General features: G+C 44.1%; 1 protein-coding gene across 1 annotated transcript; it reads left to right on the plus strand.

Moving 5' to 3' along the window:
• Positions 1-90,004: 90,004 nt before the first annotated feature.
• Positions 90,005-239,968, plus strand: BCL2L15 (BCL2 like 15). The gene is made up of 4 exons (XM_078644423.1): positions 90,005-90,706; positions 211,848-211,963; positions 237,581-237,802; positions 239,795-239,968. The coding sequence occupies exons 1-4, from the start codon at positions 90,583-90,585 to the stop codon at positions 239,810-239,812; spliced, it is 480 nt and encodes a 159-aa protein (XP_078500549.1). The 5' UTR covers positions 90,005-90,582; the 3' UTR covers positions 239,813-239,968.
• Positions 239,969-243,793: the final 3,825 nt, after the last annotated feature.

The raw sequence follows: 243,793 nt of genomic DNA on the forward strand, positions 1-243,793 counted from the left end.
CTTTAGAATGCTCACTCTCTCCCATTACGATTGATCACAGTGAAGCCGGCTCTTTTACCATCATCACAGGGCCGAAACACTCTCTTTCAGGCATCCTTTTGTACCGTCCCCCGGGTAGGCTCTATGACTTTACTCCCAGCCTTATGGAGGCTATAGCCCATCTAGCACTTAGGAAAACCAGAGTGTTAGTATTGGGGGATTTAAATGTCCACTTTGACGATCCCCTTGATAAAGAGGCGGCAGACATTAAATCTGAACTACTCTCTCTACAACTAGAGCTAAAGAACTACGACCCGTCACACCAACTGGGACATTTATTGGACCCTATATTTGGGAATTGGACGGGAGTTCAGACCTCATCTCCCCAACCAGTACCCTGGTCCGATCACTTTGTTATCCCCATGCAAATTCAATTAGATGAAACTGAACACCACAAAGATAGTGCACAACGATATCAACGTAGGAAATGGAAAAATTTCTCTCTAGACACCTTTATAAAAATCCTTGAAAATGCGGGACCTCCTAGAGGATCTGACAGTGAGACAGCATATAAACATCTACAGAATTGCACCACTAATGCTCTAGATATCACTGCCCCTATTCGCACTTTAACCAACTCTAAAAGGACTAAAAAAACTGCCCCGTGGTTTACACAGGAGCTTCAGCTAGCTAAAACTGCTTTTAAAAAGCTCGAAAGGGAATGGCGCAATAACTTCTGCCCTAAAATCAAAACCCTATATAAAACGGCGCAAAAAGAATATACCAAAAAGATTCGAGTGTCTAAAGCATCCCATTATAGTAACCGTATCCTGGAAGCTGAAAACTCCTCGAAAGAGCTCTTTCAGATATTCAAGGAGATTTCTATAATAACCACGAATCCTACATCCCACAATGATTCAGTAGACACTTGCAATAAAATTGCGAAGTATTTTTCCGGCAAGATCACAGACATCTATGCCAATTTCTCCAGTAATATAAAATCTGGCATTGACTTTGTTGAGAGGGAAGATACCACCCTTACAAAATCTTGCCTTTGTGCTTTTACTGTTCCTTCCGCCGAAACTCTCATGAAGACTTGTAAAAGTATTAAATCTGGCTCTCCCCGAGATCCCGCTCCCCCTAAAGTTTTAGCAGCCAGCCTCTCGGTCTTAGAGCCCTACTTTAGACATATGCTCCAAGTCTCTTTTAACACTGCCTGTCTGCCTGTAGAATGGAAGAAAGCAATCGTACTCCCCATCAAGAAAAAACCGAATGTGAGCCAGGACATCCTGGAGAACTTTCGCCCCATCTCCTTGCTACCCTATCTAGCAAAACTTGCCGAGAAAGTAGCCAACATCCAACTCATGCCCACCTTGAATCTCAAAATGCCTTTCATAGCTCGCAGTCGGGCTTTAGATCGAGCTACTCCACAGAGACAGCGCTCCTGAGAGCGACCGAAACTCTGCGGGAAGGAGCCGATGAGGGTAAGATCATGGCACTCATCATACTGGACCTCAGTGCCGCATTTGACACTGTAGCACACTCCATCTTGCTACAGTGTCTAAACAAAGCGGGGGTCACCAAAGAGGCTCTGGGGTGGCTGAAAGCCTTTCTCACCAACAGGAGCTTTCAGGTCCAGAGAGGAAACTTTCTCTCGGACAGCATGGTATTAGAACAGGGGGTACCTCAGGGCTCTGCCCTGAGTCCCACCCTGTTCAACCTTTATATGGCGCCGTTGGCAGAGGTGGTTCAATCGTACGGCGTAGAGCTTGTCTCTTACGCCAACGATACTCAACTGTTGATCTCCTTGTCCCAAGCCCCCACCTCTGATGCTAACAACTTCAAATCCTGCATGAGCAATCTCGCAGATTGGATGACTAATCACTGCCTCAAACTAAATGGCACAAAAACTGAGGTACTCATAATAGGAGGTAAGGACACCAACTGGACCAAAGACTGGTGGCCTCCCTGTCTAGGGCCTCTACCCACTCCCAGTCGAGAAGCGAAGAACTTAGGCGTCTGGATTGACAACAAACTTTCGTACGACAGCCATGTCAAAAAAACTGTAGGAAAGTGCTTTGGAGTCATGAGAACTCTCAATCGTACCCTGGATCTTCTCCCTCTAGATTCCAGGCGTACCATGACTCAGGCACTTATAACCTCCCGTATAGACTACGGCAATGTGCTTCTGCTGGGTACCTCCGAAAAGAACATCAGAAGATTGCAGGTCTTACAAAATTCAGCTGCACGTTTAGTGCTAAGACTTCCCAGAAGAGCACCTTCTAAATCCACCTTGGCTACCCTCCATTGGTTGCCAATCAGGAAGAGAATCCTATTCAAGGCACTTCTCTGGTGCTACAGGATTATCTCTCAGAAAGCTCCATCCTATCTGTCCGATCTAGCCATGTCCTACGAGCCCAACAGATCCCTTCGTTCCAAGGGAATGGGTTTGCTCAAGACTCCGCGCACAAAAAAAGCTAGAATGGGAGGTCGCTCTTTCCGTTCTTTAGCAGCCAACAGATGGAACACCCTTCCCGTCAACATTAGACTAGCTACTAATGAGTCCTCTTTCAGAAAACTGCTGAAAACACATCTGTTCGCCCTTTAGTTTCCCCCTCCCCTTTCTCCTCCCTTGACTCGATCTCCACAGCGCGGGGACACGCCGGGAGGCGTCACCAGGCGCTTTACAAACCCCTTTAATAATAATAATTAATAATAATAAAATCAAAACCTCCATTTAAAAAGAAGAAAGTAGCAGGTCTCAAAGTTAGACCTGCCCAGAATTCTGAGGACTCAACTTCTTAACGTGGAATCAGCTCTGTTGATGCTAGACAGCGCAGCAGAAGGAACAATAGCTCGCCAGAACTTGTTGGTATTTCTGATGACAGCGGAGTTGAATGAGCCTGATACGCGGGTAGGTGTCCCACATAGGTTACATGAGCTAACACTCCAAATGGAGGGAGAAAAACCCAGAAAAATAAAAGGTCTCTTTTCGGAGAACTTGACTTTTGGCTATGACATCCTCTTAGCTGAAAAAAGATTGCCCACCTGCAATTGTTATAGATTGTCCAAAGGGACAAACGATTATTTCACCAGCTTTTTCCGACCTCGTTCCAATATACTTAAAACACACTTACGCGCAGGAGTGGGCGGTAGCCCTTGCTCCAGCTCTATAAGGAAACCATGTTGGGTGGGATGCTGAGTGACCACACCATATAATCCCAGTAAAAATGACTCCAACTCCACAGAGACAGTATCCAATAAAACAAGAAGCAAAAAAACTGGTCAGGTAGATCTTAGATCAACTTGAATACCAGGGTGTAATAAAACCTTGCACCTCTGCTATGAATAACTCTTTGTCAGTCATTATACTTTTATTCGACACATGTATCATAAAAAGTACAAACATACAATACACACATAAATATAAAAACCATTTCATCATTCAAAAGGATACATATAAAGATCATGTGGGAATGTTGACTGAAGAAACATAATTTAACAACTTTAACCTAATGTTCCAGGCACATGATAAAAACTTTGCAACCCCACAAATAGTAACCATACAAGAGGTATTGGAGATGAGAATACGTAATGCTGATTTGTGATCCCTAACTCCAAGATTCTTTAATACGGGTTGTAGCCATTTGTTCCTAGGTAGGGTATATGCTTTACAGGCAAAAAAGAAGTGGCCTAATGATTCTTCAGGATTTGTACAGCCTGGACACTTTGTATCCTCTTCCCTCCTTCTACTCCATCTAGACGTAAAATTTTTAAGGGGCAATGTTCCATGTCTAAATTTCAGATAAAGTGTCCTATCCCGAGGAATCTGGATAAAATCCAAAAACAGTTCTAGCTTTGTATTACACTTATGGGTCAAAAAGTTCTCAGTTAATTGTCCCCAATTTGGGTTCTGTAAAGCCTTGGCCTCAATCCAATCCCAGTATAGTTTTTTTACCATTTGTTTTGGTGGAGGGGATTGGGAGGCCCATGCATCGCTTAAACCCACGCTAGCTACAAGTTGTTTTAAGACATTTAGCCACTTGATTTTACCTGAAGTGTTTAGTTTTAACATTTCATCCAACACTAAAGCATAGTTAGCTAATTCGGGAGTCCTCCTCAAACGTACCCAATATAGGAGGGGACGAAGCTGAACAATGTCCCGAATGGACCTCCTGCCCAGATCTGCAAATAATGGTTTTAATGGAGTAGAAGTTGGAAGTGAAACCAAGTCCCTCATGAACTTATTCTCAGTTAGGACATGAGTATTGGTGTTCTCAATGCCCCATATTTCTGAGCCATAAACCGCTGAGGCTATTGCTTTTCCCTCATAAACTGACAAGGCAGGGGCAATTGGCCTGCTCACTGAGAGACGCTGGTTTTTTAAAATGGTGCCGGAAACTCTTTTAAGGTTTAAAATCATTTTACTTATATGGGGTTCCCATTTCATATTATTATTAATTCTAACACCGAGGTAGTCAAACTCATTGACCACCTCAAGGAGAGATCCATTCAAAGTCAGGTGTATATTCCTGTGGTTTCTCTTGGCGGTCATAACCATAAGTTTAGTTTTTGTAGTGTTTATTGTAAGTCCCCGTTCCTGACAAAAAACACTAAACTGGTCAAGGAGAGTTTGAAGACCTATGGGAGTTTTTGATAACAGAAGGGTATCGTCGGCAAAGAGGAGCGATGGTGTTTTCTCCCCGGCTATAATGGGGGCATCTGCCGGTATCTCTTGCAGATGTTTCACCACCCCATTTATAAAGAGGGAGAATAAAGTAGGGGCCATCACGCACCCCTGCCGTACCCCTCTGCTAACAGGGAAACTCTTTGTGAGTTGTCCCTGCGTCCCCATCGAATCCTAGCATAGGTACCCTCGTGAAGTTTGATAATAAATTGTAGCAAATAGGGTGGGAAACCCATGTCCAATAATACGTCCCATAATTTGGCACGGGGTATTACATCAAATGCAGTTTTTAAGTCTATAAAGGCCAGGTAAAGACTCCCTCTGGCTATTGACACTGTTTTCCCAAAAACTGCACAGAATCTAAAAACTTGGTCGATTGCTCCTACATTACTTCTGAATCCTGCCTGGAAGTGGGACAAGATGTTATCTTCCATAAGCCAGCACTCAATCCGGTTTATAATGACCCTACCAACTACTTTTTGAATGGCATCAATTAGACTAATTGGTCTGTAGTTGGCAGGGTCCTCTCTCTCACCCTTTTTAAAAATAGTGACAACTTCGGCGCCTTTCCACGAGTCAGGTACTTGGTGGCCAGACTGGATAAGATTCATAATGTTTACAATCAAATCGGCCTAACTCTTTGTTTCCTGTAATGAAACCCGATAATTCATAGCGTCTAGTTTTAGACTACCGACATCTGAACACATGCACTAGAACCATTGCAGTACAGGATGCACATATTGCTGCATTAATAAATTACATTGTGTGGAAAAATACAAAACAACAGTAGATATCGCAGATGGATTCTTCTGCCAAAATATGGCGCCTGAAAGCCGGTATTTAACCGCATTTTCCGCGTTAGGTACTCCGTGTCAATTTTGTAGACTCCCCCAAGGATATAAGAATAGCCCTAGGTTGTTTTCCGCTAGGGTAACAGAATTACTTCAGAATTTGTATCAAGAGGCATTGTCCTATGTAGATTATATTTATCTGATGGATACTGATGTAAAGGATCACTTGTCTAGGGTGAGTACCATAATTTTGGGGTTGGCCTCTGAGGGCTACAAATTCAAATTTAAAAAATAAAAAATAGCCCACCTCAATGTCCTATTTTTGTAATACAAGCTTTCAAGTGAAGGTAAAAGCCTGGCAGCTAACTTTTTAAAAAAGTTGGACTGCTCCAACCTCCTAAATCTTTGAAAAACTTACAATCCATATTAGGATTTTTAAACTTTGGCAGAACATACATTTTAGATTAAAAAGAAAGAGTAAACTACGACTTAATCAGACCTGATTTTTCAGTTAGGCATTGGACACAGGAACACACACAGGTATCCTTTGCTCCCTACAAGCTGACATGATAGTTTCAAAACACTTGCAGACACACGTAAACGTACACAATCTAGTGATCCGTGTTATAGCAGGTCTATCTGGGTACACTTACCTAACCTTCAATGAAGAAGAAGTGGTACCCATGGCATACAAATCACATTTGTACACAAACGCTGAATAGCGCTTTGCTTCTACAGAGAAAATCCTGACAGCAGTACAGACTGCTGTAGTGAGAGAAAGAGCACTGGCTCAGGGGAAAGGAATAATTGTCGTAACTCCAGTAACAGCCTTAGAGGCTGCTACAAAGGCAAGCGTTCATAATGCTAAAGCCTTACATCCAAAAAGGATACAATGGGATAATTGTCTTACTGCAACAGATGTAGAATACAGATATGAACCAAGGTTAAAAAAACAAGCTTTCCTGCAATATGAAAAAGAATATCCTCTACCAAATGAAATAATGCCTCTAGATCAGTATGAATATATCATTTACACTGACGGATCTGCTCAGCCGGCCATAGGAAGTAAACAGCAATACAGCACTGCTTGTGCGATTGTAAAAGGTCATATGCTGGATGGCAAGTTCCATCCCAGCGATACGAAGACACAGTCTCTAGGAGACTGCATGGCTCACCTGGCAGAACTAAAAGATCTATTACTGGCACTAATAAATATGGATTGGGAATTCCCCACACACATTGTGTGCGATTCTTTTTATTGTGTCCAGTCATACAACAAATATCTTCACTACAGGGTCAAAAGGGGTGTAAAGACTCAAAAAGTGGCACAATTAAGCATAACATGCTATGGTAACAGGTAGCTGAGTTGCAAACCAAACTACCAGTAGCTCGCGTCATACACCAACCGAGTCATCAACGTGATATGTTCACATTGAAGGGAACTCATTGGCTGATGAAGCCTCAAAGGGGGCAGTCTGAACTGCTGCCATAGTTGCAATCACTCATTCAAAAACAAGAATAGATGGACAGATAATGGTAGCTGTCATTGCTTCATGCAAAAACAGCCCAGCCTTACTGAAAGGTTTTTCACTCAAGTACTCCTACAAGTTAGATGCAAATAACATTCCGTATACTCAAATTCCAGGAGTGGGGAATAGAGTAATACCAAACATGGATCGCAGATTAGGCTTAATACAAGCTGCACACAAGGGTCTAGGTTGCGCACACTCAGGGATTACTGCAACAGTTTCTTTACTGAAACAACGCTATTGGTGGCCTGGTTTAAATTGCAACATCTGCCACAGATGAAGGGTTCCACCGTAGCACGTCCGGCGCAGGCACCATTACTAATATCAGACAGACCACTCGCATGTGTCTATTTGAACCACTGTGGCCCCCTACAATCGGATGGGGCTTATAAGTGGCAGTGGATTCATGCTCCAGATTCCAATGGGCATGGCCTCATCGCTCAGCTGACACTCGAACTGGTATTAAAGATTTGTGAGTCTTTATAGGAACATATGCAGTTGGCACATTACATTCTGACCGTGGCCCTGCGTTTAGCTCTAGGGCTTACAAGGAAGCTATGCAAGGTTTGGGTATAGCATTGAGGTACTCCTCTCCGTACCATCCCAAGGGAAATTCGATTGTGGAGAGGAAAAACTGGGACTTAAAGCAATCTTTAACAGCAAGAGTGTTAGGCTCAGTGGTAGTTGGGCCAATCACTTATATGGGGTACAGCGAGCCCCTAAAAACTAGCCAAGAAGCCCTCCAGGGGGAGTCACTCCTTATGAGGGCCTATTTGGGACAAGAATTTGGGTACCTGATCTCGATTATGAAAGCACAGTGGCGGATGAAAAACCATTAGACATCAATAAACGTTTGTCTGTTTTACAGGATCCAAATGAATCCAGAGCACTACTAAGCAACATGCAAGTGAAACGCACCGCCACTGGGGAAGTCAAAACAGTCACGGCAAGTCCCGTTTGGAACCCAAAAGTCAGGGATCTGGTCAGAGAAAAGATCAAGGGCAAAAAAGAATTTGGGCCATCCTACAGAAAGCCTATACCTGTCCTGGCTGTTTTTTTTTTAATCATTTTTTATTGAAGTCCTGGTGTCATTGCAAATTAATAATGCAAACAACAAAATTCATCATATCACATATCAGCCATCAAAAGCAGATATCAATTGAGGTTTAGCTTTCATCCACAATGTTCTTTATACAAATTAATCAAAATAAAAGCCCCAAATGTTATCAAATTTTCTTACCCCCGACCCTTAAAGCATGACTTTGCTCGCTTTTCCTGACTCTCCGCATTTTCTGTAACCATTCCTGCATGGATGGGATTTGTTCTGTAGTTTTGTAGTAACAGAGATCTAGCCACTGCCATTGCAATATACACCAATTTGGCCAACGAGTCCGAGAACTTGAGATCTGGATCAAAACCGTAAAGCATCAATTTTGTATTTAGGGAAATCATAATCTGATAGTAAGTTCTTAAAAAAGCAAAAATTTCATCCCAGAATACCTTAATTTTAGTGCAGTAGACCATTACATGGGACCAGTTGGCCGGAGCATGATTTGAGCATCTAAAACAGTCAGATGAATGACTACTATACATTTTAGAAATCGTCAAGGGTGTATAGCCATTTGCCAAAAAATAACATTCTACGCCAGTTGGCACCCCTTAATGTACTAAAATTAAATTTATTAATAGTACTCCAAGTGTTCAGGAATAATACAGGGATAATACATGATGTTCTTGTTCCTGCCATTTTTTAACTGCTTTAAGGCCTAAATCCACCTCCCTACTCTGTGCTAAGCAGCGTTTCCAATCCCCAGGTTTCCTTAGCACTTTGTTGACAAAGAGATCATTAGTTAATGGGGATGACTGAATAAACTGTATAGGATCCAATTGCTCCAGAATTTTATAAATCATATTATAAGACCCAGCCAGCAGAAAGTTCCCATGGACTAGACGTGCCATCTCTGACGGGGATATCCACACTCCATTTCTTAGAAAATCAACCACTTTAATGAATCCTGCCCAGACCCAGTTTTCAACTATCTCTGACCCTACCCCAATCCCTATAATCGAAAATAAATTAGACAACAAGGTTGTTGAATTAAATGGGGGCAGAGAATATCTTTTAAGCATGGCAGAACGTTTCTTAAAGAACCATACTAATGTCTTGTAGTGGACTAGTTTGGGAGATGTAACAACCTGCAGGGGGGAGGGGGTATCTGAAATTCAAGGCAAATTAAATCAAAAAAGAAATTAATAAATAAGTTTTGATGTAGAGTTTAGTTTTTAAATCTTGACAAATACTGAGCAAAATAAGCATTGTAGTTATCCCTAAGATTTGTTAAAGAGAGACCTCCCTGATCCAAATCCTCATAAAAAGTGCTTATTGCAATTCGGGGTGTTTTTTTCGCCCAAACAAAACCTGAAAACATAGATTCAACTTTAGAAAAAAATGCTCCTGGCAAAAAACAAGGAATGGTGGAAAACAGAAAATTAAATAAAGGGAGGACGGACATTTTTATCAAAGCAACCCTGCCAAGGATTGACAATGGCAATGAATTCCACCGAGAAAACATTGTATGAATCTTTTGAAGAAGGGGATCGAAGTTAAGACTATACAAATCTTTAATTGATTGATTTTGATAGGCGCCTTGATACCTTCGGGTTTAGTCTGCGCGTTATAAATTGCAAAATAAATAAATAAATAAATAATTGAGGCTGTAAAAAAAACCCGAGGTATCTTTTTGGTTTTTCATTAATACAGCGGCTTATGTCAGGATGCAATTCTGGATCTCTGCCTCCGTAGACCAGGATTTCCGTTTTCTTTTTATTGATCCGATACCCCCCCAAAGCCTCAAATTCTTCAAAAAGCTGAAATACCCGTACTTGAGATTGTAAATCGGGTTTAATTAGCAGCATAATATCATCAGCGTAAAGCTTGATCTTGGCCATTAATGGAACGGGAGGGAGAATATCGGCGCAATTCCGAATTGCAACTGCTAGGGGCTCAATAAAGAATGCAAAGAGAACGGGTGATAATGGGCAACCTTGCCTCGTGCCCCGCTTAACAAAAACTGACCCTACCATTGCCGTATTTATAATAACATTGGCTTTAGCACCAGTATAAAGGTTACGAATTAGATTGATAATTTTATCCGGAATACCAAAATATTGCAAAATAATAAAAAGTGTCTCCCAAACCACCAAATCAAAAGCTTTTTAAGCATCTAATAACAAAATTAATGCTGGAATCCCCGTGTCTCAAAATAATCTAGAGCTTCAGTCAGATAATGCATATTCGTTATCAATTGTCTACCTGCAATGAATCCATTTTGATCAGGATGTATCAAATCTGTTGAAATTTGGTTAAACCGGATTGAAAGTAATTTTGTAGCAATTTCATAATCAGAATTTAATAAAGTGATTGGGCGGTATGAATTAGGATCTTTGGCTTCTTTCCCCTTCTTCAAAAAACTAACCACTGTGCCCTCCCGGAAAGATTCTGGAATTGGTCCTCCTTCCAACACAGAATTGAGTAATTGGAAAAAAATGTTGGAAAAGGTGCAAAAAAAAAACCTTTATAAAACTCGGCAGGTAGCCCATCTGGGTCACAGGCCTTACCGTTAGGGAGGTCTTTCACTACCAGCTCTATTTCTTCCACAGAAAATGGACTCGCCATTACCGTTTGTTCAATTTGGGGAAGAGAAGGCAATGCATATTTTTCTAAGAAATCAGTTAACTTTTGCTTATCTATTTTATGTTGCTGACTATAGATGTTAATATAGTGAGTAACATTATCTTCCCTATCCCCGCCGTGTCTACTGAAAGCAAATGTGTCGCTGGGCACTTTAAACCTTGAATCAAATTTGTGGCAGCTTGTTCTCTAACCTGCCAGACTAAACATTTCCCCGTAAAGTTACTCTCTTCGTATATTTTCTAAGATTGACTACGAAAAATCTCCTCACTCTGAGCGTATAAATGTGCACTAAATTCTCGTTTGTCTTCGTTTAATTGTTCTAGAACACTACTGGAGGTGTTCTGCTGCCTCAAGATACTTAAAAGCTGTATGCGTTGTTCCAATGAATTTTTAATGGACCTAGCAGTGATCAGAGAGGCTGCGTCTTTCCCTGTGACTATACCACGGATAAAAGCCTTTAAAGCGTCCCAAATGATGTTAATTGGGGCTGTTTCAATATTGCAGAAATGAAGTTCTCTAATCTCTAATTTTAATGCTGCGACCCATATTTTATCATTCAAATATGTTTAATTAAACACCCAACGTTTGGGAGTTCTTAAATTTTTCAGTAAAACAAATTCAATGACTAGCATTGTGTGATCAGAAAACCTGTTATACACAGTCCTCTGGTGACACAGACTCAGTTTTCTAGAGGCGAGAAAAAAGTCAATCCGAGAAGAAGACTTAAATCTCCCTGACCAGCAAGTATATTCTTTTTTGGATGGATTATGTATACACCAGGGGTCACAAAGATCGAGTGTTATTTTATAGTTAAGAATAGTTTTCAATGCTTTGGGTTTAAGCTGCTTTCTCGATTGAGTAGTTGAATCTAGATTGGGATTCATAAGGACATTAAAGTCGCCGCCAATAACAATATCTCCTGCCACCATCAATAAAGATTGAAACAGATCTTCATTCACTCTGAAGTTATCATCTAACGCTGCGTAAAAACGAACGAAAGTAATAGGTCTCTGTCTGTTTTTAATTTTACATGTGGCCCAGCACCAACGTCCTGAACCACCCTCTTCTGTTTGAATAATTTCAGCGTGTATGTTCTTATTTAAGAATATTGCAACCCCTCGCTGGGATTCAGTAAACGAAGAAAACCCTCGATATGAAGCCCTTGATTTAAACATTAAAAACTCTTCGAGCTTAGAGGAGGAGATATGTGTCTCCTGTAAGAGTATTACAGAGAGGTTTTCTGCCTTGATCCACATTTTCTTAATATTATTTAAGCCATTAACGTTGAAAGAAATTATTTTCAAACCCTCCGTACTAAACATTCAAAATTAAACCACATTTGGACACTTCTGTCCATCCAACCCTCTCTTTTTAGGGCTCGGACTCCTTCCCAGTGTAAACTGGGAGGAGTTTGAGAACTAATGTTAAAGGAGAAAAAAAAAGAAGAAGAGGGCCTTGGAGAGAGAAATTCCAGACATTCCTTAGCGTTTTCTGTCATCTGGTCAGTGATTCGTCTTCCTTGTGTTTTCTTTGTAATAGGCTTGAAGTGATAGGGTAAATGTAGTTTTGTTCCGCCATTTTGAGGCATATTTCGTGCGTGCTCGCGCAAAGAAGTACATTATTTATAATTAGGAGCTGTCAGGGTGGCCGTGTAATGCATTGCAGATGGTGCGCGCGCGTTCACCATCTAGCAGTGTGTTTGTCGGGCGCGCGTCCTCCTCACGTGCACACAGGCATATACGCCGTGTGCGGCTCCTTCCTGCCGGCCCGGGGAGCTGCTCTGCCGCTCTCTGCAGAGTACGGGCGACCGAGCGGCGAGCAGCAGTGCCAAAAGAGGGAGCCCCAGAACCGAGGCCCACATCCGCAGGCCCATGAACGCCTTCATGGTGTGGGCCAAGGACGAGCGCAAGCGGCTGGCTCTACGGTTCCCGGATGTGCAGAACGCCGAGCTCAGCAAACTGCTAGGTAAGGCCCAGCGCCCAGAAGCTAAAATAGGCAACACTTAATAATAATGATTAATAAGACGAATTGCACTTTTTTTTCTCCAATTTTTGATTTATTCTGATTTCGATATTGCATTTGAAGCTAATTATGTTACTAACGCTGGCGGTGAGTTTCGAGGCTTCTGTTAAGTATGATGCATTTCGACCTCGTCTCCTCCTCAGACGGCAGCATCACCCCCGTTCGTCCCCACTCACAGTTACGCTACTACGCATGTGTTCTACTGAGGGGTGTTCTATATCACATTAATATCAAGCCCTGGCCCTATGAGGTGACGTCCCCACTCTTGTGTGATTGAGGGCGGGTCGCGCATTCTTCTTGGGCCTCTCTGGACGTGTACGGAGGCCGGGCGGTGTGCAACAAGTCACTTCTGGTTACAACCGACCCGAGCCAGTCTTGGACTGTAGATGACCCCCACTCCCCTTGTTTAACCATAGCGCTCCGACGCACTGAGAGGCTAATCAAGGAATTATTGCTTTTATGGACTCTTTCCCTGTTTTTTTCTTAGTTTAAATCGGACTGTGCGTGTGTGCTGAATATTTGCAGATTGCTTTTTAGAAACTAAGTAGACACTCGCACAGAGCGACTTTTATGGGAAGCCCCGTCGCTATGTAGGCTTAAAAACTCCTAAATGGCGCGCAGATAATAGTTGATAAAAAGACACTCGCGTGTTCTGATTGTACGGTACATTTTTCCGTAGAAAATTCAATGTAAATGAAAAGTATGTACTGCCAGCTTTCTAGCTCGCTGCTTGTCTTTTGCCACCTCTGGAATTATAGTGGTTTCAGTGGGGTAACATTAGCACCTGCTTTACCGTGCACAGGCTCAAGTTTCGATACCTCACAGGGTGGTTGATCACGTATTTAACACACGATACAGTTTGAATGGATGAGTGAATCAACTAGTGAGCACCTGAAAATAAATAAATGCTTGAAGGAGTGAACAAAGCAGTGTGTAAACGAATGCATACTTTGTGCTTAACGCACCTAGTTAGGGCTTCGAGCGCTTTGGTGATCATGGTTAGAACAACGGAGGGACCGATTTAGAATTTAGACACTTGAGTTAAAGATGCTTTTTCAGGAACCCTTTGAATTGCATGAAAGGCACTTTTCAGAATGAGTATTCAGTTGGAGCAAAGTACACACTTTTAAAATGTTCAACTCTGCTGTGTACGAAAGTTTATGGATTTGCGTTTGCGTGCAGCTTCATGTGCACGCGCGCAAAATTAAAATAGTCTTGGAAATACAGGAAGGACATCACAGGCAGTAACGGTGCAATATTCTCACACTCACAAGGAGATCACTGGCAGTACACACCACATGAACACATTCCATAACACATAGCAACAATACATTGGCATTTACAATGCCATTAGCTCAAACTCAAATAAATCCGAGCCCGATTGCATTTCTAATGCTTGTTGAATATTATAAACGTCCAGAAATTTGTCCATAAACAAGCTAATCAAAATAACACCAAGAACTTCATTTTTGCATTCCTTTTTTTCCACCCCCCACCCATGAACTCAGCCCCACCCACCCAAACATCCGGTGGCCCATCTCCCTTTCCCCACGCTGGCCACAGGAACCTACCCCTAACATTGGGGTGTCCTGTTCTTACACCCCTTGACCTTCAGGACCCCTTGCCCCGCACCACCCCGCTTTCTCCCCCGACTTTCAAGAACACTTAAACATAATAGCAATAATCAAATCAAAATAATGAATCAACTCAGCGATGTCTAACTCTATTGACCATGTGAAATCTCCTTAAGCAGATCCTGTGCTTCGCCTATGTCTGACAGCATATAAAATCTGCCCTTAACCAGCACTTTCAGCTTAGACTGCTGAGAACCTGTCCTGGCTGTTGAAGGAACAAGAACAGTACTTCTTCCGCCTTTTGCCGGTACAAAAAAAAGAGATTTGTCTCCACTGATCGGATCAAACCACACTATGTGGCCGATACTGAATAGTAGACCTCATGGGCTCCTGGGTAGCCAATGCTCTCCTCCTGCTACCATACAGGAAGTTCAGACAGAAAGACTCATAACATTCAAAGTCACCAATTTGAAGTGGTGGAATTACCAACAATGAAATGGAACTTGTTCCTCTGGAAACAGAACGTCAAACTACAAATGAAAGACAAAGTTCAATTCGGCCTAACACCGATGTCTACATTAATATGCCTCAACAAGAGACACCTACCAGTTCAACACAAGATGCTAAGTTACCAAAGATAGATCGAACTGCATCTGGCTACTTCATCGATTTTGATACCTTCTCTCTTGATCCCAGTGAATCTGAGACGCAGCTCCGGTTTCCCGTAAGCAACAGATTTGTGAATTCTACACCTTTCTGAAAAAGACTTCTTTAGTATCACCTTGGCTCCAGCATAACTGGAATATTGTTTTTTCTGTTCTGGATTGGCCTAGTAACTGTCTTTTACTTACTGTTGAATGGAAAATATCTCCCAGAATGCTCTGCAGTATCCAGTGTGAACTTGGTCTCATACATAATCTCATCATGAACAAAGAGAGTTGTTTTCCGTGAACATTACAGATGTTCCAATTCCTGGTAGTATTGTTTGGGACAAGGTTGATTATGATGTAGTTGGCCCTACTGTACTTTTGAAAATACCACATTTATTTAAAATATCTCTAAACGATCTCATTACCTCCAGTACATTTTCTGATGATTGGGATTTTGAAACTGTAAATAAGATGTTGTCTGATTTAGAAAAATCCACTGCATTTTCAAACAATGAAATATTAGAGGACTCATCTGACTTTGATACCATGTACAAATTCTAACATTATGGTTATTACTTTTTACACAAAACCAGTATCACAAGAAATGTTTTAATATACCACCAATAGGAACATTGCCCAACACCGCCAAAAGTTAGTTCTAAAACTTTTGCACAGAAATTATTATATTTTTTCAGGGTTTAACACTTCTGACCCGGCCTCGTATTACTATAAGGTTGCACCTACACCGGCACAGAAAAATATGCTGACTAACACCAAACAGATTTATTCTGCATCCTTTATTGCCCAACTATCTGAACAAGGTTTCGACTTATGGAAGGACACAATAGATACAAAATCAGTCTGGGGTTCTAAGGAACGGCAAGTTCAGGGAACAGGAGCACTATTTAGAGCATGCCTCATGTCGCAACAAATAATATTTCTGAATAAAACTGTGCAACAGACTTCCTGTATTGGACTAGCCAAAAGCACGGATTTGAACATGCCACAGTTTCCGACACCTTCACACAACAATTTTACATCACGTGGCGGGGATACACTAGATGACATCATGCAGTACAATACATCAAACCCCAATTGGAATGGATGGATAGTTTTGTCTACAGACACAAACAGTTGTCAATCAAGATTCAGGAGTACAACTGAAGGGTTTAGTATCCATAGGCCAGACCTACGATATTTACAGAGAGAACATCCGGGGGTAGTGACATCATACAGTGTTGGGAAGTTATGCTTCGATTGGCTAAAAACCTTTACACTGTCCGAGGTGAAACAGCACTTATCCTTACTGTCAGATAAGGTGGATCTAAGGTATTTTTTTTTATTAGGTCCCTGAAAGCCACGTCAGAAGCGTTCCTATTATGCTGTCTATAATGAAATCTGGAAAATCTCTCAACCAGAAGCTGCGGAGTGACTTCGTGAAATCAATAAAATTAACCTAGAAAAGTCATTAGCTGTAGTTGACAATGGTATGACTACATTAACATCCAGGATTTATTCACTGGGCAACATTGTATCTTCTGCTATTGATATAGTAGAACAGCACTTGTCTATTCTACAACATAGACAATCTCAACTATGTTCTATTATGTTATTGAGCTGGACGTTCCAATCATTGCGTGCTGGTTATGTGCCTTGACGATTTATCAACAGTACGTCCCTATTTTCAGCATACAATCTACCTGAAAACCAGATCACAATGTCACAAAGGGGAGTAAAATAAACAATACTGAGTATTCGAAAAATTGGACAAGTTACCTTTTACTGTAGCACAGTCACCATCCACAGAATGGTTAATCCATGGCCCTATAACACTACTGGTCACTACTTTCCAGTTTCAGTATTGCCTAGAACAACAACAGACAGGCAGATAGGTGGGGAATTCATCAAGGAATCTTGGGAATTGCCATACAGATTTTGATACAGGAATGGCGACATAGGAGTGTTTCTTAGTGGTACCAACTGTGAAATCGCTTTAAGCGGATCTCTCATATGCCAGGCCTGTAATGATTCAACGTATTCTGTCACTTGAATGGGACCCCAGCTGCCGTGATTAATCCGGTATTCAAGTTACTTTCAAATGGGAGTTACTCGATGCTGAATTATCAAGGTTGTTGTGGGATGCTCCCGGGCATCGCATATCTTGTCACTGTGAACTCCAGGGTTACTTGCTGTATGCAAGTATTGTTTTCACCGACACACACAATCAGGGAGGCGCCGTTATGGCCTTCATTGAATGTTTCTTTTAAACGGTTTGATACTCTGAGCCGAAAGAAAGCCATGTTTTTACAGCAAACCGTGCCATTAACCTCCGTCCGAGAATCTTTGATCGCCAGGTTGCAAGGTCCTCGGTTGAGATACAGGCACTAGTACGAACAAACTGTCCTTTCCATTTCACAGAAATGGTACAACTTATCTTTAACATGTCTGATACGACAGGTATTGTCCACCTATTTAAGACCATAGTTTCTAAACTGTTAAGCACCTTTCAGACAATCCTCAGAGTTTTTCCCAACTTTATACACTCCGAATTCTGAAGCATTTTTAGAGGGTTTCTGCTGATCCAGTTTTTAATAGCAGGTATCCTGATTGTCCTTTTACTGCTATGTAATGGACGTCCCAGTCACCAAGGAGATGGAAAGAACGCTCTTGGAGCGCCAATACTGTTATTGCATGGTAATCCATCTGGGCGCACCTCATCTGCAAGAACTGAGTAAGTCTTGGTTCTTGCCATTTAGACCAGTCTGGATCGACTGTATTCTGCCTGTCCTTGATGCCTGTTCTGCAGACAAGAATGCGTGTTCGATCTCTGTCTAACACTTCCAACAATTGCGCCACCGGACGTTGATGCTTTACTGGCCCCGATAACGGCCCATGTTCTGCAGTGTCCTCAGCATATCCCAATGTTGATGTCTGCATTCTTAGAGCCACCACGGGATGCTTCAGCTCCTGTCTGAAAGGATACTGGCTCCTCAACAAATAGTCAGGCCTTGGATGACACTAGTACCTCTCCAGCAACAGCTGTGGGGAATGTGGAGGAACATGTGTGCTTGATTGACCTGGTCTGCGAGGTGTTGCAGGGACCGTCGTCTGAGATTGCAGGCAACAGTGATGTTGCGTCTCCCAACAAGGACACATAAACTTTTGACACATTTTTCTAAACTGCATGGCTTTCAGTCTCCCATTGTTCGGACTATAGATACGAACTTATTTAGTACAGACTTCTATCACATGCACTAATTTTTTTTTTTTTTTTTTAATTGTACATTTTTGAGTACTAATTTAATGAACTTAATAATAGTTGCATACCACGTTTTGCTGTACGTAGAATTTTTAGTATGTCGTCCAGTCAGATGAGGAGTGGGTGTTATGTTTCATATAGGTACCCCAATATAGGCTCAGGTAGTCACCTATATTCTCCGTACCATTACACTACATAACAGTTCTTAGTACTGACCTTTTGCCTAGTTACGGTAATGTCCAGAGATGACATGTGTTTTTTTCCAAAAAGAAGACAGTCTCAATAGCTATCCCTCAACCTAGTCATGTAATGGACACTACTTTGCATAATGTTGAGAAATTAGATCTGTTAAAGAGATCCTTTCTGGAAAATGTATGTTATGTAATATCTAATTTGGATTTCATAGTGGGCCATTTAAAGGATCTTAAAACAAGAGGTCCTGCTTTCATCGTTATACTGCCTTTCATGCACAAGCAAGAGGGGGAGGGGACTGTTACACATTGTCTGTCAGGTCCCCCTGACATTGGCTCAGAGCCCTGTAATCTCTACTCTCAGGGTAATCACTAGCTCGCTTTGCCATCTGTTCAGCAGCATTCCCAACCACACTTAAGTACATTTGACGGAGTACCCAGGATGCGGGGTGCGGGGCGAGGGGATCCACCACCTCCAGGGATTGCCAAGATATGGGTAGGCCCCTTAATTATAGGCAGGCTGTGAAATATCCATTTTCAGAAGGGGCTATTGATATTAATGACCCAACAGATAGGCCACTGAAAGAAATCACATCTAGGGAGAATTTATCATGGGCTGAGGGGTCTACAGGGCCATATAGTAATGGGGAGAGGTACCCCAACTGGGATATGATCGACTTACCCCCGCATGTTGCCCTTATGTAGTAGTCATAGCAAATGTCCTTCCTCTAACAGAGGGCTCAGAAGAGGTGTCCATTCGGCTAAAGAACAAAGTCCTGCACTGGCTTCAGTCTAGGTCAATATTCCCAATTTCAGCTGCAAACAAAATCCTGCTGACTCAGAGAGTGGGCTGGATTGGGACGCCTAATAGTTTCCTGTAGACTGTGTCATCATAAATTTTAGGCATCCTGGGTATGCGGAAAAGATCCTGCATGACACTTCTTATAGTTCCTTGTTAGTTCAAAGAGTCATATCATAGTCTTTGTGGTTTCCTTAAGATTCTTTATTATGAGTGAATTGGGTTATTCTGGTGATCCAGAAAATCAACTCAAATGCAGGCGCAACCAACACACTTTTCACCCCCTAGTGACATGCAGGCCTTGGGCTTTTTGAAGGTGTAGATGGAGTAGTCTGGTAGGGTGCATGCATGCGTGTTTGTGAATAGTATCATACCATGAGAGAGCTCTCTCATGTTTACTCATACTAAAGAATCTTAAGGAAACCACAAAGACTATGATTTGACTCTTTGACCTACCTTATTTGCTACCCATTTATTAGAAGGATCCACAATTTAACTAAGCTACCAGCTCTGTCTTCTCCTCAACCAAAGTGTTCTATATTAATGGGTTAGGGAGTTCCCATTCTGGACATCATGGACCCGTTGAATTAGGATGGATAACGGGGTGAATAACCCCTGATATCACTTCACTATTTCTTTCGTAGTTCAAGTCTGCTTGTCCAATAGTATGGGCCGGCAATTTTAATATTCAAACATGTTGTCACTCTGACGGGTGGGTGTGTGGTCTCATTAACTCCGCTGATGACAATTCTGACGTAGTGAATATGGAGATTGTGTGAATACTATGCTCTACAAGTATGATCTATTGCTGTTTGAAGAATGTAATAGCTTTAGCACTCTTCAGGTAAACACGTACATGGGTGGGGGTAATCATTCTACGATTGACCACATTTTGATTAGCTCAACTCTTGAACAGCTGGTCACTAGTATCAGAGTCAGATAAACAGTAACTAGCGATCACAACCCAATAGTTTTATCTACTACTACAAAGATCTCACAAATTGTTCTCATGAGACCAAATGGAGAACATATTAGGTGGTAGGGAATTGACCCTGTGTGTATACTGGGGAACCTTATGACCCAAGCCTCCAACGAGTTTGACACATGCTTAGCTCCTGAGGTGGCTAATGACATCTTAGTCTTATCCTTTGAGCAGATTACTGTGGTCCTCAATTCCCTTTTGGTACGTTTGGCAAAAACAGGTTCCCACAATAGGCAAGGATGGTTTAATCAAGACGGTATGCAGGCACTAAAAAAATTGAGAACTGCCTTGCACCACATCCCAAGAGATAATACATTTGTCAAATTATAAAGGAAGCAGTATAAGGAGACCTTACTAGTTAGGAAGGGGGAGCTGAGGAAAAAAAGGCATGGCTAAATCAAGTGCAGGCTGCTGAAATCAATGATTCATCACTGTTTTGGAAGACTGTTAGTACCCCTTTTTTGAAGGATGATTCCAGCACTTCCCTCACATTATATGTCCCTTCACAGTCTTGGGTTGATCACGTTGAGAGGATTTTTCACTTAGCAGCCATCAATGAACCCAGTCTTTAATTATTTGCCTCAAATAATTTGGTCTGGAGTTCTAATACCACTAGTATCCTACCCATGGTATTTACATTAGAGAAATGATTGGATAATTGGTAAGTGCATTTAAGGGAAAGCTCCAGGACCTGATGGGGTTCCGGTCAATGCTTTCATAAGTTCAGCTGAGTTTTGGGCCCCAATAATAACCTGTGTTTAAAATGCAGCAGCGAATGATGTTTTACCTCTTCCTGGGCTTTCTATCATAGTGCCTATATATAGGAAAGGTGATAGGGCAGATCCGAAATGGTACTGTCCCATCTCCCTTATGGATTCTCCTGCAAAGCTCCTGGGCAGGGTTGCCCTTAGGAGACTTGAGGACTGGGCAACTGATAATTCCATTCTGTCTGAGGCCCAGTACGAGTTTAGGAATGGACTTGGGATGGTGTGGCATGCTTAAATCTAGAACCCCTGATTGGAAAGTATAGAAATGCAAAGTCAGGATTGCTCTATCTGTACGTTGCCGATCTCACTAGTGCATTTGATCTAGCGGATGATTCTATATTGTGGCATACTCTGTTATCTTATGGAGCCCCAATGGAAATTGATAGCCTACTTGCACAGCTTTCTGAGAACCTCTCAACTCAAGTCTGATTTGCCCCAAATGGCAAATTGACACCTTCTTTTAGAGTTAAGCGAGGTGTATGACAGGGGTGTGTATTGGCCCCTTCTTATTTTATTTATTTATAAATGGGGTCGATGACATGCTATGGTACCGGCGGGCTGAAGCCCTGATTGTTGCTGGCCATCCAGTACCTGTGCTCCTTTATGCTGATGACTAAGTCCTTAAGTTAAAGACCACAGTCAGGTTGCAGAGATTGATGGGTTCCTTCTCAGATTGTATGGACTATAGGAAAGTTAAAATAAATAAGGGCAAGGCATTTATAATGACCTGTGGGAAAACCCCCAAAAATCTAAGATCATTCTACATTGAAGGTAAAATCATAGCTCAGCGTAAGTCCTTTTGCTCTGAGCACAACATAACACCAGGTTGAAGATGAAAAAGGTTAGCGACTGGATGTTTAGATTTTCTAGCAGTCTTGGTAGTCGCCCAATTAAAGCGAGGGTAACTACGTACAAAGCAAAGGTTCTATCTGCTTAAACCTATTGTTGGGGTGTGTGGGGCTATTTGCCCAGCAGTCCCTTACAGTTAGAAGAAAATGCCTTTTTTAAAGGCATTTGTTATGTATCCCTCAATTGGCCTCGTCCACTACTCTGCACTGCGATGTAGGGTTGAGCAATTTTGAACATATTTTATTATACAAACCTATTTCCTTGTGGTGCTCTATATGGGCCAAACCAGAGACGAAGCTTACAGAGGTTATTATACAGGACTGTTTAAGTGAAGACCACATTTTCAAAATTCTGTAGCAGTCATTCATTAACAACACTCTCAGGGTGGTGTTGGGCTTTCCTGGGCTGCAAGATCCAGCTAAGATCATGATGCTGGAAAAGTCAGCAATGAAGACTACCTTGCTGGAAGCTGGGGTAAGGAAGAAAGCCTCTTTCGATGAGACGAAACAAACTGTATTTACATACATCTCTACCACTCTACCTGAAGGTTTTCAACTTTATTTAATATGGGTGATAAATGCACAACACCGCTTTGTCCTGACCAGATTATGCAGAGTGTGCAAAGACTGCTTGGTCGGCCCCCTCGGGCCACCCAAACCAGTCACGCACACTCTGTCCTTCTCCATGCAGACCGCAATTCAGCCTACATGGAGAAAATGGCCTCCGCATAAGCCCCTGGCTGGACGGCATCCCAAACAATCACAACGCTGCTTGCAGCATTGTGATTTCCTATGGAGAGGGGGCCTGGCTGCCTGCCTCGGTTTCCTGTTCCTGCTGGAGGCAGGAGAGCAGGAGCAGAGAAGACGCGGTACTCGGCTGGCGGAAAGGTAAGATTAATTATATATTTTTATTATTATTAAATTAACCTCCTGTTTCCTTCACTTTTAATGACTCTGTACCATTGATTGTCTGTCTTGTGTTAAAAATCAATTAATACAAATTTTTAAAAATTAAAACACCCCGCAAGGCCCTCAGACCCTGCACGACCCCAGCGAGTCATGCCGGCCGCGACTGCGGGACACTGGGTCCAGATGAGTTGAATTTGTAGAGCGATGCACTGGGTTTCTGCACACAGTCAAGGGATGCGTCGATCTCTTTGAGCTGCTGCAGTTATGCACGGTTCTGATGTGTTGGGCTCTCAAGGCGCTGCATTGGTTCTGGGAGCGAAGCACTGACTTTACTCCTGCATCTGGATCAATGCATCAGTTCTGCTACATGCAGACAGGAAATGCATCAATGTTCTTGTTGCAAGTATCTGGGTCCACTTCCAGTGAACCAAGCACAGGAGCAGGGGTAGAGACTTTGCTATCCCTGAGTCTCAAGCAACAGGTTGCAAGCTCCCCTTCAGCAGAGTCAGAGAGCAGCAGACAGCAGGGCAACACAAGAGAAAAGCAGGTTTATGCAGCACAGCAGTCTCCTCCTAAAAAGAAGTGGGAGAACAATAAACAAACTTCTAAAGAGAAGTGTTCTCAATCCCGAGGTAGGTCTCCTCAAAAGGAGCCCTCTGAAAGGAGGTATAACCTCAGGAAGAGGGATAATTTGAGAAAACCGGATAGACCTTTCTCCTGAGGCGGAAGCCGGGAGCATTCACTCGCATTTACGCTATTTTAAAAATTGATTGTCACCAATAACTTGTATTATTTTAAAAAAACTTACCAGCTTGTGAGATCACTTTAAGAGCACTCGCTCGAATTGGACAGGCAAGCACAGCGGATTTTAGCGCTGCCGCGTAGCCTCCCACAACACTCCCCCTGACGCCAGCACCGGCCACGAGAGAGGCCACGCCCCTTTTCAGGCCACACCCATCTAACCTCCTTCTTCCGGCATAAATTATGTGGCTCCACCGGAAGCGCAGCGGACGAGCGCAGCGGGAGCGCCTAAGGCAAGCCCGTCTGCGCCCGTCCGCGCCAGGACGGGCCCTAGGGCACACCACGCTGACCATCTCATTATGTATTCACCTCAATCACTCAGAGATCTACAATACACTGCCACCATGTTATCTCCAACGGCTATTTGCCGCATATCCTCCGTCGGCCTTATGCGCCCTGACCAACTCCATCTGCGCGGACGCTCACCCCCAGTTACGCCGATCAGGAACTCCACGTCTATTAGGGTATCATATCTGAACACCCGCTCGTTAGTGAAACACTCCGAGGACATCTTCATCCTGCTATCTAACTCTAATCCTGACATGCTCCTGCTCACGGAAACGTGGCTAACATCAGAGTCCCTCCCAGACATCCTGGCTTCCCTCCCGCCTGATTACTATATTCTCCACGCCGATCGCCCTGGTGACCGGCCCGGGGGTGGGGTGGCAGCCATTATATCTAAACGCCTGAAGTCTATCTCCTCTTACTCTCTTCCCCTCCCGGAGGTGGAGAACTTACTCATCAGTGTGCAAACTGACACCGGCCCCCTCACTTTCCTCCTTTTATATCGGCCTCCCCATTCTATGCCTTCTTTTTCCTCCACTATGAGTGAACAATTGTCCACCTTGCTAACGCTGCACTCCTGCTTCGCTATCTTCGGCGACCTAAACTATTGGTTTAATGACATCAATGCAGGCCCCCATGCCACTGAGCTCTTCGAGACTCTTAAAAACTTGAATCTCACTCAACATATCTCCCAATCCACCCATATTAAGGGACATATCCTGGACCAGATTTGGACCTATAATCTGGCCCTGTCCCCACCAGACATACTCCCTTGTGTCTGGTCTGACCATCACCTGGTGGAAACCTCCATCACAGTCGCCGGTCAGACCTCTGCCCCCCTGATGGCCGGTGGTCTTTCACGAAAATGGAGCACACAGGACTCTCAGGGCTTCCTTACTGCCCTGGCCGACTCCCGCCCAGCTTCTCACTCCTCCAATGACATCGATGAGCTAGAACAAGGTATCGGTTCCTGGTTAGAGTCGGCCAGTGACCTGTTCGCTCCCCTAGTCAAATTCCCCCGCACCAGGCATCGGAACTCCCACAGGTGGTTTTCTGACGACCTCAAGGCTCAGAAATTAAAAACGCGCCAGTCAGAACGTACCTGGAGACGTGACTATTCTGACTCAGCTAGACAGTCCTATCTGGCCGCGCGCAAAGACTATAAAGAAGCCATCAGTTTAGCTAAAATGGAACACTTTGCTAACAGGATCTCCTCGGCAGCCGATAAATCTAAGGAGGTGTTCAAAGTTTTGAACGAGCTAACTACAGATGACAGAACCCTCCCAGTCCAGACCCCCACTCAGGAGGCCTGTGACACCCTGAACTCTTTTTTTTTGGAAAAGATTACAAAAATCAAAAAGTCTATTCCCCCCTTCCCCAGGCACTCTCACCGGATATCTCCGTTATTAACTCCTTAACTTTCACTGCCTTCCCCGCTCTAGATCCTACCTCCCTATCGGATCTCGCCACCCACGTGAAATCTGGCTCCCCGAACGACTGTTGTCCACCATCTGTCCTGCGGAGTATATGTCTCAACCTGCCAGATTGTATTCTACACTTACTCAACAGATCTCTTAGTAGTGGCATCTTTCCCACTTCTTTTAAGGAGGCTATCCTAGTACCCCTCCTCAAAAAACCCGGCGCCGACCCTGCGGATCCGTCGAACTATCGCCCCATTTCCCTCCTCCCATACTTCTCAAAATTAATGAAAGCCCATGTCACCCGGTGCCTGTCAAGCTTTATTGAATCCTCCTGCCATCTCAAGCCTAATCAGGCCGGCTTCAGACCTGCTCACTCTACAGAGGCCTTCATTCTGGCAGTCCTTGACACACTCAGGAGCAATGCGGACGCGGGGCTCCCCCAAGCCCTCATCCTCCTGGACTTGTCGGCCGCGTTCGACACGGTGGATCACAACATCCTTCTCCACCGTGTCGAGCAGGCGGGCATCCAGGGCACTGCTCTTGAGTGGGTCAGGTCCTTCATCACTGGAAGAACACAGGCGGTCCGCCTGGGTCCTTACACTGCCAAAAAATCTCCCACGTCCTGCGGAGTCCCTCAGGGCTCCTCCCACTCCCCGCTCCTATTCAATTTATACCTCCGGTCACTGATTCAATCTCTTCTGAAATGGGACATCATCGTCTTTAATTACGCCGACAACTTGCAAATCATCTTTTCACTCAACTCACCACTTGCCATCAATACGTTCCACGCAGCCATGATTCCTATCCAACACAGGATGAACCAGAACCAGTTGAAGTTGAACCCCGGTAAAACTGAGCTCCTCCTCCCTGGACTCAGTCACGTACACTGGGGCCCGCAGTTCTGGCCTCCGGAGCTTGGTTCTCCCCCTATCCCAGCAAAAACAGTAAAGAGTTTGGGTATAATCATCGACGCCGAACTCTACCTCAAAGCCCAAATTGGAGCGGTAGTCTCATCTTGCATGTACCAGCACTGGAGGATCCGCAAAGTCCGTCACCTTCTCCCCCCCGCGGCACTTACTCAAACTGTCATCTCACTGGTGCTCTCCCGCTTGGACTTTTCTAACTCCATTTGTCACGGTCTCCCACAATCTCTGCTACATCGCCTCCAAATTGTCCAGAATCAAGCGGCCCGCTTGATCCATGGAACCCCCAGATGGCAATCAGCCAAGCCTTTGCTGCACAGCCTCCACTGGCTCCCAATAGACCAAAGGGCTGCCTTCAAGGTGGCATGTCTCACCTTTAAAGCCCTTCATTGCCCTGGCCCTGCGTTCCTCAAATCTCTTATCCGTCCTCACTGCCCTACACGCAACCTCCGATCAGCTCACCGTGATTTGCTAGTCACCCCAAAAAACAAAACTAAGAAATTCGGAGGTCGCCGCTTCTCCTACCTAGCTCCTGCGCTCTGGAATCTCCTCCCTCTTTCAATCAAATCCTCCTCCTCCCTCCTCAACTTCAGAAAACTATTAAAAACCCACCTTTCCCCCCCTCAGCTAGGTTCCCTCCTCCTGCGCTTCCTCCTCTCCCACTCTGTCTATCAGCGCCAGGAAGCTTTGGCGTCAGCGCGCTTTATAAATGGCACCTAAGATAAGATAAGATATCAAGAATAGATACTGATACATGTACTCTAATACCTTTCAGACTTCATCACAAAAATCCAAAAGAAGAGGACGATCAGAACAAAAGGAAGAACGCGTGAAGTCTAAACACGATCAACACGTTCCAAAAAATAGGAAAACTCAATTGACCAAAAAGAAGGTAGCTGGTCTAAAAATCAGACATTCTGAGGATCTTGAGGACACAACTCAAGAACGGGGTGTAGCGCCTACCTGGGGTGTGGGGGTCAGGAAGAGACGGAGAGCGGTAATTAGAAGACGTAGTACCCGCCTATGGCCACTGGAGGGAGCCAGGCGATTGCGGGACTACATTCCCCAGAGACCCTGCAGCCACGGAAACGGAAGCGCTGGATTGACAAAAGCCTTCCGAGGTAACGGCTCGGGGCTTGTCAATCAAGACCTTGATTGTGTTCAGGACGGAGCCTTGTCAGTGTAACCGGAGCTAGTATCCAGGTACTTCTTTGCCCCTTCGAGCAGAACGGATTCTGCTTTCCCCGCATTCCTTGACCATTTGTTTGGTGCTTAAACCATTTAGCGAGTCCCCGCATTGATAAGACGGGCGCCTCGCTTTTGCTGGTGGCGTTTGTGAGACCCGCGCAGGAGCGCGTTGTCGTCTCCGCCGCTGTACTTTTCTGGGGGTTCCAGTTGTGCATTCCAGGCGTGCCGGTACCGGTGCGCATAAATTGAAGACACCCTTGCTGATTTTGTTGTTTGTTTTTTCCTTGCTGATTTTGCCGTCCTTTTGGAAACCGTAGACGCCTGTTGTCCGACTACTCCTGAGTAGGCGTGGTCCCTCTTCACGACGTACTGTTTGCTGTTTGTTTCTCCGAGGGCATCACAAGCGCTGCTATACACCTTTACAGTTAGTACCTGTCAGTTCATGAACTTCTGTGATCGTGCTTCCTGCGCATTACTGGGTGTCTAATGTTGGTTCTTTTTCTTTCTTTAACCGCAGAAAACACCGGGGGTTCATAGACACTGGCGAGCGAGTGGGTGGACGGCGTCCATACAATTCCCAGAAGCCTTTTGGAACATCCTTTATTGTTTACCCCTTTCCCCTTCCTCCCTGGGAGACATTCATGCATAGTTGTGTTACCCCTGCACTGTGTATTTTGTTTTCCGGAGAAGGGGGGGGACTAGACATCTATCCATCGTTCCTGCTGACATCTTTCAGAGGTTAGTGGTATATTCCATTGACGTCGTGACAGATTGACAAGCCCACGAAATTCGTCGGCCCGAGCGATGGATACTAATTCTGTGTTAACTTCCTTACTGGAGAGTATTACTACTCTCCAGCAGGAGGTTCATGCCACAAGACAAGAGAATGTGGATCTCCGAACGGAAGTGAGTTCATTAAGACGGGAGGTGGCAGGCATATCTCGAAAAGGAAGGAGTTACATCAGAGAGGGAACACTACCCCCTCCAAATCAAAATCCGGATGGGGCTTCTACGGGAGGTGGGTTCTTTGCCTCTCAACCCTCTACTCCCTCTCCTTTAGGTCCCGGCCCTACAGTCCATGTCATTCAAAATCCAGGTATACCTTTAGCACCTCCTGAGCGATTCTATGGTGACACCAAGAAATTTGAGACATTTTTAAATCAATGTAGACTCCATTTTCTCTGCAAACCAACTGTTTTTGTGGATGATGCATCCAAAACGTCATTCATGATGTCCTACATGGGTGGAAACGCTGCCAGTTGGACTATTCCACTGATGGAAAGAAATGACCCAGTGCTACACAATTTCCAGGATTTCTGCAGTGAAATGAGAAAACTGTTCGATCGGAAAACACATATGCTGTCTCTGGATCGTGAACTGATGACTCTTCGTCAAGGATCACAAGATTTGTTGACCTACATTACCACCTTTAATCGGCTGATTGTGGAAACAGAATGGCCCCCCGAGAAACGCACCTCTTTGTTTTACCAATGATTGCGGGGGGAGTTGAAGGACGTGCTCTCCCAGGTTGTACAACTACCCAAGACATGTGATGAAATGATTGACCTTGCGGTACAGCTTGATCACAGAGTGCAAGATAGAAAAGGGGACAAGAACAGAGGAGAAGTACGTTCGTATTTTCCGAAGCCTCGTCCTCCTCCAGAGGATTACAATAAGACCGGGACAGGAGTAGAGCCCATGCAAATCGGAGGGGTGAGGGGTCCGTTGACTCCTGAGGAAAGAGAGAAAAGACGCCTGCAAAAGCTGTGTCACTATTGTGGGAAAAGCGGCCATTTCATCAGAGAGTGCCGAGCGAGAGGAAAAACGTCTAATCCTAGTCCAGGTCCCCGGAAACAAGTCGCAGTAACCCAGGAGTCGGAAAACTAAAGAGCCCAAGTACGGACGGGGTCTCCGTCTTGGGTTTGGAAGAGGAAGAAAGGATCCCGTTATATCTTGCCAATACCATGCAGTCTGCTGTGGCTCACATGAATATCACAGTTTCTTTGATTCTTGCTGAGGACATATCGCTTACTGTGTCTGCCCTCCTGGATTCGGGGGCTACAGGGAATTTTATCGACCAACAGTATGCTCGAAGAATGGGCATTCCCTATGAGAAGAAAAGGATCCCTGAAATGGTGAAAGCCGTGGATGGAAAGGCCCTGACCTCTGGCCCTGTTCGTTATCACACAATACCCCTTACCATGCATATAGGTGAGAACCATCAGGAGATCATACATTTTGACATCATAGACGCTCCCCAGTTTCGCCTCATTCTTGGAATGCCTTGGTTAACATTACATGATCCAGTAGTGAAATGGGCTGCACGCTCGGTGTCTTTGACCTCCCAGTACTGTCGTGAACATTGTTGCCCTCCGGAAACATCCGCAGAAACGCAGTCTGCTCTTTTGGCCCAAGGATGCGTGGCTGAAAAGTATTGCTGTGCTACCCTGCTTCCCAGTGAATATTCGTCTTACCAGGATGTCTTCGACAAGAGGAAAGCAACAAAGTTGCCACCACACAGACCTTACGATTGTCGTATCGACCTCGTTCCTGGAGCGGATATTCCCTGCAGTCGAGTCTATGCCCTCACCGAGCCCGAGACACGATATTTGAAGACCTACCTGGAGGAACACCTTGCTTCGGGGTTTATTCGCCATTCAACCTCCCCTGCTTCCTCTCCTCTTTTTTTTATATCGAAAAAAGACTGCGATGAACTCCGAACGTGCATAGACTACAGAGCTATCAACAAAGTGACTGTAAAAAATAGATACCCGTTGCCCCTCATACCCGTCCTTTTGGACCAGCTGCGAGGAGCCCAGGTATTCACCAAATTGGACCTGCGTGGTGCCTATCACCTGGTCCGCGTGAAGCCCGGTGATGAATGGAAAACCGCCTTCCGCACGAAGTTCGGTTTGTTCGAATATCAAGTGATGCCTTTCGGACTATGCAACGCCCCTGCGGCCTTTCAGTACTTCATGGATGAGGTATTGAGAGGGCTGTTGGAAACCATCTGCATCGTGTATATTGACGATATACTGGTCTATTCCCGGAACATCTCAGAACATATCGGCCACGTGAAGACAGTCCTCGATCGTCTTCGGGTCCATTCCCTGTTTGCCAAACTGGACAAATGTCTTTTTCATGTAGGCGAGGTGGCCTTTTTGGGGTATGTCATTAACGCCCAGGGGTTCCAAATGGACATGAGCAAAGTAGAAGCAATCACCCAGTGGGTAGCTCCTTCCCATGTTAAGGCCGTTCAAAGCTTCCTTGGGTTTGCTAACTACTATAGGCGGTTTATCAGGGATTTCTCTCGCATCATCACTCCTATATCCAGACTCCTGAGAAAGAACATACCCTTTGAATGGACTTCCGAAGCGAATCAAGCCTTCGAAACATTGAAACAACGTTTCACTCAAGCTCCTATTTTGCGGCATCCGGATCCCAATTTGCCGTTTGTGGTGGAGACTGACGCCTCTCAGTATGCGGTGGGTGGGGTGTTGTCCCAACGACATCCTGATACGGGTCAAATGCATCCCGTGGCCTTTTATTCCAGCAAACTCACACCCTGTGAGGTGAACTACTCCATCACGGACAAAGAACTGCTGGCCATCAAACGGGCATGCGAAGAATGGAGGCATTATCTGTTAGGGGCTCTTCATACGGTTGAAATGTATACAGATCACAGGAATCTGCTGTTCCTGAAAACGGCAAGAGCGCTGACTCCTAGGCAGCTATGATGGTCGCTCTTTTTCTCGGACTATGATTTTATCATAAAGTACAGACCGGGACCCCAAAATGGCAAGGCCGACGCTCTATCCCGTAGGGAGGACCTTATAGGACCCCATCAGAAGACCGACACGGAGCCACCTGCCATCCTGTCTCCCTCGGCTTTTCCGGAATCAACACTGGCCTTTGTGGTATCGCAGGATTTCTTGGAAGACGTCAAAGTAGCGGTGTCAGGAATAGATGGCGAAGCATGGATACAGGAAGAACCGGACCATAGAAGCTCTAAGGGCGATCTCCTGTACCATTATCATGCTTTGTTTATACCCTTGAGCACACTCCAGGAACAGGTTATGCTTTGGTGTCATGATTCTACGTTGGGAGGCCATCTGGGAGAATACAAGACCATCGCTAACATCGAACGTTCCTTTTGGTGGCCTTCACTGCGAAAAGACTCCAAAGACTATGTACAGAAATGTGCCGTTTGCGCTCAGAGTAAATCCAGTCATTCCAAGCCCGTGGGATTACTACGTCCCATTCCTATTCCTCCTTCACCTTGGCATACAGTATCTATGGATTTTATTGTTGAACTGCCCCCTTGTGAATCCTATACCACGATTCTTGTCTTGATTGATCATTTGACGAAAATGGGTCATTTCATTCCCTTGAAAAAACTGCCTACCTCTTCTGAGTTGGCCTTGGTGTTTCTCCAGCATGTTGTGAGAGCTCATGGTATACCTAGAGTACTAATCACCGACAGGGGATCACAATTTACCTCTCGTTTTTGGAAGGCTCTTTGTCAAGCATTACATATGGAAGCTCGGCTATCGACCAGTTTCCATCCCCAGACAGATGGTAAAACCGAGAGGCTTAACCAGTCCCTGGAACAATACTTACGGTGCTTCACCCTGCAGAACGCAGGTGACTGGTTTCCTCTGGTATGGATGTCGGAATTCGCCTACAATAACGCTGAACACTCCACATTAGGGTGCTCGCCCTTCTTTTGTTCCTATGGGTACCATCCTGATATGCTCCCTTTCGAGTGGCCTGTCACCTCCATGCACCCTTCCATTCAGGAGCATCATGCTCATCTCAGAGCAGTATTGATAGACGCTAGGAACCAGTTGGCCCTGTCCCAGGCCGCTCAAAAACGATGTGCTGATCGGAAGCGGGTCCCTGAACCCGATTACAAGGTGGGGGATAAGGTCTGGTTATCCACCAAGAACCTGCGTCTGAAAGGGAAGGGTAAGCTGGCTCCCAAGTTCATAGGGCCCTATGGGATTGAGGGGATCATCAACCCTGTGGCTGTCCGTTTGTCCCTCCCTTCTTCTTGGCGGCTCCATCCCGTGTTCCATGTGTCCCTGCTTCGTCCCTGTCGGGTGGGTATGCGCCTCCCCTCTCGCCCTGGCCCCGTTGATCTTGATGGGGAGGAGGAGTACGAGGTGGAGGAGATTCTGGATTCCCGTTTGTCCCGTGGGAGGTTGCAGTACTTGGTGGCTTGGAAGGGCTATGGGGTTGAGGACAGGACTTGGGAACCTGTGGCCAATTTGCATTGCCCTCTGTTGGTGGACCGGTTTCACGCTGCTCACCCTGGCAAGCCTGGTAGACCGCCGGGACGTCGGTCCTTGGGAGGGGGCTCTGTAGCGCCTACCTGGGGTGTGGGGGTCAGGAAGAGACGGAGAGCGGTAATTAGAAGACGTAGTACCCGCCTATGGCCACTGGAGGGAGCCAGGCGATTGCGGGACTACATTCCCCAGAGACCCTGCAGCCACGGAAACGGAAGCGCTGGATTGACAAAAGCCTTCCGAGGTAACGGCTCGGGGCTTGTCAATCAAGACCTTGATTGTGTTCAGGACGGAGCCTTGTCAGTGTAACCGGAGCTAGTATCCAGGTACTTCTTTGCCCCTTCGAGCAGAACGGATTCTGCTTTCCCCGCATTCCTTGACCATTTGTTTGGTGCTTAAACCATTTAGCGAGTCCCCGCATTGATAAGACGGGCGCCTCGCTTTTGCTGGTGGCGTTTGTGAGACCCGCGCAGGAGCGCGTTGTCGTCTCCGCCGCTGTACTTTTCTGGGGGTTCCAGTTGTGCATTCCAGGCGTGCCGGTACCGGTGCGCATAAATTGAAGACACCCTTGCTGATTTTGTTGTTTGTTTTTTCCTTGCTGATTTTGCCGTCCTTTTGGAAACCGTAGACGCCTGTTGTCCGACTACTCCTGAGTAGGCGTGGTCCCTCTTCACGACGTACTGTTTGCTGTTTGTTTCTCCGAGGGCATCACAAGCGCTGCTATACACCTTTACAGTTAGTACCTGTCAGTTCATGAACTTCTGTGATCGTGCTTCCTGCGCATTACTGGGTGTCTAATGTTGGTTCTTTTTCTTTCTTTAACCGCAGAAAACACCGGGGGTTCATAGACACTGGCGAGCGAGTGGGTGGACGGCGTCCATACAAGTCCCAAAAGCCTTTTGGAACATCCTTTATTGTTTACCCCTTTCCCCTTCCTCCCTGGGAGACATTCATGCATAGTTGTGTTACCCCTGCACTGTGTATTTTGTTTTCCGGAGAAGGGGGGGGACTAGACATCTATCCATCGTTCCTGCTGACATCTTTCAGAGGTTAGTGGTATATTCCATTGACGTCGTGACACGGGGAATGGGCTCAAACGATGTTGGACAGCGCAGCAGAAGTCACCATAGCTCGCAAGAACTTGAAGGATCACCTTGAGACAGTGGACTTGAATGAGTACATCCAAGTTGAAACTGCAGATACCAGGGTTAGTGTCCCACATAAGTTATATGAAGTAACACTCCGGATGGAGGGGGATATAACTAGAAAAATAAGAGCACTCTTTTGGGAGCGGCTCTCAGGGTTATGCCATTCTTCTAGCTGAACAAGACTGGCCACCTGAATTTATCAGGGAGTGTCTGCATGGCGAAGACATCATTATGCCAGCTTTCTCCAACCACATTCCAATTCATTTAAAATATACTTATGCCAGGAATTGGGCAGTAGCCCAGGCTCCGGCATTATATAAAAATCATGTAGGATGGGATGAGGATTCTCCTCACCATAAAATCCAGTTAAAAAATCAACCTACTACACAAAGGCAGTACCCAGTTAAGCAAGAAGCTAAAAAACAGGTCAGAGAGATATTAGATCAACTTGAATACCAAGGGGTGATTGAAACATGCACCTCCTCAATGAACAATCCTTTGTTTCCTGTTTCCAAACCAGACAATACATATTGTCTAGTTTTGGATGACAGACATCTAAACTCTCGCTGCAAAACATTTGCAGTACAAAATGCACACAGTGCAGCACTAATAAATAATATTGTGCGGAAAAAATATAAAACCACATTAGATATTTCTAACGGTTTCTTCTGTCAAAACATTGCACCAGAAAGTAGATATTTGACCGCTTTCTCAATTATGGGGACACAGCGTCAATTCTGTTGTCTCCCTCCGGGATTAAAGAATAGCCCAGGTTTATTTTCAGCTAGAGTAACAGAGTTACTACAAACCTATGATGATGAGGCATTATTATATGTGGATGACATCTATCTAACAGACGATGACTTGCATAGGCACTTGAACAGGGTGAACACCATTATATTGGGATTAGCATCAGAAGGGTACAAATTCAAATTTAAGAAATCACGAATTGCCCACCTTAACATCCTTTTTCTTGGATACGAGTTATCGAGTGAAGGTAAAAGCCTGGCAGCAAACTTTCTAGAGAAATGTGCGCTGCTCCAACCTCCAAAACCCTGAAAAACTTACAGTCGATTCTAGGTTTCCTGAATTTCTGAAGAACTTACATTCTAAATTATGCAGAAAGGGTTAAACCTCTCTGCGAATTAATCAAACCTGATTTCAAAACAGTTAATTAGACTAGAAATTTTGCGTTCATTGCAAACAGACATGTTAGCAACAAAACATTTACAAACACGCGCAAACGTACGCAACTTAGTGATCCGAATCATTCCAGGACAATGCGGATTCACATACTTAACCTTTAATGGAGGAGAAAAAGTACCAATAGCTTACAAATCACATTTGTACACACAAGCAGAAATCAAATTCACTTCAACAGAAAAAATTCTGACAGTGGTTCAAACTGCAGTAGCAAAAGAGAGAGCCCTTGCACAGGGTATACGCATAATGGTCCTTACTCCTGTACCTGCCTTAGAGGCAGTGACAAAGGCGAGCATTCCGAATGCAAAAACTTTACATCCGAGATGGATACAATGGGTTAATTCTTTTGCTGCAACAGTTGTTCCATACGTTTTTGACCCTTATTTAAAAACACAAGCATTTCTACAATTTGAAAAAGAATGTCCTCTGCCTACTGAGATCATGCCTCTAGAGCAGTATGAATGTATAATTTATGCTGACGGATCAGCCCAGCCCGCTATGGGGGGTAAACAAGCTTATAGAGCTGCATGCGCGATCGTTAAAGGTCGCTGGCGCGATGGTAAATTCCGACCAATGGTCACTAAAACACAATCTCTAGGAGATTGTACAGCTCAGCGAGCTGAACTACAAGCATTCAAGATGACGCTTGAAAATACTGATAGCGAATTCCCAACACTCATAGTGTGTGATTCGTATTATTGTGTTCAATCTTACCATGAAAACTTGCAAAACTGGATTCAAAACGGTTACAAAGATGCAAAAGGTGGCAAAATCAAGCATAAGTTGCTTTGGGAACAAGTAGTTCAGTTACGACTAGAACTACAAAAGGGTCACGTGATACATACACTGAGTCATAAACGTGATGGCGTTCACGTTGCAGGGAATTCATTGGCTGATAAAGCCGCGAAGGCAGCTGTGCAAATGGCTTCCATAGCTGCAATCACTCGTTAAAAATGAAAATAAACAGCGAAATTATGCAAGCTGTCAATGCTTCAAGCAAGGTCAGTGGTAAAACATTACCGAAAGGCTTTCCACTCAAATACTCATACATAACTGATGCAAATAGCGTTCCGTTTGCTCGAATCCCTGGAGTGGGGTATAGAGTAATTCCAAACATGGAACATAGATTAGGACTAATCTTAGCAGCACATGAAGGGCTTGCGTCTGCACACACAGGTTTTTCCGCCACAGTGTCATTATTAAAACAGCAATATTGGTGGCTACGTATGAGGAAACAAACCAGAACCTATATTTTGGAATGTGAAATCTGCCAAAAGATGAAAGTGTCTACAGTGAAACGTCCTGCGCAGACGCCCCTGTTTATTTCAGTTAAACTATTAGCTTGCGTTTACCTGGATCACTGCGGTCCCTTACGAAGGGATGGTAACTATAAATAAATCATGGTCGCAGTGGATTCATGCTCAAGATTCATTCGGATGCGGCCTCAGCGCTCGGCTGATGCTTGAACTGTTATAACAGATTTGCGAGTCTTTATCGGCACATATGCAGTCGGCACGCTCCATTCTGACCAGGGTCCTGCGTTTAGCTCTCGAGCTTACAAGGAGGCCATGGCCAAATTGGGCGTTGCATTGCGGTACTCTAGTCCATTCCATCCTGAGGGAAGTTCGGTAGTGGAGAGAAAAAAACGGGACATAATGCAATGTATAACAGCTAGGGTATTAGGCTCGGGTGACGGGTGGGTCAAACATCTAATAAGTGTCCAACATAGTCTTAACAATCTGCCAAGAAGTTCTCTAGGGGGTATCACTCCATATGAAATCCTTTTTGGAACCAGAATGATAATTTCGGACCTCGATTGTCAGACTTCAGTGGTAGGACACAAAAAGCCTTTGATATCAAAGATTGTTTGGCTGTTTAACAGGACTTAAATGAAATAAGAAAAAGCCAAAGTAACGTATTGCTGAGGCCAACAACCACTGAAGAGAAACCGACCGCTCCAGCAAGACCTGTCTGGATTCCAAAGATTGGGGATCTAGTCAGAGAAAAGATCGCGGACAAGAAGGAATCCGGGCCTTCTTACAGACAACCAGTACCTGTCCTAGCCATCCACGGATCAAGAACAGTATTACTGCCGCCCCTTGCTGGAAAGAAGAAGAACAGGTCTGTGCAGGTCTGTGTCCATCGACCTGGTAAAACCACATCATGTGGCCGATCATAAGCAGTAGGCCAAGTGGACACCAAAGATGTAGCAGATGCTTGAATTTGGCTACAATCCAAGAGGTTCAAACTGAGAGACTCATCGCCTTTGAAGAATCTGCAGTGCGAAAAGAAGGACTATGCAACAAAGCCATGGAACTTGTACCTCTTGAGACCCAAATAACAGTTTGTCAAGAAACACCTGTCTACAATGAAATAGCATCTGACTATACAAATGTAACAAGTGATCAAGTGGTTTCAGCGATTTCAACGAATCCTGATGCAATCCCTACCATTGACAGAACTGCCTCTGGCTATTTCATTAACTGTGAAAAGTTTTCCGAGAATCTCAGCAAACCTGAAATGACGCCAGTAAAAAGAACTTTTAAAGAACAAGAAACAGGCCTTTTTCATCACCTGGAAAAGACTTATCTGGTTTCACCATGGATTGAACTTTGGATTGTGTTGGGTGTACTTTTTCTTCTACTTTGTTTGACTCTGGTAATAACTTTGGGAATGTTGATAAATGGAAGATATGTTAAAAAGGACACAGCAAGTAAGAACATCAACTTACTCCTCAAGCTGCACAAATCATCTCATCGTGAACAAAGAGACTTGTCATCAGTGAACATAACAGCCGTTCCTATACCAGGGGTATAGCTTGGGACAGAACTGAATATGACATTCTTGGTCCGGCAGAGCTGTTGAAGATTCTACACCAGTTCAAGATTTCCTTGAATGAGTTTGTTTCATCTAGTACCTTTTCTGATGATTGGGACTTCGAGACTGTTAATAATATGATGTCAGACTTAGAAATGTCTGCTGTATTTACAAATCATGAATACTTAGAAGGTTCATCAGATTATGAACAAATGTATTGTTATAATCACTCTGGTCATCATTTCTTGCACAGATCTGCAAATCCTTCAAATGTACTGAACTATAACCAATAGGAACATTGTCCTATACCAACAAAGGGTAGCTCAAAAACATTATGGCAAATGTACACACTTTTCATGTTTTAATGTTTCAAATCCAGAATCATTTTACTTTAAAAATGTTAATAGGACAGGAATGAAAAGTATGTTGACAAATACTAAGCAAATTTATTCTGCAGCCTTTTATGCTCAGCTGTCTTCGTTAGGTTTCGACTTTTGGAAAGACAACATTGAGACAAAAACTGTCTGGGCACAAAAGACTGGCAAGTGCAAGGATTAGAAGCATTATTTAGAGCCTGCATCATCCCAGAGCAAATAATATTTCTGAATGACACTGTCCAACAGACATCTTGTCTTGGGTTAGCAAAGATAAAAGATTTAAACAATCCGTCCATACCTACACCTACACCTGATAGCAGTTACACTTCAGAGGGGGTGGTCAAAGTACATACTATTTTGCTTCACAACAGAACAGATCCAAATTGGAAAAAATGGTTAATCTGGCCCACAGACACAAATACCTGTCATGATAGATTCCTGATGAAGACAAAAGAGTTCACATTCACTAGGCCGGATCCAACATACAGTGTAGGGAAACTGTGCCTTGAGTGGCTACAAAAGCTTCACTAAAGGAAGTAAAACAACACTTATCTTTACTTAAAGATTGCGCTGACCTGAGGGACTTCTTACAAGGACCTACTAAATCGCGTCATACATGTTTTATATACGCCCGCATCTATGCTGCTTATAATGAAGCATGGAAGATTAGGCAAGCACAGACTGCAGAATGAATACGAGAAATTGATTGTGTTCATTTAGAGAAATCTCTCTCTGTAGTTGACAATGGGTTAACGACTCTGTCATCCAGAATATATTCTTTGGACAGCATAGTATCCTCTGCCATAGACATAATGGAACAGGACTTGGTCATGCTGCAACATGGTCAGTTGCAATTACGTTCTATAATGCTATTAGGCTGGACGTTGCAAAACCTTGGTTCAGGCTATGTGCCTTGGCGTTTAATCAATACCACGTCACTGTTTTCAGAATTCAATCTCACTGATAAACAGTTCAAACTAGCACAGAGGGGAGCAGACTATACAGTGCTGAACATTGAAAAACTGGAAAGATTGCCATTTACTGTCGCTGAAAAGCCAGCCATTGAATGGATAATACACTGAACAATCACTCTGCCTGTTACAATTGTCCATTTTCAGTGTTGCTTAAAACATATACCAGCTAGCATATATGAAAGGTTGGGTAAAGAATACATCAACCTTCCTACCTCGAGTGAAATCACACCCGACCACTGTGCACTGTTGCTGGAAAAACTTTCCAATTTTATTTTTAAACAAAAAATCTTTTTTCTTTTTAACCTTTTTTCAAATAATTATTACAAACAGATCCTTGCATGTAATTTATACATTCACTTCTCAGAAAAACATTTACAATTGTTGACTTTATCACAAATAGCCATCAATTGGCATTTGAATTTAACAGAGCAGTAGATTTTGCGATAATGAACACTTTACCCAGATTCCAATGTATGCCCAATGCATTTCGGGCCGAGGAGGGCCCTTCTTCAGGGGCCTGAAATCTAAACAAATAGAGACCATTTTTTTTAAAAATGAACTGTTTTTTTGTCAAAACACACTAATAACCATTTGGCCATTACATGTTTTACAAAACTAGCACCTTGTATTGCACCTCATATTTGCACCTTAAAAAATAAATAAACCTGTGAGAACAAAAACTCAATGCGCCCTCCACCATGTGAAAGTTCCCATGCAGAACACTTAAAAACTCACCCTGCTTCCTATCCTTATTCCACGTTCAAATCGTAGACCAATCTGCAAAATGTCAAACTTCCCTGATTAGCCCTCCAGTTCAACTCTGGTACAATGCCCTCTGTGTACACTTACACAAACAGTCCGAGAAGCTTACCTCAATCTTAAAATGCTTCCGTGTTGAGTACGATAAAGATAATCCTCTGCTCTTCTAAATTCTACAACCAAAAAGTAAAAGAATGTCACTCGTGAGATCTTTTCTACTATCAGACAAACACTCACGCTAAAACCGTGTTCAATGTGCCGACTCCACGTACCTTCCAATCCTTCTATGAATCTCTTAACAATCTCAACGTCCTTGCTAAGCGCAACTATGCTCACGCCGAAAGCTGCTTCCTGTTTGATCGTGGAACAAAACGCTTTCCTGCCGTCATTACACAAATGCCGTGTGAACTCCACCTTTCACGGAACCTCTATAGACACAAACGAGAGACTACCTATATTTTGACACAGACCTGTGCCAATCGCTACCTCATCATTGGTAACACGTTCACCAGGATATGTGAAAGAAAAGTGATGAAATTGAAATGAAATAAATAAAACATATGAAAAAAATAAAAAAGACATACAAAATGCTAAACTCGGTGCTCTACTTTAGGTGCTTCAACATGTTCATGCATATACATTTTTCAATGCATTTTACAGAAACCTATCACATTCCGGTTTAGGTACAGAAACACATTACTTCTTCAATCTGTAGAAAGCATGAAAAATCTATTTTTTCATTTAAACCCTTTGGGTCCTGAGTCTCCAACCTCTTTATCCAATAAGTTTCTCTCTGAAGCAAGGATCTGGTCAGATCCATTCCCTCATGCTGCTTAATTTTTTCTAGAACTGCAAACTGTAGTTGGGCTATGCTATGTTTGGCCTCCATCCAATGTACTGCTAAGCTTCTCTTAATGTTTTGGTTTCTAATAGTGCTTTTACGTTCTGAGATCCTTAACTTTAGTTTACGCTCGGTTTTCCCTACATATAGTTTCCCGCATGGACACTTTATGTAGTAAATTAGAACACTAGAGTTGCAATCTGTATCGTGAAACAATGGGATAGGTTTCCCTGTTTGTGGATGATGTAAGGTTGACCCAACTATCACATTGTTGCAATGAACACAATTGGCACCTTTTTTCATGCCTTTGTACACTTTTTCTTGTCTCTGTTTAGGTGGAGTCTTTAGAATTTCTTTCAGGTTCTTCGACCGTGTGTAAGCGAATATTGGTTTGGAATCAAATATTCCATGAAAGTCTCCTTCATTTTGAAGTAGTTCCCAATGTCGATTGACTATGTTTTTAATTTTCTGTGAACTTGTAGAAAATTTGGAGACAAATGCATGTCTTTCAATTGCTTTTTTCGTTTTTTTCTTTAATTAGTTCTCACGGTCACATGCCAATATGAGGTTCCGTGCTTTGGTCACTAATGGCCCAATGGTTGTTAGTGTGTTTTGACAAAAAAACTGTTAATTTTTAAACAAATGGTCTCTATTTGTTTAGATTTCAGGCCCCTGAAGAAGGGCCCTCCTCGGCCCGAAATGCATTGGGCATACATTGGAAATCTGGATAAAGTGTTCATTATTGCGAAATCTACTGCTTTGTTAAATTCAAATGCCGATTGATGGCTATTTGTGATAAAATCTACTATTGTAAATGTTTTTCGGAGAAGTGAATGTATGAATTACATGCAAGGATCTGTTTGTAATAATTATTTGAAAAAAGGTTCAAAAGAAAAAAGATTTTTTGTTTAAAATAAAATTGGAAAGTTTTTCCAGCAACAGTGCACAGTGGTCGGGTGTGATTTCACTCGAGGTAGGAAGGTTCAGAAGAAGGCACGGAGAAGGACAAACGTGCTAGCACTGCAGCACGCATTGAGTATAAAGTTTTGAAAGTTTCAGTTTATATTGGAAATAGCTCTCAATCCTCGAGCTCGGTGGTGTAGATGAACGGGCCGCGGCGGAGCCAGCAGGTCCCGTGATGGATGAAGGAAGACGACGGTCCGCGGCAGAGCCAGCAGGTCCCGATGAAGGTGGTGGTTACAAACGGTCCGCGGCCACGCCAGCAGGTCCCGACGACGATGAAGGATAGGGTGGTTCCCAAAGCCGCGGCAGCGCCAGCAGGCAAGACGAGGGTGCACAAGACAGAGCTACGGCAGCGCCAGTAGTCCGTCAAGGATGAGTTCTTCTTTGCGTCTCTCGACTCCAAGATACAACTCCCGTCCGGCTCTGGAGCTGCCCCAGTTATAGGGCTGGTGTGCTTTGATGTCCGGACCCTCGCACTTGGAGGTCGGGAGGTCCGGGATGAGGGGGTTCAGACACCCAGCAGGGGGGTGGAGCCAGCGCCCGGGGAGGCGATGGGCGAGCGGTACTTGGCGGGGGAGAGCCATCGACACCTCTTGCTCCCATTGACTGACCAAGTAGCCCGCTCACCTCCTGGGTGGATGTTGGTGCCGGAATGTCTGAGGCCTGGCCAGGCCCAGGGTTGAGGTCGATCGGGGGCCAGGCGGCCTCGTGGTGGAGTGTCCAAGATGGCGCCCAGGATGGGCGCGCAGGCCGGTAGTGGGTCGGCCTACGCGGTCAACAGGTTCGAGTGTAGGGGTCCCTGCGGGGACGGTGGACGTGTAATGGTGGTGTGTGGTACTTGCGTGGCTGGTTCGGGCCTGGTTGGGCCGGGGGAGAGCGGCCCTTCATGTGGCCTGTCCAACAGGTCGTATCTTAAACATGTCTGATACGAGTGGTATTGTACATGTACTTAAGATGATTTTTTCGGGACTGTTAGCAACTTTTGAAGCAGTCCTAGGAATATTTCCAAACTTCGTGCACTCTGTGTTTGGCGGACTGTCTCTCATTTTGGGACTCGCTGCAGGGATACTATTTTTGCTCCTACTCCTTCGATATGGCAAGCCAATCCACAGCAGACACCCAGATCACCGTGGAAAATACTCTACTGGTGATAAAGTGCCATGGGCGCATAGTCCAAATTTTGGGATTAACTCGTTTAAGAGAGTTGAATACCACATGGTTTATGTCATTCAGACCGATCTGGCAAGATTGCATCTTACCTGTTCTACAATGCCTGCTATGTGGAGAAGAATACGTGTTAGACATCTGTCTCACACTCCCATCAGTCATGCCAACGGATGATGATACTTTGCTTGGACCAGTGACAGCTCATGCACTGTGTTGTCCCCAGCGGCTACCAATTCTGATGACGGCATTCATTGAGATCTCACAGATGCTAAATGCTGATGGTGAGATATGAGAGGAAAGGCGCACACAGGTACCATCCAATTCGAACATTGCAAATGCGACCAACGCTGATGGCGATGCTTCACATCTATGTGCGATTAATCTTCTTCATGAGGTAATCCAACTTTTACCTACAATGGTAGACAAATTCTTTACAGACTTAGAAGATTTGATGCTTTCTCCAAACAATAACACTGACTTTTGATTTGGCACACAGTGTTCTGAGAGACTCTGAATTCGACCTTCATTTTTCAAAACACAGCTTCTAAATTTGGAACTCTATTTTTTCTATGACCAAACTTTTGTTTTTCCAAATTTGTATTTTTTCATTTTTTGGCACGAAGTAATCTGCTTAAAGTAGAACTATTCATAGAGAACTATAATTCTTTAAAAAACTTCCAAGAGACAATATTTGACCTTGTCCACATTCAAACAGTTTATATAATCTGCCATGAAATGGTCTCGACTTTTTCTTCTGTATTTAAAAGCCATTTCATAAATGTATTTTCATGATTCATTCGGATTGCATTTTCAAATGTCATCTATATGCTTTAAATGAAACATTGCTTTAAATGCGTACAGCACAAATGCTTTTCGTGTACAACCAGTACCAATGCATTTTTATGTATTTTGGGTGGGTTTTAACACATCATGTTTAGATATGTTTTATGTGTTTAGAACTTAGTAATGTCGTACATAAGAAAGTGGAGTGTGTGTTGTATGGCGTTTTAAGCTCTGAGTGAATTTTCCTGATTCATGTCCTTATATAGGTATAATTCACATTGCCCTTATATAGGCATAGAAATCAAGCCCTTATTTAGGCATAACCCATGCTACCCAAAGACAGGCATGGCTACTTCCACCCATACCAAACGTCACAACGATTTCTTGGAAAACCAGCTTAAGCAGTTAGGGAACTTCCCCTTGTTGAATATTGATTTGTCCAAGAACTCAGTTAATTTACAAAGAACAACTATTCCCTAGGGGTTTTTTCCTGACGTTCATATGCCCGACTTTACGTCAAACCATGGCATTCCTAAACACCTTCAAGGTATAAATATACCTTCACTTGCTCTAGCCATATACGGTGGTTCGGAGCAGTTTGAAGACCTACCTACCCGACGCAGCTCGCTACAGCAAGTGCAGAAGGAAGCCAACTTTCCAGCTGACGCATTGATCAGGAAGCTGCCCTTCTCCTGCCGAGAATCCAACTCCAGTGTTTCCAGCTCCCCTTGCGGGGTGTTGGGAAATCGAGTCCCGAGACAGATACCAGACCTCCTTCATTCTAACAAGGTATGGACCTGATAAGAACCTAGAGAAACCTTTGGTAGATTCTTGGCAAGAACTAAACCTATGCTACACAATACTGACTTCTTCCCTCGTACTAGACTTAGGTTAGGTACATTGGGATAGGCGTATTTTAGAAACACCAGTTGAGTATTTTAGTCTATGTTATTTATGTATGTATTTTTATATGGCTTAGAAACCATACAATGCTCTTACAGTATTATTTCATATTACTGTTTACGGTGCATGCATTATACTTTGCAGTTAGCATAACGATTGTAGCAGTTCACCTCTCTTGCATGAGAAAGAAGACTGTTCAATAAACCTTTTATTTAAAATGCCCATCTCACTATTTCTCTGCAACTCTGTAGAAACGAAGCATGCACGATTGACTGAGTGAAATACTTATCTACTCTTTCCATGACTCTGAGAGATATATACTTATTCTTGGGAAACAAAGTTGTCATGTTTATGCGGTTGTCAGAAACTAATCCCTTCTTGTGTATGGAGAATGTTTCTGGTGACCTCTGAGTTAGCTGGCACACACACAATTAAGTTTAGTATGTTCGATAGAGACCTAGTTGACCTCAGTCCTACGTCAAATCTATAGGATATATTATTCCAATGTGCAGAGCCTATTGGGAATATAGGAACTACACTACAATTGTTGCAGCCAAGAAGGGTGATGGTGCAGTGCGTTTATGCATTGATCTAAGAGTACTAAATAGGGAAGTCATAGTGGACAAGTACCCTCTACCCAACATTACACAAATGATGAGCCGGTTAGTAGGGGCAAAGGTATTCACTACACTAGTTCTAACCTCTGCCTACTATCAAGTCAGGCTCCACCCTGAATCACAAGAACTCACAGCGTTCATCACACCTATGGGGGCCTACAAGTTCAAGTGCATGCCTTTTGGACTTGTGACCACTACAGCAGTCTTTCAAAGGATCATGAGCAACCTCCTAAAGGGCATACCTGGTGTACTTTGCTACCAGGATGATGTTCTGATCTTCGGAGAGGATGGTACACAACACGAAGTTAGGCTCAGACAGGTGCTTAAGATGTTCCAAGAACAAGGTCTTACGGTAAAAGAGAGAAAAGTGGGGTGTGCTGAGATAGAGTTCTTAGGTCACAAAGTAACAACGGAAGGCATTCGCCCTAACGCAGATCTGCAAAACACCATTCTTATCCTTACACCACCCAAAAGCAAACATGAGATAAAATCCTCCATGGGAATGGTAGAATTCTACAGCAAGTTTGTTCAGAACTTTGCCAGACGCACCTACACTATCCGCAATTTACTGACGAAAGGGGTAACCTTCGACTGGAGTGATGCATGCCAGAAGGAGTTCGAAGACACTAAAAAGTCTTTGGCTAAAGCACCCAACCTCAAATCCTTCGTACCAGGCAGGAAGACCGTGATAACCACCAATGCCAGCTCCAAAGGATTAGGAGGGGTTGTGATGCAAATGGGAGCAGGAGGGGAGGAAACTAAAGCGTTCGCATCTCGCTAACTACGCCAGGCAGAGTTCAACTATTCAGTGATTGAGAAAGAGGCCTTGGCGGCACATTGGGGCGTTAACAAATTCAGAGACTGTGTGTGGGTAATGAAGTTCGACCTGAGGACCGATCATAAGCCTCTTGTCGAAGTCTTCACAAAGAAGGGGCTAGACTCCATCTCAAGCAGAATCAGGCAGTGGGTAGTGAGCCTACAAGAGTATACGTTTGAGGTTGAATATGTACCTGGGGTGAGGAACTTTGCAGCCGACTGCCTCCCTGGCCTGGTGAGAGAAATATGTGATGATGCTGTTGATAGTGATGAGCAAAACAAGAAAGACAATGAGATGCAGACCGAGAACGTATGTGTCATTAACCAAGTAGCAGTAGAGGAAGAACGTTGGAAGGAAGCCTTGGGAGCTGATGTGCTCCTGCAGAGGGTGTGTGAAAAGACCATGGGTGGGCAAAGACAAGCGGGAAGAGACACTTCGACCGTTCTGGATGGTCAAAGACAAACTATCCATTGGTCATGATTGTCTTTTCTGGGGTACAAGGTTGGTCTCTCCTGAGACTTTGAGAGAGAGTTTGGTCAACTTGGCCCATGAGGGGCACCTGGGAGTTACCAAGACCAAGCAGAGGTTGTGTCTAGGCTATTGGTGGCCCAGCATGGATCTAGAAATCGAGAGGAAAATAAGAGAATGTGTACCATGCTCCACCAGCGACAAGGTTCTCAAACAACACACACCTCCCATGCACTGTAGGTCACTTCCAGTTGCCCCGTGGGCAGATGTGGCTCTTGACATAGTTGGTCCCTTGACAGGGGAATATCGCACACGATACATACTGGTAAAGTGAACGGGTCAGAGTTTACAGAGCCTACTAAAATTGTAAAGTTGTTCAGTAATGCTGTAAAAACGCAATAAGGGAAAATGTGGAACCTGGGTAGGGTGGTGAAGTACACTGCTCCCACTGTGGACACGAACAGCCCTGAGGAAAATGAGCATAGAGTCCAAGGTACTGCCAGGTCAACCAAGCCTTTGTGTGCCAGGCAGACCAACTCCCTTCCTAGGACGAGTGGCAGGAAGGTTTTCCGACCAAGATATTTGGAACACGATGTAGACAAATATTCTGTGTCACCAGTCACCTCTCTTCTTTTGCACTGGTATTCTTATCAATTTAAAGGAGGGGGATGTGTGTATCCTCTACTTTAGGGGAACTCTTGTTTGATAATGGTTTGTACCCCTGTGACATGCTTTAGAATGTCACAGCGCTAAAGGTTCTAAGCTAAGCTCCCTGCGTGGAGTGTGTGACAGAGTGTTCAGGACGACAGCTGTGGCTGAGGGACTCCTACTGTACTTCTTGAATAAACACCTCTTGTTTGTACATCTCCGTTTCCTGTGTTTCCACTGACGGCTGAATATCTTGTTTTCACAACTACCCTAAGCTGGCAGGTCTAACACGTGTGTCTCCCAGCTGAAAATGGGAAGATCTACTCAACTCCTCTAGGGATTTCCCATCAAAAAGGCAGAAAAGCCTACCCTGAAGCCCATACCCTGAAGGGAAGTGGACCACCTTGACAGTTTTGGATCCTTACACCTTATTTGCCTGAGGTACCAGAGGGGCCTTTGGTGAGACTGAATCAGGAAGTGAGTGCCAAACAGGTATGGCCTCAACTTCGTCAGTGCTCAGACCACAGCAAATGCTTCCCTCTCTATAGTACTCCACCTTTGTTCCCTGGAGAGTAACCTCCTGGAGATGAAGGCTACAGGTTGATTTAAGCCCTCTCCATTAAGTTGAGATAGAACTGCCCCTATACCATGTTCTGAGGCATTTGTCTGAACAATAAACTCCTTAGAGAAGTCAGGAGCATAGTGCACAGGGGCTGTGCACATGGCCTGCTTTAGGGAGTCAAATGCTTTTTGGCATGCCTCTGTCCAAATCACATTCCTGGGCTGCTTCTTTGAAGTCAGCTCAGTCAAGGGGGCAACAATGGTGCCATATCCCTTAACAAACTTCCTGTAGTACACAGTGAGGCCTAAGAATGCTCTGACCCCAGTATGGGTTATGGGGGACTCCCAGGCCAAGGTTGTTTTAATCTTGACCTGAGAGGGCTGCACCTCATCCCACTAGGGGTCCCAAGTACACCACAATCTGGCACTTACTGACCTTGATAATGAGGCCTACCTGTTGCAGAGCTTGAAATAATTTCTGGAGGTACAAAAGACGGTCCTTCCAGTCGCTACTGAAAATACCTATGTCATCCAGATAGGTAGCACCGAAGGCCTCCATGCCAGCTAGGACCTGGTTCACCAATCTCTGGAAGATGGCAGAGGAAGCTGACAAAACTGTTTGTACTATTTTATTGTTTTTGTCAATTCAGTTTTTAAAAAATCAGAACTATTTTTATCTTTTTGGGGGGAACGTGATTCGAATTGACTGGTATTCTTTAGTTACGGAGGGGGGGGAGTTGGGCAGCACTGAGCACTCAGCACTTTAGTCATAGAGTATACAACCATAGAGTTGCGTAAGAGGTTGGCCGCTAGTGGTTGGATTCTCCAGTATTTCATGGCGGCAGAGCAGGAGAGCAGTGGACGTGCCAAAGGCAAGCCCGTCTGCACCCGAACGGGACAAGGGGCCAGAAACCCTGCCGTCCAACCCCCAGATAGCAGTCTATGCCAGGCAACATTTACATGACCTAAATGGGGCTTATTACAACAAATTTCTCCACTCTTAACCAAAGGCAGTATGGCTGGTAAGTAGTGCTCTTATAGCCTGTTATATGTCCTTCCCACAGATAACTCCCCTCCTCCTAAGGCTCTCTGGAAAATGTTTCTTCTAAATTGTCAATCTCGCCTTCAACATAGGGTGGAAATGTTCTGCTTGCTGGAGGACTTAAAGCCAGAACTTGTCTTTCTCACAGAAACCTTGCTCCAGGATGAATCAGGACCAGACCTTGTTCAAGCTCTCTCTTTGACTATTACCTAGTTCGTAGAAACAGGGGGGATAGAAAGGGTGGAGGGCATACTGAAGTCCTCCCTTATTTGCACTATGGATACCCTTTCACTGTCCCCTTTTGTAATTCTTCCATTCTCTATTTCTCTGTCCCATACTTTATTCAGGAGCCTTAATTTACCTCCACCCCTGGCCCTGCAGGCCAATTCATTGAGCCAGTACCGCAGGTCCTCACCAGTTTGGCAATAAAAAAGCCTAATTTTGTAGTTCTGGGAGATCTAAATACATATTTTGGGGGCGGAGATTGCCGGAATCCGAGATGGCCGCTTGATCCCACTGCTCCGCCGTGCCCACATGAAGATTCGTCACTATCCTGCACTTGAGCGTGCATTTTCACCCCCTTCCCCTTCCCCGGAGTCCGCTCAACGTCGGGAAGCCGGTGGTGCCTTTTATAGCCGAGGCACGGTTCGGGAAACGGAGATCGGAGACTGAGCAGAACAACGAGAGTGAAGGCCTGAATCCCCGACCCACAGCAGTCCCGCAGCCCGGACAGTGTCACCCGACGTGCGGCAGGAGGTGCCCGGAAGTCCCGGCTGGAGAAGTGCGGGGCCAGAGAGCTATTAGCAAAGGGTCAGATTTGGCGAAAAGTGGCGGTCACCTGCAGATACGACACTGGAGCTCGGTGGGGGTGCGCTCCGACCCCAGTGCTCACTTGTGGTGCTCTGTGAGCCAACAAAAGAGAACTTCGTGGCGTCCCCCCGGAGGCGGGTGGGACATGCGAGTCACCCGGTCCGGCGACCCTAGATCACTCGGACTGGCATTTGGCGGCTGGGGGAAGGCAGCGACGGACTCCCCACGCACCGACAGGTGCCCTTTGAAGTTCGACACAGGAACCGAGGTGGTCAGAGACCAGCGAGGGGGCAAGGTGAGCCGCCACAATTGCTGCAATCCTGCAACGTTTTTCCGCACCGGCACAGAGAAGGACGCCAGGACATAACGCAAACCCTACCCTGTAGCTTAACAGAGGTGACAAACTACCGATGGCAGTGCATCTTGCGGCCCTATAGAAGGGGTGCTGCATGTGAGGCCGGGTGATTCTTGCGTCACAGCGAGACTGGTGCGAGGTTCCCCCCTCACTACAACGAGCGCACGAGGTCCGCACTGGGAGTATACAGCAGTGAGCGGACGGGCCCAACCAGGGTTGGACACTGGGAGCGGCTGCTGTGTGCTGATACTGCTGCGCTGGGAAGCGACTACCCGCGCTAGTTTAGGATTCAGCCCTGGTACTCCACACTACGCTGTTCGACGGCGAAACCTGCAGATCTGAGGCTGTTGGTGTACCCCACTAGCTGGCTGGGAAGCGAGACTCTCTGACTCTTCACTTGTCCTGCTGGAGATTGGACCCGAGAAAATGGTTAAAGGGGACAAAACCCAGAGCAAGCTTCCTTTCTCGCAGAGGCGCTCACAACAGCAGGGAGCCACGGCTGTGGACCAGGCGATTGCGCCACTGGAAGACGAGACGGCGGCTGGATCTGACATTAAGTCTCTCCTGATGTCCATGGAGAAGGGGATACAGACGAGTTTCTCGGCGCTGGGCTCTAAGATTGACGCATTAACCTATAGGATGGATCGCATGGCAGAACGCATAGATAAGCATGCGGAAAGACTAGACATGTCGGAGCATAGGCTCACGGAGGTGGAGGAGGCCCAGATGGAACTTGATACGGGACACAAAAAACTGGACAAGCTCATGCAACTGCTCCAAGATAAGACAGAGGATTTGGAGGCCCATTCCCGGCACTGTAACCTCAGAATCACGGGTCTGCCGGAGACCACCTCAACGGGTCCTATGGAAGCATTCGTGGAGAAACTCCTCACGACTCTCCTGGGTGAGGGTGCTTTTTCGGCAATGTTCGTGGTGGAAAGGGCGCACCGATCATTGGGTCCGAGACCGCACCCAGGGCCCCCTCCCGACCTATCATAGCGAAGTTGCTTAATTATTGGGACAGGGACACTGCTCTACGGTTGGCCAGATCCAAACCTACCCTGCAATATGAGGGTTCGTCTATTTCCTTGTACCTGGACTTCACTGCCAGGGTGCAGGAGGCACGCAAGCCATTTATCCCGTACAAGAAGCAGCTGAAAGACCTAGGCCTGGACTACGCGATGCTGTACCCGGCGAAACTCAGGGTCAATCGTCAGGGTCATTCACACATATTCACAGACACCACCACACTCCAGCGCGCAAGGAAAAGCTGGGCCAGGGAACGACCTAACAATATAGATCGACCGAATGAGGAGGGAGAGGACAGCAGCCGGCTGGATGAGCAGGAGTAGCTGAATTTCAGACAGGGCGGTAGGAATTGATTGCGATGCCCCTGTGTCACAAGTTGGTATTGCATTGGATATTTGTTTTTTTGAGCTGTGTGGGGGGGAATACACATTGCTGAGAACTGTGAGACACTTGGGGCTTTTGCGCTTGGTAGATATGCTGTGCATATTGCTCATTCAAGATTGGGACTCTGGGCTGGGGGGAGGTGGGGGGATTGATACATGCAGTGGTTATTATATTGTTTTATTACTACGCTCATTTGGTGCTGGTTTACAGGGCATGGCCGTAGCGGGGGTACGGCTCTGGGAGCACATTGTGCATGACTAACGTACTGTGGGTTCTAGGCGACCTTGGCCCCAGCGCGCAACACACCATAGGGTTGTTCTTTCTATGGTTGGGTCTGGGAGGGGAGGGGGTGAGGGGCGTGAAGGGGGTCGGCCAGGCCAGGTTGGGGGAGGTCTGCTGTGGGAGGGGGAGGGGTTACTTCTTGAACTTTGGTTGCATTCGGTTTGGGGGGAGGAACTTTAGATGCCTTTCACACACATTGTCATTGTCTAGAGCGCGCCTTGTCTTGCCTCGAACAAATTGTTTCTTATATAATGATGTCTGCAAATAGCATACCGAGTGGTCGTGATCCAGCACCCTCTCTGCGAGTCCTCACATGGAACGTTAGAGGCTTAAACGACCATCGTAAACTTAGGAGAGTGTTGAGCTACCTTCAGCGTCATAGGGTGGATCTGGCTCTTCTGCAGGAGACCCACTTGCCGGCAGATAGCAGAATGCTCCTTTCGAGGGGATTGGCGGGTAACTATGCAGCAGCTGGATTTAAGACACACTATAGGGGCGTACTGGCCTGGGTTAACCCGAGAACCACGCTGACTCAGACTCTTTTGAAAGCTGATTCGGAGGGGAGATATGTCATTTGCAGATGCAGCGCAGGGGGGTGGGACTTTGTGGTAGTCAATGTATATGGCCCAACTTTGACTCTCCGGTTTTTTATAACACATTGGCATCCGCAGCCCGCTCTCATGCTTCATCACGAATGCTATGGGGGGGAGACTGTAACCTGGTACTTGACCCGGCACTGGATAGGTCTGTGGGCCACCCGCGTAAGCCATCGGCAGCTGCACAGGCGCTAAGCAGGGAGCTCCTCACATTAGATCTAGAGGATGTGTGGCGCTATAGACACGCTGAGAAGGGAGGGTTCACACACTACTCCACATTTCATGATATACACACTAGGATTGACTACTGGATGGCGACGCCAGCATTACTGGGTAGTATCAAGTCTTGTATAGTGTTGCCGCGCACAGTCTCGGACCACTCCCCAGTGCTTTTGGAGCTACACCCGCCTGCCAAAATCACATCACCGTACACGTGCCGTTTCCCTCCCTATTCACTGCTTGACGAGAAGTATCGAGGGGAGCTCGCGGAGGACATCGACGTCTTCTTCGACACGAATGTGGGCTCGGTGGATAGCTACCAGACGCTATGGGAGGCTTTTAAAGTATATATTAGAGGCATGGCGATGTCCAAACACTCCAGTGTCCTCAAATCAATTAGGGGGCGGTTGTCGCTCCTAGAGCAGCAGTTATCCGCCCTTGAGCAGAGGCAGCATGTTAGCCCAAACACAGAGGTCCTCGAGGAAATTAAGAGCTTGCTTACTGAATACCACAAGGAGGCGGACAGGGAGGTCCAGCACATGGGGAAATACGCAGTGGCCAGGGCGTATGGAGAGGGGGAACGTCCGAGTTCTCTGCTAGCCAGAATTCTGAAAGGTCCTAGAGGGAAGACACAGATTACAGAGTTGAGGACGGCTGATGGTGGGGTGGTTACCGAAACTGGTGAGATAGCTGACCGGTTCAGAGACTTTTACTCGAACCTGTATTCGGCTAAAGGCGGGAACATGGATGATGACATCTCTGATTACTTAGAACACATTGCATTACCCATGCACTCAAATGCACAGCGGGAATTCTTAATGCAGCCTATTGGCAAGGATGAGATAGTGGAAGCTTTGGCGAACATGCGTTCTGGCGGCGCTCCGGGCACTGATGGGCTTACGGTGTGCTTCTATAAAGCATTCCAAGACAAACTGATCCCGCATCTTTCCGCACTATTTGATGATATTTGTGTGGACGGCAGCATGCCACCATTGATGAGAGAGGCATTGCTGGTGACTATCCTTAAACCCAATAAGCCTCACGACGAATGCAGCTCGTACAGACCGCTTTCGCTCATGAACGTTGATACGAAATTGTATGCCAAGGTATTGGCTACGCGACTGGCTCTTCTAGCACCCGAGTTAGTTGCCCCGGAACAAGCCGGTTTTATCCCCAATAGGAACCTCACGTATAACGTTAGGACGGTCCTTGGGGTGGTTCAACATGTAAAACAAGGTGCGAAAGCTATAGCCATCTTTCTAGACATGGAAAAGGCTTTTGACTCTGGTAAGTGGCCCTTTATGATCAAAGTGCTGCGGCGCATGGGACTGTGTGAGCCCTTTATCCAAATGATCGGAGCCCTATACCACGGCCCGTCTGCGAGGCAGCGAGTGGGGGACCTGGTAACGGACCCCTTTCCTATCGGCAGGGGGACATGACAGGTATGCCCTCTTTCGCCGCTGCTCTATGCGCTGGTGGCGGAGCCACTGGCTTGCGCACTGCGTGAATACCATTGGCATGAGGGTGTTAGTTTTACGGCTCACAAGATCATAGTGTCTACATATGCAGATGACACCCTGCTCTATATCCGAGACCCGGAGACAAACATGTCTTCTGTATTGCGGGAAGTGGTACGCTTCGGCGCTCTCTCCGGCCTGAAGGTCAATTGGTCCAAATCGGTGGCCTTTACGCTTACTCCAGCTACCCAACGCTTCGACGCGGAGTATCCACTGCAGTGGTCCCAGGAACCGGTACGTTATCTGGGGCTTCAACTGCATACGGATCCGGAAATTCTGTTACGAGAAAACTACGGTGTGGCCTACAGCAGACTGGAGGACGACGTGGAAAAGTGATGTGGTTTGCCGCTCTCTCTCTCATGGGCCGTATCGCCATCATGAAAATGGTGGTGCTACCTAGGTTTTTATTTCGGTTCAGTGCACTTCCGGTGGTTCTGTCTAAGAATTTTTTAAGGCAGTTACGCAACTAATGATTAAACTAGCGTGGGGAGGTAAGCAGCCCAGGGTGAAATGGAGTACTTTAACGCTTCCGTATGAGATGGGTGGTTTGAATGCGCCGGACTTAGAATTATACTGTAAGGTGGAGCAGGCTTCGCACCTACATACCTGGATACACGGTGAGGCCACTATCCCGCACGTCCGGCTGGAACGTCTGTTTGCGGCTCTCCTCCCCCTTCCGGCCACGGTGTGCCTTCCGGTCGATCGTAGGACGGGAGTTCTGGACTCCTTAGCGGCCACGAACCATGCCTGGCACTCCCTGACTCGGGCTCGAAACTGTGAAATTCTGTATTCCCCAGATATCCTACCGGAGTGGGGGCTATGGCTTCCTCCACTGAAAGATAAGGGAGTGACGCAAGCACTACGCATGCTAGGCATAGCTAAGATAGGCGACTTGTTCCTGGAGGGGCGGGCGAAGACATGGGAGCAGGTGTCGGCAGGAGTCGGAGCTATCTCCTTGCTGACTCGCTTCCACTTTCACAGAGTGCGTGGAGCCCTGCTGGGCCTACTGGGCCCAGATCGTGCGGAGCCGTCAGAGGTTCCGGAGCTCACACATACTATAAAGGTGGCAGACCCCCCTTAAGCTGGTCACAATACTGTACAGGAAGGCAATTATGTATAGGGAACAGAACCTCATGAAAGCCATGGTTGAGTGGCAGCGTGATCTGCAAATCACTATAGATGATTCCATGTGGAGGTATTGTTGCGGGAACACTAAGAAGATCTCTCTGAATGGGAGGCACAGACTTATTCACTTTAAGTTTCTGCAGAGGGTATATTATACTCTGGAACGGCTGCACAAGTATGGCCTGGGACATACGGCGGAGTGTGAGAGATGCCACGCACCGATAGCCGATTTTCTGCACCTGGCGTGGCAATGCCCAGCTATCCAGAAATACTGGGACGGTATATTTAAGGAGATGAGTGAGATTCTGGAGATAGATATTACCCCAGATCCGGCGCTGGGGCTACTGGGGTATTCAAAACGCCTACCGGTGGCGCTGCGACGTCTGGCGGATATGGGTATGTTGATGGCCAGGTGAGTAGTAGCGTTCCGCTGGATGAGGGGACCACCCCCGACCACCATGAGATGGGCACACGACATGATTTATTGCTGCACACAAACAGAAAATTATAGCGAACTGCTTCCTCCGACTTCCCGACCTAAGAACTTCTGGGGGCTGTATCGGACACACCTGAACACGATGAGCGCAGAGGGAGATGGGGGATGGCACACTGGTAGCTGCAGAGACTACATCACGACAGGGAGCGGACTAGACGCATTTCCTGAGACCGAGGCTGTGACGGAGTCTCCCGGTGCTTGGGGGTTGCTGTCTACTTCCTTTTACTGAGTTGACGGGCGACTGTGAACGGACTGTGGCAGCGCAGAACTATGACCGTGGCAGCTGAGGCGTCAGGGGCGTGTAATGGACACACAACTTGCAGGAATGCTAAGGACAGTTGTTGCTGGGTTGAGGGTGGGAGGGGTGGGGGTTGAGTTCTTTAATAGTCTCTGAGCCAGTGTTTATGTATGTTTAAGGGCGATGATCAACTTGACTATCACTTATTTCAGTTCCGAGGTGGGACTAACGGGGGAGGGAGACCTCTCTTCCACATCAGAGAGGATTGTCGCCCACTTAGGGGTCCTGTTTTGAGTCAGCCTTTATGAGAATGTTTCATTGCCACCGGACCTCAGGGTTGTCGGTCACATGGCTGTGTTTCAGTTGTCTGTCATTATTATCTGACCCCGATTTTAACCGCGGCCGGCCTCCGGGTTGTAGGCCTGAAGCTGTGTACCACTGCCTTGGCGCCAATAAAGTTTGTTGAAAATTTTTTAAAAAAAATACATATTTTGATCAGCCTATCAACACTTCAGCAACCGGCTTAATGTCAGACCAACTTGGTCAGAAAGGACGTAAAGGGGCACCTGTTAGACAATTGGACAGGTATCCTTAGTAAGAACATTCTGCATCTGGTTCCAATCCACAAGCAGCCATAAACGAAGATCACAGGTTGGTCAAATAACTCTTTTGACCTAACTATCCCCAAGAAGAGGCTCATTCAGAAAAAGAAAAGGAAGTTGGTCCCCTGGTAAACCCTCCATCTTAGAGTCTTAAAAACACTTTGCAAGATTGTAGCATTAGAATGGTGGAAGTATTATGGGGAACCCAAACAAAATATTGGGATGCAGTTAGGATCTATCACACAGCAATTAGAGTGGCACAAGCCTCTCATTAGGAAACTAGAATTCACAAAGCTGCAAACTAGGGAGGTGTTTAAACTCACCAAGACACTGTTGGCATCTAGCTTCTATGACCACCCTCTGAACTTTTCAATGACAAATGTAACATTCTGGCCATATATTTTAATACTAAAATAACTGATATGTCCCTTTCCTTTCAAAGGAGGGAGGGAAGTCCTAAACCCACTCTCTCTGGTATCATCAAGGAGTCTAACCCATCCTACCTGTTGTAATCCCCCCAAATACTTTTGCTGCTCTCTTTAGCAAAATTAAATCCGGGTCCCCTCTCGACCCCGCATCTTCAAGAATACTTGCTCTTGGAGCAGAGTATATTTCCCCACCCTGCTCGAGATGGTCAACATTTCCCAGGAGAAGGATCTGGTGCCTCAACCATGGAAGCATTCCATGGTTAAAGCAATGCTAAAAAAGCCTAACTTTGACCCAGCATGTTTAGGGAATAATTGTCCTATCTCTTTCTTCGAGGTCAGCTCATTCCTGCATCATACATAAGCCAGTTCTTGGCCTAAGCACAGCACCAAAACTGCTCTTTTAGCAGTGGTGGGGGACGTGAAAAAAATACTGGATCAAGGGGCCACAGTTACTATCATACTTTTTGACCTTAGTGCGACCTTTAACACTGTGGATTTCCTTACACTCCTAAATAGGATTTATAAGGCAGGTGTCACAGGGAAAGCTCTCAACTGGATTGGCTACTTCCTGATGAATATATCCTTTCAGATTTTTGATAAGGCTTCCTATTCTGCTAATCTTCCAGTTTCCTGAGGAGTAACGCTAGGGTCTTCTCTTAGTCCTACATTGTTTAATGTGTCTATGCAACCCTTGGCTGATATCATATCACCCTTTGGAATTTCCATAGTCTTTTACGTAGATGATACCCAACTGTGTTTTTTACTTGCCCCTGGTGTGGATCCCTCAGTGTCCACATTGGCACTCTGTATGGAGCAGGTTGCCAGCAGGATGAATAAATCCTGCCTTAAGTTGAATGGAGCTAAGACAGAACTCATGATCCTCGGAGCAAGGGAAGGAGGTGTGGTGCCGGTGTGGTAGCTTTTGCTACCGGAGCCACAGGACTGGACCAGGGCCTACTGGAGGGTTCTATCACCCCCAACTTCAGCGTTTTGGAAACTTCTTCCTTAATGCTGGACCTCACCATATCTGACAACCTATAAGACTTATTTGTAACAGGGAGGTTGCCCCCTGTGTCGGTAAGTGATCCCAGAGATATGGGAGAACAGAGAAGAGTACTGCCCCAATACTTGGTGGCAGTCTCTCTGCTGCTCAGTAGTCAGACTGGAGGAAAAGATTTCTCCCTCCACAGACCCAGCTTTCTCCTTTGGGACTAAGAGGTCAGGGAGAGGTTCACTCTCCTTCTCCTCCTCTCTTTTTCCAGCAGCATGGTGAGCTCAGACATCTCAAAGTAGGCTCCGAGGATATTTATATGCAGCACTCTTTGGGGATGCCTATGGGTCTTGAGGTCTGCCAGATAGGTTGCCTCACCCTTTCATTCAGTCATTGGGCTCATGGCAGCAATACTGGAGAGCCTTGGGCTCCAATGGCTCCATCACCCACACTTTCTGACCATGTTGAAAATCCGCATTGGTAGAATTCTTGTCATCCATTTCATGGTATCCCGTCTGGCTTCCAAGTTACTGGAGGCTTGTTTCCATAACTTAGCCATTTGGCTCCTGAAGGCCAGCATGTGGCTCACTGCATCCTGGCGAATCTTCCTAGGAACTTGCTACCACCTTTCCTTGACCAAACTCAGAGATCCTCTAACAGGGTACCCATATAGAGGTCCGAAGGGGCTGAAGCCCCCTCTCTTCTGTGGAACCTCCCTGAAGGCAAACAACAGCCATGGTTATAAGATATTTCAATTTATCCTCAGGGCCTCCGGCAGGACTCTGATCTTGCTTTTCAGGATCTTGTTGAACCTTTTAACAATCCCATTTGCCTGGCGTGGTAAGGGGTTGAGAACTTGTAGGTTACCCCACACTCCTCCACAATGACTGCATGAATGTAGACATTAAGTTTGTGCCCCGGTCAGACACAACTTCCTTGGGGGAAACCCATTCGGATAAAAATCCCCATCAGGGCCATTGGCACTACAGGTGCAGTTGGGGCCCTCAGAGGGATTACCTCTGGGTTCCTAGTGGTATGATCAACCAGAACCAGGATGAGCCCATTGCCTGAAGCAGTGTGGGGATCCATAGGCTCTTCAGTGCCAATGCCCACCCTCTCAAGGGGTTTTCCAATGACAGGCAGCGGATTAAGGGGGGTCTTTAAGCCTTTACTCACTGGCCTGGCAAGACACAAAAGTCCTAGAGAATATATCAGAGGAAGTATTGATCCTAGGCCAATAGAAGTGTGGGACAAGCCCCGCAAAGGTCTTGTCTTGGCCCAGGTGTCCTGCCACAGGTATCTCTTGAGCCAGCTCCAATATGAAGGCCCTGTAGCATCGGGGGGCTACCAGGGCCCTTGTTCTCTCATGCACAGGAGCCTTAGGCTCACTGTAAAGAAGGTTGCCCTCCCAATAAATGTGGTGACTACCAGAGCTTGGGCTTAGGCTTGCTGCCTCATGCACTGTCGCATCACCCTTTTGAACACTGCCATGTTACCTTGACAAAGAGAATTCCAGGGGGACGTTCAGCCCCACAGGAGAAGCAAAGACTATACGTCCCATGATTCTCAGCAGGATCACGTCGATGTAAAATAGAGGAAGGGAGTGTAGAATAAAATTGTGAGACACAGAAGCGCTGCCGAAGTGTTAATCCTGGTCCGGTAAGGGTGCGGTCACACCGTTTGTTATTTCCCTTCTCCGATTTCATTTCTGATTTCCGGAAAGAAGAAATCGGATTAATTGTTACTGAATTCAGACTTGTACAATTCTTGGAGATGAGAAATGGTTGGTGAAATCCTGTAACCTTCCTCAGCATTCTTTCCATTGGCGAAACACATGTTTGTGTTCTGATGAGGAAAGATATTCTAGAGCAACTTTTCTCCCGATGGAGAGTATACCGATGTGTATTCATGTGGGGGAGAGGTGAACTTGGGCTCTATGGAACAAAATGTGTTTTTTTGTACTAATTTAGTTCTACCTCTCTGAGAAAACCAGCAGATGTTTTTATACAACAACTTAACTTTTCTTGACAATCATTCTTACTTTGTTTATTTGGTGCTTTGAGTTATTGCTGGTTTTGGACTACTTAAAGATATACCTATTGGAGATATATTCTGGTGACAATTGTTTGTGGATAAAAGGCTCCATAAGTATATGATGTGTTATGATTCAAACAGCACACAAGACAACTTCTTATACTCGTCTAAACTATTGCGTTTCTTTGCTGATTTCTGACAGGGGGCCTGTGGTAGAGCATTTGGATCTTTCTCTTGCATCCCCTTTGAAGCTAAGCATAGGCTTTTGTGGGTAGGTGTTTTTTCCTGTTAATCACCTTTCCATACATTATTGATACAGACCAAAGAAAGTAATATTTTATTTATAACATACACATATATCCTTCTTTCCACTTAAAGTCAACCACTATAACGTTGTGGGTATCTATTGGCAAATTATTCTCTGGAAAACAACGATACAGATGTGAAGGCAATGTGCTTTTGTGCATGTCTTTTCATTATTTGCAGGTAGCTATTAAACAAATACCCATAACTCTGATAGGGGTTCCAGGGGGTTAGATGAGATTGGTTTCCTCATTGTTGTTGTCTCTTTTGTCTTTAGGTCTCCTTCCCCACTGTCCCCATCCTTTCCTCCCCTCACTTGATTGCTTCAAAATCTGTGCTATTACAGCAATCAGACTTGAAGCTATGAAGAGGCTGACTATTTTGAGCATCATTCCGACCCCGAGGAGTTGGTGAATCTGACATGCCCTCAAGTGTTAGGCATTCCCTCTGCACCCTACAGAACTCCTCCTCTGTGGGGTCCTTCTTTTACATGCCATCCAGCAAGTGTAGTCAGATCACCAAGGAAAACAATGCCCTCCCCAGTGGACTCCACAGCAGCCACTGCAGGTGTCCCATTCATCTCACTGGAGGTACATTCAGGGGCTGGATTCCCATGTACTCTGCCTTTCCCCTTTTTAGCAGCTGGCTGGGGCATCCTTCCAGTTTCCAGCCCTTGTTTACTCACAACCTGGTCAACCATGGACCTTGTTGTAGCACAAATCTAATTAGGTAACCCTAACATGAGCCTTAGAGCTCCACTTCCTAGCAGGTAGTGTGCTCATGGTCATTGCCCAACAAACAGTCCACGGGCATTGCAAGGTTAATTGCAATTTGCATAAGAACTGAAACCCGCCTCCCCACCCACACCCCCGCTCAAATGGAAGAAGGCCACGGGATAGTGTCTCTTTCTGTTGCCAGTCAACACATCCTGGTGGTAGACTTTGGGAATTACCTGCTCTGGAGAAACCAGGTGACTCCTTACCATAGGCATGCTGGCACCAGTATCCCTCAGAGCCTCCATCCATACTTTACCCATTGATAGTGACCCATTGCCTATACTTTGATGTATTAGAGGGCATATGGATCTTCGGAACCATTCCACTGACATCCAGGGACACTAGGGTAATCCCACACTCAACACCCCCCCCATTAACTGGGTCAAACTTCTGGAGGGGGGGCGTGGCCGGCTGCTGATGTAGGAGGAAGCCTAGATCCTGCTCCCGCTGGCTATCCCCCATCTAGTGCCATCCTGACGACCACAGTGGGCCCCAAAAGGAATAAAATATCTCCACTGACTCCCCAAACACAGGGGAAGAGAAAGATCTGCAGCCTGCTGTGAAAAGCAAAGCAGGAGCTAGCTGCGGACCTGCTGGCGGCAGGACCATGAGGTAGAACAAAATGGGGCCTGCGACGTGGAGCTGAGTCCGGCTACAGCCCCTGGGGCAGAAGCGGACCATACACCAACTGGTAAACCCCCCACAGCAGTGAAGAGGACGGGCTTACCCACGACCGCCTGGTGACAGGCAGCAACGAAGATAGAGAGCCACTGAAGCAGGGAGCCTGCAAAACAATAGGCGTGGCCTGCAGCATACCCAGGGAGCTGACAGCAGGATTCACCGGTGGGACTCCAGCCTCCGGTTCGGCGTGAGCTGCAGAGCAGCGGGCTGATCCCTGAGGGTGCACCTGATTGGAAGCGGCCAGGTCTGACAGGTGAGCCCCCCACTGGCACAGGGTTCAAAGAGAACTGCACCGGAGTTATCCGATGGGCGTAAGCAGTTAAGGGCGGGAGAAGCCCTGCCTGACAGAAGAGGTAGAGGTGGCAGGGAAGCGGTGGCATAAGGGGGCTGATAACTATACCCCGGTGGAGCCACTGGAGGGACATTGTAGGCGAGGCTGGCCAGGAGAAAAATAACCTCCAACCCACCAGTCAAGTGCAGCACCCGGCAACCAGCTTAAGGTGGTGGGCATGCCACGGAATGCCCTGGGTGAAGAGGGCTGTTTCACCCCCCCTCCCTCCGGGAACAGGATTGCAGTGAGGACTGACCGGGGTCTGTGAGAACTGCGGCCAAGAAAGTGCAGGCCCCCACGGGGACAGTAAAACACCAGCGCAAAGTGGGCCTGCATGGCCAGGGCTGGAGCGGGAAAGAGGGCTAAAGAGAGCCCGCGGGCCTGGGGCCATTCAGAAACCAGCCCCGAGCGGAACTCGGACCAACGGGCCAATACCAAGCGGACACTGACTTCCACAGCCGTTGTACAAAGCGACCGGAGAGTGAAAGGAGCTAGACGGGCAGCAGAACAGCCAGATCAAGAGATCCTTCCTGCATTAACACACACAGGTTCACATAGGTCACGTGGGGCGCCAGAGACCGGGCCACAGACCGACGGCCACAACCACGTGCCCCATAAAAGAACCCTGCCAAGCAGATTCCGCCACAAGGAGGTAGGCACCATGGGGAAAATCACCAAAAGGCGGGAACAGGACCCACAAGAACTGCTGGGGGACAAATTGGGGGGCACGTACACGAGAACAACAAGCCGGAATGAGGAGAAGGTGGCCCAGGAAGACCCCTCTCTCTTGGACATTCTCCGGCCATAGAAACGTCAAGGACGGCAATGGAGACCAAAATAGATACCCTCAGAGAAGACTTGGGTCAACTGAGAATGGACCATCAAAAACTAGCTATTTTTGTTTAACAGAGGTCCTAGGTTTTATGAATAATACTTGGAAAGATAATTTACACAGACTCGTGATGAAGGCTGCGTTTGTCTTCTTCAATGTCCAGCCGGACCGAGAAGCATTTATTATGAAAACAATTTTAGTATAAGCAGAATAAGGCGAAACAGGTCGCACATTGATAACTGGGCACAAGCCTGTACCTAGTCAGAAGAAGACAATACAGGGGGAAAGAAGGAGGAGTTTACAGGCAAACAAGGAGAACAGGGTGGCTTATAATATAGTACAAACAATTTTTGGATAAGCACAAACCCACAGTAACTGCCGTAAAAAATATATAATTCATAAAACAAGCAGTACTGTTTAGCCCAGTTATCAATGTGCGACCTGTTTCGCCTTATTCTGCTTATACTAAAATTGTTTTCATAATAAATGCTTCTCGGTCCGGCTGGACATTGAAGAAGACAAACGCAGCCTTCATCACGAGTCTGTGTAAATTATCTTTCCAAGTATTATTCATAAAACCTAGGACCTCTGTTAAACAAAAATAACCAGTTCCACCCGTGGTCCTTGGCCAATTTGACGGGTTCCCTTGTATACCGATACCATCAAAAACTAGCAGCCCGAGTCTCAACAACGGAGGACAAAGTTTGAGACCTAAAACCCCAGGTGACCACAGCTAACCAAAGGCTCTCCGACATGGAGAAAGAGTGCAAGCACTGGAACTTAGGGTGGAAGACACTGAAAAGAGAGCATAGTGTAACAACCTACGCATCGTGGGCCTTCCGAAAAAGGTGGAAGGAAACAACATGGTGGCCTACATAGAGCACTGGATCTGCACCGAAGTGGCAGAGGAGGGGCTATCCCAATACTTTGCGCTGGAGCGATCGCACAGAGTCCCTGCAAGAGCACCCCTGCCAGGACGACCGCCGAGGCCGGTGGTGGCACGGTTATTCTTCTATCAAGACAGGGACCATGTGCTGAGTCAGGTCCGGCAGAAAGGGCAGCTCATGTTGGCAAACAGCATTGTCAGGATCTTCCCTGACTTCTCCCGGGAGGTCCCGAAGCATAGAGCGTCATATGTATCTGCCAAACGAAAGCTGTGACAGCTGAACATACAATACTCAATGGTCTGCCCATCCAAGTTACGACTGTCAATTGCAGGTGGGACCAAGTTCTTCACCACGCCACAGGAGGTGTGGGACTGGATCAACCAGCAAGCCCCGCAGGACAGTGGGGACCAGAGGCACGAGGGGCAAGACAGAGGCAGGGTCCAACACAGAGGCAATGGAGGGAAACCAGCGAGCCTGCCTACAGCGGAGGAGACGCAACGGGAAAAGGACAGTGCAGTGGACACAATTGCCTCCCTTAGTGCACGTGGAAGAAGGGAAACACCCTATGCATCCGGCGAGGACCCTACAGACTCAGACTCTGAACACAGCACTAGCACTGTGGGGGAATCCAGTCAGGAGCTTCCAGACGTGACCCCCAGATCGGCAGACGATATCATATGAGCCACCCCGAGATATGCAAGTATGCCCAGGGGATGTTAAACATGGGGAGACCCAGTGAACTGAACGTACGCTCTGACGAGCTAGGAGAACCTATGAACACGATCTGATGCCTAAATCCTACAAGCACTGGGCTGGGGGAGACCCGGGGTGGGAGGACAAGGCTGTTTCACAAGTAAGCGTCTGACCCGTAACTACCTGAACATTGGACAATTTTCACAGTTGCACGGCAGTGCATAGTTTGGATGGGGAGAGAACCTCACTTGTCCTGGGAGGGGGTGTTGTTGTTTTTTAGTGTTTTAAGTTGGGGACATTGCAGGCAACTACAAATCGAACTACGGACAGCTAGTAATGATTGTAACTGTCAAACCTGTTTACCGGGGGATCCCAGCCTGGGGGCCAGGGAGAGAACAAGGAGAATACATAAAGATGAAGGATAGAGTAACGTATAAGCTGATATCCTGGAATATAAGAGGAATGCACTCCATGCACAGGCGACATCAAATATTCTCATACCTTAACAGGCGAGGAGTACACATCGCCATGTTGCAAGATACACATACCCTGGCTCCAGTTGGGCTGCACTACACCGGAGAAGGAGGGGTCAGGCTTATTACACCTCCTTCTCAGCATTGGCGAGGGGGGTATTAATCAGGATAGGGGCGGGTCCCTTTTCAACACACAGGACACAAAGTTGACCCAGAGGGCAGTTACCTCATAGTCACAGGGAGGCTGGACAGTCAAGATGTGATGCTGATTAACCTATACGGGCCGAATACAGACCAAGTGGCCTTCCTGGAGAAGATGACTGGGATATTGGCACCCTATATGACTGGCTCAATCATCATGGGAGGGGACTTCAACTGTGTGGCAGACCCGGACCTTGACCGCTCTCACCCTCCGCTTCGTGACTCTCCCGTACATAGAGGGGCCAGGGGCTTTCGGGACTGGCAGACCCGCTGGGGACTAGTGGATACCTGGAGACACACGCACCCACTGGACAAAGAATACTCCCACACGCCCATGAACTTCACGTACGGCTGTACACGGTCCTCTGTTTTCCAGACATGCACGCCACGATGCGAGTAGCAGAGTACCTGACTCGCGCAATATCAGATTATAATCCCCTCCTCTTAAGGAAGCAGTGGGGAACGCAACTCCAGCCCATCCCAACAGGGCGCCTCAGGACAGAGGGGCTCGAGGACCAGGAATTTCAGCACAAGATCACCTCTTACTTTACTGCCAACGCCCACTCCACGGACTCTAGACTGATGGGATTGGAGGCCTTCAAGGCAGTAATAGGGGGAAGGTGTATGGCAACATCAATTGGGGTGGGGCGGACACAGAAAAAGCAGACCGTGCACTGAGGAGGAACGCCTGAGATGCTTTGACTACAAAAACTACATGGATCGGACTCACGCAGAGAGGGACAGAGCGGGAAAGCTGCTGGCATGGCTTGCCCACCCATCCTGCAGAGGGAATAACATTATAGAGATAGCTGACCCAGATGGACACCCCTACAAAGGCAGACGGAAATAAATAACAGGTTCCTAGAGTACTATAAACAGTTATATAAGCACTCTGGGCCCCAAGGAGGCGAGGCGATAAGAGATTACTTAGAGAGGATCCCCTTTCCATGATATCTGGGGAAGACTCAGACCAACTGGGAGCTAACATCTCAGAACATGAGATTAGGGTAGCCATTAAGGGCCTGGCGAAAGGCAAAACCCCAGGAACAGACAGATTCCCTATGGAATTCTACGGCACCTACATAGAGGAGCTGGCTCCCAAACTAGTGGAACGTTATGCAGCGGCAGGAGAGGAGGTAACCATGCCACAGACTACCCGAGGAGCAGTGGCGATCCCACTACTAAAACCAAACAAGTCCCCCCTTGACTGCGCGGCTTACAGACCTTTATCAATGCTCAACCTCGATTTCAAAATCCTAAGTAAATTACAGGCATCCAGACTTCTCCCACACATGACCTCTCTGGTCCATATGGACCAAGTGGGTTTCATAACAGGCAGAAACACGACCCTGAACATAAGGCAACTCCTCTCTATCCTAGAAACGGGCAGCAGTGCAGAGCGGGAGGGGGTGATATTCACCATAAACATAAAAAAGGCCTTTGGTAGTCTGGAGTGGGAATTTCTCTATGCTGCGTTAGCAAAGATGGGGATGGGCCAGGGATTTATACGTTGGGTGAGACTGCTGTACGCAGGCCCGAGGCCTAGGGTGCACACGGGCCGCATGATCTCGAAGCAATATCGGGTGGAGAGGGACACTCGTCAGGGGTGCCCCCTCTCTTCCCTGCTGTTCGCCCTGGCGGTTGAACCCTTGGCCTGTGTGGGACGGATGGGTGACAAATACAGGGGACTACAACTGAGGGGACAAGTACATCATATATCGCTAGACGCTGACAACCTCCTGCTGTTCCTGAAAGACTCAGGGGAGGGCTTGCATGGGCCAGGAATATGAAGGAGGAGTCTGGGGCTCTCTCGGGCCTAAGAGTAAACTGGCAAAAATCCCAGCTGTTCCCTATGGTTACGAACCGACAACCGCCCAAGGGGTTTGTGGACTTGAGATGGGAGCCTCGCAGTTTCTAATACTTGGGAGTGAAGATCTGAGGGCCTTAAAAGACAGCATGGGATTTTGGGGAGAAACTCCCCATCTCAGTAGCGGGAAGGATCGCCTTGCTAAAAATGGTGGCCCTTCCTCGACTGTTGTATTTTATGTCACGCTGCCTGTGTGGATCCCCAGGGCGTGGTTCCGGGAGGTGGACATGTGCCTCTCAGCCTTCATATGGCGAACTGGGAGATGATGAGTGGCCCTAGCCACATTAAAGCAGCCTTTGATGGAGGGAGAGCAACCCCGGACTTTGCAGCATACTATTTGGCAGGGCAGCTGCAGAGACTCACTCAATGGATAGCGGGGAGGGTCACACCAGATAAGGGGTGCCCCGGTTCACCCCGGGGATGGATGAACTACTCCGAACACTAATGAGGACTGCAAAGCCACAACACATACTTACCAATGAGCATAGAGCGATACAGAGGTGCTGTAACAGATACCTCCAGAAGACCCAGTGGAAACACCTATACTCACCAGAACTTCAGATGATGGTAATTAGGGTGCTGCCACACGGGGGTCAATGGAGAGACTTAGATGACTGGGTACAGGCAGGGGCGACAAAGATAGGGGATCTGCACAGAGATGGAGAACTGCTCCCATTCCGGGAATTCAGTACTGACTGGAACATTCCACAGGGCTAATTTTTCCTGCACATAGCAATCACGGGGCGATGCAACGGTACTAGCAGATGGGCACAATAGAACCGCCACCACACGCCACATGCGAATACATTGGGATAGCCGGGGTGGGGGTTATAAAGGCACCTATACAGGGCTATAGGGAGAGACTCTGCTAAGCCGTTAGATGGGATAAGGAACCATTAGACAGAAGATATAGGACGCCCACTAGAGGATAAAGACTGGGAAAACGTATTGCAAAAGGCAACAAAGGTGTCCAGAAACACACGATTCAGGCTGATAAGCTTTTACACATTGCACCAAGCATAAATTACCCAGGAACAAATTAACCGATACTTTCACAGGGATGACGCGGAATGGCCTAGATGCAGGGAAGTAGGAGCAAATTTTATCCATATGATTTGGAGCTGCCGGGCACTGGTGCATTAATAGTAGGAGGTGACAATAGAAACCTCCCGAATCACTGATAGAACAGTACCATGTACACCAGCACACTGCTTGCTCAGCATGTTCCCACACACAGCCAAGACCAAAGTCACTGGCAAGTTTCAGGATCTGGCTTTTATCCTAGCCAAGCTGGGAATCACCAGCAGGTGGAAAGTGCCAAATGGCCCTAGCATCACTAGGTGGAAATGAGAGCTAGAGAAGTGGGTGGGCTGCGAGAGTAGAGTTCTGATGAGGAACTCGAGACAAGGCTTTGGCAGAATAGACAGAGCCCAGGCATGGGAGGCACTGGTGGAAGAGATGAAACGCAATGACCAGAAATCCGGCAATAGCACCCGATGGCAAACTCTAGACAGGGGAGACCCCAGAGACAGGACCCAGGAACTGACCGTGTGATAGAACCCGGGGAGACTAGCCCATAGGCTTAGCAAGGTGAACTGAGCAAGAAACGATAAGGGGATGTAAACACGAAGACTATACAGTCAACCAACGAATGCCAAGGGAAAGCGATACATAACGGAAGTTAAGCTTCCTAGTGGCCTGCAGTGCGGGAGAGGGAGGGAGGGTTGGGGGGAGTTGAGGGTGGAGTTTGAATTAGCATAACAAAGTATGAGGATATCAGGAATACAGAAGGGCAATTTGGAGTGACAAATGTATTAGTAAAGATAGCTATGCAATGGAATGTCCTGTAATCTAATGAGATGAAAGTATAAGACAATGCACTATACAAAAAGTCAATAAAATATGTTTATTTAAAAAGAAATAACTGGGTCAAACTTCCCCCATCACTACGCTAGCCACACATAGACTCTTTCCTCCAGTGGGAGGTGGTGCTCTTTTTGGATATTTGGGATCCCACTTGTAGTGTCCATACTTGTGGATTTATAGCACTTAATGGATATGGGCTACTGACTTTTGTCACGGTGGTTTTTCTTCTGGTGGCCAGATTAGGAATGAGAAACAGACACTTTCTCCTGGGAGTTGTTTTGGAGACCTTTAGAGAACCTCTCTTTCTTCTTGTGGGAACCCTGACCACCCTTTTGGCCATCACCCCGGATACCTTCTTGGACACTCCGGTGCTGACTCAGATGTCCACCTACTCGGCAGGTTTCCTGCGGTCATAAAGCTTACTATTCACTAGATGTTGGTGTAGCTCTGGTAAAATAAAGATCAAGCATGTGCTCCTTCAAAATCAAGTTGTACAGCCCTGAATAATCTTCTACTTTGCTGCCCCTCACCCAGCCCTTCAGTGCCTTGCTAGCATAGTCTAGACAGTCCGCTCAGCTCTGTGAGGCACTCTTGTGACTTGCCCCAAGACCTTTGTCAATATTTCTCAGGTGTCAATCCAAACCAATAAACTAATAAGGATGTCATTGCAGTGCAGCATTCCTGGTCCCCCGCCCATAATGTAAGGAGTGTGTCCCACCCTACTGTGGGCATGTACCTCCTTGGACTACCACCCCAGGACTCCTCTGGGACCTTGCACACTCTTAGAGCCAATTAATAGGCTAAAAACCACTTGTCTATGTCATCCCTTATCACATAACTGGGCATGAAATCCTTGGGAATCTATTACTGCTGCTGGACCCCCGGGGCTCTTATATCTAACTCTCTGGGGCTTAACTCAAGGGATTGCTTCTTCTCCTCAAGAGCTAACTTCCTCTCAGCCAGAGCCTGTCTTTCTTAAGCTTAGCAAGCTCCAACTTCAGCTTTCTCCCCTCCCTTCTGTCTGCCTTCTCTTCTGGGGACAGCTTCACTCTTCGCTCAGAGGAGCACTGACGCGATGAGTTAGACCAAATCCAACGTAGAACAAAGGAACCCCTTCTTAGATTATGCTCATGGAATATAAACGGCTTAGCATAAAAAATTGAGGATCCAGACTTCCGGCAATACATCACAAAATTTGATATAACTTTCCTACAGGAAACTTGGCTTTTGGTTCCCCAGCACATCGAGGGCTACATTTGCTTTGCGAATCCAGCACAAAGGATGGGCAGATTTGGCCACTGCTCAGGCGGGCTGGCAATTTATGTCTCCTCAACAAGTATGCCCTCATCTACTCTCATTGAGTCAATGTCAAATGTTATATTGGCAGTTACAATATCAATCCTTACAGAGGTCGAAAAATTGGAAGTGTGTCTGATCAACTCATACATCCACCCCAAACGGAAAGTTAAAGACTCTATTGAACTCGCAAATCAAGTAGCAAAGCCCGCTGCAGTGATGGAAAATCCGCACTTCATTCTGACAGGGGACCTAAACCAGTACCTTATAGGTTCTTCTCAAGGTGAGGAAGTAGCTATACAAAATGGAATCCATAACATCACCGCACAAAGTTATCCACCGAAGAGAAAGAAGAAGCACCGCAACAGTTGCCTACTTGCAGAACTAGAACATCTAAATTTACGAGCTTTAAATGGCAGATTCGTGGATGATATACCACCAGTGGACTCCTACTACTCTCTCACAACAAGCTCCCTACTGGACTATACCTTTGTAAGCCTTGCTCTCTTCCCATATATACTTGGGTACAGAATGGGGGACAAGGGAGATAACGACCACCGCCCACAAGAATTTCAAATAACAGCGACCGCAGCAAGTCCCATCAGCACAGATGTATTTCTGGGGCACATCTCCATGCCCAACCTAAGAAGGATAAAATGTACATCAAACAACACAAACTCTCAGGCCGAAGCAGCAATTCAACTGTTTAATTCGCCAATATTCAGCCAAGAAGACAAAATCGTCCATTGAGAACAGTTCACGGCCAAGCTTTTAGAGCATCACGCAGAAACAATAAACAACTCCCGGAAAGTATGGGAGAAGAACAAAATCTCGAATGCCCAGAGACAACTGAAACACACCAAAAAATCAATAAACGCAACACTCCGCAGGCTGAGAAGATCTCCAGAGAACGCCACTGTACGAGCATCCTTGAAAAAGCAAAGGGCAACATTAAAAAGTGTGAAATGGAACATAAACAGCAACTTTGAGAACATCTTTTGGGCTATACTGTTACACGACACAAATAGCAACAACAGTGCTCACTTCTGGAAGACGGTGAATAGGATCACTCACCCACACCATACGGGTATTGGATCACATATTTCGGAAGCAAACTGGGTAAACTTCCTCACCATTCACTTCAATAATCAGACCGTTAGAGCTGGAACTTTAACGGCGGAGAGCAGGACAGCAGGAGACCGACATTGATCCACATTTGTTTTTTGCAAGATGGAGCAAGTACAGCAGGGATGAGGGACCAGGTGCAGTTGCTCAAAGTAAATAGCCCTCTCATCTTGGACAATAGCTCTCAGCCCATCGCAATCAAGAAGCTGATAGCCAAAGGGAGGAAGAAAGGGGCCCCGGGTCCGAACGGAATTCCTCCAGCCCTGTTTAAAGCTAAGAGCGAGGATTGGGCGGATATCCTGTATCCTTTATTCTCGGAAGTCAGGAGGTTAAATAGAATACCGGAATCATGGAAAGGTTCAACCATAGTCCCAATCCACAAAAAAGATGATAAAGCTGAGGCCAATAACTATCGCCTAATAGCTCTAATAGACAACAAAGCCAAATACTTCTCTGGTATTGTATTAGAGGAGCTGACAAACTGGGCGGACACAAATTCAATAATACCGATGAACCAGACCGGCTTCCGCAAAATGGCAAGCACATCCACAAATATCCTCACAATCTCGCTAATAATCGATGCAGCCAAAACTTCAAAAATACCTCTCCATTTATGTTATATTGACTTTAGCGCTGCCTTTGATAACGTTGATAGGGGCAGATTGTGGGGGAAATTGGCACAATGGGGCATACCTCAGCACATTTTAAACATGCTGAAACTTCTGCACACGGATACCTGGGTGCCAGTGAAATTAGGTGGTGACACACACATTTCAGCAAAGGTGCCCACAACGAAGGGTCTAAAACAGGGCTGCGTGATTGCCCCACCCTGTTTAACCTGTTTATGACTGACCTTCCAAAAGCGCTCAATGCCTGCAATTCCCACTCTCCAAGGATTGGAGGGCAAACACTGTCAAATCTCATGTATGCTGACGACGTAGTTTTGCTCAGTCATACGTAGGTTGGTCTTCAGCGTCTACTGATGGCGATGCACAACTATGCCTTAGTAAACAAACTAAAAATAAACTTGAGCAAGACACAGACAATGTCAATAAACCATAAAAAGAACCTCCAAAAAAGCTGGTTCCTCGGTGGCACAAAACTTACTTCAGTTCACGATTATGAGTATCTCGGAGTGACATTCAACAAAGATGGGACATTCAGGCATCAGAAAGAGGAAGCTAGAAGGAAAGGTCTGCTGATTGCCTTAACAATGAAAAATCTGTCAAGCAAACTGAAGGGGCCTACCCTGACTCCACTTTTGAAAGTTGTCCGGGCCAAATTACTCCCCTCAATTACCTACGGTAGCGAGGCAATGCGGGGAAGAGATGCAAAAGAATTGGAAATCACACAGGTCAAGGCCTACAGAGTCTTGTTCAGCCTTCCATCCAACACATCACCTGCCCAAATAAGACTGGGGTTTGGTCTCTTACGGCAAGAACTAGCCAGGCATGGTGCATACATTATCTGCATGCACAGGATTAGAAGTGCCACTACGAAAACGCTGACAGGACATACAACACAGAGAGCTTTCCCAAGCCAGAAGCTACTTACATCTAGCCCTAGAATCCACCCAACTTACAGAACTTTGGAACACACAAATCGGCTATTCTAATTTCAAGAAACTGGTCTGAAATCCCTAAAACAAATTTCATTGGTGGAAGACAAAGCAACCTTCTCAAACAGATCGCATGCCTGGATGACCTTAACTCCTATAAAACTCTGGCTCCACAACTGTATTTTAACCAGGGTTATTCGAAGTCAATAAAAATGAACTTTTTGAGGCATATGATGGGAATCCTTCCATGCGGTCAGCACTTTCCACCATGGCAAAGGCCGCTAGCACATGAGTCGTGCAGGTTGTGCAACACCGAACGAGGGTACATACTACACCTAATCTGCCTATGCAAGGACCTGCGCCAAACACGTAATCAGCTTCTCAAAGAACCCTTCAGACAGGAAGGCATCAGGACAAGAAGACAAGCGGTGTTAGCATGTTTTAATCCAGGCAATACACAACTAAATTGCAGACTGGTCAAATTCCTTATGCTGGCCGAACAAAGAACGCCAAAGCTAGCGGAAACTGAATAACGCTCGGGCCGACAATGCTAAAAAGGACACACCGCTAATCAGACAAAAATATGAACACACTACTTGAAGCTAAGGGCCAACCCTCACAACAAGCGAAGATAATTGGCCCAAAACAATTACGAGGATCTGCAAAGAATTCCATGCAGGACTAAAACATGCATCTGTACTTATAGCAGAAGACACTTAAAGCTCCACATAACGCCTACAATTAATTTGGACCTTATATTGGTAAAGAAGTTCCCAACAGTGGTTTTTTTTAATTTTTATTTTTACAAGACACAAACATTGATGGATTTGTTAAACTTATTATAGGATTTTATGTAATGTATTGCAATGGTTTTAAGTAACTATGCAGGAAATGAAGAATCTGAATCTGAATCTGGTCTGTGAATCACCATGGCTTCCAGCACATTGTTGGCCCCCTCCACAGGCAGTCCCAAATCTACACTGGAATCCAGGATCAGGTCATCCTTCTCCTCAGGAATGTCCTGCTCCTCCTCCCCTGGATTATCATTCCCTGCTACCAAGGTCTCCGTCCAGGTGCTCAAAGCCTTCTGTAGCGCCACTTTTCAGGTGAAGTTCCCAGTAGGCACTTGAAAATCCTTACAGATATCCTTAAGCTGGGGCACAGAGTAAGACTCTAACCTAGCAAACTCAAAATCAATTACTGCAGGTGCAGTTCCTGTTACTTCAGAGTGAGACATGGTTTAAGCAGGAAAATCAAAAAGCCAATTAGAGAGAACTGAAAAAGGTTTGAATTGGTCTTAGTATAGATTTGTAGTGAACAATGAGTTACTGTATGACATTGCACAAAAACAAGTCCTCGCCTCACCGCTGAACATCAAGGTTAGAATTGGAAATCCTGGTTGGCTGAGGTATGCACTATACACCCAGGTCAGGTAGGAACCACCACTGTAGTCAGGATTAGCTAAATACACACTAAAAGATAACCTGTGCTCACCCTCTGGTAGCTTGGCACAGAGCAGTCAGCCTATCTAAAGAAGCAATGTGTAAAGTATTTATGCAACACACACAGTAACACAATGAAAACACCTCAAAAAGACTCCATGCAGGGTTAGAAAAATAAATTATGATTTTATAAACAGTTTAAGACCAAAACAACAAACATCTAATATGTAGAAGTTGAGTTATGAATTTCTAAAAAATAAGAAGAGTTCTAGCTCTTAGAAGCAAATAACACTTTAAAGGTTACTTGAGGTCTCACTGGACCTGGTAAAGTCAAAATTCGGGCCAACCGCAATGGAGGGCAAGCCGGCTACAGGACCCACCCAAGCCCCGGTGAACAAAGTACATTTACTGGTCGCAACAGTGTGATGAGTTGGGAGATGTGTCAATGTTGATACTGTAGGTCGAGGATGCGTTGATTCTTCTCCACACAGTGATGGCGATTCGTTGGTTCTGCAAAAGAGATGCTAGGACGCGATGCGTTGGTTCAGTAGAGCGATGCACTGGGTTTCTCCAAGCACTCAAGGGATATGTCGATCTCTCTGAGTGGCTGTGGTGGTGATAGACGGTTCCGATACATCGGGCTCTTGGGGCCCAGCGTTGGTTCTGAGATGAAAGCGCCAATTTTACTCCCACAACCAGGTTGATGTGTCGATTCCGCTACACGCAAACAGGAGTTGCATCGATGTCTGTGTTGCAAGTATCTGGGTCCACGTCCAGTGAACCTGGCACAGGAGCAAGGGTAGAGACTTTGATATCCCTGAGTCTCAAGCAACAGGAGACAAGTCAATAAGCCCTCAGGGCACATTTGGAGAACAAGGCAGAGTCCAGCTCCCCTTCAGCAGAGTCAGAGAGCAGCAGGCAGCAGGGCAACACAAGAGGAAAAGTGCCTTCCCAATCAGCAGTCCAAAACAGGAGGTAAGCAGGTAAAATGTTTGTGGGAAGGTCACCCTAAGGCTGACAGGTCTAACAGACTGGGATGGTACACTTAAATCTGATGTATTTAGTACAAGAATCTGTTTGATTTCTGTGTACGCCTTTCCTTTGGGATTAATTCCACCATTACATTATTTTACTTCAGTGTGATTTATCTTCCATTGTTATTGTTAGGGCAGATAAGTGGCGTACACTATTTATAGTATTTTCTCATAAATGATTCCCTTGTTGGTCTCTAACCTTCATTTCTACTTTAAACCACAGCACTCTACGCCATTGCACTCTACACCCCTTTACTCAAAACCAATGCACTCTACGTCACTGCACTCTACGTCAACTACTCTGCACCACTACTCTTTATGCCACTATCCTCTACTCTACACCACTTCATTCTGCGCCACTGCATGCTCGGCCACTCTACACCATTGTGCTCTACATTACTTACTGCACTCTACACCACTCTATTCTACTCTGCTCCACTGTACTCTATGCCACAGCTCTTTACACCAGTCTAATGTGTATCACTCTACTCTGCCCAAATGCACTCTAAACCAATACACTCTATACCAATGCACTCTGTGCCAATGCACCCTACACCACTGTTCTCTTATCTCTACTCTGCAAGACTGCCTTCTCTGCCACTGAACTTTATGGCAATCTACTCTGCACCACTGCACTCTACAATGCACCACTCAACTCTATGCCACTCTACTGCATTTTACGCCAATGCACTCTACACCACTACACTCTACTCTGCATCTCTCCACTCCCCGGTACTGCACTCTAAGCCACTGCACTATACACTATTCTAATCTGCTCTCCACCACTGCACTCCATGCAAGTGCACTCTATGCCACTCTACTCTACAACTCTGTGCTCTACCCTGCACCACTTCACTGTACACCGCTTCACACTTTGCTGAAACAATGTACTCTACGCCACTGCACTCTATCCCACTCTACTCCACTCTGCTGCACTCCAACATGTGCTACTCCACTTAAATGCCCCTACAATCTACACTGCACCACTTTATCATGCTAGCACCAGGATGCTCCTGTTGAGTGATCGAGCACTTTATAAATACTATATTCATTCACTCTACGTCACACTACTATACACCACTCTACTCCATGCCATGCACTCTGTTTTACTCTACATCACTATACTCTATGCCAATGCGCTCTGCACCACTTTACTCAACACCAATGCATTCTAATCAAGTCTACTCTGTACCACTGTACTTTATGCCACTACACACTAGGCCACTCCACTCCACTCCACTATGCAACACTCCACTCCTCAAAACAACTTTCCTTGATACTCCACTCTATGACGCTACACTCCATTGAACTCTACTCCATTCTATGACACTCTACTCCAATCTATGCCCCTCCACTTTACAACACTCTACTCCAAGCCACTCTATGACACTACTCCAGTCTACGATGCTCTACGCAGCTCCCTCTACGCTACTCAATGGTACTGCCCTCCAATCTATTTTTATAACACACTTCTCCACTCTAAGCCCTCCACTCTACACCACTCGATTCCACTCCACTCTACTCCAGTTAACGCCACTCTACAGCACTCTACTCTACTCCACTCTATGCTATTTCACTCTACTACAGTACTCCACTCTATGATAATCTACTCCACTATACACCTGTCTAATCTACAACGCTTTATACCATTCTACGCAACAACCTCTATGCCTCCCCACCCTGCTATACACCACTCCACTCTATGACACTCTACTCCACTATACACCATAAACGCTATGACACTCTACTCCCTTCATGACTCTCCACAACACTCTAAGGCACTCTACTCTATGCCATCCATGATACTCCATTTCACTACCACGCCACTCAACTATAATCTATGCCACTCCACTCCACTTCACGCCACTCCATGACCCTATACGCCACTCCATAACACTCTACTCCACTCCACTTTATGAAACTCCACTCCACGCCATTCTTCTTTATGCCATTAATTTTTAGTCATGCTGAACAGCAGCCATGCTGGTGTACAACATGGCTAAAACACATTGGCAAAGCCAAATGTTCTTGCATAGGAGAGACCTATTGGCTTTGCCAGAGCTAGTTAGGGATTTCTACTGCTTCCTAAATTTGCAAACAATTCCTACTGCTGTTTAAAGCCTGATGCTGGTTTATGATTAGATCAGATAACGGTGTTGTCTGGGAGCTCATATGCTCGGAACTTCCTTCAGTTGCAAGTAAAGACAGACTTTTAATTAAAGGCTTTTCTTTTATGCCACATTACATTTAGGATTTTATTATGTGCTTCTCAACGATTCCATTCCAATTGTTTGAACAAGGCAAAAAAATGTTTCAGCTTTCAACCAACTCTTTGAAGGTTTTTAGTCTGGACATTTTAAGAATGCAAAGGCATTTCACGAGCATCTCTCTGGCTTAGCTATAAACTGGGGTAAATCCGAACTCGTCCCTCTCACGGATGCCACCATTCCATGGGACCTGGAGTACCCACTTCACTGCTGTGCAGAATCTCCCAAATATTTGGGTATTGTCCTACATAGGCAGAGGGAGGAAGTGATACACCAGAACTATGGCCCTGCTGATGATAAGATCACCACCCAAATAGACAGATGGATAAAACTGCAAATATCAATTGCAGGGCACATTGCTATCAGCAAGATGATAGTGCTTCCACACTTCTTATATCTGTTTCTAAATATTTCGATTGTGCTGACCAATGCTTTCTTTGCAACCTTGCGCAACCTCCTGACTCGGCTCATATGGGATGGACGCGGTCCTAGAATCAAATTGGAGACCCTGACCCTTACGTACGATAGGGGCGGTTTCTGTGACCCGAATCTCCACCTGTACTACCTTGCAGTTTAGTACCACCTGTCCTATTGTTGGTATCACTGTGATGCTAGACTCTCCACGACCCTCTGGGCTTGGTCCAAACTCAGGAGACACTTGGGCGGTGGACTGTTGTATTCTCCAGACATACCCCTCATCAACAAGCCATGGCTACCACTGACTCAAGAGGAGCTTGTTCAACTTACTTTGGCTGCCCACCAGTTGTGCACAATGGGGGATCTCTTCACGAAGGGCTAGATAGACATGAACACGGCATTCGCAGCCAAGGGGCCTGCTACACGCATGGACAGTTTTGCCCTGAAAAATTGCCCACATACCCTGAAGAACCGGCTGACTACCTCCCCTCACCTTAGTGATGTCGACCACCAAGAGTACCAGACTAGTCTCTTGCCTTTACAAATCATGCCTTGCATTGAAACCAGCGCAAACACTCAAATCGCGAATGGCGTAGGAGAGCGACTTGGGCCATCCCATACCTGATAAAACCTGCCAATATTGCTGCACACAAAGTAAAATGGTTTCCACTAATAGTAGCCACAAACTACTGCATTATGAATACCTGCACCAAGCATACACTTCTCGTATGGCTCTGGCACAGTTAGATCTATCATGTTCACACCCATGCCCCAAGTGTGCAGCCAACAATGCTGAGTTTCTGTACTTGACGTGGATTGTCCTGAGATTCATGCTTTTTGGGAGTCTGTCCTCCCCTTGATTCTGATTGTGATAGAACACTCAGGGGATCCGGATCCAATCATGGCTATTCTGAGGGATGTCAAGCCATGGAGCCCAGGGTCTAGGCATTTCACTGACATGGCGCCCTTGCTATCTAAGCAACATATAACCCTACTGTGGTGGCAGCAGCAAGGCCCCTAACACGGATGACTGGCTGAAAGACATGACATATTGTGACACCATCAGTGAACTCTGTGCTTCATTGCAACCACCAACATCTAGACCTGAAGACATACACGGCCACATGCATCATTGTAGGATTTTGCAATTCCTAAATTGCGAAAATTAAGGAATTGCAATTTAGGAATTGCAAAATCCTATGCATCAAGAAATCTTTAAACTTTTTAGGATTTCTTAATTTTCTGTATTTGCGATTCCTTAATTGCGAATCGCAATTAAGGAATGGCATTACATTGATTCCTATGGACCTAGAGGCCCATAGGAATCATTGCCTTTTTGCATTTTTTTAATTTGCGAATCGCAATTTGTTGATGCATTTCAAGGGTGCTGAGGGGGGTCCAAAGGACCCCCCCCCTGCACCCTTGAAATGTTTTTGTAAGTGCAAGTTTCACACACACATGTCCAAAGGACATGTGTGTGTGTAACATGACACTTTCAAAAATGCTTTTTTGAGCATTTTTGAAAGATTTTGCAAATTAACACGAGGGTCAACCTCGTGTTAATTTGCACCTCCTATTTCCGAATTCGCATTTTAAAAAAAATTCATGCATTGCATTTAAGGAATCGCACAAATGCTAGCTAGCTATTCACACCTTTTTTCTAAATGTTGTCCCTCTAGTGAATGTCTGTACTGTGTTGGACGGTTTTCTGTTTATCAGAGATGGGCTCATTTTTTAACGTTGGCAATAGACTGAAACAGTGTTATAATCTCTATGAATAGAGATATAATTAGAGTGCTCTTTGGACGATCTAGAACTGTTTACAGCCTTACGTAATTCTGTGTTGCCTGAGGACTGGGTCATTTTTTGATTATTGTCTTTGAGACACCCCTGCACCCTTGAAATAATTCTCAATTTGCGATTAGCAAATTGCGAATTCGCAATTTGAGAATTCCTAAAAAATCATTCCTATGGGCCTCCTGGCCCATAGGAATGCATTGGAACTTATTCCTTAATTGCGAATTCGCAAAATGCGAATTCGCAAATAAGGAATAAAAAGGAATCGCTAAAAAAAAGCGATTTTTTACATACATTCCATTTTGCGAATTCTAAATAGCGATTCGCTAAAAATCGCTATTTAAGATTCGCAAAATGGAATCTTGATACATCTAGGCCATAATGTTGTATGTATCCTATAGATATATGGTGTGGATAAGTATCTATTCTCATGATTATTGAAGCACTGTTTGTTTATATAATGGAAAATTAATAAAAACATGTTTTTTAAAGAATACAAAAGCGTTTCACTCACAGTCTTGGTCGCTGCTGGTGTTATTAACTGAACCTGAAGGCTGTCCCCAGTAAGCACTCTACTATGGCATTAGTGATGCCATCTGAATCAGATGCCACATGATCATTCCATCTGATCTCGAGCCCATGCCATGTGATTTTTGTTTGTGATGTCGGCACAGTGGTCTTGTGATGTAGGTTCAAGTGATGTTGTCAGTATGCACAGCAGCGGATTTGACAACTGAAAATCCTAAACCTTTTTGGTAGCAAAATATTGGCAATGACGCAATAACTCCTTTTATTTACAGTGCACATAAACATAAAACTTTGTGGCATGAATTACTAAAACATTTATAATTAGTAATGATATTTTCTATCAGCTCAGTTCTTCAAACTCTTCCATCTTTCAGTAAGAATACAGAATAACTCCATGTCACTGAGGAAAGTGTTTGTATTTTCTTCACAAACCACTGTGAACGGGTACTCTAATCCAATGAAAGATTTACCTGTGACAAGTGACTGCCCTCGTCCAGAATGCCTTCGGTTGTTGAATGAAAGGATTGCAGCATCGTTTTGGCAGAGGCCCAGAGTCTCCTGATGATCGAGCCTATAGCTTCTGTGTGAGTTACACCTAGAAAGATTTGACTCGTGGCATGAAAGAGTTAATATAGATATTCAAATGTTCTAAATTTAATTAAATAGATAACTTTCGCTCCCTCTAGAGTGCATACATATTTTATTGTTCAGGGGCTACGTCTAGCATTAAATACGTTTCGGACTAAAGACACTAAAGAAGGGCGCTCCCGCAAGGTGTTTTGATGAAGCTCCGTCACACCTTTGCACCTGCAAACGTGCTGCGGTACAGTAATATGATGGCCTCGAGCCCGCGGGTTCTTTCGCTTCTCGCGCCTGTAAGTCCTGTTACTGGCTCGAAACAGCCTGGGGACGCTGCAGCTGCACCCTCCCGCATATTTGCTTAGATATGGACAGATTGGCACTTAGCCAGTTTCTGTGACTAAGCGTTCCAAAGGTTCATAAGGCTTTCAATAATGTGACGTAACTATAGAGTGAGGCAGAGAAGGAAATACGAACAACGCAAGACATGCAGCAATATTGATTGTTATTTCGGTTCTTGTTCGTGGTTCAGGTTAAAGCAATCTGAGTCGGCTCCGGGGCAAGCGAACCTCGCTTGACTGTACGCGCCGAGGACGGTGTAAGGAAAGTAACTTCTGGCCGCAGACAAGAGAATGAACCATTCCGTAACTTTCGAGAAGCAGACGAAGCAGGTTGTGCAGGCCCTCTTCAGTGACCCGGAAGAGGGGGAGAACATCTGCTTCCGTAACCTGGACACTGACTACGCTGGGGAGGAAGGTAAGAGAGCAGTGCTTAATTTGTAAAATATGAAGTGAAGGTGCTCAAATCTTTGTCGGAGGCCACACCCACTTTTTTCTGGCTCCACCCACTTCCTTCATTGGCTCCACCCACTTCCTCAACTGGCACTGCAAAAAGACAGATGAATTTCAGCAAGGGAGCCTTATTCATAGTAAGGTTTGATAGGAGGTTCCCCTACTACTTCTACTTCTAGGTACATCCAGGTTAGTGTCTGACACTCAATATTTTATCAGCCTCAAATCACACATGCAGTCTGTCTCAAAAAAACATTACTGTCTAGCTGCAGGCAGGTTAGACAAGCACAATGTTCTGATAATACAGCGCTCTAAATGGGATTTTGCAGCCACAAGAAACTCACTAAAAGAGATATCATAGAAGTATTCCTCCTCAGTCCTGAAGCAGCACCCAGGCGGTGTAAAATGCACTGAGTGCATTTGGCTCAAGTAATTAACTCTACATCATGAGAAACTGCAGTTAAACATACCTAATGAAGAATTTGCACAAGTCATCCACAGCCCCAGCCTGTGCCTGTCCCTCCCTGAGCTGAAGATTCTTAAGATAAGAACCTCTCTCCCAGTACTGCTCTCTCCACAAGCCCAGGCTGTCCCTGAATATTCCTGGCATAGGAGCATCTTTCCATAGCCCCAGCCTGTCCCCTCCCCCAGCATTGCTGTTATCAGCACACCTGTCCACACCCCCGGGCATAGCTCCCTCTGGAAGCAGTCCCTGTTCTAGGAACCTCTCTCCACAGTCCCATGCTGCCTCTTTTGTTGAAGCATTGTCTGCTAAGATCCTCATTTCTACTTTAGACCCTCTGGAGCCTTCTGCACCCCTCCGAGGACCCTCCTGCTCGCTGCCAGAAGTTTGAGGCAAAGCTCTATGGCCAGGGCCGGTGCCAGCACTTCTTCCTTTAGCCTGCTACCTGAGTTACCACCGGCTGGGCCACGGGGCTCAGCCTGGTAAGGGCTGGCCTCAGCCGCCATGAATCTTTCAACAGGAGCCTGGGAAGTGGGAACAGACACCGCTGCAGGGAGCGCGTTCTCTCCAACTACACCACCGCTCTCTGACCCCGTAGTCTCTTACTGACTATGACCTAAGACCCCTCTGTGGCACCTTAGCTGCCCTCACACACACTGTGGCTTGGGCCGGCCGGCCGGCTGGCAGGAACACACACTGGCTGGACTGGCTGGCTGTACTGTCTTTGCTCAGTGAACTGGTTTTATAACCAGTTCATTGCAATGGTTTTAAGTAACTATGCAGGAAATGAAGAATCTGAATCTGAATCTGGTCTGTGAATCACCATGGCTTCCAGCACATTGTTGGCCCCCTCCACAGGCAGTCCCAAATCTACACTGGAATCCAGGATCAGGTCATCCTTCTCCTCAGGAATGTCCTGCTCCTCCTCCCCTGGATTATCATTCCCTGCTACCAAGGTCTCCGTCCAGGTGCTCAAAGCCTTCTGTAGCGCCACTTTTCAGGTGAAGTTCCCAGTAGGCACTTGAAAATCCTTACAGATATCCTTAAGCTGGGGCACAGAGTAAGACTCTAACCTAGCAAACTCAAAATCAATTACTGCAGGTGCAGTTCCTGTTACTTCAGAGTGAGACATGGTTTAAGCAGGAAAATCAAAAAGCCAATTAGAGAGAACTGAAAAAGGTTTGAATTGGTCTTAGTATAGATTTGTAGTGAACAATGAGTTACTGTATGACATTGCACAAAAACAAGTCCTCGCCTCACCGCTGAACATCAAGGTTAGAATTGGAAATCCTGGTTGGCTGAGGTATGCACTATACACCCAGGTCAGGTAGGAACCACCACTGTAGTCAGGATTAGCTAAATACACACTAAAAGATAACCTGTGCTCACCCTCTGGTAGCTTGGCACAGAGCAGTCAGCCTATCTAAAGAAGCAATGTGTAAAGTATTTATGCAACACACACAGTAACACAATGAAAACACCTCAAAAAGACTCCATGCAGGGTTAGAAAAATAAATTATGATTTTATAAACAGTTTAAGACCAAAACAACAAACATCTAATATGTAGAAGTTGAGTTATGAATTTCTAAAAAATAAGAAGAGTTCTAGCTCTTAGAAGCAAATAACACTTTAAAGGTTACTTGAGGTCTCACTGGACCTGGTAAAGTCAAAGTTCGGGCCAACCGCAATGGAGGGCAAGCCGGCTACAGGACCCACCCAAGCCCCGGTGAACAAAGTACATTTACTGGTCGCAACAGTGTGATGAGTTGGGAGATGTGTCAATGTTGATACTGTAGGTCGAGGATGCGTTGATTCTTCTCCACACAGTGATGGCGATTCGTTGGTTCTGCAAAAGAGATGCTAGGACGCGATGCGTTGGTTCAGTAGAGCGATGCACTGGGTTTCTCCAAGCACTCAAGGGATATGTCGATCTCTCTGAGTGGCTGTGGTGGTGATAGACGGTTCCGATACATCGGGCTCTTGGGGCCCAGCGTTGGTTCTGAGATGAAAGCGCCAATTTTACTCCCACAACCAGGTTGATGTGTCGATTCCGCTACACGCAAACAGGAGTTGCATCGATGTCTGTGTTGCAAGTATCTGGGTCCACGTCCAGTGAACCTGGCACAGGAGCAAGGGTAGAGACTTTGATATCCCTGAGTCTCAAGCAACAGGAGACAAGTCAATAAGCCCTCAGGGCACATTTGGAGAACAAGGCAGAGTCCAGCTCCCCTTCAGCAGAGTCAGAGAGCAGCAGGCAGCAGGGCAACACAAGAGGAAAAGTGCCTTCCCAATCAGCAGTCCAAAACAGGAGGTAAGCAGGTAAAATGTTTGTGGGAAGGTCACCCTAAGGCTGACAGGTCTAACAGACTGGGATGGTACACTTAAATCTGATGTATTTAGTACAAGAATCTGTTTGATTTCTGTGTACGCCTTTCCTTTGGGATTAATTCCACCATTACATTATTTTACTTCAGTGTGATTTATCTTCCATTGTTATTGTTAGGGCAGATAAGTGGCGTACACTATTTATAGTATTTTCTCATAAATGATTCCCTTGTTGGTCTCTAACCTTCATTTCTACTTTAAACCACAGCACTCTACGCCATTGCACTCTACACCCCTTTACTCAAAACCAATGCACTCTACGTCACTGCACTCTACGTCAACTACTCTGCACCACTACTCTTTATGCCACTATCCTCTACTCTACACCACTTCATTCTGCGCCACTGCATGCTCGGCCACTCTACACCATTGTGCTCTACATTACTTACTGCACTCTACACCACTCTATTCTACTCTGCTCCACTGTACTCTATGCCACAGCTCTTTACACCAGTCTAATGTGTATCACTCTACTCTGCCCAAATGCACTCTAAACCAATACACTCTATACCAATGCACTCTGTGCCAATGCACCCTACACCACTGTTCTCTTATCTCTACTCTGCAAGACTGCCTTCTCTGCCACTGAACTTTATGGCAATCTACTCTGCACCACCGCACTCTACAATGCACCACTCAACTCTATGCCACTCTACTGCATTTTACGCCAATGCACTCTACACCACTACACTCTACTCTGCATCTCTCCACTCCCCGGTACTGCACTCTAAGCCACTGCACTATACACTATTCTAATCTGCTCTCCACCACTGCACTCCATGCAAGTGCACTCTATGCCACTCTACTCTACAACTCTGTGCTCTACCCTGCACCACTTCACTGTACACCGCTTCACACTTTGCTGAAACAATGTACTCTACGCCACTGCACTCTATCCCACTCTACTCCACTCTGCTGCACTCCAACATGTGCTACTCCACTTAAATGCCCCTACAATCTACACTGCACCACTTTATCATGCTAGCACCAGGATGCTCCTGTTGAGTGATCGAGCACTTTATAAATACTATATTCATTCACTCTACGTCACACTACTATACACCACTCTACTCCATGCCATGCACTCTGTTTTACTCTACATCACTATACTCTATGCCAATGCGCTCTGCACCACTTTACTCAACACCAATGCATTCTAATCAAGTCTACTCTGTACCACTGTACTTTATGCCACTACACACTAGGCCACTCCACTCCACTCCACTATGCAACACTCCACTCCTCAAAACAACTTTCCTTGATACTCCACTCTATGACGCTACACTCCATTGAACTCTACTCCATTCTATGACACTCTACTCCAATCTATGCCCCTCCACTTTACAACACTCTACTCCAAGCCACTCTATGACACTACTCCAGTCTACGATGCTCTACGCAGCTCCCTCTACGCTACTCAATGGTACTGCCCTCCAATCTATTTTTATAACACACTTCTCCACTCTAAGCCCTCCACTCTACACCACTCGATTCCACTCCACTCTACTCCAGTTAACGCCACTCTACAGCACTCTACTCTACTCCACTCTATGCTATTTCACTCTACTACAGTACTCCACTCTATGATAATCTACTCCACTATACACCTGTCTAATCTACAACGCTTTATACCATTCTACGCAACAACCTCTATGCCTCCCCACCCTGCTATACACCACTCCACTCTATGACACTCTACTCCACTATACACCATAAACGCTATGACACTCTACTCCCTTCATGACTCTCCACAACACTCTAAGGCACTCTACTCTATGCCATCCATGATACTCCATTTCACTACCACGCCACTCAACTATAATCTATGCCACTCCACTCCACTTCACGCCACTCCATGACCCTATACGCCACTCCATAACACTCTACTCCACTCCACTTTATGAAACTCCACTCCACGCCATTCTTCTTTATGCCATTAATTTTTAGTCATGCTGAACAGCAGCCATGCTGGTGTACAACATGGCTAAAACACATTGGCAAAGCCAAATGTTCTTGCATAGGAGAGACCTATTGGCTTTGCCAGTGCTAGTTAGGGATTTCTACTGCTTCCTAAATTTGCAAACAATTCCTACTGCTGTTTAAAGCCTGATGCTGGTTTATGATTAGATCAGATAACGGTGTTGTCTGGGAGCTCATATGCTCGGAACTTCCTTCAGTTGCAAGTAAAGACAGACTTTTAATTAAAGGCTTTTCTTTTATGCCACATTACATTTAGGATTTTATTATGTGCTTCTCAACGATTCCATTCCAATTGTTTGAACAAGGCAAAAAAATGTTTCAGCTTTCAACCAACTCTTTGAAGGTTTTTAGTCTGGACATTTTAAGAATGCAAAGGCATTTCACGAGCATCTCTCTGGCTTAGCTATAAACTGGGGTAAATCCGAACTCGTCCCTCTCACGGATGCCACCATTCCATGGGACCTGGAGTACCCACTTCACTGCTGTGCAGAATCTCCCAAATATTTGGGTATTGTCCTACATAGGCAGAGGGAGGAAGTGATACACCAGAACTATGGCCCTGCTGATGATAAGATCACCACCCAAATAGACAGATGGATAAAACTGCAAATATCAATTGCAGGGCACATTGCTATCAGCAAGATGATAGTGCTTCCACACTTCTTATATCTGTTTCTAAATATTTCGATTGTGCTGACCAATGCTTTCTTTGCAACCTTGCGCAACCTCCTGACTCGGCTCATATGGGATGGACGCGGTCCTAGAATCAAATTGGAGACCCTGACCCTTACGTACGATAGGGGCGGTTTCTGTGACCCGAATCTCCACCTGTACTACCTTGCAGTTTAGTACCACCTGTCCTATTGTTGGTATCACTGTGATGCTAGACTCTCCACGACCCTCTGGGCTTGGTCCAAACTCAGGAGACACTTGGGCGGTGGACTGTTGTATTCTCCAGACATACCCCTCATCAACAAGCCATGGCTACCACTGACTCAAGAGGAGCTTGTTCAACTTACTTTGGCTGCCCACCAGTTGTGCACAATGGGGGATCTCTTCACGAAGGGCTAGATAGACATGAACACGGCATTCGCAGCCAAGGGGCCTGCTACACGCATGGACAGTTTTGCCCTGAAAAATTGCCCACATACCCTGAAGAACCGGCTGACTACCTCCCCTCACCTTAGTGATGTCGACCACCAAGAGTACCAGACTAGTCTCTTGCCTTTACAAATCATGCCTTGCATTGAAACCAGCGCAAACACTCAAATCGCGAATGGCGTAGGAGAGCGACTTGGGCCATCCCATACCTGATAAAACCTGCCAATATTGCTGCACACAAAGTAAAATGGTTTCCACTAATAGTAGCCACAAACTACTGCATTATGAATACCTGCACCAAGCATACACTTCTCGTATGGCTCTGGCACAGTTAGATCTATCATGTTCACACCCATGCCCCAAGTGTGCAGCCAACAATGCTGAGTTTCTGTACTTGACGTGGATTGTCCTGAGATTCATGCTTTTTGGGAGTCTGTCCTCCCCTTGATTCTGATTGTGATAGAACACTCAGGGGATCCGGATCCAATCATGGCTATTCTGAGGGATGTCAAGCCATGGAGCCCAGGGTCTAGGCATTTCACTGACATGGCGCCCTTGCTATCTAAGCAACATATAACCCTACTGTGGTGGCAGCAGCAAGGCCCCTAACACGGATGACTGGCTGAAAGACATGACATATTGTGACACCATCAGTGAACTCTGTGCTTCATTGCAACCACCAACATCTAGACCTGAAGACATACACGGCCACATGCATCATTGTAGGATTTTGCAATTCCTAAATTGCGAAAATTAAGGAATTGCAATTTAGGAATTGCAAAATCCTATGCATCAAGAAATCTTTAAACTTTTTAGGATTTCTTAATTTTCTGTATTTGCGATTCCTTAATTGCGAATCGCAATTAAGGAATGGCATTACATTGATTCCTATGGACCTAGAGGCCCATAGGAATCAATGCCTTTTTGCATTTTTTTAATTTGCGAATCGCAATTTGTTGATGCATTTCAAGGGTGCTGAGGGGGGTCCAAAGGACCCCCCCCCCCCTGCACCCTTGAAATGTTTTTGTAAGTGCAAGTTTCACACACACATGTCCAAAGGACATGTGTGTGTGTAACATGACACTTTCAAAAATGCTTTTTTGAGCATTTTTGAAAGATTTTGCAAATTAACACGAGGGTCAACCTCGTGTTAATTTGCACCTCCTATTTCCGAATTCGCATTTTAAAAAAAATTCATGCATTGCATTTAAGGAATCGCACAAATGCTAGCTAGCTATTCACACCTTTTTTCTAAATGTTGTCCCTCTAGTGAATGTCTGTACTGTGTTGGACGGTTTTCTGTTTATCAGAGATGGGCTCATTTTTTAACGTTGGCAATAGACTGAAACAGTGTTATAATCTCTATGAATAGAGATATAATTAGAGTGCTCTTTGGACGATCTAGAACTGTTTACAGCCTTACGTAATTCTGTGTTGCCTGAGGACTGGGTCATTTTTTGATTATTGTCTTTGAGACACCCCTGCACCCTTGAAATAATTCTCAATTTGCGATTAGCAAATTGCGAATTCGCAATTTGAGAATTCCTAAACAATCATTCCTATGGGCCTCCTGGCCCATAGGAATGCATTGGAACTTATTCCTTAATTGCGAATTCGCAAAATGCGAATTCGCAAATAAGGAATAAAAAGGAATCGCTAAAAAAAAGCGATTTTTTACATACATTCCATTTTGCGAATTCTAAATAGCGATTCGCTAAAAATCGCTATTTAAGATTCGCAAAATGGAATCTTGATACATCTAGGCCATAATGTTGTATGTATCCTATAGATATATGGTGTGGATAAGTATCTATTCTCATGATTATTGAAGCACTGTTTGTTTATATAATGGAAAATTAATAAAAACATGTTTTTTAAAGAATACAAAAGCGTTTCACTCACAGTCTTGGTCGCTGCTGGTGTTATTAACTGAACCTGAAGGCTGTCCCCAGTAAGCACTCTACTATGGCATTAGTGATGCCATCTGAATCAGATGCCACATGATCATTCCATCTGATCTCGAGCCCATACCATGTGATTTTTGTTTGTGATGTCGGCACAGTGGTCTTGTGATGTAGGTTCAAGTGATGTTGTCAGTATGCACAGCAGCGGATTTGACAACTGAAAATCCTAAACCTTTTTGGTAGCAAAATATTGGCAATGACGCAATAACTCCTTTTATTTACAGTGCACATAAACATAAAACTTTGTGGCATGAATTACTAAAACATTTATAATTAGTAATGATATTTTCTATCAGCTCAGTTCTTCAAACTCTTCCATCTTTCAGTAAGAATACAGAATAACTCCATGTCACTGAGGAAAGTGTTTGTATTTTCTTCACAAACCACTGTGAACGGGTACTCTAATCCAATGAAAGATTTACCTGTGACAAGTGACTGCCCTCGTCCAGAATGCCTTCGGTTGTTGAATGAAAGGATTGCAGCATCGTTTTGGCAGAGGCCCAGAGTCTCCTGATGATCGAGCCTATAGCTTCTGTGTGAGTTACACCTAGAAAGATTTGACTCGTGGCATGAAAGAGTTAATATAGATATTCAAATGTTCTAAATTTAATTAAATAGATAACTTTCGCTCCCTCTAGAGTGCATACATATTTTATTGTTCAGGGGCTACGTCTAGCATTAAATACGTTTCGGACTAAAGACACTAAAGAAGGGCGCTCCCGCAAGGTGTTTTGATGAAGCTCCGTCACACCTTTGCACCTGCAAACGTGCTGCGGTACAGTAATATGATGGCCTCGAGCCCGCGGGTTCTTTCGCTTCTCGCGCCTGTAAGTCCTGTTACTGGCTCGAAACAGCCTGGGGACGCTGCAGCTGCACCCTCCCGCATATTTGCTTAGATATGGACAGATTGGCACTTAGCCAGTTTCTGTGACTAAGCGTTCCAAAGGTTCATAAGGCTTTCAATAATGTGACGTAACTATAGAGTGAGGCAGAGAAGGAAATACGAACAACGCAAGACATGCAGCAATATTGATTGTTATTTCGGTTCTTGTTCGTGGTTCAGGTTAAAGCAATCTGAGTCGGCTCCGGGGCAAGCGAACCTCGCTTGACTGTACGCGCCGAGGACGGTGTAAGGAAAGTAACTTCTGGCCGCAGACAAGAGAATGAACCATTCCGTAACTTTCGAGAAGCAGACGAAGCAGGTTGTGCAGGCCCTCTTCAGTGACCCGGAAGAGGGGGAGAACATCTGCTTCCGTAACCTGGACACTGACTACGCTGGGGAGGAAGGTAAGAGAGCAGTGCTTAATTTGTAAAATATGAAGTGAAGGTGCTCAAATCTTTGTCGGAGGCCACACCCACTTTTTTCTGGCTCCACCCACTTCCTTCATTGGCTCCACCCACTTCCTCAACTGGCACTGCAAAAAGACAGATGAATTTCAGCAAGGGAGCCTTATTCATAGTAAGGTTTGATAGGAGGTTCCCCTACTACTTCTACTTCTAGGTACATCCAGGTTAGTGTCTGACACTCAATATTTTATCAGCCTCAAATCACACATGCAGTCTGTCTCAAAAAAACATTACTGTCTAGCTGCAGGCAGGTTAGACAAGCACAATGTTCTGATAATACAGCGCTCTAAATGGGATTTTGCAGCCACAAGAAACTCACTAAAAGAGATATCATAGAAGTATTCCTCCTCAGTCCTGAAGCAGCACCCAGGCGGTGTAAAATGCACTGAGTGCATTTGGCTCAAGTAATTAACTCTACATCATGAGAAACTGCAGTTAAACATACCTAATGAAGAATTTGCACAAGTCATCCACAGCCCCAGCCTGTGCCTGTCCCTCCCTGAGCTGAAGATTCTTAAGATAAGAACCTCTCTCCCAGTACTGCTCTCTCCACAAGCCCAGGCTGTCCCTGAATATTCCTGGCATAGGAGCATCTTTCCATAGCCCCAGCCTGTCGCCTATCAGCACACCTGTCCACACCCCCGGGCATAGCTCCCTCTGGAAGCAGTCCCTGTTCTAGGAACCTCTCTCCACAGTCCCATGCTGCCTCTTTTGTTGAAGCATTGTCTGCTAAGATCCTCATTTCTACTTTAGACCCTCTGGAGCCTTCTGCACCCCTCCGAGGACCCTCCTGCTCGCTGCCAGAAGTTTGAGGCAAAGCTCTATGGCCAGGGCCGGTGCCAGCACTTCTTCCTTTAGCCTGCTACCTGAGTTACCACCGGCTGGGCCACGGGGCTCAGCCTGGTAAGGGCTGGCCTCAGCCGCCATGAATCTTTCAACAGGAGCCTGGGAAGTGGGAACAGACACCGCTGCAGGGAGCGCGTTCTCTCCAACTACACCACCGCTCTCTGACCCCGGAGTCTCTTACTGACTATGACCTAAGACCCCTCTGTGGCACCTTAGCTGCCCTCACACACACTGTGGCTTGGGCCGGCCGGCCGGCTGGCAGGAACACACACTGGCTGGACTGGCTGGCTGTACTGTCTTTGCTCAGTGAACTGGTTTTATAAGATTAGGTAGCCTGGTGCACTGCTGCTGTTTGCTACCACACTCATTGCTGCCAATGTTTCAGATTGATATGTGTGACATTTTCGTAATTTCAGTGCAATTATGAGTGACATTTCAAGGACTATGAGTGACACTTTCTCATGAGCAAAATCAAGCAATGAAGACGAGGGAATCATATAGATAGCAGAAATTACACCCATTTGAGTATAGCTGGTAATGTTTCAGATTGCTTATGTGTGACATTTTCATACATTCAGTGGATTTATGAGTCATTCAATGACTAAATGTGTGGCACTTTCTTGCGACCAAAATCATGCAATGAAGTCAATGGAAATAAACAAATATTAGAAATCACACTCATTTAAGTAACAAGAAATTCGAACTCTGCAGCAGGTGCTTTTAAAGCGATTATTTAATTTCTAAAAATCAGCACCCTCCACCACAAACTCTGCTTCAGTTGCGGCTGAACCACATGTAACAAAGGGGTCTCTGTGACAAAAGCTGCAACCCACTGAGCTATCCACATATAATACAGTTCAATACAATATGCTGGTAGACTTTCTTTGCAGTAGGCATATTAACCATCTGGGCTACCTAATGGTTAAAGTAAAAACTGAAACTGCCACTAGATAAAACTCTGACCTCTCTCCAGCAGGAACAACATTAATCACCAGTCTGCCTCATCTCTGACATAGCAAGTCTCTCTGCACTGGGAAAATAAAGGTTGTTGCTTCATTGTGCCACTGTCAAGCAAAGATATTAAACACTTTTCACTAATAAATCATAAAAGCTGCTAGTTTAGAGAGAACTTTCACCTTCGATTGCACTGCATTTAAAGCACAGAGAGAAAACGTTAGTGTGCCCAATTCCAAGGCGCTATGCCGTGCTGGAGCCCCTCCCCATTCTAGTAACAAATGCACCATATGTCATCAGTAGCAAATTAATAAATTAATATCTGACTTACCTGAATCTCATTATAGCTGTCGGAATGATCCACGGAGAGGATCTGCTGGCGTAGCACCGCGGAAATATCTTGTCTGTCTCTTCTTTAGAGTTAGAGAGCATGCCACGCTATTTTGCCTCAATCTGTAGTGCCATCTGCTCACACTATGACCCAGGTCCCAGACTCAGCACAAATTGGGCCCCGCCTGGACAGGGCACAGCAAAAGAATATGTCGAGGTCAGGAAGCAGTAAAGATCGGCTTCCTCCTTTACTCTGGGCCATGCAGCAGGAGATTTCCTGGGTGCCTTGGGGCCCGGCTGGCAGGCAGGAAATTCAACATCCTGTCACAGAATGCGCGCGGACCGGACATGGCTCCTTTGCAACAGTGTGTCAATGCGGGACCTGACACTACCCGGGGAACAGTAGCAGAAAGCAGGTTTGACTGCACAAGTTTAAAGAGCGTGGTATTTGATGCATTTCATTAGGCACATACTTGTCTCTGCAGTGCAAAGAGCAATTATAGACGAGCTTGCACTTGCAGCGTTCTCAATAGTATTGTCCGGACACCGATCGTGCAAGGAGAAAGTACTAACTGAAAGTATGAATCCTCTACCCTTGCTTGCCCCTGATAACATTTCGATAATGAAAGCAACACATACCATACGCTGCGCACTATAGCAGGCACAATTAATCTCACCAGAGGAGCAGTAATAAGGATCACTATTTTTTAATAGTAGCCGGCTGCTCACTAGTCACGCCGTGATGATGTTACTTATTTATGTTGCAGAGCGTGAATTTCTGTAACACAGCTTATAGCTGCAGACTCGCTCCAATCGTGCCTGAAGCAAGTCAGTCAGTGAAAAATAATTATTCACACTCTGGCCTGGGCCTCGGCTCCCCACAGGTCTGGCAACGTGAATGAGGCCCTGCTCACCACAGACAGTCAGCAGTGCACCCGAGGACTAGTCGACTCAGACTGAGTCCCACGCCGCTTCTGCTTCACCTTCTCTTCTCCGAACGTGACAGCAGCACTAATGATCCGGATTATCCCAGGCCCCCATGGTGTGCCACAAACAGTACTGCTGATGATTGATGCCTATGCCTGCCTGCAGTGCACACAGCGCCAGCTTCAGGGCAGGGCAGGGCAGCTAATTAAGAGAAGTCCTGTACATGCCGAGGTTGCGTGGACCAAGTACACTGACGTCCGGTAAAAAACATCAATGTAGCAGCAGATGCGAAGACCCGGCCCTGTCAATTAAGTGCCGGTGCTAAGCACCGGAAAGCACCGGCACAAATTAAGCACTGTAAGAGAGCGATTTCACCAGGAAACATCTTTTTGGATGAGAGGAATCGGGTTGAGGTGCCATTGTGGAAGTGTTCAGCTGTGTTTGATCTGGGGGTCTCTAGTTGGCAATGGTATTCACCTTTGTCCAAATAGGGACCCTAAATTCTAAGTCAGGATACGGGGATTACACTCCTTAATAACCCCTGCTCACCCCCTTGGTAGCTTGGCATGCGCAGACAGGCTTATCTCAGAGGCAGTGTGTTAAACATTTGTTAATATACACAGTAATGCAGTGAAAACACTACAGATGGACACAACATATGTTTTATAAAAATAAGTATTCTTTATATAGACTTAACACAAGACCACAAACGACAAAAATCCACAATACTATACTTAAGATTGACTTAAAGATGGTAAAAGTTACTTAGTTCAATCAAGTTGATGATAAATGCAACAAAGTTCTCAACAAAGTACCTGGATGCGTAAAGCAAAGTAAACAAAAGGCTCGCAAAAGGGGAGATGCGTCGGTTCCATGATCCGGGGGAAATGATGCGTCGTGCCTCAATGCTTGCGCAGAGTAGGGGATGCGCCTTAATCCTTACCGGTGCGGAGGTGATGCGTAGATTCTCGGCCTGCTGGCCGATTGCGATGAGCAAGATGGCGCCTTGATGCGACGATGCGATGCCGCTGCGTTGATGATGCGTAGACGCCCTGGCAACTCTGTACTTTGGAGCCACGACAGGCCCTGCAACACGCTTCTCCGGTGATGCAATGGTGACTCTCTCGATGGCGTCACGCTTCTCCGGTGATGAGACAGCAGGCAGCTTCGATGAACACACGTTTCCAGGGGATGCGGCGAAGGCTCGCTTCTCCGGCGATGCGATGATTTCAGCTGCAGCAGCGACACGCTTCTTCTCGATGCGTCGCGCTTCCAGCTCCCAGCGACATGCAAATGTCTGTAGATAGAATTCCCAGCAATGACATTCAGAGGGGAGCTGGAGATCAAGGGCCAGATGTAGGTAAATATCATTTACAGATTCTAAAATACCGAATTTTACCGATTCGGTAGTTTAGAATCGGTAAATGATATGTAGCTAATGATTCGGTAAATTTTACCGAATCGGTAAAATTCGGTAAATACCGATTCGGTATTTACCGAATCGGTATTCCCCATTCATTCCTATGGGCCTAGAGGCCCATAGGAATGAATGAGAATTACCGATTCTGTAAATATCGAATCGGTAATAGGGGGTAGACCTACAAGGGTGGCAGGGTGTCACATTTACACCCTGTTGCACCCCTGTATAGTGCATGGGTGCACATGTGGCAGACATACATGTATGTCTGCCACATGGCACTGAATAAAAAGCACAAAATTGCTTTTTAAAAGGTATTCGGAATTTACCACCAACTAATAGTTGGTGGTAAATAACTAATCCTTAAATGTAAAAAGCATTCACTTGAGTACTCTCTACATTAAGGATTCGGTAATTTACAGAATCGGTATGCTAAGAATTCGGTAATTTACAGATTCCTTAAGTTACCGATTCGTTAAATTACAGAAGCCTACAATTTGGCCACCTACATCTGAAAAGCCTAATTCCGGTCGGTAACGGCTGAAATTCGGTAATTTCGGGCATTACCGACCGGAATTAGGCTTCCTACATCTGGCCCCAAGTCTTTTGTCCCTGAGACTTCAGCAGGAGGCAAGCACAGTTCAAGCCCTTGGAGAATATTCCGTAGATGATGAAAGTCCTTGAAAAGTTCCTTCTCCTTTCCTTGGCAATGAAGCAACCACTGCAGACCAACCCAGCAAACAGCACCCTGGCAGGGGGGCAGTCAAACTCCTGCAGCTTCCTTGGTTCTTCTCCTTGGCAAAAGGTTTCTTGTTCCAGAAGTGATCTAAAGTTCTTGGGACTGGGTCCCAATATTTATACCCCAAGATCCTTTGTTCTCTGAAGGCAGAGAGGCCTCTGCCTAGTCCAAACCATTTCCTGAGCACTTTGTTTACAAGACTCTCTCCTTCCTTTCACTGTGCAGGGCAGAGACATCAGCCGCCCCACAGGAGGTGGAGCCAGCACAGGGGAGGAAAGGCACAGCTCTGGAGCACTTTGTTGACAAGCCACAGGAGACATCAGACAAGCCACAGGAGGTGGAGCCAGCATTGTAGAGGGAAGGCCCAGCACTATTCAGGTCCCAGATGCAACTCCTCCCTCCCATCTAGATGCAGATCTCTCTATTCACCACTGGGCTGCCCCAGCCTGTCTCCTGGAATCCCCCAGCCCTGTCACTCACAAACCCAGACAAGGAATACACAACCTAGCGGAGGCAGGCCTGGACAGTTAGGCAAGAAAATACCTACTTTCTAAAAGTGTTTTTTTCAAACACAGAATATTAAAACCAACTTTACTAAAAGATGTATCTTATTATTCTGAGTTCAGGCATACTAAATTCGAATTTCTACCATGTTCCCTGAGTCAGTTAGGATTATAAGAATGTAATAATCTAACTGCCCATTCTAGCCTATGGAGAACAGGTAGCCTTACAATAGTGGAAAACGAAAATGGCTGTAGTTCACTATTAGGACATGCTACACACACCAGAGCATGTCCTACCTTATACTTACAATGCACCCTGCCCTTGGGGCTACCATTGGGGTGTATGATATGAAGCAAAGGGAAGGTTTAGGGACTGGCAAGTGGGTGCACTTGCCAAGTCGACATGGCAGTCACAGACTGCACACAGGCCTTGCAATGGCAAGCCTGAGACACACTTTACAAACTGCTTCTGTGGGTGGCACAACCAGTGCTGCAAGCCCACCAGCAGCATTTGATTTACAAGCCCTGGGCACACATGGTGCACTGTACTAGGGGCTGACAGGTAAATCAAATAACCCAATCATGGACTCACCAATTAGTACATTTAACATAGGTAGCACTTGCACTGTAGCACTGAATAGCAGTGGCACAGTGCCCAAAGCATATAACCAGCAAAAACATATCAAAACAGAGGAGGCAATCCCTCAAAAATGGAAGGGAGACTTACGCCAATGATGCCAGCTCTAACAAGCTGCATAAAGGAGGAGGGTGAGAAATGAGGGCGCCCCATCAAGAAAGAAGATTTAAAGGAGGTGATATTCTGCTGAAGATAAGAGAGGCGCTGTGATGCTTAATAGTAAGATAAGCGATGCAGGGTCGCCACTGAAGAGAAAGCTAAGAAAGGAGGAGGCAGCATGAGAGGGGCGTCCCTGAAAAGGCAGGTAAGAGAAGTGGGGGTTCCACCCAGCACTGAAATATTGTTGTGTCCTGCTGGACACAGTCTTGTGTTTCTGCCAGCCACTCCCTCGAGGGCTGGCCCACACTCACACACGCTCACCCATCCAACACAGGCGTCACCGGTCAGGTGACCCCCAGGGCCGTTTCTACCATAAGGCAAAACTAGGCGGCCGCCTAGGGCGGCAAAAGGGGGAGGGCGGCAAAAAATATGTGTTCAACTTCCGATTTCACTCTAGTGTTTACTAGCGTGTACTAGTGATTGGACACGAAGTGCTTTAGTGCGCTGCAGTTTTACAAATCGGGACAAGATGTGGCGCCGTGCTCATGCACGTTCCGCCAATAATATTGTTGGAAAGAAACCTGTAAATCGAGCCGTGTCCTGGAAGGCACTAAGCCCTGCAAACCTGGACGCTGCATTAGTTAATACAGCTCTGCAAATTACCTGTGCGGCAGCAGAACGGTTCGACATACCCTGACAAACAGGAGAGGAAACCTCTGCGAAAAGAGCCCCTATGGTCGTGCCCCCCCTTGCCGGTCACACAATCTGCAACGCTTTTAATTCTGGTGTTCTGCTTGCCCCACGCCATTAGGCAATACATTAGGGGGCATGTCCCACACATTGTGTTTTATATCAGTGGTAGCCCCCCAAACAACCCAGCCCGAGTTAAGCCGTGTCACTATAAACCGTGACAGTTGTGAGAAGGCCCCTACAACGTCTTGCTAAAGAGAGCAGACACCCAGCAGCATCGGGGTTGTCCGTCTTGTCAAATCCTTGCATTTTGACCTTGCACATTAAGGGTTTGCATATCGGTGAAAACCCAGTACCATTTTGGGGTGCTTTATGGATGTTCGCAAAAACTCCTGCCTGCCAGGGTTAGACCCTGTGACATCGTGGGGCTTTAGGTGAATGTCACTGCAGAGGACTGAAGCAATCCTCTCTGGGGGCCGGCACTGGAGACACTGAAAAGGGTACATAAGGGTAATGTGCGCGCTAAAAGCTATCACGGGCCAGGCGCCCAGACCCTGACAAGCCCGCCTCTGAAAGTCCAACTGGTCTGGAATCTTGCCCAGGGTCCAGTCCCTGCGAGCTCTAGAAAATGCTGACAGATGTTCCTGCACACGCAGTGTCCGCGCTGTTTGGGGCCTTATATGTGCGCCATGTAACCCGTTAAAATGTGCCAAAAATGTCATACGTTAGTGACCCCCACATGAAGGTGCAGACTGAACAGAAACTGTCTCTGCAAAAGGTGAGGGGAAGCATTCTTTAGACGCTGCTGCACAACAGAGAAACGTCCTCCCCCAAAGCAGCATTCTGCATAAAAATGTTGCATGTGATCATACACGTTATTAAAAATATCGCAATAGATTTGAAAAGTCGTCAATATATGATATTTATGGTGTGAGCTCCCGGAAAACCATTGAAGTAACCGAGAAAGTCCCCATCAAAATCTCACAACTATTTGGAAAGTCTCTCGACAGAGGTGCCCGGCATTTAAAGTTGCAACGTTTTAGAGAATATTTCTGGCCTAGGTGTTTAATATAACATGGGAAAACTCGAAATGGGTCAGTTATATTATAGGGTAAAGCTAACACACATATATATATATGGATAATGTCTTATATTGAAAATGCCTGATTTTAAGGGCGACGTATACAGTCAGTACACGCAAGCAGAATGTTGTCTCCTTACAAAAGTCTAAAATGAGGAACAGTCACTTCAAGGCAGGTCCTGTCAGGGGAGGATTTAACTTGTGGTAGATGTAGAGCCAGGTCTGCGAGGTTTGGGGGAAATGATGGCTTATCCCCCCCCAGTGCCTGTCCATCAGAGAAGACTGGGCCTGTCTGTAGTCTGTGAGGTATGGTACTTCCATGGCTTGTACCATTAACTATCATGTTTGTTCTGCTAGCTTTGGTTTTACCTAAAAATGTCCCCTAACTTTTTACATGCTAGGCAAGCAGGATACTGTGTTCACTATTAAACATTTTAGCTGAAAATTGCATTTGAGGGACCTTGACAAAATGTAGTTTTACTAAGTAGGGTTTGCCATAAACATTCTGAAGAGTACTAATAGATATGCAAGTGTAGCAACTCAGATAGTCACTAGGTGGAGTGCTGAGGTTCTGTACCAAGAATTTATTCAAGATTCAAGATTCAAAAATACTTTATTCGGTTAAAAAAGCAAGATAACCATGAAAGTAGCATGACAAATACAGTTTACAAGAGGTAGAGTAAGCTTATTTTAAAAACACAAAAGGAAAAGAAAGCATCAAAGTATAATTCATATATACAATAAAAAACGATCAGTCCGTTTGAATTAATTTACGGCACTTAAAAACCAATTTTAAAAATTCTGCAATTGAGGCAACCATAAAAACAGTTTCCATTTTCTGGCACTCTGTAAACGCTAGGCGGCATCTATATAAATTTAAATCCTTGAGGATAGGGATGATAAGATTCTTTCGAGGAAGAGTGTAACATTTACAAAAAAATAATATGTGTATATCTGATTGATGGGATACTTCATCACATGGACAAAGGCATAGATCCTTCGACCAACAATTCATCAAGGGGAACGATAATGTCCTAAAAACAATATTCAGTCTAAAACGGGTCAAGAGGTAACGTTCATGGTTGGACATGTACAATGAGAGATATGGCTGCAATTTCTCTCCACATAGAATGTCCTGGTGGGCAGAAACAGTCTTTTTTCTCGCCTCTTCTATATATCTCATTTCCTTGAGGTACACCATACATAGATTTTTCAAATCCCTTCTAGATATATATTCCATGGATTGTGGGTCCTCAAAGTATTGGGGGCAATTTATTTTCCCAAGAAATTTTTTGACGAAGCCTATCCATTTAAAGTTACTGATATTGTCCAATGCCATGATGTCCTTTAAAATGACCCGATTGACAGCACATTCCTCGTTTGTCCAAACCCTATGCCAAAGAAGAACTGGCTGAATTTTAATAGTATCTGTAATGTAGGGTATACCCAATTCAGCATGGCATATCATCGTTGCAGTACTTTGGGGTACGGACAAAATGTGACATAAGAACTTGTTTTCCATGGTTTGAATCACGTTAACATTTGAATACCCCCATAATCCGGCACCATAAGTGGCTACAGATATACAGGTTGCATTATAAACAGTTAAAATCTCCTTTATGGGTTTTTTACCTAATTTTTTCATAAAGCATTTTAGGGCCATAATAGTCTTAGAAAATAACAGAGATCTCGCATGAATTGCTGTAGTCCATGAGCCACCTTCATGGAACAATATCCCCAGATACGGGAAGGTAGGGGTCCTTTCTAAGGGATTGGTATTTATAAAGATTGGCTTCAAATGCTTGCTTGTTCTGGACCCACAGAACATAGATAAAGTTTTAGAACAATTAATTTTCAAATCTAAACCAAGCATAAAGGTGTTAAAGGCTGTAACCAAAGTTTGTAAAGCCATTGGTGTGCGTGCCATCAGAACGGCATCATCAGCGTACATCAGTGCAGGGACAAGCCTACCTCTCACCATAGGCATGTCTCTGCCCTCCTGCACGAGATGCTTCTCCATTCCATTTATATATAACAGGAATAAAAAGGGGGCTAGAACGCACCCTTGGCGCACACCCCGACCAATCCCAAATTGTCTACTGCATTCACCATTATTCCCGTATCTGACACTAGCAGTGGCCCCAGAATAAAGCTCTCTCAGAAAACATATAATGGCATTGTCTACCCCCAATTCGGCCATAATTGACCATAATTTGGTGTGTGACACACAGTCGAAAGCTGATGTTAAATCAACAAAAGTGAGGTATAGACGTTGTTTTTTAACCTTTATATATTTCTGTTGCAAGGTGAAAAGATTCAGACCTTGCTCTATGGTCCCCAAACCCTTTTGGAACCCAAATTGGAAATCACTTAACACCCCATTATCCTCAGCCCAGCTCTGTAGTTTTGCTAAAATCACTCTCCCCAAAATTTTTATAGAGGAGTCCAATAATGAAATTGGCCTATAGCAAGTACAGCTTAGCCTGTCCCCTTTCTTAAAAATTGGGACTATTACCGATGTAAACCAGGTAGGAATTGGGCTATTTACCAAGGCGGCATTAAAAAGCTGAACCAGCAATGGCCCCCATAATTCGATGTTAGCTTTATAGAGGTCAGCTGGTATGCCGTCTGGCCCTGCTGCCTTGCCCCCCTTAGTCGCCTTCAAACTTGCTATAACTTCTGGAAGGGTTACAGTCAAAGTTCTGGTAGTGTCTAACTTTAACATCCCCGCATCCTGGCCTGTGTCAAGGGTTGGTTCCACAGCCTTATAAAGGGAAGAAAAATGAGCCACCCACTCATCTTCTGTGATAGCAATTTCTAAGCGTGCTTTTTGTTCATATAAAAGGGGGGTATTAATAACCCTCCAAAAAGCAGCCGGATCCTTTGATTTTGAGGCAGCGCATAGATTGTCCCAAGCCTCCCTTTTTATCGAGGCCTTCCTGTCCTTCAGTGCTAAGTTGTAGTCCTTCCTAGCAATTCTAATTGGGATTACATCCCGTGGTCTTTTATGAATTGCAAGTCTAAGCTTTGTTAAGGCTCTAGTGCAGTTCCTATCGAACCATTTCCTATTGGACTTTAAAAAGTTTTTCCTTTCAACCCACAAAGCTTCCTTAATTGTACTAGAGATGGTATTAAAATGGGTTATTATATCACAGTGCTCTGCGTATTCATCTAAACAAACCGAGAAACTACTCATGCATTTACTCAATATTTTATACAGAAAATCATCCGGGACCAATCTGCTCCATTTAAGGTTGTAACCATTTTGAGCACCCAACCTCACGTCCTGGACCATTTGGTCCGGACCTTCTCTAGTATCAGCTGCAACAAATAGGTTCTCCATTTTTAATACCTGTGGCAGGTGATCACTCAATGGTAAATCCATGACATTTGCTTTGATCAATCTGCTCGCAGAGCTAAGTGTACATAAATTAAAATCAATAGTAGATGAGGCACCCCGCCCAACAAATGTTGGGACAAATGGCGTTGTATAATGTGCTAACTCATTTGAAAACCCAAAATTGAAGTTAAAAATCATCTCATTTAGTGAGTCGCCTAGTAGGGTATGTTCAAAATGCGTCAGGTTTACATCTTGTTCCAGCATTAAGCCACAAATACCCTTTTGGCCCTTTTTGCAGAGAGTACAATTAAAATCACCCCCCCATAATAACATAACTTCAGCCCTCTTGCTCTTATCGAGTTCGTTTTGCATTTCTGTAGTTAATGTGTCAAGTACATCCTTAATCATGCTATCTGGACAATTATTATAAAAATTAAGAAGGACCATCTTTGGACCCTTCCTTGTGTAGATTACTATTTTTTGATAGTAGCTGGATCCAGGGGAGAAAGAAATTTTATCGTATACTAGGAGATTAGATATGTATACAATCAACCCCCCCTTAGGTCTCCCATGTATACCACCCACCGCCGGGGTGAAGTATGTTTTATAGCCATTAAGATGTATCGGGGTGGTAGCCCAAGTTTCTTGGAGGGCTAATATTCCCACGTCGGTAATGGCCTCATCCCAGGTTGGATTAGTAATCTTTTGTTTTAACCCAGCCACATTCCAAAAAAGCACCTTACAGTAATCTTTTTCTGCAGGTGAAATATCTACACTGTCCCCTAGTCTACTGACCAGGTTCCCATGTATAGACTGATCCCCCACCTGTATTTCTAAGGTTTCCTCAGACCCTAGACAGCTTGTAGAACCCAAGCCCAAAGCGTTGTTAGGCAACAAGTCATCCTCCTTCGTCTCGGGGAGTCAATCCACTCCTTCTAAGCAATCATACCGGTTGTAACACGGGAAAAACGAAGGGAATTGCGGGATGCCTGTGCACCCTAGATCATAACCTTGAGGATGAGAGTAATGGGGCCTCCCTTTATATTTCACCGTGTTCCAACCATCTTCATGCCTCCCATTCCACTGTGTGTTGTGGTAGTTATTGTCAAAAGCCTGACCGGTATTACCACCATGGTATCGTTTGTCCCTGGTCCAGCTCCACCTATTATCCGGTTGTTCACCCTCAGGGTAAAAGTAAGATAATGACCTAGCCACAATAGACAAACCATAATTTCTTGGGGGCCTCGATGTAATAAATTCAGCGGTGCGGGGATTCTCAAATGTTATCACCACGCAATCACCGTGTGTCCTTTTTTTATTATTATTATTGTAGCCCACCCAAGGAGCCCTTTCAACCATAAGGATATTGCTTTTAAAGGCTGGTGGCAAAGGGTAATTATCGTTTAGCCAGTGTATTGTTTTATTTATAAGTCCCCCATTATTTTCATATGATTGATTATCAGGTTGTGGGACTCCAGTAAGGACCACCACGTATGGAGATGCTTCTGGTGGTAGATGTATGTTTCTACGTATCTCCCTTTTTTCAACATTAGTTTTATCCTTGGGAGTTTGCGTGGGTGGCGCTACTTTATCAGTTGTGGTTGAATTTTTAGGTATAGGTGTAGGTTTTGGAAGTGGATTATTGGTGGGTTTTGGAGGTGGATTGGTGGTAGGTTTTGATGGTAGATTGATAGTAACGTCATTTTTTGCAACTGTGGGTGGTCTATTCATAGTTGGTTTTTTTTGTGGAACTTTATTGTTCGCATTAAAGCTAGGGGCACTAATATCTTTATGGATGTTAGTCAATATTGTTTCCAGACATCGTAGCCTAACCTCAATAGGTTCTAAAAGAATTTTTAGCATTGCAAAGATGTTGTTATTAGCCATGCTTAGGCTACTACTGTCCTCTCCCCCTCCCGCTTGGTTCTCAACTACCCCACTTAGTTCCAAGATTCCCTCCAAACTACTATCCAAGATGGTTTCATCTGGCAGGCTTAATGTTATGCCCACGCTTACCCGAGGTCCCCCTACGGTGTCATTAATATTGGAGACAGCATCTAAGTTGGTGTTCACATTCGACAATATTGGATCCAGCTGAATTGGGTCGTGGATTTTGATAGTCTGAGGTTTTTTCCCTTTTCGAGTGGTCGTCTTAGTGGACTTTTGTTTAATGCTCTTTTGTTTAGGGATTGCCCCCTCCTTCCTCCCCCTTTCAGTTAGGGTACTAGCTGAAATTTCATTTTCAATTGCCGCTGGGCCATTTTCCAGCAACAAGGAGAGATTTGGGGTTGCCTCCAGGCCTTCCTGCGAGGCTGATAAATCAAAACCCTGATCCTTATGTACCATTACTAGTGTTTTTGAAGCGGATACATTATTAGGTGTGCAAGCTTGAGCAATATGGCCCAGAGAGGAACGTTTTGCCATGGCTAAGTCTTGGGACACCCTTCTGTCCATCAGTATGATCCCTTCATCAATGAGGGCGTGTGTGCGTACTATAAAGTCATCTAGGGTACCTGTTAATTTCTTAGCCCCAGCGGCTGCCATGCTTCTGGTCTCTGGGTGATTCATGGCGAGCCCAACAAATGTCCCACTATACAGCAGGAATGAATTATGGCCAAAGACCAGTACCTATTTCAGTACAACAGGTTCTCAGGTACTCACACTAATATATGGCAGCAAGTTTTAGCCAACTTACAGTTTAGCAGTCTCGATGTCCTTTGGCTATTTACAAACGGGCAGGGTATCTGGCCCAGGCCAGGCTCCTCGGGCCTCTGAGGGCCTAAGAGGGCCCGCCCTTTGCCCGGGCTTAGCCCGGCGCCTGCCCGCGCGCGTCCCGCGACGCGGGAAGGGATGCCCCTTTTTGTGCGCCTCCTGGCGCGCTCAGCCTCGACGCGACTTCCGTCCAGGTCGCGGAGGCTTCTGGGGCTTGTGGTCTTCAACTCCCCCGCTCGGCGGCAGCACTGGTGGTCAGAGGCTGCAGCGGGGGGAGGAGACCAGCGATGTTAGGGGAGCGCGCTAGGCGCCACAAGCAGGTCCCGCGGTGGTGAGGAAGAGCCCAACGGACAACAGCAACGGAGAGCCAGGGAACTCCGGACAGCAGCAACAGCAGGTACCCGGAAAGAAACACGCCCACTCCCCAGCAAGGGATGCCCCTTTTTGTGCGCCTCCTGGCGCGCTCAGCCTCGACGCGACTTCCGTCCAGGTCGCGGAGGCTTCTGGGGCTTGTGGTCTTCAACTCCCCCGCTCGGCGGCAGCACTGGTGGTCAGAGGCTGCAGCGGGGGGAGGAGACCAGCGATGTTAGGGGAGCGCGCTAGGCGCCACAAGCAGGTCCCGCGGTGGTGAGGAAGAGCCCAACGGACAACAGCAACGGAGAGCCAGGGAACTCCGGACAGCAGCAACAGCAGGTACCCGGAAAGAAACACGCCCACTCCCCAGCAAGGGATGCCCCTTTTTGTGCGCCTCCTGGCGCGCTCAGCCTCGACGCGACTTCCGTCCAGGTCGCGGAGGCTTCTGGGGCTTGTGGTCTTCAACTCCCCCGCTCGGCGGCAGCACTGGTGGTCAGAGGCTGCAGCGGGGGGAGGAGACCAGCGATGTTAGGGGAGCGCGCTAGGCGCCACAAGCAGGTCCCGCGGTGGTGAGGAAGAGCCCAACGGACAACAGCAACGGAGAGCCAGGGAACTCCGGACAGCAGCAACAGCAGGTACCCGGAAAGAAACACGCCCACTCCCCAGCAAGGGATGCCCCTTTTTGTGCGCCTCCTGGCGCGCTCAGCCTCGACGCGACTTCCGTCCAGGTCGCGGAGGCTTCTGGGGCTTGTGGTCTTCAACTCCCCCGCTCGGCGGCAGCACTGGTGGTCAGAGGCTGCAGCGGGGGGAGGAGACCAGCGATGTTAGGGGAGCGCGCTAGGCGCCACAAGCAGGTCCCGCGGTGGTGAGGAAGAGCCCAACGGACAACAGCAACGGAGAGCCAGGGAACTCCGGACAGCAGCAACAGCAGGTACCCGGAAAGAAACACGCCCAAAAATGCGTTTAACAATAAAAATGAATATATTAAAAAAGTGGCCTTATGCTGACATTTTATTTAATGTTGTATTAATTATTTAAAAAAAGGCAGAAAACTAGGCTAGCGCTTCAGCTGTAAACAATGGCACCCATAATGCACTACAATTACTGCTTTTCATGTCGAGATTGTCAAATACGTGACAACAGCAGCACCTTTAGACACTATTTTTGCAGAAAATGTTTACAATGTGAATGGGAGCATAAGCCAGGAGTAAATGTTTCCTAAAAAGCTAACTTAACTGTTTAAAACCTGTATAAATAAGTATTGCAAGTAAGTATTTAAAGTGAGTTTGCTGTAAAGCAGAGAGCACATTTTTTTCTGAAAAGAAATTTGATAAAGTTATATTGAACAAACACAAATAAAAATAGCAAGAGTACCTTTTTCATCACATAAGTAATTAAACATGTTTGTATCAAATATTAATAATTTTGAAAGGAGTTTAAGGAAAGAACATCCGAGCCTTTATGAATACATACATAAGAGTAAAACAAGGTTCATACAAATTGTGCCAACAATCCTAAACTATGAACATTTATCCCTCGAGGCGAAAACCTAAATGCTGAGGTGGTGCAACCTTAAACAGCTCTTGAATACAAGGTGCCTCATTTATGAGGCTGTGCGTCACTTTTACGCCGCCGACGCACCAGTGGCGTAAAAAATGTGACTTGTTGCACCATATTTAAAAAGTGACGCATCTAGGTAGATGCGTCACTTTGTAAACCCCTGCGCTACATTATACCTGTTCCAGGTATAATGTATGCAGGGGGGGCGTTCTGACGCAGAAAAGGATAATAGAAGCGACGCAGTGAAATCTATAAGATTTCACGGTGCCACTTATTGGACGTAAATGCGTCAATTTCTTACGCCTGCCTCACAGCAGGGGCTTTTCCCATGTGAAAGGACACATTGCTGGAGTTGCGTCACTTTTGTGACACACTCCACAATGCGTCACTTTTGCGCCATACAAATACGCCATGATGCGTCATACTGTAAATATGACCCATCATTGGTATCACAAAGAGGGCACAATGAAAAGTGACGCATCGCCGTTTTCATGCAGCGATGCGTCACTTTTCATAAATGAGGCCCAAGTTCTTTTTATATCTAATGCATTAATTTTTCTAGCCTGGATGATAGGGGGAGAGAGTGATGGTAGTTAAAGGGAGGGGGGGGCATTTTTCAATCCTCGCCTAGGGCAGCAAAACACCTAGAAACGGCCCTGGTGACCCCGCAAATAAAGGAGCTCGAGTGGCTAGCTTCCAGTACCCTAATCCTGTGTCTGTGTGGTCTTTCGGCCGCTTAGTGGGCCTAGGGCCCAGAACTTAACAAATATATCAGATTAGGGGGCTGCTCTGCAGAGGAGCGGAGGAGAGGTCGGGGACATATTGGAATGGGTAGGTTAAGAAAGTATAGGGGTTGGATGACTAGGGTATTGTAGAGGCGATAGAACGAGAGTAGAAGAGCTATCAAAGATGGAGGGTCTGGAGGGAGGCTACTTTTCTGAGGATAAACTTTAGAGAGGACCGGTCCACATTAAAAACAGTGAAAATTTGAAGAGGATCTGTTGAACAAGAGAGAAGTATGAGCTGCTGTGGATAAACCTTCGCCTTGAGGAGTCTTCTCTCATTAGAAAAGTAAATATGAAGTGACTTCCCTGGGGATGAAGGGAAGAGAGAAGTGGACACTCTCCAGAAACCTCCATTCGCCAGCATAAAAGGGCACGCTGACAACTGCATTTTTAAGCAGACATTAATTAGATTAACACTCTCCATCAGTATAAAATGGAATTGTCATCACATCGTAATGCATAACACAATAGCAAGTAGATGACATCAACATTGTGAACTGTAGACTTTTTAAATTACATACTTGCAACAATACCCGTTACGTGCAGATTTCCAGTTCTGTGCCGCCATCTCCATGGTTGCACCTGTTACTCCTGAGTTCTCTGAGTTGTAGAGAGAATGTCACCACATAAACAACTATTGTGTATGGACCAAGGTAGCCAAGTACTGAGCCGTTGCAGGATGTCACATCACCAAGCTCGTTCCCTGGACCAAGCTCAACAAAGTCCTTCTAAGAAGGCATCATACTTAGGAGGAACACATCCTGAACTGAGTAACACTCTCTCACAGCCTTTCTCAAGTGTCGTCCACCTTTTCCAATTCTTGTCTCCTTAGCCTTGCCTGGCAGGATATGCTTGTTACCAGTGCATGGATAATTGTTGGGATCTGGTTAGAACACTCGTGATGGATGTTCCCTGTGTGGAACTGTGTATGTTCTATCTGCGGCAGTAACTGCCCCTCCCATGACTGGACCTAATAAAGCACTCTCCTTACCTGACGACGTGTGGACTCCTTTTCAATAATGTTGCTTATCAAGAAACAGAGAGAAATAGAATCAAAAATTTACGTTTTATTGTATAGTACCATATTGCATGTCATAATCTTTTCAAGGAACTCCGCCACTTTCTTCCAGACCAAACTACTTGAATTCTTCCACGACATGTTAAGAAGGTGACCTGTTCTGATCGGCATCAGGCTCAGTGGAGCAGCACTCACTTAGTACAATATTTATCATGTGCACACGATTTGGAATGTGGTAGGTTTGCTTAAAAACAGGTGATGGTCGAAGCTATCTTAGTGTGAAGGCATGCATCCCTCACCCACCCTCCTCTACGGATGTATGATAGTACAACGCGATCATTTTGATTGCGGTACTTTACATCGTGGATTTTACAACGCAAGTCGTTACAACAACTTGCGTTGGAGGGCACGGATTGAGGATTATTATAATTTTCTATTCCAACACCAGCCCACGTAACAGTAGGGAAGGTGTTGGAATATAAAATTACAATATTTCTTAACCAACAGCGCCATCCAGCGCAAGTCGTAGTAACGCATTGTGTTGTAATGGCAGCGTGGTAAAGGTCGTGCGCTGTAAACACCGCATTGTAAACAACGTTTACCCTCCTCTACTGGGTCACATAGGCCATTCTCCCACTGCTCTTTCATTCTCTAAATAGCATTCGCAGATGAAGTTGCGAGATTTATGCTGTTTAATAAGGTACGAAGTTCTCGAACAACAATTCTCACACAGAACTTTTATTCTCTTTTCTGACATCTCTATACATGATGAACATCACTAATTCAGTTAGTATATTACTACATATCCTTCAGGCTCTTTGGGCTTCCTCTTTGGAAGTATTACAGCATACTCTGATTAGTTCTCTTTGGTATGATACCAAAGCAACATTTATTCCTTGTAATCTTTCCTTCAGTCAGTGGAAGGTTGTGTCACCTTTCTTTTTTCCCAGAAATTCACACGTCCTGAGAGGATGAGGATGTCCTGTGAAGCAGAAAGACAGGGTATCAGGTGTCCTTCCTCTGCCATGTGCACCCCCCTCCTCTTATAATTTCCCCACAAACCCCTAATTCCATTTATCTGTGAAACAGAAATGCTGTTTATTAAGTATTCTTCCTGCCATAATGCAACATCTCCCTCTTCTGGCCTGCGGGCAGGCTTTATATAGGTTCAGGGAAATATTACCCACTCTTTTGGAGGCTGCTATGAAATTCCCTGGGGAACCAAAAGCTCCCTTAATTCTATCATTGATGGTGGGAAACTCCACCCGTTTAAACTTACTATCATATCTTTCTCCTTGGTTTTGCTGTGATGGCTGTGAACACTGATCTACTTCCCCGAGGGTATGAGGCCAGTCCTTACTTTTGCTAGTGGATGGAGACACACACTGGATATGTTCCAGTCCCATATGGTAACTACAGTTCAAGGCAGTCCATTATGCATATCTTTTCTTGTGCACATTTGAGCGTTGAAGCACCAGTTCTATTTGCCCTTGACACCTGAGTTTCTTTCTTCTGATATTTTAGATCGGCAAATAGTCTTTTGGGGGGGGGGGCATGGCCTTCTGCTTAGTGTCTGTGGATGAGTGCCAAACAGCCAGTGTTAGCTCTTGCCACTATTGTTTCGTTCTCTGAACTTATCAGAAGAGCAAAACATCTGTTATTGTGGACAACATGACTTGTTTAGTGTTTATGTATGAGTGCCAAACCGCTCCTGGGTCTAGGCTCCTGGCTCTGGAAATCAATCATCAGCCCCCCAAGGGGAGGAGCTTGTATATACATTGCCAGAGAGCGGAGTTGCACCCTTGTCAGAGGTCTGTTCAAGTGTTCCCTATTGCACCATCCACATTGGCTACATAACAATCTTTTTTCTCTCATGCCAGCCAGTCTGCAACCACACCCACTTTGATGAACTGCTGTGAGGTGCCTTCTAAAGGTTACTGGGAACACAAATTAGTGTGTGGATGACACAGAGGAGCTTAAATGCAGTGTGCAAGAGCGCCACTCGTACCATTTAATATGGTGGTAGAATTTTGGAAAGAATCCAGTTTCCTTAATGGGGCGGATGGCCCTGTCGAAGATGATCAGGGTCCTAGTGTAGTGTATGTTCTACTCTATTACTACTCTATAGGATCCCTAAATGCACTGAAGTCTGGAAGCGAGTGGGGTAGGATGAACTTCAGAATGGGGTTGGCCACAATGCAGTTACCATTAGAAATGGGAGCATCAGTGCATCGGATTGTTGGCATTAGTTTAGTACCAGGGTTGGGTTTACATGCTAGAGTATGAGAAAAAGTCTCTGTGAATTGTGCATGTTATTTCTGTAGGTAATACACCCAACCTTATCCATATCACTCAGCCCCTCTGCCCTCACCCCCTCTTGCTGTCATTAGCCAGCCTATTAAGCTACATTTTACCTGGTGTTTTGTTGACTAGTCTGGTCAACAGCAAAGGGTTGCAAAATCCAGATTGTAATAGATATAAACCTTACTTGGCATCAAAACAATGCCCTCTGTCTTAAAATCTCGTAGATTTCTGATAGTCAGAAAAGCCTATAATGCGTTCCTTACCGAAGTTACCATCCTGGGCCTCTTACTGCTATTGACCAGCCATGCCAGAGTGCGCACAGCTTTATCAACTTTATCATTCTTTTCGTTGTCAATTGCATTAAAATCATACTTTTCCAATATGAGAAGTGCATACCAAAGCGTAGTGCTTCTTCTACATAGTTCCTTTTCTGAAGTTTGATCAATGGCCATTCTCCTATCGTGTTTGTGAACCTGATCTTCCAGTTTCCTTAGTTTACTTGTCACAAGCTTTCCAATCCTAGCGACAGCAACCATTTTGAATCTAAACGAACCCACATGTTTGACTGCTTTCATTTTAGAATAGTCTCTGCTTGCTTTCTGAATAGTCAACAAGTAGCCTTGTCTGCAAGCAGCCTCTTTGCAGACACCACGTGGGTGTAGCCTCTAACCTGCATGTGCTATGCAACAAGGTGTACCAGAGAGCTGACCAGGTACACAGCTCCATTGAAGATGTAGGTGTGCATGATTTATATAATATCCAAACCGGTTGTATGACAGTACAACACGAGCTATTACCACGCGTGCCATTACAACGCTGTTTTTACAACGCAAGTCGTAAACAACGACTTGCGCTGTAAGCGCTGGATAGTGGAATAGTTTAATTTTCTATTCCAACTCCAGCCCATGTTACAGTAGGGAAGGTGTTGGAATAGAAAATTAAACTATTCCTTGTCCAACAGCCCCTTCCAGCGCAAGTTGTTGAAAAGACTTGCGTTGTAAAAGCTGCGTAGTATGGCAGCGTGTGGTAATGCCCGCGTTGTATGTAAAGGCTGTTCCCCATCCAAACCAGTGCAGAATTATGTGAAGGTGAGTGGTATAACTACCTCCTCAGAAATTATAAAATGGTGCTGTAGCACTTACAATGTGATCAGTATTCTAGACATGCTGCCTAATGGCACCCCCTGACCTGGATCTATGTAACTCCTTCTGCAAAATGCAGGAATAAGTGATCCATATAGTCTGTCATTTCTTAGAACAGCCCGGAGGCACGTAATCTACCCCATTAGCCATCCCGTTAACCTCTATAAATGTATATTCTATAATCCTTACATTGTATGGCACTTCAATGTCTGTTTCTCGTTTTTGCACAATGTTATTGAATGAGGACCTGCTGCGTGTTCGTCAATCTGGAAAAAAAAACATTGACTAAAGGCAAAAGTCTTTTTTGGTCCAAAAAAAGCACATATTTCTAGAGTACTCCCTGGCACTGAAGAAAACTACTTTATGTGTGGAAGTGGTCATTGTGAAAGGGAGCATGCCCTAGCTCAAAATGAAGTCAGCCAATTGCTTAAGTGGCCTGAGGCGTTGCCCCTTGGTGCTTGCTTCAGTGGGTTGGAGAATAATGCAAATGACGCAGCTACAGGAAAATGAAGCATTGTTGAAAACCTCTATAAGTAACTATGACATACACATACTTTTAGTAAAATCAAAAGGCCTTGTGTTAGAAATGGGATTCCTGGTTGGCTAAGGCTTGCGCCAAAGCCAGGCAGAAACCACCACTCTAGTCAGGGCAAGGGAGTTACACACTGATGATAACCCCTGCTCACCCCCTTGGCAGCTTGGCAAACATGTGATTATCTAAATGCAGAGTTTGTAAAGTCCTATCCTCACTGCTGACAACCATTGTTAGAAATGGGATTTCTGGTTGGCTAAGGCTTACGCCAAAGCCAGGCAGACACCACCACCCTAGTCAGGTCAAGGGAGTTACACACTGAGGATAACCCCGGCTCACCCCCTTAGTAGCTTGGCACAAGCAGTTAGGTTTATCTCAGAGGCAATGTATAAAGCGTTTGCCCAACACACACACACAGCAGCAACAAACTAGGCACACCACAAAAGAAACTCCACACAAGGTTAAAAAATAGCCTTTGTATTATCATAAACACATTACAAACCTAATCACACATTTACACTGTGCCAACTGGCACGGGCAATATTTACAAGGGATTATATACACCTGACAGGGCCACTGGGACCACTGTCAGAACCATCACAAAGTGAACTTAGCAAATGTAAACCACAACCAGTAATCATTGGTACAATAATGACCTAAGCATTATATCACATTAGACCTAAACCCACAGTAGGTCCAAACCTTATCAGCATAAACACATTGCCCAAAGGGCCTCACTAGCATAAACACATTACGCAATATCCCATTAGGCATAAACACATTATCCTAACCCTCAGGAGCCTAAAAATTGAAATGACCCTCAGGCCTACTGGCCAACTCAATGGGGCTCAAATGCCCTAGGTCGAGAACATCAGGGCAGCCAACGCAGTAGGAACCAAACACGTGCAATTGCATTGGGGCAGTGAAGTGTCTCTAACTCCTACCTCCTTCAACAATGCCCCCAAAGGAATGCTGACCTAAACGTGGCAGCTGCCCACTACTTCCTGGGCAGCTGTGAAATCAAAGGTGGGCATGGGCACTGACTAGGCCCTGAGAGCCCGATTGGGACTCTATCACCAAAAATGCCCCAAAGGTTGCAGTTTCCTGTGACGGTGGTGCAACTGAGGTTCACATATCAGCCCTGGCACTACGGTGCCTCTTCTGTCCCACTGGGACTAGTGGAACCAATAGGCCACCGAACACGGGCACCGCTGTGCCCCTGACCCCCACTGGGGCCCTGAAGACCAATGTGGCCACGTTGCAGCCGCCTGCTTCAGCGGTGAAGCTGTACCGGAACAATGTGTCCCTCTGGATCCCCGCTCTGGGCTCACTTTACAAATTTGCCCCCAAAGTTGGGGCGGCCCGCTCTCCTGTGGGACCGCTCAAGCACCAGCCCAGTGCAACCTCAGGTCCCCATTCACGGGGCTGACTCAGGACTCCCTCACTGCTCTACGGGCAGGTCTTCCGTCCCTTTGGGAACACGCAGGGCTCCCACCACACACGGGAGCCCTGCTCAGGCAGGTGCCGCCTTCCTCTCTCCTTTGGGGCACCGGAGCTGCAAACGCGGGGCTCTTCCTTCACCACGGGAGCCCCGCTGCTCAGCTGCCGTCCCTCTTCTCTCCTCCGGAGGCTTTTGGGGCGTTTGCCAGAGTGGGGTAGGCTCCCTCCTGGCATCTTTGTGTGCGCGCAGTCGGACCACATGCAGGGCTCCCTCCTGTACACCGGGGGCTCGCCTTCCTCTTCCCAGGCTTCCTCCTCGGCCGCGCGGCTACTGGACGGCCGCTGAGACCTTTTTTTGGCCCAGCCCACAGTCAGGCGGTGCTGGCATGACTTCCTTTTTTGGCGGCATTCTCCTTCTCTGTGGCTCGGTGCCGCGGCGATGATTTCTCCGGCAGCAATGTGGGGTGGGCACCCGCGAGGATAAAATAATCAAATAGGTGGGGTGGGCACCCGCGAGGATACAATAATTAAATATGCGGGGTGGGCACCAGCTAGGATAAAATAATCAAATAAACGGGGTGGGCACCCGTCAGCAGCACACCAACGCGGGGTAGGCTCCCGCTTTCTTTCAGCAGCGGCAGTGCGGTGTGAGCTCCTGCTCTGCTGCAGGAGCACTCACAATGCTGGGGAATCCCACATCGCAGCCCAGTGCTGCAGATCAACAGTAGAAGCGCGCTCCACTTGGAAAATGAAAATACAGCTCTCATCCTGTCTCCCACCTGGCACAAATAGGGAGCAGGCAGCCCGTCCTTTCCAGAGGTGCGCAGGCAGGCAGAAATTACAAGTCCTTGGGGCTGGGGACACACCAGCAGGGTGCAGCCATGCAAGCCAGACCGCAGGGCCCCCCAAGAAGCAGCAGCTGGTCCCCATGGCAGTTCCTCATGGCAGAGTGTCTCCCCTCAGCCCAGGTAAGCCCAAGAAAAACCTCCTTATGGGGTCACAGCCCTACATTCATAGGACATTTTCATTTGTCTGTAGATTACAGGGCTTGGGGAAACCAGTTCCAACTGGTTCTGGGGCACTCTGTTTACCAGGCTCTTCTTCCCTATTGTTAGGTGGGGGCTCGTCATCAGACACACCACAGGGGGGCGGAGCCAGAATTCACTAGGGCAGGCACCTTCCTATCCAGGGACCAGGGACTTCACCACTACTCAATATGTAGATGTCCCATTCAGCCTAGCGCTGGCTCACCCTGCCCCTCCTGGAGCCACACACACCTCACCAGCCCCTGTCACTCAAAAGCCAGACATGCAATTCACATCAGGCAGGCAGACACATAGCATACAGAAATGCCAATTTCTGAAAGTGGCATTTCTAAAATAGTTATAATAAATCTGCGCACACTATTCCAAATATACCAAACTTGACCATGATGCGCCTCTCATATCGGGGATTACCATTGAAACACTTATCAGGGAATCCCCAATGCATTCCTATGGGAGGGCAGCCCCACAGTAGTGAGAAACCAACAATGGATGTTTGTCACTACCAGGACATGTCACACACTTAAGATACATGTCCTATCTTTTACCTATAATGCACACTGCCCATAGAGCTAGCTAGAGCCTACCTTAGGGGTGACTGACATGTAGTAAAAGGGGGGTCATGGACATGGCACACACTTTAGGTGCAATGGCAGAGGTCTTAGATAGGTTTGAAAGGCTACTTTGGTGGGTGACGCAATCAGTGCTTTGAGCCCACCAATAGCATTTAATTTACTAGCCCCGAGTATAGGGGATACCACTTTACAAGGGACTGACAGGTAAATAAAATAGGCCAAAACAGGTGTAGACCAATCCTTATCATATTTAACATAGAGAGCACGCACACTTTTTACTGGACAGCAGCGCTAAAGTGCCCAGAGTCCTAGAACCACCAACACCATGTCAAAAAAAAGGCTAGGAGAAAGGCAAAGAAGTTTAGGGATGACCCTGCAAAAAAGGGCCAAGTCCAAAACCTTGGCTAACAGACACCTAAAAAGTCAATTGTTCTGCTATGGCAGCCAGTCCTTTCCTTTGAGAAAGAGGAAGAGAAAGAAAGAAAGACAAGAAAGAATGATCGAAAGAAAGAGAGGATTGTGAGACGGAGAGAAGTAAAGAAGGACAGATAGAAGGAAGGACTGAAGGATGGAAAGTAAAAAAACAAAAGGAAGATGGTAAGTAGTAAGGAAAGATAGAAGGAAGGAATGTGAGAAGGAAGGGAAGAAGGAAAGATGGAAAGAAATATGGAAAGAAAGGAAAGAAATAAAAGAAAGAATGAAAAGGAAAGGAAAGGAAAAAGAAGGAAGGAAAGATGGAAAGAAAGAAGGAAAGAAGGAAAAAGAAAGGAAAGCAAGAATAATATATGTGAAGAAAGAGGGAAATATGTAAAGAAAGAATGAAAAGATAAAATGAAAGAAAAGAAAGGAAAGAAAAAAGATGAAGGGAAATAAAGAGAGCAAGAAAGAAGGAAAAGCATGAGAGAATAAAGGAAAGAAGGCGGGGAAAAAAGGAAAGGCAGTAAGAAAGAAGGCAAGAACAATCAAGCAAAGAAAGAAGGAAAAAAGAAAGAGAAAGAAGGAAAGTTAAAAGAAGGAATGAGAGAAGGCAAGAAAGAAACAAAGAAAGACGGAAGAAGGAAAGAAAGAAGCAAAGAAACTACGCTAATGCTCTTTATGCAGGATCACCACGATCCACAATAATGAGATTCCAGGTAATGCAGAATTGTGCAGCTAGACTGATCCTGAACATCCACCGCAGAGAACCAGCTCGAGCAGCCATAGCCTCACTTCACTGGCTGCCCGTTGCAGAGAGGATTCAGTTTAAAGCCCGCTGTATCACCGACAAGATCATGACTGCAAAAAGTCCGCCAATACTTCAGTCAATCATTATCCCTTATCATCCGAATAGAGCTCTTCTCTCTGGAAACAAACGCCTGGCGACTATCCCGAGAATTCGCAAAACCAGAAGCGGAGGCCAGCGATTCTCATATATTGCTTCCAGGAGATGGAACACTCTTACGGACCATATCCGGTTGGAAGATGACCATCTGGCTTTTCGCAAGCAGCTGAAAACATTTTTATTTCCATCTAGCTAAAGTGAGTACTCACAGTTCAGATTCTCAGCGCTGAGAGGCCTCATGGTAGCCATGCGCTTTACAAGTACCTTTCCATTCTATTCCATTTCACAAACAAAGATAAAGGAAATAAACAAAAAAGAAATTGTTACAAGTACTGCAAAACACAATAAAGGCTGATTTTCCTTCTGGGCAAAGTTTCTTAACCATTGGTGAAATTGAATCCAGAATAAACGAGTTCTGAAGAATTGTCCACTTAAAAATGTACATGTACAGTATTGAAGCTTTTGGTTTGTGTGCTGTAGGCCTGCACAATATCACAAGGCAGTTGTGAAATATCACGACATTTTCCTGAAGCGTTTCAAACATATCGGTCACTATACCACAAGCATTTTAGGGAACCTCTGGGTGTCCCTATATAATAAGTTGTAACAGAATAAAAAAAATGATGCCCAGATGAGACCTACATTAAGTTTATGGGACACACTAGGCTTATATTTCGCAACATGAAAGCACACAATTTAACTAAATACGTGTTATGGGTGCTTCTGTATCTGTAAGAAATTAAGCTTGTTTTTCTTCCTCATACAATGATTGCACCATTCAATTTGTGATTTGACGAACAGACAGGGAAGGGAGTACCGAAACAATGCATTTGTGTCTAATTACTGAGGTCCATGGTATAACGAGAATATCTTAATACAGAACAGTTTAGAATTCACACAAATGATTATGCTATGAAATACAGAGCATTCGGATAAATAAAGGACACTTTAAAAAGAATTTACAACAGCATTGGCAGGAGACAGAAACTGATGAAGCATGGAATGTGGCCTACACTTACATCTGGTAGAAAGGTCCTGCTTTCAACTCAGGCTCCAAACACAAAGGCAACAATGAAGTAAGTATAAAGTAAAAGCAAAAACACTGTCATTCTATGTAACCTTGTGGGTGTAAAATCAAAAGGTTCTGGCTAACTTCAGACCTAAAAAAGCGCTCAACTTCCAGACTACAGCACCCATACATAGAAGAGCTGACAGCATAGCTTTCTGGTAAAAACACCAGAATACTAAGCGAACCATTGCAAAATACAACATGCAAGACTACACAGCATACAACGATTCGGTTTATTAAAAGCAAAGCATATTAGCTGCATAGGTTTGACATTCCACTTTTAGAGAAAAGCCTAAATCTAATGGTGTAGTAAGGGTTTGATAAGCCTATATGAAAGCAAGGCTAATAGACTCCCTAAACTGTGGTTAGATATGACAAGGCTACCTCAATTGGTGTGCAGCCGGCCAGTCACACCACTTATCTCTGGTGCCACAGACCTGCTGTACTGTACAAAGGCATACCCCTACGCATAGGAGGAAAGCAGACAAGCAGTACACTTGCATTAAAATATATATACATCTTTTACAGACCCATACAAACACTGGAACTCACAAGAGGCTCATTAGTCAGATGGAGCAATTTGATAAACAGGAGAACATACAGCTGCTGTGAAGTGCATACCTAATTATAAAGTGTCATCAACACAGATGCGAGCTATATCGTCTACATGACGTATAAACTAGTGAAATTGCATTTGGACATTCTGAAAGCTAGATTCATAGATAACTTCTTGCACCAAAACATTGACTTGGAAGTAAAACCTACTGCACATTCACGCTCAGTGCTATAATGTTGCACAGATAGAAGTAGAAGACCTGTAAATCACGGACAACCTGTGGAGCAACTCAATTCAGACTCCACCCCTATACATCAGAGAAATGCAATTATATACTTGCATTTGACATTGTATTTGCTGTGTTTTAACTTCATTAGCATGTGTGAAGCATTTAAACACATGAATACATTGTAACCACTGTAGAACTAGAGATTTATACGTGTGCACCAATGTTCAATTTAAACATGAAGGCATGTCTTCTTATACTTCCACTTCAAGATAGATTGGATTAATTTTGCACGTGTAAACATGTATTCCTTTATTCACGTTTTGCATTTATTCTGAAAGTTAAATATGCACATCTAACCATATATTCGAAGTGCATATTAAATGCTCATTTAAATTAGCCTCACTACAGGGTACCGTTGAAATGTATTTTGCTTTGCCAGCACCTTCTTTCTTTGCAGGTCTATTATCAGGATTCATGTTAGTTAAAGAAAGGCTCATTGTTTGTATTAGACTGCTGATAGAGAGCTCTGGAGGGAAAACGTGGCAGTAAACGTGAAGAATTCATCATGAACCAGAACGGACCGATGTTCAAGGTTGAGAAACACAGTCTCAGTTCGATGCAATGTGAAACATACCATGTTGCAGATGCACTCGAGAAACAATCTGATTTGGTCCTGGTGGTGTGAAAAGAGATAAGACATTTTCTGAATCTCCTGTTACCTTTAAATTGGTCTTCTCATAGTTAGAGTCAGAGCAGACTCCCTTTAGTCTTAGAGAGGCACAGACCTTTCTGCTTGTCTTATCCTTGCAAGTGTAAAGCTTTATGCTGAATGCATTTGTTGAGATACTTCAGCTTATCTGCTGTATTGCTGTACTTATTGAACTTATCACTGGTTTGCATATATACTGGATTGATCGGTAATCCAAATTAAAACTGTTTGACTAACTTTGGTGACTCTTGGTCCTTATTGTAGAATCACAAAGCAGAAATGTTTTATTGATGTCTACTCCTTTCAATGCCTTGCGTCAACCAACAAAGGTTCATATGACCAATGGGGGAAAATGTTTGTTGACCTGACTAAGAGATTGCGTTTTAAGGCCCAGTGCTCTTTCAATTGTTACACCTTAAGCCATACATGGGAAAATGGGCAACTCTACTCACAAATATAGAAACATAAGCACATAAAGCGTCCCATCACACTCTGACATTGAATAATAGGAAACAGGCAGCTTTAGTGCAGAATATTTCTAACACAATTAGATGTGTTGTGATTTAGTTGAGTTTGTAAAATAATCTTTTATTTGGATTTTGAGACTTTGTGATCTGAAATGTTGATCACAGTGAAACACTTCTTTACTCCACGTATATTGATGATATAGCTATACACGTCTATGTGTGTGTATATATATTGCTAGATTGACAAAGGCTGCTGCGCAGCCGAAACGTGTCTCTTTGGTTGCAGGGTCGAGGGAGACCCAAGAAAATAAAGTGCTGTATCCTAGCACATATATATATAGGTGCCCGAAATGCGTAGACAGTGTGGAATGAGAAAAGGATTGTGTCCGTTTTAGAAGCTTTTGCCTTCACAGCATTTGCCTACCTGCAAGTGCCTTTCCCCCTAGGGGCAACTCTGGATTTGTACAATTAATGTGGTCAGCCCGGCCACGGATTGGCACCACCGCGAGACCCAAGTGGGTCCGTCGCTGCATATTTTAGCAGTAAGCATGGAGCAGGGGGTGCTGTTCTTTTTGTGAAAGCGACTTTATGAGACACTGTTTTTCCTTGGATGTTAATAACTTTATTATTGCTTTGTTCGGCATGCGACCCACTTGGGGATCATTATGGTACTACCAGTCCCATGATGCAATAATGTTGCTCACCTGAGCGTAACTATGGTAATAAATATGAGGGGATGTACTGGTTGTCTTTGCTGGCCGTCATTTGCATGAGACTGCCCATGAAGAAGTGCATGATGCCCAAAACGCGTAGGCAGTGTGGAATGAGAAAATGATTGTGTCCGTTTTAGCTGCTTTTGCCTTCACAGCATGAGCCTACCTGCGAGTGCCTTTCCTCCTAGGGGCAACTCTGGATTTGTGCAATTAATGTGGTCGGCCTGGCCTTGGATTGGCACCACTGCGAGACTTGAGCGGGTCCGTCGCTGCATATTTGAGCAGTAAGCATGGAGCAGGGGGTGCTGCTTTTTGTGAAAGCGACTTTACGAGACACTGTTTTTCCTTGGATGTTAATAACTTTAATAGTGCCTTGTTCACATGCAACCCACTTGGGGATCATATAGTACTACCAGTCCTGTGATGCAATGATGTCGCTCACCTGAGCGTAACTATGGTAATAAATATGAAAGGATGTAAAGGTTGTCTTTACTGGCCGTCATTTGCACGAGACTGCCCATGAAGAAGGGCATGATGCCCGAAACACGTAGGCAGTGTGGAATGATAAAAGGATTGTGTCCGTTTCAGCTGCTTTTGCCTTCACATCGTTAGCCTACCTGCGAGTGCCTTTACTCCTGGGCAACTCTGGATTTGTGCATATATATATATATATTACCTACTGGCGGTCGCCAGTAGGTATATATAGTTAGGATTTTTTCCCTATGGGATTTTTGAAAATTCTATGTCTAATAACTTTGGCGTTTGTGGACGGAATTGGCTGAAATTTTCAGGAAAATGGAACATTTTGTTTCTGAGCAGCCCCTGGAAATTTGGGGGGGGTTCGTCCAGGGGGGGCCGAGAAAAAAGGGGGGTCTCAAAACGTGTTTTTAACATTGAGTTTTCCATAGGGCGGTTAGCCTCACTTTTAGCCCGAACGGCTGAATGGATTTGCACGAAACTTGGCAAAATTGTAGGGACTGGTAGCCCGATGTGCCTTTTGTAGGTCTCAATATATGTGCTGCAGTGGATTTTGAGAAATTAACGTTCAAAAAAAGATATATATCTGTAAGCGCGGACCAGGCAGCGCCCCGGTTCGCGGACCTTACGCGTATCGGAACTTCGCGTAGCGAAGCTGATTGGCTCTCCGGTGTCTGTCAACATTCTAAACAGTCCGGAGCGGCCGCCATCTTGTCTCTCGGTAGGATCGAGAGACAAGAGGAGGCCAAAACAAAGGGGGAAATAACCATAAGGGGGCATAGTAGATCCTCGCTGACCCCCTAGGTTTAATGTGGAGGTTTTAAAAGGGCCCCGCGGGGCAAAAAAAAAATAATTTTTTTTTTGTTTTTTTTCGTGGTTAGCGCCCGGTCCGCGAACCGGGAAGCGTTCTGGGGAGCGTACTACAATGAAAAATGAATGATAGTCTTTTTAAATGCTGTATGTTAATTGATTGTTGGATTTGTTGATTATTTTTTATTTCCTTTATCTTCCCAGGGAGCGACCCGGTACGCGAACCGTTGAGCGCCTCGGTTCGCGGACCTTAAGCGTTCCGGGAGTCCACCATTTTGTGTTTCGGTCGAATTAAGATACAAGATGGAGGGCAAATAATGTTCAGAATGGGTAGAAGGGGGCACGGTAGAGTTATCTTGACCCCCTAGGTTTTCTGAGGGTGGCTGAGGAGGCTTATATGTGCGAAAAAAAATCATTTTTTTAAAAAAATTTCACGAGGTTAGCTCCCGGTACGCGTACCGGGTAGCGCCCCAGGGAGCGTACTTTGTTGAAAATTAGTGAAAAAAGTTAGAGTAAAATAATAATTGTGAGTGATTAGATGTAGGGTAGCTCTGAGAAGAGCTTTTGGGTTTATGGTACATTTAGGTACTTATAAGTAGGTACCAATGCACATTTTTAAATTCAGAGTGAAAATTCTGTTGCCCTCATCTGAGAAGTGAACTCCATCTCCTCTGTAGATATCTTGCATGTAGTAACGCAAGTTATTGTTGTACAGGGAGCCCATTCCATGGTCTCTCATGTAAGCTGAAACAGATTTGTTTACATGCTTCCTCGACTTCTCAATTTGTGGACAAAATTGGTTTGACCACCTCCATTTCTGTCTTTGGCATATATTTGAATATACCAAGGCAGTCTGAGGAAAAAGTGCCATTAATTGCTCAAAGGTGTCCTTTAAAAGCATTTCCAGACCTACACCAGTCAAAGTGCCCAAGTCATTACCTCCACAGTGCACAATTAACAGGTCAGGTTTTGGCAAATGCATAAAGGTTTTCACCAATGGTATCAATTGGTGACATTTTAATCCTCTGTGGCCAAACCACTTAATTTCCACATCTTGTAAATTGAGGTTAGGTAAATTCCTGCTTTCAACGTACCTTTGAGCCCAGTGAATATAACTATGACCAACAATCCAGACAGAAAACATGGTGAGAGAAGGTTCTCCTGCAGTCAGATGAAGTGTGGCAATGAAATGGCAGTTGAAAAAATGAGAGTGTAAAATGAAAAAAAAACTGTGGAGTTTCTGTGTTCATGAAGCAGTAACAGTGATTGGTGGATTTTGATTGATGAAAACAGAAAGTTAGGGTGCACAGATGTGTTCTTTGAAAGATGTATTTTGAGTGGTCAATAAAAAATCATTAAATGAAAGAATGCACTGGATATGCAGGTGCACTGAGAGTTCAGAGTTCAATTGCAACATTGTTGTGTGAACTTGCAAACACCAGAGGTCTTCCAAGAGGTGGTTGCTATGGAAAATAGGCAGAAAGGGCAGAGGGGGAAGGGTTTTCATTTGAAAAAAAGTGAGGGAAGAGTTTTGATTGGGTGACATGAGAAATATGTGTGAAGAATTACAGCATTTCTGTGCTTTTGATAGCTGCAGACTCTGGAGTGCATACCTTTTGCTCTGCTGAAGACAAATTGGTGTGTTTCTGAGACTGTTTTCAAACTCAAAGTATTTGCTAAGGTGAGAAAATATTTCTTTAATTTAGATAGAGAATAGTGTGCTTTAAGGAGAAAATTATGATTTATGTGGCGCAAATTGCTTGTAAATATGCTCTCACATGTGTATGGAAAATTTTGATTTTGAATGTTTGTGTTACATAGCCATGTTAAAAGTGACCCAACCATGCTGGAAAGGCAATCAAAAAATGCTTTCATGTGTTTTAATGACATTTTAAGTCATTTTCCCATGTGCAGTGTTTAGAAATTATGATTTGAAAATCGTTTTTGGGGAAAAGGAATTGTTTTTAAATTCATGACAAGGACATAATGGTGTATGCTTCTTTATAAGGCAATTGACTGTCCCTGATGTTATTTTTCTCATTTTAGTGTAAGACCTTTCTCTGTGGCGCAAATTGCTTGTAAATATGCTTCCACATGTGCATGGAAAATTTTGATTTTGAATGTTTGTGTTACATAGCCATGTTAAAAGTGACGCAACCATGCTCGAAAGGCAATCAAAAAACGCTTTCATGTGTTTTAATGACATTTTAAGTCATTTTCTCATGTGCAGTGTTTTGAAATTATGATTTGAAAATCGTTTTTGGGGAAAAGGAATTGTTTTTAAATTCATGACAAGGACATAATGGTGTATGGTTCTTTATAAGGCAATTGACTGTCCCTGATGTTATTTTGCTCATTTTAGTGTAAGACATTTCTCTGTGGCGCAAATTGCTTGTAAATATGCTCCCACATGTGCATGGAAAATTTAGATTTTGAATGTTTGTGTTACATAGCCATGTTAAAAGTGACCCTACCATGCAGGAAAGCCAATCAAAAAACGCTTTTATGTGTCTTAAGGACAATTTAAGTAATTTTCCCATGTGTAGTGTTTTGAAGTTATGATTTGAAAATCGTTGTTGAGGTAAAGGAATGTTGTTAAAATTTATGTGCGCCATATGCCCCCAAATTTCTTTTTTAGGGGTGCAGCAGGGTGTTCTTGAGACACCCCTGCACCTTTGGAATAAATTCCTAATTTGTGATGAGCAAATTGTTAATCGCAAATTGCACCTTCATTTATATGAGCCTCCTAGCCCATGGAAATGAATGGGTAAAATAGCAATTATCAATTTTCTCATCGCAAATTTGGAATGGTAAAAAATCGCTATTTATTCCTTAAAATTCGCTTTTTTGGAAATGCAAAATAGTTATATGATACATATGGCGGTTGATGTCTAACAAGATAAGAAGCTTATGGATTCATTTATGGTGACTGGCGCAATGAAGTAGACATCACTTACTTCATTGGTAGAGCTTTACATGTATTATCTCCTCTGTATTCTTCATCAAGCATAACTTTAATCTGCAATCCTGAGTAGGCCTCACTTTAAACAAACCTCTGGATAGGCTACATCTTATTGTTATCCTGTATTAATCATTTAAAATGCTAGGGACAGATTTATGATAGGTGTATGCCTATTTTGCGCCACTTAGAAAACATTGTCCATGGGGAAATGACTTAAAATGTCCTTAAGACACATGAATGTGTTATTTTAAAACGTTTGCAATTTTTTTGGGTCACTTTTAACATGGCTATGTGACTGAAACAGTCAAAATCTAAATTCGCAATGCACAGGTGGGAGCATATTTACAAGGAATGTGCTCCATGGGGAAAGGTCTTATAATGTAATATGGGAAAAATGACATCAGAGACACTGAAATGCCTTATAGAGAAGCATACACCATTATGTCCTTGTCATAAATTTGCAAACCATTACTTTTCCCCAAAAACGATTTTCAAATCATATTTTGAAAACACTGCACATGTGGAAATGACTTAAAATGTCAATAATTCAAAATTTGCGATTCCTTAAATGCAATGTATCAAACAAAAAATATGTAAAAAATGATATTAAGGATTTGGAAACTACCACCAACTTCTAGTTTGTGGTAATTTGCGAATTCTTTTCAAAAAGCATTTTTTTCTAAAAAACAAAAGGTCCCATATGACGCCCATACATGCCCTTAGGGCATGTAGGTGTGCCATATGCTCCCAAATTTCTTTTTCAGGGGTGCAGCAGGGTGTTCTTGAGATACCCCTGCACGCTTGAAAAAAATCCTATTTTGTGATGAGCTAATTGCTAATCACAAATTGCAACCTTCATTCCTATGAGCCTCCTAGCCCATGGAAATGAATGGGTAATTTGCAATTAGGAATTTGCTCATTGCAAATTAGGAATAGTAAAGAATTGCTATTTATTCCTTAAAATTTGCTATTTAGGAAATGCAAAATAGTTTGATGGTACATATGGTGGTTCATCTGTAACAAGATAAGAAGCTTAGGGATACATTTATGATGACTGGCGCAATAAAGTGCACATTACTTACTTCATTGGTAGGCCTTTATATGTATTATCTCCTCTGTATTCTTCATCAAGCGTAACTTTAATCTGCAATCCTGAGTAGGCCTCACCTTAAACAAACCTCTGGATAGGACACACTTTATTGTCATCCTGGATTAATCATTTAAAATGCTAGGGACAGATTTATGATAGGTGTATGCCTCTTTTGTGCCACTGTGCGTCACTTTTATGATGCAGCGGTGGTGCAAAAGATTTGCTATGAGGCGACAACATTACAAATTGATGCATTTAGGCAGATATGACATGGTGTAAAAAAAACGTACCACATAAAACCCAAGCAGCAGTGATGCAAAAGATGCACCATGTCGCAAGACAGGCCTCACTTGGGGCCATATGTATCAAGCTAATTAGCATTTGCAAAGATCAAAATTCTACGAATTTCGGCCTTTGCGAATGTTAATTAGACAAATGGTATGTATCAAACAAGTTTGATGCAAAATAAGGAGTAGCAAAATTTGCTATTCCTTATTTTGCAATTGCACTGAAGGATTTGCAAATTTTGTGACTACTTAAATGCAATGTATCAAACAAAAACTATGTAAAAAATGACATTAAGAATTTGGAAACTATTGTGGTAAATTGGTGGTAATTTGTGAATTCTTTTCAAAAAGCTTTTTTTCAAAAAAACAAAAGGTGCCATATGACGCCAACACATGCCCTTAGGGCATGTATGTGTGCCATATGCCCCCAAATTAGTTTTTCAGGGGTGCAGCAGGGTGTTCTTGAGACACCCCTGCACCCTTGGAAAAATTCCTAATTTGTGATGAGCAAATTGCTAATCGCAAATTAAACCTTCATTCATATGAGCCTCCTAGCCCATGGAAATGAATGGGTAACTTGCAATTAGCAATTTGCTCATCGCAAATTAGGAATGGTAAAGAATCGCTATTTATTCCTTAAAATTCGCTATTTAGAAAATGTAAAATATTTTGATGATACATATGGCAGTTCATCTGTAACAAGATAAGAAGCTTAGGGATAGATTTATGATGACTGGCGCATCACCAGGGATGTGACAGCCATCCTGCGCCGCTGTTCCGCCACCCATGGTGTGCTGCATTTACAATGCGGCGCAGCATGGGGCAAAAACGGCACAGATGCGTGACGCATCTGTGCCGTAAAGGTGGCGCATTGCTGGAGTTGTATCGCAAGTGCGATGCAGCTCCAGCAAGGCTCAGGGGTGCCCCATCTCCACAATGCTGCGTCAAGACCTATGCCAGCTTCAAGCAGGCACAGGGTTTTGACGCAGCTTTCTCCTATCTGATTGTAAATGCGGCACACCATGGGTGGTAGAGCAGTGGTGCACGTTAACTGGTGCATGCCTGGGGATGTGCCATTTAATATAAATCTGCCCTTTAACATTTAAGTATGTGCAGGGGACACAGAGTCGGTGAGGCTTATCCAAGGTTAAGAAGAGATGAGTCCTGTTCAGTGAAAAATTAGACATAGGCTTCACCTGCTCAGCATTGCTGGACATGGCTAAATAATAGCTGCAAAATGTTAATCTTGTTAAACAATTTTACTATTATAATCTCTGAGATTTGTCTCTTACTCTGCAACATCTCATTGTTGTTATCTTTCTTTAAAGATAAAGACAACCTCAACATGAGCGACAATCTGCAATCAGTTGATTTTGACCTCATCATTGAACTTGTAATTGAAACATCAGTGGATGTTGATCCTTTGGATGATTTAAATCCTGAGGATGAAGAAGAGCGTGATGAGGATGCAGATTTGTCCGAATTATATGATATAGGATGGGAAGCTGACCTGCTTGAGCCTTTGGAAATATAAACATTTATTTTTAAAATTTATAATCAATAAAAAGTAAAAAGGTAAACCGTTTAATTTAAAAATAAAGACACCTTCAAAAACAGGTTATGTGTAGTGTCTTCAATAAAATATTAAAATATGCTCATAAAATTAGATCAGATTCACATATAAAATAGCATAGGTAACATAAATATAAATGTCATTTCTTTTTTGGTATTTCTGTATTGTAAAATTGCCAATGACTAAAAAATCTTCAAATTAAAATGTCAAGTAGTGTGTTAAGTTTTTGATCACTGTTACTGATTTACTGTTTGGTAATAATGTTTAATAACATTTTTTATTATATTTTTCCACAGATTCAACTGCAGATCATTTCAAGATTTCACCATGCCTACAATACAAAGACAGATAAAGGCTGCAAAACGTCAAAGACAGCAGGTGGAAAAAAAAACGCAGCAGTCCTCTAACAAAAAGATTTCTCAAGCCACGAAGAAAGCACCAGGTAAGAGCTCTAAATATTTCATAAGAAATATTTGTATTAAAAAAAATATTACTACAGAAAATGTTTCAGTCCATAAAACGAGAAGGAAATCAAATGGAAAGAAAAGGACAATGAAAAATGTTACTGCTAGAGCAAGAGATAAATCTGTGCATGATAGTAGAAGGAAACAACAGTTTAGGGAGATTCGTAAACGAATGTTCCGCAACAGGATAATTGGCAATTTGTTAAAAAATATTAAGAAAGGTCAACAGAAACTAGTTTTTTATAAGAGAAAAAAAAAAGTTGAGAAAGTTATTGATCAGGCATTTGAAATTAAACGTAAGTTATTTATTTTGATAATCAATAGAATTAGGAAGCTAAACAAGGCAATTTTTGATTTCAAAAGAAATAGTAGATGGAAGAGAATAGTTAATCGTAGTAATTTTTGTGAAGTTTTTTCTGGAGAATGGATGCATAGTTCAAGCTGTGAGGCATTTTTTAATGAGGAGAGTTATTTCCAGGATAATGATTTGGTGCATGCAGTTGACACCAGTGGTCGTGCTTATGAAGTGAAAGATGGTTGTCCAGTTGAAAAAGAAAAACTTGTGACAACAGAGGCAGAAGAGGTGTTAGGTAATGAGGTTTTAGGAAGACGTGCTAAGGGTCCTGTGTACACCTGGAAGTGTAGTAGTATTTGCAGTGTGCGACAGGATTCCATCAATTTGCTTTGTGATTTTGTACGGTCATTTAACAAAAAAAGTTTGAAGCAGAAAATGATGTTGTTGCAAGAATTAGATCCTTGCAGAGTAAGAGAAGTGACAGGTTTGCATGGTCATTCACTGGCTTGTCTTTCCAGGAGAGTATGCCAGAGTGTTTTTCATCATTTCAGGATGCTAGCAGTGCATCATAACAAAGTGAGGAAATTAGTTAGAATGTTGTATTATGCTAAGAGTCCAGCAATTATGCTGAAACAATTATGCGCTGCTCTTTTGCATGGTTCTGAAATAGATGTGAAGAATATATGTGAAGAAATTGAGTTTTGTTACTTTGGAAGTAAAGAGGAGAATGTTGAAATTGAGCAAGAAGTAGAGGGTCATGTGGAAGATAGTGTACAGGTTTCCAGTACAGATAATTTCCAGAGGGAAATTGCGACGTTTGACGTGAAATCAAGTGAGAGGCCTAATTTCACTTGTGTGTGTTGTCGACGCACTTATTATAAGAATCAGACTAAGTTAGTGGATTTATATGCAAAAAGTGAAAGGGAAAATAATAGTGAATGGAAGGATTTTGCAACATACTTGATGGTAGAAAATTGTTTTGATTTGGGATTGGATCAACGTGTGTGTACTTATTGTTGTAACAAATTAAAACAAAACCAGATGCCTGCTAGAGCAGTTCATAATAATCTGGAATTGGTTGAGATTCCTTCTGAATTGAAGGACTTAAATACTTATGAATCTATTTTGATTCAAAGTATCCATCCCTTTCAGGCTATTGTAAGAATGGAGCCAAAGACAGGGAAATTGCCTCCATCAGATTTACAGAGAGGATTAAAGGGAAGAGTTGTTTATTTGCCTCTAGATTTCAAGAAAAACATTAACACAATTGGAGTAGAAAAAGTGGAAGAGGAACCTCTGGTTATCTTAGTTAATGGGGTTCCGACAAAGAATAAGAAAATATGGCAAGATTTAGTAGATGTTAGGAAAGTTAAAAAGGCAACATTGTATTTGAAAAAAAATAATAAATACTATAAGAATGTATATGTTGCAGAAGAGGAAGTAAGTGAGGAAGAGGATAGCGATTTGTGTGCTGGTCAAATTGAGAAAGTAGAACCCTCTACTAGTGAAGAAATATATGAACATTATAGTGTTCATCCTTTGCATTCCAAGGAAGTCATGGGGAATGCTATTGAGTTGTTTCAAATGAAACAAGCCAAAGGGAGTCCCATTAGTGTTTGGGAGGAAAGTTTGGAAGCTCTGTGTTTCCCACAGCTTTTTCCAACAGGTCAGGGAGGAAGATATGATGAGCGACCTCATCAAATTCCTGCTTCTGAATACCGGACTTTGCGATTGTATGCAGGAGATGCTAGGTTTCGACAATGCATTCCTTATTTGTTTCATCTCCTGTTTGAAATCGATCTGTCTGGACTGTCATATGCAGTGAACCACATCTTGAAAAGTGGTATACACATGCAAAACATCTCGGCAAGTGATTTTATGGATAAAGTCAATGTCCAAGATAGTATTTTGGATTCTCACCTGATTAATCTCATGGCGTGTCAGCGTGGTACTAATGAGTACTGGTACCGTCGTCATGGTGATTTAAAATGTATGCTGAGGAACTTAGGTACTCCCACATGGTTCCTCACTCTGAGCTGTGCCGAGTATGGCTGGGAAGACTTACTTGAATTTCTACGAGAGGCAAATGCTAACGTAGATAACATCGAATTCAAGACACCTGGAGAACTGTGCTCTTTGGATCCAGTCAATGTATGTAGGTACTTCAATCATAGATTTGAAGCTATGATGTCTTTCATCATGAATAAGAAGAATCCACCTCTTGGAGAGGTGTTGGATTTCTTCTGGAGAAAGGAGTACCAAGCAAGAGGTGCTCCTCATATACATATGTTGCTGTGGATCAAGGATGCACCTAAATTTGGAACGGATCCAGAAGACTCAGTGATGAGTTTCATCCAACAGTATTCTACGTGTGCTGTTCCAAACGCAAAGGAGAAGAAAAGCCTAAGAGAAAAAGTTCTGCGTTTCCAAAGCCATCGATGTGGAAAGTACTGCCGTCGTAAATTCCGAAACAAAGACAAGTTCTACACTAAATGTCGTTTCGGCTTTCCACGACCGGTGATTTCTAAAGGAAGAGTAAACAGTTTGATGTCTTCGTTGCGACACAATGTCATGAAGAAATCACCTAAAAACACTTACAATTTGAAGAGGAACGAAGAGTCCAAGTACATCAACGACTACAACCCGGTGATTTTGTCCATGTGGAATGCTAACATGGATATACAGTTTGTGGCTGATAACTGTATGGCTGTGGCTCGGTATGTGACGTCTTACATCACCAAAAAAGAGAAGACAGAATTGAAGGATATGTGGGAGGACATTTCCCATGAAAAGAGCCTCAGCAAGAAGTTGTACAGTTTCAGTCTGAAGATGTTGTCGCATCGAGAAATCGGAGCGTACGAATGTTCTGACCGGTTGTCTTCAGCAAGTCTCTATGCCAAGTCCAGGAGTATCGTTTGGGCGAGTCTTGGTCTTGCTGCAACGCATAATCGAGTTCTCAAACCTGTGCGGGAAATTGAGTATTTGGCGGAAAAGGAGCCAAACAGTACCGACATTTTGAAGACAAACATGTTGGATACATATTATCCAAATCGAAGCAGTCACCTCGAGAATGTTTGTCTGTATGAGGTTCTGCAAAATTACATATTCAAGAGGAACATCAAAGAAGATACTGAGAAAGGAGTGTATGCTGTAATAGGAAGTGAGGGATGTCTGGTCAAGCAAAGAAAATGCCACTTGGTAAACCATCGAAAATTGAGTGGCGAATCTCCTGAAAAAAAGGAGTTTTTCTATTTAGCACTTTTGCAACTTTTCAAGCCTTGGCGTGCAGAAGAGGAACTGCTTGGAGATTTTCTCTGTTACGAAGACTCTTTCAATGCCGCCAAGGAGACCATAGAATGTCCTGCTTTTCCCAAATATGTACAAATGTTGAATGCGGAAATTGAGCAGGAAGCAACGATTGCAGCCGAGATTGCCAGAGACAGTTCTCAGGACAGTCAGAGTTCTGCTTCATTGAGTCAGGATCCACTAGGAGGACCTGTTATCGAAAATGAAGCTGCCACTGCTATGAATGAAGTGGAAAGAGCCATGGCACATGCTCAAGAGGATGCGGTTAACTTAGAAGAGTTGGAAAGGCAACTCAACGTTGAGCAGAGGAAAATATATGACGAAGTTACCATGCAAATTGATCATGGATTAAGTCATGATAAGAAAGAGTGCTCATGTACGTCGTTGAAGCCTGTCCGACTGTACGTGAGTGGAGAAGCGGGAACTGGAAAAAGTTTCCTCATTAAAGCAATTTCATGCTATTTGCAGGAAAGGACAGAGTCATCGCTGTCTTGTGTTGTCACTGCTCCAACTGGACTGGCAGCACATAATATTAAAGGGATTACTTTACATCGTTTACTGATGCTGCCAGTGGAGCATGACAACAAATTAGAATATCACAAGCTATCTGGAGATGCTTGTTTTGAAGTTTCAAGAATCTTGAGGAAAATGAAACTTCTTATCATTGACGAAGTAAGCATGGTTTCCAATGTCATGCTTGCCTTTGTGCATTTGAGGATGCAAGAAGTTCTCAAAACAGAGTATGATGTGTTATTTGGTGGCAAACACATCATTGTTTTCGGAGATCTTCTGCAGCTGACACCAGTGAAAGGGCAACCTGTGTTCAAAATGCTCACGCATGAAGATACCAGGAAGTGCCTAGGCAGCATTGGCAACGTCAATATATGGTTAAACTTCAATTATGCTGAACTGCATGAAAATATGCGTCAGGCGAAGGATGAAGTTTACAAGACTATTCTACAAGATGTTAGAATTGGAAAAGTGACCGAGCATGGGAAAGAAGTTTTACATGCACGATTACTGTCAAATTTATATCCAGAACAAGATGTTGTGCCTGAGAATATTTTTCAGAAAATTACTGAAAAGAAATCTGGAATATGTTTGATGCCAACTCTTGCAGAATGTGCCAAATTTAACAACAAAATGTTGCATTTAGAAAAGCAAGAGATTGTGAAACTGGAAGCTATTGATAGAGTAGAGCATATGGGATCAACAATTATTTTGTCTGAGAATCTGAAAACAAAATTGGATTCATTAGAGAAGAGTATATCTAAAACTGCAGGTTTTGAAAAGACTCTGAATGTGTGCTTGAACTGCCGTATAATTTTAAGAAGGAATTTACATGTTGAAAGAGGTCTGGTAAATGGATCAATGGGTAATGTTGTTGATTTTGTGAAATACAGAAATAGAGATGGAATTGAATTTTTAAAAATTAAATTTGATGGCATTGAGGAAGTACAGCTAATTGCTCGTTGTTCTGCTAGATTTTTGCTTGTAAAAGACTTATATGTTCGCCGTAAGCAGTTTCCTGTTTGCTTGGCATATGCGGTGACAATCCATAAATCGCAAGGTTTAAGTGTAGACAGTGCATTGGTGAATATTGGCAGTTCTGTGTTCAAGGAGGGTATGGCATATGTGGCATTGTCACGAGTTAGAACTTTATCGGGATTGTACTTGATTGAGTGTGATGTCACAAACATTTGTGCAGATCTAGATTGTGTTAAGGAATACAATAGGTTAAGAAGAGAGTATGCGCCACATTTGCCTCAGTTTCCTTTGTTTGAGAAACGTGTGGTAGGCCGGAAACGAAGAAATGAGAACAATACTGGGGAGGTTGTAGCAAAAAGACAAAAAGTCAATGAACCTAAAATTACAAGCAGAAACAAAAAGGATTCTGTTGAAGATGTTGTTGGTTTTCAGTTTGAAAACAGTTCTGGTGTCAACTGCTATGCTAATGTAGTAATTAATGTTTTGTTTTCTCTAAAAAATGTAAAAGAAGAGATTGTGGTCAATTCTGATCAAAGATTTTGCAGTTTGTTAAATTCTGTGTTAGAGAAATGTACCACTGATAGAAGAAACATAGAAAGTGTGTCTGAAATTCGAAATCTGTTAGACAGATGTTCAGGCCAAACACAATTCTCTCAAAATATTCAGCAAGATTGTCAGGAGTTTTTAATGTATATGCTTGATGTATTACATGCTGAAGGTGTAGATGTAGATCAGCTGTTTGGGCTTTCTTATCAATGGCAGCATGACTGCGAGAACTGTATGGTATCAAGTACTACTAGTGTAGACTCAGAAAGATTTATATATTTAACTTTGCCAGACAGTAAATCAGTCTCCTTTAATAAGCTAGTAAAAGCTGCTAATCACAACATGGAGTGTAGCCAATGTAAATCTGAAATGATGTCCACATTATTTATACGAACATATGGCCAGTACGTCATTTTAATGTTCCAACGATGTAGGCCTGATGGAACAAAATTGACAACTTTAATAAAAAATTTTGTAGCTTCCCAGTTGTCAATATCAGGAAGGACTTTTGTAACTACAGCAATTATATATCATGACGGCCCTTCAATAACATCAGGACATTACACAGCTTATTTAAAGTCTAGAAATGGCTGGTCATTCTGCAATGATTCTGTTTTAATTTTCACAAAAAAATTGCCGTATGACCTTAAAAACTCTTACCTGGTGTTTTTAAAACCAAAATTTTAGGGAAATAATCCCGGGATGTGCTCTGTGGAATTTCAAGAAGTTCTAATGGCTCCTACACAATTTGGCCTTGAGGATAAGTGTAGTTCAGAGACATAACTTCTAATCATAGGACTGGACATCATGGAGATATATGTGCACTTTGAATGAGTTCAGAAAAACTGTTTCTTTTTATAAGCTAATTGAAGCAGCCAATCAAAACATGGAGTAGAGGGAATGTAAGTCTGCAATGCTGTCTACTGTTTTACATTGCTTTGTGATTAAAAGTGATGTAGAGAATTAAATAATTGTAGTAGTCATAGAGGTAGTGTAAGTCTGGTTCATATTAAGCAGTATCAGTGTCATAGGAAATGTAGAACATGACTGAGCAAGAAGGGGAAGATATTACTATTCCAGGATTGTGAAAATGATCTTCAACATTTTAATTCTGAAAGTTGCGGAAATGCCAAATGATGGGATTGGCTTACAAGAAATCCAAGAGTTATAAATGGCTCTGACTAGATTTGGCCTTGTGGAAAATAGTGGTAGAGAGCAAGAAGTCATTTATTGCATGTAACGTGTTTTTAAAAACGATGGAGGTTTTCTTTCAGAAAGTGGCGGGCTGAAAGTAATAACAGCACAAAAGAGTGTAAGCTGTTCATAGGACATCCTTGGACGTCATGGAAAGTAAGTTAACTTTAAGGAGTTCTGAATTTTGATTTCTGATGTTGTATGGGTTTTTTAAACACAATCATTTTGATTGTGTTTTTTTTCCCCGCTGTTACATGATGAATACCTTCAAGTCACTGTTTTTAGTGAATTTTGATACATTCTGAGAACAGCAAAAATAAACCATTTAACATGTATAATTAATTCTGTACTGTTTGCATTTATGATGTATATGTAGAACTGTGTAGGAGGCATGGAGAAGGTGAGGCTTCTGTAAGTGTCAAAGTTGTTGCATGCAGTGCTGCACTTCTACGTATTCTTTCATATGCTGGACTACATCTGCACAATGAGATACCTAAGCAAAGGAAACACAAGTGATGTGATTGTGAAATGAGCAAAATAAATTGCACATATTTCAATTACATCACCTGTGTTTCCTATCATTATGAATCACATTGTGCAGATCAAGTTTAGGTCTGTCCAGGGAAACATAGGAGGTTTCTACTTTGTTGAAGAGTGCAGTGGACATGACTCACTTCATTGGTAGACTTTCACAGATATTATCTCCTCTGTACACTTCAACAAGTGTAAATCTCATCTTGAACTCTGAGTAGGCCTCACCTCAAACAAATCTCTGGATAGGAGACATGTTATTGGCATCCTGAAGCGACACTTTTCTGAAACAAGAGCAATGCAAAAGATGCAACATGTTTTAAGATAGGCCTCACTTCATCTGCATCAAGATACTGTTAGTTTAAAATGTATATCTTTAGGACTGTGTAGGGGACCTGGAGAAGCAGAAGCTTCTGTCAGTGTCAAAGTTGTTGAAAAACTATTTGTCCTTCAATCTTTTCCCTTGTCTTTTGTAATTTTTAAATACATGTTTTAATATTTTTCAAATGTTGGTTCTCTCTTTCACAGATTGAAAGTATAAAAATAAAAAGTGATTAATTTAACGGCAATTATAAGGTAAATAGTTGTACTCTTTTCGTTACATTTCTATCACATTCACCTACTATTAGATCCACTGCTTCACTTCTTTAACCCTCAGTTTCCTGCCTTTGCTACTTTCCTCATTCCTTTCTCTATTACCTACTTACTCAACTCCTTCCACTCTTTTTCTCAGTCCCTCTGTTCTCATAGTTCCTCAGTCTTGTTCACTCACTCCGTCTCTATTACTCTTAGTGTCTGTGAATTACTTTCCCACCTTTTTTTTTGGACCGCTTCCCGGGAAGTGGCCCGGTTCGCAAACCAGCAGCGTTACGGGAGTCCACCATTTTGTGTTTCGGTCGAATCAAGATACAAGATGGAGGGCAAATAATGTTCAGAATGGGTAGAAGGGGGCACGGTAGATGTATCTTGACCCCCTTGGTTTTCTGAGGGTGGCTGAGGAGGACCATAGTTCTTCACTCTTGTTCACTCTCTCTGTTTCTATTAATGTCACTGTTTATGACTGATCAAAATTTTTTTAAAAAAAAAAGAACAGTAACTATAAGGGAAGGAAACAGACAGTTATGTTAAAAGAAAGACAGCTATAGGGAGTAAACTAAGGATACTGTTACCCGCAATCCACTGCTGTTGATGTTACTGACCATGTCATGAATGATGTAATATGTGACATCATCAGCAGTGGATTGTAGGTAACAGTATCTCTTGTTTACTCCCTAGAGCTGTCTTTCTTTTCACATAACTGTCTGTTTGCTTACCTTATACTTACTGTTCTTTTTTTTAAAAAATATTTTTTTTGGTTAGCTTCCGGTACGCGTACCGGGTAGCGCTCCGGGGAGCGAACTAAGAGAAATAGAGGTTGGCAGAGTTCCAAATATTATACCAATTTTTTTATAATGGGGAGGTAGTTCTGAAAAGAACTTTTTTTTTAATGTTTTTGTTGTTTTATATTTTTTGTAGTATTTTTTGAACATTTTTTTTACTTTTTTTGTATTTTCTGAACGTTTTTATATTTTTTTGGGGTTTTTTTGGGGGGGGGGAAACAAAAACGATCCATTGTAAAGGGCTCAACAGGAGCAACAAAAAAAAAAGAATTTATTTTTTGGGGCATTTCGGACAAACATTAACATGATTCTGAATAGCTCTCATAATCAAAATGATGCTACTTTCCCTGTAGCAGATGAAATCGCCGCAGTGCACGCACACTTGCTTCACGTGCCCAAACAACATTTGGATGTTTGGGATCATCTCCCTCGCCTCTGGTCCCGACACCTCTGGAACAACCGATCTTCTTGCCATTGGGAGGGGATTTTGTTGCTCATCACGTAGCTGGGCAGCACTATAATTATTTGGGTGCCACCTACTCATATGCCGATGCATAGTGTGATTGCCGTAACTGTATTTTATTTCAGCTCCCCTTGACAATCTATCACCGCATATACGGCAAAACACGTAGCGTGCATTCACTTTTTTTTGCCCCTCAGGAATTCTATAGAATTGCCAAATGTAATTCTCCTTTCGATTGTACCTCCTGGGCTCCTCTGGCAAAAACCTTGGCTCTTCCTCCTCTTCCTCCTCTTCCTGTTCTTCCTCTTCTTGCAAAATTACTTCAGCAGGTGGTCCTCTCTTTCTTGGATTTGGTGGAGGTGGTGGGTTAGAACCAGCTGAAGCTACTAATGAAGCCATGTCAAAGTGTAAATAAAGGGTCTTTCTCTCACCAAGATGAAAGTCAGAGTGAGGAAAGAAGGAGGGGTTTTCATCATTTGGGAAAAGCAAAAGTTGTAAACCAATGAAAAGTGTTCATTTTAGATCACATGACCTAGTATTACATCATTAGGAAACCAAAAGTGAAATGAACCAATGAAAAGTGTTATTACCGAGTCACATGACCTGCTGTGTTTACGTTACGCGGTCGGCGCCGCGCCGCGGATCGCTTCCGGTTCGCATACCGGTGCGCTTCCGGGTACGCTAACGTAGCACGTAATATGACGTATTACGCGAGAACGCGAAACGTCATGCTGACGCGACGTGTCACGATGTTGTTTTCTAACGCGAGAGGTGCGCAAACGGAACGTTTACCGGTTCGCGGACCGGGTCGCGCCTCCGAATTGAGCTAACGGGAAGCTAACCGGTTCGCGTACCGGGAGCGAAACAAAAAAAAAATTAAAAAAAAAATTGTATTAAAAACATGTAAAAAATATTTTTCTATTTAAAGAAGAATACATTGTAAAGGTTTTGATATTAGCTGTTAAAAAACCAATGAAATTCACTGAAAAAACCATAGGTTATAGACCATATATAGTTAGGAATTAGCATTTACAAAACCTTGAAAATTCACTGAAAAAACCATAGGTTATAGACCATATATAGTTAGGGATTAGCATTTACAAAACCTTATTTTACTCACACAAAACCATTGAAATTCCATATATAGTTAGTTGTACTAACTATATATCGCGCACCCGCAATCCACTGCTGATCATGTCACATATTACATCATTCATGACATGGTCAGTGACATCACTGATGACATCACTGATGACATCTCAAATGACATCACTGATGACATCACTGATGACATCTCAAATGACATCACTGATGACATCACTGATGACATCTCAAATGACATCACTGATGACAACATCCAGTGACTGTATTTTTCTGTAAAGTTAAAATATGTCTTACATATTTAAGAATGAGTGGATGTATAAATGTCTGGATGAAGGATTTAGTAGGTGCATGACTGACTGTATGAGTGAGTGATTAAATGTGTCTCACTGAGTGCATGGGTTAGTGACTAAACTGTCTTAATTTGTGCATCATTATGTCTGTTGTTCTGTAAACTGCAGCATGTGTTAATCATTAGCAATATGATTAACTATATGGGTTATTGATTGGTTGCCCAAGTATTTGTATGGCAGACTGAGTGTGTGTGTGGGTGGCTGGGAGGTGTATGACTCTGTGCATAGATGTGTGAGCAGTTGATTCACTAGATGTATGGGTTCAAAAGTGCATGTGGAAACAGCTGTATGGGCGGTTGACTGTGTGCATGAGTGTATTGCTGAGTGAATGGATATCTCAGTGCTACATGTCAAAGTAAGTACATATGTAAAACACAGTACATGTGAGAGTTGACATATATAAATAACTGTGCATAAGAGCCAGTGAATGTGTGAGTGGCTGTATGGATCATTGTGAACTTGTATCAGGGATTGTATAAGAGAGTAAATATGTGTTAGTATATGTTTGAATAAGTAAGGTGTGTATAACTGTATAGTTGAGAAAATGGAGGTGTGATTGATTCTTTGCATGACTGACTAGGTGTGTGTGTAACTCTATGGATGAGTGACAGTCTGTGAGTGTCTGTTTACACTTACTGTATCTAAGGTTATATTAGAGTCTGAAGAGCTTCATCGTATTATCACATGAATGATGTCATCAGTGATGTGATCAGTAATGTCAAATGAGATGTCATCAGTGATGTCATCAGTGATGTCATTTGAGATGTCATCAGTGATGTCATCAGTGATGTCATTTGAGATGTCATCAGTGATGTCATCAGTGATGTCACTGACCATGTCATGAATGATGTAATATGTGACATGATCAGCAGTGGATTGCGGGTGCGCGATATATAGTTAGTACAACTAACTATATATGGAATTTCAATGGTTTTGTGTGAGTAAAATAAGGTTTTGTAAATGCTAATCCCTAACTATATATGGTCTATAACCTATGGTTTTTTCAGTGAATTTTCAAGGTTTTGTAAATGCTAATTCCTAACTATATATGGTCTATAACCTATGGTTTTTTCAGTGAATATATATATATATATATATATATGAGGTACGTAGTGCTCCCACGTCGAAATACTCAGCAACAGCAGTCACTGTCGAACAGGAAAACAGGAGCAGCGAGACCCAGAGATGGTGCAAAATATTTTATTGAGTACTAGCCCAGCACCAGTCCGCCATGACGCGTTTCGGCTAAAGATAGCCTTGATCACATGACAAGCGTCAAGAGGGCTGTTCACCTATTTAAAGTGCAAAGTGCCATCACGTGTAATGGAAACAAAGAAAATACTGTTACAGTTTCCAATGAGTTTAAATTCTTACATTGCGACATAAATGTCAGAAATGCACATGTATTAAAAGGATTAATTGCACGTGAAGAATAATATCTGTTAAATACAGTTTGTCAAACATCCCAAATACCATCTATATACAATAGGCAACTATTTACAAGAGTCAACATGGCAACGGCTATATCTAACTTTTAAAATGATATAAAAGCTAAAAGCCAATAAATAGTCATATACGTCTAAAATATAACCATTAAAACTCGCCAAAACTCTATCCAAAGCAAAATTTAAATTAAGGTTCCGTTTGTCATGAACTCCTAATTGTGTGCAATAGTGCCCAAGTGGGCTGGTAATCTTACGGGCCGATAGTAGGTATTATACATGTGCAAAATACGCAATTTACTTCAAAAACAGTGATGGTATAAAGTGCTCCCACAATTTGTGCTATAAAATGATTGGTGAATTTAAAAAAAATGGTCATGGAAATATATATATAAACCACGAACCTTCACCACTTCCGTAACACGGCGAAATGAAGACACGGACCCCAGGCTGTCGGCAAGGTAGATTTATTAACCTCTCAGGCGACGCGTTTCGAGCAACGAATGCTCTTGTTCACACACCTAACACCTGGTCAGCTGACTAATTATACACATTTCTTTTTAGTGATGCTCCACCTCTCTAGTGAGTCACGTGCTAACACCATGAACATAAACAAAATACTCTGTCATACAGTGCATAAATGCAACGCAGGGTCAGCAAAGGCACAAAAACAATATTGCAGCATAAATGCATGGTCTCCTTCTATACAAAATACTCTGTCATACAGTGCATGAATGCAACAAAATACTCAACTAAGGCACAAGAACAATATTGCAGCATGAATGCATGGTCTCCTTCAATGTTGTACACGTTCAAAATCAAGTAGCCAGAAAACAAATTATATGACATTAACCCTTCTATATATAAGGCCAATTAAACAATGTATATACAAATAAATATTAACCTATTTACACTAATTATATACAATCCTTTTTATATGTGAGTGTCCCAAAAATTATTTTTGGCCCTATATTTGTCACATGTACATCAGGCGGATATTATATTATCTTATATACAATGTTGAACCGTGTATGAAATATACATAACCATTCATAATAGATTTGTTGGTGCCTATGTGGCCCTGCATCCCTCCTATATCTGTTGAAATAATAAATCTAATGCTTAGAAAAAATCCTTCTCCATCAAATTCTAGAAGGGGAGGTAAATGTTCATAAAAACAGAGAAAATAATATACACCCTATGCAATAGTAATTAACCTTAACTAATTGTGTTATCAATGTACGAATGAAAAAATTCGTTATATAAATGCTTGAAAACTAAGGTAAGAGAAAAAACAATAAATATAGACACTATTTACATGATTGGGTCTGGTTGTTTCAGTTCAGAATAGTTGATTGCTTATACAACTTCTTCACCCGTGGTGTGCCAGGGAGCCAATATATATATATATATATATATATGTATATATATATATATATATATATATATATATATATATATATATATATATATATATATATATATATACACCAGCTGCAGTCTCCCACCACACCACCGACGCGATAGTAGAAAAACAACGCAAATCCAGCGTTTCTTCTTAGGCACAGGTATTTATTGAAGTCGAGTTACCAAATCTGACGCATTTCGGGCTACCGCCCTTGCTCACAGATATATATATATTTCACCTATGACCTAGTTATGACCTAGTTTCAATAGGAACAGCGTTTTTTTGTCTTGCCAATAACTTTGGCCCCTCTGGATGACTTTTCAAGGAGTTTTCAAAACTTATACGTTAAAGGGTCTGGATGCTGTGCTGTAAGTTTCAGGGTGATCCATCAAGCTGGGGCGAGAAAAAAGGTGGGTCCCAAAATGTGTTTCCCCCCCCCTGTTAATTCCCATTCAACCTTTGAACAGGACTACAGTCCAAACCGATGGACGGACTTACAGCAAATTTGCCAGGAAGGTAGATTTGGTTATGTAGAGCACACTTTTAGTGATTTGGTGTAAATCCGTTCAGTTGTTTTAGAGATCTTAAAGCGCAAAAAATATAGATATCTAGGTCCGCAGATTCTTGGAGGGAATTCCTGGATCCATGCTGAAATCTGATTGGCTGCCAAAACTTCAACCAGGAAGTGTTGGCAGCCATTTTGGGGCTCGGCTTGAAGCTGAGTCCTACAAAAACAAATTAAAAAAAGAAAGGGGGCCAGTGTAGGAACACCCTTAGCCCTTAGCCATGGTGCAGGGGTCTCCCAGAGACCCCACCATGGTTAAAAAGCATTTTTTTAAATCTCAGAAAAATCCACTGGATCCTCAATAATGCAATAACTCCTTTTATTTACAATGCACAGAAAGACAAAACATTTTGGCATGAATTGCTATAAACATTATTATTAGTAATGATATTTGCTATCATCACAGCTCTTCAAACACTTCCCTTTTTCAATAAGCATGCAGAATAACTTCCATGTCCCTGAGGAAACCGTGTGTGTTTCCTTCACAAACTACTGGGAATAGGTACTATAATCCAATGAAAGTTTGATGTGAAGTGACAAGTGACACTGCTCCCATCCAGAATGCCTTAGGTTGTTGGGGAGCTCCCTTATTTAGTGTCTTAGTAGGAAACGGTAATTAATACTAGACTTAGCCCCTGAAAATAAATATACGTATGCACTTTAGTGAGAGAGGAAGTCATCGCTTTAATTATACTCATAACATTGAAAATTATGTCTTTTTATATCTACATTAACTGCTTCATGCCACAAGTCAATTTTTTCCAGGTGTAACTCACAAAGAGGCTAAAGACTGGGTCATCAGTAGACTCCAGGTCTCTGCCAAAACTATGCTGCAGTTCTTTTATTCAACAGCCTGGGGATGAAGGGAAGAGAGAAGTGGGCAGAGACTTTATATTTAGGAAATACAATTAAAAAACTTAGAAATTCACTGAAAAAAACCAAAGGTTATAGGGACTTTATATTTAGGCTCAGATTTCACAAGTACAAAACCTTTGAAATGTGTCAGTTATACTTACCTGAACTAACTGTAACTTACTCCTGCAATGCACTGCTTATGACAGTACATATTGTAGTGTAGTTCCTATATTCCCAATAGGCTCTGCGCATTGGAATAACATACACAGCAGTTTAGACGTAGGACTGGGGTCATCTAGGTCTCTACTGACTATGTTAGACTTAATTAGTTTTGCCAGCTAGCTCAGAGGTCACTAGAAACTTTCTCGAATGAACAGGAAGGGGTTAACTTTCCTGAATAGACAAGAAGGGATTAGTTACTGACAACCGCATAAACATGACAACTTTGCTCCCTCAGAATAAAGAGTATATCTCTAGAGTCGTGTGAAAACAATAGACAGTTATTTCACTCAGTCAATCGTGCATGCTTAATTTCACCAGGAGTGCAGAGAAATAGAGAGACGGGCGTTTTCAATAAAAGTTGTTATTTATTGAGCAGTCTTCTTTCTCATGCAAGAGAAGTGATTTGCAACAATTGCAATACTTATCATAAAGTAAAGTGCTTACAGTAAAAGGAGTATTATGAAATAATACTGTAAAAGCATTGATATGGTTTCTTAGCCATATGATACTTAACGTACTCAACTGGTGCTTCTAAGATACGCCTACCCCGGTGTACCTGACCTAAGCTTAATACGTGGGAAGGAGTAAGTAAGTTGCAGTTTAAGTTAAGTTGCCAAGAATCTGAATCAAGAATTCTCTTAAGGGTTTAGTCAGCTCCGTACCTTGGTAATTGAATGTAGGAGGTCTTGTATCTCTCTCTCAGGACTCGATCTCCCAGCAACCCGCAAGGGTGACTGGAAACACCGGAGCTGGATTTCTCGGCTTGAGAAAAGACAGCGTCTCTCTCAGTGCGTCAAATGGGAGGTTCGGCTTCCTTCGGCACTGGCATCAGCTGGGCGTCGGGCAAGTAGATAGCCGCTCTGCTCCAAACCACCGTGTCTTTGCTTAAGGCAACTGTTGGTATATTTATACCTGAAAGGTGCCGAGATTGACGTAAGGTTGGACATAAGACGTCACTAAGAACTAACAGTTCTTTCTGGACTCCAGGAGTTCTTGTACAAATCAAAACAAAAGCAGGGGGATTTCCCGGGCTGCTGGAGGCTTGGTTTGTTTAAAGAACGCCTTGTACTTTCTAGGAGTCTATGAGTGTAGCCTTGCCGTATTTGGACTGCATGGGCTATGACTAGATATGGACATGATTCCTATGCCTTTATAAGGATATGTTTTGTTATAACCATATAAGGGCATGAGTCGGGGATATCTTAATTAGGGTCCTAGATAGATTCACAACACCCACTCCACATATTAATGTCCATCATTACTTAAATACTAAGCAATACTCAACATATAACGATGCATGTGTTTTCCAACCCACCCCAAAATACATAAATTGCATTTGAAATGGTGTATGGTATATACACGAAAATGAGTATTTATACTGTACGCTTTTCAAGCAGTGTTATCATTCAGGAAATGCATATATAAATATTAGCTGAATGAATTGCGAAAATTACATTTATGAAATGGCTCTGAATACAGAAAAGAAGGTCGAGACCATTCCATCACATATTTATACAATACTGTACATGTGCTAGAGGTTGAGGTAAAATATTGTCTCTAGTATCTCTAAAAATGGAAGCTCTGTTCTCTACGAATAGTTCTACTTTAAGCAGAGTATCATGTGCCAGAAAAAAAGTAAATATTTTGGAAGTGGAAAAAATAATTTCGCTTTCAGGGGAAAAAATAGTTCCAAATGTTTTCAGTAGTTTTGTTTATCAAAACTAAAGGCCAAATTCAGAGTTCAGGGAACGCTGTGTGCTCGTTGTTTTAAAAGTTATTCTCGTTGTTCAGGGGCTTGCAAAAAATTGGTCTACAACATCAGGTGAAAGTTCGACCAAGTTCGAAAAATTTGAAATTGTGCATATGTGAGAATGATTGCTATCATCGATGTTTGGATAAGCAATGCTCACAGAAGGTTGTACCTGTTTGGTGCTGCTTTCCTCTCGTACTTCACCGTCAGCTACTCGTATTGGTGAAGTCCCAATGAATGCCATCATCAGAATAGGTAGCCGCTGGGGACAACACGTTGCATGAGTCGTTACAGGACCTAGCAAAGTATCGATATCCATTGGTACTGCTGATGGTAGTGTAAGACAGACGTCCAACATGCATTCTTCTCCGCATAGCAGACATTGAAGCACAGGTAAGATGCAATTCTGCCAGATGGGTCTGAATGAAAGAAACCATGTTCTGTTCAGATCTCTTAGCCGTGCTAATCCGATGACTCTAGTGATTCGGTCTCGGTAGCGTATTGCTAGGATCGTCTCTTCCATTGTAACTGGAGCTTTGTCTGTGGCTTGGTTTGCCATATCGGAGCAGAAGGATTAAAAATAAAATTCCTGCTACGAGTCCCAAAAGAAGAGGCAGGCCGCCGAAAAGGGAATGGACAAAATTCGCAAAAATGCCCAGAACTGTTTCAAAGGGTGCTAACAGTCCCGAAAAAATTGTCTTAAATACATGTGCGATGCCACAGGTATCAGACATGTTTAAGATTTGACCTAACATTGCTACGAAATGCACGGGGCAATTTGTTGTTAATAGGGTATGTATCTCTGCCGCTGTCCTTGCAACTTGCAGATCATACGTCTCTTTGGACGAGGTTAAAGGCACAGTTGTCTGTAAAAGAATAGACTTCATTCTGCTTAAAGTATCAATTCGAATAGAAGAGATATTCAAAGAAGGCCATATTGAAGCCTCCATGTCTGGATTGCTGTTTGGATACAATACTTGCATACAGCAAGTGACCATGGAAGTAACGCTCACGAGATAGGCTTTTCCTGGCACCATGCCACAACAGCTGTGGTCACTTATTAGAACGTAGCTGCCGTTGGAAAGCTGTCTGAAAAATGGCTCTATCTGTGTTGCAGGAGTGCCATGCAGGTGACATGAAAGGTTATTTGATGAACCTTCGCAGGCTCCATGTAAGTTAAAACCTTGACACAGAAGTGTACCGCTTAGTGATGTTTTACAATTGTTACCACTAAGAAATACCTCTTTTTTCCCTTCACTATAACATTTGTGTGTATAAGGTAAATTCCATGTTGACTTGATATATCCTTTACCCAACCTTTCATACAGGCCTGCTGGTATATATTTTTGGCAATACTTAAACTGGAAAGTTGTTATCGGAATTGTAATTGTTCCGTGTATTATCCGTTCAATGACAGGTCTCTCTGACATTGTCAATGGTAATCTCTCAAGTTTTTCAATGCTCAGAATCGTATAGTCTGCTCCTTTTTGTGCCAAACTGATTTGTTTATCAGTAAGGTTAAAGATAGAAAATAATGACGTTATGTTGATTAGACGCCATGGCACGTGGCCTGAACCCAGGTTTTGCAACGTCCAGACAAGTTGTACAATAGCACGCAATTGGGACTGGCCATGTTGTAACATTAGTAAGTCCTGGTCTATTATATCAATAGCAGATGATACAATGCTGTCCAGTGAATAAATTCTGGAGGACAGAGTCGTTAACCCATTGTCCACTACAGAAAGTGATTTTTCAAATTAATACGATCAATTTCTCGTATTTTTTCTGCAGTTTCAATTTGTGTTACTTTCCAAGCTTCGTTGTAAGCAGCGTATATACCGGCGTATATGAAACGTTTTTGACGCTGTTTGCGTGGTCCCAGTATGAAATCACGCAAGTCAGCACCGTCTTTAAGTAAAGATAAGTGTTGCTTAATTTCAGCCAGTGTGGATTTTTGTAGCCATTCGAGTCATAGTTTCCCTACACTGTATGTTGTAACTATCCCGGGATGTTGTCTCTGGGAGTATCTTGGGTCTGGCCTGTTCTATTTTAACCCCTGTAATTTGTTCAGGAATCTATCTTGACAGTTGTTTGTGTCTGTGGGCCAGATCAACCATTTTTTCCAATCAGGATTTGTTCTGTTTTGGTGTAAAATATGGCATACGTCTATCTCCACATCTGTAGTGCTATTACTATCAGGTATGGGCTTCGGAATAGATGGTTTATTTAAATCTTTTATCTTAGCTAAACCAAGACAGGTTGTTTGCTGAATGGTGTCATTCAGGAATCTTATCTGTTCTGTGATCATGCAGGCTCTAAATAATGCTTCTAGACCTTGTACCTGCCAGTCTTTTGAACCCCAGATGGTTTTTGTTTCAATGTTGTTTTTTCAAAATTCAAAACCAAATGTAGACATTTTGTCATAACATTTTTCAGAATAAATCAATTTAGTATTTGTCAACATTGTTTTCATTCCTGTCTTATTTAACATTTTAAAATAAAATGTTTCTGGATCACTGTTGTTAAACCCTGAGAAGTATTGGAATTTCTCATAAAATGTTTTCGAGCTGCCTTTTGGCAGAGTTGGACAATGTTCCCATTGATTATAATTAAAAACATTTCTAGGTTGAGCAGATTTATGCAAATAGTGATGACCAAAATGATTATAGCAATACAATTCTTCAAAATTTGATGAACCCTGTAAATAATCATGTTCTGTGAATTTAGCTGACATTACTAAATGTGACATCATATTATTAATATTTTCAAAGTCCCAATCATCAGAGAAAGTACTTGGTGTCACAAAGTCACTTAATGAAACCTTGAACTGATGTGGACATTTCAAGAGCTCAATCGGGCCATAAATGTCATAATCAGTTTTGTCCCATGCTACCCCACCGGGTATTGGATTGGCTGTGATGTTCACTGATGACAGTTCTCTTTTCTCGATGTGAGAGGATCTGTGAGGCTTTAGGACCAAGTTGATGTTCTGACTTGCTGTGTCCATTGTACTATATTTTCCTTCAATAAATTTTCCCAAACATAGAACCATGATGAGCCAAAGTAGGAGGAAAAGTACACCTACCACAATCCAAAATTCAATCCATGGTGAGATCAGATATGTTTCTTTTAGTTGATAAAAAAGTTCAGTCATTTTTTCTTTGAAAGTTTTTGTTGCTGGCGTTTCTTCATGCTAACTTGGATCATCTGAAAAGTCATCGAAATTGATGAAGTAGCCAGATGCAGTTCTGTCAATTGTTGGAATTGCTTCTGGATTCTCATTTGTCTTTGCATTTTCTTTTGTCACATTAGTATAGTCTGAAGCTACATCATTGTAGACAGGTGTTTCTTGACGCACTGTTGCAATTTGGGTTTCGAGAGGCACAAGTTCCATGGCTTTGTTGCATAGTCCTTTTTTATTCACTGCAGGTTTATCAAAAGTGATTAGTCTTTCAGTTTGAACCTCTTGGATTGTAGCAAGATTTGGTCATCTGCTACTTCTTGGGAGTCCACTGGGCCTACTACTTATTATTGGCCACATGATTGTGGTTTTACCAGGTCGATGGATACAACTCAGTTCTCCTTTTTACCAGCAAGGGGCGGCAGTACTACTAATCTTGTTCCGCTGACAGCTAAGACAGGTACTGCTTTTCTGTAAGAAGGCCCAAATTCCTTCTTCACCGCGATATTTTCTCTGACTAGATCCCCAATCTTTGGAATCCAGACAGGTCTTGCTGGGACAGGTGGTTTCTCTTCAGTGGCTGTTGGCTTTAACTTTATGTTACTTAGACTTCTTCTTGTTTCATTTAAGTCCTGTAAAACAGCCAAACGGTCTTTGATATCAAAGGATTTTTTATTCACCACTGAAGTCTGACAATCTAAATCCTGGATGTGCATTCTAGTACCGAATAATAGTTCATACGGAGTGATACCTTTTAGAGAATGTCTTGGCAGATTGTTAAGACTACGTTGGACACTTGTTAAATGTTTGACCCACCCATCACCCGAACCTAATACCCTCGCCGTTATAGATTGCTTTATGTCACGGTTTTTTCTTTCCACTACCGCATTTCCCTCAGGATGGAAGGGAGAAGAGTACCGCAATGCAATGCCCATGCTTGCCATGGCCTCTTTGTAAGCTTGAGAGCTAAACGCAGGACCCTGAGCAGAATGTAGCATGCCAATTGCATATGTGCCGATAAAGACTCGCAAATCTTTTATAACAGTTCTGGCGTCAGCCGAGCGCTGGGGTCTACATCTTAAGTGAATCTAGTCTTAATAATTATGGGACCACCTTTTTCCTTCTGGATTTTTGCGTATAGATAGCCTGATGCTTTCTAATAAGGGTATCTGGGCTGGTGTCTCGTCTGGTTCCCCACTGCAATCTCTATTGCAGTTCTGACAATTAGTTGCAAAGTTGTAAATTTGCACGCACATTCCCGGCCACCAGTATTGTGATTGTAATTCTATTACAGATGTCAAGATCTCTTGGTGCCTCAGACCCTGTCCCATATGTGCTTCTTGAATCAAGTAAGCCCTCCGGTTCATGTTTGGAATTACTCTATCCCCCACTCCAGGGATTTGAGCAAAAGGAACGGAGTTTGCATCAATTATGTATTTATTTCCGAGTGGATAATTTGGAGGTAACGCCGCGTAGTTGCCTGTCATTGAGGCTTTTACTGCTAGTAGCGTTTCACCGTCTATTTGTTTTTTAGTACGCTTTTTTGTGACTACGGAAGCCGGTTGAACCGCTGCCGCTGTGGCTCTGATAGCCAATGAATTCCCTGCAACGTGAACGCGATCACGTTGATGACTCAATGTATGTATCACGTGAGTCTTTCGTAGTTCTTTCTGCAAAAGAACTACTTGTTCCCATAGCTTTTTATGCTTTATTGTGGCACCTGTGTCATCTTTGTAACCGTTTTGAATCCAGGTCTGCATGCTCTTATTATAAGACTGGACGCAGTAATGCGAATCGCATACTATTAGTGTGGGGAATTCGCAATTGGCATTTTCAAGCGCCATCTTTAAAGATCTTAATTCAGCTCGCTGAGCTGTACAGTTTCTGAGTGATTCAGTTTTGGTGATTATCGGTCTGAATTTACTAAAGCGCCAGCCACCTTTAACAATCGCGCATGCTGCATTGGAGGATTTTTTATCCACATCGTAGTGTTGTGCAAATCTGTCCATGTAGATTACACAGCTGTACTGTTCTAGAGGCAGAATTTCGATTGACAGAGGGTATTCTCGTTCGTATTCTAGATTTTCTAGTTTTTTTCATTTTCGGATCAAAAGCGTGTTTCACGTCTTCTGCAGCAAGAGAATTTTCCCATTGTATCCATTTTGGATCTAATGCCACAGTTTTCAGATTGCGTGGACTTGTTAATGCCTCAAGCGCTGATTCTGCTGTTAAAACAGATATCCTTTTGCCTTGGGTTAGGGCTCTTTCTTTTGCTACAGCAGTTTGAACCGCAGTTAGAATTTTTTCAGTTGAACTAAATTTCATTTCAGCTTGTGTGTACAAATGTGATTTGTAAGCTATTGGTACCGTTTCTCCCTCATTAGAGGTCAGGTACGTCAATCCGCATCTTCCTGGGATGACTCGGATTACAAGGTTGCGTTAGTTTGCGCGTGTTTGCAGTTTTGTTTTGGTTAACATGTCTGTTTGTAATGATCTTAAAATTTCTGTGTGTTTCTGAGTCCAATTGATTGGTTTGAAATCAGGTTTTATTAATTCATAGAGAGGTTTAACCCTCTCTGCATAATTTAGAATGTATGTTCTTCCGAAATTCAGGAAACCTAGTATTGATTGTAAGTTCTTCAGCGTTTTTGGTGCTTGGAGTACAGCACATTTCTCTAAGAAATTGTCTGCTAGGCTTTTGCCTTCACTCGATAATTCATATCCTAAAAACAGGACAGTTAGATGAGCAATTTGTGACTTTTTAAAGTTGAATTTGTACCCTTCAGCTGCGAATCCAAGTATTATGGTGTTCACTCTTTTCAAGTGTGTCTCCAGGTCATCATCTGTTAGATAGATGTCATCGACATAAGATAATGCCTCGTCATCATATATTTGTAGTAACTCTGTTACCCTTGCTGAGAATAATCCTGGGCTGTTCTTGAATCCCTGTGGGAGTCGACAGAATTGTTTTTGCGACCCCATTGTTGAGAAAGCGGTCAAATACCTGCTTTCAGGTGCAATGTTTTGACAAAAGAATCCATTAGATATATCTAATGTCGTTTTATATTTTTTGCGCACAATGTTATTCATTAGTGCTGCACCGTGTGAGTTTTGTACTGCAAATGTTTTGCACCAAGAGTTTAGGTGTCTGTAGTCCAAAACTAGACGATATGAATCGTCTGGCTTGGAGACAGGAAACAAAGGATTGTTCATTTGTGAGGTGCATGTTTCAATCACCCCCTGATATTCAAGTTGATCTAACATCTCCCTGACTTGCTTTTTAGCTTCTTGTTCAACTGGCTTTGTGCAGTAGGTTGACTTTTTAACTGGATTTTGTGGGGAGGAGAATCCTCATCCCATCCTACATGATTTTTATATAATGCAGGGGCTTGGGCCACTGCCCATTTTCTTGCAAATGTGTATTTTTTATGAATTGGAATGTGATTTGAGAAGGCAGGCATAATCATTTCTTCGCCATGAGGGCACTCCCTGACAAACTCTGGTGGCCAGTCTTTCTCAGCGAACAGGATATCATAGCCTTTAGATAAGTTATCCCAAAAGAGACCCCTTCTTTTCCTAGTTTTGTCCCCCTCTATACGTAATGTTATCTCGTATAATTTATGGGGTTTGCTAACTCTGGTGTCTGCAGTTACCACCTGAATGTATTCATTCGTGTCCACTGTCTCCAGAAGATTCATCAGGATCTTGCGAACTATGGTTACTTCTGCTGCGCTGTATAGCACTGTCTGGGCCCACTCTCCGTTTTTCAGTTGTGTCCTCAGTATCCTCGGCATGTTTTATTTTAATACTGACTACCTTCTTTCTTGGAAATTGTAATTTTTTACTTTGATGAGCAGGTTCTTTGTCTTTGGACTTGACGTGCTCTTCCTTGTGTTCTGACCGTCCTCTTCTTTCCGATTTCTGTGAGGAATTCTGAAAAGATCGAGAGGGACGCGTATCAATATCTTGATATCTGTCAGGTTTTCTCAATTTATCCCTATCTCTAAGGTTGTATCTTTTCTCAGAGGGCTCCCTTTGGGGAGACTTGTTTCCTCTTTCTGGAGATCTATCTCTCCGTTGAGGAGACCTTCCTCTGGACTGAAAACGTTTTTCTCTGGGAGTGGATTGTTTATTACCATCGCAACTCTTTTTTGGAGTGTTCAGATTATTTTTAATAAAAGTTTTTTCAGGACTATCAATTAGTTGTGGTTTTAGTGGTTTCCCACCCAAACTATCTCTTCCTAGTTCTCATAGGATTTTTCTATGATTCTGGCAAGTTCAAAAGGTTGTTCTGGTGTATCTGTTTCTTTCAATTTCTGGCGGATTGCCACAGATGCTGCTTCTCCTTTTATGTTTGAAGTCTTTCAGTAATTTCATACCCAGAGTTAAAGCAGGTTCTGGACCGTATTCATTTTGAATCTGTCTTAGTACATCTGTTATAACCGCCATAGACGGGACACCATGTGTTTTTGTGTAAATTGAAGCAAAGACTGTGCCCCAAGTGTCAGAGTCCTCCACATGTGGTGTGATCCCCATTGTAAGGCAGATAGTCAGAATTCTATGTTTCTCATGAGGTGTAGTATCAGGAAATACTGCCTCTATTTGAGTGATTCTTTGCGCTAACCAGAATGGAATTTGTTCCCGTTTTGCGGGTATTTTGCCAATGGCTGATTGTATATTCTGTGGTGTAATTTTATCTGTGTTCCCCTGTTGAGGGGTTTGTTGTGGAATTCGTATTGCTGGTTGGACTGTTGAAGTCCGCATAACATATTGGACCAATTGTCTATGTATTTTAATTAGTAGTTTTAGCTGAGCTAAAAGTTCCCGGTCTGACATTTTTTCAATGTCTGGATGTGGTGTGTAGCTGGCTAGAACCGGCCATGTGGCTCCTGGTCTACCTAGTGGACCGAGCCTGGTAATGTGATTTTGATGTTTTAGGGCGCCATTAAACCAGAGCAGGTGCTCTTGGTAAGTTAGTGGAATTTCAACGTCCTCGAAAGGAGCGTATTCATTTGGAGATTCCTCTATTTTGTAATAGTGGAATTTGTGTCACACAGCATGTGCTGCTGGAAAATGTATCCAGGAATAGAATACCTCTGTCTGCCGATATTCTTGGGCCTCTACCACAAATATGACTGTACCACCTCTCGATGATAGTCCATTTTCTATAAGTTTAATAGTTATAGTTTTTCTTACATTCACCGGAATGATTATAGCATTCGGGTCATTCTGTTGGAGAGTTGTGTCATCTAACAACAGTTGAGACACTGTATCATAGTAGATAGATACACAACAATATAACATCACTCATGACATGGTCAGGGACATCACTGATGACATCTCAAATGACTACGTTAAAATACTATTCTTTCTCTACTAGTAATCAGTCATAATATTTCTAAAATATCTCATCTGGGTGGCTGTGTGACTGTAGGTATAAGTGAGTGACAGTGGATGTTAGGATGTCACTGCCCGTCCCACATTTAAAACTCCAACAGGCCCCTGGATTTGGGGATCCTTGGGTCCAAAATCAGCCTGAGGAAGTATTGCCACGTGCGACCTCCTCCCCCAAACCCCCAATTACATTAATAAATACATCCCCTTGGACCTGGCTCAAATGGGGGGGGCAAATCAGAAAACAAGCGCAGGAGACTTCTGGCCAGAGAACTGCTCTCTCCCCCAGCAGCTCTGCTGGTCTGCCGCTGCCGCTGCCTAGTATGAGCAGAGTTCGAGTCTGCTCTCGGCCCGCTCTGTGTCTGCCCCAGGTTCTTCTCCTGCTGCCGGTACTGTTTGCCCATATTTGTTTTTACTACTTTTTCTTTGCCTGCTTTCCTATTTGTTTTGCCTGCTTAGCTTTACTTTTGTACCTGATATCGTATTCACCTTGTTTTGCCTTTTTAATTCTTATTTCTCTGCCCCATCACTGCTGCCGTGACCCCTCCCCTCCCCGCGGCTTTCTCGCTCCCCGCTCCTGCCTCCCAGCTGCGCTCTCCCTCCCCCTTCCTACATAATGGCGCCGCTGTGAGGGTGTTCGAGCAAGACCTCTGCCCTTCTGGCAGAGACCTGCTCTCTCCCCCGGCAGCTCCGCTGGTCTGCCGCTGCCAGGTGTGAGCAGGATTCGAGACCGGTCTCGGCCCGCTCTCCATCTGCCCCAGGTTATTCTCCTGCTGCCAGTACCATTTGCCCGTATTTGCTTTGCCTGCTTTCCTATTTGTTTTTGCGTGCTTAGCTTTACTTTTGTACCTGATATCGAATTTGCCTTGTTTTGCCTTTTTAATTCTTATTTCTCTTCCCCATCACCGCTGCTGCCCCTGCGGCCCCTCCCCTCCCAGCCGCTTTCCTGCTCCATGCTCCCTGCTCCCGCCTCCTAGCTGCGCTTTCCCTCCCCCTCCTCTATTTAACAGCGGCCGCTGCGAGGGTCTCCGAGTGAGACCTCTGACTTTCTGGCCAGAGACCCGCTCTCTCTCTCCCCGCAGCTCTGCTGGGCTGCCGCTGCAACTGCCCGGTGTGAGGAGAGTTTAAGACCACTCTCAGCCCACTCTCTGTCTGCCCCAGCTTCTTCTCCTGCTGCCGGTACTGTTTGCCCGTATTTGTGTATGCCACTTTTGCTTTGCCTGCTTTTCTATTTGTTTCTGCCTGCTCAGCTTTACTTTTGTACCTGATATCATATTAGCCTTGTTTTTCCTTTTTAATTCTTATTTCTCTGCCTCATCGCGGCTGCTACCCCCACGGCCCCTCCCCTCCCCACCGCTTTCCCCCTCTCGCCTCCCACCTGTGGACTCTCTCCCCCTCCCCTATTTAATGGTGGCCGCTGTGCCGAGCGATGTTAGATTTGGGGGTCTCTGGTTGGCACAGGTGTACACTTGTGACAAGCAGGGACCCTCTCCTCTATTCAAGGCAAGGGAACTACTCCTCAGACTAACCCCTGCTCACCCTTTTAGGTTGCGTGGCGCGAGCAGTCAAGGCTAAACTTCGGGGCACTAGATCAGTTAAGCATTCATGATTATACACAGGAAGAATATTGACCCACCACAAATGGACACCAGGCTGTAAGTTTATATAAAAAATTCAGGTACTTTAATGTAAAAGATATAAAATATATGGCAGTAACTATCACAAGACAGATAACGTTATCACCATCTGGCCACAGTGCTTCATTAATCATAAGGGTTCTGTTTTACCAGTGTTTGTTGGGGTGTCCCAGGTACTTCACACGGAGGGACGCGACCCTCGTAGTTTTAGGTCCTTCAGGGAAAGAAAACGTTGCGGACCCTGTGTCCGGAAAGAGGCGAGGTGCACCAGTCTCTGTGGTGCAGAGGAAGGGAAAGAAAACGTTGCGGACCCTCTGTCCGGTATTTGTGGAATCAAGCGTCTGTACCGGCGGCTTCTCAGGTGCGAGGCGGCCCCTGGTGCGGCACAAATCTGTAGGGCGCACCGTCTTATGTCTAGGGATTCTTCAGCTGCTGGGCCAATGCGGGGGGGGGGGGCTCGAGGCGGCTGGAAGCGGGGAGAAGCGAGGCACGTCAGAGGCCTCAAGAAGTCCCGGCTTCAAATTCCAGCGATGGGGGCTGAAAGGATGAGCAGGCTGGGAGAGGCGATGTCAGGCGCCTCTGTGAAAGCGCAGCCTGTCGTTTCCAGCGATGGGGGCTGAGTTGAGGAGCAGGCTGAGAGAGGCGATATCAGGCGCCTCTGTGAAAGCGCAGCCTGTCGTTTCCAGCGGTGGGGGCTGAGTTGAGGAGCAGGCTGGGAGAGGCGATGTCAGACGCCTCGGTGTGTGCGCAGCCTGTCGTTTCCAGCGGTGGGGGCTGCAGTAAGGAGCGCGGATCAGGGGAGAGAGCGAGGCATGGTGCGGGGTGGTCCGGCCGAGCAGGTCACGGCTCCGGGGAGGAGCGGTGGGGGCCTCGAGGCGGGAGAGGCCAGGCACAGGCTGCTGGGCCAAGGACAGGGTGCGGGGCGATCCGGCCGAGCAGGTCACGGCTCCTGGAGGGAGCGGTGGGGGGCTCAAGGCGGGGGCGGCCTGGCACAGGCTGTCAGGCCAGGAACAGGGTGCGGGGCGATCCGACTGAGCAGGTCACGGCTCCTGGAGGGAGCGGTGGGGGGCTCAAGGCGGGAGCGTCCAGGGACAGGCTGTCGAGGGGAGAGCGAGGCACTCCAGAGGGGGGACCCAGCAGTGAGTCAAAAGAGGACCAGGCAGAGTCCAATGGTCCTGGGACTCTAGTCAGGGGGCCAGCTCAACTACAGGCCCTTGGAGATCGTAAGAGGCCCCGTGGTTGTAGGAATAAGGCCAGGGGAGTCAAGGGGGGCCTTGCAGGTTTCTTCTTGTGTTCCTTGGCAGCAAAGTCCTTCTTCCTCCGGCCGAGATTCTTCTGAGGGCTGACAGGATCTGATCTCTTGGGAGCAGGGCTACTTCTTTTATACCGCATTTCTTTTGTCTTGACATGCCAGGGGGCCTGTGCATAGTTTCTTTCAGTCTCTGAGCATTTTGTTTTGTCAACTCGGGTTTCTGCTTTGAAGGAGCAGGGCAGGGACAGCAGACGCTCCACAGGAGGTGGAGCCAGCATTCAGATAACAAGTACAGTCATGGGCACTTTGTTGACAGTCTTCCCTCTTCCTGGGCTAGGTTTCGGGCAGAGTCGTCAGTCGCTCCCCAGGAGTGGGAGCCAGCATTGTGGTGGCAGAGCACAGCCCTATTCAGAGTTAAGGGGCACTCCCACCACCCACCTTGGTGTGATCCCTTTATTCACCACCTGTCATCCCCAGCCGTGTCACTCACAAAACCCAGACAGCAGATACACATCCTGGCAGAGGTGGGCTGAAAATGGTTAGGCAAGCAAATGCTAGCTTTCTAAAAGTAGCATTTGCAAACCCAGGATATTAAAATAAACTTTACTAAAATAAGTATTTTAATATTCTGAGTTCAGGCATACTAAATTCGACCTTCTACCATGTACCCTGAGCCTGCTGGGATTATAGGGTGTATTCCAGCAACCCATCTTGGCCTATGAGAACAGGTAGCCTTACAATAGTGAAAAACGAAAATGGCGGTAATTCACTATTAGGACATGCCACACACATCAGGGCTTGTCCTACCTTATGCTTACAATGCACCCTGCCCTTGGGCCTACCATAGGGGTGACTCACATGAAGTAAAGGGAAGGTTTAGAGGCTGGCAAAGGTGTGCACTTGCCCAGCCAGCATGCCAGTACCAGATTGCACGCAGGTTCTGCAATGGCAGACCCTAGACACATTTTAAAAGGCTGCTTCTGTGGGTGGCGCAACCCGCGCTGCAGGCCCACTAGCAGTATTTGCCCTTACAAGCCCTGGCACTCCTGGTGCACTTTACAGGGGACTAACAGTAAGTCAAATGAGCCAATGATGGAAATCAATTACAGGTACACTTTACATTGGGAGCACTTGCACTGCGGCATGGATTGGCCGTGGCGCAGTGCCCTGAGCAGCTAACATCAGCAAAACATCTGAGGCATATCAGCAAAAAAAGTGGAAGGGAGACTCACGCCAAGGTTCCAGGTCTAACAAACGAGACCTCTGACCTTCTGGCCAGAGACTCGCTATCTCCCCCTGCAGCTCCGCTGGTCTGCCGCTGCCTGGTGTGAGCAGGGTTCAAGCCCACTTTCGGCCCGCTCTATGTCTACCCACGTTCTTCTCCTGCTGCCGGTACCGTTTGCCTGTATTTGTTTTTGCCACATTTGCTTTGTCTGCTTTCCTATTTGTTTTGCCTTATTAGCTTTACTTTTGTACCTGATATTGTTTTCGCCTTGTTTTGCCTTTTTAATTCTAATTTCTCTGCCAGTCGCTGCTGCTGTCCTTGTGGCCTCTCCCTGCAGCTTTCCCACTCTGCGCTCCCACCTCCCAGCTGCTCTCTCCCTCCCCCTACCCTATTTAATGGCGGCCGCAGTAGCAGCCAGTGGTGGGAGTGCTGCTGGGCGCTGATGTGGGGCTGGGGAGGGGCAGGGTCGGGGGTAGTAAACCAGATTACGGCTGATTAGAGGTATGTAAACATATAAATACATTTTTAAAAATCTGTTGCGCGCACTGCATCACATTTGGCGATGCAGGCTATGCCCTGCCATAGCAAACAGCAGTGTACCGGGGGTGGGCACCCCGGGACACTTCAGGAGCCGGCCCTGGGGATGGCAGTCCCCTGGGCCATCAAAGTCTCCAGGAGGGGGGCCCAACGTTTGCAAAGCTCTGGGAGGTGGTGGTCCCCGTGGCACGGGGTCCGTAACAGACCCCCATATTTAAATTCAAAGTACCCAGGGGGAGGGGGTTGGTGGTCCCCAGGGCAGTGTGGGGGGGCTTAAGCCTATAAGTCTGTGGGGCGGGATCCTCATAACTCAGGTTAAGGGATGCGCCACTATGTCTGTGTCCACTTCCTGGGCTGAGGCAGCAGGTGTCTCTATTCCGGGGATTTGTAGGGTGGCTACCTGGCAGTCGCATCATACTTTTATCTGCATTATTATCTCGATGTGGTGCGTGCATCTGTGAACAATTCTGCTGTTGGTGTTATAAACACAGCTTTGTCGTAAACTTGTTTTGATTAAAATTTGTATTCTGCATGTATCCTTATATCATGCTTTCTCTTTCTGTTTTGGCTTGTGAGATCTTCGCCCTAAGTTGGCAGGGGATACCCAGACGTGGGTCCCCTGCTCACTCTACCAATGGATTCAAGATAGCCTGGCTGATGAGGATTATGAATCCGAAACCAGTCCCAGGATGCTTGTTTCCGGTCCAGGGAAGACATGGCTTGGCAGTTGGGGCTGGACTGTTCCCATGAGGCACAGGGTCAGACTGATGTGCATATGGCCATGTCTGAACTGGGGTGGTGGAGTGAGCTAAAGAATGGTGATGGATTAAACCCAGATCAGTTGACTAGGGGTGAGTGTTTGATTTGCTCAAACGCTCCCTCCATCATCCCCTTTGGTATCGCTTTGTTCGCCCTAAGTTGGCAGGGTATGCCCAGACGTGGGTCCCTTGCTCACTCTCCCACTGGATTCATGATAGCCTGGCTGATGAGGATTATGAATCCGAAACCGGTCCCAGGATGCTTTTTTCCGGTTTAGGGAAGACATGGCTTGGCAGTTCAGGCTGGACTGTTCCCATGAGGCACAGGGTCAGACTGATTTGCATATGGCCATATCTGAACTGGGGTGGTGGAGTGAGCTAAAGAATGGTGATGGATTAAACCCAGATCAGTTGACTGGGGGTGAGTGTTTGATTTGCTCAAACACTCCGTCCATCATCCCCTTTGGTATCACACTGGATTCAAGCTAGCCTGGCTGATGAAGAGTGACATACCCCGAAACCAGTCCCAGGGTGTTTGTTTCCGGTCCAGGGAGGACCTGGCTTGGCAGTTCGGTCTGGACTGTTCCCATGAGGCACAGGGTCAAGACTGATTTGCATATGGCTGGATCCAAACTGGGGTGGCGTAGTGGGCAAAACAACAATGGATTTAAACCACAGCTCTTGACTGGGGGAGACTGTTTGCATCATTCAGCATTCCGTCCATCATTTGTTGCAGTTAAACTTTTCACCCTAAGTGGTATGGGTATGCCCATACGCGAGTCCCTTGCTTACTGTGCCACTGGATTCAAGCTAGCCTGGCTGATAAAGGGTGACATACCCTGAAAACTGTCCCAGTAAGATTGTTTCCAGTCCAGGGAGGACTTGGCAGTTCGGTCTGCACTGTTCCCATGAGGCACAGGATCAAGACTGATTTGCAAATGGATGGGTCCACACTGAGGCGGCATAGTGGGCAAAAGAACGATGGATTTAACCCATATCTCTTGACTGGGGGAGAATGTTTGAATCATTCAGCATTCCGTCCATCATTAGTTGCAGTTACACTTTTTGCCCTAAGTAGGATGGGCATGCCCAGACGTGGGTCCCTCGCTCACTGTGCCACTGGATTCAAGCTAGCTTGGCTGATAAAGAATGACATAACCCAAACCCGGTCCCAGGATGCTTGTTTCCAGTCCATGGAGGGCCTGGCTTGGCAGTTTGGTCTGGACTGTTCTCATGAGGCACGGGGTCAAGACTGATTTGCATATGGCTGGGTCCACACTGGGGTGGCATAATGGGCAAAAGAACGATGGATTTAACCCAGATCTCTTGACTGGGGGAGAATGTTTGAATCATTCAGCATTCCTTCCATCATTTTTTGCAGTTACACTTTTTGCCCTAAATTGGATGTGCATGCCCAGATGTGGGTCCCTTGCTTACTGTGCCACTGGTTTCAAGCTAGTCTGGCTGATGAAGGGTGACATATCCCAAATGTGGAGAAGTGTGGCTCACTGGTTAGAGGAGGCAGACCTGGAAGCAGAGGTCAGCCCGGGACCAGGGTTCAATTCCCGGCTCGGCGGGGTCTTGAGTCCTAAAATGTCCATGGACTCAACAATTCTCGCTCCGGTGCCTACTCGATTCACGGGCTCACACTCTGCGACTCTGGGCAATAGCTTGCTTAATCTCCACAACGGCCCCTCGTGGCGGGATGCCTGGCTTTCACCTTGCGGATACCCTGCCGGGGTTATCTCACAGGGGAATACCAGGACAGGTTCCCTAAGCAAGCGCTTAGAAACCGCTCGGTGATTTGCGCTATATAAATTCCTGTACATTTACATTTACATCGGGTCCCAGGATGTTTGTTTCCGGTCCAGGAAGGACCTGACTTGGTGGTTTGGTCTGGACTGTTCCCATGAGACACAGGGTCAAGACTGTTTTACATATGGCCGGGTCCAAACTAGGGTGCGTAGTGGGCAAAAGAACGATGGATCTAGCCCAGATCTCTTGACTGGGGGAGAACGTTTGAATCATTCAGCATTCAGTCTATCATTTTTTTTTCCTGTTTTTTTTTATTTTATAACAAATTACAATCGGTACATTTTTACAGAACGATAGGCAGTAGTCATAATCATAATCATTCCACGTAGGTATGCAGTTTCACATCTTCTTAAACATTTTTATGCTGTTTGCTAGTTTACATACAAGGTATACAGTCAAGCAGGCTTGCCTCACGATACATAGTCATGTCATTCTAATCTCCATTAGTCACTAACATCAGATAGTGTTTCCTCTTAGGGGGGTTCGCAGATATTGCCACGGAAGGCGTTCCGTTTTCCCCACACACAGGCCCATTTTTTGGGGCTTCCTCTATGCACAAACACTGCTTTTCCAGTAACCATTGCATTGTCCATGTCTTGGCACCAATCTTGCTGGTTAGGAGTCTGCCGTGATCCCTAGTTACGGGCTATGTTTTGCTTTGCCAGCGCCATACCAAGCGTTACCCAGTCCTGGTCTGTGTTGTTAAGGTCTGTTGATTCCCATATATTAATTAGACATAGTTTTGGTTCCGGGAGGACTTCCACCCCCGTGACTTGTGACATTGTGTTCATGACCGCCTCCCAGTATGACATAATGTTGGGGCATTCCCTGATGGTGTGTAGGAACGTACCAGGAAGGCCACATTGTCTCAGGCAAAGCGGTGTATCAGTAGCCCCCAGTTTATGAAGAAGCGTACGTGTGTAATATGTTCAGTGTAGGATTTTCAATTGTACCAGTCTCAGCCTTGAGGGGATTACTATCTCCCTGGGAGATGCCAATGCTTCCTGACAATCTTCCTCATCTAATGCCCCAGTTCTATCTCCCATCGTCCCTTAAGGGCTACCATTGGGTCTGGCTGGTTGTTAATTATTTTTCCGTATACTAGGGAGATGACTTTCTTATTCAGATGGTCTGTGAGGAGTCTACCTTCCAGAGGTAAGGCTTCTGGCAGCTGTGTGCCCTGTTGTAGTGCATTTTGGAGCGCATGTCTAACCTGCAGGTATCTAACGGTCTCTGTTTGTTCCAACCCGTATGTTATCTGCACTCTGTCCATCATTTGTTGCAGTTACACTTTTCGCCCTAAATGGGATGGGTATGTTCCGATGTGGGTCTCTTGCTCACTGTGCCACTGGATTCAAGCTAGCCTGACTGATAAAGGGTGACATACCCCAAAACCGGTCCCAGGATGCCTGTTTCTGGTCTAGGGAGGACCTGGCTTGACAGTTCGGTCTGGACTGTTCCCATGAGGCACAGGGTCAAGACTGATTTGCATATGGCTGGGTCAAAACTGGGGTGGCGTAGTGGGCAAATGAACGATGGATTTAACCTAGATCTCTCGGGAGAATGTTTGAATCATTCAGCATTCCATCCATAATTTGTTGCAGTTACACTTATATATTAGAATAGCGCCCACTTTCAGCATACTTTTTTAGTTACTGTGCAAGGGCGCCGCGCTTAGCTGTAGCACGGCACCCATTTTTATATTTTCGACATGGGCGCTGCACTTTATATTTAAGAACAGAGCCTGCTTTAATGTTTAAATAAAGTAATAGCTATAAGTCTCACAAATGAAAGACCTATTGCATTGTAAATGCTTGTTTATACTGAGTTACAGAGGAAAGAAACCAAAACAATAACTGGCGGTGATTGATGCCATCTTATCAAGCGATGCAGTATGTTACAGAAGTAGGAGGGAGTAAATGTATGTGTGTTCGGTTGAAGGTGCAGAGGGACTTAGTGCTGACTGTAAAGCAAGTAAAGCAGGATCTGAAAGAATTAGTGTAGGAAGGAACATAAAAATCTAATTTCGACTACCAAATCATAGTAGAATGCATATAAACTGCTGCAAAAATATTTTGACATAGAAAATGACACAGGAAAAATGTGCTTGCTATATATCGTGAAAGAATCCTTTTTTAACGCACCATTAATAATCGCAAAATAACAAATAAATAACACGTAAAGAAAACGTGCTTGCTTACAAGCATATGTAATAATGTAGGGAATTTTTTTTTGTACCCGTCTATCATTCTTAAACGTGCCCCTTTAGGTAGGCCCAAACACGTTTTCTTTCGACACTTGCTCATAGTCAATTGTCATTATATTAAAACATTTTGCCTAGCGCCAGCAACCTGCTAAGAATGTGCTGACTTCAAGCTTATGTTTCTTTAGCCTCATCATGTCATTTTAGCTCATCTGTATTAAACAATGGACTATGCTGTGACTGTTAGAATTAGTAATGATTTAGATTATATTATTGCTAGTTTTATCTCAACAAATTTCACTTGCTTTCTATTAACAATGGACATTGAGCGCATCTTTTAGCTTAGGTAAGAAGTTTCTCATGACAAATTTCCTCCATGTTGCCAATGGATGAAACATTGTTCTACCGTACACGAACGTGAATGTTCACCGTGGGAATCAAGAGGAAAAGCATCGGAAGTCAAGCGGTTCTCAGTGGAGGAGAATTACTAATCATTACAAAGTTCGATACATTATTGTGTGAATTTATATTAATGAGTATTCCTAGCTAGTTAGGCGGATCAGATTGTATCAGGTTGGAGAACTCTCTTGCGCAGACACACAGCTCGCTCGCATTTCTTTGGACCTTTGCTTGGGACTCATTTTGAGACCTGAGATTTGATTTTTTCTTCCTTTTTGTAACAGACAGCGACTGTAAAAGGTGACTTACTCTCTTCCTACCTAAACCTTATTTCTCATCAATGCTACTGCAATGATCATGCATCCTTTATTGAGATTTTAATGGTTGCCGACATCAACTGGGGAAACTCGGCTGAGTTAACCAAAACGGCTCCTTATGGGTAAGTTCTATTTGCTCTTTTACAAAAAGGAACTCTTTAGACGTTCTATTATAGGGTACACACTATTTTTTTATTTATGCGTGTCATTAATCAATCTTATATTTGACATGGATCACTGACAGAATATCGACAGAAAAATCGACGCAGGAATATCGTAGGCAAGAATATCGACATCCTGTCTACAACATGGTAAGTACAAAAATATTGAAACCAAAATATCGATGTTAAAAATATCGTAATTAAAAATATCGGGGTTTTTTTTGTAATAAAAACAAGTGTACAATAAAGTAAATAATATTTATAAACCAAAAACACATAGTTAAAAATGTTTAATAATGTTTAAAATTAATAAATAATACATGTACAATAATATAACATTAATTAAAAATATACATAAAATATATAATGTATACTTACTTAATAATACATTTTTATAATTATTCTAATAACGTATACATTTAAAAATATATTATAAATTACAAATACATCTACACACATAAAACAATAACATAAATAAAAAGTAAATCATTATATTTAATAAATTAAAAAAATTAAATATACTTTCAATATTTTGAAAATTAATTATATACTACATTATCAAAAATAATTAAAAAATATTCAATAGCTAAATAAATAAAACTACTATTAATAGTCCAAAAAAAACTACAGTAATGATAATGTTGGATAGCGTAACACTTAAAATTACTATTCCAACTTCAGAAAATGCAACAGTAGGTAAAGCGTTGAATAGCGTAGGGGTAAAAATTACAGTTCAAACTCCAAAGGGTGAAACAGTAGGGAAAGCGTTGGATAGCGTAGGGGTAAAATTACTATTCCAACTCCAGAGAGTGAAACAGTAGGGAAAGCGTTAGATAGCGTAGGGATAACAATTACTATTCCAACTCCAGAGGCTGCAACAGTAGGGAAAGCGTTGGATAGTGTAGGGGGTAGAAATTACTATTTCAACTCCAGAGAGTGAAACAGTAGGGAAAGCGTTGGATAGCATAGGGGTAAAAATTACTATTCCCACTCCAGAGAGTGCAACAGTAGGGAAAGCGTTGGATAGCGTTGGGGTAAATATTACTATTCCAACTCCAGAGAGTAAAACAGTAGGGAAAACGTTGGATAGCGTACGAGTAAAAATTACTATTCCAACTCCAGAGGGTGCAACAGTAGGGAAAGCGTTGGATAGCGTAAGGCTAAAAATTACTATTTCAACTTCAGAGGGTGCAACAGTAGGGAAAGCATTGGATAACGTAGGGGTAAAAATTACTATTCCAACTCCAGAGAATGAAACAGTAGGGAAAACGTTGGATAGCATAGAATTTAAATATAACATAATTTTTGTATTTAAAATAATATATAATTACATTTTTAAATACCTCTACATCATTTACAAATACCTATTAATAATTATTAAAAACATAATTAAAATTGAATAATGTATCAATAAATTAACAACAAATATTCATTAGTAAATATTAGTCACCAAATAATAAATATTGAACAATAAAATATTTTTGATTACAAAGAAATATTAATTATTGAAAATTAATTCACAATTAAAACATATTAAAAAATAAAATTATTTTCCAATCCAAAAAATACTTTTAATGAAACATTGATTACCAATTTATTAAAAATAATTTCCTATTAATAAAAATTAATTACCAATTAAAAATATTAATTGCGAATTAAAAAAAATTAATTACCAATTAAAAAATAATTACCAATTAAAACAAGTGTTTACCAATTAAAAACATTAATTACCAATAAAAAAATTAATTATTAAGTAAAATAATTAATTGCCAATTAATAATTAATTAAAAAATAAAATAATTATCAATACCAATAAATAAAAATACATCATTACTTAATTACAATTAAATGACTTCCCACTCAATTTCCCTATAAACCCACAACCCGCTACAGAAATAAACACAAAAATCAATTAAAATTCATTGATAATTCCTAAAAATGTATAATTAATTTAGTATATTTAAATTACTTCCCACCCTATCCCCCTATAACCCACAACCCGCTCCGGTACTAAAACATAAAATTGAATTAAAAATAACATTATTAATATCTAAAAATAGTACACATATAATTTAAATCAAGTAAGGTACTTAACAAAAAACATATTACACATACATATTAAAATACATAACAATAATACAAATATCGATATTCGTAACATTGAGATTAGTTACATCGATATATATGCTATCGATATTACTAACTTCGATATTACTTACATCGATATAAAAAAATCGATATTACTTAACTTAGGGTCGATATTCTATCCAACAATATTCTTGACCTCGATATTCTGTGCCTTCGATATTTCCAACTCAATATTTTTGTAGGTTGATATTTAAAACTCGATATTTAGACTGTGCACCATTTGATATTTCTGTACACCTAACTAATCTGAATAAAGATGATTGTTAGAAAGGGGGGACTCTAGTTGGCAGAGGTAGGTAACTTTGTCCAAATAGGGACCCTTGCTTCTTGTCAGGGTAAGGGGGATACAAACTTTAGGTAACCCCCGCTTACCCCCTGGGTAGCTTGGCACGAGCAGACAGGCTGATCCCAAAAGCAATGTGTAAAGTATTTGTACTCAAAACACACAGTAATACAGTGATAACACTACAAATGGACACCACACCAGTTTAGGAAAAATAAAGTATCTTTATCTAAACCAACACAAGACCAAAATGTCAAAAATCCAACATACATGTAATAAGAATGTAACTTTAAAAAGGTTTCAAACAACTTGGTCCATACAAAACTATGGATGCATGATTTTACACCAAAGTACCTGTAGATGCGTCAAAGTTCACAGGGCCAAACAGCCCCAGAGAAAGAAAGCGTTGGAAAACGCAGCGATGTGTCAGTTCCTGAGTCGTTGGGAAGTAGAGGCAACAGTTCTGCTGCACACAGGAGAAGTCATGCGTCGAATCCGGACTGTAGGGGGAATTTAGGCATAGAAATCCAGGACAATTCTGGTCTGCAGGTAATGCGTGAAAAACTTGGCGCACAGGTATGATGCATAAAACACCGGAGGTGATGCGTTGCTTTGCAAGGCTTTGCGCCGTCCAGCATCGAGGCAGGGGGCTGGTGGCGAGTCTTTGCGTTGCCCGGCGGGACTCTGCTAGTCTTCGCTTCACCCGGCATCGGTTATAGGAGGCTGACAGCTGTTTGACAGGACTAGGCGAGGCTTCACGTTGCCTGTCGTTGGTTCCGAGAGACTTGCAGCTATGCTGGCTGACTCGGCGAGGCTTCGCATCATCCGGTATCAGTTCAGAGAGACTTTGCACAGCTTTGTGATACTTCACGCCCATTCGTGCAGAGATTAGCTGCAACACCCACCTCTGAGGCCCTGTAACTGGAAGGAGGCATCTCAGGCAAGGGTAGAATTCACAGATGGCAGAGTCCAACAGCACCAGCAGGTTTGCAGGAAGTCATTTGTGTCCCTGAGACTTCTTAACAGGAGGTAAGATACACAGCAAAGTCTGGTTCTTTGTCCTTTACTTGGCAGAAGCAACAACTGCAGGCAAACCCCACTCAGCACACAGCAAAGGGGCAATACTCCTCCTCACAGCTCTCCAGCTCTTCTACTTGGCAAAGGTTCCTTTTGATTTCAGAAGTAATCTAAAGTTTTTGGGTTTTAGGTCTAATACTTATACCCCCAAAATGCCTTTGTTTTCTTTGTGCAAGGGTCTCTGAGCCCAGTCTAAACCAGTTCTGTCCTCACTGGTGCAGTGTCCTTGTGTCCCCCTTTCAGGCGTGGTTTGTTGTCCAACCTCCGCCCCCTCTTCTCTTAAAGATACAACAGAGTCTGGGGATAGGATAAGGATGAGCCTTTTTTTGGCTATTCAGGATCTCGTGCTCGGGTCTTTCCAAGCCTCTTTTGGTCAAATCAATGGTTTACAGAAAAGCAACACAAAGGAAAAGGGGGAGAGAAATAAAGCAAGTGGGTGTAGGATCCAAAACAGTTAGATATGGGGTGCTTCCTTATGTCCTTGGTCCAAAGGGGGAGGGCCCTCCTGATGGCTGGAATGGTCCACGTCTGGTCAGCTTTATGAGGGTGCCTGTCTCTTTACAGGGGAACCGGAAAAGAACAAAAGAACAAGAGCAATTGTCAGATCTCTCTTAAAAAAAGGGTTTGCCAGAATAAGGGGTATTGTGCTGCCGCCACCAGTCTTGGTACACTTGACTTCTGGGCTCTCCTCCTCATGTTTCAGCTCCGTCTTGTCTGCCGCCTCTCCTTCTCCTGCTTCCCGCTGGCGACCCCTTTCCACAGCAAGCCGGCGTTTTTAGATCCTTCGGGGCATGTCACTTCCGTACCTGGGGCTTTGGATTGAGCATCTAGACCGCTCATTCCACTTCCTGTCTGGAGCCCGGCGGCCACCATATTGGAGGGATGCGCATCGCCCGACCAGGATGGGAAACCATTACATGCAGTATGACCACAGGGGGTGGAGACAGCATTGTGCTAGGGATACAAGCCCTATTCAGGAGCAAGGAAACTCCTCCCACTACTCTACATTCAGCCAAGGTCTATTCAGCTGAGTTCAGAGTCATCCAGGAGGGGCAAGACACATCTCAAACCCCCACCCAGTGGCTGTCTAGGAAGGATCTGCGGACTGCGGTGAGTGTGTGCCACGGAGGCGAGCATGAAATACGCTGCTGAGCCGCCCATTGGATACGTGTGCCTGGCTGTCGCTGGTGCCGAGCTCCTGCAGACCGCGAGGTGTGTGACCTAGCCCGGCGCTCCTGTGGCACCCGGGCCCTGCGCGACTGAGCTTGGCATCGCTGCTGCGACGTTCGCGTCGGCAATCAGGCGGCACTGCCCTTTCTGAAGGAGTCTGAAGGATTCTGCACGACTGATGGTGCGTCGAAGAGACCAGTGCCGAGACCGGCTGCGCCCCAGAACTCCCTCACCTGGAGTGAGGGTCGCGGAGCAGTACTGCACTACTTTGACTGGCAGCACTTGCCCTGGTCAGCGGACCGCTGACGTGGCCAATGACACCTGTATTCTGTGCTGTCCCACTCCCACACCACTGCAGGGTCCTGGATGGACAGAGGCGAACGCCTGTTGGTGTAGTGGAGCCACCAGAGGTGGAGGGAGGTGCAGCTCAAAATCAAGCTGCTAATCGTCCGAACCATATAAAGAGCAACATCCGGAGGTTGTGCTGTTGAGACAGGGGGCCATAATCAACTATAACTACATACATTGATGCAGGGTGTCCCGGTACCCGCTCACAATTGCAACACAGGGAAATCGGAGGGTGTGATCAACTGGGACCGCATGTGACTGGTCTATCTGAGTACCCAGCCTGACGGTCTTCGCAGAGCTGCCTGCTCCACCTCTGTGGCTGGAAAACACTCAGGGCATTGCTGAGACGAGTAGCTCCTACTCCATAATGCTGCAGCGTTCCTTGTCATGCACTGCACGACCTGATCCCGGCAATTTGGAAAAATACATTTGGGGAGTCCGACCAAGCACAGCCAGCACCTGGGGGAGCACGCAGTGCCCGTGTGACTGCCACTCACACTGCAACCGCCGCAGCCCCTACCCTCCACCATCATCGCTGCTGGAGGTAGGGAACTTCACCTCTCAGCGTGCTTTGCAGCAGGGACTCCGCGATGGACCGGAGGATGCTCCAGGAGGCGCTTTAAAAAAACACTCAGGGCTCCTGCGGCACTGGCTGAAGGAGGCTGGGCTGGGCCACCCCCTTGGCTCTGGTCAAAGAACTAGGCCAATTTGTCTTCAGGACACCACTTGGCTCCAGGTCAGTGATCCATTGACTCAACATATTTATACAGCATTGGTTGGGCTCATTTGATTCACAGGGCTGTATTTGGATCCTCTCAGGACTACTTGATACACAGCCTTGATAAAACTAGGGGCCCATTTGGATTACCTTTTAGAACATCAGCGGTGAACCCATAATAACGGTCACACTTAAGCAATTGGAAAAGGATCTAAAAAAAATAGGCAAGTGAACCTTTATTGATATGAAACAACCAGTTCCCCGCAACCCAAACCTTTAATCCAACCCACCTCCATTGATAGGATGCTGGAGAGAGCAATAGGAGTGGTGGATACTGAAATTGAAAGGACTGGGAGACAGCTATCACTCACTCCAAATTTGGACCTCCCCTCTACAGATCAGGACACATCACAAACTTCACAAGCCTCCGGCCTATTGATTAGTAACACGCCCAGGGACCTGATATCTACCTATGACCTGCCAATGCTGAACCACACATGGAAGCGATTCCCCCGCGCCAAGTGAAGAGGAGAAAACCCAAAGCTCCAACGGAAACATGGGAAAAAAAGAAGAAATGATGGACGACAAAGATAGTAGGGAAGGGTGTTTGTCCAGTAGAACAGAAAGGGATAAGGAACTACCGGCATGGGTTACAAATCTAGTGGTGGATTTACAATTAGGTCCAGTGTAAGTCAGGGCCATTGTAAAGGATGAACGTAAAATGTTGATAGAAAGGGTAGATAAGCTGACCACGCTGCTAGAGGCCTGGGTAGGGGGCACTAATGGAAGAGAAGGAATGGGCAGTGGAAATGTAATACAAGCCACACACAATACTAGTAAGGCTGCCACGTTCTCATCCCAAAATAGCCCCACACATTCCACTATTAATGATCAAGCAAGGCAGTGTATGGCAGCCCCTAGCAGGGAAAATTCAGCGTCTGTCCCTCCACAGAACAGTGGCCCCACAAGAAAGTCGACCGCGGGAGAGGGTAGGATCCATTAAAATTGCTGAAACCCTTAATCCACCACGGTGCATTCATTTACCACCAGCCTCAACCCCCTAAGTTGTTATCTCAACAGGCATCCCCGAGCTTGGGAGGGGGCAAAAGGAATCACACCAGGAGCTAAAGAATAAATGCATGTTCTGGTTAGCCAACAACAAGCAATTCCGATATGAGGATGCTGGAGAAATCTTAACGACTCGTCGAGTTGGTTGGGTAGGTTGGAGACCCAAGGTTTTACAGAGACACTGTGCAGTTATTAATTTTAGAAATCCATCAGTCACCCGAGCAATTCTAACCAGGGATGACTGGAGTCAGGAAGGGACTATAAGAGCTGTCCCGCTGGGTTATTTTTATCCTCCACGGGGCCCACAACATTGTAGAGATGAATGGTAAGGGAGGTCAATTAATCAAAATTACCAAATAGATACCTTGGGATTCCAACTGCTGAGGCAACCACTCTTCACCATCGCTACAGCTAATAGGTTCGGGGTCCTGGAGGGGGTGTATTGACTTGCACCCAATAGGTGCAGGGTGGAGGAAAACACACACCAAGCAGAGGTGCTCACAGACCAGTGCATGATAGCAGAAGAGGGTGAGCCCACTGGAGGCAGAAAGGGACAGCTAGAGGTACGGAATACGGAAATTCAAGAGGGACACCCTTGATTATAAACTGGGTGAAGTCTACACTTGGGCAGAAATCTATGCCCAAAAAAGAAGGAACCGTCCATATAACTCAAATACTGACACTTCATCAACGGATAGTGACACGAGCCACAAGCCACGCACGACACAACCGACCCGGAAAACACAAGACGATTCGTCAGCTCAACAACCCACCACCAGCGCAACAATGGACACCAATCCTTTTTTAGACCAGGGCCAAGCCCAAAAAGGAGACCCCGGAGAGGGAAAAGAAAAAGAAAAAGAGAGAGACCCACCAAATACACGGAGCACAACAGGTACTCTCAAAGACAAGGAGAAAGAGAAGAAAACCAGAAAGAACCAGACGTAGAACAACTAGCCATAAACATAAGTGATTACCACTTCAATACATATGAATTAAAACTATTACAAAAGGGAACATCCTTTGTACCCACCACGACCACCAACAACTTAGAGCTAGATGTGAGCTTTTTCAAACTAATGCACAAGTTACGTCTAAGACACTTTTTTGACAATGTATTGCCCGAACGACCACAACAAGAAAAAGACCAACTCCTAGGATTACGACCATCAAGCACTTTTCAAGCTCCAATAAGTCACAAAACGCTCGACCTGTTTGAAAACATTGTCAAACAAGACCTTAATAACATCAAACATACCAAACCCAAAAAGAGAAACATAACTCAGAAAGACCTAGATACCCTCAAAAAATTTGCAGGTAACGACAAGATCATATTCACCAAAGCTGATAAAGGAGGAGCCATAGTAATCATGAACAAGACCATGTATGATACTAAAGTGATGGAACACATCAGCGATACTAATACATACAGCAAATTGGATGGCAATCCCACACTGGAATACTCTAAAACATTGAAAATAATTGTTGAGAGAGCCCACAAATAAGGCACAATCACAGACAGGACAAAAAATTACTTGATAACGTCCAACCCTAAAAGCCCTACCCTACGCATGGTACCAAAAATACATAAAAACACGATGGATCCACCCATGAGACCCATAGTATCCACCATAGGGAGTTTACACGAACCAATCGGACAGCTAATCGATAAGTATTTACAACTCACAGTACAAGCCATGCAAACTTATGTTAAGGATACTACTCAATTCTTGCTAAAACTACAACAAGTGACATGGAATCCACAACAAAAAATAATTCTATGCACGGCAGACGTATGTAGCCTCTACACGAGCATACCCCATGACATGGGGATAGAAGCCATGGAAGCAGCACTCATGCACACAGAATTAGATCAGGATTTTCAGACCGTTCTAATGGAACTCATGTATTTTACATTGTATCAAAGCTACTTTAAATCCAACGGAACATGGTATCAACAACTCACCGGAATGGCTATGGGCAATTCTGCGGCCCCCGTGTACGGCAACATTTTGATGCAGTGGTACGAGAACAAACACATACTAACCAAAAAAGAGTGGACGGACAATTTGAAAATGATTGTAAGGTACATTGATGATCTATTCATCATTTGGATGAACACAGAGGAAAGACTACAATCTAAACTGACAGAATTCAATGAAATAGATCAACGAATCCAACTAACATGGGACATATCAGCCACGACGGTTAATTTTCTGGACGTCAAAGTATCGATAACACCACAGGGATTCTCCACGGATCTATATGTGAAACCCACTGACAGAAACAATATGTTACTTCATTCAAGTTTCCATGAACCCAACCTAATAAGAAATTTACCTTTTTCACAAATGGCTAGAGTGAAGAGAATCACCTCCGAGGAAGATACTCTTAACATCAGACTCAGAGAAACCACAAACAAATTTATCAAAAGAGGGTACCCACCAGTATTGATTGAACAGGCAAAAACTAAGATCGACAAACTCAGCAGAACAAAGCTTCTAACGCCAAAAGTCAAACCAGAACAAACACGCACGGTTGTGGTTTCAAAATTTTCAACTTCAAGTAAAAATTACAAAAAGGTCATTTTGAAACATTGGCCCATATTGAATATGGAACCGGACTTTAAAGAAGCATTTAACCAACCACCCATATTCGCATTTACCAGAGCAAAGAACTTAGGCGAAATCTTACAGAATAAACCTATTAAAACCATTGTGTACTCTGGAACCAAACCTTGCCTCAATTGCGGTAGCTGCAATAGCATAATCAGAGGGAACACAATCAATCACCCAACACAAGGTTACCCAATTAAACTCAAAGTTAATGCAACATGTGACACCAGCAATTTGATTTACGGAATAAGATGCCCATGTGGAAAGATGTACGTGGGCAAGACAGAACGTCGCATCAAAGTGCGACTAACAGAGCACAAATCGAACATCAGATTGAAGAACATGAAATCAGCACTGTCAGCACATTTTGTGGATGAACATCATAACATTTCCCAAATAAAGTTCGTCGTGAGGAGGAGCTTGGCGGGCATCCGAGATGGCCGCTTGAGCACAGCGCTCTCCGGACCCTCGCCGCTCCCGGCATTTTATCCTGGCTGAATCCTGATTTCTTCCAAGAATTCGTGTGGGGGACGTTTGGCTGACTACCCTGGCACTTTTCAGAAATCGATTTGGATCTCGTATTCCTGAGATATGGTGCTCTGAACTTTTGGGCTCCGCCCTTGAGGTGCGCCCGGGACGGGGTGCGGTTCTGTAGCCGTCCTGCAATTGAACAACAACGGCAGGAGATCTGGCCTTGTGGGTCCCCCCTTCCTAAGTTTCGGTTTCGATTCCGTTCCGACTTGGGCCACGGGTGTGGATGTCGTGTTGCGACTGAGACCTGGAGGCAGATCGGCTGTTGGGCTTTCATGTGACCTATTTGCTGGCTTGGCGACCTCTACCCGAGTTGTGCCCACTTTTTCATGTACTTTTGATCCTGTACTTTGAGTGTCGGGCCCGTCGAACCTGGTGGCTTGTCCTGTGACGCATCTTCAAAATGGCGGGCAGAGGGGACAGAGAGACGCGCAAGACGAAAACACCTCTGCGCGGAGCTCCAGTTCAATCAAAGTCATGGACCGTTATACCCATTCTAAGGGGTCCCCCGGAGCTGCCCTGCCTGGTTCCAGTATAGCGTCCGAACGAGTTTTGGAAGAGTCGGCGGAGCCCTCCCTACAGGATATCATGGGCGCCATCTCGGGTGTGAGGGAATCCATCGGCCTACAGTACGAGGCCTTGGCCCATAAACTTGACACCGTGGCTATTGAGGTGAATCTGATTCGTGCTGATCTCGGCAAGACGAATGAGAGGGTACAATCACTGGATATTAAATCTTCTAGCCTTACGAATGACGTCTCGGAGCTCCAAACAGAGATTGGGAATCTCCGTCGGGGAAACGACGTCATGACCCGTCGCCTGGAGGACTTTGAAAATAGGGCGCGTCGCTGCAATGTTCGCCTGGTTGGTGTACCGGAGAACCCTGAACCCCACTCGGTGGATCTCCTGGTTGAGGATCTGGTCTTGAACCATCTGGCCCCTTCTGGTCTCACAAAATTTTTCACGGTGGAACGCGCACATCGTGTTCCAGGGGGCAAAGTCAAGCCGGGAGCCCCGCCGAGACCCATTGTAGCGAAGCTTTTTCATTATAGAGACCGGGACGCTATCCTGCAGGCCTCGCGGGTGAAGGGCCCGGTGGCCTTTGAGAATGCTACGGTGAACTTTTACCCGGACTTTTCCCAACAGGTTCAGAGACAACGTATGGAGTTTCGTGGTGCCAAGAAACGTCTTCGGGATCGGGGCCTACGTTACGCCATGCTCTTTCCCACCAGACTTCGGGTCGAATACAATGAGCGTACCCTTTTCTTTGATCGGCCAGATGCTGTTAATGACTGGCTGGACTCATTGCCTGACCGTCCTCCTGAGACTGACTCCGCCGCTCACCCTGGTGGTGCCGAAGGTGGTGTGGAGATCTAACTGTTCGGCTCTTATGTCTTATTTTGAATACATTCTCAGGAGTGTTGGCCGGCGTCCCTCTACATTGTGGTCATTCTGTCTTTCGTTTGTTATTTTTGTTCTTGCTGAGGTCGGGGGGAGGGTGGTACGGAGACCTTTCCTCCTCCGGGGTCTTTGTGTAGAATAGGGGTTTTTGGGCGACAGGCACACTGCAGGTTGGGGTGGCTCTTTAGCTTTTTGCAGGGGTGCAGGGTGGGGGGTGTTTCTCTTCAGTTTGGGGGAGGGGGGTTGGGAAGTTTTTTCTTTTCTGTGTGTTGTTTTCAAGGCGAGTTGCTCCTGTGTTTGCTGCTGTTTCTGATGTCTAGCTCATGGACGAGGGGTCTTGGCTCGGGCGGCTGGGATGGGGGGTAGAGGGTTGAAATTTCTTTCCTGGAACGTTAATGGCCTGGGAGATCGTATTAAGCGCAGTGTGGTCTTAAAATGTATACGACGTTTGTCACCGGACATTGTTTTCATGCAAGAAACCCATTTGATTGGTAATGTTTGTTATGCAATGAATAGATGGGGCTACCGCCTTGTGGCGCACTCGGGGTTTACCTCCGGATCTAGGGGTGTGGGTATTCTTGTTCGAACCTCCCTCCCCCTGGCGATCGATGAGGTGATTCATGATGACCGTGGGAGATATACTGTCCTGGTGGGTAGGTATGAGGGCCGCACCCTATCTCTCTTCAATGTTTATGTTCCCCCGGGTTTGCAGGCCTCTACTTTTACTGACTTGGGCCGAGTTTTGTTAGATCTCCCTGATAGTACTCTCTTTCTGGCCGGTGATTTTAATTCGGTGCTTTCCGGCCTTCACGATCGCCATCCCCCTAGAGATACCCCGCAGGCTCAGCAGTGGTTGGGTGGGTTTTTAGATACCTTTGGCCTTGTGGACTGCTGGCGACTGTTGCATCCTACTCAGCTCCAATACACCTTCCATTCTGGGGCTCATGGCAGTCTGTCTCGGCTGGATTATTTCCTGATGCCCGCAGCCCAATCATCGGCGGTTCGTGAGATTTTACATTTGCCGAGGGGTATTTCTGATCACTCGCCGCTCTGGCTTCGTTTCGAGGTTGGGGTAGAGGCGGCGGGCCGAGTGGCTCCCATTAACCCTTGGTATCTTTCCTCCCCTGAGACTCGTACCCTCTTGCTCAAGTCCATGGATGCATATTTCCTGGAAAACGAGGGGTCGGTCTCTTCGGCTGTGTCCCTGTGGGAAGCCTTTAAAACTGTGATTCGTGGACAGGCCCTTTCCTTGATTGTTGAAGCTAAGAGGGCTGGGAGGAGGGAGGTGGTGGACCTTGAGGGGGAGATCTCTGCTTTGGAGGACGAGTTGGAATCTGGTGTCACGCCTGAGAAACTCCATGCCCTGGGTCTAAAACAGTTTGCATATAAATCTCTGGTCACTGACGCTGCAAAGGTGATGTTTCGTGAGCAGCAGGGCAGATTGTACGATGTGGGTGACAAGGCGGGCAAACTCCTAGCGTGGTTGGACAAGAAAGAAAGAGCTAATCGTGTGGTGCCCGTGATTCAGTCTGCGAGTGGTGAGAATGTGATTGATCCGACCGCCATTGTTGATCGTTTTGCGGAATATTTCCGTGTGGTATATGCTCCCGTGTCTGTGAGGGATGTTGCCGACTCCCGCCTTCTTCTGCGTGATATCACTTTGCCCTGTGTCGCCGACTTGGACCGTATTGCTTTGGACTCCCCTTTTACGAATGATGAGATTGCCAATGCAGTTCGATCGCTCCGTTCGGGCAAAGCATTGGGCCCGAACGGTTTGCCTATTGAGTTGTACAAGTTACGCCCCGATAAGGTGGCGCCGTATCTCCGCGCCATGTTTCTAGAATCTCGTGAGCGGAACATACTTCCTTATGATCAGCGTCTGGCGACAATCGTCGTCATTCCCAAAGAGGGTAAACCGCGTGACCTCTGTTCCTCGTATAGGCCCATATCCCTATTAAATGTTGAACCTAAGGTGTTTGCTAAACTTTTGGCGACCCGTCTCCTTTCGGTTCTCGGGGAGTTGGTCCATCCGGATCAATCTGGCTTTATCCCGCATCGCAACACTGCTCTGAATTTACGTCGCCTCCACGGCGAGGGCGGGGCTTTTGACTGAACCGGCCATTTTGGCGTCCCTAGATGCCTCCATGGCCTTTGACACTGTGGAGTGGCCCTACTTATGGGCGACACTTGAGAAATTTGGATTCGGGTGCGAGTTTATTAGCTGGGTTAGACTGTTGTACGCGGAACCTCTGGCGCAAGTTGTAGTGAACGGTAGAGTGTCGGCCCCCTTCTCCTTGGGCAGGGGTACCCGTCAGGGTTGCCCCTTGTCCCCCCTGTTGTTCGCGCTCGCTCTTGAACCGTTGGCGGCCTGGCTCCGTTGGGAACCGTCCCTTAAAGGTATTCGTTGGGCCCCGGATTTCGAAGACCGCGTCTCGCTTTATGCGGACGACATCCTCTTGTATCTTACTTCTCCTCGCAAGTCTTTATCTGTTTTATTTGACGTTCTTGCGTCCTTTGGCGCTAACTCAGGCCTCGTCATCAACTGGTCTAAGTCCTGTGTATACGTTTTATCTGGTGTCTTGCCTCCGTTGCCGAGTAGACTTCCTCTTCAGGTGGTCCGGGATGGTTTCAAATACTTGGGGGTTTTTGTTACCTTGGACCCGTCCCTTCGTTTTGATCGTAATCTCCTTCCCCCGTTGCTTAGGCTCCGTTTGGACGTTGCCCGTTGGCGCAAACTTCCCCTGTCTCCACTGGGTCGGGCGGCCCTGTTTAAGATGATGTCACTACCGCGGTTTCTCTACGCTCTCCAGAATTATTATGATCCTATCCCTAAGACCTATTTTCGGGAGATTGAGGGCCTTCAGAGGCAACTTATTTGGGATGGGCGACCGCGCATTGCTCTCGCGAAACTTTCCATCCCGTGGTACGATGGGGGCATGGCGCTCCCCGATATTAAGAGATACTACTGGGCTTCCCATCTGTCCGCTATTAATCACGCTATGTTCTCGCCGGGTCGTAATCCGGCGTTTGAGATGGATAAACTTCAGCTTCCGGGAGGTGACTTTAACAGAGTGCTCTATTCTCGCTCCGCTGGGCGCCATCTTGTGGGACCTACTTTGACTGCTTTGACGGTGTGGCGTGCCGCGAATGTGAGCCTGGGCTGGGAGGATCGCTTGACGTTGGCGACGCCGCTTTATGCTTCAGAACGTCTGGGCGGTCTTTGGTCTTCCAAGGGTTTTGACCGTTGGGACTTGATTGGGATCTCTAAAGTGGGGGATGTCTACTCTAAGGGTTCTGTGCGCCCGTTTCAGGCCCTCCAGGCTGACTACGGCTTGAGTAGTCGGGAATTCTTTCGTTATTTACAGATCAGGCACGCTTTGGTTTCGGTGTTTGCTCCTGGTGAGATTCCGCCTGACTCTTCCCCACTTGAAGACCGTATCCTTGACGAACATCTTCCTGATAGCACTATCTCCCTGATCTATAAAAAGTTGATTAACAATCGGACTGACTTATTGGCCCGACTTCGGGAACAGTGGATGGGAGATGGGTTGGAACTTGATGATGAGGATTGGCAATCGGCCCTCTCCTCTCCGAAGGAGGTGGCTATACCGGCTCGACTCCGTCTGGTCCAATTGAAGATCCTTCATCGGGTGTACGTGACGGGACCGCGACTGATGGTGATGGGCTTTTCCTCCGATGGACTGTGTAAGCGTGGATGTGGTTTGCGTGCTACTTTCCTGCATATTCTTTGGGAGTGCCCGATGGTGGCTGCTTATTGGGTGGCTGTGCTTGATCTGATGACTGTGGTGACAGGGATATCCTTGCGTCCGGAACCTCGTCGCTGTCTTTTGAATGTTTGGGAGCCCACGGACTATTCGGTGGCACAGACTAGATGGGCCACCCTGGGCTATATGATTGCGAAGCGAGATATTGCGCAACTCTGGGGGGCCTCCAGGCCCCCTGCCCTCTCGCAATGGGAGGATAACATGGATTGGTCCATGTTCCGTGAGAAAACTGTCTATGTGGCCAGGGGCAGACCCAGGGCATGGGTGAAGGTGTGGGGTCATTGGAACGAATACCGTGGCGACATTTGTACTCCTCCCCTTGTGGACACTATCGAGATTACCCTGTCTCCTTAGGCTAGCGTTCCCGGAATCTTCATATAGGGACTGAGCTGGTATCTCCGGCTCTCCCCCCTTCTTCTTCCTGATCTCTGCGCCCCTCCCCCCCCCCCCTCCGAACTCCTTAGTGCTTAGAATATTGCTACTGCACTTCCGTTGCTGTCCCCCCCTTGCGTCCCTTGGGCTGACCTTCAGTGATACACTCTCGCCTTTTTGTATGTTTGTTCTTTCATATATATCAAACCTGTTTTTGTCCTGTATATATTGTGGAGTATTGCATTGTTGATTGACGGTTACCTCTGCGGGCATATATGATATGTGTCTACTCCTTTTTAGCGGCTGGCCCGTGTGGTTGTAGGCCCATCCTTGTACCTTCTTGCTTGCTCAAATAAAGGTTTTAAAAAAAAAAAAAAAAAAAAAAAAAAAAAAAAAGTTCGTCGGATTGGAAACTGTCCCAAAAATTGAGGGGAGAGACAATACAAAATATCTCCTGAGAAGAGAGAACGCATGGATACAGAAACTGTCCTCACAGAAGCCGATAGGCTTAAACGAAAGAATTGAATTGTCATGTTACCTGTAAATTAATTTGCTCCATTGACTGTATCTTGTTAACACTGTGCACGTTTACATAACCATAGACACATATTTTGCTCGATTCTCCACCTCACGCCATAGCACCACGAGATAGCTCTACGCATAGAGTAACTCATCACGACAATCCACCCAGTTCAGGGTTCGAACCTCACAAGATATTTCATATATAGTTTTTTAATATTTTTTCACATTTTATCACCTCATTGTAGCTAGACACTCGCGTTTAATCTTCTTTGTTTATTATACCATATAGCTGTAGGTTTATTGTTTTTATTATCCTATCGGACTAGTAATGCTCTAACAATCACGATCTTGGTCGTAACAGCGAGCAACAACCATAGTCTGTTGACCAGATCTATGGTCACATGACCGGAACTTTTCTCAAACAGGGAAACGCGACCAGAGCTTGTCCCTGCGCCGCCTTTACTGAAGACTGTCAGCAAAATCCGAGCACGCCGAACAGACAAGTAAGGTTAGTTTGATAGAACTGCTAGAGGAATAAGGTAGTGAGCGCTTTATCTTAACGCTCGCTATACACGTGCTGACATTTTGTTTTCTTCACAGATGTAGAATAATACTCAAGGAAAGGCTTGTAAGTGAAACATCGATTTTTTACGTTTTTTTTGCTCAATCCGTTTCTTCACAACCCGCTCTAAAACACTATTAGAACCTCACGGATATGTTTTGGCATGATTACACGTTAGGCACTTAGAACCCGAGCAAAAGAGCAAAATTAGTATCCAAGAAGGCATACGATTATGCCAAAGCCAATAGGCAAGCCCTGCCATTAAGCAAGATAAAGTCAGAAACAGAAAGGTGCATAATCAAACCCTACTTTGTAGCGTATTCATACTATGCAGGCCTACACATCACTATGTTATTTGATAATATAAATTGCAAAGCAAAATGACATGAGAGCATGTCAAAGGCAATAGTCAGCACTGCCATAAGACAGGGTAAAATCAGAAGCAGGCCTACATATCACTATATTAGGCTAAAATATACTGAGATGGTAGTGGGCAATGATCATAATCGAGCCACTTATCCATAAAAATAGCTCAGTCACTACATTCCACCCTTGACCATTGTCCAACACCATCGAACGTGTATAAAGGTCAAACAGTATGCAAACTATTACTGGAATAATAAGAAACATAACTGACAGAATGGGCAAAAGCAGTCCTAGGGCGAAACATATTCAAAAGACTAGGCACAGATTGAATGCAACAGCATAATGCAACTGAAAACAGATGACTAAAAGGTACAGCATGAAATCCCGCTCTGCTGTAGTCAGGCATTGCAGCACAGCTGGATCGCACTTGGTGATCCAGCTGGTCCCCGATGATGAAGCATGCCACCTACCAGGTAGGTGGGTGAGGGGTTTCTTAACAACAACAGTCTGTTGTTATCTACGTCCAGGTGACCGGGGACCATCCCTGACCTGCACCTGCTTGAGGTCTTGTCCTTGTTGTTCTATTATAAAAGGTACACCACCCAAGATAGAACAAAGCATACTAAAATCAGGTAACTACCCAAGGAGCTAATCCCACCATCCTTTACCAAGGGTCTGTCGAACTTCAAATGATAATTATGCAAAGCAACAATATGAGACTGAATGGATTTAGAGTAGTCAGAAAGATTAAAGCAATATAATCCATCAGGATCAGAACAGCATGTTTCAGTAGCAGGTAAAGCAATAGCAACATTATTCTGAAACACCACACATATCAAGCAGAAAATCAGATAAAGCAATCGAGGTGTGGTTAACAGAATTAACCATAAGACTAGCCAGTCTACTAATAGCCATAGCATTATAAATTGACTGTGCAGGAATCCCTACAATTGAAGGAGCTAAACTAATAGATTCAGACTTGGAAAACAGAATGACATGAAGCCACGTCAAAGCCAATAGGCCAAAGTCATAATTCACCTAACCCAAATAACACTATGCACTTAATCCCTCAGTATCCAACATGGAGCACATGTGTGCACCATCACTAATAACACTGAACCTCAACATCCCATACCTTCTATTCTTAGCAAGACTATTCTACTGAAAGACAGCAAGATTATAGAACAGAACGGAAATAGGCATATGCAAAACCATCCTACATTAGGGCTAGGATAACATAACACACTAAAATCAATACGCAATTGTGGTGATTGAGGGTCACTATAGGGCATCAGACCACAAAAGTGGCTCATCCACTACATTTCACCCCATGACCCTTGATCATCACCAGTCACATATATCAACAGCAAGATCTCTGAACTAAAGGCACAGCTATGAGTAAAGCACTGCGGGCCCGATGTAGGTAAATCTTTTTTACCACTTCTTAAATACAGATTCATACCGAATCGGTATTTAAGAAGTGGTAAAAAGAGGAGGGGAGATGTAGGTATTTCAGATTCAGTAAATACCGAATCGTTAAGATTCGGTATTTACCGATTCTGTAAATACCGAATCGGTAATGCCCATTGATTCCTATGGGCATTGAAGCACATAGGAATCAATGGGCATTACCGAATCGGTATTTACCGATTCGGTAAATACCGATTTTTGCAAAGGTGCAGGGGGTGTCACTTTGACACCCTCTGGCACCCCGAATTCAGGCATGTGTGCCATGTGGCACACAGACATGCCCTAAGGGCATGTCTGTCTGTCACATGGCACAGGTGTGCATGCACACATGTGCATGCACACCTGGATTCGGTATTTTACCACCCAATTCGTTTGGGTGGTAAAATACCGAATCTGTAAGGCCATAGGGACTCTGAAGAGTCCCACCTACATCCCGAATTTACCGAATCGGTAAAATTACCGATTCGGTATTTTACCGATTCGGTAAATTTACCTATTATGTAAAATTACCGAATCGGTAAAATATGGCCCCTACATGCCAATTCTTCAATACCGGTCGGTAACGGCCGAAATCGGCCGTTACCGACCAGTATTTTGGCTCCTACATCTGGCCCTGCATCTTTTAACTGCAAAAGTGGTATTATTGCAGAATAACCAGCAACTGGATATCATAACTGAAAATCAAACCTATCATTGAAGCACTGCATGTCTCAATTAAAGGCAAAACCATATAAAACTACATTTCTAAAGTGAAAGACACAAAACTGCAGGCCATAATTGAAAGCATACCTACAAGGGAAAAACCACATTTTAGAATCAAAAACACAGCTGCAAAAAAGCACATGTTTAATCAGCAACCCTGGTGCTGAAGTGGCTACACAAAAAAAAACATTGAATTCAAAGCAGATCATGACTAACTATTTTTAAAAACGACATCACATGACTGAAAAACATAGCAAAATATATGATAATCACTGTAGAGCAAGCAAAGACTGCATTACTTAAATTCACATAAAGGCAAGAACTCAGACGCATAAAAGAACTCTAGCAAATGTCTGGATGCTTGTTGAATCATTAAACTGGAAACACTACTGCTTAAAGCAGCCAACCTGATATGGATTGTAAAGTTCAGTCTGTAGCTCAAAAAATAACTACTCTGCAGCAGAGCGTCTCTGTAAAAAAAAAATATTTTCTGTGAAAACGAAAAAACAAAAACACCTTCTCTTGTCAGATTGAACTCCACGTTGATGAAACAGTTCACAGTTCCCTTCATCTTCACTTTTTACCCAAGCTGTTCTCCTGTGCGAAAGACACACAGCTCTCATGCTTTCAAAGTCATCCTCACTTGAAGGGGACAGTTCCAATCATAGCACAGTCTGCTGATCCCTTCTTCACTTGGAAAGAAGCAGTCCATCTGTGTAGGGTCACAGCTCTCCGACATCCATCTTCATCTGTATCCCCTCGACAAGGAAGAACCTCATCCGGTCTGGTCAGCCATAGATCACATAGATCATCAGCTTCCTTCAGCCACAGGATACCACCTCCCATCAGCCATCAGCCACCGGACATCAGCTTCCACCGTCCGGTCTGGCTCCAGATTTGGGGGGGGAGGTGTTGGGGAAGGGGAAGGGGAAGGGAGAAGGGAGAAGGGCGAGGGGCCCATGCACACGTGGGGGGGCGGGACGTCACTCACACCCCGCCGCAATCTGAAACGATAAACAAGTATCACTTGTCTTGCAAAAAATTCCAATTCAAAAGCACTTTTTGTCCCCCTAAAAGTCTGCAAAACTCTCCTCTAGATCTGGGGAATAGTTTAAGAATACTACCTGTACTATATCCTCTACGTTTATTTGGGTAAAATCTAACTTTTTCTTACACAGTCAGAAGGGCTGGGGCAGCTTGCTTCACTCTTCACTCGCTCCTCTAGCTAGCCCCTCCCTTACAAAAGCTTCGCGGACCAAAACTGGTCCATTGCCAATCATAATAAACAGAGACAGTTTTGCTCCCTGCTGCCGGCCCGCATCTTATCTCTTCCAAGGCCGAAGTGCCATGCACGCCTGCCAACTTTCGTCTACTCCTATCTGCTCTGCGACTCTCCTCATGGGGGGGAGGAAGCCTGCTCATTTGCAAGCCTCCCAAATATCCATCTAAAAGAAGCTGTCTCATTCTGCTGTGACGAGGAGCTGGGATGGCCCCTCCCTTACAAAGCCTGTCTGAGAGAGAGAGGCTACGCAATGCTGTTTTATCTTGCCACGGTCAAGACAAACCGGCTAGAAATCAGTCCACATGCAATATTCTTTTCCTCAACTTTGTAAATCTTTTCCAATTAAATGCTCACAGCCCAAAACTGTGGAACTTTCCGTTCTTAGATGGGATACACAAGACTAAAACCATACTGAACAGCCCACATTTAAACACATGCCCCTTCATATCTTTTTTAAAGAAGCACATGTCACACAGTCTAAAAACTCTTCTCTTGTCTCAGAAGAAAAACAGCTTTAACCTCACCTGACCTCCAGCAAAACCTTCTATTGGTCTCAAAAAGAAAAACATTAGCAACATTAAAAGTCACATACAAAGTCTCATGGTACTTCTGTAACAATATCTGGGACAGCATCAGTCAAAGAAGGTATATGTTTGTTTAATTTGTAACAGTCAACTGTCATGGGCAAAGAATTATCACATTTGTGCACCAGCTACATAAAATCATTTTAAACATTAGTTATTAGGGTCACCAACCCTGCTTCTGTGAAATCCTACCAAACTGCTTTTCTGTCTATATAGGCCATTTAATAACCAATGCATCTCCCATAAGCAAATCACATTTTCTCTCACGCTTTTTCTGCCCAGTATCTTTTAGTGTGCAAAAGCACAGAGTCATGGGCATTTGACTTCTTTCTTCCCTGCTAAAAGGGGCACATTGCTTTTGGGTAAAATCACAAAATACATTTTTAAACCTTTGAATTAACCAGTCATACACAATCTGCTGTTGTACACTTTCAAAATCATATGGTTGCATTTGTCTTTTAAAGCAAAATGTATTGTGCACTATTAGGTCTGATTTATGTCCACAACCGGTGATCGTTAATTCTAAAACACTGTTCTGCTTATCTTCTTGCACATTCCTTTCTGACTGAAAACCCTCTTCCGAAGGTTTAATTAAAACCATTTGTGTAACTTGCAACGTGACTGGATTTTCTGTAACATTTTTGACCTCTGAATCATACACATTTAATCCTGTTTGCAAATGCTCAAATTGTGGATGCATGTTAAACATAATATTTACCATAACCCCACTATCTCTATCTGAAATGTCATCCCACGTTTCAGGGTTATATTCTGAGATATTACATTCATGTTGCAGCTGAGCACATTTTAAATGCATCTTTTACTGACACTTTAAAGGGATCCAGCCCTTTCTGCCTAACGTAACAAGCTATTTACAAGCCCTTTATACAAAACACATTTAAACACACAGCAATTCTCATTCAACCCAACACAATTAGCTCACTCATGAGCCAGAACACCATATGGGCTACCCCCATGCAAATACATCAATTGATATCTGAGAGTCTGCTTTCAATTTCTAAAATAAAAATACAACATATTTTTTCCCCTTTTAAATCAACGATCATATCCTGCAACGACTACGCCAAATTGTAATGACATCTTTTTTGCCAATAATCAGGTCATGCAGATGTATCCCCCCTTGGAACCCAAAAATACCAAACTCTACAATACTTACCCAAGGTAGGAATGCCACATATACCTAGTCTCTTGCTGAGAGGATTTCTACAACAACGATCCTCCTAACGACAGGCACTGTGCATGAGGCAATTAGCCGATCCTCTCTGCTACTGAACCACATACAACAGACACAATACCCCTCACCACAAGAGAAAGGAACCAGTCAGTATATTCTGGGGGTGAAATACTTAGAATTTGCACATCACTTGCCAGGAGTAGAACAACTTCCTATAACACAATTACCTGCTAGAGGGGAATTCACCCATCCTTCTACAACACAAGCATTTGGCCAAGAAGAGTCCACACCTCCTGCTACAAGGAAAAGGCGAATCGGTATATTTGGTATATATTTATTAGTACATTATAATAACACCACATTGTAAGCCAAATACATCTATCATAGCAGACTCTAACATATCAATAGAATGATTGAAACACAATCAAGGCAAATATATATGTAGAAATATATGTATATAAATGTATGGAACCTGAAAACAGAAAGCGATAGTAAGCAAGAACAGTAGGAAAATTAGAGATTACTGAAACACCTCTCCAAGTATCTGCACATCCCATTTGCCTTCGCTAGAGGGGAGTCCGTTTCTCCAGCCAAAACAGGATTCTCTGCTCCACCGTCACAGCTACACGTCTGTAATGTGATGAACTACCAGAGATCAGAGCTCGGACACTTCCTTTAGTAGAAAATGGAAGCGTTAGTCGAAGCTTCTAGCAAGCCTCGCCTCCTTTTCCATCAGATTCCTGTACCACTCCGTGCCAAGGACACACCATCGGCTGGCCAAGCGTCTGTTATGACTTCGGCATAAAGGGAGCACATTCCTCCAACAAGAACCGGTCCTCTCTGGTTTAAGAAGTGTGGACAACAAGTAGAAAGTAAAGCATAGCCTCTCACCTAGAGAGGCTCAGAAGATGGAGTTGCTCAAGCATAGGCCTCTATTCCTGCAAAAGAGCAAAATTAGTATGCAAGAAGGCATAAGATTATGCCAAAGCCAATAGGCAAGCCCTGCCATTAAGCAAGATAAAGTCAGAAACAGAAAGGTACATACTCAAACCCTACTTTGTAGCGTATTCATACTATGCAGGCCTACACATCACTATGTTATTTGATCATATAAATTGCAAAGCAAAGGACATGAAAGCATGTCAAGGCAATAGTCAGCACTGCCATAAGACAAGGTGAAATCAGAAACAGGCCTACATATCACTATATTAGGCTAAAATATACTGAGATGGTAGTGAGCAATGGTCATAATCAAGCCACTTATCCATAAAAATCGCTCAGTCAATACAGCTGCCTTATACGGAGCTGAAATGTGGGGCCACAACCGCACCGATAGTCTAACACAGACAGAAAATCATTTTGTTAGACAATTGTTTGGTCTTACCCGTAGCACCCCACTTATTCCGCTACGATTAGACCTGGGGGTTAGGTCAATCGCGGATGAAGCCTCTCTGAGACCCCACTTATACTGGAGGTGCCTGTGGGTTACTCCAGAATTGTTCGAATACAGGGAAGAACTAAGAGAGGTGATGAACCTACCAGGGGTATGGGGACTACCATGGTTTATATACGTCAGGAATACCCTTATATCCATGGGTCTTTGGGATAACCAAAAAATGACATGCCCTACAGTGCCAAGGAAAGAGATAAAGAGTCGTTACTGGGAGAATAAACTGACCCAGCTACAGGGGAACCATTTAATGGGGAAACTCACTGTAGCGTTTTTGGAAATCAAAGACCAGTACATATTAGAGCCGGTGTTTAACGATATAAAGCCAGCTACCGCAAGGAAGCTCTATTTACAGTTTAGGCACCAGGTATTGCCACTCCGTGCTTTCACAAACAAATGGGCGGGCCTAAAAACACTGGTTTGCCCTGCATGCAATTGTGCAGAAGAATCTGAATGCCACGTGTTCTTCATCTGTACTGGCTATAAGAGAACAAGAAAACGATGGCTGGTTCAGATATGTAGAAACTTGGGAACTTGGAAATGCTCAGAGGCCTTTAGACTATTGAAATGTAATGCTAGCCTCCCTATAGCTTACTGAGTGGCAGACTATTTATTCGCCATGTGGTGTACTCGAAGAGTGTTTCTAAAAATGCCCCCCAAAGATGGTGACTGAACTGGAGTATACTTTGTTCCTTTTTAACTGATGGAATTTATTAGTATGTCTTTTTTAGAAGCATTTTGAAAAATGTATCTAATTTAAGGTATACATCACTTGGTGATAAAGACTATAAAGAAGTAGGACTGGCGTTAAAAGGTCTATAACAATGTTTTTAATTCATTTTTGATTGAAGTCAACTCTTTCTATACAAACTTTTTATCTATATTTAAGGTTCTGCAAATTCCCTATTATATTATGAACCAGCACTTTAACGTAACCAGTTATGCTGCTAATTGTCTCATTGACCGATTTAAGCACTTTATATAAACGTAGATATTAAGGTTTTTGAGTATATCTGAGGGTCTTACTAAGAGCAGAAAACATCTTGTTATTATAAACTGAACATAAGTACTGCATATATAGGTAATTGCAGACCGTGATACCAGGACTAACTGCAAATTAGATCTTTGTAGGATAAATTATATTCTTAGATACAATGTAACTTGATGTCTGTATTCCTGTTTTACTTGTTTTAACACAGATGAGTTGTGCAAATTTTGTGTAAAATGCTTTTATGGTTATATTGATCGAAATAAAGTTTTACAAATGAAATGAAGTTCTGCCCTCACTGGTGCAGTATGCCCACAGGGGGTGAGACATCATTGTGCTAGTGAGACAGGCCCTATTCAGGTGCAAGGAACACTCCTCCCACTACTCTAAACTAAATTCAGCCAAGGTCTGAGTCATCCAGGAGGGGCCAGGCACACCTCAACCCCCCCCCCCCCCCCCCCAGCGGCTGTCTATAGTGAATGCAAATCCCCAGCCCCTGTCACTCCAATACTAGACAGTCAATGCACAAACAGGCAGAGGGACACAGACTGGTTAAACAAGAAAATGCCTATTCTCTACAAGTGGCATTTTCAAACATAATTTTAAAAACATCTTAATTAAAAGATGTGTTATTAAATTCTGAGTTCATAGAGCCTAAACTGTATTTCTTAATCTTGTCCCAATGGAAATTTATACTTGTAAGATGTTACAAAGTATTTCACATTCTACCCTATGGGACATATAGCCTTTAAATAGTAATAAACTAAATTGCCACTATTTCACTATTACTATATGACACAAACACCAGTACATGTCCTACCTTTCACATGCACTGCACCCTGCCCATGGGGGTGCCTTACATGTAACAAAAGGGAAGGTTAGGGCCTGGCAAGTGGATGCACTTGCCAGGTCAACATGGCAGTACAAAACTGCCCACAGACACTGCAGGTGCAGGTCTGAGGTACCTTTTCATGGCTACTCATGTGGGTGGCACAAACAGTGCCGCAGGCCCACTGGTAGTATTTGATTTACAGGCCCTGGCACACTCAGTGCACTTTACTAGGGGCTTACCAGTAAAATCAAATATGCCAATCATTGAAACACCAATCCATAAACATAATTTATACAGAGAACATATGCACTTTAGCACTGATCAGCAGTGGTAAAGTGCCCAGTGTTCCATAGCCAACAAACACAGGTCAGGGAAAAACAGGAGGAAGAAGCAAAATGTTTGGGGGTAACCCTGAAAAAAGGGCCAAGTCCAACAATGACCAAAACCCATAGCAATCCTTTAAGATAAATAAAGGTTTTGACAATATTACCAACCTCTCATCATTGACTGAACATTAAGGATCTGACAGTTGATGATATATGCATGATATGTATTTTCGTTCTTGTGCCATTCAATTACGGTGGCAAAGGTGGGACCCATCAGGACTTCCTGATGGGACCCATCAGGACTAGATGGGACCCATCAGGACTTCCAAAGGAAGAAAGTCTGTAAGTTGAGGTGATTGGTCTTAATGACTCTTGGAAACCATCCTAAGATTTCCTGCACTAGTGCTGTTTACTATCAAATGGAACTTTATCTGAGATTGCTGGGTGTACCAAGCTCTCTAACATTCTATGAGAGTAGTTTCCTTCATCACCCTATATCTACACTTCCACTCTCCCAAGATGATTGTGCCTTAGTTCTGATCCACCAATTAGGGAACACCATTCTCATGTTTCCTACAGTGGTGCCTGAAAGGAAGCTGGAGCAGGCAGTCCTTCAATCCATTCAGGCCTGCCAGTGCACATTTGTGAGGAGCTGAGTTTTTGTGCCATCATGTACTGTCACCCAGAGAGTGGTTCACATACTGCCAGGTAGTGTGCTGGTATTGCAGGTGAAGGGTGACATGGTAGCACAACTGCTGACCTACCTGAGATATGGTAAAAGCACAGAGAAGCTGAGATATGGTAGTTGTCAAGCAGAATCATGGGCAGCCTGATCTTGCCTGCTGGTGAATCAGCGACCATAAACAAAAACTTCTTCTCCTGATTTTGACAACAAGACTTATAATGCTATCCTATCCTAGGCAGAGATTGCACAAGTCGGGAAATCAGTCTAGGCGCGGGTTACCAAATTTACAACTTAATCAATTGCAGGTCAGTATTGACATGAACAAATATTGCAAACACAAACTTACAAATTTCATTCATTTATTAATTTTTTTTGTTAAAAACACTAATACATTATATCATATGTATTCTGCAGACAATTCTATGCATATTACTTTAAAATGTTTTTCAACTCTATTAACCACTTGGCTGCTAAGGGTGGTCGATGAGCTTCATTGACTTTCCATTGAAATCAATGGAAAGTCCATGACGAGTTACCCTTGTCATTAGCGCTGAAGGGGTTAAAAACCAGTTCCTAAATACTGCTACTAAGCGTTGTTACATAAATCACAATATACATCAAATTTCTCAAACATACAGAGCTAACTATCTCATTCCATCACTGTGCAACTTGTTTATTACACATAGAGAACAAACTGTCGACGCGGCATTTCGGTGCCTCACACAATCTTGCACCTTCTTCAGGACTTGTTCATTAATATGGTATCTACAAAAAACATGTCACAATATATTCCAATTAGGTCCAATATTCGATCTGACAATTGCACATTGATTCATTTACATTCTACCTCTAATGCCCTACTATTTGGTAACCCCGCCTCAATGTGATCTGTATCTCGTCTTTGAGTCTCATGTTTTACTAAGATTCCCCATTTCTTAGTCTTCATGAAAAACAAGACTACCTGGCATATATATACCATTAACGCCAAGATAACGTGTCCTCAAATTACTTCATGGGACATTATTAATATTAATGTAAGGTGTAAATTCATTAATGCGGTATAAGAGCACCCGTTGTCGATTACTCAAGTAGTCTCTATTTTATGTATTAAAATACGGGCGACTTTTTTCTTATTATAAGAAACTCTTTTTTGCATCTTTGTATTTTAATACATAAAACAGAGACTACTTGAGTAATCGACAACGGGTGCTCTTATACCGCATTAATGATATAATTAACAGCTTTCATTAATAATAATAATTAGAATGCCTACTGACACTCACATAATAACAGTGCGATACAGGAGGATTTAAATATAAAAAGTGATCGAGTGGTATTCCAATTGAAAATTAAACACACTACAAGATGGCGGCCGTGCTAGGGATCAAAAACACCCGGCATACAGTGGGCGGCCCACACAAAGCGACCAGATGAAAGTAATATCCAATTAGGGAGTATATTTAAACTGGCGTACTGAGAGAAGAAATCACTCTCAGAAGACACGTGGAGCAGGAAGACGCCGTGCAGTTCAGCTACTTTAAACAAGTAAGGTTGGGGTAGTTAGATTAATTGGAGAAAGGGTGGTGTTAGGTATAGGACACGGCACTAACAGCATTTTAGACATTGTTTTATGTCTTTCCACAGTTGGCAGGCAATCCACAAAAAATGCAATATAGTGGCCCTTGTTTCCATATTTAAAAGAAATAAGAAGGTGGAGTTCAAGTTTAAAAGCAGGTTCTTGCACTAACCAAAGGTAAGATCAAATAGACAGAGTAAATTGACTCATAACAAGGAAAACAAACTTAAAATTAAAATTTATAGTATCTTAAACTACAAATTATTTTGTAGATTTAACTGTGTGAGAAGAGCAGTGAACAGTAAGCTCCCAGAGGCGTCTTCCTATCATCACAAGATATCAAAGGATAGGACCGGTAAGGCCCCGAGTTAAAAGATGTGGCAAGAAAGAACTGCCATTGAGTAGAGGGAAACCATATAAATAAAAATTCTTAAATTAAAATAGATTTTTATGTCTCAACAGGATTGAAGTTGGTCCCTCTCTTTTTTTAATCAACCTGGATGTGTATTAAACATAGCTACTTTAAAGGTAATAACAGTAGCACACCACAGATAAATGACTGAGGAAATATGTCAACGACCTAGGGTACTATAAACAAGACCCACTTGTGTTTTTCTCCTAGAATAAACAAGATGACACATCTTCAACACTGTTTGATAGCATAATAGCTGAAGACAACCCACTCTGAAAAGTGACAAGGGAGTGCCAGGAAGGAAATATATACCTGGGTAAGAATATATAGTGTTCTAGGGTTGGTACTTTGATGATTAAGATAGGACAAAGATTAAAGTACCCACAACTAAATTTGTTAACAACTATGTCCCATGAAGTAATTTGAGGACACGTTATCTTGGCATTAATGGTATATATATGCCAGGTGGTCTTGTTTTTCATGAAGACTAAGAAATGGGGAATCTTAGTAAAACATAAGACTCAAAGACGAGATACAGATCACATTGAGGCGGGGTTACCAAATAGTAGGGCTTTAGAGGTAGAATGTAAATGAATCAATGTGCAATTGTCAGATCGAATATTGGACCTAATTGGAATATATTGTGACATGTTTTTTGTAGATACCATATTAATGAACAAGTCCTGAAGAAGGTGCAAGATTGTGTGAGGCACCGAAACGCCGCGTCGACAGTTTGTTCTCTATGTGTAATAAACAAGTTGTACAGTGATGGAATGAGATAGTTAGCTCTGTATGTTTGAGAAATTTGATGTATATTGTGATTTATGTAACAACGCTTAGTAGCAGTATTTAGGAACTGGTTTTTAATAGAGATGAAAAACATTTTATAGTAATATGCATAGAATTGTCTGCAGAATACATATGATATAATGTATTAGTGTTTTTAACAAAAAAAATGTAATAAATGAATGACATTTGTAACTTTGTGTTTGCAATATTTGTTCATGTCAATACTGATCTGCACTTGATTAAGTTGTAAATTTGGTAACCCACGCCTAGACTGATTTCCCGCCTAGGGCAATCTCTGCCTAAGATAGGATAGCATTATAAGTCTTGTTGTCAAAATCAGGTGAAGGAGTTTTTGTTTATGATTGTTGACCCAATCCTTTTCCTGACAAAAGGGTAGCTCCCTCCTCATTTATTGGTATTTCAGCACAGTTATTTTACTGGGGAGTCTTGTTCTCTCTTTCTCACCCAAGCGGTGAGGTGTTAACAATACGCAACCGTCCCAAGATTAAATGGACAACTTTAAAGTCTTTAGTTTTTCTGAGGGTCAATTTAATAAATTAATTAACTGCCCAGAAAAAGCCGTTAGTACCATAACCTATACTAATACTAACGAAGAACAATGGAAAGAGCTATGGAATTTTAAAAAAAAGATAATCAGAACTGAACTTCACTCTGATTTTTTGATACAGTACTGCAAGAAGGGGATGATCCCCAAAGGATTACAAGTTAAAAAATGAACCTAGTTTATTTGTTCAAAACGAGAAGTTCATAGAGACATGGGCTTTCATAGCGAATAGGTGCAGTAGGGACTGGCTATTATTAATTATAGAGACAGCTCAAGCCACCCTGATCATAGAGAGAGGAGAATTAGAGGAAATGGTACAAAAACTGAAAGATAACAACTCATTAGAAGATGCAAAACAAAAACTGGAGGAATTACAAGGGGATCTAAATGGATATAAAGACTACTTGATAAATAAGAAAAGTAATAAATTCAGGAAAGACTTAGGTCAATACAAACAGGAGACAGTTTATCCCTATACACAAAAAGACTATTTTGATAGACAGAGGGAGGAATGGCCATCTAGAAACAACTGGCAATCCAATAAACGCCAAGCCCCCAGGAAGGGAGTTACTTTCTCTGATACAACATATACCAGCAGTGATTCAGAGAATGAGATGGCGCCCGCCAAGCAAAGTGAGAAAGATAGGGACATCCAACAAAAACAGAGTAGAGAAAGTCTCCCTTTTTTAGACAGGTGCAAGAGGACTCAGAATCAGAACCCAAACCCTCGGGGACAAGGGAGAGGGAGAGGGAGAGGATTCTATCAGACGAACCAAGGCCAACAACGTCCTTATATGAAGACAAGGAGTCTGAACACATGGGACTAGAACCTGAAACTAAAGCACCAATAATAAATTTATCAAACAGAAACATGACAAAAGAGGAAACCAGTCTTTTAGAGAAAGGATTAGGTTTCGCCATAGCAGGACCCCCAGACAAATTCACATTAGAGAGGGACCTACAAAATTTTGTACGTAAAATCAGACTTCAGAAATACTTTGCGGAAAAGATAAACCACCCACTGACAATAAATCTGGACTGCGGCCCAAATCAGTATGGACTCCTTTGAGCTCCATGGTGAACAAAAATGTAGAAACTTTTGAAAAGGTAATAACAAGAGGGATGGAAGACATACTGGAACAAAAGATTTGGATAAAGAACACTCTTAGATTAGATGAGAAAAAGGCCCTTAAAAGTTTGGAAGAATGTGAGGACATCACAATTAAACCAGGGGATAAGGGGGGTAGTATTGTGATACCAGACAGACCCTCCAGGATTTCGCGGTTTGCCGCGAAATCGGCACTTATGAAAAAATGCCGCGATTTTTACCAAAGTGCCCGCGAAATCGGCACTTTTGTAAAAAAACGCGATTTTACAGTAATAAACCATAACATTGCTATGCTACTAAATATGCATAAAGTATTGCATTTTTATCACACTACAACCCCTATTGGATATTAAAGTACCACCGCACACCTGGTCCCCTGGGGCCGCTCACATCCCCCTCGCCGTGTGGCTGCTTGCGTCCTGCCCCGGCTGCACCATTGCAGGCGGTGCAATCACCCCAAGCCCTGCCTGCACCGGCCGCTCTGACACCACTCTGGCTCGCATGCTGCATGACTTTATGAATCTGCCCCTTTTTTCTATCCCAAGGCTGTGACGCACAGTTACCTCCAGCCCCCAAGTGGTTACTGTACCAGTATGCTAATTTAAAACATAGAGGAACCCCAGCCGATTACCCCTCCCTCACCCACCGGTACTCTTCGGCAGGGGCGTTTCCTGTCTGCTTCCAGATGACTTCACAGTCTGCTCCTGCCTGGCCAGGGGTTCAACAGCACGCTTAGGACTAAACATAAAATGCGTTTTCAACACTTATTTTAGTACAGCTTCCGTGTCAAAACCGTAAGATACACAGAGAGACGTTTATTTTTGCCTCAGCTAGTTTTGCCCTGGGTTCTCTGTCAATTGTTGCGTGATTCCTGAGTCATATTCAACTTCCGAGGGCCCTTTTCCTGCTAAGGAATAAAAAGTGCATACTTTTATTATGGACAGCTCCAACTCCCATGTTAGACCAGTCACTACGACCTCATCTCAAGCATCAGGCTGCTTCTCCCGTTGTGGCCGCGCCTGACATGTTAAGTGCATTTGAAAAAACATAATGGAGCATGAGTAAATCCGTTTCCTATGCCTGTAGGGCCGACTGGGGAAACCATAAGAAGCCCTATAAAAATTACTCCACTATGCCCGCTCCCTTAATCTCCTCAAGCAATCTATTTCCGGCCGTTCATTTTTTCTCTTTCTCCTTCTTCCCTCCCTCTCTTCTCCCTCTCTGATGGTTTCCTCTCAACCTCCCCCTCCTTACTTCTCTTTCTCTCGCTCCCTTCATCTCCTCAAGCAATCTATTTCAGTCCATTCATCCTCTCTCTCTTTCGTTCCTCTCTCTCTTCTCCCACCTTGATGGTTTTTTCTCAACCTTCCCCATCCAATCTTCTCCTTCTCTCTCTCTCTTGAAGCCTCACAGTGTTTACCAGGAAGCTGAGGTAAGTGGCAGAGGCACCAGGAGTGTCACTGACTTTCAAAACAGACCTCAGCGGAGAAATGCTGGGTGGAATAAAATGCCTGTCCCACCTGCATGCCTGTAAATACAGTGAGTGTTAATACTATTTGGTGAACAAGAAGCATAGGCAGCGTTAGCTTGATGGAAAGTTTTCAACTCTCTTATGCCTCTCGACATTCCACATTTGCATATTCAAATATTTTTTCCTATGTTGCTACCCCCAAATGTTTTTCCCCTATCAACAGAGACTGAGCTGTAGTGGTGAACAACATGCACCCGTTTAATGGCATAGTACACCTGTAGATTCGTCTATATACACATCTGTATTCAATATACATAGCTTCAGGTTGTTAAATAACTCAAAAAACTAAGCTATCTGTGTTTGTTGTAGGAAAAATGGCCAAATAAAATGCCGCAAAATTGCCGCTAAATTCCCATATTTGTGCCGCTAAATTTCCATTTTTGTGCCGCTAAATTTGCTAATCCATGCCGCTATATCCTGGGGGGTCTGACTAGATACCAAGGACTACGAGAGGAGAATCAGTCTCCTTCTCTCTAACCCACATCATTATGTAAAATCAAACATACAAGAGTGGCAAGATCTAGGGAAACGCATAAAGAATCTACTCCTCCTGGCAAAAGAGGATGGAGTTATCAATCATGAAGAATATAATTTTCTGTACAACGATACACCAACCATTCCGGCAATCTACGGTTTGCCGAAGGTCCACAAGAGCATCGACGATCCACCAATGCGGCCGATAGTTTCCAGCATTAATTCCCTAACGGACCCTCTTAGCAAATATGTGGACAAATGTATCCAACCGTTAGTCACAGAACAACCAGCATATGTCAAAGACACCACAGATATGATCAGTAAGGTGGAAAATGCTGAATTCAATCCAGACACTCAATAGTTGGTTACGCTTGACATAGAAGCGCTTTATACCAATATTCCCCAAAATGACACCATAAACATGATCAAAAAGATGCTGCAAAAGGAGGATGAGGAACTTTCAGAACACTCAATATTCATTATTGAATGTGTAGAGTTGATTCTTAAAAACAATATTTTTTTATTCAAAGAAGACATGTACAAGCAGACAAAAGGGACCAGCATGGGGGCTACATGTGCCCCAAGTCTGGCATGTCTATACGTGGCAGATTTTGAAAATAGACATATATTCAATTCTTTAGCGCCCTTTTATGAAAATATTTCAAAATGGTCCCGCTTTATAGACGATATATTCTTCATTTCGGAAGGAAATGAAGGGGACCTGTTAGAGTTTATTACATGGCTCAACTTAGGAGATGAGAACTTGAAATTTACCTCCACATATAGCAATGAGGCATGTGACTTTTTAGACATCAAAATAAAAAATGTGGAAGGCAGCCTAATGGTGGAGTTATTTATGAAACCATCAGACCGTAATACCATGCTACACTTTACAAGCCATCATCCAGCTACCCAAAAAAACAACATACCATTTGGTCAGTTTTTAAGAGTGCGGCGAAACTGCACAACAAAAAAGGAATATGACAAACATGCAAATACACTAACAAAAAAAATCTTAGAGAGAGGGTACCCTAAGTCCATGGTGAGAAAAGCATACAAACGTGCCAAATATTATAATAGGGACAGCCTGTTTGAACCTAAAAACAAACAAGAGAATCAGGTTAAACCCATTGTTTTCGTTACCAACTTTTAATGCATATCAAACAAATTAAAAAACTGCATTAACAGCAATTGGAAATTGCTTAATTATCCAGGTGAAGTCCCGTTGCCAAAACCGATCTTTGCGTTCCGAAGGAACAGAACAGTGAGAAACTGCCTAGTTCAAACCTATCCAAACAACAACAACAGGAACTTAATCAGGACCATAGATGGCACGACACCAACAGGCAATTTTGCCTGTGGGAGCTGCAAAAACTGCGCTCTAATAATAACAGGTCCTAGTATAACACATGGGGTCACAACCCACACCCATAAAGCACTATTTAATTGCAGAACCCAAAATGTCATTTACATGATTAAATGCCCGTGCAAAATGGCATACATAGGGGAAACACAGCGAGAAATAAGAGTTAGGTTGAATGAACACAAGTCAGCGATTCGCACAAAGAAAGCAACAGCCCCGTTAGTCATGCATTGGATAGAAAAAGGCCATCAGGTTGAAGACCTGAGATGGTGTGTTCTGGAGGTTGTAAGTCTAAACAAGAGGGGAGGAGATTTAACCAAAAAACGGCAAAGGAGAGAACAATATTATATGTCGAGGTTCAGTACATATAAAACAGGTCTTAATAACAAAGAGGAATGGGAGAGAATATTATAAGTCAACATTAACAGGAAATAAGCACAGAGTGACTGTAACATTAGATCAAGAGATATATGCGAAGTGTGTGAAAATTCCTCCCTCTTTTTCGTTGAACATGGTTACCCTGATATTTCGTTTAAAATTCTTACCCTGACACTGTAGTAGTAAGGGGACTTATTGCATGGCAGAACACGGGCCGCAAACAAAATTAGATCTAAAATTTGAGAGAGCAAACCGATGTATGTCAAAATACCTCGTATATAAAAATAAGAAATGAGAAAAAGCGGTGCAATAAGAAAGTTCAAAATTGAACCCTGCAGATTGTCTATGAGAGGCCAGGTATTAATAGGGAAATATTGGTCCTTTCAAGATAATCAACAGTGTATACAATGAGATAGTTGTATACATCTAGATACATACTGAAGAAAATACAACTGTCTTTAACCATTCAAAGATGGCGGCCGTTTTAGAACTTGAAAAAGGCCGACCTCTATACACTACCGGTATACACTGGATGGATTGAGGACTAACTCTATGATGCAGAAAGAGTTAAATATGCAAAGAAAGAGTTTCTTATAATAAGAAAAAAGTCGCCCGTATTTTAATACATAAAATAGAGACTACTTGAGTAATCGACAACGGGTGCTCTTATACCGCATTAATGAATTAACAGCTTAACATTAATAATAATAATTAGAATGCCTACAGACACACACATAATAACAGTGCGATACAGGAGTATTTAAATATAAAAAGTGATTGAGTGGTATTCCAATTGAAAATTAAACACACTACAAGAAGGCGGCTGTGCTAGGGATCAAAAACACCCGGCATACAGTGGGCGGCCCACACAAAGCGACCAGATGAAAGTAATTATCCAATTAGGGAGTATATTTAAACTGGCGTACTGAGAGAAGAAATCACTCTCAGAAGACACGTGGAGCAGGAAGACGCCGTGCAGTTCAGCTACTTTAAACAAGTAAGGTTGGGGTAGTTAGATTAATTGGAGAAAGGGTGGTGTTAGGTATAGGACACGGCACTAACAGCATTTTAGACATTGTTTTATGTCTTTACACAGTTGGCAGGCAATCCACAAAAACTGCAATATAGTGGCTCTTGTTTCCATATTTAAAATAATAAGAAGGTGGAATTCAAGTTTAATAGCAGGTTCTTGCACTAACCAAAGGTAAGATCAAATAGACAGAGTAAATTGACTCATAACAAGGAAAAAAAACTTACAATTAAAATTTATAGTATCTTAAACTACAAATTATTTTGTAGATTTAACTGTGTGAGAAGAGCAGTGAACAGTAAGCTCCCAGAGGCGTCTTCCTATCATCACAAGATATCAAAGGATAGGACCGGTAAGGCCCCGAGTTAAAAGATGTGGCAAGAAAGAACTGCCATTGAGTAGAGGGAAACCATATAAATAAAAATTCTTAAATTAAAATAGATTTTTATGTCTCAACAGGATTGAAGTTGGTCCCTCTCTTTTTTTAATCAACCTGGATGTGTATTAAACATAGCTACTTTAAAGGTAATAACAGTAGCACACCACAGATAAATGACTGAGGAAATATGTCAACGACCTAGGGTACTATAAACAAGACCCACTTGTGTTTTTCTCCTAGAATAAACAAGATGATACATCATCAACACTGTTTGATAGCATAATAGCTGAAGACAACCCACTCTGAAAGGTGACAAGGGAGTGCCAGGAAGGAAATATATACCTGGATAAGAATATATAGTGTTCTAGGGTTGGTACTTTGATGATTAAGATAGGACAAAGATTAAAGTACCCACAACTAAATTTGTTAACAACTATGTCCCATGAAGTTATTTGAGGACACGTTATCTTGGCATTAATGGTATATAAATGCCAGGTAGTCTTGTTTTTCATGAAGACTAAGAAATGGGGAATCTTAGTAAAACATGAGACTCAAAGACGAGATACAGATCACATTGAGGTGGGGTTACCAAATAGTAGGGCATTAGAGGTAGAATGTAAATGAATCAATGTGCAATTGTCAGATCTAATATTGGACCTAATTGGAATATATTGTGACATGTTTTTTGTAGATACCATATTAATGAACAAGTCCTGAAGAAGGTGCAAGATTGAGTGAGGCACTGAAACGCTGCGTCGACAGTTTGTTCTCTATGTGTAATAAACAAGTTGTACAGTGATGGAATGAGATAGTTAGCTCTGTATGTTTGAGAAATTTGATGTATATTGTGATTTATGTAACAACACTTAGTAGCAGTATTTAGGAACTGGTTTTTAATAGAGTTGAAAAACATTTTATAGTAATATGCATAGAATTGTCTGCAGAATACATATGATATAATGTATTAGTGTTTTTAACTAAAACATTTTTAATAAATGAATGAAATTTTAGGGCCATATGTATCATAGTTCCGTTTTGCGAATTCTAAATAGCGATTTTTAAGGAATCGCTATTTAGAATTTGCAAAACGGTATGTATGTAAAAAATCGCTTCTTTTTAGCGATTCCTTAACATTCCTAATTTGCGATTAGCAAATTGCTAATCGCAAATTACCCATTCATTTCTATGGGCCAGGAGGCCCATAGGAATGAAGGGGAAATTTGCGATTAGCAACTTGCTAATCGCAAATTAGGAATATTTTCAAGGGTGCAGGGGTGTCTCAAGAACACCCTGCTACAGCCCTGAAAATGACATGTGGGGGCATATGGCGCACATACATGCCCTAAGGGCATGTATGAGCGTCATATGGCACCTTTGGTTTTTTTGAAAATTGCTTTTTTAAAAGAATTATTTTTTCTTTGATACATTGCATTTAAGGAATCGCAAAATTTGCGATTCCTTAAGTGCAATCGCAAAATAAGGAATAGCAAATTTTGCGATTCCTTATTTTGCAGCAAAAATGTTACATGCATACCATTTAGCAAATTAGCATTCGCAAAGGCCGAAATTCTGTGAATTTCGGCCTTTGCGAATGCTAATTAGCTTGATACATACGGCCCTTAACTTTGTGTTTGCAATATTTGTTCATGTCAATACTGATCTGCAATTGATTAAGTTGTAAATTTGGTAACCCACGCCTAGACTGATTTCCCGACTTGTGCAATCTCTGCCTAGGATAGGATAGCCTTATAAGTCTTGTTGTCAAAATCAGGAGAAGGAGTTTTTGTTTATGATTGTTGACCCAATCCTTTTCCTGACAAAAGAGTAGCTCCCTCCTCATTTATTGGTGAATCACCCACTATATTACTACCACCACAAAGCTGATGATGATGATTGATGCTGGTAACTAGAAGGTCCATTGGCTACAGCACCAGTACTCAAGCAATGTTAATAGGTAATTTATTTATTTATTTGTGTCATTTGTAATGCGCACGAATCATCCCCAAGGGGATCTCTCGGCGCCTGACAAGGGACAGGCAGTCACTGGGGTGCAAGATTAGAATAGCCAGGTCTTAAGCCATTTTTTAAATTGGGACAGATCGTCCAGAGTTTGGGGGCCAGATATGAAAAGGCACGACCTCCCATTTTTACCTTCCTGATTCTCTGGCAGCACAGCAGCTCACGATTGCTAGATCTGAGCTGACGTGCCGGGTGGTACCATTTGAGTTTATTAGTCAAATAGACTGGTCCCAGTCTGGGCAGGGACCTGAAGATCAGGCACAGCAGTTTAAAGGTGGCCCGTTTCTTGCCTGAAAGCCAATGTAGTTGGCGTAGGAGGGGCGAAGAGGGGGCTCGGGCTGGTTTATCCAGAGCAAGACGTGCAGCTCTGTTTTGCACAACCTGTAATTTGGATAAAAGATCTTCCCTAATTCCCACCAATAGGAAGTTGCCGTAATCAAGGTGACTAATTAAAAGCGCCTGAATCAGGGTCTTCTTGGTACTGAGCGGGATCCACGGGAAGATCTTTCTCAACATCCGCATGGTCCCGAAACAGGAGCTTGCAAGTGTCTTCACCTGCTCCTCCATTGAAAGCTGATTGTCAATCTTTATTTCCAGATTCTTCGCCCAACTTTATGGAGAGGGGTGAGAGGAGAGGAGGCCACTTTTTGCTAGGCACCATGTAGCTGCATGAAGCTGTTTGCAATAGTTACTTGGTAGTTGCTGCTTTCAGCAAATCATCTTGGCTCCTCTCACAACGCTATATTTATAATCAATGCTTATGGGGTTAATATCAGGTTCATTTAGTCACAACTGTTCATAATTAATCACTCTTTTAGTTAGGTTCATGTGAATGAACAAGTTTATCTTAAACTCCAATGAGCATGTGATTACAATACATTCACTAATCACAGAAACCCTCGGAACTTGAGGTCCAGAAAACCCCTGCTGGAAAACAATCTTTATTGTTCTCTATTTTTGGGGACTTCAATTTTGTTATTACTTATTGCTCAGGGTCACAAATCAGAAGGGCACAAACATGATGTTCTCTTATTAATTCCTTTAGGACTAACCAGCAAAGACCCAGAGTTATTTTATTTAAAAATAAATGAAGTATTGTCTTAGAGAAAGGTTTGTTAAGGGAAGTCACAGTCAGGATAGTCTAACATCCCTCAATGGCAAAACACCAAATTATCATCTCAACATGCAATTAACAACACATTCGCTTTAGTAACCAGCTATTACACAATGCTATCAGAGGTAGTGATGTTTGCTAGACGATTATGCACCAAATGCCTTGTAAAAAAAACTCTCAACCACAAAGCAATTGGTCTCGGTTTTCTCTCATGATACAATGAAGTTAAATAACTTACCCTAAACTATAATTTGTGAAAACCAGAGATTTGACTTAAAGAAAACTAGAGAGGTAATTCAACAATTGGCTGCTAGAATGGTCAAAGAAAGAGTACATTTTATAGATTATAAAAGACAGCAAACTGCAAGTAAAAGTAACAAACTTATTGTGAATGAAGGAAGATTGAGAATAAGTGTAGTAGTACCCAGTGGAAAGAGGCCAAGAGCAATGAGATACACGTGTATGGAAAACAGGTATAAAAAGAAGAGGTGGTGTATAACACAATTTTAGCATGATTAGAAAGGTTGGGAAGTGAGTTATTAGCAGGTAGAGGTATGCACCTTCAGCTAGTAATAATACCACAGACACTAATAAGGTCCAGTCATGTCTCGATAAATCAGTCCTTTCTCAACCCTTGGTAGCTTGGCCATGAGCAGTAAGGCTTAACTTAGGAAACAGGCAAGTGTAAAGCATTTAAAATCATCAAAACAGTAAATAAGTAAAGGCCATACCACAATAAAAATCACACACCAATTTATAATAATGGAGAATAGTTTTATCTTTAAATTAAACCAAAGCAACAAAAATCCGAAGTTATAAATTTGTAAAGACTAAAAAAAAAAAGTCCATTCTAGCACCAAAAAGCTAAAAGAGCCACTTGCGGCCACCTGGTCACGCTGGACTGGGACAAAGGCAAAGTTTCATGCTATGATGAAGCACGGGTCGGCTAGGTTGAGTGGTAGGTCCTGGCCAAGATTTGCCTTCTCACTTAGGGGCACATTAGGATGGCGGGCGGGCCTTGCCCGCCCGCCACCCTAGCGGAACTCGGGACCGCCCGCCTAAAGGGCGGGGGTCCCGACATTGCCATTAGGATGCGCCCGCCACATTCCTCAATTTAACATTGTGGCGGGCGGTGCTCACTGCACCGCCCGCCACAATGTTAAAGACAAATTCACGCATTTGCATAATCGAAGTGGCAGGCACCGCACGGTGCCTGCCGCTGCGATTATGCAAATGCAGGGCGGTACCACAGGTACCCCCCCGTGTGCCACCTCCGTCTGGCCGTCACTCTGGGGGCCCCCGCCGCAATCACCGCCTGCCTTTCCGTGGCGGCATTGCCGCCACGGAAAGGCATTGAAGACAGCCCATAGTAATATTGCGGGCGGTGTCTAACAGACACCGCCTGCATGTTACTTGTTTTCCGCCCCGGCCGCAATGCGACCGGGGCGGAAAACAGGCGGGCGGTATTTTGCACCGCCACCTTCCCCTCCGCCATCCTAATAGGGCGGGGGGGATTTGGGCTTGCGATGTCGGGCGGTTTGCCTCCGCCAGGCCGGCGGTGGCCACCGCCAGCCTGGCGGACGCAAACCGTCCGACATTGTAATGGACCCCTTTGTGACTTTTTTCAGCCTTTTGACTCCCGTAGAGTCTTCGGGTGTCTCATAATCCTCGAATTTGGATTGTGCCTCAATGACAGTGGCCTCAGGCAGCGCGATGCCTCTGTGATCCCTGGAAGTCTTTGCCCTTGGTGTCTTCGGTAAGGAGCTACGGTGCTTTCAGTGGGTCAAACTAGTGTGGTCAGGCCGATTCTCAATTTGATGACAGCGGCTTGACATTCGGACGTCAAGCAGGTATTCCTCTGCAGCTTTTCACCAAAACTTTGCAAAGGGTTCTCAAACTTTCAGAAGAACTTTTCTGAGGGTTCCTTGTGCAGTAAAGTGTTGAGCAGCACCATCCAAACGTTCAGAAGCTCTGGATTGCCTCTTGGGGTCTGGGACTCAGTTTTCCACATTGCACGTAAGCAGTCCAGGAAAATCCAGTTGTATATGGTCAGCTGGAGTAGTACTCTCTTGGTCTGCTGCAGATGGCTTCTTCCAGCATTTGCCCACCTCTTGCAGTTCAGGGGCTCTACTTCTTTTCCTTGGAGCAGGCACAGTCCTTTCTTGGTGGACTTTTGAGAGTTCAGCAGGTGCAGTCCTTCTGAGTGTAAGTCTTATTTGCTGCAGTCCAAGGCTCCAGCAAGGCAGTCCTTTTTCCCAGATGGTCCAGGGAATGATCTGAGGGGCTTCTGCAAACCTCCCATATTTATTTTCCATTCTGGGCTAGCAAGACGGGGTCCCCTAACTAATAGATGTAAAGTTGTCACCCTCTGCTGAGACCACTTCCTGTAAAGTGTGGCATATTTGTGACCCAGAATACACCATTGTAACAATAATCAAATGGAGACATTTTCTCCTTGGAGTGTGTGTGTTAGTGTAACCCAACCCAGAGGTGTGACTAACTTTGAACTACACTCCCCTTCCAGCCACTCTCCTAATCTAATCAAGGGGGCTCACTTCTGGCTGGGTATCAAGGAGGTGAGTGCATGTCTGAGTCCTGTAACATCTGTTCTCCTGACTTGAAGTCCAGCTTATCTCCCCAGCCTCCTCCTCTCCCTGGCCTCCCACCAAATGGCTTTATTGTTTCCACATTGCTGTATTGACCCTGCCGCCAGCCCCACACATGAGGAAGTATATGGAAGCAGCTGAGCTCTGTACTTCAAGTGGGGACTGATGACAATAGAGTGGAGTTTTTTTACACACGCTCAGGAGTTTTTAAGTGGACCCTACTGCAGTGACGGGCTACAGAAATAGCCACCAAGTTGACTGTGCTTATATTTTTTCTATCACAATAGTGATTTACATATATACCTTGGTCCTGATGAATGCCTTAAGCTTTTTCATGTCTTATTTGGCAGAAAAATGTTGACCACATACAATAGGACAATACTAACAATCCCTATCCACTTAGTTCTTAACTCTATCCAATGGTGGCACCAGAATAAAGGACTATTTTCACCCACCATGAGACAGTTTTAGTCTACACCTTTTTCACCTATTCTGCACTGCCCCTCACTCCGATACATCAACTTTATCTCAAAACTTCTCCACTCCTCCCTTTGGGAGTTACAGCCCAGACTGGGTTCCTTGCGGTCTCAGTATGAGGAGGGAACCCTATGACGAAGCATGTCACTTTCAGATGAGTGAGGGTTCTTGCTCTAACAGTTCAATGCTCCACCTTGATTTTGTCTGGTCCTTTTTTGTTCACACCCACCCACGTATATAGTTTGTGTTATTATTTGTATTATTTCCGCCCCAGGCATCTTCACACCTACTCAGGGAACTGTGAGAGCATAACTGACAACATTAACTGTCCTTCATGTTGTCGTCTACATCGTGATTTCATGAACCACCGCAGCTGTACATACCCTGGCATTTGCAGTTAGGCCAAGGAGGGTAAAAGTCCATGAACTGTTTTTTCTTGCCTGTTTCTCCTTGTGTTTCAAGAACTGAAGGGTTAGGTAGAAATTAAAGGATGTCAAACAGCAGACGTTGAAACTGCACCTGTCCTCAGCTTGTGAGAATGTATTCATGCTGTAATAAGATTCTTGTCAATATTTTACTTCAGCTTAACTTGCACAATCTATTATATGCGTGCATATCTAAATCAGCTATTTCAATATATGTCAATGATGTTCAAACTATATACGTAGCTGTGCTTGGCATAGTTTACTTGAAAGCTGAAATGCTTGGTATCTCTCAGGCTTAAGCTTAAATAAATATACCTCCATGACTGTGTTGTTTGACTGCTGTCTCTCATTAACAGACAATTGTACCCGATTAATGCATACAGAGCATTTTGGCTCAGTCTTTCAAAGGCTGACCAATAAAAAGAGGATGCTACAGGGCTGGTTTAGGTAACTTCAGGAGTATATGGTCTAAAACCACTTTCCTGAAATAGGTATAATAAACCCAACCTCAGCAAGTTGTTGGATTTATTGTAAACATTATTTTGATACTTTGAATCATATTACTAGCTAAATCCTAAGAAAAGTTAGACTTTAATAAAGTTTTATAAAGCTGTCCCATGTTAGCCTATGGGGTTAGCAGCACTACAATGGGGAAACATTACTTTGCCTGTTTTTCCCAACCAGGGCATATAAAACATATTTTATAATGTACCTGCCCTATCCTTGGGGCCTCGCGGGGCGACGTATATGTCATAAAAAGGTAGCTTTGCACTTTTGAAGTGATTTTAATTCCAAATTCAAACTTGGACACAGTTTTATTTTAAAGCAGCCTCCTAGGCAGGACTTGTTTTAAAATGACACCAGACACCACAGCAGTGCATGCATTAAGTCCACTGGTGTCTCTAAACCTATATACCCTACTATATAAAAGGGATACAGAGGTAGGCTGTCTTTGACAATTAGAATCATACCAATTATCATATACCTTTTAAGGACAGAGTTATGGGCACTTTCTGAACCAGTGACCACCAGTATTAATCACAAAATGGGGGTGATCATGACAAAAAGGATGCCTTTCCTACAAATGTTATGCCAGCAATACATGAGACATTTAAAACTGTTACCATTGATGAAGAGTTATAGAAAGTGAAAGAGGAGAAATGCGGCAGTCGTCTGCATAGACCAAATAGAGTTAATTGAAGCAATCTAAATGATATTCAAGATCGAAAGGAAGTGCTTTGCACTACCCTGAAAAAGACTGAGCAATAATCAGAAGGTTGTAAAGATATAGAGACAAATCAACATGAATTGTAGGAGAAAAAATAAGAAAGTGAAGTACCAGAAATCACAAATGGAGAGAGAGCACAGAAAAGAATCATACCTGCCAGAAGCAGCAGAGAGGTCCTAGAAAATATGAAATGATTATTGTTTGAAATGGTGATAAGAGGTTAACGAAAACCAGAATGGAAGAAAAACATACGTTACTTCTTTATTTAGAGTGGTGGGTAAGAGAGCAGTCACCAAAAATTGGCAACTGTCGTATATACCTATCTGGCATATCCACTGCCTCATATATAAGTCACATGATGGCGATTTAACCAAGCCAGCAGCAAAACTCTTTTAGCGCTCCTACCACTAGTGATTATGTTGGTGGAGGGGTCACCCTCACCGTATTTAGTGTTACCCTTCCAGCACTGTGTCCATCAGCTTTTCTCTGTCCAGGTGTGCTTATTTTAGACGGTAACAGTGGACATATGTCCCCTACATGTTGGAAGAAAACTCCCAATTTGCCAGGTACATACATTTGTTTCTTTGGGGCTGTCTCCACCAAGAATAGAAGTAACAATGGGTCAACTATACCATCACAGCATGGTAGACCTGGTATCACTGCTTTCTTCATTGCAGCATCTCACTTCTTTGGAAGAGGAGCTGTTTTGGGGAAAACACCTGTCAACACAGCAGACAACTGTAAATAAAGTAGGTCTACCATAGATAGGCCTAAATTAAGCCATTTGGACACAGCCAAAATAAACTTATAATGAATGTGGACTAGAGAAATTGGATGAGGCAGTGGGTCAGAGATACATTTTTTATGAGTAGGCAGATTGATGATGTATTGGTGTGTTTAACATACTAGCAAATATACCCAAACATTTTTATGTCTGTATTATGATTTTTCTACTGTAATTATGAAATTAAGAGATTCGAATAAAAGAGCTTGATAATGATGAACGTTATGAAGAATCTAGTAATTAGACTACAATACATCCAGTCCCGTTTGTTAGTCACTAGGATCATGACAGATTCGCGAATACATTTAATATGTGCATAATAAAGGGTTGTAAACATTTTTGAGACATTTACATTATCACAACAGTTTCGTTTTTTGAACTCAATATAAAATGTTGTTACTGAAATTGTTTGACCAAGTAGCTTTGGTTTTGCATATTGACCATAGTGGTTAAGATGAGAAGCATAAGTTGGGATCGTTTTGCAAAATTAAACACAAACAGATTCACGCTGAATTCCGAAATGTGATACACTTTAAAATCAAAATGTTCCATTGTTTATATCACACATAACAATGGTTTTTAGATGATCTTATCTCAGTTTTGGGAGGGACGCAAACAGCAAAGCAAGATTAAGTGATTTGCTTAGGATCACCCAATGTTGGTCAAGCGGAAAGGGAACATTGAACAATAGTCTCATACCCCCAGATGCATCAAAGTTATGTTTTGCGAGTCCTTAATAGCGAATTTTAAGGATTCGCTATTAAAGACTCGCAAAACGGGATGCATGTAGGAATCGCAATATTATTTGCGATTTCTACTGATTCCTTATTTGCGTATCGCTAATTGCTAATCGCAAATAAGGAATGGCTTTTCCATTCAGGAAGTCATTCCTTATTTGCGATTAGCAATTAGCGAATCGCAAATGTGCCGCAATTTCAAGGGTGCCAGGGTGTCCAAAGGACACCCTGTTGCACCCCTGAAATGGTAATGTTAACTGATGTTGCGCACACACATGTTTGAAGGACATGTGTGTGTGTAACATACAACTTAGAAAAATGCACTAAAGTGCATATTTCTAAGTTTTTGCTATTTACCACTTCGCGATAAATGGCGGCCCCAGATTGCGAATTCGTAATCTTGGAATGATTCGTACATTGCATTTAAGGAATCACAAATTGCGATTCCTTAAATGCAATCGCAATTTGAGAACTCGCAATTATTTGCGAATTCTTAAATTGGGATTACCTGATCCCTTGATGCATTTCAAATGCCATTTTTGCGGGCGCAAACGGCCGAATTTTGCGATTCGCACCGTTTGCGCTCACAAAAATGCATGATGCATCTACCTGATAGTTCCATAGTGGGTAGTTTAGCCACTAGATTAGTTCTGTTGCTATCGAAGCCACAAATGGTGTACAAAGAAAGACATGACCATGCTATTAACAGATCTATGGGGTCACTAAGGGCCCGATTCACAAAGGTAAAGTTAGACAAAAGTCTAACTTTCTGACATTTGGTATTCACAAAGGGCATTTACTACTTGTAAATGCCCTTTGCAAATACCCAAAGTCTAACTTTATGTCTTTCAGTTGTCTCTAAGGGAATTTACAAGCAGTAAACGTCCTTTGTGACTACCGAAAGTCGTAAAGTTAGACTTTTGTCCAACTTTAGCTTTGTGAATCGGGGCCTAAGAGTTTGGTGGAACAGTTGACCCAGTGTAATCTTGCTGATACACCATTCCATAGTCTTTCAGTTCTACTGTCCAGTTTTGAGATGGTGGAACCACATACTCTCTAATTATGGAGACTCACATGGATCTGATGATGGAAACCTTTGACCTGATAGCCCCTCTGCCACATGGCTCTCAAGTCATGGTGACAGATGCCCCTTCTTAGTTAGGTTGGGCAACCATCAATTGTTCCCTAACCTCCTGGGACCAGCAGGTAGGAATATTGCAGAATGGCCGCCAAATAAATGTAGAAAGGTCCCTGCACATTGGGGATTTTGTTCTTTTCTTCTTTAAGAGATTGCACTTGGGAAGCTTGTTCTTTTAGAACACAATACTTTGTTGACCTGGCTCATGTATCATGGTGTCTGCTCAGCAAAGAATCACTGCCTTTTGTAGAACCGCAGTCATGACTGCCTCACTGAAGGCACAGAAATCTCTGCCAGGCTTTGAGCAATCTCTATAGCTGGTGGGCGGTCCTTTGCTAGAGGAGCAGAGGCCATCCTCTGACATGGCAGGCCAAAGCGCCACCTGACAGATTAAGCAGGATAGTTCCATATGTAGGCTACAACTTTGGTTTTCAGTTATCTGATCTCATGACGCTGATCTCAAAGCCTTCCTTTCTAAATAATGGTGAGATATAGTTCAGACCTACCTTGAATTACTCAGTCATTATTGTAAATGGATGTACCAGCTGGGATCCCATCTCTGATTTTATGATGGCTCTTCAGTTGGGCCACTAGAGAGACAATTAGTGAGTCATGAGGTTCACTGAAGCACGTGTTTGTGAGTAGGGCCCAGTGTCCAATAGCATCTCAAGGTTAATGACTTGCTACTTATCTTTATTTAAGTCAAATGCATATTGGTTACGATCTGCTTGTGTTTTTATCAGCATTTATACATTTGAATGAATTGGGAGGGGTAATTCAGCGTGGGCAGTTTTAATACAATATTGACCCGATATCGTATTATGCGTTTCAGTGAGTAAAAAAGTTGGAATTTGAAACATAAACAATAAAGTGCTTTATACTGCCAAACCTCGGGCAGAAGTCTGGGAAAGTTTAAAATGACTACCTTCATTGCAGAGCAAGAGGATGACTTTGACCCTTACGTTGTGTCCAGCCGTCTGCGCGCCGTGGGTGACCAGCTGGATGAAGACATCAGATCACAAGCAAAACAGTTTGTTGAAGAACCTGTCAATGTAGGTATAACGTTTCAAAGTGGAATTAACTTTGTTTGTGGCTTCCATATTTTCACTATATAATTCATGGTCAACGAGAGGCTTTGTCATTTTTAAATGCGTAACAGTTAGTTCAACTAATGAAAATTTGAACTTTTATTATTTTAACTTGCTCTCGCACCTTCCATGTGGTGAAATTTGTTTATCGAACTAAGGGGCTCATTAGGATGGCGGACGGACCTGCGTCCGTCCGCCACCCTAGAGGAGGAGGGACCGTCCGCAGGGGCAGTGGCGGTCCCTCCAGTGCAATTAGGATGTGACCGCCAGCCTGGCGGTCACATCCTCAATATTTAACAATGCGGCGGGTGCTGCTTGAAGCAGCACCCGCCGCAAGGTTAAATATGCATGCTTAGCATTTGCATGCACAAAGCGGCAGGCACCGCGCGGTGCCTGCCGCTTCGTGCACGCAAATGCAGGGGGGTACCATAGGTACCTCCCATGTGCACCCCCCACCCACCCACTCACCCTGGGGGCCCGCAACGGGCCCCCAAAGAATTCACCGTATGCCTTTCCACGGCGGAGAATCCGCCTCGGAAAGGCATCTGTTTTCCGCCATCCTAATATGGCTGGCGGTGTCTGATAGACACCGCCAGCCATGTTAGAGCTTTTCCGCCGCGGTCGGAAGGCGACCACGGCCGAAAAGCTGCAGACCGATTTTGAGACCCACCGCCATCCTAATTTGGCAGTGGGTCTTTTGTGCCTCCCCAGCGGTTTTCCCGCATCCTCTGGGCCGGCGGTGGCTTCCGCCGGCCCGGAGGATGCGGGAAAACCGCGATCCTAATCGGCCCCTAAGTGTACACTCAATTTGTTTAAAAAATAATACCTGCCAGTTTTATTTACCACAACATTTTTTAGCCCTGTTAGATGCTTGTAAGTGCCTGATATATAGACCCCCACCATACATTTCAATGTGAAGGATGAGGGGGCTTTATGGAGCCTATGGGCACGGTCATTTGCTCGGCCATCTTATGCTTAACTGCAGGAAGCGACTGATACTAAGTTTTTTTAGTAGAAACTCTCTATAGAGAAAGACCTACTAAATAAATGCGGAGGCATCACTTTTTGCTTATTTATTGTATTGTTGTGACATTATTTAGCGCATGCTATCTCTGTGTGGGTACCCGAGGGAATTGTCTTTGTTTTGAGAATGCATGGGAAGTGTCCTCATGTTCCAAACACAAGATGATGGACGGAGTGCTGAAACCTTTCAAACACTCACCCCCAGTCAAGCGATCTGGGTTAAATCCTTAATTCTTTTGTTCACCAGGACACCCCAGTTTAGACCCAGCAATCATTCTTGACTCTGTTCCTCATGGGAACAGTCCAGCCTGAACTGCCAGGCCAGGTCCCTCCATGGACCGTAAACAAGCATCCTGGTTCTCCTGTTTTTCATGATGACCACTGTGGTGCGGTTATCGAATAGTGGGATACAGTGCGGATACAGTGCGTGGTGTGGTGGTGTGATGGATGAAGGAATGTGAGAAATATGCATTTTATAATTTTGTTCAAATGCTTGCAGCTCTGGGTTTCTCTGCAGGTCCCTTTATTAGGTTTGTATTTTTTTCTCCATTTTTAATGTTCTAAATCTAGTGTACGGTGTCTTTGCTGATTGTGGACCACTCAGACATTGTATTGATTTGGGGAGGTAAGTAATGTAGAGTAAAGCAAGACAGAGATCTACCTGGAGGATTGTGTTGCTGGCCTCCTTTGTACGATTGTAAATATGGGTGTAATTTCCCAAGATGCTCTGTATTAATTTCATCCTTTGCATCATTGACTTTAACCCCTTGCGTTCTTGTGACAGAACCGTTCCGTCACAAGCCTCGGGTGTTCTGTGCTGGTGACGGAACGGTTCCGTAACGGCCCCCTCGCGCGCCTGCGCGGCGCGAATCCCGAGCCTGCGCTGAGGGTTCTATTGGGCGGGCAGGGCCGTGACGGAACCGTTCCGTCACAAGCACAGCGCACCCGAGGCTCGTGACGGAGCGGTTCCGTCACGAGCACGGGAGCGCCGCGCGGCCCCCCTCCCGCTTAGCACTGCAGCAGAATAGCCGCCGCAGCGAAGGGGTTAATAGGATGTCAGTGCTCATAAAATGCCACCATTTGGGACCTGCAAGTTGGACCTTGTTGGAGTCCTCGGATGGCCAGCAGTGTAGAAGATATCTGCAGTTTGTTTGATTAGCACTGAATTATTGGATGTGTCCGCGTTCTCTAATTCATGTATTATATGCCTTTCCCCTTAATGACTGGAATCAGGAAGCGAAGTGGTAAATGATACATGTTGTCAAGAAGTTTATATCAGAGTGGAACAGGGAGAACTGTTTGAATTTCTGAAGTTAATATCACTCTTCGGGTGGTTGGAAGTAAGCGGTAGGAGAGACATTATTAACCATATTATTTATATTTGAGCATGGTTTCGAGTTCTAAGTTCCACCAGCCGAGAAGCGTGTTTCAGGTGTCGAGTTAGCACATGCTTCTAATGTTGGTTGGAGTAGCAGAACTTGTGTATAGCATTGCTTAGATAATCTATCCTATCAATTTGTTGGCACCATTGCTACTATCAAGGTAGCAGTCCCTCTGTCTGCCTTCTTGGTGTGATCTGCTGCCCAGGGTTATCTTATAGTACAGGGTCATACTTGTGCTGATATGTGGGTTATTCTGTGTTTTGCCCCTGGGGTAGCAGTTAATGTAGTTATTTCAGGAACACACAGGTTTTCACCTCTCTTCTGAACTTTATTTGCTACTGAATATCTCATGGCAAGGTGTTTGAGCGCTTGAGCACTTGAACCGAAAAAGCAGCTACTGTCATTGATGGCTTATCGTAAGACAGTGTAATCATCTAAGGCGCTAGCCTAGAACATAGAGTCCTGTTTTTTTTTAAAACACCTTTCATTTGCTTTTATAATAGACACCTGAGAGTGTAGACAGTCACAGAAAATGACTGAATTAATCAAGGTATTACAAATTTCAGATGTCCAGGAAAGATACAAGCGATTGTGGGCAATAAAACGTTCTATGCACAATAAACATAGTACCTCATTTATGAAAAGTGATGCATCGCGATGCGTCACTTTTCATTGCGCCCTCCCTGAGACACCAATGATGCGTCATATTTACAGTATGACACATCATGTCGCAAGGAGTTACAGATACGTCAGTATTTCTGATGTATCTGTAGGCGCAAAAATGACGCATTGCTTGAGTGTGTCACAAAAGTTACGCAACTCCAGTAATAGGTCATTACACCTGCCTTAACGCATTTGTGTCCTAAAAGTGGCGTAGTGAAATCTTATAGATTTCACTGCGTCACTTCTATGACCCTTTCTTGCGTCGGAACGCCCCCCGCATATATTATACCTGGCGGAGGTATAATGTGGCGCAGGGGTTTACAAACTGATGCATCTAGGTAAATGCGTCACTTTGTAAATATAGTGCAACAAGGCTCATTTTTTACGCCGCTGGTGCGTCACAAAAATTGACGCACCAGCAGCGCAAAAGTGACACAAGGGCTCATAAGTAAGCCCCGTACAATCTTCATCCTTTTGGGTGTCAAGACTGGAATGTCCATCGAAGTAAATGGTGAGAAAGGAGAGAAATGAAGGGAGGATAACTGTGGCACCTGATAAATGTCCAATAATGCAACAAGAAAGAAATGAGAAAAAACAAATTAAAAGGGCACAGGGTTACAAACTCAGGCAAACATCTGCTCCCACCTGCTGTTGTAGGTAAAGTCTATTCTCAAATGTGGCCAGTGGGAATGGGGATGTTGGGGGGAAACAGCCCAACAGCTGCCGCCGAGCCATTGACAAAGGACCTCACCAGTGGGGTCTAAGCTTCTACAACAATTCAAGAGGTGCTGGAGGGTCTGACCTCAACTCAACCTAATCATTAGAGGGCTGTGGAAGTGCCGGTGGAAGTGCCTCCAATTTAATGTGTGACATCTCCTGGTGGATCCCAGTAGGGGCCCCCTCATCTCCCTTGGTCAGTACTGATTGGTCCTTAGTGTCCTCACTCAGTTCTCCTTCTGGATGATCCCAAGCCCTTAGAATTTCTGTCCATAGTTGTGCTATTGGGCATCATCATACCCCTCTAGCATTCTCCCAAAGTAGGGCTTCTCCTCTGCTCTTTCCCATTGAGTCACATAAAGTCCTGTTTATCTGGATTGCTTAAAATGTATTTGAAAGTATAGTGGAAGGCTCTGTGGACGATGCAGAGTATCTTGAATATTAATCAACTAGCTATCAGCATTAGTGAAGTGCTTGCAAAATTCACACCATGTGTTCTCTGAGGGGAAGGTAGAGGAGGAAGAGTCTTGATGCAGCATTTTGTATACTTTGTAGTTTGTGTATGATGAAACGGGTGCACCAAATTATAGGCTATTGGCATGAGCTTGCAGATCACAAGTTTCAGGTTAACTTGTAGCTTTTGTTCCAATCCAAGAAATTTCAAGATGCAGTACAGTGTTTTCATTGTAACGAATGTCCTCTTGTGACCTTAGTGACGTGGTATCCGGGATAAAACTGAATCCATGATTGCATCTAAGTTCTTCATCTCTCTTGAAGTGGCATTTGGGAAATCAAATTCCTTGTGCCATATAGCTATAGGCTTGTTTGTGGCATTGCCCTCAGATCTTAATCTCTGTCTTTTGTTGGTGCTTAGCTTTAGGTGGTTACGCATCATCCAAGTATCTTTGGAACAGAGATAGTCATCTAGTCTTTACATGTATGGGTGTTCTGCGCCAATTATTTTAAGGGTGATTTGTTTGTCATTAATCACATACCATAATGTGTGTATTTGTAAAGTGCACAGTAACCCATTGGAGAATGTTGGCTCTGAACAAAAGGTGCTTTATCATTACCCAACTCATAGCTATTCATATTATTGACCACAGAGGGTGAAAGGCTATGTGGACCCATCAGAATTAGAACATGTGGCCATGAAGTAAAACTAAGATCTCTGGAAAGAATGCCTTATACTACTGTGCCACCAGACCTAGCTTTGTGACCCCCATCCCAGGTGGTGGAACAGTATCTGTTGGGAATGACCATCTTTTGCGTGACACCACATCAGATGTTTGCCTTGACTGTTTTAATTGGCTGTAGAACAGTGTACATTTACCCCGGCTAATTAGTGATAAATAACCTGTACTCCCTCTTTCAAAATTGTGAAATTGACACCCCCCTGATTGACATCCTTAACTTACCTATAAGGCCTAGCCATATGATACCACAGTGTACCCAGGGCCTGTAAATGAAATACCACAAGTGGATTGAAGCACTCATTTTGCTATACATTATAGAGGCAATGTAAACGTGGCTTCAGGCCTGCCACCAATAGCTTGGCCATGCAGGTTTAATTTGCAAATTCAGTCAGTGAAAATATCCAATTTTGAAAGGCTTAAACCCTTCTTTTCAATATGAATACATCACCCCTAAGTAGGCCTTAAATGTCTATAAGGCAAGGCGCATTACAAAAGTAGGACATGTAGCAATTTGAAGTTAAACGTCCTTATAGTGTAAAAGTTGTCACAGTTATTTTCACTGTAGCAAGAATAGCTGTTCCATAGGAAAGCATTGGGATAAAACATTAAATATTACATTTAATATTTGCTATCTTCACATAGGAAGCAACTGCTGAGTTCCTATTAGCACTTTAACAAATGTTTATTACAGGCCCAATTCATTGGAAAATTAGACTTGTAATAAATGTTTTAGAGAAGATACTAAAGCTAATGTTTCTTGAAGCCCATCTGCTACCAACTGACACCCAAAAAGTTGAATAGCTCCCCTGATGAGAGATTAAGTTGCTCCCTGAGCTAGGCCTTGGGTGTGGGGATGTGTTCTGTTTCTCTGACAGTCAAACCCTCTGAGCTGTGCATAGCAGTTTGCACAGGCAGATGCAGCTTACACCTGAGCCTGCTCCCTTTGTTTTATCCACCTAACCAGTCAGGCACCAGGCCCAGTAAGAGAGGAAAATCCCCATCAACTAGTTTTGAGCGACTGCAGAGGAGGGGTGCTCATTTCCCAGGTCTCACGTCTCTAGTTGGTACAGGAGCTCTGCACAAGGGAGGAAAGGTTCTGTCATGTTGGTTTTGGGAAGAGATGGCACTGTAGGATTGCTTACAGTAAAACACACACAAAGTTCTGAAAAAGTGGATAGGGCCACCCATGGGAACATTTGTCCAATTAGCTAGGGAGTGGCCAGGGGTTTCTGCCAACCACAGGATGGTAATGGGCATACAAATGGTACCTACAGTACGTGCTGTCCCTATGATATGGGGCCATTGGCAGGTGTTAAAGTGAACTCCTCCTAACAAATCCTAAAACCTAGGACTTAGAAACATTTTGCTAACTGTTGGACTTGGCTATTTTTACAGGGTCAGCAAAGAACTGTTTGCCTTCCTCCGGTATATTATTGTCTGACCTGTTGGTGGTGGGTTTTGGACTCTGTGCACTTTATCAATGCTATTCAGTGCTAAAGTGCATTTGCTCTCTATGGTAAACTTTGTAAGATTGGTAAACATCTGTTCGACATATTTAAGTTAGGTTTCACCCCTCATCAGCAAGGATAGCTTGACTCCAGTGGCATAGAGAGCACGGGACCCACGTCTGGGCATACCCGTCCCACTTGGGGTGACAAATGCAAAAAGAACGATTGATGGACAGAATGCAGAACAATGTCATACATTCTGGGGTGGTGTGGTGAGCAAAAGAATGATGAATTAAACCCAGATCCTTGTGACTGGGGGTAAATGTTTGCATTGTCTAGTGTTCCGTCCATCAATTGTTTCTTTTGCATATGTCACCCTAGTGGGAAGGGTATGCCCAGACGTGGGTCCCTTGCTCACTATACCACTGGATTTAGTTAGCCTGGCTGATGAAGGTTGATGCCCTGAAACCGGTCCCAGAATGCTTGTTTCCGGTCCAGGGAAGACCTGGCTTGGCAGTTCAGGCTGGACTGGTCCCACAAAGAACAGGGTCAAAACTGATTTGCATATGTCTGGGGCCAAACTGGGGTGGTGTGGTGAGCAAATGAATGATGGATTAAACCCAGAACATTGTGACTGTGGGTGAATGTTTACATTGCCCAGCATTCAGTACATCAATTGTTTCTTTTGCATATGTCGCCCTAAGTGGGAAGGGTATGCCCAGACGTGGGTCTCGTGCTCACTACACCACTGGATTCAAGCCAGCCTAGCTGACGAACGGTGATGCCCTGAAATCAGTCCCAGGATGCTTGTTTCCGGTCCAGGGAGGACCTGGTTTGGCAGTTCGGGCTGGTCTGTTCCCACAAGGAACAGGGTGAAGACTTATTTGCATAAGGCTGGGTCCAAACTGGGGTTGTGTAGTGGACAAAAGAATGATGGATTAAACCCAGATCCTTGTGACTTGGGGTGAATGTTTGCATTGTCCAGCATTCCATCCATTGTTTCTTTTGCATAGGTGACAACATAGGCAGTTACATAAACCACCATCCGAGGACAAGCAATATGTTACACAGCTGTAAATAACAAATGGAACATTAAACGATAAGCAGCCCTAGAATATGACATTAAAGCATTGACTTGCTTATATACTATACTCACCCCACTGACTTGAACAGGGACCAAATTGAGAAAGCTAAAATGAACCTTATAGCCCTTTAAACCTCCAAACCAGTGTATATGTACTACAGACTCAAAGCCCATCATTACGAGTAGGGGAGAAAGTGGGAAGACTGCTTGCTGTACAGCCCTAACAGAGGGAGTCACTGATGGCCATCCCTGCCACAAAGACTCCAGGGGGACATATAGTCAGGGTGCCACAGGAAATAGCATTCACATTTGCTACTTACTACAAAGGCTTGTACACCCCTGAGTTTGAGGAGGATGCTGACAAAATGGACAGATTCTTTGATGGCATAACTTGCCGTGACTTAATGAGGAGAGCAGACACCTGCTTGAGGGAGAGATACCAAAAGAGGAGATAGTATAAGTCATAGACTACCTACCCTATAATAAAGCTCCTGGGGAAGATAGATTCCCTGCAGAATTCTATAACTGAACCAAAACTGAAGTAATTCATTCTCCACATGCAGCCTATAAGGAGGAGGAACAGTCGGGTAGTCCGCAAGTTCTTTCTAATAAGGCTTTGATAACAGTTCTCCCGAAGGAGGGCAAGGACTCTTTGTTGAGTAGCAGATACCACCCCATTTCTCTTCTTAGTGGAGAAATTAAACTATTGGTGGCATATTAACTTACCACCTTAAATAGGTCATCCAACTCGTATTCATCATATTCTGTTAGGTTTTGTGCCCAATTTGATCGTCCAGGACCCACCTAGTACTTTATCTGACCTACTATGAATAACCATAGTCTCTTGACACCTTGAAGGCGTTTGATCAGATTAAATGAACTTTTGTTCAAATTCCCAAAGTTAATTGGTTATGTGATTCCCATATTGCTCAAGTCAACTGTGGAGATTTCCTGTCGGATGGCTTTCTGGTGTGCTGGGGGATAAGCCAGGGGTGTCCATTGTCACTCTTGCTGTTCCTCTTGGCTCTTGAGCCATTGGCAGCAGCCATGCGCCAACCTGAAAAGGTGGTGGGGATTCTAATACCGGGGGATATTCCTCCAACATACTGTATGTGGATGACATCCTACTAACGCTTACTGATCTTGTTACTTGAACATGAAATACCTTGAAAAACAAGAGACAAGAGGCATTTGACAAAACAGGAACAGTTTGTTTCATTAAACAGTGCGGCCGGGATAACAGCCACAGGCACAGGGTATGAGGACTGCCTCAATTTACGATCAGTCTAACACAGATTTATATACGCAGTTCATTGAATGCAATAAAATAGCCCCAGAGATCCTTTTTTGGTAAGGAATGTGAACCTCTGTCTTTGGAGTCATAAATTAATGTATTGGATGAGGAATCCAGGTGGGCCTCGACCTTGTGTGGGCACAATGCGGCCATTGGGTAACATGGCCAGATGCCCGGAATGGGGAGCGTGTGATCACTGTGTTTACTATGTGTGCTGTATCCTAATTAGCTATGTGTACCTAACTACATGTGGCATCTGACTTTATGGTGTTTTGGGAATGAGTGCATCCCTCTAGCCATGTGTGCTTCATCGGGGCCTATCTCCCTGGACCATTGTATTGTTGCTGTGCCTATTTGTGGTACTGACCTGGGGTTTCCTGTTTGCATGTTTGTCTGCTGGCTACATGCCACCCCACCTGTCACTTGTCAATCAGTGACGTGGTGCCTGGTTCTCAGGGACTGCCTGACTACGTACTTCTGAGTCAGGGTTGACTTGGAGTTCCCAACTGCCAAATTTGTCAATAAAGGTGTGATTTCATTTTTATACATGAATGTATCGTTATTTATATTGACATTAACTTTTTCAATATTACCAATTCCAAGAACGCCCTCCCTGCCCTCATGGCCATTATTGCCTACTTTCAAGCAATTTCAGGATACAAAGTTAACTGGGGAAAAAGTGAAGTGTTACCTATGTCAAGGATCACAACCAAAGAAGCCCTCTCAGGGTATCAATTCAAGAGGACCCCTGCATGGATGAAATACATTGGCATGCTTATGAGCAGAATGAGATTGTATGGTTCTGAATAACAATAAACCACTCATAGCTCGCACCAAAGCAGAATATGGCAAATAGTCCTAGCTGCATCTCTCTCTAAGGGTCAGAATTTATATGGTTGAATTGGTGGTCCTCCCCATATTCACATATGTTCTTGGGGATACTCCCGCTACCATCACCAATTTCATTGTTAAGAAACATTTATCAAATGTTAACGTTATAATAATCTTTATTCGGCAAATGTGATCACCATAAAAGAATACATATGCATAATACTTTATACTTTGTCAATTCTCCCGCTAAAAACTATAAAAAGCAACGGCATATAAAAAAGAGTCCTGGGTTTAAGGAATGCACCACAGTCACTAGCTTACTACAACGGTTACAACATCAGACTGTTAGTTCCCTAGAATGCAATTTCAGTAACCGGGAGCGCGTCACCCACACACTACCCAGAAATTTTGCCACCCCGCATATCATGAAGGTGGATGATGAATCTGAAGAAATTACACGTAGTGCCTGACTGTGACACCTCAACCCCAACTCCCTGCACACAGGTTTCAGCCAGATTTTCCGGGCCACTTTGTAGGCAGGGCAGGCAAAGAATAGGTGGGCCACAGTCTCCTTGGGTGCTGCACAGCCTGGACACGAACGCAGTGGGGCACCAGAGTTGGACCACCTCGCCGTAAAGTCATACACCGGGAGCGTCCCATACCTCAGTTTTAGATATAGCGCTCTATCTAGAGGTTTGGTTATCAGGTCAAGGAAGGGTTCCAGTTTTTTCACCCATTTAATTTGCAAAAATCGCTCCGTGAGTGAACCTCCATCCAAACCACTCAGTGCCTTGCTCTGTACCCAATCCCAATATAGTTTTTTAATCACTTCCTTGGGCGGCGGCGTTTGAGACTCCCAAGCATCACTTAGTCCTAATTTGAGAACCAGGTTTCTCACATTATTCAGCCATCCTATTTTGTTTCCAGTGTCAAGCAGAAGAAGATCATCCAACCCTTCAGCATATTTAGCAAGCTCCTCAGTCCTTCTTAAACGGGACCAGAAGAGCAATGGGCGTAGTCTCACCAAATCCTTAAGGGCTCTTCTGCCCAAATCTAGTCTCAGGGGGATCAGTGGTGTGGAAGCGGGGAGAGCCACCACCTTCCTCAGAAAACTATTTTCTGCTGTGGAAAGATCTGACACATTTTCGAACCCCCAGAGCTCGGAGCCATATAATGCCGCCAGGAGAATCTGACCCTCATAAATCGCCATGGCCGGGGAAACAGGTTTACTACGTGACTCGCGGAGCTCCCTCAGAGTCACCCCAGATACTCTTTGGTGACTGAGTAACATTTTGGCCAGATGGTCCTTCCAAGACATTCGACTGTTAATGCGAACTCCAAGATAGTCAAATGAATCGACCATCTCCAGGGGGGCCCCGTTAAGCAGAAAGTTATTTTTAAATCTTTTAGAGGGGGAAAATGCCATCAGTTTAGTTTTCGAGGTGTTGATAATTAAGCCTCTATTGGTACAGAAGGAGCTAAATCGGTCCAAGAGTTTTTGCAGACCCACTGGGGATTTGGAGATCAATAGGGTGTCATCGGCGAAGAGTAGAGTGGGGATTCTTTCCCCCGCCAGGGATGGGGCATCCGACTCTTCCCCTTTCAGATGGTCCACCACTCCATTCACAAATAGGGAGAAAAGAGTCGGGCCATAACGCAGCCCTGGCGTACTCCTCTCCTCACCGGGACCCTATCCGTTAACTGTCCCTGGGATCCCCATCTGACCCTCGCATAGTTCCCCTCGTGGAGCTTTACGATTAGACTCAGAAGTCTACTAGGAAATCCCATCTCTCCTAGGATCTCCCATAGTTTAGCCCGAGGGACCAGGTCAAAAGCTGTCCTGAGATCTATGAAGGCCATATATAAACTGCCTTTCTTGATGGTAACTGCCTTCCAATAGATAACAAAAAAGCGAAAGACCTGGTCCATCGTGCCTACCTTTCTTCTGAAGCCCGCTTGAAGGTGGGAGAGAATATTAGCCTCCTCCATCCAATCGCCTACCCTTGAGATGATGACCCTGCCGACCACTTTCTGGGTTATATCTATCAAACTGATAGGTCTGTAGTTCGCAGGGTCATCTCTTGCCCCCTTCTTGAACACTGTTACCACCTCAGCCCCCTTCCAGGAGTCTGGCACCGGGTGTCCCCTAGCGATCAAGTTCATAATTGTGGCGATTAAATTAGCCCAAGCCAGCGGTTCCACGATCAGCAGGTCCCCAGGGATCCCATCCGGACCGGCCGCCTTCTTGGGGGTTAGCCGTTTAATCGCCATCGCTGCTTCGGTGGCCGTAAATGGGAATTCATCCGCCCCAGAGGTGTCCCTAACGCTAAAACTAACTACCCCAGGGCTGTCTAACTCTTCATTACCACCATATAAACATAAGAAGTGATTAAACCATTGCTGGCTGGTTATGTGAGCTGCTAATGGTTGCGATTTCCCCTGCCTGGCTCTGTTGATTAGATCCCAAAAGAGGTTCGGGTTCCTCCTACTCACAGCATTGGATAGGTCTTGCCAGTGCTGTTCCTCCCACTCCCGTTTAGCCAGCGATAGTGCTTTCTGGTAGTCCTTCCTGGCCGTTCTAACCAGAAGAGGATCCCCAGCAAGCAGGGCTTTTGTCAGATTTTTCCTTTTGCCCTTACACTGGTCTGAGTACCATGGTTTATTTGAGATGGGAGGTGTAATAGTTTTCCTATGACTTTTCCCTTTGGAGGTAAAAAAATGACCAACTTGGTCAATTGTCGCTTTATAAGCTGAGTCAAAGGAAGTGTGAGGAAACATGATAGTCTGGTTTTCACAGTCCCAAGCCACCAGGTCAGAATTCAGGCCCTCCACCAGGGATTTAATCGTCCCTAGGTCATCCTCCTTGAGGTTAGCTTTGTCCCATTTCAATCTGCGGTTGTTATTGCATGGGATGATCTCTTTGGTTGTCTTTATGGGGGCATTCACTCTCTTGTCTTTAAGGCTGCCCCAATTGAACTTACAACACAGGGGGTTATGGTCGCTATCCTGACTTGGGAGCACTTCCATATCAATAAGGTCTGCCCACAAACTAACATCCATTAGGATGTAGTCAATTCGGGACGGCCCAGTAAGTCTATTGAAAGTCAGTGCACCTGCCCGGTCGGATAGAGTCCTACCATTGAGGGCTCTTAGCTTATGATCCCTAGTTAGAGCATTGATTTGGATTGCCCTAGCTGACCATTTTTTAATAGAGGGCAGGGATAGGGTTGGAATGGACCATTTTAAATCTTCGTATTCAATACCCAGGGGGTCATCTCCGAGGAGGGGTTCAAACGTACAGTTGAAATCCCCCCCCCACGATGGTTTTTGCTGATGAAGGGCAGTTAGCTAAGGCTAAATCCAGAGCAGATAAAATTGAGGAGGCGGCTTCCCCAGGTGCCCCTCTGGCATACACGTTAAATAGATCAAGCCTACTTCCCTCTGTGTTTCCTCTAAAAGAGAGATGGAGTATGTCACTACACTCCATATTATGGCGTTTGACCTCCCAGTCTAGATCTATTTTTATCCAGACCATGAGGCCTCCTGCCGGTCTGCCCTTCCCTTTACTTACTGCTGGCAAAAAGTAGGTGGTGTACCCTGATTTATTTAAGGGTATTAGACTCCAGGTCTCCTGAAACAGACAAACATCGAACTTCTCGATGAATGTATGCCATTCCCGTATATCTAACTTCCTTTTTAACCCCGCTACGTTCCAGGATAGCAAATTTATTACCCGACGACCATAGGACACTTTGGTATGAACCCCCTTTTTCACCCCCTCAATATCCACTGCGGTCGTGCAGCTGCCCAACTCCTGGTCCTCGGGATTGGGATTTGCTGGGCAGCTAGCCACACTGGCCATACTCCCGGCTACCGGGGAAGCCTCAATAACAATATTAGTAATGGGAATTTGGGGCAAGGGTGATCTAACTTGTCCTGTGACTATACTGTCACAAAGTCGTGGAGCCTCCTCACCAGGGAGATTACTTCTCTCCCCCCTGGGCACTAAACATCAATCGCAATCTTCCAGCCCAGAGAGCTGTGAAAACCGATTGTAAGTGTCCAAGGGGGTAAAGGGTCTGAGATGTTCCATCCTGGTACCATGATTCATTGTGTGTCTATGGGGCACCATGGACCAGGCAGAATGGTGATCGCCCACCAAGGCAAAGTGTTGCCCATACTGGGGGAAAATATTGTTATAAGGCAAGGTAGGGGGGGGCCTATGGGAGTGGCGATTATTTGGATAATTAGGAGCAAGGGCCTCTGACCTGGGGTAAAAATACGTTAGGGCCCGAGGAATGATACGAGTGTCCCCGTTTCCAGGTGGCCAGTTTAGGATATAATCTACAGCCCGAGGGTCTCTAAAGTTGACCACCACTAGGTCCCCCTCTATGTCTTTATTTCTGCTACCCAGCCAGTTAATCCGTCTAACATGTACTATATCCCCATCTATATTGGGTGCTATGGGCCTATGTGTCCTCAACCAGTGGATGATTTTATTTTTAAGATCAACGTACCCCTCCTTCTTGTTTTCAGCTAATGGAGGAACCCCAGTCAGAACCACCACAAAGGGCACTGCTTCTGGGGGAATCTCCACTTGTGGCACCTTTTTCCGTAGGTCTCTGGTATATCTACCTACCCCTTGGTCGTACTGTTTATTACTTATCGGGCCCAATGAGACTAACTTTTTGGGGTCACCTCCTGTTTCAGTTGCTGGTATGATTGGATGTTTAGGAGGAGGTGGATTTTGGGAGCGGGGGTCAACCCTACCCGGTGGCTGTGGCTTGTGTTTGACCGGCTGAGATGGGGCAGTTGGGGTGTTAGACACAGTAGTAGTGGGGAGCTTGGCCTGAGCTGTGGAATGTGCCACCCCACTCCCCTGGGCTTTGGTCCGAGTGACCATGCTGTTTATAGCAGTTTCCAAAATGGTCAGTCTAATTTCAACCTTTTTAATGGACTCATTAATAGGTAAAAGGAGAGATCTCAGCAGAAACTCCAAGTTCCCTATTAATGAGGGGGGAGGTGGGGTAACTAGTGCTGGTGGGAGAACCAGCCCCTCTGCTAGGGCACTCTCAGATTGGTCGAGGGGTTTTAGCCCTTTACCAAAATCAGAATGCGGGATTTTGGCCTTACCTGGTACCTCCCTTAGTTTCCTCCTTTTTTTACTTGGCGGTGGGCGGTGAATCTGGGCAACAACTAAATGCCTAGGTTTCTGTTTCCTAGGCTTGGCTGTGATAGTGGTGCGACCGGGGCTAAGGGTAGGGGGAACAATTATACTGTTGTCCGAGGGCAAGCAAGGTGTGGATGAAAAGTCATGAAACAAGAGGGGAACACCTTCTTGACTAGCATTATCCCCACTCATGTCTAGTGAGCCTCCCTCCCGCGTCATAACGAGAGAAATACTATCAAGGAGGGGTCTATTTTTCATGCTCTCAACTGAGCGGCGCCGCTCAACCCTACACTCATCTAAGATTGAATCCTTTTCGCCCTCACTCCGAACCTAAGGGAAATAATTATCCAATGACCCATTACGTAATCTTCCTTTTTTCCCAGGGGTTTCCTCTTCAGTCGACATATCCAGCGTATGGCTGTGCACGGGTCACCGAACTACAGATGTTAAGGGATAGGCCCAGCCCAGCCTACTCTGGCCAACGAGGGCCTCAGAGGGCCCGCTCTTTGCCCGGTCTTCGCCCCGGTCGCACCCGCGCGCTCCCGCGCAGCGGATGCTCCGCCCTGTAAATAGGCAGGGCAGGGGGCGTGGCCGGCAGGGAGAGCGGCCACAGGTGTGACACGCAGGGACTCCTGGGCAATGGAGTCCCTGCTAGGCTGCTCGCAGCCCTGCCGGTTCACGAGGGCTTAGTTCTTCTTCTGCTCCACTCCCCGCAGTGACTCCTGGCGCAGCGGGACCCGCGCAGCGGGTCCGGCAAGATGCAGATTCCTCCCCTCAGCACGGGGCACAATCCAGCGACGGCAGGCAGAGATTCTTGTTCCTCTGGGCAGCAACAGTAAGCAGCAAGGTATCCCGCAGTGTCACAAACACAGGCTGCTTTTACGATGTCGGGGGCGTGGCCGGCAGGGAGAGCGGCCACAGGTGTGACACGCAGGGACTCCTGGGCAATGGAGTCCCTGCTAGGCTGCTCGCAGCCCTGCCGGTTCACGAGGGCTTAGTTCTTCTTCTGCTCCACTCCCCGCAGTGACTCCTGGCGCAGCGGGACCCGCGCAGCGGGTCCGGCAAGATGCAGATTCCTCCCCTCAGCACGGGGCACAATCCAGCGACGGCAGGCAGAGATTCTTGTTCCTCTGGGCAGCAACAGTAAGCAGCAAGGTATCCCGCAGTGTCACAAACACAGGCTGCTTTTACGATGTCGGGGGGCGTGGCCGGCAGGGAGAGCGGCCACAGGTGCGACACGTAGGGACTCCTGGGCAAAGGAGTCCCTGCTAGGCTGCTCGCAGCCCTGCCGGTTCACGAGGGCTTAGTTCTTCTTCTGCTCCACTCCCCGCAGTGACTCCTGGCGCAGCGGGTCCCGCGCAGCGGGTCCGGTAAGATGCAGATTCCTCCCCTCAGCACGGGGCACAATCCAGCGACGGCAGGCAGAGATTCTTGTTCCTCTGGGCAGCAACAGTAAGCAGAAAGGTATCCCGCAGTGTCACAAACACAAGCTGCTTTTACGATGTCGGGGGGCGTGGCCGGCAGGGAGAGCGGCCACAGGTGTGACACGCAGGGACTCCTGGGCAATGGAGTCCCTGCTAGGCTGCTCGCAGCCCTGCCGGTTCACGAGGGCTTAGTTCTTCTTCTGCTCCACTCCCCGCAGTGACTCCTGGCGCAGCGGGACCCGCGCAGCGGGTCCGGCAAGATGCAGATTCCTCCCCTCAGCACGGGGCACAATCCAGCGACGGCAGGCAGAGATTCTTGTTCCTCTGGGCAGCAACAGTAAGCAGCAAGGTATTATCAAATGTTAAATCTTTCATTTGGAATAATATGAAACCAAGACTGGCAATCTCCAAATTAATAGCACAAAGTAAGAGTGGTGGTCTACAACTCCCGTCTGTAGATCAATATCACATGGACTTGCACCTGGCACAACTTTCCTGTATGAAACCACATTTAAAGGACCCTCCATTATTGGTAGTCATTGAATGACAACTTAGTGTAACTATACCCGGTCTGCAAGCACTATAAAAACATTTAGCGCCAGCTACTTTGACACGAAACACTATCATTCAAGCAATGATGGAGGCTTGCACTTTTAGCAGGTCTTTAAACATACCCATGGCACTTGATAATACTTCACAATCCCACTGACATCCCCGACTTAACAGACCATGAATGACACCTCCTGTCTACAGCACTGATGGTGGCCAAGCAATTTATCCTGCCATTCTACGCAGCTACCCCCACATACCAAATGGTTGACTAAAATGCACAAGATCGCCTCTAATGAGAGGATAATATAGAGGGTACCTTTCATTGAGGACATAACTTTGTAAGGCTATATCTCTGAGAATCCAACTAGAAGCTAGTAAGACTTTCTGCACCGCAGCGGAAGTGGTGCCCATGGGTGACAAAACATTGTACTGTCTTCCCCTTAAAATGGATGGAATAGTGCATATTGATTTGTAATCAATTATCCGACTTTGTTCAGGCTCCGTTATATTCATAAACGTAACTTGTGACCATTTTCTCATATTTTGATATTGTGAAGTTTTTTGTGACGTGCATTATTGTTCTTCCGAAATAAGATACTAAATAATCTTCCCCCTCTCCCCTCCACCTCTTCCCTCCCCATCCTGTCCTACAATATTTTATGATATATTTTATGATATATTTTAAAGTATTGCTTATTGTGCCTCACATACAGAGAAATTGTACACGACATTTCTTTCTGTGAACATGATAGTACTGTGTGATTAAATTAGTAGAAAGAAAATAAATTGGTTTGTTATTTTTTGAGTTATGTTTTGACTTTTGTTACACTTTTTGTACTGCATAACTATCTTACTCATTGCAGCTAAATTACGCCGGCCTGCCTGCTCTGTACCACAGAATCAGGGGGTTGCGCTCAGGTTAACTTGATTTCTTGCAGTATCGGCATAGTTGTAAGATGTAAGCTTAAACGTTCTGATTAGGTCCGGGAGGGGAATCGAGTAAATGTTAAATAGGAGAGGGGAAATTATGTCTCCCATAGGAACACCACAAAGTTAGATTCGGGGGCAGACATAAAAGGTGGGAGGAATGACAGGCTTTTTCTGCCATTGAAGTAGGATGTACGTTATTTTTCAGCGTTTTTCAGAGGATGAAGCCTGTGTAGTGGTGTCTGATGATGGAAGATGGCAATAGTTCTAGAAGCAGGAGGGCAGTCTTTAGATTTTTGTCCACAATGCCGTTCAGGTCGTCCCATATGCATACAAGTGGTGACTCAGTGTCCCTACCTGGTTTGAATCCAGACTGTTGACCTGACATGCTATATGCCCCACAAATGGATCATTAGGTATGGACCTAGAGTTTGCCGGTTTTTATGGAAGAATATTTTTATTCTTGAGCAGTGACTGGATGTCTGAAGTTTTCAAATCCATTGGGAAAACCTTAGTTCTTGATACTTGTTCAATATTTTTCTGGGTATGTTTCTAGCTCAGGTTGTTGGAAAACTATCTTTCAAGCAACTTAATTGTAAGAGTGAATACTGCACTACAAATCATAGTGTCTGCAGTACCTACATAACATGTTGAAGGTAAATGATGTGTGATTAAGTACAATAAGAATGTTGGGGAGTAATCTGAGAGGTGTGGCCTAGCAGAATGAATAAGAACGGTTATCAAGACCTTTAGCCTATGGAAATAATGATGTGATCTAATACATGTGAACTAGAATTCATTGTTGTTGGACTTGGCCCTTTTTGCAGGGTCATCCCTGAATTTTTTGCCTTCTGCCTGTATTTTGTTAGACCTGTTTTTGTTGGCTTTATGACTCTGGGCACTTTACCACTGCTGATCAGTGCTAAAGTGCATATGCTCTCCCTATGGTAAATTGATGCATGGATTAGTGACTCCATGATTGGCTTATTTGGTTTACTTTTCATACAATAGTACAGTGCAGTGCATGTGCCCAGGGCTTGTAAATCATATGCTGCCTGTGGGTTTGCAGCACTGATTGTGCCACCCACCGGAGCAGCTTGTAAAGTGTGTCTCAAGCCTGGCATTTTAGAGCCTGTGTGCAGTCTGGTACTGCCATGTTGACTGGCTAGTGCACCCACTTACCAGTCCCAAAACCTTCCCTTTTCTGCATATTAGTCACCCCTATGGTAGGCCCAATGGCAGGGTGCATTGTATGTAGAATGTAGGACATGCTCTGATGTATATAGCATGTCCTGATTGTGAATTACAGCCATTTCCGTTTTTCACTATTGCAAGGCTACCTGTTCCCCATAGGCCAGAATGGGCAGTTTGATTATAACATCTTATAATCCTAACTGACTCAGGGAACTAGGTAGAAATTCAAGTTTAGTATGCCTGAACTCAGAATGATAAAATACATCTTTCAGTAAATTTGGTTTTAACATTCTGTGTTTGAAAATACCACTTTTAGAAAGTAGGTATTTTGTTGCCTAACTCTCCATGCCTGCCTCTGCTAGGTTGTGTATTCCTTGTCTGGTGTTTGAGTGACAGGGGCTGGGGGATTCCAGGAGACAGGGTGAGTCAGCACAGGGCTGAATGGAGCTATCTGCATGTAGATGGGTAGGAGGAGTTGCACCTTGGTCTGAATAGGGCTGTGCCTGCCTTCCACAATGCTGGCTCCACCTCCTGTGGTGAGTCTGATGTCCCTGGCCCACACTGTCAAAAGAAAGAAGGAGTCTTGTCAACAAAGTGCTCCAGGACTGCACATAACTGGTTTGGACTGGTTACAGGACCCTCTGCCTTCAGAGGACAAAGGATTTGATAGTATAAATATGGGGACACAGAACTTTAGATCACTTTTGGGAATCAAAAATAACCTTTGCTGAGGAGAGGAACCAGAGAAACTGAGGAGGAGACTATCCCTAAACTGAGTGCTGTTTGGGGGATTAGCCTGCAGTGGTTGCATGACCTTCAAAGAAAGGAGAAAAGGACTTTGAGCTACTTTCAAATCAACTTGTAAAAGATCTCCAAGGGCTTGAGATAGAGCTTGCCTCCTGCTGAAGTCACAGGGACAAAAGACTTCACCAACCATCTCCCCTGCCTTCCCTTGCTGGAAATTGAAGTGCCTGCTGTTGAGCTAGGCCTTCTGAGAGACTGGGTGTCGCTGGGAGCTGGAAGTTGGAAGCGCGATTCAAGAGAAAGAAGCGTGTCGCCACTGCAGCCGTTGTCCTTGCATCACCGGAGAAGAGTGTCACAGTCGCAGCAGAAGCCGTTGCATCACCGGAGAAGCGTACCGCATCTGCCGCTGTCGCCATTGCATCACCCGAAGCGCCTAACATCACTGGAGAAGAGTGTCGCTATCGCAGCAGATGCCGTCGCATCACCGAAGAAGCGTGTCGCAGGGCCTGTCGCGGCTCAGAAGATTCGTTGAGTCGCCGCACGGCCGTCGGGCGTGCATGCATCATTGTCCCATCAAGAAGAAGACGCCAATTTTTTTCATTGCACCGGATCTTCATCGCATCACGGCGCTGCTGGTCGCCTCGCCACGGAAGTGCAGTAAGAAACCAACGCATCACCTCCCCACGCGGAGACGAACCGACGCATCCCATATGCAGCAGTAGTGACCCGACGCATCACTGTTCTTGCGTGTAAAGAACCAATGCATCACCTTCCCTGCAACACTTTCTTTGTATAGCGTTATGCATCCAAAGGTACCTTGATCTCAAAGTGTTGCATTGTACATCTAAAGAGAACTAAGCTATTTCTACCATTTTTAAATACAGTATTGTGGATTTTCGTCGTTTGTGGTCTTGTGTTAAGTCTATATAAAAATACTTATTTTTATACTACAACTTGTGTGGTGACTACCTGTAGTGTTGTCACTGGGTTACTGTAAGTGTTCACAAATGCTTTACAGACTGCCTCTGAGATAAGCCTGTCTGCTCATGCCAAGCTAACAAGGGGGTGAGCAGGGGTTATTTTAGGAGTGTACCCCCTTACCCTGACTAGGCTCAAGGGTCCCTATTTGCTCAAAGGTACCTACCTCTGCCAAATAGAGACCCCCAAATCTAACAATTGCTTTCAAATTAAATATTAGAATTTTAACTTCAGGAGGAAAATAACTGAAAACACAAAGGAAGAAGATATTTTACAATTTACATAGCAGCCTCATCAAGTAGCAATAACACATGTGACACGGTCATGTAAAATTTAAGCAGCAATCATGTTAAAAAAATTGTGACTCCACTGTTTGGTTACGACTCTACTGTTTGGTACAAACTTATACTCAACCAATGACAAAAAAGAGACAAACCCCATAAATACTTGGAAATAAAATACATTTCTAATTGTAGTTTGCATCTTCCCATTATGTAGTAGTGTAAATTAAATGTGTTGTCACTATCCACCACTGTGGTACTCATCTTAACTTATCTGTTGGCTTAACTGAGATTTGAACCTGTGATATTCAGGTCAACTGCAGAGCAGGGCCGGACAGGTCTTTTATTCCACTGGGCATTTCCCCGGTGGACTGGAGGTGAGGTGTTTGGAGGCTGGTTTTGAAAGCCCAGGGCAGATCCTTGTGCCTCTGTCACTTTCCCCAGCTCCCTGAGGTTAAATACAGCAAGCTTGGGAGGCTTCAAGAGAGAGGGAAAGAGAGGGAGGGGTAAGTTGAAGGAAAACCATCATAGAGGGCAAGAGAGAGACAACAGAAGGAGAAAGCGAGAATGGACGGCTTGAAAGAGAGAGATTACATAAGGAGATGAGGGAAGGGGATGGTTTGAGCATTTTTGTCAAGGTGGCTTTTCGTCCCGTTTGGCACTTCCGCATAGTTCAACTAGTTTGACTATCTTAATAGTTACAGTGAATCTGATGGCCAAATATACCTGCTGGTTAGACAGCACAATGGGCTAGTGTTCCTAGTGCAGAGGTGTGTGTATTCCAAGTGTCAGTTTCTAATACTATTGAGGTGTCTGTTGCAATGCATTGTGTGCAATGTGTAGGCCACATGTTTGCATTCTAGAAGTCTGCACAGTAGCTTCATGCATTGGTTGTGAAGATCCAGGTGCAACCCAATGGTCATAAGTTCAAGTGCTGATATAATTGGTCAGCTGTTCACTCATATGATGCAAAAACCTGCATAAGCAAGCAAAAGTCATTGTCATTTACAATGCCAATAGCTTAAACTCTTGCAAAGGAGATACCTATTGCATTGCAATGCGTTCGGCGACCATGCTATAAAGATTTTTAAAAAGCATTAGGAGAGAGCGTGTCCTGCCTGCAACAGCAAGCAGGAAAAGTTGTTTGAGAAAATAGTGCTTAGAGGCTGTAATTAAAGCTTACCGAGTAACAACACATGAAGCAGAGGTTGTCGCAATGGGAGATTACAAATAAGTGAAATGTGCAGAAATGTAAGGTGCGAGCGCACTGTCGTGTTAGTTAAAAGTTTATATTTTCAAAAAGTTAATTTCGTCAATTTTGTAACGTGCAAAAAACAAAGTGGCGCCTCTTGTCATAGGCGTCTAACTGAAAGTCACAATGTTGTGCTCCCCATCCAACTGTGAGAGCATCCCCTGTTGCACAGCTTCAATCCTTCTGGTTATCCCAGAGTTCCTCCAAATATTCAACAAACAAAATATCATATATTTCTTCCGAATTTACTTCATTCTTAAGCTTTTCAAAAGTTCATTTTTCTTTCATAAATCATTGTTTTTTATGGATTATAATCACTTTCAATACATTCGTCCAATGCATTTTGGTCATATTTGACCTTCATCAGGGACAATCAGCTGAAACAAGGAATAAAGATACCAGTCAACGAATAGTTAAATTGTCATTTGCATGCATCTAGTCAAACAAAACATAGTGTTCAAAATTGTGTTCAAACGTGATAAACCCAGTGCTTCGGTGCTATATAACATGCTTAACAAAAATAATGCCCACTTGGCACTCACTTGTGCTCATGTTCATCAATCCTTCAATAACGCATCAACTGAAAGGTATGACATGACTGTAAAGTAAAATAACATTGAACAACTCACTATCTATCTTAAAACAGTATGCTGCTTTCAAAAACCACTAGTTGTGATGTTTCTCAAACTTACATTGCTGACGAAAAAAAACGCCTTTCGTTGTCTTCCTTGACTCAATCCAAATGATGCCAGCATTAGCGGGGCATCTGACCTATAGCGTTACATTTGATAACAACGTCGTAGCCTCGAAAAGAATGATGTGTTCTGATTGACCCGAACTCCGATCACATGATCGGAAAACCGGCCAGTGAGAACGTCTTGCCGCTTTGTGGACCATAAAGATTTCCGCGTCTCCAAGTGAATGAAAAAACAATAATAAAACTTTAACACAAATAAAAGTTTAAACTAGGAGGATAACGTCATAAAATAAGGACTTGTCTCATAAGCTACTGGGTAAATGTACAGACGTCCATCCGCATAGACAAGGCTGAAGCACCAGTGTGCCTTGTTCTAGTTACAAATTAAAAGAGTAAAATATGACATAAAGTCTTAAGTTTACAGGTAGCACGTGAATTCAGTACGATCGTTGAGCCCAAATGGCATATGGGAGTTCAGAAGATACATCCAATTGTTTTCCCTTTGAAGGAGAAAACAATTGTTGTCCCGTCCTTCTATTTTATTAATTGTTTCCAAAATTTCAATTGGGACACATTGTGTTTCTCTTCTTTAAAATGTGTGGCCACTGTCGATTTAACATTTCCAGTTCTAATGTTCGAATTATGCTCATTAAGTCTTATTTTTATTTTGCGCGTGGTCTTCCCCACGTATACTTTCCCACATGGACATTTTAACATATATATTGCATTTGCTGTATCACAGGTAGCGTTTACATGTAACTTGATGGTGTGTCCTTTCATCGGATGTGTCACTGTGTTCCCCCTGATGATGTTATTGCAGTGCCCATATTGTAGGCAAGGTCTCGTTCCTCGGAAACACGTTTCTTTTGGACTTTTTTGTTTCAGTATTTCCCCTAAATTTTTGCCCCTGGTAAAGGCAAAAATCGGTTGTTGTTCAAAGGCTTGTTCAAAGTCAGGTTCCGCTCGTAGGATATTCCAATGGTTTCTGATGATCTTTTTGAATTTATAACTCATAGTAGAGTATTTGGACACAATTGTCATCCTTTCTTCTTTCACCTTAGGTCTTGTTTTCAGTAGATCCTTCCTAGGTATACGACTCACTTATTCTATGGATTGTTTTATTAAATTGTTTGGATATCCTCTGTTGCGAAATCTTTCTCCCATGGTCTCCAATGCATTCTCTACCTTGTCTTCATTTGAAATAATTGTTTTTGCTCGCATCATCTGTGATAAAGGTAAATGTGCTTTATGATGTATGAAAGAAAAATGAACTTTTGAAAAGCTTAAGAATGAAATAAATTCGGAAGAAATATATGATATTTTGTTTCTTGAATATTTGGAGGAACTCTGGGATAGCCAGAAGGATTGAAGCTGTGCAACAGGGGATGCTCTCACAGTTGGATGGGGAGCACAACATTGTAGATTACAAATAAGACAAGGTGGTACTAAGGAGGGACTACTAAGCCTATTGACCAATGAACAACCACAGTTTACAGTGGACAATGGCACTAGCCAATGAAAAATATGGGCGGAGAGTGGGCCGAGCTTCAAGCCCCTACCTTAATATAACATGCCTCGCAGAGCTGCGTATGCGCTGCCCAGGCACGACCTAAATATACAGGCCACGTATTGGAGACTGTGCACAAAATGGGTGGCAAAATGAAAACCACTGTATTTGGTGATAATGAACACCTTTTAATAAATTGCAAGAACAATTAAGTGCCTTTTTTGTGTTATATGCCTAGTACTACTTTGTGGAATTAGTTATTTCAATTTTTAATGTATTACATATTTTCTGTCCGCTTTCGTGCTATAAAAACAGAATACCGTGCCTCTCCACAAATTCTACTGTTCTTCATTCAACACACATTTTCTTTCATGCTGAACATTTATTTCGTTATATGGTGCTTGAGAATGTATATTACTTTTATGTCTAGGTTCATCGCTTAGCTGACTTGTACATTTAGGCATACAGCTGGTCTCTAGTACCTAGCATTTCTCAGACCTTCTCTTTGTCAGGGAATCTTACTCCTCTGAAGAACACCAAATGACTTTAGTGGTTTTCCTCAGATGAGTGGTTACACACCTAAAGTTAAAAAAAACATACACTCCCCCTTCTAACCTGCCTGGATTTTTTTGCTGAGGTCTGGACAGGACGAAATTCATGATGGGATCTGTCTGAAGATCGATTTTTTGTGTCTCGCTACAGACAGTTTTAGATACCTGTTGGCAAGCTAATCAATGCCACACTACAGACCCACTGAATATTCGGGATTTGTACTTTGGTTAACTGCCCCCATTATGTTGCAGGTAAGCGCCTACATTTTCTGTGTCGGGTCTGGGATAAATGAAATTATGGTGCCCCATATGGCTGCATTACAGGCACATCAGATACGTTGACATTGCCAAACGTTGCTTTGCTCTGCTGGTGATGAGCACTGTCGGGACCTAGTGCACTTAAATCAATGGTGACAGGATATAGAGCATACTGCTTGCCCCCCTCCTGTTTCCTCTTCTACTGGCCATTAGTAAAATTCACATCTTTTGGGCGAGAGTGACTGGAAATACCTATTAATTAGGTAAACATCAGTTTCTTGCATACAATTATGTTCAGCCATCAAAGGGGTTTTGAAACTCAAGTGTGTTACTGTATCATACAACCCAGCCAGTATGAACTGAAAAGGGATCGTAACTAAATACAACTTTTTATCTTTTATTGTTCAGCTTACACAACGTTTTTCCAATGTTGTGAATTCCCTTTCTTCTACATGGGTTGCTAGAAACCCTGACCTGACCAATGAGAAGGCTGTCCTGAAAGTTGCTGTGTCCCTGGCACTCTGCGTATTCAAGATGGAACCTTCAATGCAGGAAGTGATGCAGTCGACATTGACCGCTCTTCTTACCTCACCTTCACTGCTCTCATTCATCGAGGAACAAGGCGGATGGGTAAGTTTAGTGCAGTAAAGAATTTGCTTTTTCCTGAATTTTTTGTGTTGATCCATTTGGGAAGTTAGGATTGAGCAGAATTCTGGATTGACATCTTGAGGGGGAATGGGGTTCAGGCATATCAAACGTTTTAAAAATACTACTTGCTTAATTAACTACCTTACATGTTTACACCTCATTTCAACTGATGAGGCACGAGTTAGATAACAGATGTTATTTGGAGAGTACTCCTTTGTTTGTAGCACCAGGAAAACATCTATCCATTTTGTACCTATACTTTTGAAATCTTATTGGAATATTTACCTTTTTTAGAAGTGTATAAACTGTTCTCCCTGTTACCCTCACCTCTTTGTAGTGGTCTTTTATGTGCAAGTGAAACAGAAAGAAGTGTTTTCTTGTGTACACTGTGCCAATTGAGGGAATCTTTAAATATTTCTTCCTCTATCTACAAATCACTCGTCGTCCTTGAAATGAGTAAAAACATTTTTTTTTTAAACTAATTGTAGGTTCGAAAGTAAAAGACAAACTAGGGTTTGATTTAATACATGTAAGTTGATAAACGCACCCGGCACTTACTGAATAGAGCAGTGCTTCCCAAACTTTTTAGGACCATCGGCCAAGTTTTAGAGCTACAAAGCTTTGTGATGCGCCTAGCTTTAATGGACATGCGGTGGGGGACTTTTTTTTAATGTGGCAAAAGCATCGTATGGTGGCGCACTGTCATTTACAAACATCACTTTTTCCATTGAAATAGCCACTAAATTTGCACAAACACCGTTTTCATGATCAAACTATATTGCACAGAAATAATGATTTGTGGAAATCGGTTTTCAGTGAGTATCATGTGCTCATCACCAAATAAAATGCCTTGATTTATTTTGATCCTAATAAAAACTTTGTTTCCATCACACTTCAGAACTTCAAAAAAGTTAGCTTTATTTTGGCTTTTCTAACTGCTGAATGTGTACAGTTCTTTTACATGAATTACATGTTTTAAAAAAAATAACAGCCTGCAGCCCTTTCTTTCACAGGCCTTCCAGGTTTTAAAATAATTAACTTTATTTTTCTTTCTCTGACTGCAAAGTTAGAAGAGTTTGTAAACATCAATCCCCATGTCAAAAAGATAAACAGCAATTTGTCACAAGACATAGCCTGACATTTAACCTCTGTCTTTGAAGCACAGAAAATGTGACAAGATAAATACCGAATTTAAGGACATCTTTATTTATTGCTGGGAGTTTCACAACCCACCAAAAATCGTCTCTTATCTCGACTACAGTTTGGGAAACGCTGGGCTAGAGCAAAGTCGAATGGCAAGCGTGTGTCATTCACGATGGAATGAAGGTCAAAACACGTTACAAATACATGTATGGTTTCGGGCTACAATTAATTGTACTTCACATATGCCTTACAATTAAAAATCCAGGGCTATAGGTGGTGAATATTAATAGAAAGCATTGATAAATATATTACTTTCTGATATTTTTTGAGCGGGTGCGAGGCTCCAACCTTACCTTAGCAGGAGGTTGCCTTAGATATTCAGAGCATCTAGGTGTATTAGTAGGGCGGGGAATGGCACATCTACTTACTTAATTTTGGCTCTTATGATGCTTTAGGTATTCATAAAACATTGGCCTGGATCACAGAAAAACTGGTCCCCATGAGCTCATACTCCGGTTTTATGGGTCATCATCTAGCAACTTAAAGGTTAGATCACACCACCACCCCGTCTTACCTGAGTAACAGGTTATAATTTGCTGACATTTACAGTCCTCTTGGGCTCTTGCAACATTAGTTAACCCTGAATTTGGGATTAATTTGTAGTTTATTGGTGGTTTACTTTTATTTTTGGGCCTGATTAGGCTTCTTATTATTGTCCACAACCATTCATAAATCTAACAACAACCCTCCAACATACATTTATATCTTGTACAGGATATATAGGTATATTTTCCATTTCCTTTAAAAAATAATTTCTTTTTTATGTTGTAGATGCATATCGAAATATGAAGACGATGGAATTCTGAAAAGTTACATTATTAATCCAAATCAAAATAACATATTAATTCTGTAAATTACACCTGGATAAATGACTTGATGCTTGGCGAACTACACCTCAAAAGCCATTTCTCCTTCATATTGTACAGAATAAATTATTTAAATATTGTTGTGTTTTATGCCTACTTTCTTCTAAAACCTTTCAATGGAGCAACAGTCCTGGTATTATGCATGTGATGAAGACATGCTGTATTTCTTTCAGCGCGTACCCTGACACGCCTACCATCTGTCTTTACAAACCAATCTTTCTCTCTCCCCGCATTCTCTCCCCCCGCCCCCGGTGACTGCATCTCTTCACTACTGTTAAAGCGAGCACGGGGTAAGGTCACATCTCTTGGTGCTTAATTGGAACTCTCCTCTAGCGTTTGGCAGTAAACATTCAAACTACCTTTCATTTCCACACAGGGTAGCCTTGGGCCCCCTTGGGCAATGTCTCTCCCTTCATGACCTCCTCTATTAACATTGGAGATTAGTTAATATACACACTGAATCTAAGAGATTCTCTTTGTACTCACATTTGCAAACACACCTTATACCATGTTTTCTATCATGCAGAGTGTACCCACCACTTATTGTCCAAATTAAGATCTGGTTTATTGTAAATCCAAATTATATGGTCGAAATATCGGTGCTAACTTTAATTGATGCAAAGATGTTATTTTCACGACTCTGCAATACTTCAGAAATGTTACAGTAGGCCTGAACTACAACTGAATTATCACTGATCGTTTTGTTTTTTGCTCTGTTTTAACACAATGGTCACATATTTTTAGGTCGAGCCTAGGCAGCACATGAGCTGTCTCTTTGAGACATGCTGTAACTATATTGTGGGCTTGTAGCCGGCCCATTGCCTTTTTGTTTGTTAATTCGACTGCCTTTTACAAATGCTTGCTTGCTATTGGTCAATCCACCCTCTTCGTCCCTCCTTTTTGTCTTTTGTTTTCTCCCACACAGCGCCGCCCAACTACTGGTCTCCGTGTGCTTTTCTGTTTATGGGTTCATTTTAGGGAACTCTTTTTCTAATTATTTGTTTCCTACTCATACTCTGTGGCATGTCCATCTTCAGATCCGTGCCTTGCCATCCCCCCACCACAACTTCCCATACTTCGCTGCTTGTTATTTGCAGTGCTTTGATGCCCGCCCCCGTGCCATGCCGTCCTCCAACCAGCATGTCACGCCAGTATTTGCAACATGGTAACGTTAATGGGTAATTCATGTCATGTGATGACTACTTGAAATAGTTTACTGTTCTATTTTGCAAACCATTTTTGCAGTTGAGTGGACGAGGCTAGTTTGTATACAGTTTTCATGTGAAATAGAGCTTTTTTCATCTTGGAATCTAGCAGCTCCGAAGATGGCGCAGTCTGTGTATAAAGCATATGTAGGTATATTACAGGGGCAGTGTCTGCCAGTGCCGCTGTCCTTTGTGTACACAGTACCAGCAAGTTATATATGAGAGCAATCAAGAGTAGTGCATCCATGTGTGACCTAATATCGCTTAGTCTTCAGTCCTTGTTTCCTGTGCAGTAGGGGAGAAGGATGCCTCCCTCTCATCCCACACTCCTGTCTTTTGTTGTACGATCACATACAACAAGGAGCTGAGAGGGGTCTTAAACAGGTCGCCCCCCACTCACACAATCATAAACAAAAAATGACCTGTTCAAAGGGTGAACAACTCACTCAATAGCCCTTCCAGCCAATCACCCAACTTTGTGGGATGGACAAGCAGTAATCCTATACCGTCTATTCAGGAGGGACCTGGATCACCAGTTTATTATTAAAAACAGTTGTGTCTGTGTATTCTCTCTCCCATTGTCCATCCCACCCGCTGGTGTGGAAAGACCCAACATAAACCAATATGAAAAAAGGTGAGGAAAGGTAGGCAGTGCCTCACGGGAGTAACATCATGGGATTCTGCAGACTGGTACTCGCCTGCGTCCTCAGGTTCTCATCATCAGCAACTGCCTAACCATACCATAAATTGTGATATAGTAAAAGCAAAGAAAAAAGACAAAGTGCTAGGTGTGGTGTCATATGCTGCCAGTATACCAGATAAATTAACCTGATATACGCGATATCAACCCTGTTGTACAATGTCTGTTGATTACTGACATAGCGAATATGCCACTCTTATGCTGTTTCAAGGCACAAAAGATGAGCTAAGGAGCTAAAAGAGGCAATATTAGAGGGAACAAACAAGGGAAGGAGGGTAGAGGCACTGAAAAATACTCCAGGAATATCATCAAAACTACAAATGTGCACAAGATTCACTCCACAAGATTGTCCCAAAGCAAATGTATTCCCACGATAACCTTTGTGACCGCTTATGTAAATGTTTTTTTTTGTCATTGATATGGTTACTTGTATTTCTTCTCTTTTTTTGTGCATTACATAGCTTGTATAATTTATTTGTCCTCATAAAATTCAACCCGTGTTTGTTTCTGAATCTATCTATAGCGCCTTTGCATCTACTGGGTCTCACTGCGCTATATAAAACTAATAATGAATTAAAGAATAGGCAGAAGTGCGATAACCACTCAAGATTCAAACCTGCTTAAGAAAGGGACCTGCAGAAAGTAGAACTATTTGTGATGCCTTCACAGCGACCTCCCTGAAGGCTCATGAATACACTAAGGCTGTTTTGGAAAAACAAAAGGCAACGGGCTTATTAAATTACTTTGGAATGTTGGGTAGGCGATCCATTGATATGTATGGAGGTCTGTAATGCCTAAGAAATGTTGGTCTGGGCCATGTGCCTATATGCTGGCTAAAGCCTCATATCCACTAGTAAACATTTATTCTCTCCTTACATCCAAGAACTGTGAAAATGCTAGGGAGTAGTGGCAGCATTGTCAGAACATTCTGCATGGCCCAGGATATAAAAGAAAAAAAATCTACACAAGAAGCCTGCATCTTTTATTTATGCCTAGTGGCACAAGCACCTAGCATGACCGCTTGATTCAAAGTATAAAAAAAAGTCCTCCTAGTTGTTTATACACAATCTGGCACAATTTCTATGTGAGCTTGCTCATCACTAATAATAAAATAAAAAAACAGTAGCTGTAAATCTATCACTAGATTTTGAAGTAGGAATGTAACAAGAAAGCTCAACACCTTGCACCTTGCATGATTGCTATTGAGGCCTGCAGTGTCTCTTCTGTACCAATCGAAGGGACCATGCTGTTTATGTGAGGTGGATCTTGTCAAAGTCATCTCTTTCCATCTTCAATTCTTTTTTGGCAGACTACCTATACTATAAAAGCCCATTATCTTCCCATTTACACATTCTTTTGTTCAGGTGACTTATTTCTGTGACCAGGCCCGGACTGGCTATTTCAACACTTTCCTGGTGGACTGCAGGCGAGGTGGATGCTTTCAAACTGGATTGGCTGCAATGCCTCAACCGTGAAAGTGCTCATGGCCACATTCCCGTAATATCCTCCTCCAATATGGCGCTGGATTAAACATTCTTGCCGGGACTGATTATGGTTTCCAGTCCATTCCTGCCTGTGCCACAATGCCCTGACAAACCATATTGGCCAGATAAACAGGAATGGCTATCATCTAGCATCTATTAAGTTTCAAATTGATAAATTGTGTGCTTTTTCTTTTTTTAACCTATATTAAGAACATATTTACCTTTTGATAGTTTCTTACTTTGGGGGACTTATGAATAAAGGCCTGATAAAGGAACCATCGCCAAGAAGTACACTAATGGGTCTAATTAAAATGCTCCGCCTTTGCTGACCCTCTGAGCTATGGTTAGAAGCGATCTCTTGCACGACATGTATTTGGCGTGGCCAAATAAGCACTCTGGGCCCGAATCACAGAACTAACTTAAGACAAAATCCTAAACTTACTACCATTTTGGTATTCACAGAAGGCACTTACTCATTTTGGTATTCAGAGAAGGCACTTACTCATTTCGGTATT

The sequence above is a fragment of the Lissotriton helveticus genome, chromosome 5_1 (assembly GCF_964261635.1).
Source record: "Lissotriton helveticus chromosome 5_1, aLisHel1.1, whole genome shotgun sequence".
Classification (NCBI taxonomy): domain Eukaryota; kingdom Metazoa; phylum Chordata; class Amphibia; order Caudata; family Salamandridae; genus Lissotriton; species Lissotriton helveticus.

Bases quoted from the DNA above. Each gene is read 5' to 3' on its own strand.
- BCL2L15 (XM_078644423.1), top strand. From the start codon at position 90,583: ATGAACCATTCCGTAACTTTCGAGAAGCAGACGAAGCAGGTTGTGCAG. The intron at 90,707-211,847 runs GTAAGAGAGCAG...CCTTCATTGCAG, and splicing joins TGACTACGCTGGGGAGGAAG to AGCAAGAGGATGACTTTGAC. The intron at 211,964-237,580 runs GTAGGTATAACG...TTTATTGTTCAG, and splicing joins TTGTTGAAGAACCTGTCAAT to CTTACACAACGTTTTTCCAA.